Source organism: Ipomoea nil, unplaced genomic scaffold (assembly GCF_001879475.1).
Source record: "Ipomoea nil cultivar Tokyo-kokei standard unplaced genomic scaffold, Asagao_1.1 scaffold1407, whole genome shotgun sequence".
NCBI classification, from domain to species: domain Eukaryota; kingdom Viridiplantae; phylum Streptophyta; class Magnoliopsida; order Solanales; family Convolvulaceae; genus Ipomoea; species Ipomoea nil.
Genome location: NW_017617835.1, coordinates 4,557,543 through 4,835,205, shown reverse-complemented (window position 1 = coordinate 4,835,205; position 277,663 = coordinate 4,557,543). Strand labels below are relative to the sequence as shown.

The following is a 277,663-nucleotide window of genomic DNA, read 5'->3' as shown; positions in this document are numbered from 1 at the left end:
TGAGAGCCGCCCTTCTTGGTCTTAGCCTTGTAGACGTAGGCCATGCGCTTTCCCAGGTACCATGCCACTTCCTCCTGGGTGTTCACTCCTTCGATCTGAATCAGTGAGGTGTTCGGATACTGATTCGACTTCGACCTATTCCCCAATTCACACACATTCGTTCATAAATCAATCAAAAAGGGAAATAAAAAGATGGTAAACACGGGGTTTTTCAGTTTCATATTCATATATTCTCACCTCTTGTAACCGAGAACCGTTCCTCTAACATACAGTCTGCGATCAGAACAGAAACAAATCCACTAATCAGTATTTGAAAGTGGAGGAAAAGACAGAGAAAGCAAAGGGAGAGGAGAAGATGGGTGACCTGACACGCTCGCCTTGACGTCCTTTCACCATTTTCACCGTTGGAAGGCGGAGCAGCTGCGGAGAGTGATTCAGAGACCTAAGCTAAACCCTAATTTGGTGGTTCAGTGGAAGATAGGTTTTATATGGCGGGAGTGGGTTCATTCGGGCCATTGGGCCGGTGAAAACAATGGGCCTATCCAATTCGGCCTGTGAACGTAATGGGCCGTTCCAATTCAATGAACCAATTAAAAATTAAAATTAAAATTAAAAAAATAATATTTTTTTGATCTTTCAGTTATACACTTATACCTGTTGTATAATTTGTCTCGAGTTATATGTGTAATTATTTTTAATTTTTAAGTTATGAAAAGCTACAATTATACTCAAGTAGTCCAATTTTATCTCTCTAATATTAAGCTCACATTACCTCATTTTTATAGCCAATGTAAAAATAAATCTCGAGTTGCGTAATAATTTTATCGATCAAATTCACATCAAGTCAAATGATTAATCATTACGCTAAGGTATTAAGGACAAATCAACCACCTTATTAAATTATATAATGGTAGCAAAAATAATTTTTAATAGATTAAAAAATCACTACTTCACTCATTACGGAGTAATTTAAACATGCCCGCATAGGTTTAGTTCAATGATTCATTAGAAATATTTGAGAGAAGAGACGAATATTTGAACCTCGGCAGCGACTATGCTTAAAGTGGACAAATCTTTAATCACAATGATATTGAAGTCACGTCTATTGAGTCATTGAGTTACCCAATTTACATTTTTCCAATTGCTAGCCTTTGGAGTTAGGAATTCAACTTTTTAAGAGAATGAGTAATTTAAAGATTAAAATTAATTAAAGATAGTTATACATATAAGTCAATGATTAAATTTATATCGGGTATAAAATGAAGTACAAAAGTTGCAATTTTCCAAATTAAAAATAGCTTCATCGGCGATCGCTCTTCTTCTCGGGTCGCCTGAGCAAAACTCTCAAACTAAGCAATAACAGAGAAAGGGGTTTTGGTTATCAACTCGTAGTGATTCGATTGGGCCCGTGCGAACTCGACTGCGTCGATTCATCGCTCTTAGATCAGTGGCTCCACCCAATTTTACTTGGTACGCCTGTAGATCAGATTCAATCCTTCAATTTCTCGATTTTTATTCATTTTCACCGCTTCTTCGTGCCTTTTTGTTACTGATTTTGCTCATAGTTCTGTTTTGAACCTATTCAGCTCCGTTTCTGATCCTCTTTTAGCATTTTAGGATCTTTGTTTTTCTCGGCGCGCTGCTTCGCTTCGTTCTATGTGAAGAAAAAACTTGAATCATTAGGTCCTATGTAATGAAAAACAATTGAATCTGTAGATCCTCCTCCCTTTGTTTTGATTTTAATAAATCTTTGTGTAATGGCTATAACGGGTTACCGATAGACATTGAAAATTAGGGTTCTTTATGGAACTTTTTAGAGACTGAATGTATCTACTTAGATGCTACCTGTTAATAGTAGGCTAGTTTGGTAAAGCTTTTGATTATGGAATGTGAGTAATGCATGAGTTCTTCTGACTTGGTTATGGAGACTTAGCTTAAATAAGCTAAATGGTAGTGCAATTCATAAATCATAATGTTTGCTGAACAGTTCCCATAACTGCTTTGCCAAATTTCTGTTTTAGAAAATCATTTTCTTGATCAAACCTGCTGGGATAACAAAAATTGAAGTGAATCTCCTAAAATATGAGTTATTATTAGGATTTGATATATGGAGTAATGGAGCCTTATGATCACTTATGGTTGTAACCTGTATAAAATTTCTAAACTAGGTATCTTGACATTCTTGAAAATATAGAAGTGTGGTGATCTTTTTTTTTTTTTTTGGGTGCGCATAGAAGTGTGGTGATGTTCTTCTTCTTTATTTTGTGAAATTCCCAAATCCCAAGAAGCTATTAGGAATTTTAACAATATGTGCAAACATGTTTTGATAATGAATTGCCAAATGAAGCAGGAAATGGGTTTATGGACACTGCTGGAGGGATGTCTGCTTCTTGCCAATGCATTGGCAATACTAAATGAAGACCGTTTTCTTGCTCCTAGAGGCTGGAGCTTCCAGGAATATTCGGGCATTAAGAGAAATTCTTTCAAGGGGCAGATTCTCGGTCTTATTTATGCAACCCAGTACTTGAGAGTTCCTCTCTTGCTTCTCAACATTCTTTGCATTGTTGTAAAGCTTGTATCTGGATAACCAACCTTTAGGTCAGTTGATATCAAGGTACATGTTTTATTGGATAACGCTTGTATCTGTATAATCATCTTCAATCTTGTATCGGGTGTTTTTTTTTTTTTTTGTCTCGCCCGGGGAATTATTGACTATTCCAATCTTCCTGATTATTGAATAATGTGTCCTTTGTTGCCATATGACAGCAGACATTCAAGTTTATCGATGGAACAGAATCCTTCCAACTCCAGGAAAAGCAGAAATAGAAGAACGTGTTTTGTCCATGATAACAACGATCCTGTTAGAGTTTCTTTCTCTCTTCTTGATGTATTACTTCTAGATTTGTAAGTTGTGCCAGGATGAAACAATTTTCTGAGGTTGCTGTATTATACATTGTTAAGACATCAATTAGTTTCCAATTGTTTGAATACTTCTGCTCTTTTCATATTCAGAGTTCATCTTTCTTGGAACTAAGCTTGTAGTTTATGCTGGGATGATTCTTCTTCCTGTCCAATAGCCCAATTTGTTAACTTCCTGTGCCATTTTATGAGTCATGAAAATACACTAGAGCATCCAGGGGTGTTTGGTTTGCGGAACATGAAATTCTTGTAACGTGATAGTTTATTATTATATTCTAGGTGTTTAGTTCGAGTTACGTTGTGCTCGGTAGGAATGTCGTATTACTATTACATTCCAGGAGTTTAGTTTGGGTTATGATATACTCTGTATGACTGTCATATTACCGCTCTAAGGTAATCTGACATTCTGTGAACCGAAATTCCAAAGGCTTCAAAAAAGCAAAATTGTATTGCAATGAATGTGTTAGAGGACAGTTACAGTTTACAAGAAGTGTTGAATTACATAATGTGATTGGAGATCTGATGCCAAACATCATTAATCAAAACCTTAAAATGGAAACTAAAGGCATCAGTCTCCACTCAAGAACAATCATAAATCAGCAAATACACTGTAAGTTTTAGAGTCTAATGCAATAAGATGTATGGCTGCAACAAACATGACAACACAGAAGCAACCAAACAACCCAACATTTAACCAGTGCCACCTCTTCTGTAAAGAAGACAGCTTGCCTTCTTCGGCCACAAGGTACATGTGGTTCGAGAGTATAAACGTGAGTGGGAGGACGCTTAAAGCGCTCGTAAGGCTCATGAAATCTCCGAGGAAAGGAAGCAGAGCAGACACGAAGGCGGTTAGAGCTATATACCCACCTCTAAGCGATGTCCTGAACGCCAGGTTACGAGGAACCAGAACGCTTCCTTTAATTTCAAACTTAGAATCAAAAAACTCGTACGTTGGAGATGCAAATATCTGCACGGGGAGTATAATAGTATATGCCAGAGTGAGTACCGATAGGATCATAGGAAGATAGTTGAATGAACAGATAGAGGCGATAATTACATGCATAGATATGATTGCTTGTAAGAACGCAAAAACATTAGAGACGGCCTTTATCCAAGTCGGACCATGAACATTGCTGAGCAAATAGGACGACGAGCTAGACCCATACGCCCAATACCCCACGAAAGTAACAGCAAACATGGGCAGACCGCCTAAAGTAAACTGAAAGTAGAGAGCCTTCATCATGTTCTTTACAGCAGGCGGTCTCACTGTAGCCTATCACAACGAGAATTTATGTAATCGTGAGCGCTAAGTGCAAGTAAAGACGAGTGATTAACCACATAGAACGAGAGCTTACCTGAATCTCTGGAATCATTCCCGTATTAAAAACCAAAAGAACATTTCCAACTCCACAAATAGTAGTAAAAGCCTTGCTTGCTGTTGTTCCAGGAATAGCGTAGTCCCTAGGAGGAGAGTTGATACCTGTAAGATAAAAGACGAGGTAAAAGATACGGTCCCGGTTCCTCCGACCAACAACTAAAGGTAAAACGAGAATAAGCAAATTCGCAAGCACATTGATGATTAGCTGTACAACACGTTTTCCTCAAAGATTAGAAGAACAGATAGCGAGCCTCAGTTGAGGCGTTGTTGACTCTTTGTGCTTTATTAGGTTGAGAAAGTACGTTTGAACAGATACTATAATGTAATAGAGTCAGTAGCAATAAAAGTAAAAAAGAAGAACAGATCAAAGCCGTTAAGGAAAATAGACATATACCATCTTTAAGTGACAAAATAAACGTTGCACACATATAGACCACGCTAAGGAGCATTGAAACCCATAGCCATGCCCTCATCGCTGACAAATTAGGTATTCCAATGGAAAAAAGGGCGCATCCCACTCCAGCTATTGCAATGAAGTGTGGAAGCTTCATTTGATGGTCATCACTAAATAGAACATAAAAGGCCTGGAAGATGAGCAAACGAGAGAATGTCATCAGAACATACATTTAGGCAAGGCAACCTACAAATTCACGGGCTCCTAGGAGTCATAAGAATCGATTTCCATGTTTCAAAAAGCTTACGAATAGTAAATAAATACATGAAAAGCGCCTTTCTAATTCTCGTTTTACTTATCGATATATTGTTACCTTTAAAGCATGGCCACCCAAAATGAGATATCCAACATTTACCAAGAACAGATTTGTATATTGCAATCCCCAAATAACTGAATAAGCAGTCTTACCTGCAACACCAAAGGCCAAATTCAACTCAATTAAGTTCATCTAAATAACTTGAACTAAACCAAGCAATGAATTAAACGAGATTGACAAGCAATGAAGGGGGCACGAACATTTATCCATTACGATTTTTTTTTTTTGGTTTCATACCATAAATAAATCCTGCAAGGTCTCTATATCTGATATGCCTCTTTCCCCCAAATTCATGAAGCTTAGCTAATAGACAACTTGCATATAACGAGATAGCATTTGCTAGGACAAAACCTACCACGCCACCAATCCAACCGAGAGGAACCATGACTGTGCCAGCAAATCCTAGAGCATAAGCACTGTTGAGACCAGTGGTGAGAACAACTCCAGCTTGAAGCCATGAATCTGCATTTTTTTTTTGCAAGACACTAAAACAGGTGAAATAACCATAGGGAACAAGAACTCATTGCCATTTAGGCCAATAATACTCTTACAATAATGACACATGTGACCTTTTTACTACCCAAAAGGCAAAATTCCCTCTCCCTGACTCCCCTAGAGCCCCCACACCCTGGTTCGATAGTGAAGGGGTAAATCATGATAACTCAACGGTCCATTAGGTGGCAGAACCAATGTATGGTGCCCACAAAGAACCCATCATATTGCTTGTAACTCTCACATTTCGACTGTTAGGACTTGATCATATATACTTGCCTACAGGGCTCAGATGAGATGATAACAAAATTTTGGGGAAAATCACACCTAAAAGACTAAAACAGGTGCTCATAGTAATTATTATCCACATGGAACAAGAACCAGCTGAACTATCCACTAATAAATTGTTCTAGCACTGTATATTATGCCATAAAAATTGAATCTTTACATCCAAAGTGATTCAAAACAATAAACAACATATTTTCCCAGAAGAATATAATGAAGAAGAAAACAAGAAGAGAAAGAAAGAGGACCGTGGCCATCCTGGTGAGAACTGTCGGATTTTTCAACATCCATCTGGTCAACATTAAAGCTATGGATATTCCCAGAAGGAGTCTCCCCAACGCCGCCGCCATGGTAGACCAGCATTCCGTCGCTCTCCAAGAGCAACATGCTCTCTTCCTCCCCCTCCTCCGCCTCCTCCTCCGCCGCCACCGCCGCCGCCGCCTCTATCTTGGTCAAATCCATCTCAACCATAGCCTCCCTCGGAATCAAGATCCAATCTCCGAGCTTACAAAGAAAGTCAGATGAGCATTGTCTGAAGCGCGTGGATCCACCAAACGCCCAACTTTCTTGGGTCGCTTCCTTTGCTGCTTATATTGCTTCCCATTTCATCAACCGTAGCCTAACGCCATTTCCATTTACAGTGCATCTTTTTTTTTTTTTTCTTCTTAAAGTTTAACTCTTTTCACCATTTCCAGTTACCTTGTCTGCTTAAAAACGACACCCAGAAATTAGTAAAATTTTTAGAAAGAAAAGAATGAATAGATGAGTTGCCTTCACGTTTAGACGACTTTATCAAAGCCCAAGAAAAGATTAAATTAAACAATTTTATGGTTTCAGCGTCGCTGTCTCGTACAATCAACCCGGAGATGATTTGCTGCTGCAAAAGTCTTACATTGTACACGTACTGTCTGCCTGGCTTTATTTATTTATTTATTTTTATTATTTTTTATTTTTTAATTTTGACTTCAACCTGGCAAAAATGTAAACTTCAACCTGAATAGTATTGTGATTCTTGAGCTAGATTAGAGCCTCTCTCATTAGTTATTCCCACAGCTTCTGTCACCCTCGGGCTGTAATTTCCTCTCAACTGGATTTGAATATTTTATGCGAAAATGAGAGGGTATTTTCGTAATTTTACTTTTCTTTATAGTGGATTAGAGCCCAAAATGAATGGGTTTTTTCATCAATGGGTAATACCCAATAACAGTTATTGCCTTTCGTAAGCCCATCAATGATAATATAAAAGCCCGCTCACAGTATGATAAATTATGGGCTTCGGATTTGAGCTTTTGTAACAAATCATTTAGGTGTTACTTTTTTTTTTTTGAAAACATTTAGGTGTTACTATATTAGGGCAAATTATACTATGGATCAGGGTCTACCTTGCATTGTAGATCGTGGTCCAAAAATAATCTTCAGATTTTATATTTATAGTTGACGCATTCTGTACCTGCAATTGATAATTTCTGTATCCGTAGCTATCATATTGTGTGTCAATAATTATTAAGTCATTTGTTTACATGTACAGAAATGGTTAACTGTAGGCACAAAATTTTTGTATCAAGGTTCACAATGCAATATGAACCCTGGTCCATGGTATAACAATTGCTATATAAGTCCAACATGATTTCCCCATGAAGTTGCATGGAGCTAAGGGCGAACAATTATTATACTATAGATCAGGATTCATATTGCATTGTGAACTCTAGTCTAAACTTTAGGTGTTTACCGTTAACATATTTTGTACTTGCAGATCAAGGGCGGAAATATTGATTTCTTTTTTCTTTTTTTTTTTTTTTGGGTGGGGGGGGGGGGGGGGGGTTGGGGGTGGGGGTGGGGGTATCACCTAGGTTCTCTCGTAAATTGACTAATAACAACATGACATATTTGATAAAGAATTTGGCAAACCTAATAAATATACAATAAGATGCCTTTGCACTATTAAAGATGGAAATGATTGATAGAGTCATGTGTTAGAGTGTTGAAATTATTTGACATCCCAACCAAATTAACAAAAAGAGATTCTAGACAGTGAACAATGGTGTTGATGAGATCAAAAGTTGAACAAAAAACAGTAAATGAAAGGGACTTGAGATAATTATAGTACTCATCACATGCAATTAACATTAATTATTACTACTATTATTATTTATCTCTCCCTTGATCAGGGAAACATATAGAAGAGGTAGGGTAAGCCTTAGAATCCTACTTTAATCATCTTCAACAGATCCACTATCATCTCAAATTGCTACTTGCACTAGGGCTTCTTGCACCATGATCTCAATTGCATAGCATGCTACCTCAATTAAATTCAGACTTGTGGTCAACCACCTCAACATCACAACATGCTTTCAATGAGATTCACAGGGATTCAGATCTGTGGACGGCCAACCTCAACTTCCCAGTATACTTTCAATGGGATTTAAAATGTGACCTGCTCTGATATAAATTGTCAGATTAAACACTTACTATGATGCCTAGAGCTATATATATAGCTAGTAGCGAAGGTGCACACCTTTAATTTATATCTGATAGAGAATGTCTCCGACCCCAAGGCCGATAGCCGAGAGTAGTCGTACCCGAGCAGGCCCGACCGCCTAACATGTTGACCCGACCTGAGGTTGTTGGTCCAAACATGAGTCCACTCGTTAGCTGGGTTTGTTTCTCTTTGTTACGCCCGAGTTTATCTAGTCGTACCGACCCGACCAGCGATAAAGCCCTAAAACTAGTGCGCCTCCATCCGAATACATTACACTACTGGAAATTCTGAAATTTCCGACCACCTGAAAGTGATCTTAAATCAAGTTGAAAGTCTTGTTCCGACCACTTTTGGTATCCGGAAAAACCTTTGTTGCTATTTCCGACCACTTTTTGAACTTTTTGGTATCAACTTAATTTAAGATCATTTTCAGGTGGTCGGAAATTTCAGAATTTCCAGTAGTGTTAGTAGTAGGACCGGTAAATCCAGGAATCTCCAAGCACGTGGAGAGATCAACCAGGCCTTTGACTCACCGTTGTGCATACGCTCCACGTGTCACGCATGCCGAGGGACTGGCATGTGTCGTCTTATAAATACAACATTAAATGCGGTAGGGGGAGGGGGGGGGGGGGGGGGGGGGGGGCTTTGGCCATTTCTAGACCTTTACCTTTAGCCCGAGAACCTCGGACTTCCTGTCACGTAACCCGAACTTAAAGACTTAAACCAACAAGCAACTGAGAGTTGTCAACGCTACACTTTGAAGACAAGATGTTAGACTCTGCTCTTTGAGCCACTGCCCAACAATCCAATATAAACCTCACAACTTTTTGAATTGCATACAATACTAAAAATATTGATATATTCATTGATACTATAGCCTTTTTCATTTATATGTGTAGGGTTTGGAGGTACATGGAGAGTGGGGTTCAAAGAGTTTGAAAAGAAAAAAAAAGGAAGAAAAAATTGGGGCAGGTGAAGGATGTTTATGGGATCCATGCATAGGGCCACAAGTGCCTTCTGGAGTTGAAAAATGATAATTACTAGGGTTTTTCTTGGCAGTTTTATGTGTCCTTGATTCCTCTGTGTAGTCCAAGAGGGAGACACTTGGCCTACATTTTTCCCATTTCAAGACAATTTATACAATTCAATGTCCGATCCAAAATTCTTGCTCCTGACACTACATACCTCTATCCACTTCAATTCTGTTCTCCCACTTAGATTTTTATTAACAATGTTTTACCTACCTCTAAAATAACCCACAATTTTCCAATAAAAAAAAAAAAGAAGTTGATGAGCCATGTGATGAGAAAGGTAGGTTAAATGCTAAATGTTTAAGAAAATATGTATAGGTGATTGAATGGGTTGATGAGCCATGTGATGAGATTGTCCATATTTGGGGTGGTGAGGTTGTTGAAATTTGGAGTCATGTGTTAAAAGGCCATAAAAGAGATTGGTGTACTCAAGTTTCGATTAATCCCTTCGCTGAATTATAAAAATCTCTATTGGGCGGGACAGTTGATTGAAAGTAAACATTAATTCTATATATCTTACATGATACTTGATTGAAACACATACATAACCTTTTTTTTTTTTTTTGTTGCATAAATATAAGTATTCTATATATATATTATTAGACAAACAATAAGAGTTGTACTAGATATATATGGTCTTTCTTGAATCCTCACTTCATTGGATTCCAAAACAAGTCATTACTAGCTGCATGTGAGTTTGCACTAGGAGTACTACTCTTAATGCAGGTAGATTGGCTTTTACACATAATTGACCAAAGAGAGAGAAAGAGAACTAGCAGTCTCTCCAAATTTCTTGAATTGTGTAAACCAATTCAACCTCCAAGCTTTCAATATTGATAATAATCATTATCACTTCTGGCTTTTGGGGTTGAAAGAGATGGGAGAAGGAATTCTAGGGATTGCCATGATATCTTTGAAACCCCTTTTTTTCTTCTCACTTTTAAGTTCATCCCACATAATTTTTTAATATGATTTATTTTTCTATCTGATTTACTAAGTGCACATCTTTAAGTAATGGTTACGAATTTTTTCTGTCACCCAGAAGAAAAGGACATTCTAGGTAAAAAGTTACTTGCTTTTATCTAATAAAGGTGATTTTTTTTTTTTTTTTTTTTGAGTTGAGTCACAAATGATCAAAAGTTTCCAGCTTTGGAGTATTGCTTCACCTAACATATGTAGAAGGCAATTTCCTTTGCCCAAAATTAAAGTATCATACACATCATGCAACCATGGCTCCAAAAATTATGTCATTGACCCGTCACATTTTACTAAAGTATTAATTCTCAAAGTTATTGTTATTTTTTTTGAAACAATTGTCAAAGTTGTTAAAAATCATAAGAAATCTCATTCCATTATAGCAAATTAAGTTAGGATGATAATTGACTTAGATGTTGACTGGCCAAGACTTAGCTCTAACCCTAAAAATTTTTTATTCTATCCATTGATCACTCCCTTTTCCCATCAAAACTACTATTCCATTCCTTGTATATAGTCATATATATAGAATTATACATGTGGCTGAATTTTTTTTAGATGACGAGAAAAATCTGTCACCACTATGTAGTCTACTAGGATCGATTGATAAGGCTAGGTATTGACAAGAATCGATCGTGGCTGAATTGTTTAGTAAATAGAACCATAGAACTTTTGCCAAACTGATGAGAGCAAATTCAAACTTAGGGACCACAGTACACTAAAATACATGTGTATTTGTCTGGGTTGACAACTCATAATGTTTTAGCTAGCTATAGCAAACCCAGAAAATCATGCCAAAATTTTTTCAGTTTTTCATTTTCTTTAAAACAAGAAGCATATCTCCAATATTCTTTTTGGTCAGATCATAAGTTTTCTCTCCCGTCTACTAATATCACACATCGAAACTAATCTATTCGTGCCAGATAAGACCCCTCAAAACTGCAGATCAGATCTCCTATATATGACACCCCAGCAAGTATTAAAATGAGTAAATAATCCTTCTTTAGTTTGTCCACTTCTGGAGTAATAATAATATATATAAATGTGAAGTTTGACGACAATCTAATCAAAATACAATTTTTCTACTAACCCAAAGCAAAAAATAAAAAATAAAAAAATCTCATCACAGTAAAAACTATTGGGTGACAGAAGGTCGTCAGACATGAAAGAACTCGTAGGTTGTTTCACTGATTCTACAGATGAAACAACCTCTGAACTCTTTCGGTTTTTAGTACACAAATCCCTAATCCGTTTCACGCACAGTTTTCCATTTGGATCGATAAGACGTCAAAAGTTATAGTTAGTATCAAAGGCACAACTTTATTTCTTTCTATCTACGATGATGATGATGACAGTAAAAACTAGAAACCATAATTCACTTACATGTTGTTCTTGGTAAACATCGGTGGCGTACGATGTTATCAGAATCAGATCTTCGGATACTGGAAGCTAACGAAGGAGATGTCCAGAGGGATAGCATGATCCGCAGTTCTCTCTCTCTGTCTATATATATGTGTGTGTGTGTATATATATGTGTATATATATTGGTGTGAAAGTGAAATGGGATCAATGCGATCCCTTTGGACGTCTCCTTCCATTGCCATGAAAACCGAGCTTTATCTTCTTCTTGTTCTTCCTGAAATCTTCATTTTTGGCTAGCTTGGTGGGGTGGGGGGAGAGACAGAAGAAAGTGGTGAAGGGGTGAGTATAAAAGATGAGAAGAAAAGGTATCAGAGCAATATTAAAAAATAAAAAAACTTGTTGGTATATAATATATGTCCCTGCTGCTTATTTTATAGTCTTTGAGATCAATGACAAATCATTAGGAGGATTTTTTTTTTTTTTTAATTTTGCTTTTTTAAGGTTTTTTTTTTTTTTTTTTTTTTTTTTGGGTACTTGGTATAATTATGTACTTTATTTGAATTTATTAGATATTGTCAACACTTGTTTTTACTGATGGAGAAAGCAACCTCAGCTAAATTGATATGTTGACTTGTTAATCATAAAGCTCGATCTAAGTTTGGCTTTCTTGGGAAGCTGCTTATAAGCAGTCGGTCAACCTAAGTTGGTTAACTTCCTTGTAATATATCCATTGTTGGCTAGGATCACAAGGTGTGTTATCTAGAAGCGCATATTTGAGTAGCGGCTACAATTTTTTTCTGTAAATCAAAGTACTCAGAACAAAGCAACCAACATATATTATGCATGAGGTACTATGCAGTATTAAAAATCAAATTCATCAACAAAAAAAAAAAATTCATAGCTAACCAGTACTATATGGTCTAATGGTACCTGGGTTGGACTTTCATTTGGAATGTTGTGAGTTCGAATTTCAGTGGAGACGTTATTGGTTCTTTGTGTTTCTATAGAACATAGAGTAAATAGTATTTTTTAAAAAATAAATAATTTTTTTCCTCTTGAGATTTTTTTTTTTGGGAGGGGGGGTTAATTGGTAGACCCCATGCCCTAACAGACCAGACACATGGGAGAAGGTTTTACCAGTCATGGGTCAGCCACCCATGGGAAATTCCAAACAAGTTGGATGGTAAGTAAAAATTACTAATTTCTAGTTGAAATATATATATATATTTTTCATTCTAAATTTATCTTGTTTCTATATTCTTGTAACGTGATAATAATTTTTTTTAAATATTTATTAATGTGAACATTAGAAAATAATTTTTTATTTTCTTAATTATGTAAGATTTCCCATCATATTACTTTTTAATTATAAGAAATAACCATAATAAAATCTCAAACAAGCTACAAACAATCAGATTGAAAAATCTCATTAAAAAAGCTTTGAAGGTTGGCTGAGTAGGTGAAGCATATATATATGATTTTTGTACTTAAATGTCACATTTTCGATTCTTGTCAACACTTTCTTAGTTAAATCTGTCGCACAGAATCTTCTTAGTGCGATTTTTTTTAATGTGATTTGTGAACTATTACATAAGAAAAATATTTAGAAGAAATGCAAATCATTTACCACATAAATCTACAAATTTTAGTATCAATCAAATTTTAGAAATATAATGTACGTATTTCTTGTCGTTGAAGGTCCCATCCATTTTCCTCTCCGCTCCGCTCCAAATATTATGCTTATTCCATGATGATTACACAGCCCCCACCCCCTCAGCTCTCTTCCTATTTTAAATGTGTACATATAATTAATCTGGCCAGTTGGCTATAGATTATAATTAAATATTCTATATTTTTGGTTGGTCAAAGATACATTTACATATTTTATAGTCTTCCAGATCAATGGAAACATTGTTTATTTAATTAATAAATTCAAATCTAAAAACAATACTCCTAGCTAATTGTGGTAATGACTAATGAGAGAAGAAAACAAATTTTGTTTTTGTTTAATTGTTTCAAGCTATCCCTTTGTGTAAATCTTTTTCAGTCGGGACAAAACATATCTTTTATATTAAAGTCATATTCAGACGAATTATCATTAGTTTGATCTTATGATAAAAAGAAACTATGTTTTAAGGTAAATTTAAAATTTATGTAAGAGACCATCTTACACATTTCAGTCAATGGGAAGGGAGGGGGTGGGGTGGGGGGGGGGGGGGGGGGCAGATGGTTAAGAGATTGAAAGCTAAAAGAGAAAAATCAAAGTCAAAATCACTCGATTTTCTTTCTTGTAAAATAATGAAATTGGAAGGGAAGGGTGGCCCGACATTCCGTTTGATAAGGGTCAGAGTTAATGAATTTTGAGGGTCATAATGATGGACCTTATGAATAAAGTACGATATTATCAGTCATTATTCATCATTAAGTGTTTTGCCTCGGCATGCACTTCATTTTTCTTTTCTTGGGTAAAATAAAAAAAAAAATCTCTTGTCCCGGAACTCACACTCTAGCGGTCTGGTCTATATAAATTATTGAGAAATTAAATTACGGTGATGCAGTGATCCTCTTAAGGCTAGAATAGTGCCTTTGCTCACTAAGAGCCACACTAACAAGATAGTGAAACTCTCACACTGCGGTGGTTAGGAACTTAGGATTTAATCATACATCCTTAAGTGTAATCTTCCACCTGAAAACCATTTGAGTTACTCATGAGGGTCATTACTTCCCTTTCTTCAATCATACATTCTTGTGTAATAGTTTGGCAAATCACATAGGAGAAATAAATCGCGCTAAGAAAATCTTATGCGATAGGTTTGACTGAGAACGTATTGACAAGAATTAAATTCATAACTTTAGGTATGTACGGGAATCATGCTTCACTCATTCGGTCACAAATTTTGGACCATGGTTGTTGTTTTAATTAGGAAATACACCTTATGGGTTTTTTCAAGGTATTTGTTGATTTAGTAATTTGAAAGTGTTTTATTAGGATTTTTTTGTTGTTGATATACTTAGGATTTAGTAGTTAGAGTTGGCGTTTAATTATATTCTTGACATTTTGTTTAAGTAGGTGGTTAAGTGTCAATTTTATAGGTGGAATAGTAGTGCTTGCATTAATTGCGTTTTGCTCTTTATAAAGTCTAACTTTGTTTTACAGTAAATTCTACGGTTCTTATCTAAAGGTATATACAGAGTAAATTTATTTCACTTTTTGTCTATTGATTATTGTATATGTATTAAATTTGGTCCTTAATTATTATTTTGCAATATTTTCAAATTAGATACATGACTATGTAATTTGTATCACATTTGGTCCTTAATTATTAATATTTTTATTTTTCAAATTAGGTGCAGGACTATATAATTTGTATCACATTTGGTCTTACCATTCAATTTTTTGGCTAACTATTACCAAAATTTCAACGAAAAAAATAATATGGTCTGATTAAAAGAATATTTTTGGCCAACTGTTGCCGAAAAAAAATTATTTTTCTCATTGAAATTTTCGACAATAGTTGATCTGAAAATTGGACGGTAAGACCAAATGTGATGCAATTTACAATAGAATAATAACAATTACTATATTTTAAATTAAAGAATCATGAATATTTCAAAAAAAAAAAATCTAATTATATTATGTTATCGTTAAAAAAAAAAAAAAAAAAAAAAAAAAAAAAAGTCTACCTTCCTAATAAGTTCGTATTAGCTAGTTGTTGGTTATATTTGAAGTTTTTAATTTGAAATTTTTAATTGTATGAAGTAAGTACTTTGATACATTTTTTAAAAAGGTTTATTTTAAAAAGAACTTACAATTTTATTTTTTAAAAATATATTAATTTCTATGAAAATGTTTAGAATGAATAAAGTTAATTTTAATTTTCAATAAATAAACTAAAAAAAAACCACTTCAAATTAAGAATCTACTAAAAAATAGTAAGGTGTACTATAACAAAAAAAAAAAACTATTCTATACTAGCCGTGATGATAGACGACTATCCAGTTCTAAAATGTAATTTTTCTTTGTTTATTTAATTTTTTTTATTATCTAATTAATGAGTAGCACGTAGTAGAGGTATTATTCATCGATAAAGTCGTCGGTCATTTTTAGCATTATAATATTTAGCTCAACTCATAACTCTTGAGTAAATAAGAAGTAATATGCTGAAGGACAAGCTATAGCAAGTTAGGCTAAAATTTTTGACTAAAATTACAATATGTAACAATATGATTATATTGTTTATCCTTTAGGGTTGGGGTTCAGCCTTTTAAAAGAATGATTATATTGTTTATCTAGGAAAGATGGAAAAATTGAGAAGACATATGAGCCATATAATAAGGGAAATGCATCTCACTAAGTTGACTCCTGATGCTGATAACATAAGATGCTAGATTTTGTCTACACTAGTGAAACATGGAAGGGCCACAAAAACAGTGGCAGGCTTTCTATGGTGCTAAGGAGGCCACCACCACACATTTCATTTAATTACCCTTCAAAAAAAAAAAAAAAAAAAAAAAAAAAAAAAACTGAAAGTGCTAGTTGAATTGGTGGAGCAAAAATGATTCACGTATTTAAAGGGTGTGAGTCTAATTCTTATCAACACCCTTTCTGTTGCATAAGATCTTTTTAGCTAGATCAGTTTACATTTTCTATGTGGTTTGCGAGCTATTACATAGGGGTGAGATTGACCCAGTGCACACTCTTGGTTAGTAGCTAGCTACGGGTTCCCAACAAAAATAAGTTGAAAGGGATAGGTGATTGGGGGTGGAATAACATGATTCATATATATGCCTTAAAGTCATAAGTTTGATTCTTACAAACCCCTCCCCATCGCACATGATCTTTTTAATTAGTGCAATTTATTACCTCTCATGTATGGTTTGTGAATTATTACACACGAGTATCCGCAGGAGTGGGGTTCATGCTAGCACATTCTGGATAGTGGCTATGAGTTTCTCTTGTCACCAGAAAAAAAAAAAAAAAAAAAAAAAAAAAAAAAAAAAAAAAAAACTAAACTTTGAAAGGGCTAGTTGAATGGATGGAACATGTGTCTCCCATCTCCAGAAGGTCATGAGTTCGATTATTGCCAACACCCTCCACGTCATACATGATCTTTTTTTAGTGTAGCTTGTGGACTATTACACAAGAATGACAAGATCGAAATTTACTCATTGTACACTCTTAAGTAGTGACTACGGGCGAGTTTCCATGGTCACCCCAAAAAAATCAAAAAAAAGTTTAATTTGAGTGGAGTGAGGTAAATGCATGTGGTATATGGTTGGGCTGTGAGAGTGGAGGATAGTGAAATGTGGGAGGGAAGTAAGAGGGGTTTGGTTTGTTGTGGTGACATTGATGAGAATAAGGTAAGCTAAAGGGTGAGTTGGTGTGGTACATTTGTCTCATCTTTATTGTACATCAATACACTTCCCACCCAGCTCTTGTTACCCATCTCTGGGAGGAGCATCTGCACTTTCATCAAACTTGTCATTTCTTTTGCCTACCCATATTTTATCTCACTTCCATTACCCATATATATATATATATATATATATATATATATATATATATATATATATATATATATATATAGAACTATTTTTTTATAATAATTACTCCGTATAAGATTTATAATTTAATTTTTTTATAACTAAATAGTTCTATAAAAATTTCTTGGTATTAACAATCACCTATAAACGTCATCGAAAAATTTGGATGAATATGTCAATAATCACAACTGAGCACTTGTATACAAGTTCCGAATCTATTAATATGTGGTTGGAATTTTTTAGTTTTTTAAAAGAAAATTAATCATAAAAAAAAAAAAAAAAAAAAGATTAACATCTATAATTGTTAATGCATGTATGTAAAAACTTGACTTTTAGGTACCAAGATTAATGTTTTAAAATTTATTTTCTTATTGTTCATCTTCCTCCTCATCTTCATCTTCTCTTTCATTCTTCTTCTTCTTTTGATTTTTTTAATAATAAAAAAGAGAGTAAAACTACTTTAATTTTTTTTTTTTCAAATTTTGAATTGACTATCAAAATATTTATAACTGCCTAGAAAAATGGACAAAAAAATAATATTCTATTGTGATAAATAATTTTTTTTTTTACCAATCGTTAAAGGTAGTTAAAATTTCTAACCACTTTTTTTTTTTTTTTTTTTTTTTTTTGGGTCAGTGACGAAAATTAAAATTTTGAGCCACTTTTTTAGTCGATGATAATGTTGTTAAAAAATCAATAACTTTTCATCAATGACATTAAATATGTTCTTCTAAATTAGTGTTTTATATTTTCTGTTGGAGGAGGGTGGGGGCGGGGGCCGGGTAAAAATTAAAAAAAGGAGACAATTATATATAAAATTGATAGGTCGGCTTATTAATTAGTTGTCACAATATTACTTGCTATTACTAGCCATACACTCAAATTTAGCATTATTCTCCAAGTTTCTAGTTAAACCTTGAAGTTAGGGTGTCCCTTCTAGCCCTGCTATAATTAAGCATATCTAACCATAGAAATATTTTGTCTTGCTATATAATTAACACTAACTTTTTAAATATCAATATAATATTATCGATCATAATACATTTGAATAATCGATAAAGTAATACCTATATAAAATAAGAACGATGTTGGAGTGAAATGTATTTATTCACGTAGAGCCATCACAAATCTGAGTTGATGGATCAACCATATAGGTCAAGCTAGTTCAAATTAGGTGTTTGATCGAGATCATTGAATTAGCTGAAAACGCATATACAAAAAGAATTCAGTACAAATTGCAGGACACATCGACAGAAAAGAAAATTGCACGTACGTGTCAATTTGTCAAATGGATCAAAAAAGGGAGGATTCACCGACAAATTATTTGAACTAAAATTGATTATTGTTCTTGTCCCGTTGATATTAGGCATAAGAGTTTGGATATTTCTCGACGAGACATAATAAACTCGTATTACTTATTTTTCCCATTCGATACTAGCAATTGAACAAAAGCACAGAACCTTGGTTGAAATTATTCAAACATTGAATGAAACTTTTGTAGCAAAAGGACATATTCGTTGTGCACAAGAAGCCTTTAGTATGTGAATTCATCACAATTCCACAAACGAAATTCAGTAGTGAGTCGTCAGTGACAAGTAGCAATTTCACTTCATCACTATAGCCTCTCTATTCCTTGTTGTTCTCATTCCTCGTATATGCACGCTTGAAAGGACAACTAGGAATGGTCTCTTCCATATCTACACATGTACTACTAATTAATGGCTAAACAGTGAAATCTTTCTCATCCACTCCATTATCATCTTTCTCCAAGTACAATAATGAGCTATACATGCCCACATGGGCAGCTCAGTTGGTCACAGGGGTGAAGTCTGGGAACAATGACTCGAAATCGAGTCTCATTAGCGGTAATGTGGTACCAACCTCCCAGAAGGACTTCTTGTGCGCAGTAAACAAAGATTTAGCATCTGTGTTCAGCTGAGTTACCATGATTTACATATGATCTTCTCATATGCTCTGTCGAGCCGGGGCATAGTTAAGCCCTATTAGGAAGATGATCTTTGCACTCTATGGATCCAATGCAATAACTCAAATAAGACGACTCATCCAGCTGAATATCAGTTAAGTCCTATTTGGGACAGTTAATCTTTGCATTCTACTGATCTTATGAAACAAAACTCAATCAATCGAATATACTCATCTAGCTAGTCGAATATCGATCAAGCCCCGTTAGGGGACAAATTCCAAGAGTGTAACTTAAATAAATGAATTTTGCTCTCACATCCAACAGTGTGGAGAATTACTAGTCCTTACCTAACAAATATAAATACACGAAACGTACTGAACTGTCGATAAATAGTCCGTTCTTGAATTATTGGCGACAATAAATAAAAATGTAGATCATGTAACCTTCTTAAATTGGTGACACATTGGAGTTGGATTAATTACGAGGAACATGCAATTGACAACATTATTATTATTATTATCACCCTCGCACAAGTTGAGCTAACATATATACCAAACATTCTGAATTAATAGAGAATTGAAGCACCACTCCATATGAGAGGTTTTAATTTCTTTCCAACAACTACTGAATTTTCATATGGAATTATTGGTGTTTGGTGGACCAACATTGTTGCTGTCCACTGTTGGTGAACTGGAAGTTATAAGGGATTGGACCACAAATTTTTCTCACCCCTCTATACTCTCATCTCACTCACCAAGTGCCTGCAACATTGTGTAGGTGAAAATAATCATTGCCCTTGTCCCTTCATTTATATATGCATGTATTAGCTATCCCCTCTCCTAACACACAAAAGGAAGTCATCCCAAATCCAAATCCCTAATGTTCACAATCAAGATCGAACATCTACCTTACTGCTAGAAACAAATTTTAACTGATACTTTTCATTCAATAACCAATGTCCTAGGGGCCCCTTTGCTTAAATTTGCCCTTAGCTTGCAATTGTTTACTCTTCTTATTGAAAATCCTTGTTAAAGACTTACTAATTCTCCCTCTCGTACTTAAACAACTCAAGTCCCTTTCACTTAGGGCTAGCTACAAGCAAGGCGGGCTCAACAGTTGCCCATAGACCAATGGCGGAAGGATCCACTACCCATGGTCCAATGCTTGAAGGGGCCACCGGTCCCAAGTTAGCATGAGAGTTTTATTTATTTTTTAATAAAATTTTGAGAGAACTTTTTTTAAAAATATATATATATATACAGATAAATGTTTAAACTCGAGAATTCAAAATTATTATCTATTTTTTTAAAAAAAATTAATCACCACACTCTTCCGATGCCCTAGACCAATAAAACGATAGGACCAACTCTACTTTCACACAAACCAAGACATTTTAGAGAATTTTTATTTTTATTTTTATTTTTGGTTTGAAATACTCATAATTCTTTACAATGTAATATTTGTTCTACACTTTCTTAAAATAGTCCAAAAAAACTAAACCCACACTATCAAGATTCAAACCTGTGACCATCCATTTAGTGTAGTAACTAGAATAGAATCACACTACATGGTAGTTGATATTTTAGTGGATTGTTTTACAGCACGTTTAGTTCATGCAATGGAATGAATTTTGAGGTAATAGGAATGCTATTCCATAAGGAATGAAATAGGCAAGGAATAGAATAGGAATTGTATTCTATTGTTTGGTTCGCGAAAGGAATAGACTTTAGGAATTATATTACAGTGTTTGGTTGATTTAAGGAATAGAAATAAAATATGTTTTAAAAGACATAAATACCCTTATAAAAATATGTGATGGTGGCGATGGTGGCGGCAGTGGTGGTGGTAGTGGTAGTGGTGGCGGTGGCGGTGGTAGCGGTGGTGGTGGTGGCGGTGGTGGTAGTGGCTACGGTGGTAGTGGTGAAATTTAATTTGGGGGTAAAATAGGAAATAGAAACTTTAGACTATTCCTGAGAACTCAGGAATAGCCTAATACCGGGGGGCCAGGAATCTCTATTCCCCTTGCAAGGGGAATAGGTCATTTTCGCGAACAATATTCCTGGGAATACAAGTGGTTACCAAAAAGAGGAATATGCCTATTACCGGGAATACTATGTCAATATGTCATTCCAAGCCTATTCCGTGAATCAAACAGCCCATTAATCTAAACTAAAATTTGAACTTCCAAACTCATATTCAAAGGATTCAAATCCCTTCCGTTCAAACCAACGGCTTAGGGTGAGTTGTTGTTTTCTTTAATTAATTGAAACCGTGAGGCAATCGAACTCCTCTACTCCTGGCACGCTCATACCATCAATACAATATTTAATTTATATCAGTATATGAACAGTGTATATGAACAGCTAGCACCTTCAAGAACAAGAATATATTTAGATTAATTCACTGTAGCCAGTCATGAAATAACTGTTGCACATTAGAGAACATACTAAACTATACGGAGCACCTGTTTGGGATAAGGACTAAATAATCCATCCAATTACACGCAAAATTATAATTGGACCACCAACTTAATTTTTTTTTTTAAAGAAAAAAAAAAAACTCCCTATTCGTCTCCAGCCAAATATGAAGACTAGTACTTCATCTCTAGGCGGAAGAAGAAGAACTGGATTTTTTAAAAATAAAATAAAATTATTAAATTAATTTTATAAAAAGTTACTGTCATTCCCACCAACAACCAATACAACAAGTCACTCTCGATTTAATTGTACGATTTTAAATTGTTCCGGGATTGAATTGGATGATCAATTACAATTTTGTGTGTAATTTGATAATTTACCTAGCCTCCTTTCAAATAATAAATTTAAATTTGAATCTCGCGACACACAATAAAGAAAAAAAGAAAAATGAAAATTGAATTAATGGAGTGAGTGAAATGCAGTAGCTTTCTGAGTAGCCATAGCAATGAAGTGGAGTTTCAATGTCACATGGACACAATAAGGAAGGTTTCCACAAAGGACAATGCAATTAGTGGGAGAGGACAACAACTTAGTCCCACAAGGCCACCCCTTTTTTTTCTTCTTTTTTTTTTTTTTTAAATTTTTTTTATTTTTATTTTTATGGTGTTGTCAATCCTTTTTTTTTTTTTTTTTTTTTTTTTTTTTTTTTTTTTTTTGCATAAAAGTCCATAGCTTTCAGTCAGAGATGAATGTTTGGGCCATGGATTGTCTGACCAAGATTAAGTAGCTGGCTGGCTAACACTTCTTCCACACCTATTTATAACCCTTCAATGTCATGCTTAATGCAATAATGCCTACAACTTTACCTACCTTACCTCTCTCATCAATTAAAGCTACCTAGCTTTGCTAAATGCTAATTTCCCACTCCAATTTGAAAATCATATACTAAGGTAGGATGGTCTCTAATAAGTAATAACTTATGGATGCTACGTTGCATACAAAAATTTTCAAAGATAAGAACTAATGGAATTGATGAGTGATGTGTAACTAACACGAGTGGCCATTAGTTGTCATGTTCAAAAATTAAATTTCGTTGATTTGGAAAATTGGCACTAATCATGTATCAATCGTTAGGTTGTCGCGGTATAAAACCAACATGACAGTATCGACGTAAGATAATGCTACTATGCTGCTAGTTTTATTGTAGTGCGAGAACATAGGTAAATAGCAGAGATTTGGCATAAATCTAAGAAAAAAATGACATTTTTTGTCACTAAATTATAAGAAAGTAGCATTATTCGTCAATTAATTATATACATGTTATTGTCTTTCATCGCTCAATTATGCGAGAAGCGATTTTTTTTTTCTTAAGTTCTATTAAGATTAGATTTTAAAAAAATAAAATCACTTGATATATACACTTGAGAAACCAAAGAAGTTACTTTGCAACCAATTGGGGGATGCAAATTAAAGTTGCGACAATACATTAATTGAAGGATAAAAAGTGCATGTCATTCTTTTATAAATCTTATAAGTTGCTCCAGAACCTCTCACGAACCTGAATACAACTCATCATTATGACCTCAAGATATGAACGGTCAGTAAAAGGAAGATCTCTCTAAACGACAAATCTAATTAGAAGATGACTAACATGACCCAATGAATAGTACAAGCAGTGGCGTATTGACCTCTGAATTTAAAAAAAAAAAATCACTATTTATGAATCTTTAATTTGGGTGGTTGGTTCAGCAAAGCACTAATTGCAACCTTTGAACATCCAACTCATCACTACATATATGTTAATGGTGGTACCATAGATGTTTCCCAAATTTACATAAGCAAAAGAGTGTACCCCATGATGGCATTGTCTTGAGATTTAGGGGCGAATCGTCTGGCTTGGAGATCATCTTTCTCTTTTGTTTAGAACCAGATATATATATGTTGGGGAATGAACTTTTTCTTGAAAAATGATAACATGCTGTATGTATTGTATGTATATATTGATGTGCAGTGGCAGCCAACCAATTTGATGGCCAAAAAGATATGCCATGTGACACACCTATGCTACCAATATGCTCATCAAAATGCACTTTTACAAGATATGAAGAAGATTGATCGAATTCAATTCAACCTACCCCCCACCCAAAGTCAAACAACTTCAACTTCTAGCTAGCTAGCTAGGCAAAATTCTTGGCTAATAACAACTCACAATATGCCAAAGTACATATATACTTTAATCAATTCATGTAATTGAATCATCAATTAGAGGTGCATGTTATCATTTAATTTTAAATTAAGACCTAACAAATCGACGTTCTATTTCAATCACCTAAGCTAGCTTAGTGTGTCTTAAAACAAATACTCATTATAGAGGTTTGAATAGACCAAACTTTGCATCTTATCCTGAGAGACGGGGAGGAACCGAGGAAGGGGGGGGGGGGGGGGGGGAGGGGGGGAGGCGGGGGGTTGCGTGAGAACATAGCTTCTCCAGAGAAGTGGACAAATGCTAACCATCCATTTAGTAGATCTAATAGTTAGAAAATAAAGAAAAAAGAGGATGTCAAACTTTGTAATATTTATGACATTGACCAACCATTTTTTTTTTCTTATGTTCTACGCATTGATCATCATAGATATATGAATCATATTAGTACACACTTTTCACGAGAAGCCTAGTTCTTATTTGATCCCGATTATATATCAGAGGAGCTGTATAAGGCATATGTATGTTTGTATCTTTGCTATTAGTTACACCTTTTTGAAGAGTGATAAACGCTTGATAGATCTTGGTATTATGTTAGACTTAAATGTTAGTAATATAAATAGAACATCCTATTATTAAGTATTTTACATTTTAATATTTATTACATTTTAAATAATATATAAATATCATCACTAGAAAACAAATTAAATTTACTTACTAAAAAAATCTGTAAGTATTTAATTTAGTAGCGAATAAAATCGGTAGATTCAAGGGTGGGTGGAGGTGAGAACCATTGCTCATGTGGCGGACTCTTCACGGTCCCCCCGGATAAAAATGCAGAGATCTGTACCTGAGGGGATCTGTCTAACGCATGAGTGTGGTGGGGTTCTGGAGGCTGGTTTCATTGCTTCTGTAGATGGTCACATAGGTCCCCTTGGATAAAAATGCAGAGCTCTGTACCGTGAGGGATCGACCTGACGCTTGAGGGTGAAACTAGTCCTTTTTTGGCTTTGGAGCACCGTTCCCACCCTTTGTGTATGGCATGACGCCCAGGAATTGTCCAGCTTTGTATGTGGTACAGGTGGTTTGTAGTACGAATGTTGGGTCCACTTAGTGGTTTAGAGTTTATCTCATTTACTAGTTAGCCTTAGGCCTCTTTGCTTTATTCGTTTATCTCTTTGTAGCCTTGGTCACTTTTGGGCCTTGACAAGACGTTGTTTTGTTTTTTAATAAGAGTTCCTCTTTTTTAGGAAAAAAAATCGTAGATAAATTCATTGATATTTCACTGTTTTCTTGTAGTGGCATGTCTATACATGCATGATTGAATATTTATTATATAATTGAACTACATGCATGTTTATTGATTAGTTGAGACTCATACTACACCAATGAATCTATATCCAACAAAATAATAAATAAATAAATAAATAAATAAATAAATAAATAAATAAGCCCTTTAATTTATTTAATTAGCTACTATACATACCAGCCTGTAAAATTAATATCCCTAGCAATTCAAGATTGACGATTTGGAAAGTATGTGTTCGTTCAAAACTAGCTAGGGAAGTGTTCAAACTTTGTGTTGCACTATCCACTTTGATTTTGTGGTCCTTTGTGATCATGTTGGTCTTTTATGCACGAAAAACATTGCTTTGCCCATGCACTTTGGTCGGTTGGCAAAGTGATGAGCATATACTAGGCTACCAATGCAAGCAACCTCAATTTTTTCAATGTTTACCTCGAAAAGGTTAAGTCACTTGCACACAGTTCCCTACATTTTGACCTGACAGAATTATGGTCGGACAGATAAATTACAATGACTCAACGACCTCTTAAGTAAGATGCAATGATCAGTATCTAGTGTTCACAAAAAACCCATCATATTAAGAAAAATTTCTACATTGCGACGGCCTAAATTCAATTCTGAATACTCACCCTCAATTCTTTCATGTTGTCATCCTTCATCTATGATCTATCATATCCTTTAATTCGCATAAATTAATTCAATATATTATATTGTTGCTTCTCATCTCCATCATATCACTTGTGAGTCCAACCTTAAAAGCAAACCCACCTTTTACTTTCTCAAATTCAATGTTTCTCAAACTTTTTCACAACTTAACGTAAGCCACAAATTTCTAGCTTCTATTGTATTGCTATACAATGCTTACATTGTGGCTTCAGATTTGCTGTCCATTTGGTTAAAGGGGAAAGAAACATTAAAAACGAGAAACAACGTTAAAAAGATAGTGGTTTTGCTTCATACTTTGGGAATTCGACAAAACTATGGGCGAAGACGATGAAACCTTCCGTTTTATTCGAGTATAGTAATGCTTCCTTAAGTTGACTAGAGACTTTGGTTAGATCAGACTAAATAACTAGAAGTTGTTAGTCTTTAATTTGTGCTTAATATAAATCTGGATTGATAGGGATATATGATATTCATTATACAACACATTCAGTTACAATATTTATACTGCTCAGTAGACACCGATACACAATTTGTGCTTCTGAGTCAAGTATGAGACAATAATGGCTAACAGTCTACCGTTCAAAATACAACACAAGAAGGCATCAATTGGAGATCAACATTGCTTCCGCTGCTACGAGGTCACACCTCTAAAAATGAGTTAATTACCGAAATGGTCTCTTGACTATAGCGAAATTATCAATTTGGTCCTTGACTATTTTTTAACCAATTAAGTCCCTCAACTTTAAAAATCTTAGCTAATTTGGTCCTCTGTTTGTTTGACCGTTAGTCAACCGTTAACTTGGGACCAAATTAGTAATTTCGCTATAGTCAATAGACCATTTTGGTAATTAACTTTTGAGGTGGGTAATTCGGTTTAGTTTTCTCGAACTGAATCGTACCAAACAGAACCGAAATAATTTGGTTCGGTAATATACCGAGCAACCGAACGGTTCGATAAAAAAACGATCCGAATTGTTCGGTAAAAAATTGAACTGAACCGAATACCGTTTGATTTTTTAAAAAAATATATAATAAAAATAAAAAATAATAATAATAATAATAAATAAATAAATAAATAAATAAATAAAAAGTAAATCCAAGTCCCTTACTGCTTGCTCTGCCGTTCAGCTCATATTCTCACGGGTATCTCTCGTATATGTTTTATTTGATTTCTTTATGGTTTGTTATCAAAAGTTCTATATTATGTGCTATGGTGTTTACATAGTCCATATCCAAAGTCTAATATATAACAAAACAGCAATCCAAAGTTCAAACGGTATTCAGTTCGGTTCGGTTCAGTTTTTACCAAACAAATTCAGTTCGACTCGAGTTTTTACCGAACCGTTCGGTATACAAGAATCTATTACCGTTCGATTGTTCGGTATATTATCGAATCTAACTAGTTTGGTACGTTTCGGTTCGAGAAAACTGAACCGAATTGCCCACCCTTAAAATTAATTATCAAAATGGTTCCTTGACTATAGCAAATTACCAATTTGGTCCCAAGTTAACGATTGACTAACGGTCCAACAAACGGAAGACCAAATTGGTTAAGATTTTTAAAGTTGAGGGACTTAATTGGTAAAAAAACAGTCAAAGATCAAATTGATAATTTCACTATAGTCAAAGGTAGGGGTGTTCATTCGGTTAACCGTTCGGTTAACCGAACCAAATTAACCGAATTTTTTTTTTGCTTTAACCATTAACCGAACCGAAATTTACTCTACCGAATTGACCGAACCGAACTTTTTTCGGTTAATCGGTCGGTTAACCGATTAACCGAAATTTTTAACCCTAAAATTTAAAATCCATAAAATAATTCCTAAAATAATAATTCCAATTAAAATAAAATACATATCATAATAAATTCATATTATTATTTATTCTATTTGACATTTTGACTATTTATGATTTTAGTAATTATATATTTAATATTTAATATAACATTATATATATATATATATATATATATATATATATATATTCCAAAATTCGGTTAACCGACAATTTCGAACCGAATTAACCGTTAACCGAATTTTAGAAAAACCTTTAACCATTAACCGAACCGAAATATTTCGGTTCGAAAACGGTTAACCGAATTTCGTCGGTTCGGTCGGTTAACCGAAATTTCTCCGAAATTTGCACACCCCTAGTCAAAGGACTATTTCGGCAATTAACTCTCTAAAAATTTTCTTTCAAATGTTTCAAGGCTATTTGATTATATACTTTAGTACTTCATTAAAAGTTAGTGAGGTGAGCCAATTTTTTCTTACAAATCATTAGTTATGTGTTTAATTCAAATTTAATTTCATGGAAATAAATTTTATAAATCGACAAAATATCTTTATAAATAAATTGTAGGTTATGCATTAGTATACTAAATATACATCAAGATAATCCAATGTTGGTGCAGGAGTTATATGAGAAGGCCCAATCTTGCCGGAATAATCATAGACATGGACTTAATTATTAGGGACAAGTGACATAGAGATTGAATGATATGGTTAGTGAAAGATCAATTGATTAACTTCATGAGGATTAACCAAGTAAATGTTTTTAAGGAAGCAATTGCCAACCATGACCTTGTGGTCAAGTGTCATGAAGTGACTCTTTCAAATGGGTTCGAATTTCAGTTCTTTATTTCTTTATTTCTTTATACTTGTATTGCAATTATCGTACGTTTTGATGGCAGAATAGTCAGCATTTTCACCATCTGTAATTGTAAGTTTTTTTTTTTTTTTTTTTGGTAATTAATATTAAGAAGGATGGGAATAGAGAGTGGTGGGAGGTGAGGAATTGAATAGGGGGTTTGGGAATGAAGTCGCTGTCTAATTGTCTCACTTTGTGGTGGTGGCATGAGAGAGAGCAAACTCCCATGTCTGCTGGGCTTCTAAGCTTTCATTTTCATATTGAAAACCTAATGCAACCACCACTATATTACTCTGATCTTGGTGTAATTTATGCCACTTTCTCCTATTCATTTTCTCCTTTTTTAAAGCTTCAATTCCCCCATCACACTTGCATGTGATGGGACTCCTCTCCTACATTCCCTTGCTATTCACTACTCTTTCTAATCTTTCTTTATTTGGCATTTTCTTTTCATTTTTTTTTCCATTTTCAATTTACTCCATTATTATTTTTCTTTGAAATCATCAGTCAAAATACCCATAATGGACAAAGGCGGTGCATGAAGCCACTTACCACAACCTGACTCAAAAACGACCCCCTAACAATAGTATACGCAACACGATTCGCAGATCGTTTGACAAACTGGAAAAAGATATCACTAGAATCACTAGTCGTTTCCTTGACATCATCAATAAGCAAACCTAAAGATGAATGTCTAGTTGTATCAGATAGTATAATATCTCACAAGTCACAATACCAAGTGCAACTTAAAAATTTAGCATGGTACCAATCACCACCTTATAATTTATTTGGTAATATCACTATATGGTTGTAAGAGAAAAACTAAAAATTACGAGTGATTTTTAACAAAATAAACAAAACCAAATGCCTTCTATAGGAATTGAAAATGAAGAATCGGTCATGTTTGCTTGTTTACAATAATCGTTATACCGCGAAATGCGAACTAGGGTTTACATTACAAGATGAATCACTGACATACATGTTTATTTTTGCTGTACTACAGATTCATTTTTAGTAGGTTCATTATATTTTAATACAAGTTCATTTTTAGTAGGTTCATTATATTTTAATACAAGTTCATTTTTAATATACCATCTAAAAATGAACTTATAGTACAGTATACTAAAAATAAACATATATCAGTGGTACACTGTGAACCATAGTTCACGGTATACTTTTTTTGTTTTTGTTTTTGTTTTTGTTTTTTGTTTTGTTTTGTTTTGTTTTTTTTTTTTTTTTTTTTTTTTTTTTTTTTTTGCAACATCATGGCGGCAAATTATACCATGGACCAGTGTCCATCTTTTATTGTAGACCCTGGTACAAAAATAACCTTCAGATTCTGTATCTATAGTTTACACATTCTGTACCTGTAGTTGATAGTTTCTGTACATGTAGCTATCATATTATGTGTCAACAATTATCAAGTCAGATTAGTATCTATATTTGACACATTCTGTACCTTAAGTTAATAGTTTCTATGCCTGTAGTTATCATATTATGTGTCATCAATTATCAAGTTATTTTTTACATGTACAGAAACTGTTAATTGTAGATATAGAATGTATTAACTAAAAGTTCAGAATTGGGTTTATAATGCAATATGAACCATGGTCCATAGTTATAACAATGCATCATGGCCTAACAATTAACAGCCCAAGAGGCTCTTAAATTGGGCCACAGAGGTCTCTACATTCTGGGCTTCTTAAATGGTCTTTTGCTACAAACCTTCTTGGATCGGTCCAATACTTAAGTATTGGGCCACAGAGGTCTCTACATTACTGGGCTTCTTAAATGGTCTTTTGCTATAAACCTTCTTGGATCGGTGCAATACTTAAGTTTTGGCCTAGGTAAAAATAGGCTTACAATTTGTCCGTTCCTTGTTGGGCCAATATGTATAGATAATTATGTGCATAATTTCAACCACTGGTATTGCTGAGCTGTATGTCTGATATCCAAAACTAATACAAACAAAATCCATAACTCCAACATCCATCATGGGCCATATGCAAACCAACATACCTCACAATCTCACATCCATTATTTGATTTATCATCCTTTCTAATGTGCTCTCTGGATGATGTTCATCTTATAATTTAACTGGCAAAGGATCACAATAATAAAAACCAGCCTAGATCCAATAGACAACTCTCATAAGGAGTCAAACTTAAAAAATTCTGGTTATCAAGCCAACCGTCCCATTAACTTACTGGAGTTGTCAGTCTTTACTTAACCACCCATGAGAAAGTGTTCTGCCACAATTTGAGATCATGCTTAACGTACTCAAATAGCCACTTTATGACAATCGGTAAATGAACTGTTAATGTAACTGTATCCTAAGATTATGTTAAAATGTTGTGACCCCACTCAACTAATATAACATAGATCCTATCTGGTTTATTCTAACCTAATCTCAACCTAATTTTCTCCACCAAAATTTATCGAGATTCGCCTCAATTTAGATCAACAAAGTACAGTATAACTTGACAACGGAATTAGCACTCACTTACCAATTGTCTCAAACAAAAATATCTTTTTAGTAATATCATTTTTAAAGTGTGAGGTGATGTTATACAACACGATGAAAGTCCTGTGTTAAATATCTGAAAAAATTGAAGAAAACCAGCAGAAGAGGCAAGTCTGGAATTGACTTTTGGTAGGGACTCACGCAGGTGGCGCTTTAGCATGCCCAAACACAACATGGCAAATAGTGTCAGACTCCGTGACGTAACTAAAAATGTTCTTAATTAACAGCGCCATTGATACGCTCAATTGGAGCAGAAAAGGTGGACAAAAACATAAGGAAAAAGCCAGGTTTGGTAACCATCACATACATAATCTTGTTTTGTAACAACGAAAAGTTACACTCTCTCTACCCAATTAATTAAAGGGGGTGAAGTCTAAGATTCGAGACTGTAGATTTCTTTCCATTTTCCTGAGAAAATGAGCAGTAACAGCCTCTCATTTTACAGACACTTCATGTAGAGAACAGAGAGCATTGGGCTTGGGGGGTTTTGTTCTTTCTGCCCAAGCAAGAATCTGCATTTTTCATGCGGATTCATCATCTGGGTCGCCATAAAAATGCAATCTTTAGAGAAGGGCAATGCTGATTTGGAAACGGGTGGCAATGGCGGCGGGGGTGTCAGTGTCAGCTCATGTTCCTCCATCTCCGGCGGGGTGGAGCTCTGTAACAGCGAGATTACCGGCGTCCCGGAGAAGAAGAGGAGATCTTCGGCGGTGGAGGTGGATCTGGAAGCTGGTGGGGAGCAAGAAAACGAGGTACATTCGGAGAAACCTGAGAGGGATTGTCGGATATGTCATCTGAGCTTAGATGCGGAGAATCCAGAATCTGGGTTGCCCATGGAACTAGGTTGTTCTTGTAAGGATGATTTGGCGGCTGCTCACAAGCATTGTGCTGAGGCTTGGTTCAAGATAAGGGGAAACAAGTAAGATTGTTAGTTTATGAATTCTTGAAATTTCCTTTGATTCCATTCTTGGTGATATATAATTGAAGAATTTGCAGCAGAGTTTTTAGGTTTTTCACTTTTGGCTTCTGTCATAGAGTGACTGGTAAGTGGTAATCATTGAGTTAACTCAGCAAAAACTGCAAAAACAAAATAGAAAGTGGAAAATCTTTAACTTTGGCTTTAATGGGAATATTAAAAAAGAATGTATGATGTGGATGTGGGAGTGGAAGACATAAATAAAGTTGGAAGAGCATATTTTATTTATGGCAAGAATCAGGGAGCCATAGAAAAGTGGAAGCATTTTCTCTGGTCAGCTATGAATATGATTCATTGTGTTGAAACTGGTTATACATCTCTATAATCTTGGGGTTGACTTTGCAAAGGTCTCGAGTCGTCGAGAGTCACAAGTAATGTTTATGGCTTCTAGCAGTAGGTAGTGACTGATTTATACGAGTTCCTGAAATCAAAATCTTTTCTTGTAAAGCCATTTGGAGAGAATTTTCGTCTGCTCGACTGTTGTTTTGTTCTTCCAAATCTGGGCAGGTGTTCTTGGTTAGTCAGTCATAGGATTGCTGTAAAACTCAGCAAAATGGTCACATATTTTGGCTGCAAGATTCCTAGTTTATGCAAATATTCAGTTATGAGGTTTCTTTCTGCAGTCCTTTTATGCATTCCTAGTTTCGATCTAGTTATCGAGTATCAGATATGGAAACTGAACTATGAACTATCCATTCATAACTAACTATCGCGATTGTTTTCTTCTCATATGCAATTTTCCCTTTTTCTGTAATGGTACTTATGAGATAATGATATCTGAGGTTATTGTAGTCTGTCTGATCAAACTGAGATTGGGAGTCTATGTTGTATGTTATCTTCGATGAATAAAAGCCTAATCTGATAGTTGGATTGCACATTAATGGTTATATGCTCAACATGCAGGACCTGCGAGATCTGTGGATCAGTTGCACACAATGTGGTCGGGATAAGTGAGGCCGAGGCGGCAGAGCAGTGGATCGAAGGAAGCACTGCCGCGGTGACAACAGAAACAGCAGCAACGCCGCCAGCAGAGGCTCGCAACTTCTGGCAAGGTCACCGGTTTCTCAACTTCTTGCTAGCCTGCATGGTTTTCGCCTTCGTCATTTCGTGGCTCTTCCACTTCAATGTGCCCTCATGAGAATATCATGGAAATTAAGAGGAAAACATTATGGATTGTGCAGAAACAAAACATTCTTGCCATTGTCAAACCACCAAGCTGCTGTTTAATTAAGGCTTCTGCTGTTCCTAAAGGTTGTAATATGGTAACATCATTGAGGTTGTTTTCTTAAATTAAATAGAAAAATTGTAGTTTGTTGTGATTCTATAAATCCCCAATGTGGTTCATGTTTAACAACTGTTTCATGATCTGTGTTCTGCCATTACAAATGTAATTCAATTAGGGTTCCTTGTTTTATATGCAATATGCAAGGATTTGCTAAGCCATATAGCATTTCATATTATTATTATAAAATCTAGGGTGCTTATGGTCACCGATATCTCTTGCATTAGGTATAACCTCTGTGCGTGTGCGCGCGTGTGTGTGTTTGTGTGTGTGTTACGGAGGTAAATGTACATATAGCACTCAATATAAGGCAAAGGCTTTTTGGACTGTACCAAGTATTGATTAGCACCTTATTACAGATTTACAGTCAAGATCAAGCACTTGTTATTGCATAAAAAATTGTAGCTAGTAGTAGCGAAGAAGTAACTTTATTTCCTTATACTTGCAAAGTAGTTAGCGCCATGTTTCGCTGGCAGGATGTTGGACTCGAATTGTCTAAGATCAAATGTCTATCACTACGTAAAAAATTCTTGTATAGTGCCACATTCTGATGACCGGATGTCAGACTTGTCTCTTCAAGCCTTCGCTCCACATTTATTATTATTATTGTTGAAATTTCTATGGTGCTAATAGGCACCGGTAGCAATAATATATGATAAAATTATATATATCATATTTAATTGCACCTGGTATTGTTAACGTCTATACTAATAGTACGCAACACAATAAAAGATATGGAGTATCATATTTGATTATACCAAATTCGAGCTATTTGTTTGCACTATAAAAAATCTAATAGTACGCAACACAATAAAAAATACGGAGTATCATATTTGATTGTACTAAATTCGAGTTATTTGCACTATGAAAAGTCTTATTATGGGAAATGTTATACTGCCGATTAGTATCGGTTTCTTTTCACTTAGTAATTTAGTATAATCGTATATACATATATGATTGTAAATTTGTAATGAATACAAATGAAAATCATTAGTAATACGTACCAACACAATCATGTATGTATATATACAGTATAATGGAAGTATTTGGTAAATAGTTGTTAGCTGATTGGGTTAGTGAGTTTGACTAATTGATAACATTAACTTATTGTAGAAAGATGTTTGATAAATTAGTTGTTAGCTGATAGCTGATTGCATGTAAAATGACTTTCTCAGAAAGCTGATCGAAAAAGTTGTTTTGAGTAGTTTTTTGAATGTTAACGTTTTGGAGCAATAAATTATTACAAAAATCTAATTAATCAAACACTCATATTGACTGTTTAACAAAGTCAAACATCTAATAATGGTTAAACAAGCCAAAATTGATTAATAAGCTAACTATATTACCAAACAGGACTAATAACTGGTGCAGAAAGTACTACTACTTATCAACGCATTAAAAATGATTTTTATCATTATATGTGAAATAAAAGTACATTTTTTTTCTTTTCTCTATAATTATTATTATTTGACCATCGGATTGGGGGCTTGGGGCCATAATGTTTACTTGTCCGAAACAAATCACGATCCTTTAATTCTTCAAATGTAAAGTCAGTTGGCTAACACTGCCGTAGGGGAGATTTTTGTATACCTTACCACACTATTGTCACATAATATCACACTTTTCAAGAAAAAGAAATCTTCATAAAAATATAATATATATACTTTTTTTGAATGACAAAAAAAAAAAATGTAAATCTATAAATACTTTTATACTATAAAGTCATTAGTCAAGAAGACGAGAACCCACCATCAAGTTAGATTAAGGGCCTCGATGGAACAAGAATTCTCCGTCAAATATTCAGTCTATTACGTGGATGATGTTGACCCTTTGACCTTGTGGGTACCTTATGGCCCAAAAAGGATGCCTGTCTTGGAGAGTTTGTAAAGTCTTTCAAGTGTTCCACTCCTTAATTTTTTTAAAAAAATAAAATTTCTGATTGAGCCCATTAGTAGAATCCTTCTAATGTGGTTTATCTTTTTTTTTTTTTAACGTAATTTGCATATTATTACACTATTATAGGGTTTATATAGTACATACCCTAAGGTAGTATTGTGGATTTTCTTCGTCACAAAAAAAAAAAAAAAAAAAAAAAAAAGCATTATGTTGTAAGGTGCACTATGAAAGCTTTTATTATTGTATTTGTATATATGTACAACTTTTTCTATTTCATTAGACTAAATTATATGCTAATTTGATGTTGGTTTAACCGTTTAATAAAAAAAAAAAATGCTAATTTGATGAATAACAACACATGTGACATATGTACGTTAAGCTTACGACTTTTGAGTCATTGAACTTTGGTTAGAGAAACATAAAATATTATGGTGGGGTGTTTGTTAGATAAATAATATCCACGCCAACGCCGCGCCACTGCAATTATGCAATATAATCACAAGATTGATTATTGAAGCGTGGTGTTCTTTCTTTTCATTTTTAATTATGAAATCCAATATCTAAAAGTTATATTTAACGTATCATTAGTCATTTTATTAAGAATTATTACATTTCTTTCTTCTCTTTCTTATTAAAATATTATTAATAAATAATTGAAAATTAAATTCGACCTTGTAACATAATTGAAAAAAAAAAAAATATATATATATATATATATATATATATATATATATATATATATATATATATATATATATATATATATATATATCGACAGGTTCCTGTGAGGTCAGGTCTTCCCGTGCGGTCAGTGCGGCATACACCATTAGGTATGCATAAATACACCACACAGTGTTCGTAAATACACTATATGTGGTGTATTTTTTTTTTTTTTTGTGTGGTGTATTTTTTGACATTTCATTCTGGTGTATTTTCAAACACTGTATGGTGCATTTATGCATACCTAATGGTGTATGCCGCACTGACCGCACGGGAAGACCTGACCTCACAGGAACCAATATATATATATATATATATATATATATATATATATATATATATATATAATGATGTGCTATTATATGTGGGGTGTTCATTCAGTTAATAATTGAATCGAAGTTATTATTTCTAAATTAATTGAGTCATTATTTTTCGATTAATTGATTAATCAAAATAGCTAGTTTAGTAAATTTTAAAAATTCTTTAATTTTATAAATAAAAATTTGCAATTTATAGTTTCACAGCACAAAATATTATTTACATAATAGTTTGGTTTATTAATTATAAAATTTTCTCAATTCGTTTTGTTTTTATTCTTCTCCTAAAAGATTGAATCTCCAACCCCTAAGGCGCTCCATACTTCGGCCCGACAGAGTATTTAGGAGGATGTAAATCACAGTTACTCAATGACTCGGTAGATAGGGTCAAACGCCGATGCGATAAGACATCTGCTCACTTTAGACATAATTTCTACATTCACATTGTCATCGTTGAAGTTCGAATATTTATCTCTTTTTCTAAATATTATCTATCGAACCATTGAGCTAAGCATGTGCCCGAACATCTTTGATAGGCGTATATATGGAAGTGTGCACTGATGGTGAAACATGAGGGTCATTAAGCAATGATGTTGTTGGTGCAGGCTATTTTGGGGTGTCGGCTGCACGCCACATCGCATCGCCCGACAAACTCTGCTAATAAAATAAAAAACATTGTAACGTCAGTTTGCTTCTCAATCCTACGTTACAGACATCGTATATTCCCGGCCTTCTATCTAAGGAATCTATTGAAAGAATATAATTACACCCCCACTACCACGTTAGTTGTATTTGTGCATGCATGATGCATGTATATATATGTAACAAAATTCTTTGTATCTTCTATTCAATGTCGCTAATTACTAAGTTACTAGAGTAGATGTATTTTGATTTTATTGAGTGTAATAAACATATATGATAGCTAGATTGATCTATAATTAGAATAATGAATTCAAACATTAACTTTTTAAATGACAAATTTGATGAGTTGGAGTGGTTGAAAAAATGCTTATCAATTCTATTATATATGTAAGTAGTCAATTGGTCAAAGTAGCCCGATAAGCCTATAATATGGGCTACAACACTAAGAACAACTTCGTTAGTGTGGTTTGAGCAAATCGCTGCTCCAAACCGCTGAAGAACCAAACAATTTTTTGGACGTTTTGACTGCGGTTCCACCATTTACCAAACAAGCCCTTTAGTATAAAATGCTCTCTTTCACTCATTTCATACACCAAACACATGAAATATTACTTACAGGAAAGCTGACAACTGTTATATAATATGGTGGTGAAGCCCTTAGGGTAATCTTAGTCGGCAAAGGATTTTGTAAATCAGCCTATTACACATAAAGTTAATAAACAGCTTCTATAAAGAATTAAATCTAAAACCTTATAAATAATTATTCGATCAATTTGACTGGGTTGTCTCTTGTGGTTGCTGTGTGAACGTTGACAAATGCGTTAGAAAAACGAATACTTATTTTCCCAAAAAAGTAAATGGGTGTATATTTATAGCTCCATTTTCTAGAAGAAGGGAATCCCAACTTCTTCGAAACTTGTTCTATATATGCAAAACATTCCTGCAGAGAAGGCAAAACAAATATCACGGGGATTATATTATCCGATCAACACTCTTATCTGCTCACAAGTCTCCGAGCAACCACCGGCCAGCGCAAAGGTTGTACCAACCGGAATTTTTCTATTTCAGAACGGAAATTAAGAAATTAAACTGAGCATTATATTGCGTGCGATCACGACACAGACAAAGAATACCACGTTGGGTTAGTTGGTGTTTTGTCGGTTGGTCTTTCCATATCCTAAATTCTTCAACAAAAATCTCTTCTTCTTCTTCTTCTTCTTCCTCTACTCCAGTTTCTGTCTTCATTCTTCTTAGATTCTCCGTTAGTTGTGATGAGGACTTTGTGCCCCAACTTGGACAGAATGGATGGGCTAGAAACGGTTCTTGAAGTTCCGATACCGGATGAAGTATACTCCTCTCCCAAGGACGTGAAAGCCTGGGTGAAATCCCACCGGGAATCCTCCATTTCCGGCGGCCGGAACGGCGAAATTCAGCTCTTGCTTGGCGTCATCGGAGCTCCTCTTATCCCTCACCCGGTCCGTCCCCACCATTTCCCTAACAACAAAATCAACGATCACCCCATTGTAAGTATATATATTATATATGCTGAAATCAACAGTATACATACGTTAACTTGATCGGAAAGTGAGAGTTGTTGGTTACTACTGTATAGGAGACGGCGATGGCGAAGTATATAGTGTTGCAGTACATAGCGGCGGCGGGAGGAGAGAGTGCGATGGGTTGCATTGAGAATATGTATGCGATGGGTAAGGTGAAGGTGGCGTCAGCGTTTGTGTGCGAAGATAATGCAGGGTCTGGTTTGAACGGCGGCGAGAAGAAGGTGATGAAGATGATGAAGAGGAAGAGCAATAATGGAGCACAGGGTGAAATGGGTGGTTTTGTTGTGTGGCAGAAGAGGCCGGATCTTTGGAGCTTGGAGCTGCTGGTTTCCGGCTGTAAAATCAGCGCTGGCAGCGACGGCAAGGTGGCTTGGCGACAAACCCCCTGGCATAATTCTCATGCTGCCCGTGGTCCACCTAGACCCCTTCGTCGCACCTTACAGGTACCCTTTAGCTAACTTTTTTACTTTTTAGTGTTAATTGGTTCCAAAGAGACATAAAATAATCAAATAACTCGTTGCACTTTTTTTAACTTAATAACACAAGATTCTAAATTTAGCTCTTAGTCGTGGGTCACTTACTCGATTATGAATGAATTAGGCTAGTTTATATATATATATATATATATATATATATATATATATATATATATATATATATATATATATGTATGTATTTTGGTTCCTGTGAGAACAGGTCTTTCTATGTGCGTCAGTGCCGCATACACCATTAGATATGCATAAATGCATCATACAGTGTTCGAAAATATGCTAAAAGGAAATGTCAAAAAATGCACCACAAAAAAAAAAAAATACACCACACATAATGGTTTATTTTTGAAACATTGTGTGGTGCACTTATGCATACTTAATGGTGTATGTCACACTGGCCGCAATGGAAGACCTGAAGACCTGTTCTCACAGGAACTTGATATATATATATATATATATATATATATATATATAAGAAGCATAAATCGAGCCTTAACAGCGTGAGAATTACACTCAAATATCTAATGTGATGGACTCCTTGTGTGCATGGCAGGGTCTGGATCCAATGTCAACAGCAAATCTATTCTCCAACTCAATATGCAGCGGCGAGAGAACGGTGAACGGAGAGGAGTGTTTTGTCCTGAAGCTGGAAGCGGAACCCACAGCTCTGAAAGCAAGGAGCAGCAGCAACGTGGAGATAGTGAGGCACACAGTGTGGGGCTATTTCAGTCAAAGAACCGGCCTCCTAATCCAGCTACAAGACTCCCACCTTCTCAGAATCAAGTCGCCGGGAAACCATGACGTCCTCTGGGAGACCACCATGACGTCGCTCATCCAAGACTACCGCACCCTCAAAGGAGTCAACATAGCTCACGCCGGCAGAACGTCGGTTTCGTTGTCGCGATTGGACGAAAACTCCGAACCTCACACCATAACGAGGATGGAAGAGGTTTGGAGCATTGAGGAAGTGGACTTTAACGTTAAGGGCCTGTCTGCTGATTCTTTCTTGCCTCCCAGTGACTTGTTCAACAAGCCCAAGGGAGCTGATAAACTATCTGCACTCTTATCCTCCAGAAAAAAAACATGATTAGTTACCACATTAACTCTGCAATCTAATAATAATAAGGTAAAACAATGAAGAAGAAAATGATATTATTGTAAATTTAGAGAAGTTTTATAGTATTGTATCTACTTTTTATTCAATGTAATTGTATTTTATTTTACAAAAAATGATAACACCAATGCGGTAAGAAAAACAAAAACAGCGGGTCTGCTGAGCTCGCTTGAATGATCTAAATGCAAATTCTTCAGTGTTATTGTTTGTACCGAAACTACCCGAAATTTCGCCATATTGTTGCAACACCACCTTTGGATTGCGTTAGGGCCTTGACCCTTGGGAAAACAAACCCCGTCTTTGGAGGGCGGCCATTAACCAGAGAATTTTCATAAATTTCTTTGCATTCTTGAACCACCTGTTTGATAAAAGAGACTCAAGCTTATGTAAAATGGGCAAAGTGCTTTACATAAATAATATTTCTACTTGTATTTTGATTTAGGAGAAAACCCACAAGAAGATAGGTAAATCAATCTAAGTTATCAATAGCTAACCAGTTCAAATCAAACCAATAGGCAATTCCAACACTATGAGTCCAACTTGGAATCTTATATTAACAAAGTCCACAGTACGTCGTTATTGTAATGTGCGCTCTGGATGAAGTCACATAGGTTTTCACTTTGGGTGAAGCCACCTAGGTTGCCTCATAGCTAACCGACTCAATGCAATAAAATAATAGACAACTCTTATGAAGAGTTGAACTTGAAACATTGTCATTACCAAGTTAACTGTCCGACTAACTTAGCTAGAGTTTGCTTTCATTTTACTTATATTTATTGAATTAGAATTTTGATGTGCGAGGAAAAAAAAAAACTTTTTATACATACTAACCTCTTTTGCATCTTTTTTCGGTATTCCTTCTCGCAACCCCACAAGCTTTTCAACAACATCTGGCTGCAATCCAAGAATTGCATATCTTAACAACACAAACTTGAAAAGAGAGACCACAACTAAAAACAAGAATATAAACCCATATGTATCTGGTAAGCATGATAGTTTCTTTCAAGACTTACAGGACAATCCGGTTGATGCTCTAGAATATTTGTATACACAAGCGTGAAATACTCGGGGCTCTCTGCAGAAGCAAGTTCTCTCATGTCACCAAGTATCCTTAGTTTTGTCTCTACTTTCTGCAACCGTAAAAATTTCAAGATTTTATGAGTGGAAAACAACTTGATATGTAGAAGCACAGAAGCAGGGTTAAATATGTGAGAAAATTCCAAAAAAAAAAAGAAGAGAAAATTCAATGTTTAGCCTTGTCCAAAGTTCAGTTAGCAAGTGACGGGGCTTACAGAAGCGCTAATATACTCGCGAAAGAAATCCGTGAGAACCTCTTCATCTAGCTTCATCCTTTCTATTGTTTCTTCCTTGATATGATTTTTCTACAAGTATCAGATATTCACAAATCGATTAGCTGACAAAAAGAAAGCAAAGCTATAAACACGAGAATTGATTTGTGATATGCTACCTGTGTAAGCAGATGGTCCACATAAACAATCGCAGTCTCTTCCAGGCAAGCCTCAACAAAACGCCTAAACGATCTTTCCTCAATGTACCTTGGTACGTTATAAAACATAAATGCCGAAATGAGCAGTTTTAATGCAGTGTTCTGGAATTGCCTCAGACATCAGTTAGAGCTACCGTTATTTAGAGATGCTTACATCTTCACATCTGTGAAGTAATCCCCAAACGTTGCCCCCAGATACTCTGTAACCTGTCCTTCCAACCACTCTGAAATTACAAGACAAGGAATACTTCCAACATGAATACTCTCCCATAAACCTAGCCAATATGCAAAAGAAAAAATGAGTCACCTTTTTTATACAGCTTGACGAGTAATTCCAGCACTCCAGGATCATCAAAAATGACATTGACCGTTTGCTTAACAGCTTCCTGGAATCAGCCAGAACAATCTAGTTATCATTCAACATTCTTAAATGTTTCATTATTGGATTCAATTCAACCCCGGATGCAAAAATGTTGTTTCCACTCAACAATACAAAATATACTACAATCTAGTGAATACTGAAGAGTTAAGGATATTGATAAAGAAGCAATCAAGGAATACAAGAAAACTTAGTTTTATTAAATGTCTCTGATGAACTTTGTATACCTTCGCAACCTCCAGAAAGCCTTTGCATGTATCCTCAAAACTAACCTGCAAAAACAAAGATGGTAAAGACAAAGGAAAATATGTGTATACTACTCTTGCTAGTACCACAAGAGCTCACCTCCAGGATACAAAAATACTTTTTTATGTAAAGGCAGAACGCGAGAGGCAATAAAAACTAAAAAGCAAATATATATCGCAATCATGCAAGAGGAGAAAACTCTTGATGCTGCTGCACTTTCTACAAAGAAATCCAGCTCAACTTCCTACATGTAAATGAAAGAGAGCGAGAGAACTTTAATCACCTGTTCAGCATAATTCTCTGGAAGAGCTTCAATGGTGCTAGAACTCAGCTCCATGGCAAGATCATAACAGCGAAGATTATTGTTTATCTGTTACAATACTGTATTAGCAAAATCTGTATTGGATCATGTAATGGTTTTGGAAGATATTTAGATATCCACTACACTGTGACTATACACCCATGCATATATATTACAAACCATTGCACATAAAGGTTCCAGACCAATTTCAGCGGCTGGTTCTTCTAATCTCTTTCTTTCAGCTCCTTGAAAATCACTCATCACCTGAAAAATAGGGCAGTAGTATATGCTGAAAAAAAGTTCATTCATAAAACTGATTGAGAAAATACAAAGATATACATGTTGAAGCTAGAATCATATAAACATGAAATCCACAATTCATTAAAGTTGAAGTTTAACGTATCAACAAGGAAATTGACATCAGCAAACTATTCGACGGAAAGTTGAATTAATTGCTCACATCTTTTATAGGGACAGAATGTAATGCCATCTAGATTATTCTCTTTTCAAAATGAATATATATATATATATATATATATATTAAAAAGTAATATTAAGTCATCTAAAATATCCAATTGTTCAATCAAAAGACAAGAAGAAAGAAGGAATTTCAGTGAATGGTAAATGGTGGATGTAGACATTGGATCACCCCAAGATGAGGTGGACTGAAAATGGCAAGGTATTCACAGAAAGCACATATTCCATAAGAAAATCACCTCGAAAAACTGAGTTTCATGAGGCAAATAGTATTGAGATTTTATGCCCTTGGAAGAGCTCCTGTGACTGAAGCAGACAATCACCATCATCATTTATTCAAAAGCTTATTACTATCACACTATCATATTCAATTGTGCAGTTAGTGACAACAGAAAATGAATTTGAGTCCTCAATTAAATTCCTTCTGTCCCTGAAATTCAACTCCAAGCCTTTCTCACTACTACTGCAAGAACATGGACTATATATATGAGCAAAAGAAGGGACAACTACTATGGAAATGATACTTACTGCCAACCTGCCATAATGTCTGGAGTAATTTCAGAGCACAAAATCCTTAGCACATGTAAAATGGCATATGTACTCAACACAAAGAGCACAGGATCCTTAGCACATGTAAAATGGCATATGCACAGTGCACTTTCCCTCTTCTTTGTTGACTTGAGTATTAATAGTGTTGAGACTCATTATTATGCTTTTATTATTTCCTATGACTGTTCAGTTTCTATGTCTGTTAGTATCCCTAGGGCTATGTCTGTTAGTGTCCCTAGGGCTCTATTAGTATTCCATATTCTACCTATATATATGGTACTGTGTATTTGCTTGTAGACAGAGTGTAAATAACAAGACAATACTTTATTCTCCAAACTCCTTCAACATGGTATCAGAGCCACCATTGGCCTGAATCCCTTTTTATTTCCGAGCATGAACAGTATTTTCGAGGATGAACAGTAGCAGTGCAGGGTCTGTCTACGCTTCCTCTTCGAAAACTCCTCATCGCAAGTTTTCATAAAGTTCCGAAGAACCACCGCCGGTCTGGAAGTGCAGGCGACCCCGGCCGTCGAAGTCCCGTCGCAAACCGCCGCCGCACGCGCCCTCACGCGCCACCTTACGCGCTGCCTCCCACCGTCACGCGCCTCCACGCGCCGGCGCGTGAGACCTCCTCCGGCAATTTTTTCATGCGAAATTTTCCAGTTCCATTTTCGACCCTCTGGCTTTCCTGGTAATATTCTTCCTTTTTATCAACCATGTCTTCAACTGGAACCGAGGAAACTTCTACCAATGTTGAAAATGCTATTTCTCGCTCAGTGTTTGTGCCTAATTTATCTGGAAATCCAGTTATTACCTCTGAAAAATTATGTGGGTCACAAAACTACCATTCTTGGTCGGATGCCGTTGAAATGTGGTTTATGGGCCAGGGTGTTATTGACCACTTGGAACATGGGGTAGAAACTGAGGTACCAGAAAATGAGAAGGCAATTTGGAAAAGGGTGGATGCACAACTTTGTAGTCTTCTATGGCAATCCCTTTCACCTGAGTTAATTCAACTATTTAGAGTTTTTAAAACATGTGTTGAGGTATGGAATCAAGCCAAATCCTTGTACACTAATGATATTTCACAATGTTACACAGTTGTTGATAATTTGGTTAATTTAAAGAAGGATGGTATGAGTATGGAAGCCTCTCTTGGGAAAACTCAAAGTTTATTAACTGAGTTTAATAAGCTTTTACCCGTTGGAGGGACACCTGATGAACAGATTGCCCAACGTGAAAAGTTTTTTGTTGTTCTGGTTTTGACTAAATTAGGCCCCGAGTTTGAGAATACTCGAAACCAGATTCTTGGGGATAAAGGTGTGCCAGGGGTCCAAGAGTTGTTCAAACGCCTTCTTCAAGTGGCCTCTTTTCCTGGTGAAACTTCTGCATCCACTACAGAACAATCTGCTCTTGTGATCCAAGGAAGTCGTGGTAATAATCTGGGCAACCGGAATAAAGACCGTAGTGGGCAGAAAAATGCTAGATACTGTGATTACTGCAATAGATCTGGACACACACGGGACCGATGTTGGAAACTGCACGGGAAACCGTTGCCTGCTCCTACAAATGTGGCTCAACTCAAACAAGAAGAATCAGGTTCTAAAAATGTCTCTCTTGCAGAATATGAAGAGTTTGCACGGTTTAAGGCTAATGCCCAAGCTACTGTTTTCAGTCCTTTGGCTCATACGGGAGAGACTCATGCTGCCCTTGTTTCTCAATCTGGACCTCTCGGACCATGGGTCCTTGATTCAGGTGCCTCCGAACATATATGTGGTAATTCTTCCTTATTGACCCATCTCACAAACTCTAAGTCTCTTCCGTCCATTGTGTTTGGTAATGGATCCATATGTTCTGCTAAAGGAGTTGGTAAAGCAAGACCTCTTCCTGATTTACCCTTGTCATCAGTCTTGCATATACCTACTTGTCCTTTTAATTTGATTTCCATTCGTCAACTTACTCATTCTCTTGATTGTCTTGTCACCTTTTCTCCTGATTCGGTTATTATACAGGACCGTCGTTCGGGGAAGACGATTGGCTCGGGGTATGAATCAAAAGGGTTATACCGTCTATCCACTCCTGCTTCCGCTGTCTGTAGTGCTACTATTTCTCCTTCCCTAACTCATTGTCGTCTAGGTCATCCAAGTTTGAAGAAACTACAACAACTTGAACCGAGTCTCTCAAAGCTGTCTTCACTAGAGTGTGAATCTTGTCAATTTGGGAAACATTCAAGAACCTCCTTTCCTGAACGGGTTAATAAAGTGTCCTCATCCCCTTTTTCCTTAGTTCACAGTGATATTTGGGGTCCTTGTCGTGTCACTTCTGTGTTAGGTTTTAAATATTTTGTTACTTTTATTGATGACTTTTCACGTTGTACTTGGGTTTTCCTAATGCAACGACGTTCTGATCTATTCAACATCTTTCAGAAATTTCATAATGAAATCAAGAATCAATTTGGAGTCTCTATTAAAATTCTTCGAAGTGATAATGCCAGGGAATATTTCAATACTCCTTTGTCTACCCTTCTTGACTCTGAAGGTATTCTCCATGAGTCTTCTTGTCCAGATACTCCACAACAGAATGGTGTGTCTGAACGAAAGAATAGGCATCTAGTGGAAACTGCTCGGACTATGCTCCTTCACTATAAGGTTCCCTCTTATTTCTGGGGAGATGCTATCCTCCATTCATGTTACCTTATTAACCGTATGCCATCGTCTGTTCTACATGGCAAAATACCTTATAACATATTGTTTCCTCAAGAGCCATTACACAAGCTTCCGCTGAGGGTTTTTGGTTGCACTTGCTTTGTTCGGGATATTACTCCTGGTCGTGATAAACTGTCACCCAAGTCCTTGAAATGTATTTTTGTGGGGTACTCTAGGGTTCAAAAAGGGTTCAGGTGTTATTGTCCTGAGACACAGCGATTCTATGTATCACCAAATGTTACCTTCTTTGAGTACACTCCGTTCTTTTCATCTGACTCTATAAGGGTGGCGGATCCTTTTCCTGATGTCCTACCAGTTCCCTCATTTGAAGGAGGGACAGAAATACCAATATCTCCTGTTGTCCTACCTCCCAATCCATCACAAACCCACACTGTTTTTCCTTTCCAGTTCACCTATCATCGTCGGTCAAAATTACCACCAACCACTACTGCTGCAGACATTGAACCTGCTGATTCATCTCCTGAGCGGTCTCTTCCCTCGGATTCGGGTCCTGCTCCAATCTCCAGTCCGCCCATTGCTAGTCGGGTAGGTAACCGGTCTACTCGCAATCCCTACCCTATATATAATTTTGTCTCTTATCACCGGTTTTCCCCTGTTTACAATGCTTTCATCTCCAGTTTATCATCTGTTTTTGTTCCTAATTCGGTTAGGGAAGCTCTTTCCCATCCTGGTTGGCAGCAAGCTATGGTAGATGAAATGGTTGCTTTGCAATCCTCGGGAACTTGGGACTTGGTTCCATTACCTCCTGACAAAACAGTTGTTGGTTGTCGTTGGGTTTATAATGTCAAAGTTTGGCCTGATGGACAGATAGATAGACTCACAGCTCGACTTGTAGCCAAGGGGTATACTCAAGTGTTTGGCGTTGATTACACTGATACGTTCTCACCCGTAGCCAAGATCTCTTCTATCAGAATCTTTCTGTCTATTGCTGCCATCCATCATTGGCCTCTATACCAGCTAGGCATCAAGAATGCCTTTTTACATGGGGATCTAAAAGAAGAGGTGTATATGGAGCAACCTCCGGGTTTTGTTGCTCAAGGGGGGGAGACTGATTTGGTTTGCAAATTAAAACGTTCTCTTTATGGATTGAAACAGTCTCCACGTGCCTGGTTCGGACGTTTTAGTACAGTTCTGCAAGAGTTTGGGTTAGTCCAAAGCAAAGTGGATCATTATGTATTCTACCGGCATCGACATGGTAAGAGCGTTTATCTTGTTGTTTATGTCGATGATATTGTTATCACAGGAGATGATGCAGAAGGAATACTCCAGCTAAAGCAACATCTTTTCCAACATTTTGAGACAAAAAGACCTTGGAAAATTAAAATACTTCTTAGGGATAGAAGTTGCCCAGTCAAAGCAAGGGATTTGTATATCTCAACGAAAATATGCTTTAGACATATTAGAGGAAACAGGTATGAGTGATTGCAGACCTATTGATACTCCCATGGATCCTAACATTAAGCTTGTACCGGAACAAGGGAAGCCCTTTTCAAATCCAGGAAGATATCGAAGATTGGTTGGAAAATTGTTGTACTTAACCGTCACTCGCCCTGACATCTCTTTTGCAGTTAGCGTTGTGAGTCAATTCTTGGCTTCTCCGTGTGATAGCCATTGGGAAGCTGTCATTAGGATCCTACGATACATCAAGAAGTCTCCCGGGAACGGTGTTTTATACAAGGATCGTGGAAATACAGAGATTGTTGGTTATACTGATGCAGATTGGGCTGGGTGCTCTTGGGATAGAAAGTCAACATCAGGATACTGTGTTTTTCTTGGTGGCAATCTAGTATCTTGGAAAAGTAAGAAGCAAAATGTGGTGGCTCGATCAAGTGCAGAGGCAGAATATCGGTCAATAGCCTTGGGAACATGTGAACTAATCTGGTTAAAGCATCTCTTGACTGAATTAAATCTTTGCATGAAAGGGCCTATTAAACTGATGTGCGACAATCAAGCAGCCTTGCATATTGCATCCAATCCTGTCTTTCATGAGAGAACAAAACACATCGAAGTCGATTGTCATTTTATTCGCGAAAAGATTACATCCGGGGAAATCGTTACCTCATTCGTGGGTACAAATGATCAGTTGGCTGATATCTTCACCAAAGCTTTAAGAGGTCCCAGAGTTGAATATTTGTGTACCAAGCTTGGAGCTTTTGATATTCATGCTCCAGCTTGAGGGGGATGTTGAGACTCATTATTATGCTTTTATTATTTCCTATGACTGTTCAGTTTCTATGTCTGTTAGTATCCCTAGGGCTATGTCGGTTAGTGTCCCTAGGGCTCTATTAGTATTCCATCTTCTACCTATATATATGGTACTGTGTATTTGCTTGTAGACAGAGTGTAAATAACAAGACAATACTTTATTCTCCAAACTCCTTCAACAAATAGCAAGTGGAACTCACTGAAATTAGATTTTTTGCGAGTTGGACTTGCCTGAATTAGTGCCAAAGCAACTCTGTATAGCATGACATCAGTGCTATTGTCTCGCACTATTTGCACTTGCTCTCCAAGGATCCTAAACAGGTCAACAGCAGCAGGTGTATATAGTTTTCCATCATCGGTGCTTTTTGGTGGTTGTACTTTATCTGCCTCTAGAATGTTCGTATACCATTTCTATGTAAAAACAATGTGATTGATAAGCAATGAAACCAAAGGATACAGGCATATAATATGTTAAACACTAAAGGCAGGACCTGCCAAACTACATAAACCAAAAACGTTTATTACCCTAGATGTTGCTTGCATTCTCTCAACATATGCAGTCATGAGGGGATCCATTGAACCACTTTCAGAAACAACTTGAGCCAAAGCCTCATCAACTCCAAGTGCAATTAAACTCTCCTGGTACTCAACCACCCAACCAGTTACCTAATTTAATGAATCAAGAAATACATAAACCACATTATGTAATCAAAATCTCTATATTTTTCATATTATTTGGAATCAAATCCTTGTATTTCATACCTTTAAAATCTCTATATTTGTCATATTATTTGCTTGGTCACTAAGTTTTCTCAGCCACTGAATAAACCTCTCAGTATAAAGGTTAACCATGAGCTGAAAAATTTCATATCTGAAACATGATAAGTAAATAAATAAATAAATAAAACCATTCATATATTGAACGTTTCTTCCCATTCATTGTATGGGAGGTCAACAGATGAGAAGTGACACTGATGGCAAATTAAGATCATGAAAAAATCTAATCATTTTAGATAGATAGAATTGAGAGGAAAAAACAAAAAGAAAAGAAAAATGATTGGCTAGCATATCAGGTTTGCTTGGAATTTTAATATATTGCATGATCTCTAATAAATTACAAGAGAGCAGAACAGTAGCATAGATGACAAACCTTGGAGGAAAGCAAGGAGCCACATAATCATATATACCTCCAAGCTCTTCCCCCATCTGGAATTTACAAAAGCCTAACCTTACTATGTGTACTCAAAAGTTTATTAAAACTAAGGCAAACAAGGCATTCAAAAGTTAAAATTTATGTTGTACCGATTTTGCTTCATCTATAGCTGTTTTAAGTTCTTCCTCATTGAGCAGCTGGTCAAAACGCTCTTCAACAGACATTCTTATACTATCATAACATTTATCTCTGTAGCCTTTTCCTTGAACCTTCACCTTTTGCTGCATAAGATTCCTAGAAGAAGCTGGTGCCTTATTAAATTTTCTGCAGGCCAAAGATAAACTTAGAATTCAGACTCGTTCGTGCATGAAATAAACTTCATAAGCATCAAATACAAACGAAATTAAGGTAAGTAAAGTAAGTAATTGATGCAAGAAATGAAGCAAATCTACAATTAGCAAGTTAAAGCACCAAGACCTGGGGTAACAGCTGTGTTGTGATAAGATATCAAGAAATGGATAACATTAAATCAATCAGCATACTGCACATACTTGGAATTTTTTCGAGGATTTGTTATTGCTGCCATTGCCTCATCTCCCTCAGCCTCAGCTGCTTCTTCAGCAACTTGCAAGTCTAGGATTTCTTGCATCTCAACAACCCTGGAAAAGAAAGTGGAGTTAAGTACAAGCAGAATAAAGCCTAAATTGTTAACAGTACAAACCAGATTGCAAGTATACATGAACGCCAAATGGTATTCATATTATTAAAGTGTTCATGAATGTGAAGATTGTGAGTTGCATTGAATATAGCATACAGCTGCCATCCCAATCATGTTAAATACTACCATCTATTTTGTTTTAGTACCTGAATCTTTGAAATACAACTATCTTGTCTAAATGATAAAAAGGTTTGATAGATTAGCTGTTAACACGTTGTACTGAAGACAACCATACCTTATAGCTCGAACAAGTGTTTGTGGGCTGCAACAGAACAAATGTCAAAAACTTCTCAATGGATGTCAATCAGAATAGAAGAGGAACTTACTGCACTATAGGCAATCACATTAACAGTGGAAAACAATTACTTGTGTGCTTGAAAATTAAAAATTATGGAAGATAACTTCATTCTTCTGTACAACATTAAGAAACCAAATGACCTCTTACTGCTTGTTAGTAGCCTATTTGTTCAAAAGATTCCGATGCTTTAATTGCAAATAAAGATGATAAAATATACCTCTCTTTAGCAAGTTTCAAGAAGTTGGCAATATGAGCCCATAATATTTTCTCAAATGTTTCCCATGTGCGATCTACATCTTCAAAATATTCCCTGACAATGTTACGCATTCAGGTTTAGAAACTAGAAAGTACAAGTTCTGCAAACAATCATGAGGAAATCTAAATCTGGACTAATGAATGTGTTTATAATCTAAGATTAGGCTAAGGTCACTCAATTGGGCTATAATTAACATGGACCAAACCACACTAAAAAAGAATCCAATCAATTAGCTAGTCTAACCCATGGCCTTATAAACCCATATATTCTCTTTTATATTTTCAATGTGGGACTCTTAACAGAATGAAAGATAACACAGATTCAAGATTAATTTTTCTGAAGAATGCAAGCATATCTAATGAATGAAAGAAATCAAAAAGGAAACAAGAAGACAGCTAACAGAAGGTTATATCATATGAAGACAATAAAACATACCGGTTTTTATTTTCAGTACTCATTTTAATTGTTAACAGAGTACACAAATTTAACAATTTAATTAGCATGCATATAAAGATAAAATCACTACAGAAGATCCACAAAAGACCAAAATACCAAATGGTCTCACTTTGCAATTCATGATCATCTTAATAAACTAAAACCATCATTTTTTAGTCTTTGGAAAGGTGAACCAAAATCCCTTATGATCACTCAGAACAAAGACTATAATTCCATACTGTCTTTCATCTGGTTAGTGACCGTTGGCTTGTGTTTTGAACTAACCCATTCTGGATTTGGTTTATAGATAGAAGTAAGATTTGAAAGATCTTACTCACTCCTTGTTTACTCAAAATAGAAATGATGTATATTATGATGCAAAACATAACAAGGCTGGTCCACTTTCAGCTAAAAGTTAAGCAGGGAAAGCCATATTAGGCTAATTCCCCATCATGCATATCACTCTTGAATTGCTCAAAACAGGTTCCACTTTTGGTCAAAACTTAACCCGATAGAAAAAGAAAATCCTACTTACCACACTAGAGTGTTAACAAGGGAGGAAATTCTACTCAATATCACAAGATTGCCAAACTCCGAAGGAAAGAAACTGACCTTAGTCTGCCAACCTCTTCCTTATGAGAAGCAGCAGCAGCTAATGCAAACCTACGCTTTCCATCAAGAGCTGTTAACCTCTATTAAATTCAAGTCATTGCAGAAAGAAAGAATTAGTATCAAACTTTGGGAGAAGTGATACCAACAGTGACAAGAAGCATAATTTATATGGAATGATTACCTCATAGGTGTGGATGAGTTCTTTATCATTACTTAGGGAATCCCGCGCTGCAGCAGCCTCAACAGAAATTGACATCATTCCCTCAATATCCTACAACAGATAAATACCAAACCCCATAAATTACACAGATCACTTGTCAGCCCCAACCAAATATCAGTAGAAAATAATCACTAGTCACAGCCACTCACTTGAAATTTAAAGTATGCCAAACATACAAACAAAAAATTGCAGACTAAATGTACTAAATTCATAATTAATGATAGCTGGGATAAACCAATGAGTCTGCTTGCCCCGCACCATAATTTAGTGCCATGATGAACTTCTGGTAAACATCCCTTATTTTTATTCAAATTAACTGCCTACACCAGCTTTCTACATTAACACTCCTTAACTTATTGAACAGCTCATGAGCAATAAAAAAGAGAAGCATCCACCTTCAAAGTAGTGTTCAGGTTATTCCTTGCATTACTAAGAACCTTTATCTGATCATGATTTTCAATTAACGTTTGGCATTCTGTGCATAGCCTGAAAAATGGGGGAAAACCATGAAATTGAAATGTTCAGATAACAATGACGCTTCAAAGACAAACAGGAACTCTCCTACATGCATATGGATTTTAAAAGCATAGAGAATGAATATTAATACTTTTCAATATAAACGAAGTTATCTCGGAGCAGACTTATGGTCTTCTGAGCATAAGCAAGCGATTCCAGACCAGCTTGTGCTTGTTCAACCTGGAAACCAGAATGTTGTGCAGGAAAACTGGAGAAACATTAATCTATGAAAATTAAATTTTCAAATGGAACCGCGCACATACCTGTTCAGCAACCATTGTACTAAGTTGCGCATCATTGGCCTGAGAAAACACACAATCGAAATTTTACACGCTATAAATTTGTTAATCATTTGCAGGCAATAAAATTGCACGAAACGTTTGTTGTTGCGTAACCTGTTGGCGAGCTATGTAGTCGGCTTTGATCGAAGAGATCGACTGCAAAACCTCCTGCACCGGCAGAAGCTTTGCAACCTCCCGCACGGCCGCCTCCTTGGCCTCGATGCCGAGATCTTCGGCCATCATCGTGTATAATCACTGTTATAATTATCAATTCTCTACGTAGAATTCTAGTGAAAAAGGATTATTTTCAGAAACGTTATGGAATTCAATGAACAAGTTCTTGCAGGTTGATGAAAGGAGAGAAAATGTGACAGTTAGACAGTTAGTAGATTTTGGGCGTTTAAATGGGAGTGTTCTTCTAACAAACCATAAGAATGCTCCTAAAAATATAAGTTGGATCAAAATGTAGACATAAATGTCATTTTGCCTTGTAAGTAAATCAGTGTAGCTTATTCATAGTTGATCGACTCAAATAAAAAAGACCAATAAATCACTTTCACTCAAAATTAAACTTATAATGCTATGACAAGTAAAGAATCCGATCGAAATGTAATTTTTTTAAACAATTCCAAACACATTATACATACAATAATAAGCATCACTGAATAAATACTCAATATGTATTAATATCAATTTTAATTGCCATAAATTATTTATAAATACTTAATAGGTATTAATATTAATTTTAATTGCAATAAATTATTTATAATTAGTGTGGTTATGATCCCCAAATGGCTCAAGATACGGATATACTAGCTTTAAAAAGTAAATTTTTTTGTTAAAAAAATTTCATACATAACTTAATAAAATAGTGAATAGATAAATTATCGTTACTCAATAGTTTTTTAAGTATACAAATTATACTTAAGGTGCATAATTTGTAGGAATATCTTCTGGATTTTGATTCCGGGTTGTTTGGTGTAAACAGAGGATTGGCTCATGGAACAAGAAATTTCTGTCACAGGCAGGAAAGGAAATTCTATTGAAAAGTGTGGCACAATCCATACCTACTTTTTCAATGGGTGTTTTCTTGATCCCATACACAGTGTGTTTATCAATTCAAAGAACAATGAACAAGTATTGGTGGGGTACTGATATGGACAGGGGAATACACTGGAAAGCTTGGATAAACTAAGTATCCCAAAGAAATTTGGGGATGGGATTTAAGGATCTCAGGAGTTTTAATGTGACTATGTTGGGAAAACAAGCATGGCGGCTACTCACAAGTCCCAATTCCGTTGTTGCAAAGGTCTATAAGGCTCGGTACTATCGGAGTACCTCTTTTATTGATGCCAAAGTAGGAGGATGCCCAAGCTACTCATGGAGGAGTATTATGACAGCCCATGGTATGGTGGTGGCACGGGTGCGGAGGAGAATTGGGGATGGTAAAACGACATTAATCTGGGGACATCCATGACTGCCTGATAATCCTAGCCCCTTATACAAACAAACATGCCAGTAGAGCTCTGCTAAGGTAGCATGTTTGATAGATGACCAGACTGTTACCTGGGATCCACATATTTTAACAGACTTATTTAATGAGGAAGATGTGGATAGGATATTGAGGATTCCTGTAAGTACGGGATATGAAGACTCATGGTATTGACCTGATGACCCTAATGGGGTTTATACAGTTAAGAAGGCCTACAGGAACATTATGGGGATTTATAACCACTCACCAGGGGAGTTTGAGAAATGGACTACAATGCGGGGATGAATGTACCTTCAAAATGAAAGATTTTTTTTGTGGAGAGCAATTTGTGATATTCTTCCTACAACTAATAATTTGATTATAAAGAGAGTGGAAGTGGATCACGCATGCCAAATGTGTGGGGTGGCTCATGAAGATGTGATCCATACATTGATTACTTGTGATTATTCTAAATATGTTTGGAATATTTCAGGACTGCCTGTAACAAATATTGTTGTCAACTCTTTCCCTGAGTGGCTAACAGCTGTGCTTATAATGTTAACAGAGGATCAAAGTGAAGCCGTAGTGGCGCTGCTTTATCGTCTTTGGAGATGCAGAAATACGGCCGTGTGGGACGCCGCACTTCCTCACCCTACGGCAGCATGGAGACAAGCCACAGCGGCGCTGCAGTCGTTCCGGCAAATCGCACGCCGCTGCCCAACTGCGTCCTCGGCTGCTACGGTGGAGAGCTGGGAAGACGCCATGCCGCGATTTTTTGTGGACGCTGGCTACCGAGAAGGCACAGTGGAGACTACATACGGCATTGTGTTGTTGTCTCCCGAAAGGGTCCTTTTTGACGGCAAAAAACGAAAGACTCCCGAATTGTTTGTCGCCGTTTATGGCGGAGACTTTGGCATGTAAGGAAGTTCTATCCTGGCTACTGGAGAAAAATACAACAACGGTCACCCTTCTCACAGACTGTATACAACTGAGGAATGCTATACGACAGGAATCAACCAATATAATGTCCTATGTTGGGGTCATGGTAGACCAATGTAGGAGTTTAATTTCTTCGTTTAATTATGTCTCGTTAAATATGTTTCTAGGCAGATTAATTCGCATGCGCATACGCTAGCTTCGTTAGCTTTTGTTCAGGATTAAACTATGTATTGGGATTATATCCCCCGACCGCATTGCAGCTTTGATTCATTATTACAATCATTCTTTGGTTGGTTTTCAACAAAATATACAAATTATTAATGTATTAATATTAATTTTAATTTTAATTGCAATAAATTATTTATAACTATTGTGGTTATGATCCCCAAATGGCTCAAGATACGGATATACTTGCTTTAAAAAGTAATTTTTTTTGTCCTAAAATTTTATATACATGACCTAATAAAATAGTGAATAGACAAATTATGTTACTCAATAGTTTCTTAAGTATAAAAATTAATATTTATACTTACTCACTATATTAAATATAACTTCCACATTACTAAGAATCAAATATTTATTGAGCTGCTCATAACGTTGTATAAGATATCCATATACGCTCGGTTCATAGAGAGGCTAAGAACATCCACAATAGTGGATTGAAAGTTTTTGTATGTTTTTAAGCATAATTGATGAGAGAGTGTAAAGAATCGTCCCCCATTTATTAGAATTGTGAGACCCACTAAGAAAAAATGTTTCATTATAATCGTGTGAAGTGCAATCATAGCGTCTAACTGGGTGCTTTAATTTTAATTTTTTTTAAAAATTTGTTTTTTTTTTTTTTTTGGTTTCTTTTTCTCTTCCCATCATTTTCTCTTTTTCTAGACAAAAAACTCTACAAAATCTATAGGATACTCTAATTTAGGAAACAAATTCATATAACTTTTTTTGTGGCTTAAGATTGTTAAGAACGTTCTGGAAAGAGAAATCTCTAGAGTAACCTCGAACTTTATCCGGAACGGCTTTTTAAAGTCGACAATTCTCGCCGGAATAATCCGAAAAACATAAGCTTAATCTCGCAGATTGTTAATTCTACACTTTACTCACTATCCAATCATGTCGATCATTCCAAGTTTCTTCGGCCGCCGATCCAACGTTTTCGACCCGTTTTCCCTCGACGTCTGGGATCCATTCGACGGGTTTCCTATCGGCAACTTCCGGCCACTCTCCGAGCAGTTCCGCTCCAACTTCCCGCCGTCGTCTACCGAGACGTCGTCGTTCGCGCAGGCGAGCATCGACTGGAAGGAGACTCCGAACGCGCACGTGTTCAAGGCGGACGTCCCGGGGCTCCGGAAGGAGGAGGTGAAGGTGGAGATGGAGGACGACCGGATCCTCCAGATCAGCGGCGAGCGGAAGCGGGAGATGGAGGAGAAGGGCGACACTTGGCACCGCGTCGAGCGGAGCTCCGGGAAGTTCGTCAGGAGGTTCCGGCTGCCGGAGAATGCTAAGGTGGATCAAGTGAAGGCTAGCATGGACAACGGCGTTCTGACCGTCACAGTTCCAAAGGAGGAGGAGAAGAAGCATGATGTGAAATCCATCGACATTTCCGGCTAATTTCCGACGTTTGACTGTCTTTGCCCAAATGTTTCAGTGTTAATAAGGTTTTAAAAAAAAAAACGTTGACGGTTTGGTTTTCTGGTTGTGTTGTTTCACTGTACTGGGAAGGCTTTCTTCAATGTTGGTGTTTGAAGTTCAATTCGACTTCTTCTTGTAAATGTTTTGTCTTTAATGTTGGCAATATAATATAATCAGAGTTCTCTATTACTTGTTCAGTTGTTCAATTACGAGATTACGTAGAAATTCCTGACCAGAAAATCTGTTGTTACAACTTCAAATCTGGAAGTTTCTCCTCAGAAAAGCCCCATCCTTCTTATCATCCTTCATGAGTTCAATATGCCACTAAGCCTGTGCGGACTATTTATAATGGTTCTTCTAAAGACTATAACTGCATCCATAAAAAAATCAAACTTTAATAACCACAAAATTTAAAAACTATCTCATTGGTCCTGTTTGTTATAATCTCATTGGTCCTGTTTGTTAAAATGTTAGCATATAGTTAATTTTGACTTATTTAATTACTGTTATCTGTGTAACGTGATTAAATCATTACATCAATTAATATTATCAATTAATCAAAAATTCATTAATTTAATGTCTTAATTAGCCAACTAGTTAAATTGACTAATCTAATATCTTAATCAACTAACTAGTCAAATTGATTAACCTAATCAGCTAATCGTCATTCACCAAACATTCTCAATATTATCATTAATTATAACGATTCTTCTCAAGAAAGATTAACTATAAATAACCTATATTAATTTAGATCCTTATAATTTGTTGCCATTAAAATTGCAAATTACAATTTACTCAATCCATAATCCATACTTTTTAGAGTAACACTAATACCCTAAGAAGGTCCTTTTAAGGATCAAGAAGAAAAATCTCATTGGTAGTAAAAATAGATTGTTTGAATGTGGTACATGCACTTGTCAAAGATAATTAAGCTCATGCTATCATATGTTAAAGATAATTAAGCTTATGCTATCATATGTGAGAGTCTACCCCTCTTAAATGTATTATAATCTTAAATTAATTTTTCTTAGTTTCTATTGGATGTTCTTAAAAACTTGAATTAATAAATTGCCTCTCTTAATAAATAAATAAATAATGAAAAAAAAAAATTGAAATAGGGCATATAGCTTATCAAAAGAAAAAACTCAGGCGTTCCATATTACATTGATAGAAACGTACAAGAAATCACCATAGCTTAAACGCTAGGTGTTGCTGTAAACATCATTTATTCATCATCTGGGGAAGAAGAAAACAGGACAGTAGCAAAACATAGTACGGACATAAACCAGAGGATACGAACATACGATGATTCGTTGAGGTTTAACCAGAGATCTGAATGGCTTTCGTCTCCGGCTTCTTAACTTCCTCTTTGGGGATAGTAACAGTGAGCACACCGTTATCCATGGCCGCCTTAATTTGATCGACCTTAGCATTCTCCGGCAGCCGGAACCGCCGCAGGAACGAGCCGCTGCTCCTCTCCACCCGGTGCCACGTGTCAGTCTTCTCCTCCTGTTCCTTGCTTCGCTGCCCGCTGATCTGCAGCACATTGCCATCTTCAACCTCCACCTTCACCTCCTCCTTCTTCAGCCCCGGCACGTCCGCCTTGAAGATGTGCGCCTCCGGCGTCTCTTTCCAGTCGATCCGGGCGGCGGCGAAGGCGGAGGTCTCGCGCGCCGCGCCGCCGCCGGGGAAGCTGCTGGCCACGGCGTTTGAGAAGCCATGAAACGGATCCCATATGTCCATTGAGAATGGATCGAAGACGTTGCTCCTTCGACCCTCGAAGAAACTTGGAATCAGAGACATTTTTTGTTTTTTCTGGGCGAGAAATCTCTTTACAATGTGCGAAAACAGATGTTTTTCCGATGATTGAAGAATGCGGTGGACGGAGATTTCTATTTATAGAACTCGGAAGAGAAGATAGGTGAAGTCTGGTATGTTCAAGGGAGTTCTAGAGATGTTTATACCATTGACACGTCATCATTAATCGAAGGAATGTTGTAGTGTCTCCTGCCAGGTCATTCTCTTGATTCTCTATTTCTCTTCTACAAAGTTCTAGCTCATCCTAGTCCAATAGTTATGCTGTGCAACCGAATGTACCATGCGCATGGTGCATACGGTTCAAAACGACGTCGTTTTGATTAAAAACGCGCGTCCCACTTTAAAAAAAAAAATCAGGTTCGACTATCAGCAATCGCATTATTGTGGATATATAGTTATGAAATTGTGGATATATAGTTATGAAATTGTGGTTATATAGTTATGAATTTATGGATATTTAGTTCATTCGTTGTGGATATTTAGTTCAATCATATATTGTAGATATTTAGTTCATTCATTGTGGATTTTTACTTCATTCATTCATTCATTGTGGATTTTTACTTCATTCATTCACTGTGGATATATAGTTATGAAATTGTGGATATATAGTTATGAAATTGTGGTTATATAGTTATGAATTTATGGATATTTAGTTCATTCATTGTGGATATTTAGTTCAATCATATATTGTGGATATTTAGTTCATTCATTGTGGATTTTTACTTCATTCATTCATTCATTGTGGATTTTTACTTCATTCATTCACTGTGGATATATAGTTATGAAATTGTGGATATATAGTTATGAAATTGTGGTTATATAGTTATGAATTTCTGGATATATAAAAATGCTATTGCCAGGAATCGAACCTGATTTCTTCTTTAATTGGGACGCGCATTTTTTTAACCAAAACGGCGCCGTTTTGCAACCGTATGCACCTTGCAAGGTGCATTCGGTTGCACAGCATAATTTGCGATCCTAGTCACTGTAATAACTAACAAGTTGACATTGGAAATTGGGCTTTGCACTTTTTCTATTACAAGCCCATATGTGGATGGAAAAGCCCAATCTTGGGCTAGCCATTGCGGTTGGCAAATTATATCCCACTGCAAACTATGCTTCAATACATTGAATTTGATTTCATAATGCACACAATTCATATTTATAATGTATATAATTCATATTCATAATATATATATACGTAAACACGATATAATGAATATGAATTCTATGCTTTATAAATATAAATTTTGTGTATTAGCAAGGAATGCATTATGTATTTACCAGGATCAGGAGGTCCACTTTACAATATGGACTCAGATATAAAATATACAATTTACATACTAAATGCTTATGAAAGTGTGTTGTGAATCTTGAATACAAGATGGTACTAATGGTCTACTTGATTTTATGTTACGTTGTAATCATTTCCATTAATTAAGTCATTTATCAATAATAAATAACAAAAATTAAGTGCAGAAAATAAAACAAGTACACAATAAATTGTTACACAGTTCGGAGCACTTCTCCTACGTCTGCGGGGCAACCCACGTTGTAGGATATATCCCGACCGACATAAGATGAGTTCTTCTTGTAGTTTGTGCGGAATCTTTAAGTCGGGCGTCGTTAAGTCGAGGCGGTCGGACCCGACCGATGGACTTCCCGACCGGTGTTATTTCCCGGTCATCGTGTCTTTACTTTACGAAGAGACGGAGATGTTGGAGAGAGGCACGTGGCAATGTTAGGCGTTGACAGAGAATGTTCGCCGGGTGAAGACGTGTGGACGTTACGTGGGCTACATGCCAGTAGGCCGGAGGTTTGTCTCCGGCTAAAGGCTATAAATATCCACGGCGGCTACAGTGAGGAGACTTTTGGAACGATCAATAGGCTATTTACAGAGCAGCCCGACCGCAGTCAGTCGGCCCTCGGGATAGCCAGTTAGATTGTATCAGGTCACCTTCTGATTAATAAAGTAACCTTTAGTTAGGGATGGCAACGGGGCGGGGCGGGGGCGGGGAATGGGGTCCCCGTCCCCGCTCCCGAAATCTTTCCCCACTCCCCGTCCCCGCCCCGTTTTTATTTATGCCTACTTAAAAAAAAAAAACAATTTTTTATATAAAAAAATAAAGACTAATATTATCAAAAATTTATATAGTTAATCCTTAAACAAAGTCCAAATTCAAAATACAAAGATTAATAAAATTAAAATATTCAAACTCTAAATTCTAAAATTCTTACAAATATCCAAACTTACAATTTTCAAAGTTCCAACTTTCAATTTTCAAACATAAATAATAATCATAAAATGTTTAAACACTTCAAATTGTTTCAAACTCCTCCAAAGTCTAGACATATTACTTATTACATAAGTACATTAGTACATAACAAAACAAAATAAACTTCAAATTACTAAAATAATAATAGTGTCGTAGTGGTCCTCAGTCCTCACTGCTCAACACTTCTTCAATAACCTGAAAAATAATAAGAATTTGAATAATATAATTATAATGATATATATATTTAGTTAAACTTTTAAACAGTATAATTTAATAAATACCTCTAAGCATCTGCTTCTAATTGATGAGGAAGGAGTAAATCTTCATTAATTTCATAATCCTCCACAGTGCTATCACCTACAAATATTATTTTAGTATGGTAAAGACGTAAAGTAATGAATAATCAATTAAAAATAATCTGTTTAAATAAAATTTCTTACTTTCAAGCAACCAACTTTGAGAACACATTAATGCCTCCACAATATTTGGATGGAGTCTACTACGATGAGGTGACACCAATCTACCACTAGTACTGAAAGCAGATTTTGAAGCAACGGTAGAAACTGGAATAACTAATACATCCTTGGCAACCTTACTCAAAGTTGGATATTTCTTCCCTTCAACTTGCCACCATGATAAAACATCCAAATCTTCATCAAATGGTGACCTCTTAGTCTCTAAATACAAATCCAACTACGATGTCTCACTTGCACCCGTGTGAGAAACCTCCATAAAGTTTTTCAACTTATCCCTAACTGGGTCACCTTGAGTCATGGTCTCATTCACTTGGACACGTTTACTTGCAGGTGTTGATGTTGAAGAACACTCATATTCACGGCACAAATCATATAAATATGTCTTAACCCTCTCAATTTCCGATGCAACTTTATCTCCATAAAATGTTTGAAAGAAGAATTGAACAACTCCAAACTTATATCTTGGATCAAGAACATTAGCTACAGCTAGAATTCCATGCTCCTCCTCCCAGTATTTATCAAACTTTGCACTCATTCTCTTAGCCATATTTGTTATCACCAAATCAGTTGACTCAACCCAATTGCTCAAATTAACCTTAATCTCAGACATCAATAGGAAAAAAACATTGAAAGTTGGATATTTTCTACCAGAAAATGCATTTGATGCTTTATAAAACACTTTTAGTTTATCACAAATGTTCTCAGCTAACTCCTAATCTTGTTCCGATGGTGCACAAAGAAATGAAGACTCTTGTTGTCCCAAACGGTAAAAAAATCTTTGTATTGCAATGCAACAGAAAGCATCAAATAAGTAGAATTCCATCGAGTCTTACAATCGCTAACTAACTGTTTTGAGTTTTCTATACCCAAATGTGTTGCACTTTCTTTAAAGAGTTTTTGTCTTTTTGGTGAAGATAACCAAAAAGTAACACTATCTCTAACTCTTTCCAATCCATCCTCCATAACTTTTAACCCATCTTGCACTATCAAATTCAAGATATGAGCACAACAATGCACATGAAAAAATTTCCCACCAAATATAAGATGTTTACGGTTAAGCTTGGACAAAACATGCCTAATTAAAGCATCATTAGTTGAACAATTATCAACGGTTATTGCAGACAACTTTCTCTCAAGATTCCAATCCAAAATACATTTCAACATTTCTTGTGAAAGAGTCAATGATGTATGTGGAGGCTCGACAAAAATAAACCTAACATAAACACACAATAAATCTAACATAAATACACAATAAATAATTTCACAAATTGCACAATAAGTAGTCAACTTGTATACAAAAATTGCAAGATAAATAATTTCATAAAGTGCACATGCCTCAAAACCACATTATGTAGACTCCAATTGTAATCGACAAAATGTGCTGTAATAGCCATATATCCCTTCTTTTGATAATCTGCAGTCCACATATCTGTAGTCAATGCAACCCTACTAGAGCTTCTATTCATAGACTCAATAAGTGTGGTCTTTTGAGCCTCATAAATCTTTATAATATCCGCTCTAATTGTGTTCCGACTAGGCAGCTTCATCAAAGGTTGAGCAAAACCCATGAACTCCCTAAAACCGGAATGCTCAACCATATTAAGTGAATACTCATGCTTAACAATCATACGAGCAAGTGCATGTCTAGTACCTATGGGATCAAATGTGTAACTGTTTACATTCAATTTTCCATCCTTGTCTTTATTTAAGGTCAGTGTTTGTTGCCTAAGGTGTTGGTGAGGCCTCATTCTACAAATCTTGTTATGATCATGCAAATATTTTGTACCATTTTTACTCTCTCCCCCAAGTAGCTTCTTACAATAATTACATTCTGCCTTGAATATGCCATCAACTTTAATCTTTGTAAAATGATCCCAAACAATCGACCATAATCTTTTCTCACCAACTTTAGGCTCACCTTCAACGGTTAAAACAAACAAAATAAATAAATAAATAAATAAATAAATAAGTGCAAAATCAAAATAATAACATAAACAAAAAGTAAATTTAATAACTACAAAAATATACAAGCTCACCTTCAACAGTTTGGGTAGTTGTTCGAGTTTCTTGAATTTCGACTTCTTCATTCCTAGCACTAGGTGAATCCACGGGAGATGAATTAGGGTACTCTACCGGTGAACTCATAGGTGTTGGAGTAAATGAGTCACAGGCGCCTATGTAAGAATCATCACCTTCCATTCTAATAAGTAATAATATATGAACAATAGAAAAAATAAATTAATTAAACTAATGAAAAGATTAAACTAATTAAACTAAAGAATAAACTAATTAAATTAATTAAAAGATTAAATTAATTAAACTACACTAATTAAACTGTTTCTGAAATATGAATAAACATTATCAAACCAATAAAGTTGCTTAAGGAGTATGACTTAAGGTGAGACACCAATCAACCCAAATCAGAACTTTATCACAAATTTATTTCTAATATAGAGAATTTAGTTTAATTCTCGTAATGGGATTAACAAAATATTAAGAAATTCTTAATTACTCTTGACATGAAGTTAAAAATTATTTTCATTACTCTGATATTCACTCTATTTTGATATCCCTAGGTTCCTAACACGATATTCACAATAAAATTCACAATAAAATAAAACAGAAACACAACCACAGGAATATTCAACAAGAATTGGTTCAAAACAATGTTCCATAAATCCAAATAAATCAAACAAAAACTGCCGTGGAACGTGGAAAATTGCGAGACTGCGAGATTCAAATAAAATCAAAATTTACATTCTGCCGGACTGCGGAAGGAGACCGGAGACGAGAGACTACAAAATCGTCCGGCAAGGCGGTGATGGGGCGAGGTGGCGTCGCGAGCGACTGTATATAGGGATGCGAATGGCGATTGCGAATAGCGAATGACGATTGCGAATGGCGATTGCGAACACAGTCTGTATAATGGGATTAATGGCGAATGGCGAGAGGAGTTGTAGTCTTGTAGAACAGTCCGTGGAAGTTGGAACGTGGAAGAGTGGCAGAGGAGTTGTAGAACTGTAGAACTGTAGAAGTTTTAAATTAAAACTACCGCAGACTTTTAATATTTTAGTATTTTTAATATTATAGATTATATTATATATAAATATATAATACTATTTAAGTCTATTTTTAGTCGGGTATTTGGGGACGGGGCGGGGATCGGGGATCGGGGACGGGGCGGGGAATGCCACCCCCGTCCCCGTCCCCGTCCCCGACGGGGATTGGGAAACTTCCCCCATCCCCGCCCCCGATCCCCGAAAAAAATCCCCGAACCCGCCCCCGTCGGGGCGGGGGTCGATTTTTTCCGTCGGGGACGAGTTCAATTGCCATCCCTACCTTTAGTACTACTACTCGTTCTCATTCAGTACTTTTAGACTGCATACACTTGGATATTAGTACTATCATTTTAGCGCCGTCTGTGGGGACCCGGTACGAAAAGTCATTGTAGACGCGTATCCGACCTCGATCGTCATATATCCGTTCATGTATCAAGCACCAGAGGACGAAGAAGCTAGCTCTTTCAACCACAACTACACACAGCACCCGGGTCAGACAATCGACCTAAATCTCAACCTCTCACCTCCCCGATCAATAGCTCCTAACATAGTTAATTACATTCAACCGACGTATCCAACACCCGGTTAGCAATATCCATTTACATCTTCGACCATGGTTATGGAAATAGGTGAGAGTGTATAAAAAAAAAATCTTAAATCAAGTCAGGTAACTAATTTTGTGGATCGATTTTGTCTTTGCTGATCCATCTCTCTTGTCGCATTGTGGTTGGCTTTCGTGCCCTAAATTCAAGCACATGATTGATATTGCCGAGGATTGAATAAGTGCGCACTTGCCGTATGATTCCACGACTTTACCTTAAAATAATACATTAAAATATTTGTATTCTCAAGGTAGTTTCATGTACCGAATATATCCTAAGATCATTTCATTTTCCTTTGACAATAACCAAATCAGAAACCCAGCGAACCTTATCACTTAGACCAAATCGCCTTCCCCGGCCAAACCCCATCGCCGATCACCGGAAAAAATGGAGACTCAACCTCACGTCCTCATTTTTCCGTTGCCACTTCAAGGGCCAGTGAATTGCATGCTAAACCTGGCCGAGATCTTGTGCGTTCACGGCGATATTCACGTCACCTTCCTCAACACCGACCACGTCCACCGCCGCCTGCTAAGCTACACCGACGTCGAGGAGCGCTTCCGCCGGTACCCCAACTTCCGGTTCGAGACGCTGCCGGACGGCATGCCGGAAGACAGCCCGAGAACCGGGGAACAGATAGTGGAGATGATACAGTGTATAGAGAAAGTGACGTGCCCGCTTTTCCGGGAGATGGTCACCGCCGGCGGCTCTGCGTCGGAGAAGCCGGTGAGTTGCCTCATAGTTGACGGGATTTTCCCTTTCGCCGTCGATATTGCTAAAGAGATCGGAGTTCCACTGTTCTATTTTGACACGATCAGTCCTTGTGCCGTTTGGATTTACTTGCGTGTTCCCAAACTCATTGAAGCTGGAGAACTTCCATTTCAAGGTTAGTGCACTGCACCTCATCATCTTCCATTAAAGTTTAATTTCTTCCGTTTTAGTAATATAATCTTTCTGCATCTTTATGTTCAATTTAATTAATCCAAAATTGATTTGATCCACAAGAACTGACAAAACAAGTTTTGCCTAGTTTACTCCTTAAAAAAAAAAAAAACCTAGTTCACCCACCCCTTTTATAAGTTGAAAATGATTTTCAATTTTGGCGGCTTTTTAGTATTCTGTTCATATCTTCCATTAAGACTCAAATTCACAATCTTCGAAATTCAACCCGGATACCATTAGATCATATAGTCTTGGTGTATTCTTTAGTGTTTAGTTTTCACTAAACTTATGTCTTAATTGCATATTGAATGGTGTAACAATGAAATTAAAATATTAGAGTAGTATTTTACAACATTCTTATATGTTAAAAAAATATATATATAATTACAGTGTATACTAAAAAAGAGAAAAAGAAAAAAGGACAAGTTGGCCTGCCCAACTAATGGGACTTGATTACTTGAAGGTACCGGGGCAAGCCAACTTACTATTTAGTGGTCTTATAGGCCGGTCAAGTCGGTTCACATTGATAACTTTGTATAAGATGATATGAATGAGTTAATATTAGTCTCTAGTTTCATCACATAATGTCTCTCTAATATCAATAAATGAACAAATTTACAAATTTTGAATGTCACCTCAGCTCCTACCTATTTGAAATATCAAATATCATTAATCCGTGAATAATAATCAGAATTTGAAAATATGAATACAGCAGTAATAACAATTAGAAGTTCATGCAACTACAAAATCAACCAAAGGGCACATGATATATAATTAATACTTAGAGTTGAATGGAGTTAATAATCCCATCGTTCTAAAAAAATCACTAAAATTAAAAACTAAACATAAGAAAAATCATGATCTGATGCACTAGCATGTGTGTTAATGTTGTTTTTATGTATATAATTGAAGGAGACGATTTGGATGCACCGGTGAGTTGTGTACCAGGTATGGAAAACATTCTAAGACGAAGAGACTTACCAAGCTTTTGTCAGTCCAAACAAATTTTAGAAGACCCCATCATCCAAATCGTGCTCAACGAGGCTCAATATCTACCTAAAGCACACGGGCTTATCTTCAACACATTCTCAGATATCGATGACCCAATACTACAACAATTCCGGTCAATAAGTCCCAACGTGTACGCCGTTGGGCCGCTCCACGCTCATCGGAAAGCCCGAATAGATTCAGAATTGCTCAAAACTTCAAATAGTATATGGAAGGAGGACTGGAGCTGCATGGAATGGCTCAATAAACAACCCCAAAAATCAGTTCTTTACGTTAGCATTGGAAGTTTAGCCGTCATCTCTGAGCATCAGTTCATGGAGTTATGGCATGGGTTGGTGAAGAGTGGGGTTCGGTTTCTGTGGGTTCAGAGACCGGGCTCGATTATCCGGCCATCGGGCTCAGATTCGCCGAATTCTAAAGTTTCCATTGAGTTATCTCGGGGGACTGATGAAAGAGGGTGCATAGTGAGCTGGGCTCCACAAGAGCGGGTCCTGGCTCACCCTTCGGTAGCCGGGTTCTTAACACATAGCGGATGGAATTCGACTTTAGAAAGTATAGTGGAAGGAGTGCCGATGATATGTTGGCCTTATTTCGTCGACCAACAAGTCAATAGTAGGTATGTTGGGGAGGTCTGGAAGATAGGGTTGGACATGAAAGACTTATGTAGTCAAGATGTTGTTGAAAGAATGGTTAGGGAAGTGATGGACGACAGGAAAGATGAGTTCTTAGAGAGGTCGAAAAAAATGGCGAATTTAGCTAAGCAAAGTGTTATGGAAGGTGGTGATTCATACCAAGATATGGAACGTTTAATCAACGACATTAGGCGGATGAGAATTTGAATATCAAAATGTTTAAACTTTATTTTGAATATGAATAGAATTTTCTTTCAAATATAATGAACAATAGTCCGCATTGTATTTAAGCAATATGATTGTTTTTTTTTTCTTTGGTGTTTTCTAGTCTTCTATTACTCTACCATCTTTACCTGTAAAAGATTTGTGTATTTAAACGCGCATCAGTTGGTCATCGTGACAAAATTTGAGAATAATAATTCGAGATAAATCTCACCCGTAACAGTGTGACAGTAACCTCTCTCAAAGTGAGATGACTCAATGTGGCGTACAGTAAGTAAATGTCTAGCCTATTATAAGTTCCATTAGTGTTAACCAACCAAAAAAAAAAAAAAATCAAACTATGAACTATGAAGGAATAAATAATGAATCAGACGTGAAACATAGGTCCAAAAATCCCAGAAAAGAAAAGCAAGATAGCAGCAATGGCGGAAGGAAAACTGCACCCACATGTTCTCATCTTCCCCTTACCCCTCCAAGGTCCAGTAAACGCCACCTTCAAATTAGCAGAGCTTCTCTGCCTCTCCGGCATCAGCGTCACCTTCCTACTCACCGATCACATTCACGGCCGCCTAAACCGTCACACCAATCTCCAATCGCGTCTCCTACAATATCCCGGCTTCCAAATCAAAACCATCTCCGATGGCCTTCCGGCGGATCACCCCCGCGAGGGCAACCGGTACATGGAGTTGTTTGATTCTCTCAAGGCCAAAACTAGGCCTCTGTTCAAAGAAATACTGTCTACTTATGAGGATTCGCCGCCGGGACCTGTAACTTGCATCATATCCGACGGGATTTTGGATTTTACCGGCGATGTCGCCGATGAAGTTGGAGTTCCGATCTTCTTCATACGCACTTACAGTCCTACTTGTCTCTGGATCTTCTTCTGTCTCCCCAAACTCGTTCAATCCGGCGAGCTTCCATTTCATGGTCAGTCTACTGTCAAAGATAACCCATTAAATTCTTGATTTTTTACTTTATAAACACCCTTAAATAGTTATTGCAGATTTTCTTAATCAATTGCATCTTTCAGGAGATGATGATTTGGATAAAGCAATAAAGGGCGTTCCGGGAATGGAAACGTTTCTTCGCCGGAGGGATTTGCCGGCGTTTTGCCGTTCCGGTGACATAACCGATCCAAAGTTCAAGCTTTATACAGAAGAGGGCAAAGGGCTATTGAATTCGCGTTCTCGCGGTCTGATTCTCAACACGTTTGAAGAGCTAGATGGATCCATTCTCGCCGAAATCCGAAACGTCTGCCCGAATCTCTACGCCGTCGGACCGCTCCACGCCCACCTGAGAACTAAACTATTATTATCCTCCGAAACGGCGCCGTTTCCCTCGTCTTCTTCGAACAGTTTATGGCCGGAGGACCGGAGCTGCCTCGCGTGGCTAGACAAACAGCCGCGGAAATCGGTGGTATACGTCAGCTTCGGGAGCATCGCCACGCTGACTAAACACCAGGTCATGGAGTTCTGGCACGGGTTAGTGAACAGTGAACAGAGATTCTTGTGGGTGTTCCGGCGAGAACCCTTCGCCGGAAAAAATTCTCAGAGCGAGATCCCGGCAGACCTGGCTGAGAGCATAAAGGAGAGAGGATTCATCGTGGAATGGGCTCCCCAGGAAGAGGTGCTAGCCCACACGGCAATCGGAGGATTCTTGACTCATTCCGGATGGAATTCGGCCATTGAAAGTGTTTCCGAAGGTGTTCCCATGGTTTCTTGGCCATACTTTCTGGACCAACAAGTGAACAGCAGATTCGTAGAAGCAGTTTACAATGTGGGATTAGACATGAAGGATAGCTGTGATAGAGTTATAATTGAGAAGATGGTTAGAGATTTAATGGTGGAGAAGAAAGATGAGTTGTTGCAGAGAGCTGAGGAAATGGCGGGCATGGCTAGGAGAAGCTTGGTTGAAGGCGGTTCATCTTTCTGTAACTTTCAACGGTTAGTCAACGACATAAAGTCTTCAAATTCTAGGGTTCATTATCCTTAAATATCCAGTTCTTAGATTCAGCATGCTCATTTCAACAACCTCATACAACTCTTGCATCATAATCTGATTTTTTATTTTGAATTTAATCTTATCTTACAGCTATTGATTTGTGGATATTTCAAGTTGTAGTTGACCAACATAAATTAGTAAAAAATTGGTAAGATTTAAATATCAGTTTCACTTTTCGATTAGGGATGTCAATTGTATCAATACTTGATAGTGAATCTGATTTCTAGCCTTATGGGAACGAGAATGGGGACAAAAATAGGAAATCAGGATAGGGATGGAGGCAATTTTGAATTCTCTGTCAAGGACGAAGGCACTCTCCGCCTCGGCCCTAGAGGTGACTACGGTTCGATTCGAATCGAACCGTGCACTATTGAATCGGAACCGAAATCGAACCGTCCATACGGTTTCGGTTAAGGTTAAGGTTCCAGATGATAAGGAATCAGAACTGACTCCAATTAAAAAAAAAATTAAAATTATAGTGTTTTTTAAAAAAAATTTTAAAAATAAATCCAGTTGGAATTGCGGATTCTGAACCGAGATCCAAATCGGAACCTTACTATAAGGTTCCGATTCCAATTTGTCCATTTACGGAACCGAAAACGGCGATTCGGTTTGAAATCGAACCAGAACCGAAACCGATGTCACCCCTATTCGCCTAGTCCCCTATATATATATATATATATATATATATATATATATATATATATATTGAATACTATTTTAAGTTGAAGATAAATATATATGCATTATTTATTTAAATATTTTTTTAATGTTTAATTTTTAATTCTTTTTTATAACTTATAAATTGGTTGGAGATTCTCCGTCCCGGAATAATCATCGATAGAGTATTTTTTTCTAACAGAGATAGGGAATATGGAAGAAAGTTGGGCGGGGATGTGGGGTATGTCCCTCGCTCTCATCCTATCCGGTTGACATCTCTATTCTCAGTCCAATTGAATATGAGAATATGTAAATCATGTTAATTCACCCCACATAGATGCTAATTTTTTTTTGGAATAAGGTTCAAATTGGCCACTGAACGTAACCTGAAAATGCAATTAGGTCATTTAACGAAATAAAAGTGCAGTTAGGTCACTGAAGACTCCACAAAAGTGCAATTTGGCCATTGAATACTCCAAATGTATGCAATTTCACAAAATAGCAGGTTACCATCAATTTTAGCAGGTTACCTACTTACGTGGCATCTAAGTTGGTATTTTTTAAGAATTTTTAAATAAAAGTTAATAATTATTTTTATAAAGAATGGCGAGGTAGCTGACGTTTTTTTTTTAAAAATTTTATTATTAAAAATGTCAACTCAGCTGCCATGTAAGTAGGTAGCTTGCTAAAATTGATAGTAACCTGCTATGGGGTGAAATTGCATACATTTGGAGTATTGAGAGACCTAATTACATTTTTTTCGTTCAGTAATCTAATTGCATTTTCATGTTACGTTCAGTGATCAATTTAAACATTATTCTATTTTTTTATTGCGCATATGATACGCACTAGTGAGATTTGATTTCAAATCATTGTTCTCAGAGTTGTCTTTTTATATGGGGCATGACAATATTTTCATTGTCAGAATTGAAATATAATAACAATGGTGGTTGCAGTGTCCCGTTACGTTTCCTTGTCGTTATAAGATTTCGTTTCTGTGATGAAAATAAAAATATCTCCATCTCCGATCTGAAACATAACGGAATCTATAATGGATACCACCGCCGTCGTTCCACCACCTCACGTACTCGTCTTCCCGCTACCGGCACAGGGCCATGTCAACTCCATGCTCAAGCTTTCAGAGCTTCTATGTCTCTCCGACATCCACGTCACCTTCCTCGTCACCGTCCCCACTCACGGCAGCCTTCTTGCGCACACCGACGTCGGGTCCAGATTCGGCGAGAAATTCCGGCTGGAAACTCTCCCCGACGGGATCCATCAGGATGATCTCCACACTCTTGACGGCTTCATGGAGAATCTCAACACCTTAGAGTCCGTGGGGAGGCCGTTTCTTAAAGAATATCTCGGAGGAGGTCACCGGAGATGCCCGTTCTGGCCGCCGGTGAGTTGCGTGATAACAGATGGAGCATTGGTGAGCTTAGCGGTTGATGTGGCAGAGGAATTCAAGTTGCCCACCATTGTTTTCCAAACAATCAGCGTTGCTGCCTTCTGGTGTTATGTCTGCACCCCAGATCTCATCCAATCCGGCGAGCTTCCCATCAAAGGTAATAAATATGAAGTTTATTATCAATTTTTAGTCAAGATGAAATTCTCTAGTTAATTATCGCATTAATTCTTTTTATAACTTTGAACATAACTCTAAATTTAATACGGAGTAAGAACTAATGATGTTAATTAGTCTTTAATTGAAACTAAAATTGTGCTGGTAGTATAAGTTGTATTAAGTGTTTGCTCATTGTGTTTTTTTTTGTGTTGTTCTTTTTCATAAATAAAAAATTAAGACAATGAGATGTTAATGCAATTGAATCCTAGAGACACTAACCCATTACTCAAATTGTGCATGTATTTTAAAATTCATTGAGAGGGATGAGAAAGTCATAGGGTGCGGATAGAATTGTCAAAGCAAAGACATGAAAACATCTGTTTCTTGATCATCTTGTTTAAGGTTATGATGGAATTATATATACAGGAAACGAAATGGATTTGGCAACGAAGGTAAAGGGCATGGAAAGTTTTCTCAGGCTAGGTGACCTGCCAAGCTTTTGCCAATTGCAGAATTTGGAAACCCCCATTTTCAGAACTTTGGTGAAGGAGAAACTGCAAACAACTCGAGCAAGAGGAGTAATCTTCAACACATTTGAAGAACCCATACTCTCCCAGGTAAGAACAATGTGTCCAAATGCATACGCAATCGGACCGGTTCATGCGCATTTGAAGGCCAGACTGGACGCAAATCCGCCTTCTTCAAACAGTTTACGGGATGAAGATAGAAGCTGCCTGAGCTGGCTGGAAAACCAGCCGGAAAAATCAGTGATTTATGTAAGTTTTGGGAGCTTAGCAGTGGTGACCAGAGAGCAGTTACTGGAGATTTGGCATGGGTTAGTGAACAGCGGGCAGAGGTTCTTGTGGGTTCACCGACAGGACCTCGTGGCCGGAGAAAATGGCGGAGATTGGGTTCCGACAGAGCTTGAGGAGGGTTTGAAAGCAAGAGGGTACATGGTGAGATGGGCGCCGCAAGAGGCGGTGTTGGAGCATCCTTCTGTCGGGGGATTCTTTACTCATTCTGGGTGGAATTCAACTCTGGAAAGTATAGTCGCCGGCGTGCCGATGATATGCCGGCCGTGCTTAGGCGATCAGAACACGAACAGCCGGATGGTGGAGGCGGTGTGGAAGATTGGAATGGACATGAAAGGTAGGTGCGACAGAGTCACGGTGGAGAAGATGGTTAGAGATGTTATGGAGAAGAGAAAAGATGAGTTCTTACAGAGAGCAGAAGAGGTGGCTAAATTGGCCGGAAAAGCTGTCGGTGAAGGTGGATCGTCGTGTTCTAATCTCCGACGTCTAGTTGACGACATCCGGTCAAGGGCGCTTTCTCCAATGAGGACATAATTTTGTAATTTTAACATAATTTGATCATTTGTCTATTTGACCGTTTGTTGACTGCACTTTTTTAGAATATGTATGTAATTTTATGGTCCATCGTTGGTTTTTTAAGATTCCGATTGAATTTTTAGACCGCACTCTTACATTTGAATTCACTGCTGGCGTCGCACCCCATGCTGGAGAGATTATAGCTTTTGATAGATAGATCGCCGAAGTCCCTGGAGTGTCTCTTCGAGAAAGCCGTGACTCCAAGCGATGTAGGCAAGCTGAACCGGCTCGGGATCCCCAAGTAGCAAGCGGAGAAGCACTTCCCCCCTCCGAAACGGCGTTGTCACCTCCAAGAGCGTTCTCTAAGCTGAACCGGCTCGTGATCCCCAAGCAGCAAGCGGAGAAGTACTTCCCCCTCCGAAACGACGATGTCACCTTCAAGAGCGTTCTCTTGAGCTTTGCACGTGAAACTACATATATATCCTCAAAAATCGCGGTCAATAAACGGTCAAATAGATGGAGGACCAAATCGTGTCAAAATTGCAAAGTTAAAGACTTAATTGGTTAAAATTGAAAGTCGATGACCAATTTATGAATTTAGCTATAGTCGATGGACCATTTTGGATATTTACTCTAAATTATTCCTATTATCCAATCTTACAATTCATTGCAAAATGGTGGACTAGGATTTAAATCTAGGTGACCTTATTTGAAAAAGTCTATGAAATATCATTGAACTACAAATATTTTGGCTGGCAAAAAAATTTTTATATATTAAATAATAATTTTTTATCCCCTTGCTAATTCACTGCTTACCAATATTAGTAAAGATCCCAAACTCACCTCTACCACGGCATCTCATGATTTATACATAATACATTTTTTGAACATATTAATAAAATATTAAATATTCTCTATTTCTAAGATAATTATTTTTAAAAAAATGATATAGAAATGGAGAGTGCATTGGGTTTTTTTTTTTACCAACAGTCTACTAGCAACATCACTGGAACACCAAAAAATCACTATAACCAAAAATGTCTCTCACTCCACTTGGGAAATCCACCAAAATTAGGGTTTTATTTTATTTTTGTCCACAAAAACAAACTCTGTCATCATAAGATTTTAAGAGTCTCACAACTCTGCTTGAGTGCTCAACATGACAGGAAAAGAATAAATTATAATAATTCAACGATCAAAAAAATAAGAAAATAAGTGTCTAATGTCCGGAATAAAAGACTAAATTGTGTATACTCTCATAGTGAAATGCCTAAATATTTCATTATGTCTCGTTTTATTGTTTTGATTCAGTTAAAGAAGTTTGTTTAAAGTTAATTTAAGGGAAAATGACACTTTTTCTCCCTGAATTATATACTTATAGTACTTTTTTCCCCTGAGTTATTTATGTAAGCATATTAGCCCCCTCAATTATTCTAAAAGTGGCGATTATTCCACATGATATATTAAATTGACATTCCTACCCTTAAAGTAAGTATTTTATTTATTTTTCTTCTCCAACAAATTATTGTTTATATGTTGGGATGACCACAGTTCGGTTCGAACTGAACCGGACACTATAGCAATCGAATTGAAAATTTTCGATTATGATTCAGATCCAGAACCCAATATTTAGATTTCAGTTTATTAAAATTATGAATCAAAAAAATTGGTTTCTGAACCGTGAACCAGCGGTTCTGGCTCCGAATCGCGATTTTGAATCTTCTTTATTTTAACATTTTATTTTTATTTTTAAAATAGTCCAAATTCAACAATAAATGTATTTTATTTTATTTTTAGTTCGGAACATGAACCGGCCGTTTCGGTTCGCGATTTTAATAAACTCTAAATATCAAGTTTCGATTCTAAATTGTAATTGGAATATTTCAATTTAGTTGTTATAGTGTCTGTTCGGTTTGAACCGAATCGTGGTCATAATTTGTTGGAGAAGAAAAATAAATAAAATATTTATTTTAAGGGTACATATGTCCATTTAACATTTCGGGGGGGGGGGGGGGGGGGGGGGGGAAATAGCCACTTGAATAATTGAAGAAAAAAAATACTATAAGTATATAACACATGGGAAAAAGTGCCATTTTCCCATAATTTAAATACAAAATTAAATGTTTAATTTTAGTAACGACCACATCATATTAAAGAGTTTCAAAATAACATCTCATCTCAATAAGTAACCAACTCTACGAGTATAACTCAGAACATAATTTCATTATAGCATCAACGGAAATTACAATAAACCCCATCCGGCGACGGTGGGAAATGGAGAACCGTTTCGAAATCAGAACCGATTCAAAAAGAAAACCCAACACTGACGTCATCGTGGGAAAAAGTGCCATTTTCCCATAATTTAAATACAAAATTAAATGTTTAATTTTAGTAACGACCACATCATATTAAAGAGTTTCAAAATAACATCTCATCTCAATAAGTAACCAACTCTACGAGTATAACTCAGAACATAATTTCATTATAGCATCAACGGAAATTACAATAAACCCCATCCGGCGACGGTGGGAAATGGAGAACCGTTTCGAAATCAGAACCGATTCAAAAAGAAAACCCAGCACTGACGTCATCGTGGGACCCAATGTCCATTCAATCCCCATCTCCTTCGCCCGGAAGCTACCACCACTACCCTTTATTCCCCTTTACCTCCTTTTCGGATATTTTCTCACTTTTTCCCTTTCTTTTTTTCAAAAAAAAAAAAAAATACAATTTATTTACTAATATATCAACTAACTCACATAAACTCTGCATGTTGTTGGCCCCACCTGTGCAACTTCCCCCCTGTTTTCCTTCCAATTGTTCTGAAAAAATAACTTTAATTACGAAAGAAACAACTCCAATATTCTTTCGAAATTTGTTGGTTTTAGGATTTTTTTATCCATAGAGATGGAATATAATCGTAGTTGGTAGATTCACCTTTCAAATAAACTATGGAACTTGTAAGAAAAATAGGTTTCTGGACAATTCGACTTGACTTCCCTTACATTCTTAAAAGGACCCTTTTATAATGTGTCATCCTTGCTAATTTTAAATGTGTGCATTAAAGTGCCATAATGTTACCTTATTAAACTCAGGGATTGTTGGGTTGTCGTTACCAGGCCTCCCAACAGCCTGTTTGACCGAGCCTTGAAGAGGCTCTTAAATGCCAACGGCTATCTTGCTGACCCGACTCCTTACTTATGTCGACTCCCCATTCACGTCGGCCCCTAGATTCGTTTATAGCTATCTCTGGACTTTCTTTTCTCCTTATTGGAGCCGATCTTTCGTAAGCCCAATCTTCATCCCTTCCTATCTTCTTTCTTCCTCGAGTCCTGGGCCTTTTGAGTCCGTCCCCCGTCACAATTAAAGAATGAATGATTATTTTGGTCACTCAAGTAGTGATAAATTAAATTTTTTATTATCAATTTTGACTAATTAAATTCTTAATTATTAATTTTATAATTGATTTAATCCTCCAATAAACTGATCAAAAAATAATTAGAAAGAACCAAACCCATTAAGAAAATAAAATAATTGAAGACTTATTTCGTCAAAATTGATAATTAATAATTAATTTGATAATTACAGCATAATCGAGAGACAAAAAAATTATTAATTCACAATTAAAAATGTAAAAGAAATATTAAACTACACATTTATTTAAATTTTATATATTATATATTCCGAAACAACAAGAAATTATGCAGAAATCTAAATGCAGACAACTAAACATTGCTAGCTTTTCCTTATTACAATAGTGATAATAGTATGAGTTTTACAATGAGGGGAGGACTGCATAATCTTCTTCTTCTTCTTCTTCTTCAACAGCCTTCTTCTCCAATGCAGTCCCAGCCATGGCAAAAACAACCCCACAAACCCATTTTAAGAACACTTATTTTACAGCAACAAAAACCACCCATTTTTCCAGTTTTCTGCTATCATCATCTTCCTCCTTCAAGACACACATATATGTAATATAATATATATTTATATATACTTGAAACAAAAACCCTGTTGAGAAAATTTTGGTTTATTCATTTTCTCCTGCTGCCTTCCTGCATCAATAATTTCCTAGAAAACTTACTGAAACCAAACACCTGCTACTTCTTATACTTCCTTCTATCATGAACTACTTCTCTACCCCACCATTTCTAACAGCAAAAGCTCCTTCAAGATTGAAGGAGATTTTCAGAGGTTAGTAAGTCCATTCGGGAGGAAGACGAAGCTCGGGGCTGATGGAAACATCGGGGGTCATGTTCCTCATCCGTTGCGCTAGCAATGCACCATTTCTCCTTGCAATCAACAAATCTGCAGCACCCAAACATTCTGAAACCTTAATCCTGTGTCTCAAATGGTGGAACAGAGAGCAGAGATTCCATGGAAGAATAGTAAATAGTAAACTGTTTAAGAGTTATACCAAGAGGATTCATCTGAGGTTGAGCTAAACCATTGAAGCCTTCAAAGGAGTTAAGGCTCCGGTTCACACCACTAACAGCTTTCGTTGAATGCAGAGCAGCAGAACCAGAACGCCCTGTTTTACAATAAACACAAGCGTTAAGGGTATTGATAAATCCAGAAACAGAGCACCAATCATTAATTTCCCAGAAAACAGTGTTTGTTCTTAAGAAATCAGACACAATCATGGGACGGTAACGTGAAAAGGAAGATAAGATATTCCATATTGACATTGATTAAACATCATTCTGCTGTCTAGCCAATTGCAGAAGGGCGGTGGAGATAACCTAATTGAGTTAAAAGAAAGCGTAAAAACAGCAAGAAAAAAAGATGGGCGGAAAATTTCCGCCATTTTTAGCCATAATTCTTCCACTAATTCTTCCGAGATATGGAACAAAAACTCAGTGAGTTAAATGAACTAATACAAGATGAATATGGACAAAATAGAAACAATAAAAACAAATATTAGGTTAAAATGGAGGACAACTTGAACACGATAAACTGAAAAACAGAAAATACCTGTCGTTTTGCGTGAATCGGAGGGAGGTTTTGTAGTATTACCGCCATATCTCCGGGGAATGAACACGCCAGTGCCAGAACACTCGCGTTTCATCCCGCCGCCGCCAGATCCGCCGGGAAACACACCTCTGGTGCCCGGACCACCGTGGCGGTTTTGTTGCAATAACTGCAGAGAATGCAATGCAGCTGACTGAGCCGAACCTCCCAGCACTGTTCTCCCACGGCAGCCATTTTCCGCAAACCCCGACCCGACCCGGGTCTGATACAGCTGTCGTGCTCCGAGCCAACCGGGGCTCACTTTCTGGCCCCACATTTCAGAGCTCTGGTGCGGCATCATTTGGCTTCCTCTAGCTTGATGGAACTGAAATGGAAAATTTGGGAGACAATCAGACATAGGAAAAGGACTGGAGGAATATAACAATGGAAGAAATGGCTTACGGGGCTAATGCGAACGCCGGAAACAGTATTGTTAACGAGCTTCGCCGGAGGTAGATCCGGAAGGCAGCGGTTTTTGGCGGTGGATCCATCGCCGGCGGTCATTTTCAGCCTGTTAACGTGACCGACATCTTGGAAGAACAGATCCCATGCGTCGTTTTCAGCTCCCAGAGGGGTAGTAGGGGGAGACGAAACCAGAGAAGGCCCATTCGGGCTACCATTGCTGGACCCGGAGCTCCGACCGGTGCAGCTTCCCACATGCGCCAGCGTGGACTGCGGCGATCGTGACAGCACAAAACCCTTCTGCGTTTCCAACACACAAAAAAAAAAAAAAAAAAATACTCAGAACAAAACAGACACTTCCATTCTCAATAAATTGAAGACAAAAAGCACAAATAAAACCTAAAACAATAAAATAGCAGACAAACCACCTCCAAATGATGGAGACTACGCGCGGACTTGTCAGCTTCCTCGATGAACGTCCGGCAAAATCGACGAGTTAACCCGGTGAGTAAGTCCTCCTCGTCGCTCTCGTTCTCGCCGGAGTCCACCGGGGAGGGGCACAAATCACGGGAGAACTCAGACGGGAACAACAGATTCGAGCGGGACACAGACTTGGCAGCGGAGCTCTCGAAGTAATAAGGATCCATCAGCATATCATCGCCGGTGAGAAACTCCGGCGGCAGCCAAAACTCCGTCTGTTTTCCGGCCATCGCAGATTAAATTTGAAATATAGAAACAGAGGATGTATGTATGTACGTCTGGGGAAGAGGTTGCAGGTTGAAGAAGAAATCAGAAATGTATGCGTTATTAAATAAAGATAAAGAAAATCTACGGAATTTAATTTTAAAAATTTATTTTAAAAACTTTTTGAAGGTGGGCCCCAAAGTGATGAGAGAGAAAATCGGTGTGGCGCCGTGCGGTGGGGATAGGAAGTGGGGAAGTGGGAGGGAAGAATGTTGAGTTGGACAAAGATAGCTTTTAATGACTTTCCTTACACCTTAAATTTCAAATATTATATCATACTCTAATGTCATTTCAAGGGTAATATTGTAACTTTACAACATACTAGAGCTGTAAAAACGGGTTCTATTAATTGTTATCGATGATTAAAAGGGTTCTGAGTTTATGTTAATGTAGAGGGAGATAGAGAATAACACGGGAAAAGTTGCGTGAGTTTTTGTTTGAGTGTAAACGAGATCGGAAGGTTAGATAGTTCTGATCTGTATAATGAGTAAATGATGGGTAATATATGCGCTGTAAGATGCCCAATAATAAATGAATGATCAAGTGTATGTATATTGGACAAAAGTGATACAGGTCAGATGGCGTTTTACATGTGAAATTACGTGTTGCTTTTTGTTGATTGTTGTGGTCGGTGTATTACATGTGCACGGTACGTTGCATTTCAAAGTAACGTGCATCTTTGTCAACTAATGAATGGATGTCTAGCCGGATTAGGTTAATATTGTAAGTTTACAACATACTAAAGCTGTCAAAACGAATCCTATCGGTAATATCTGAGTTGGAGATGCCCAATAATAAATGAATGATCAAGTGTATATATATATATTGGACAAAAGTGATACAGGTCACGATGGCGTTTTACATGTGAAATTACGTGTTGCTTTCTGTTGATTGCCGTGGTCGGTGTATTACATGTGCATGTTACGTTGCATTTCAATGTAACGTGCATCTTTGTCAACCGATGAATGGATGTCTAGCCGGCTTAGGTTAATATTGTAAGTTTACAACATACTAAAGTTGTCAAAACGAGTCATACTTGTTGTTATTAATAGTTAAAATTGATCAGGAGTAGGGTTCAGAGTTTATGTTAATATAGAGGGAGATGAGTATAACTAGGGAGAAATTATGTGAGTTTTTGTTTGAGTGTAAATGAGATCGGAAGGTTGAATACCTCTGATATGTATAATGAGTAAATGATGGATAATAGATGAGTTGTGAGATGTCCAGTAATAAATGGATGTCACGATGACGTTTTACATATGAAATTATATGTTGCTTTTTTGTTGATTGACATGGTCGGTACATTATATGTGCAAATTACGTTGCATTTCAACGTGACGTGCATCTTTGTCAATCAATGACTGGATATCTAGCTTGCTTAGGTTAGCAATTGCCAATCGACCAATTATAAGTCAAGGCCAACAAGATCTTTGTCGACTTCTTTACATTTGTGATTCGAATTGAGTTCTCAATCAACCAATTTTGGGTTTGAAATGTTAAACATATCATTCATGGTATTGAACGTGTTTCTTTACACAATAATATCTCATAAAATGCAATAATTGCTCCATTTTTGTTCTCTGCTAATGTAACGTAATTTAATTAATTTTAAAACATCAATCACATTTTATATTCATGTTCTTTCGTTTTCAATAAAATTCAAATATATATTAAAGCGTGAAATGATAAAACTGGTCATAGTCTATGTGAATCTCATCATGGGTGACAAATATAACAATGAAAAGAGACTCATCTGAACTATGATATGCAATTCAGTTCGATGGAGATATTGTCAATAGATAGAAGAATGGAAATAGATACTCAGGTGATGTGCAAGATTATTAAACCATTGTCCGTCTTGGGTACGTTTAACCAAATCATTAAAGAAGTTTTAAATTCCTTCAAATAATTCAGCTTCAAATTTTTGAAAACAGTCTGCGAATCAAGTTTTCTTTAGCATTGCTACAGAAGTTGTTTTTATGTCTGACTGTAATGAATGTTTAACAATTCCATAGATATTTATCGTAAACGTTTCAGCATATGATTAATGAATTAGCGTCTTTATTTTTTTTAAAAAAAAATTATCTCTAGCAACTATATTTATCATTTCCCGTTTCGATGCAATATGTTATAAATTCAGCCAAATAATCCTTTATATAATAAAGCTATATGGTTTGGGAAATAATTAATGTTACAATTAATGTCACAACATCCTTTATTATAAAAAAAAAACATTTAAAAAATAAAATAGCTATATATTATATAATCATATAAAAAATATACTTTTGAAAAATAAAATAGTTATATATTATATAATCATATAAAAAAATATGTTCAATTAGAGTTTAAATTTACAAATACAAAATTTGAAATTTGCTTTCCAAATGTAATTATCTTAGTTATTATTCGTATTGTGAAAATTATAATATAGATGGAATACAATTAAGAATAAATCAATGTAATTATGTAAATTCTCTCTATAAGTTTATTTGAATATGCACATAATTAGAGACTATATTAACCATACAAAATTATAATTATAATTTTAATTATAATTATAATTATAATTATAATTTTGTATTCTATAAAAATAATAAATACTTGACCAATGAATGGAAGCTCAAAAATATTATTATATTAAATAATTTAAAATATTTTAGTTTTTTTATTTTTTATTTATATTTATAATAGCATAATTTTTTTCCGTGCATTGCGCGGGTGAATTACTAGTATAAATAAAAGTATTATTGTTTTTTGCTATTTTGGTTTATATATATTTGTTCACTATGAAAAACTGATAAACAAAAAACAAAAGCAAATGTTTAAATATAATTATGTGAAAGATTATTATATTTTTTTGAGAATATGTGAAAGATTATTTATAAATCCATAAAGAATTTATGAAGCATCCACTGCAAATACATTGAAAACAATATTAAATGACCATGATATTTTGTCTGCTAAATAATATAATATATTTTTGAATGTAAATAATACTCCGTATTTGATAAGGAAGTAAGGAACCATGTCATGTGAAAATTAAATATTAAATTGACTTTATTTTTGTCTTATTTTCCGTTGTTTTATCTCGAGTTTCAATCGAACTTCTATGTGAAGTTCTGTCAATATTCATTTCATTTACAATGTTAGAAATGATTTTTGTCAACCGTATTCTTATAAGTTATAGGCATGTTTGGTAAAATAGTTACTCCCTCTGTCCCATTTTGCCTGTCCTGTTTACTATTCATTGGTCAATTCAACTCTTTCTTCATTGCTTATTTTTTTTAGTAATTTTTAATTATTTTTAAATTTGATTTTTTATGTTTAATAGTACCTTTAATGTAGTTTCTAAATATATAAATTTTATATACTAAAAATAAATTTAATATTATAAAAAATTGAAGTAAAAATAACTTCAGTCAAGCCTCGTTAACCGAACCAGACAAACAAAATGGGACGGAGGTAGTAGTTTATAAATTAATTTGACTTATTTGATCAGTATTAGTTATTTGTCTTGGTTTAAAAATAATAATAAGTGTTTGGGTAATTGGTTTTTTATACTCTAAAATGTTAAAATTTAAAAAGCTACTCAAAATAACTTTGTCAATTAGCTTTTTGATAAAAGAAATTATACCAAACAACTATGAGCTAACAGTCAATTTACCAAACACCGTTCTACAAGCTAATGTGATCAACTAGTTATACCCCATAATTAACTCAATCAGCTAACAGCTATCAACTATTTACCAAACAGGGTCATAATCAACTAAATACATTGCATAATTATCTCTTTCTCTCCCCCTCTCTGGTTCGCATGAGCTTAGCTTAATGGTTTAGTATACAATATTTAAGAAAAAAAAGCAAAGATTTGAACTTCAATAGTGACAATATGAAGATTATTCTTAAAGTGGACGGATATATTATGCGCATCAACATTTGACCCGTAATTTATATCATTTTAAATATTTTATCCGCAGAGATACATATAGACCTTTGAATTAGGGATTTAACTTTTTAAAAGAAGAAGATATGAAAGGGGAATCCAAGAAGCACAAAACTAACATCTGACACTGTCGATCATGCCCGTACAATTGTCGCACCACTGCAAAACATATTGTTAATGTTTTTAAGATATGGCTTTTTTCTTTTGTGCATAATAACTATAGAGATCCAATTCCATACCATATTATAATAATACCAAATTTTTTAATAGTAAGAGATATGTACATTTAGTCATTTAATAAATTGAATATATTTATTACTATTTTTAGTATTTGACATTATGCTTGCATTATAAAATTTTGCAATAAATGTTATGCAAATTTAAAATTATAATAATGATCTTTTACGAGTCAATAAGTGTTGTTAGATTTTTGAAAAGTTATAATTGTTTCAAAATTTTAACATAATATACTTCAAGAATCTTGAATTTATAATATGAAACATTCAAATAATGGATAATTTTGCCTCCGAGACATAACTCAATTTTTTAACTAATCAAAATAAAAATTCATAAGATTTGAGATGTTAGTCGTCCCTTAGTACATGATTTGGACACGTAAATTAATTAAGACATGTTGTGGATTACCCTCTCCACTGGTCTCTTGGGCAGGAACTGGGAGTTATCAAACTTATAAAAAATGACCAATTTTGTTTCACTTCTTTATAACATTTTTTATAAAGTCACATGTGAAATGGGAATGTGACCAAAATTTGAAGGCAACAGTAACTTTTTTGGAGTGAAATATGTTACTTTCGGAAAATTATTTGTGTCATTTATATATATATATATATGTGTGTGTGGGGGGGGTTTAAGTTCTAGTGCAGGTGAATGCTTCCCGTGCGGTTGATTAATGTGCGTGAGTTTTGTACTTAACGTGCGTGACTCTTGTGCTTAAAGTGTGTGAGTTGTGTGCTTAATGTGCGTGATTGTGTACTTAATGTGAGTTGTCGAAACTTTAAAGTGTATGAGTTTTGTGCTTAATGTGCGTGAATTTTGTGCTTAATGTGCGTGAATTTTGTGCTTAAAGTGCGTGCGTTTTGTACTTAATGTGCGCGAGTGGTACTTAATGTGAGTTGTTGTTAAAACTTAAGGTGCGTGTGTTTCTGTGCTTAAGGTGCGTGAGTTTTGTACTTAACGTAGGTGAGTTTGTCTTCTAAATGTATTTTGTTTGTGTGTTTAATGTGTATCTGTTGTGCACTTAAAGTGCGCCAGTGTAATGCTTAATGTGAGTCCACCGCACAACCGCACGAAAAGCACCACTCACCCCGATCCCTTCCCTATATATATATATATATATATATTATAACTATACCATGCAAAAATCTACGAATATTGTTCTATATTTATTTAAATTGTTCATTGAGATGAAACACATCTTTCAATTTTAAAACTCAAAGCTTCAACGGAGCATACAACACCGATCTCCGATCGCCACGGCCATCCAATACCAGTCATGCTACTCCATCTCAGGCACCGGTCACCGTCGGAAACCTCATCGGAAAGAAAGGTTCTCCGGTCAAAGAAAGGGATCACGGATGGTGTAGTGAACAGCTGGATAGGGTTGCCAGATACGGGTGGGTGGTGGTGATGATTCTCCAGTCCGTGCAGTGCAACAAATGGGAAAGTGGGAACATGGGGCAGAGGCCCAGAACGAATTTGAGAGGACATTTGTCCTTGTTGTGCAATTTTCATCGCCACGTGGCATGTGACCCAGACCAGCTAGCATATACGTGAGTATATGTTTAGTTTTATAGAATTTTATATAGTACTTTATTTAAAAGTGGGAACACACCCAACTGCATGTTTTGTTATCCCTCTTTGGGTTCTTAATTTCAGTTTAAATTCACAGCCACACCTATTGCTATTGGGGTGCAATCACCAAATTCAAGAAATTGGATGGTGCCTAATTTTGCCTTATCATTATTATCTCAAAATGTTGAATTTCAACTCTAAAAATCCACACACCAACCTAACAGAGAATTTGAGGAATATAAATCACGATAAGTCAATAGCTCAACAAATAAGATCAAATGATGAGCGTTCAAGAGATCTTAAGTATGTCTAACGGTAGAAACCCTAAGTACACCCAAAAAAAGCTAGACAAATTAGTTGCGACCGCCATGTCTTTTTACACTAGTTATTATATCACATTATGAAAGAAAACTCACATAATATAACTATAACTTTATTAAAACTTTTACGTAGAGCAATCATACCAATGATTTTTTCTTTATTTTTGTCGGCTTAAAAATTTTGAGATGGTCTTTTACTGATGTGGAAGATGGTTTCTAAGATTGTTTTTCCTCTTGCAAAACAATATTTTTGTCAGCATTTTTTTTTAATGAGTAGGCCCACTTGGCAAGCACTGCCAGGCCCAGCGGGTGTGTGTTTCCCACGCGCCCGCTGGAGCGCTTTAGAGTGGTGAAATGCCTTTTCATTGTTGTTTTTTTTTTAAAAAAAAAATTATCATATTCTTTTTCTTTTGAGTTTTTTTCCTATTTATTTACTTGTTTTCTCTTTTAAGTGACACATAAAAAATAAAAATAAAAAAAATCAAGAGTAGTGTGGATACTCTTAAATCAAGAAAGCTCAAACAATTCCATTAAGCCCATATTATTCATGGATTCAATCCCATCACATGTTATTTTTAAAAGAAATTTATGTCTAAATTTTTATGATTTTGATTTTATGTTTTTAAAATATAATATAAAACAATAATTAATCCCATCCTAAATGCTGTGAGAGACATAAATGCATGGCCGTATGGGAGGTACTTTTATGTTTTAAACGAACGACTTGTTCATTATTATCATATTATGGCAACACTAGACATAAATGTATGGGCTTCACTACCGTACCCTTGTTTAGTCATCGTCGAAAAATGTCTGACAGAAACTATATATGGTGACAAAGTAATAAATAATGCTTTAAAAAAAAAAAGGAGGTTTATAATGAGTGAATATAATAATTTTGTATTAAAAAATTACGAGTTTGACTTTTGTCCATACTCATATCAATTGGACTTGTTAGATCATTCATAAATAATGATTCTCAATTTTTCATCAACGACCAATATTTTAGATAAAGTAATTTATAACTAATCAATTTAAACTATAAATATTAATATACAATTTCTAAAAATAATTAAATTTATGACTTTGTAATTATTAAATTAACTATTTAAATAACTTAACTAGGGTTGCTTATAAAAGTAAAAATTATAATCACTAAAAGGCGTGTTTTAGTAACACAAGGTTACTAAATTGTCATGTTTTCTTACAAATGGCGGTGCAAATATCTGTCATGCAGTACACCCATATATTTGCATCGCTAAATAAGTTATGTTCTTGTCGCTTAAGAAAAGCATTTACCATAAAGTAAATGGTTTTTTTTTTCCTCAAATTTAGGATTCGTGTGAAAATTCTAAAAATAATTTCTGTAAATAATTTTTTGAATTTTTTTGTGTTTGAATATTCATGAAAAATAAAATCAAAGAAAAATATATAATATAGTCAATGGGAAAAAATAGATTCAATTTATCAAAAAATATTTTCCTAATTTTTTGGTTAGAAGACAATTTTCAAGATATTTTACTTTTCTATATTTATATTATATTTTATCACTTTTTAATCTAATTTCTGAATTATTATTACCATCAACACCCCACAACAACCACCACCATACCACCAATTATTATTATTATTTTAACAAATAATATATTCATTTTTAGAAAAATGAACCACGCATAAAAAAAAATACAAATTCTTAACTTTTAGACAAAAAAAAATAATAATAATAAAATCTGACATTCAACCAAACATTAGGAAAACATTTACTTTTCAAAAAATGAATCATCATTTTCAGAAAATAGATTTTACCTTATTTGATTGATAAAATTTTTATCTCTTTTAGTATTATACTTTGTATATCTTTTCAGAGAGAAGTTAAAACATAAATTCATATATTACCCTTACGCCCTTACATATCTCCATTATGCATGCACATTTGAGTCTAAATACCAGTTATTCCTAATAATTGATTTTCGCAAACTAAACAACAAATTAACATTCCAAGTAATATCGTTTTTTGTTTTCACATAATTTAAATTATAATCCATTTTCTTTTCACAAACAATCCTTTTGTGATTAATTGAATAAAATTGACAAATATAAGAAATATACAAAATAACTATTAGAGATTTAGTAAATTTGTCGAAAATTTAACTCGATAGTCGTAATATTGAATTTTAACTCCCTATGGAAGTTACCTATTAATCTTTTTTGTTTAATCCAATTAGCCATAACAACATAGATTAATTTATCTTCTTAAGTTGCGATTCTTTGCGGTTTATAGAATTATAAGACATACACACTTTACATAATATGCATTTTTTAATATCAGTAGTTGTATTCTTTCGTGTAAATTAAACTGATTTTGTAAAGAGTTATACTATATGGACTCTCACATCTTACTTCCTGATGTGGCGGATACTGATAGACTACTATTTTTATGTGAGTCTCAATACAAATATTTTATATTAAAATTTTGTGTGTGTGTAAAAGTTGAGAGTAAAAATGAATTTATATGTAATATTTTCTTTTTGTAAATTGGGGATGGTGGGGATGGGTGATCCCGAGAAGAAAGCAAAAAAAAAAAAAAAAATACTCTCTAATAATAAGGAAAAAACTTGATGTACTCCCATTTTAAACTCTCAACTTGTACTCCCTCTCACATGCTCTTGATGTAGACATTTTTCTGTGGACCCACATGATGAAAATAACCAATCTTGGATTGCCATCTCAGAAAGTATAAATGAAGGAGTAGAATTTTAGGAGTCTATGTAGTAAAATTCTAATAATAATACGGAGTAAAATAAACACAATAATTATGAGGTGTATTATGTGCATCATTGTTGTCATTATTGTCTGCATTTTGTGGACAGGACGCAATCCACCGAGTCAAACACGCTATCCCTAAAAACGGAAAACCTGCTACTCTCTATCGCCAATTGCGTCTGTTTGTTTTGCCAAAACGTGAGAATTTTTTAAGAGGACGTTTGGTTTGAAGAATAAATTTTAAAAAAAATTGTAATTCCATAGTAAAAGCATAATATTTGAATAAAGTAGGAATTTAAATTATATTTTTTAATATAGAGAATAAGAATTACTAAGAAAAAAGAGAATAAGTGGTAAAAATATAAAAATATCTGTGTAATAATAATAAGGGTACAATTGTCATTTTACCTATTTCTTTCTTTCCTACAATCAAAAATTGCAATTCATAGGGAATACCCGTGAATTGCAATTCAGCCAATTAAGGGAAATGCAATTCGGTAACCAAACAACGCAATTAGAGGAAGAAACAAATTGCAATGAAATTACATTCAACAAAACGGGCTGTAAGGGACGGAAGTCGTCGCCTTAGGCCTTGACCCATCTTTTGCAGCTTAATTCGCACCGCACTACACTCTCCTTTTTACCGACCAAATAAACACACACATGTTAATATAAGAGTTCTTTTATATATAATCTAAAATCTTACATTATGATGTGACGAGTATGATAAGTTAATCTTTTTATAGGGATTCCGGTATTAGTACCTAAAAAAAAAAAAGTGTGTCATATTTGTAAAGACTAAAAAGTAGAGTAAAATATGAGTTGACCTACAATATTACTCTTGTTAGAGTGCGGAGAAATTAGGCTGCTTCGTACTTGGTGCAGCTTCTAAATGTGGAGATACGTTTATCAATGATGGTGGGTGAAATTTATCTTTTTTATCTTTGTGTGTCTCCGATTGCGATGGGTGAAGTCAACAATGGTGAATTTAGTGCTATTTTGGTCATTTCTACACGTCCAAAGAAGTAAATGAAGTAAAGAATGGTTAGATTCCATGTGATCAAGTTGTGCATTTTTCTTCAAAAAAAAGTTGTGCATTTGAATTGTATCTATTTTTTTTGGTAAATAAAGGAAATAAATAATCATTATTTTTAAGGTTTGAAATAGCACGGTGTAAAAAGTATTGAGAATCATGTCATGCATAATCATTTTATATGTAAGAATTATACTTCATTTATTCAGTCATCATTATTTTTTTGATTAAAATAGAAAAAAATCCAAGAATTATAAGTTAGTCTCTTCCTCAAACTCTGTGTAGGCTGGATGCGCCATTTTGTAGTTTTTAAGTTATAGGCTTTGTTTGACAAATCTAACTGAAAAGCTATAAGCTAGGAATTGAAAGTTAAAAAGCTATAAGCTCGGAGCTGGAAACTGAAGAACTGTTAAACTAGCTCTTATAATTGAAAGTGTTTGGTAAGCTAATAAATGTAAAAAGACTAAAAAGGTCATCTTCATAAAATTTAAATTAGTTTGTTTACATATTAAAATTTAACATTTTATCTTTTTAAAAAAATTAACATTTTGAACTAAAACTATTAATATAATCATGATTTAGCATCTCATAATGAAGTAACAATATTGTTGCAAATCTAATAATAATAATAATAATAATAATAATAATAATAATAACAATAATAATAATAATATTTGCGATAAAAGTTGTGCATAAAGGAGAAGAGAAAATGATTTTAATTAGGAAGGGTAAATTATGTCATTACTTTAAAATAATAAAGATAAAGATGAAAAAAGAAGTTAAGAAGCTAGGAGCTTATTTTGAAACGCGTTTCAAAATAAGTCCTTATTTTAACCAAGGAGCTTATTTTTAAAACATTACCAAACAGAACTTATAACTTATTAATATCTTAAAATAAGCTATAAGCTCTGCCAAACAGAACCATAGAGTAAGTATATGTTTAACACTAATCAAGATCTGAACTTATTAATACAAAGATCTTTATGCATATATTATGTCCATAAATAAACTCATAAATTCTTCTAATTAGTACAAATGAATTTAAGGATGTAGCTGACACCACATAAGACTCCATTCTCGAGGAGAAATATAAGAGCCAGATATATTTACTCTAGAGTAAATACTTAAAATGGTCCATCGACTATAGTCAAATTCACAAATTTGTCCTTGATTAATGATTTTAACCAATTAAGTCCTTAACTTTTCAATTTTGATCCAATTAAGTCCTCCGTCTATTTGACCGTTTGTTGACCGTTATCTCTGAGGATATTTATGTAATTGCAAAGCTCCATGGTATAGATTACAGAAACACTTATAAACACATGTCCACGTGTAAACATTCGCTTTTTTCCTATGCAGGTAGTGCTCTTCCCCGGCGCAATCCTTCCGCTTCAGATCTTCGAGTTCCGGTACCGAATCATGATGCACACCCTGCTGCAGACCGATCTCTTATTCGGGGTCATTTACTTTGACAGCGCTCCACTGGCGCCACCAAGGTGCGCTGCGTCGGGGAAGTGGTGAAGCATGAGTGCCTCGTAGACGACCGCTTCTTCCTAACCTGTAAAGGCCAGGAGCGGTTCCAGGTCACGAAGCTGGCCGAACCAAGCCGTTCTTGGTGGCGGAGGTCACGTTGCTGGAAGACCGACCACACGACAAGGATGAGGATCTCGAATCGCTCGCCTCCAAAGTCGAAACGTATATGAAAGACGTGATCCGATTATCCAACAGGCTTAACGACAAGCCGGAAAAGGAGGCGCAAGATCTGCGGCGGAACCTTTTCCGACGCCGTTCTCGTTCTTTGTCAGAAGCACGTTCGAAGGTGTTCCCAGAGAACAGCAGGCGTTGCTGGAGCTGGAAGACATGGTCATGCGGTTAAAAAGGGAGAAAGAGCATTGGAATTACATAAATATCATCATAGATAACGGTTAACAAATGGTCAAATAGACGGAAGACTTAATTGGGTCAAAATTGAAAAGTTAAGGACTTAATTGGTTGAAATCAATAGTCGAGGATCAATTTGTGAATTTAGCTATAGTCTATGGACTATTTTGGGTACTTACTCTTTACTCTATAACCGCCATGCCACTTTTCGAGCCCTCTCAATTGCATGCCCTGATGAGCCGATTGAGTAGTTCGACTGCTTTGCCGACTAGGTACAACCAATCGACACCGAGTACTACTGCTCGGGCCTAACGCCCATACCCGATCTTCCAACCCATTACCCGGTTTACCCTTAGTATTTGCGCAAATTATGCCCTGGAAACGTGTTCACCATGAATGGTGAATACGGGTCCAAGCAACACCGTTTTTACGATTTATTTATTTATTTTAGTTAATGTGTTGTTAACGGCGCACGTTTGTTCAGATTATTAATTTTTTGTTATGAGATTATGAATGTAATGTAAATTCATAATCTCATAACAGAAAATTCATAATCGTATAAAAAATAAACATTTATTAAATTATTAATTTTCTATTATGAGATTATGAATTTACAGTTATGTAATTATGAATTTTCTATAAATTCATAATCTCATAACAAAAAATTCATAATTTCATAACAGAAAAATTCATAATCGCATAACAGAAAATTCATAATTTCATAACAGAAAATTCATAATTTTATAGCAGAAAATTCATAGTCTCATAAAAGAAAATTAATAATTTCATAACTGCACATTCATAAATCCATGCCTGCAATGTTGAAGAAACTTGCGCGAATAAAAAGTAAAACCGCGAAATGTGAAAATGAAAAAAAAAAAGTCACGCGATTAATTAAGAAAAAAAAAAAATAACAATGCACTGTAACCATTGAGAATTATGAACACAGTCCCATGACATAACGATTTGTAGTGTTTGTGACAAAAATGAAATTAGATACTACTATTGAAAGCAAATTTTAAATGAAACTTCTTATTCACTATATCATTCCGATCAAGCTTAGTCTAGCTTGTTTGCTTGACACAATAAAAGCAGAGTCATTATCGGTGGTGAAGACACAGACACATCCGGTGGGCCCCCCTTGCTTGTTGCATGCACACAACCTTATGATCTGCTGCTTCAATCTATTGATATATACAGCCATCTTGTCTTCATGATGAAGGATTGAATTGATATGATATGATGAACTCCCTTAGCTTGCCTTTTTCTTCAATTCTTCTCTGAAAACACATCTATGGGCTATGGCATTAGGAGAAAATGAAGAAATCCCTTTTGTTTTTTGTTTCTCCTGCGACCACTTTAGTGGTATTATCGTATCGTCGTCATTTTATAGTATAGGCGTGCAATTGCTTGGGTTTCCCGCATAAAATATTTGGTGTTTCCCGCCGAAAGCAGTCAGCCGTCGTTTTCAACTCCTTCGCTAGCTCCTGTCTTGTCGTGTCGTGTTGTCCACCGTCTATCACTGGCGAGTGACGACGCTGCTACTGCTGCTGCTTTTTCCGTCCTCTTCGTTCGATGTTTTGAATTCAACGGTTGGATTTCGCTGCCGCCATACAGCTGTCACGCGCCCAACAGGGACCGGACATCCGGCCCGTACCCTGGGAGCCAAGTGTCGTACGAGGTTTTTGCCTTTCCCATTACCCAATGCATGTTATATTGTTTATGTATGCTTGCAAGTATACTTTGTAGAACTTGTAATGAAAACATATGGAGAATATGTTCCTGTTTGGTAAAAAATTGGCCTATTGATCAATTTTGGTTTATTTGACCACTATTAATTGTTTGATTTAGTTAAAATATCAATATAAATGTTTGGTTAATTAACTTTTTGCAACTCCAAAAGGCTAAAATTAAAAAAAGCTACTTCTAGCAACTTTTTCAATTAGCTTTTTGAGAAAAGAAATGATACCAAACAGCTATCAGCTAGCAGCTAATTTACCAAACACTTTTCTACAATCAGCTAATGTTATCAACTATTTATACCCTCTAATTAACACAATCAGCTAACAGCAAACAGCTATCACCTAACAGTCATTTTACCAAGCAGGGTCTATATATATTAATTTTCATTCTTGAAAGCTCATATGAAACCTTTAAAATTAATGAAGAGTGGGTCACGCAACTTTGCAACATGACAATGGTCCCAGATACCATGTTCCAAGATTCCAACTACCTAACGACTTTTAAAGTAGTTTCTGTATGTATAGTTGTTGTTCTTGATCAGATTACGTATATATGCTTCTTCATCTCATCGCATATATAAGTTAGCCTCCCTTCCATATCTTCGAACAATAACCAGTAGCCCAGTACCCGGTCCAGTTCTTCATCTCCTCCATATCCATGAAATGAACTTTAAGTAACTGAAGAAATAGGCTGTGAATCACCTTGTTTGATGAAATAGTTAGTCTATAGGCTAATTTTGACTTATTTGACTACTATTAGTTGTTTGATTTGATTTAAAAATCAACATAAGTGTTTGGTTAATTAGTTTTTTGTACTCCAAAATGCTAAAATTAAAAAACTACTCAAAACAACATTTTTAATTAAGTTTTTGAGAAATTTTTTTTATACCAAACAGCTTTCAGCTAACAACTAATTTACCAAACACATTTTCTACAATCAATTAATTTTTCAACTAGTTATACCCTCTAATTAACCCAATCAGCTAACAACCATTTACCAAACAAGGCCAATATCTGATTAAACACAAGAGTCATATCTTATTTTTATGTTATATATAGCCCACAAACTATACGTGAGAAGTAAATCAAAATAGGTAGTGACATTTATGTACTAAAATCATACACCACTTAATTGATTTTCTTCTTTTGAGTAACGTATTGCATTTCTAACAATGTTTTAAAAAATCCAAGTGCACTGGCTTCGCTAGGTTATATCATGGATCACATAACCTATAAGCGTATGAAGAGATAAATTGAGTTAATTTAATTTTGATATTCAATATCAAGCTATACATTATTGAATACAATAAATTACTAAACTCCAATGCTCGTTATAAAAATCAAATTTTACTTTACTATAGATAAGTTTTAAGTAAAATTTTCATCAATCAGATCAATACTTTAGAACAAAAGCACTTGATGAGCCATGACATGACCACTTTACACGTGATTGGCTTCTAGTTCGATCTTACAAATTTTCTTTTTTTTTTTTTTTTTTTTTTTTTTGGAGAACGTTATAGGAAATTTGTTATAATATTATTATTATTATTATTATTATTATTATTAGTAATGGTTAAACCAAGTATTAAATTAGTTTGTTATGAATAATGCATGGATGCAGTAGGTGGGTTATGCATGGTATCACTACATAGATTGTGGCCTTAATTATAGCTTTACATGGAGCATTACTCCTAATCTTTAGCTTTATTAGTGGTTATCTTTTAGTATAAATAGGTTACTATTGTTCATTCATTAATCATCAATCAAGTTATATATTCCTCTCTCTCTCTCTTCTCAATATATAAATATAATATATAGATATTATATTTAATATATATTATAGATATATTATATTATATTTAATATATATATTATATTAAATATATTATATTTAATATATCTAACATTTGGTATCAAAGCCAGTCAACCTTTCAACCCCGAAATATTTTCCGTAGTGAAATATGGCAACAAATTTCAATATTGTATGGTCGGGTCCCAAATTGGACGGGAAACTCGATTACAATTATTGGCAAATTATGATGTCCACACATTTGCAAGCTCAAAATCTTTGGAGCTTTGTTGATCCCGGTCTACCCGAAGGAGCTGAAGCAGCCGCTATACGGCGAGATAAATTGGCCTTGGGTCAGATTCACCAAGGTGTTCATTATTCCATTTTTGGGCAATTAGCTCGTGCTCAAACAGCAAAACAAGCTTGGGACATCTTAAAGGTGTCACACAAAGGAGTCGATCGGGCACAGAAGTCTAAGTTGCAGTCGTTGAGAAGGTTGTACGATAATTGTGAGATGACCTCTACAGAAACAGTAGATGCGTATTTCACTCGTCTTATTGATATGGTGAATAAGATGAGGCTATATGGAGATACGATTGAAGATGGTGCAGTGGTTGAAAAAGTTCTTCGAACTATGCCGATGAAGTATGACCATGTGGTGGCTTCAATAACAGAGTCACACAAAACCGAGCTCTTATCAATTGCAGAGCTGAAAGCTATGGTAGAAAGTCATATTGACAGGATTGCGTCAAAATCGGAACCACTAGCAGAAGAAGCTTTGAAGAGCCAAGTCACCCTTAATGTGACTGGCACTAATCAAAGAGGTGGAGGATCTGGTAGAGGTCGTGGAAGAGGAAGAGGAGGTTCTGGTGGAAGAGGTCGTGGTAACTTCAACCAAGGAGGAGGACGTGGTAACTCCAACCAAGGAAGAGGTGGAGGTAATACCAAACAAGGTAAATTTCCATTTCATTGCTACAATTGTGGCAAGTATGGGCACAAGATTGCAGATTGTTGGTATAATGAGGACAACAATCGTGGAAATCAAGCAAACATTGCTGAAAACACTGCTGAAAAGTCTGGTGAGAGTTCTGAAACTTTACTTTTGGCCAGTGATAGTTTTTCTGCAGATAAAAACATATGGTTCTTGGATACTGGGTGTAGTAACTATATGTGTGGTAAGAAAGAATTGTTTTCTGAACTGGATGAATCAATCCGGTCTGAAGTGACATTTGGCAATAAGTCAAAGGTGTCAATTTTGAGAAAAGGTAAAATCTCTATTCAGCTGAAGGATGGTACTCAAAATTTTATATCCGATGTGTTCTATGTTCCTGAACTAGACCAAAATTTGTTGAGTATGGGTCAGCTGTCAGAAAAAGGATATAAGATACATATTGCTCAGGGGTGTTGTACCATTGAAGATGCTAAAGGAGTTTTGATTGCAAAGGTAAATATGTCCCAAAATCGACTATTTCCTTTGAAAATTAAGCATACTCTCCTTGATTGCTTTAGTTCTGAAGTTTGTGATGATAATTGGTTATGGCATATGCGGTTTGGGCATTTTCATTTCTCTGGATTAAACTATCTTGCGAGAAAGGAACTTGTTTCTGATTTACCTGTTGTGAATGTCCCTGATCGTATCTGTGAGATTTGTGTGATTGGGAAGAAGCGTAGAGATCCCTTTCCCGTGGGCAAGTTAAGGAGAGCTACAAAACAGTTGGAGATTATTCACTCAGACCTATGTTCGTTGGAGGTTCCCTCACATGGAGGTTGTAAGTACTTTATTACTTTCATTGATGATTTCAGTAGAAAAACATGAGTTTACTTTCTGAAGCAAAAGTCTGAAGCATGTGATGTTTTCAAACAATTTAAGGCTTTTGTTGAAAAGCAGAGTGGTTATGAAATTAAAATCTTGAGAACTGATAGAGGTACAGAATATATTGCCTGTGATGATTTTCTGAAGAAGAAGGGTATTCAACATCAGATGGCAGCTAGATACACTCCACAACAAAATGGAGTGGCTGAGAGGAAGAATAGGTCTATCATGGATATGGTAAGGTGCATGTTGAAATCCAAGGATCTGCCTAAACCTTTTTGGGCAGAAGCTGTTGCTTGTGCTGTCTATGTGTTGAATAGGTGTCCAACTAAGAGTGTCCGTGATAAGACGCCCGAAGAAGCTTGGAGTGGGAGAAAACCCTCTATCAAGTATCTCAAGGTTTTTGGATGTTTGGCATATGCCCACGTGCCGGATCCATTGAGAAAGAAGTTGGATGATAAAGGTGAGAAGTGCATATTCATTGGTTATAGTGACGCTTCAAAGGCTTATAAACTATACAATCCTGAAACTAAGAAGGTTGTTATAAGTCGTGATGTCACTTTTGATGAATATGGTGCCTGGGATTGGTTAGCTAAAGATGAAAGTTCAGTTGTTATTCCTGTTGTTGAAAATATTGTTGATGAGCAACCGATTCCAGATAATGTCCAGTCTCCCTCACAGCCAGAATCGTCAGTTCGGCGATCTCAGCGCGAGCGCCACTTACCAGCTCGCTTGCAAGATTATGTTTTGGGTCATGATAATGACCTGTCTGATGAAGAGATTGTTCAATTTGCTCTCTTTGCATATTGTGATCCTTTAACTTTTGAGGAGGCTGCTACAGAAACTCATTGGCTTAAGGCGATGGATGAGGAGGTACGTGCCATTGAGAAGAATGGTACCTGGGAGTTAACAGATTTACCTCCGGGAAAGAAGCCAATTGGAGTCAAGTGGCTTTACAGAACGAAATACAAGTCAGTATATCCAACTTGAAGACGGAGACATTTCTTAAATTGAAGAAGGAGATATTGGGATGACCAATATATCCAACTTGGTTTAAAGGGGACAATGTTATAATAATAATAATAATATTATTATTATTAGTAATGGTTAAACCAAGTATTAAATTAGTTTGTTATGAATAATGCATGGATGCAGTAGGTGGGTTATGCATGGTATCACTACATAGATTGTTGCCTTAATTATAGCTTTACATGGAGCATTACTCCTAATCTTTAGCTTTATTAGTGGTTATCTTTTAGTATAAATAAGTTACTATTGTTCATTCATTAATCATCAATCAAGTTATATATTCCTCTCTCTCTCTCTTCTCAATATATAAATATAATATATAGATATTATATTTAATATATATTATAGATATATTATATTATATTTAATATATATATTATATTAAATATATTATATTTAATATATCTAACAAAATTGTTGGTGCCCAGTTGTTTGAAATTTTGGACATTCAATTTTGGTCCCACTTCTTGTTCACCACAATTTTTTTTTGTCCAAATCTTATGGTCACCACATCAACCTAGTAAGACCCCAGGGTCATGTCGTTGGAAATGAAAGGACGCATATTTGCGTTAGGCATACTAACATCAAGTATTGCATCTCCAGATTTGATTTGTGAGAAAATATTATATTATTTTTATTTTTTAGTTTTATAATAATCGACTTAATATAAACCTATTATTGGTAATTTGGTTTGTTATGGTTTTACGGAAAGTACAAGTATAAGAAATCCAACAATATTTATTTATGTAATAAACTAATCACTCCTAACATTTTATAACAAATCACAAGGACGTGATGGCATTGTATAGCAGTAAAGTATCCAAAATGAGACAGAAGATAATTTAGCAGAATCCTACATTGAATATTGACTAAACATGCAAATCAACTTTGTTCCCTCCTAGTTTTATTTTCCTTATCTTCACAATCAACACGTCGGTCGTCGGTGGACTGCTGCACCTTTAATCCAAAAGAAAAAATGAAAAGTCCCAAAAAAAGGTAACGTTGTGGGGAATATATCATTCTTATATTTAATGGTCACAAATTTAATTTTTGCTAACACATTTTCAGTTTAGCTCATTGTACAGAGTTGTTTTAATACAAATTGACTTTTACTTACTATGTAGTTTACCAGCTATTATAAAAAATGGTTCAACCTAATACATAACCTCGAATAGTGAATGCAGATTTTTCTTTGACATTCTTTCTCACACGAGTTTTGTTCACTGGTTTAGTATGCAGTATTTAGGACGAGACTAAATTCAAAAATCGATAGCGACAGTGTGGGATTATGCCTAAAGTGTACAAATTTCTTTCGCGCACCGACGTTTGACAATCTCTACTGAATTACCATAATTTATATCTCCAAATGCTAGGTCGGCCCAAGGTGTGGGGCTTTTCTGGTTGGAGATTTAACCTTTTGAGGTAAGGTTACTCACTACTAGAAATTATGGAATTTCCGACTACTTGAAAGTGTTCTTAAATCAAGTCGAAAGCCTTGTTCCGACCACTTTTTGGTATCTGGAAAAATCTTTGTTGCTATTTTCGACCACTTTTTGATTTTGACTTGATTTAAAATCACTTTCATGTGGTCGGAAATTCAAAAATTTTCAATAGTGACTTGATTTAAAGCCGTGGATGACCGTCCGATCTGATTGAATCTAAAGCTCTCACGGCGGCCATGAGGCTGAGTAGGATTGAGATGGGAGGCACATGCGTTACGTTACTAATACGTCAATTTCTTGCCAATTCATGTGTGGTATATTAGGTGTAAAAGTGTGTGATGGTGTCATTATACTTAGCTTATTAGGTGACCATGAAACCAATCAAAGAAACAACAAAAGATTCAAGAAACATGAAATTCAAACCATGTGGAATGGATGCAAACTAATGGCTTGTCACATGACAATAACGTACTTAATTCGACTACAAACAAAACCCTTAAGTATGTTCAATGCATTAGTGATTGAAAAGAAAAAATGGTACAAGGTAATTTTCTTCATTAAAAATGAGTAGTAAAGGAAGATACATGATACAAATTATCAAATTTATGAGTGTAGATTTAACTGAAATATAAATATTTTGGTTCAGATTTTATCAATATTTTATGTGGGATGTATCATCATTTCTTCTTCAAAGTATGTAGTGTCAAATAAAGTTTAGCAAAAAGTGATTCATTAGTGATCGTTGATAGCGCTTCGAAAGGAAGAATTGAGAGGAATCTTCTACATCTTAATAGCGTTAGAACATGGTTTGAATTGGTAGGGATGGATTAATATTGGTGTTTTTAATTTTTCCTATATTCATCAAAAGGCAAATTATTATTATTATTATTATTATTATTATTATTATTATTATTATTTGCGAATTAAATTGCAACACCGCATATAACTGAAGCAATTTGATTTGCGAGTTATGAAGGACCAACATTGTATTAAGTCCTTCTAATAATTGTTACTCTATTAGTATGAATATTTTTTTTTGAATGTCTATTAGTATGAATATATTTCTCTTGTTATTTAAAAATAGATACAGTTATCCTGGATTGAAGAATTGAACAAAACAATTTTTTTACTAATAAATGAATAACAATGTCGGATGTTGGATCCAACAATATAATCCTATGAACTTCCCAGGAAATCTGTTTTGTCTGATTTCATTATTTTTTTTAATAAAATAATTAATCTTTTAATTTTCTTAAATACATATTGTCGGACGTTGGCACTCATTCTTCCCCAAGTTTCATCATCAAAATCTCTCTCTCTCTCTCTCTCTCTCTCTCTCTATATATATATATATATATATATATATATATATATATATATATATATATATATATATATATATATATATATATATATATATATATATATATATATATATATATAGGCGAGTCCAGCTGCGGCAGTGTCTTACGGTGCGGCGGTGCGGCAACACCAATAGTTCAACAAATATGCACCATCAACGTTAGGAAAATACACCACAAAAAACAGAGTAAACAGAGCCCCGCATCACCAACACACACCATTAGGTGTGAGTAAAAACACCATACACTGTTCGGAAATACACCATTAGGGTAGTGAGTTATATGGTGTATTTTTTTGAGTCTGTTGTGTATTTTGTGATATTTTATTGCATTTCATTGTGGTGTGTTTCTCTTACACATTTGGTGCATATTGTTAACACTGTTGGTGTATTCTGGAATTCCGCCGCACGGGAAGACCCCGCCACATTTGAACTTTATTATATATATATATATATATATATATATATATATATATATATATATATATATATATATATATATATATATATATATATATATATATATATATATATATATATATATATCATGGTTGTATTAGGCGCTAGTCAGGCGCTTAGGCAGCGCCTAAGCGGAATCTAGGCGGCGTTAGACCGGCGCCAAAAAAATAGTGACAGACTTGCAATTTGACAATTTTAATGAGGCTGTTTTCAACATTCAATCAAATAACACATCCAAATAAATGAAATATTGAAATACTTCAAAACATTAAGTCGTAACATCAAAATAATATTAAAAATTAAAAATACTCAAATACTTCAATCATCCAAAGATTCAAAGTATCAAACTAGTCTACGAGTCTATATATGTCATATTATATATATGTATGTACACACACACACACATATATATATATAAAGAAAAAATATTAGCAAGACCAATTTGATCGGGTTAACTCGACCGAAACAGACGAGTTAACTCGGCTAAGTTAGACGCTAGGAGGCGGCCAAGTTGGCCGAGTTAGGCGTTAGGCGGCCGGTCACCTTGGCGGGCGCCTAGTGGAGAAATCGCCACGATTTAGGTGGCCTAGCGCCTAGGCGGGATCTAGGCGGGCGCTTAGACCGATTTTTGCAAGAGTGATATATATAGAGGAGAAAATGTTAGAGCATTAAGTTTAATTTTTTTTTTTAAATGAGCATTAAGTTTAATTAATATGTCGATAATTTTAATTATACCAAAGCTAACTAAAAAATAAAGACTGGATTCATGAATTATAAACTGGTCAAATATTCATTCATGAACCAATGTAACGACAGTCAAAATATGAAATGGTTCCAGCAATAAAAAAATTAAATGGATTGCATTGCACTATTTTTTTCAAGTTCAAGATTTTATTATTTTTTTTTGAAGGGAGTTCAAGATTTTATTTAAGCCTTCTTTAATTTAAAAACATAATTATATATTTTTGGACAAATTAGAAGAACAATCTTAAGAGCTCATTTTTCCCTTATAAGTTATAAACAGGCCTTTCAGCTCTAGAAACATGGGCTTAGGTCCACGTAACCCAACACCAAATCTCAAATGTATATGATTTGTACATCAGAGAAAATAAAGAATCAAATATATACTTTATCACACACTCATGTCACTAGAATACAAGGCATTTACAGCATACACAAAATCAGTCAACCCAGCACAATATATACAGATAAAAAAGGGGGAAATTATGAAAGAATGCACCAAGAGAAGTTCTATGAAGATAGAGATGACAACGGGCGATTTAGATCGACTCCCTTCTCCAAATGGATCAGAAGAAGATCCTCGTCGGTGCCAAAGGATTTGCGCGCCTCTGCTAGCCGCCTTGAAGTAACCTTTTCATGTTTCCTGAACAACATGCAGAACGTTAACGCAATCCTCGTACAAATGCTATGATGCATGCAGAAGATTGAAGCGTAAAAGGAGCGAAAAAAAAAAAAAAAAACAAAACAAAACCTCGAGCTTGCTGGATCTCGTATCTCGAATTCATCCATGGCTGCATCGTAGCCACAGATGACAACATAGTGACCTGTAGAAAATATTAAACAAACACTTATATCAAGGTGACGACTTCGGTTTGGTCTGAGACAAGTTCGTTTTGTGATATCATGTCATGACTCATGAGCCTCTCAGTATTTTTAAGCAGTGATACGTTCTGTTTCAACTAAAAGTCTAAACTGATAGTCGGACTAGTATTTGGTAAGGAGTGATACGTTCTGTTTCAACTAAAAGCCTAAGTTGATAGTCTGACTAGTATTTGGTAAGCAGTGATACGTTCTGTTTCAACTAAAAGTCTAAGTTAATAGTCAGACTAGTATTTGGTAAGCAGTGATACGTTCTGTTTCAACTAAAAGTCTAAGCTGATAGTAGAACTACTATTTGGTAAGCAGAGATACGTTCTGTTTCAACTAAAAGTCTAAGTTGATAGTCGGACTAGTATTTGGTAAGCAGTGATACGTTATGTTTCAACTAAAAGTCTAAGCTGATAGTTGGACTACACATTTATAGTTTATATATTATATGCTCAATACAGGCGAAGTATAGATGGATAGGGATAGGATTAGTTCTCACCAGTATAACCCGGGCTCTTGGGGTAGAAGTTTTGAATACAACCATCCTCCGACCAATAATGACTGCATAAAACAATGGTATATACGTTGACCATAAGGCATATGTAGTAGCTAGGTCGAAAGAAGGCGAGCCGGGACTTATTGGTGGGAGGATAAGTACGTGTATACGGTGTACCTTAGCTTGTGATGATCAACTAACGCTATTGCAATGCAATTCCCGGACAATATTAACATACACATTTCTTCTCCGCTAATTGACCTGCACTGCGAAAACGAAGATATGTATATATAAACTCAAAATGACAACACAGTTACACAAGTAATGAAGCGTAAAATAGGGCCCGGGGTGGAGATCGAGTATAAAGAAAAAGATTAGATACAGACAGAGAAAACATACCTCAATGTTAATTCCCGCCTCTCGTGCCTTCTGAAATAGCGTATTCACTCGGGCAAGATCACTAGGCAACTGCTCCTGCAAATTGGATGGTTTGGTTACATACAAATAATGCAGAAACTCTTTAGATCTTTAAAGTAATCACCTTGTAAAATGTCTCGACGCAAAAGTTTGGATTGGCTCCTATCGTGATCGTAAAGTAGGAAAAGTTAACTGAAAATTTCCGCAACATGTATGCTAGGTCTACTGTCCAAATGCTGTGACCAATAAAGAAAAATCACTATGGCTCATGCCTGCTTATAAATCTTCGAGGCAAACAGAAATACAAGAGAAATTCTTGGTTATAACAAAACGAATTAAGCAGTCGTATATCAGCTAAAGATCCGATGTCTTATAAGTTATAAATAGTACCTTGTGGTAGAGCAGGACTGTGCCAATTCCTCAATATTACTATTGTAAATCCCGAGAGTTCTCAAAACCATTACAACACAAGCAAGACCACAATCCCATGTATATAGTTGCTTAACATGTGGCACCTATAGTCACGACACAAATATTAACATGAAATCGAGACTGGCTAGAGCTTCTAAACGCTTAAACTAACAAACTAACTCACTTCAACCGAGAATGATTTGGAGGACAGAACGGCTTTGCTTTCCACTCTATCCAGTGACTGTTTAAAGGGGAACGAACCGACCAAAGCAAACTCATTCCCCGCTGGTTGCTGAGCATCTTCGTCGTCTGATCTCATGAACTTGCTTAGGAGAATACAGAAAGGCCACACGTGTGACCAACTGATCTGATGCATTTGTTCTCAAAACCGTATGGCTAATCTCAGCAGTTGAGACGAACGTTCATCATCAGAATTCAGAAAAGTTGCAAAACTGGGACACCTTAAAGATTTGTCTTTTTTAGCCTCTTTATTGAAATCAATGGTGGGAATAATGATTCAATGGTCTGCAAACACAAGTAGGTAATGGAATTAAATGTCTTTGGAGAAATTTCCCTCGTTATACCATTTTAAGATGGCTCACTAGATGAGAACATAATGTTAGCAGGATGTCAACATCCATTGACAGCAAAACATGAACCTAGTAGCTCTCCACGTATTGCATCTAATCAACATCAAAATAATGTAGCCAGTTGAAATTTCAACCAAGATTATCTGATCTCAACCCTTTAAGCACAACAAACCATTGGTGAAAGAATTCCATTCCTTAGCCCCCAAGGGCATCTCGGTTGGTTCTTGGCTTGTAGATTGTGGGCAAGAACAAAATATCAAGTTCTAGCAAACGCAGTGTGGGAGTTACACCTAATGTGGTCGACTCTTGTGGGCACCTGATCCTCCCACGGCTACTGAATCATTGTAATTTATCCCTCCACTATTCTATCGAACCAGGGTGTTGGACGGGGCGAGGGAATTTCACCTTTTTAAGGCAAGAATTCCATTCCCTATTTTATTGCATCCTCAAAAACACAGAACACACAGACAAAATCATTGTCCAAAATCTGCTGTTTTTATGTTTCATTCCCCAATATGATGCGTTTCTATTGCCTTCTTCTTCGTTCTTTTTTTTTTTTTTTTGGTTCACTCAAGACCATAAGAACCCAACCAAGCCGTCGTTCCTTCTAACCAAACACCCAATCACATCTTAACAAACAATTCAATCAAAAAACATCAATTTCATTGAAAAGATTCCACCTTTTTTTCTACCCTTGTTCTGAACCCACCACCAACATTCATCACCCGGCAATTACAGAAACATGAACAGAAAAATCAGAGCAAAAGGAATCAAATTGAAGCTTTCATCATTTGTGTGAAGCAACCCAGAAAATTAAAAACTTATATGTGTATGTACATTAAAAAAAAAAAAAAAAAAAATTGGTTTCCGGAATTCTAATGAAAATGAGTACCTTTGAATGATGCAGAAGAGGGGAAAAGAAAACGCAAAAAGAAGATTGAAAGGACGGGTCTTTGGGTCTCTTGCCGCCTGCTTCTTTCTCTATGTTTCTCGTTTGCCTGGGAAAAAAAGTCTTTGCTTATTCCTGTCGTGGATTCATTGGGTTTGAGACTTTGAGCTGTATCTTCTTTCTGGAAGCCGAGGGGCCCGAGTCATTATCCGTCCATAGCTAGCTGTTCTTGTAATGATAAGGACAATAGAACAAATATATTAAGATATTTTAAGGAAACGTAAATTAAAGAAACAGATATCTTTTCTCTTTGTTTTCGTAAACAAATGGAAAAATGTAACCGAAATGTTTTTTTAATAATATAGTACTCCGTATTTGTTTATTTGGCCAATTGCCACCGTTTGTGCGAATATACACCCTTGATTGGAAGCACAAGAAATCACATCTTTAAAAGTGGGTTTTTACCTATCATCATTTGTCAATTAAGATTATAAAACGATCTAGTGCACATTTTCAAATACTATTTGTAAATTTCTCTGTAATTTCATGTAGCGGTGACGAATTTTTCTTTCTTACCTAATAAAGATGAGTTTTTTTCCTTTTTTTTAATGATTAAAAAACATTGGCTAAGGTGAAATAGACATGAATAATTTAAATATAAATTCGGGGACTTGGTTATTGTATGAAAAGATAAAAATATAATTTTTAGGAAAAAGAGTTAAATAGGGCACTAAACATTACTCAAGAAGTCAATTAGGTCCTTAAACTTTCAAATGTTGCAATCAAGCGCTTAAATATATCATTTTAGAGCATTGAGACCCAAAACTCAGTTGGTGACCTATAATTACAGGTTTCCTTCGCAGGAGAAAGCAACCAAACGATACCGACGACGGTTTCACCGGTGTTATTTGCCGGAATATGGTTGGAAATTCGTCAGAGTTTCGCCGGAACCCTAGTGACCTATAATTATAGGTCACCAACCAGTTTTTGAGTCTCAATGCTCCAAAATGATATATTTAAAGGCTTAATTGCAACATTTGAAAGTTTAAAAGCCTAATTGACTTTTAGAGTAATGGTCAGTGGCCTATTTGATCATTTTGCTTAATTTTTATTAAATATAAACAATCATATGACGTTTACTATCACTAAAACAAAAAATGTACTTAAATGCATAAAACACAAATGTTTTTTTTTTCCATAAAAATGTTCTACATGGTAGATAGAAAAGTTGAACCAATCTTGTCGAAACATCAAACCAACCAAGATTAGTGTCGCAAACTCACATTCAATTTCTACTCTTTTTCCTAGTGGATAGTCTAACAATAACAATGACATTTATACTCTTCTCTTTTATATTTAAAACTCAACATTATAAACTATAATAATTGCCAAGACCTTATGGTCTAATGGCACCCGAGTTACACTCTCATATGAAAAGGAGTGGGTTTAAGTCTCAAAGGCGGCATTGACCCTTTGTGCTTCAGTTGATTGAGAAAGTAGTTTATGAATAGATACTACATTGTAATAGAGTCAGTAACATTAAAAAAAAACTATAATAATTTATGCCCTATATAATAAGTATGAAACTATAGCTAAATCAAAATGATATTTTAATTGTGTTATAATAACACTAAAAGTTGTGTTATAATAACATTACAGTGCACATAAAATGAAATTAAATACACCATAAAAATAATTAGTTGGATAAAACGGTCGAACGAGTGTAATTTCTTTTCATTAAAAAAATAACACCGGTTTAGACTATGGTCACAGTGAAATTTGGTGCAACTAAGTTGATGGGTTTCAGCTGGGCTTTCTCGTGGTTAAATTAAATTTGATTGGGCTTTAGAAGAATCTTTAGAATTCAGTTTAGCGGCCCATATCCCAACTTCAAGCCCAATCACAAAACCATTTGAATAAGAAAACCCGAAATATATCACTCTCTGGCGCTGGAAGAGACGAAGACTGAGAGAAAAAAAGCAGCTGAACTTGCCGTTGATCGGATCTGATTTTCCGACGTCTACTCCGCCGGAGCCTCCGTCGTCGAACCGGCCGCCGCAGCGAGATGTCGGTCTCAGCAGTTCCCAAGCTAGCCACCACCATCCACATAACGGCGCTGGACGGGATAATAAACGTCAACTCTCTGTTCACATTTGCGGTTTTCGTCGGCCTAGCTTGGAACCCCCGAGACCCGAACAACCGCCTCACCGACGACCCGAACTGTCTGGCCGACCCGAAAGTCGCCGAGAATCTCGTGGCGTTCCACGTCTACTCCTTCGCGTTCTTCCTCTTCTCCAGCCTCGTTGCACTGTGCCTCAAGCAAGCAATCCGACTCGCCAAAACCGCCCATTACCCCACCATTTTCACCCTAGACTTAGCTCACGTCAACAAGAGCGCCGTCCGGGTCGGCTACCTGGTTTGCGCTGCCGGCTCGGTCTGTGGCTGCGTCTTCTTGATGCTTGCTTTGATCAATGTGGTTCAGATCAAGCTCGGAACTTTAGGGTGTGGGAGTAGCCATAGCTATGGAGCTGTTATCCCCCTTGTAACCTTTGTGCCCTTAGGGCTCATCATCTATGTTTGCACTATCCTCTATGCTTTCACTCGTTAACATAATCCCAGTCATTAAAAGTTTGATTTGTGTGTATTATTAACAAGCTTTGATTTTGGGACATTGTTGTATAATTGTGTTGTATTGTATGTTGTTCTTTATAGATATCTCAGATCAGTCTCTTGTTTTAAAGGAAAAGGGTATAGAATTTGCCCTCAAATTTCAGTTTTGATGAAGTGTTTGTGTATTATAGTTTTTGTTCTTTCTTTCCAGAATTGCTGGATTGAATATTTGAATGCAGTTTGTGGATTTGGGAAATATTCTCTAGATATGGAAGCCATAAAAGCTTGATGCTTTTCACACAAGAAGGGTGCAAATGCTACTATTTGCAGTATATCCTGCATTGGGGTATAGAAATTAGGATAGAACCCTGAATTGATTCTATGCTGTGATGAGAAGCCAGAGAATATTTCATGAAGAAACATTAATGTTTGTTTTGCTCAACTTATCTTCAAACTTACTATGTAATCTAAAAAGTAAAATTTGGGTTAAGAACTAAAAATATAAATTGTTTTTCATAGTACACATGAAGAAAATCCCGTTTTTTTCAAGAAGCCTTACAACCTTAAGGGCAACCAGTGCAGTATTAACTGATTGTGCACTTAATATTTGCTACTTAAATGCCAAATATCATTCATATATTACGTGTTCAATTCCCTGCCTCGTTTTGCAGCTTATACATTGTCTTGAAGATTGAAGATCGGGACTGCAGACTTGGATTTATGAAGCTCTCTTCCAGTAATATCTCAGTGCTAGAGTTCTACATCTGGTTAGTTACGACGATATCCTGTTGTGTATAAAATTATTGTAATAAATTCTCGATGCTTTCTCATCTTTACATTTGAAGATATTCTTACCCTCTGGTATAGATAACATGCCATGCCTTGCTTTGTACGATTCCATCTGAACTGTCTCTCATTGAATTTAGGTACATTGAACAATTGACACCTTTTAATTCTTTCACGTCTGAAGTTCATATAGAAGTTTCAGTGGGATATATTCTTTTCTTTTAACTTTTAAACCATGGTTAAGTTTAGAGTCACATGGTCGAGAATAATTGTATTAAGGCTAGAATATGAAAATGTTATTCAATTATTGATTTAAAACTAGCTGTTGTATCAGAGAAATAGACTGTGATTTTGAGGAGGACAATTACTAGGAGTACAAGAAAGTTAGATTAGACGAGATAACCAGATGTAGAGTTCTTTCTGATTAAAAGAACTCGTGTTACAAGTAACGAGCTAGTTGACATGAGTATGAAACCATGAAAAAGTAGAGGGAAACAAGGTGTTCTATGAGAGATTATTATGACAACCCTTGCTGTTATGTGATTCCCGTTAAGACCTGCTTGTAAATTCTTGGCTTCAGTAATATAGCGAGCCTGCAAAGGCAAAAACGTTATAGTTAAATATTTTGCCAAAAATAGCACTTTAAGAAGCCTTCCAAACAGTGATACCTTGCCACCAGTTTCCCCTAGAAGCACAGTTCGAATTGTTTCCATTCTGGTCATCTTCTCCCCCGTCTTTCTTGAACTGCTCGAGTGTTAAACAGGCCAAAATGAGAACACAATATGCTGAGGAAAAAAATAGGGGAAGTAGTGTACTTAGAATTTAAGCATGTGCTCCATCTCAACTAAAAGCCTAAGCTGATAGTTGGATTGCACATTAATGGCTATAGGCTCAACACTTAGCACTTACAGTATGCTGAGAGCTAGTGGTCTGAGTGGGTGGTGGATAATTATCTTGGCCACCATAATATATTGATGAGCTGAAATAGCACGGTTCTGATGATTCGGTGTGATAAACCGAATTCTTGTCCTTGCTGTCCCAGCCTCGTTGTTCATGATCTGGAAATTTGGAGCCACCGCTATGGTTAGAATACTTCATGAACATGTAAGTATGCATTAGTAGGATAGAAAAAGTTTTCGCAAACCTGGATTTCCATATCTAGCATTGCTGTATTGACCACCTGAATTCTGGGTTCTTGATGAATCTATTACCCCAGACTGACTGCTCTCCCTTCCCTATCACAGAAGCCGAAAAACAAGAAATCAGAACTCTCTGTAAGAAGCTTGCAAGAGGGTAAGTAAAGAAGAGAATAATACCATAGATGATGGCCCGAATACAGATACAAAGAGCCCTGCAGACGAGGCTGAGGATTTGGAGCGGTCTTTTGGACCAAAGAGGTCTGTGGTAAAGGAAGAAGATGATGAAGTATGAGCTCCAGCTTGCTGCTTATTGTAACTGTGACTGTTTCCCTTCTCCATAATGCTATTACTATAGTCAACCAACAGACTAAACTACCTCTCAGTTATAGTATTCTAGGACGCCTTTTTAACGACCCAAGAAGCCTCACACTTACCCAGAAAGATATTGATAAGATTACTGCTCTGACTTTTACAGAGACAGCAGAAAGAAGGAGAAGAAGAAGAAGAAGAGGAAGGATGGAGGAGCAGTGGTGAAAGAGGAAGAGAGCACGTGAAAGTTCTGAGCTTTGGTGTGAGGGAACAATGAGGCCATAATTGGCTATTTATAGACACCACAAAAGACAGGCATTTACACTCTCTCTCTCTCTCTCTCTCTCTCATGGCTCTGTATCATCCCCATTCCCTGAGCAGTTCCACACTTTCATTCCATTTGGTCAAAGCTTCCCCTCTCCCCTCAATCTCTTCTGCTTTCTGTCTTAACACACACATGGGTCATTTACTTGGGGACAAAGGGCATGTTATCATGTCCACAGTTTACGCCTCCAACCATCCAAAAAATTTGGGTTAACATCTAGAATATAGAATAGGTGCTTCGGGGCAGAACTCTACTGGTGTATCAATTCAAAGAGAGTTAATAGCTTTGTTTCTTTGACAGTTGTAGGTTGGTGTACAAGTACTTTTAGAGAACTGTGGGCACATTCTGCGATTTACTGCAAGAGCAGAACTCAACACGTGGATCATTCTAAAAGAGTTGATTGAACAATATCGTAGGGTATAAGCACCTTTGGGGAACTTGTAGGCCGTGGATGCACACTCTGTAGATTTACTACAGGAGCAATGAGGGAGTTAATAGCTCTTTTTCACTGGTAGTCGCAGAGTAGTGTGCAAGCTACCTTTGCAAGTACCACTGTTGAGATAGATTCCGCAATTTATCTTTTGGTGGGAGTCTTTAGGATTGGTATGCCATCCTTTTAGAATTTAAAATTGATAGATTTTATGCTAAGATACCCTATCCAATAACTTTTTCTTTATTTTTTTTTAAAAAAAATAAAAATTGCGCTTACTTTTCATGAAAAACACAAGTTGCATAAAACTCTTATTTATCAACTGACTTTATAATTCTTTATATTCATCCGTCACTAACAAACCGCGTAAATAATCAAATAAAGTCATGACAATAACTCGAATATTATCATTTTCAACATGGTTGATGACATTCTTGTCTGCTCAAAGATTTCCTAGGTTGTTTGACCAATGTTTGACTTGATCTTGATGTATCATCTTGTGAATGAGAGAATAGTGGGGAAGGAAAGGGGCATGTGAGGGTGGGGAAAGAGTAGACCCACAGACAGATAATTAGATAAATGGATAAGGTCACTCTTTCTCAACTTGGGGTTATTCTCTTATTATTGCACAAATCAACAGTTGACTCTTTGATTGTTCCATTCATACCCTCCAAAAATAAATAAATAAATAAATTAGATTAAAAAATTTATAACCACCGAACATTCCATCAAGAGGAGCAGATATTATCTCTTGTTCTTCCAGTATATATTTCTTCTTCTGAGAATCTTGGACAGAGAATATTTTTATTTTGTTGAAAGAAAAAAAATATCATGTGATGAAGATGCCCAAAAGTCAAAGCTCTCATTCCTTTTTTTTTTTTTAATTATAGATAATTCATGCTTTCGAAACTAAACACGGGACTATACACTTCTGCGTAATGTTTGTGGCAGAGGTCGAACCCCCACCTTATAGTTAAAAACAAATTCTAAGTGAGACTTCTCATTTACTAAATCCAATATCCTGTGAACAAGTTTTCATTTCCTTAGTCATGTATATGTACGAAAATGATATCTTGATTTCTGGAGAGTAAAACTTTTACTATGCATCTCGATTTTTTATTGATAGAATGAAAAGAAAGTAATAAAAATTGTGATCTGTTCTTTTTTGTTGAATGAATTAACATGTCATGTATGTCGCAAATAAAATATAGAGAAAATTGAAAGTATGTGTAATATGTATATTTGTTTTTAGTTGGAGAATCTTTTGTACAAATCCATAGTTGTTGCAGTCAAGCACTCCAGGATATGTCCAGAAGACTCCCCATGTCAAAATTCATATTGTTCATTGAAGTTCAATGAATGGCTCATATGATGACACTATGTATGGTCCAAGTATTTTTATTTGATGAGCTATGATTGAGATTCTTCTAATTATTCTGGTTTCTAATAATTTCTATAGATTTACCGGTTAAGATTATTTATTCTATATGAATGGTTATAAAATTTTTGTCACACATAAAAATTATTGATCATATTTTTTCTGATAATTCTTTATCTCCTTTCGTGTCTATGAAAATTACAATGTAATATGATCGTTTTTATTGAAAATTGATCTAAAAAAGCAATGGGATAGGGAGGGGGTGGAGGGAATCAATGCCAATATAGCAACCAAAAAACACTATATATAGGGAATCAACTAGCATGTTCTGAGATGAAAGTACAGTCATTTGATATCTCCATTATTGTATGATCTAAGATTCACGTACTATGAACAAAGTTGTCCACTATTTTTTTTTTTTGAAAGTACGAGCATTTGATATCTCCACTACTGTATGACTAATTCAGATTCTCTTCTGATTATGCTTGTAAAGCTTGACTCTTATTTGAGAAAAAGTCTAATCCGATCAAAACCTCTTCAACATAGTATAACTTGGTGTATCTTTACTTGCTCGATCATCAGTTCACAAAGTTGTAATTCATGACAATTAAATGATGGTTTTGTAATGAATATATTACTGATCCCTTGACCAATAATATCAAAATTTTCCAGAAACACACAAAGATTGTTGCATTTAACTCAAAACCATTCCTCCTTCTTTAATCAAGGGAGAGGGGAATGCAAAAGCAAGACACGCTAGCTAGCTTCTCGCTTCAAAAATAATATAACGTCTCAAAACACCAGCGTTCTCCTTCGACACACTAGCTTCTCACTCCATATAGTACCCCATAAAAGTTGTTCTCACAAGCCTATCAAAAACTCCATTGGCGTCGAATCATGGCAATTACTAGTTAGATAATTGATGGTATGAGGACTTCCACTTGGCAAAAGCAAGCCATCCTAGAGCAAGCTTAGATAGATAGATACACTTGAGACTTGACCATTACATCTCAATCCACCATAGCCATAATGCATCCATAAAGATGAAGCCTACTACTCAATCCCCTTCCCCTCACCTACCCCACCCACCCCTACCTCAAGAAGAGTAGTGTGGCCATGAGTTATCCATTTCATCAAGGTCCCAATCCATGGATATCTAGAGCTGAATTCCCATTGGATTCTTTTAGTAAGTATTGGTGGAGCCAAGATAAGATACAATAGTGCCTAATCATTTGGCCCTTAGAACATAGCCATCTTTTTCCTAGTAGAGTCCTTTCATATATATATCTTCAGGCTCCAAAGATTGGAATGATTTGTGCTGACAACACTTGTAAAAGGATTTTTCCAGGGTAGGCTTCAGGTTATACTAATAGGAAGACTATGACACATCATTATCATATATAGATGGCATGAAAATGACATCACTTATTTTTTTTCGATCACTATTACAATTTTTTGCCATAAAAATCTCATTTCACAGATCGAGCATAAGATATTGTATCTATTGGAATTATTATCTATAAGCATTTTAAACACCAGCAATGCCAAACAAAAACAAATGTTGAGAACAAGTGAATGAAGTGAAGGAATGGTTTGATAAGCATTGATTAGTATTGATAAGGCTGCTAATTATCATGTCTATCCATCATGGAAGAAGTGCAATTAATTAATCAAAGCTTATCTGAACTTAGGGGCAGCAGCTATTAGCAGCAAAGGCAATAGTAAAAGGAGTACAAAAAACAAGAAGTGGATAATGCTCGAAAGATCCTTAATTATCTTGATCCTATTTGGTCGGATTTGATTTGATTCTGGTACATGTTAAGATATGGGATCACCAAAATTAGCAAAGTTTTTTTACTGTTCGGACAATGGGATTCCCATAGTGGTTGTAAGCTAGAATTGGTAAACGAATCATTAATTAAGATGGACAACAAACAACGTAATTATGTTAGTTTTTTTTTTTTTTAATGACGAGAAAAATTCGTAATTACTAATTTATTATTTAAGATTGTGTATTAGATAAAAGATTTTGTGTGACGGAATTCAATTAAGAAATTGTTAACACAAATCAAATTGATAACTTTTTGACTAAATATTACTTTATTTATTATTTAAAAAAGTTCGAGGTACTGTATCTATTCATCTATACTTTTCTGACTCCACTAAGACTCGATCTTATGTCCTCCTATATGGAAAGTCACTACATGTCATCTGAGCACAAGGTGTTTGACTATTAAAAAATTATTTAAAATAATAATAAAAATAATGCTCATCAAATAAAATACACTAAATTATATCATAATTAATGAATACATATATTAAATCAATTAAAACGGGAGAAAAATCTCACCATTCATAAATAATAAGTTGACTATATCCAACAAATATACATTAAAATTCATAAATTCATAAATGTGTAGTGTTGGAAAGGTTAAGTAGATTCTAGAAGCTAGATAAAAGCTTTCAATTCCTAATAAATAAATATATATTTTTTTGTATTAAAATAGTCCAAACACCAATGCTAAATGAAAATTCTAAAAGATTAGTGTTTTTACGTTTCAAAAATATTTTATCATACAAATTTATGAAAATTTTATAAAATATTTTAAAATCATTTTATAAAATATTTTATGTGTTTCATATATTATGTTCCACGTTTTCTCATTTTTCATTTTCATGCAACCTAGTCCAACACATGTTATTATGTTAATTTCTCCCAATTATATATCCATCAATTATATTAGATTCTAGCTAATTTAAAATTAAATAATTATTTATTTTATTTAGAAGAATTAAGCTCTTTGCCCGTTATCCATTTCACAAGACTTTTGAATCGGGTTGCTGATGAACTTGCGGCTATGGACAGGGAGTGAGACGTTGGGCTACGGTTTTTTAAATCACCTCCGCCTGAGATCATGGATTTAGTGTCTCTTGACAAGATTGGCGCATCTTCTTCCCGTAGAATTCATCGGGCTTCTTGTGCCGAAAGGGTGGTTTGATTTGTTTTTTTAAGGGTATCCCCCTCCGTTTAGATATTAAAAAAAAAAAAAAAAACAACAACAACAAGACTTTTGAATTGGAGGTTTTATTTACTTTTTTTTAAATCAAATGTTCTCAATAGTATATTTTTCTTTTTTAAAAAATATTTAGAATGTAATAAAAGTAGGATTGATGTCTCTTTAAGTAAATAAGTCATAATGCACATGAACCAAATAATAGTAATAGATTCCAATCAATTAACTAGTTAAGTTTTTGTCTCACAAGCCCAATACTTTTTTTTTTGGTGATAAGGAAAACTCACAACGATTACTTAGTGTAAGCGCTAGATAAACTCAACTCCTATGTAATAGTCATCAAACCAGTGAAACTATACCAGAGAGGTAAATCGCATTAAAAAGATCTTGTGTTACAGACTTGACCGAGAAAATAATGTCAATAATCGAACTCATGACTTTCTGTTCTAAGAATCATGCTCTACTCCTTTTGGAGCTACTATTTCTTTTTAATATAACATTCAAACTTTTTTTTTTTTTTGACGGATAGATAATAGTCTATTACAAAATAAATTCGTCATGTTATTTAACATATTTTATTTTGAAAACTAATTACTTATAACTACTCAAACTATAATTAAGCTTTAACTTTCTAGAAAGCCCGACAATCATTACCCAAATGTACACTCAAACTAGAATTTAACTGATATCTCAGGATTAGGATTGCATTCCGTGCGAACCAAACAGAACCTTAGGTAAGTGCGACACCTCTGATTATGCCCATGTTACAGGCCGTTGAAGTTCCTGTTTGTTCGTTATTTCTGTTTCTTGAGGTTGTCACTTTGTAATTTGGGAAAAAAATTTCCGGTCCTCTTTTTCCTAAACTCTCTCTGCGATTCTTCCACCAAAATTAGGCCCATTTCCGTCTGTTAATGGTGAGTATATCAAACAAACTGCCATTCATTTCTTCTTTTTTTTTTTTTTTTTTGTTCATATGATCATAATATGCATATTATGTTTCGCGGTGGTGTTGATCCGTGTTGTTGGTAGGTGAATCTGGTGACAGAAAGGAGGAAGCGATGTCGTATAAGGTGGATCATGAGTACGATTATCTATTCAAGATTGTATTGATTGGAGATTCGGGTGTGGGGAAATCTAATATACTCTCCAGATTTACACGAAATGAGTTCTGTTTGGAGTCTAAATCCACCATCGGCGTCGAATTTGCCACCAGAACCCTCCAGGTTAGCTTGAATTTTTGTGCAGTTGATGGGCTATTTTAGATATTATCTTGAAATTCGTGATGATAGAATATTTTAGATGTTATTTCGAAATTTGTGATACAATTTTTGTTGAGTGATGGAAGATGCCACCACCCCCAACGACCTTGCTTTGTGACTCTTAGGAGGTAAATCACCTGTCCAAACCAAGAAAATTGGAATTGAGCTTGTAACCAAATCAAAAAGATCGCTCCTGGTGGGAGTTAAATTTGTAACATTGTAAATACCGTTGCCTATAGCTGATCGACTCAAACCCAAAAAGTCAATAGATCAAAATTTGGCCAATAAGTTACTACTTCATTGGGAGTTAAAAAGTGTTGCAAAAATTCCGCCTAGGCTCGGCCTAGGCACTAGGCGTCCTTATACCGTGGCGATTTCTCACATAGGCTCCCGCCTAACGCTTAAGTGCCCAACTCAGCCGAGTTAACTCGTTCATTTCTGTCGAGTTAGCCAAGTTAACTCGGCCGACTATATATATATATATATGTGTGTGTATAACATGACATATATGCACTTACACGTGTGCACTGTTTTTCTTTTTTAGCTAGACGCCGTTTAGGCGCTACTCTACCATCTGGCTAGTGCCTAGCGCCTATTGCAACCATGCTTATAACCTTGTAGTTATCATCGTAAATTGGGTTGGGTTAGCCCTAATTGGTGACGGAATTTGATGGTGCAGGTGGAGGGGAAGACGGTGAAAGCACAAATATGGGACACGGCGGGGCAAGAGAGATACAGAGCCATCACGAGCGCATATTACCGAGGAGCCGTGGGGGCGCTGTTGGTATACGACATAACCAAGAAGCAAACCTTCGAGAACGTGAGCCGGTGGCTGCGCGAGCTCCGGGACCACGCCGACAGCAACATCGTCATCATGTTGGCCGGGAACAAGTCGGACCTGAACCACCTGCGGGCGGTGGCGGATCAGGACGCGCGCCAATTGGCCGAGAAAGAAGGCCTGTCGTTCCTGGAAACCTCGGCGTTGGAAGCCTTGAACGTGGAGAAGGCGTTTCAGACAATCTTGTTGGATATTTACCAGATTATTAGCAAGAAAGCCCTGGCGGCGCAAGAGGCGGCGGCGGCGGCTCCCGGCCAAGGCACTGCCATTAACGTTGCAGACAACAATGCTAACGCAAACAAAGGTTGTTGTTCTGGCTAAAAACAGGTTTCCACCATGATTGACAGTAGAATATCTCAGAGCTTTATAATGTTAGATAAACAGACATTCTTGGTTAAATTTTGTAATCTTTTCCACACAAGTTTGAATGTTCGTTGTAATTTTCCTTCGATTTCTACTTTCTTAATCCTAAATCCTAATCTCACTGGCCACAGAATTGATTATTATATCACATAAACCAGAAATTAATATCAATATCTGTCTTTCATTCCCTTTGTGTATTAACAAACATCATCATCTACGTCGAAAAAAAAAAGTTCTTTTTTTTTAAAGGATTCTGCAGTTTCTGCATACTTCTGCATCTGTTTTCTTGAATCCCCAGACAAAAAATAATGAAGGGTATTCCATGATCTCTGACATGCCCAAAGAAGAGCAGATGATGGGGAAAAAGGCAGATTTATATGGGAAAAGTGCCGGTAAGACGAATGTGTTCCAAGGTACTTCTTAATCCATATTTGTTCACGGCTACATGAGCTGCTCTGAAGCCTTCTCCATAGGCGGGGGAAGCGTCGTTTAATATCTGATGCTTGAAAAACTCGCCCAGCTTGTTCTCCGTGCCAGACCTTCCACCTTTCTTGGAAGAAGACGATGAGGATGATGATGAAGCTGTTGATGTCGATGGCATATTTCTGTATCTGGTTGGCATCACCTCCGACTCGAGCCACATGTGGGAAAGCACCTGGCAAATCCCTTCTTCCACTTGAGGGTTGAGATTGCGATATCCTACAAAGAATCAAACTGAACTATCTTAACATTGTGATTTCTAGCGTTTTCAAATCTTACAAGTTTATGTTTACCTTTCAGACGTAACCAGGCATGCATTAATTCGTGTGCAAGAATGGCGCCAGTCAGTAATCTGCATCGCGAAGAACATGAGCAAGAGGGCATAGGACCATTTGGGATTTATAGTATAAAGTTAGGGGGAGTATTATTATTACCTTGGGAGACCGTATAAGACTAAGATCGCTGTAACTTCACATCTTCGAGGTAGTCTCTGAGGCTGTGTACGCATTCCTACAAATCCACGGCCACCCATTCTTGGTCTTCTCTGTATCTGCAGATTGCTCAAAGAAACGATATTAACAACAAAAAATCGCCAAAAAGTTTACTAAGCTAGACCATAGATGGCATACACTGCTAACTGTCTGCTCCTCAGACAGGCATAGGCCTCTGGTTTCAGGCATGTGGTGGAACCCCTATAAAATTTTCAATTCAAGAGTCAGAAAACGTTTTGAGAGTCGAGACACAAAGAGGCAGAAGAGCAAAGAAAGGTAGAGAACGTTCGTTCATACATGTTTCTCCCCTTCGATAGCTTCATTTAGGGCTTGTCTTTCGACGAGGAGCATAGGAACCTGCTGATCTATTCTCATGTTCATGCCCTCGTAAAAGTCTCTGATGGAATGGTAAAGCGGTTGGCAGTCCCCCGTGTCCATGATAGCAGATTCCATGCACTCCAAGCATAAGCTCCGACCATCTCCAAGCGATACGTATCTCGCATCCCATGACTTCAGCATAAACAACAATTACATCACAAAACAATGCATGGTTTCACGGATTTTTGGGCGAGATTTTTTTTTTACCTCCAATCGTTCACAACTGCAGCAGCGTGCAGTGTTATCATGCTCATGTGAAGGACAATATTTCTGAGACCAAAAGGGGTGGCATCTATACTCGATCAAGCCAGATCCATTTGCTGGGATCTGAGAAATATCGATGTGGATAATAAAGACAAGAACGGAAGCATTGTTTCTGGTAAAAAAAGAATAAAATGCAGAAGCTCCATATCCATATTCTTACAAATTGATGGCAGACTTCACATCTAGGATGAGTCAGTTCTTTGAAGCACGACTTATGGTACGACTTATTCCCTGACAGAGAAAACTTGAATCAACAAAGAAAACTAATAAGAAAGGACTCATAAATATCGAGTTCTAATAAAATTTCCAAAAGCAAATCATATTAGCAGCCCGCATACCTCATGTTCGGTGATAGGGTAACCACACGCATGGCAACGAAAGCATTCTGGATGGAAGAAAGTCCCCATGCATCCCAAATAGTTGCCAAAGCCAATTTCCCGGTGGCAACCACCACATACCCTGACATTACAAAAAGAATCACTGCTAAAACGAGAGAAAAAACAGTCTAGATTAAGACGATACATTGCTCGAGTAAAAACTACCTATAGCCTCTTGGAGAATAATCCCTCGGGGCATATGAAGGAGGATACGGGGGAAATGTTGACGAGTTAAGCCCACTGCCACGTGTTGATGAATTAAGCCCATTGCCGCGAAGTGACCTTGTTACATCTTCATCATTGTCTGCCCTCCATCTGTAGCCTAAAAATGGAGAAAAATCAGAGCTCCTCTGTTGAGCATATAACCATTAATGTGCAATCCAACTATCAGCTTTAGGCTTTTAGTTGAGATGGAGCACATGCTTCAATTTCCTCTACACAAAACAAATAGGGCAAAACAATAGACCAAAACCAGCATGCAAACAACCATTGTTACCACTAGGCCTCTTCAAACCTTCAGCCAGAGAAAGCGCAATTGCACGCTCCAATTCCTCCCTTTCCTTGGCTCTAGACCGTTCGTCCTAGAATGTAACATGCAAAACAATAACAAGGTTAACAACATTAAAACTCAGGACTATTGCAAATTCTTGCTTTTACACAGACCCTAGCCCAAAAAGACAAAAGCAAGTCAAGAAAAACAACCAAAAAGGATAAGCTAATGGATTATGGATGTCTATTCACTTATTTATCTCAGCAAAGCATATATGACTTTCCAACACAAGAAAAGTAGCAGTTTCCACTCATGACAGTAACATATGACAGAACTGACATTAACAATTTAACATTGTACAGTGCTTAAATCCCACAGTCAATGAAACACAAGGATAACAACACAGAAATTACCATGGATCTAATTGGAGTACGCCAAACCATGTTTTCTTCTCCTAGAAACTGAGGCTGCTGTCCACTAGCTACACTCTTACTAGAACTGCCTTTGAAAAGCTTACTCAACCATTTCATAAATCTGGATTTCCGTTCTGTGCGGGGAGAAACAGAGTGCCCTGCTTAAACCCCACAATCATATTAGAAACAAAAACCATTCTTTACCAATAAAGCAACATACTCAAAAGGGTGGGTACAAAACTGCATAAAGATGCAAGCTTTGAGTCAAACGTACCATAAATGCAAGGCTGGGAGAGATGGCTGAGACTGGTTGAAGAAGACATGGGGGCAAGGGGGGTGGAGCTCTATGTATAGTGGAAGGTTTTCCAGTTTTACGAGAAGCCGAAAAGGGCAAGTATGGAACGAAAAGGACTCTGGGAGAGGGAATCGGGGGAGTGGGGAGAAAAAGAACGGAAGAAAGGGGAGGAGAGAAGAACAATGGCATCGTTGATAAAGGTAAGTTTTGTGAGAAAGAGAGAATCTGTGAGGGTGGAAGAGATTCTTGGCTTGGCGGAAAGAAGTGCAGAGAAATATAAATGGGGAATCTGCTGAGGCGGATTGGGGATGGAAAAGGGGAAATTTGGGGGAAAAGATGAGACTGCAAATCGAATATTTGGACGGCTGAGAATTGGAGATCGAGATGGGAAATTTGAGTTTGCAGTACTAAAAACATTCAAGAATCGAGAATTTCTTCTTACTGCTTCTTCGTTCTTGAATGTTTTTTGAAGGGAAAGTTGCCGGGTAAAAGTTGGCTGGGTTTTACAACTTGCACTTAATTATTTTGCCTACACCACATCCGGTGAGCGTTTTTTTATATTTCAAAGATAATTGTCCATAAAATAAAGAAAGGTGTTTGAGGCCAGCACCGATGTAACTTACGGAAAAATGACTGAAATGTAAAGAGAGATGCATTCATTTCTCAAAATGTGTCTTCCTTTTTTATGGATAAAAATGACGTTTGAGAGATGCGTTTGTTGTCAGAATTAGTCAAACACAAACACATCTCCCACTTGCGTTTGTGTGTGTGTGTGTTTTTCTTTTTTAATTTAATCGCCGGTGACACCGGTCACCGATTTCTCCAGCGAAGGAGGTGGCCTTCTCCTTTTCTGGAGAAGCTGGCGACACCAGTTTGGTCGTTGGCTTCTCCAACGAAAGAGAAGACCACTGGTTGCAAAGGTTTCACTATTTAAACTCGTCATTCTAACAATTTTCACGTTGATAGGGCACTCTCACAAAACTCGGTCTTCGTCCAGTCAACATGTTGGGCAACCTCGAAAGCCGATCTTGCCCTCCGACACTGCCTCATATCGAGCCCAGGATCGAGAACGTAATCCAACCTCCGTTCATCTCAATATCCTCCTCGCTTGCGCTTTACTCACAGAACTAGGCCCAATATATCCATCAACAAAACTTAAAGAATCTAAGATTAATTATCGAATTGAAATTGATTAATTGTTTATTCCATCGGCTCAAGTGAAACCCACAAAATTTGATGCCTCTACTGATTGTTCGAATGGACAATTTAGCTTATCTATTAAGGTGTTTTCAAAAAGTTTAAAAAACCATGCAATTAAAATTATCATGGTACCCGGGTTGGACTTCCATTTGGAAGGTTGTGAGTTTGAGCCTCAGCAGAGGTGTTATTAGCTCTTTGTGTTTCAGTAGGTTGAGAAAGTATATGAACAGATACTACAATGTAATAGAGCTAGTAGCATTCAAAAAAAAAAAAAAAATTATCATTATTATTATTATAACAATTTTATTTACTTCAATTGAATCATCTTATCGAACAAATAATTAAAAAACAATCGAATCGTTTCAATCAATAATCTAACCCGTTAACCTGATCGCTACCAAATATCACAAGTCCGAATCATATTGTAACAAAGTAATGTGAAATGAAATAACCAAAACCGTTCGCCAGCCAACATTTTATATTCTCAAGCAATTTCATTTGTCCCTTGGCTTGTTCCCATTGATTTGATGATGTGATCCATTACTGACAACCTTTAATTTCATCATATGATACCAAATTAAAGCTCCTCAACAATCCAACAACGTAACCCCTCATTACACCGCAACTATGGAATCTCAATTGCTCCAAACTCATTAACTTGTTGGTGACCTGTACACTACTGAAAATTCTGAAATTTTCGACCACCTGAAAGTTATCTTAAATCAAGTCGAAAGCCTTGTTCCGACCACTTTTAGTATCTGGAAAAACCCTTGTTCTATTTTCGACCACTTTTTTCATTCAACTTGATTTAAGATCACATTCAGATGGTCGGAAATTCAATAATTTCCAGTAGTGGTAATTGCTGATCAATTAGGTTTCCAGCCAACTCCGACAAATATCTGACCAAATTCCGGCAAGCTAGTTTAAATACCAACAATCGGCGACCGACACACGTTCTGACGGAGAAGGTGACCAAATTAGCATAACAAATTAAAAAAAAAAGAAATCAACGTTTCTAATCTCTCGGTCACAAAGCAATAAACTGTCAGAAATATTTTACTTTTTAGTGGGCATTATATTTCCCATAGTTTTGATAACTTAATTAATTGACTTTGCCTCTTAGCTTTACTTGACTTTGCCATGCACCACCTTTACTGAGGTATATTGGGCGACTGTATATGCATGCATGTGTGCTTGCAAAAGTGAAGAAGTTGAGCTATCAGAATCTGTACCCTAGCTAGCTACCTCTCTTTCTTTTCTTTTGTGTTGTCATTTGCTCATTCCTAACCCTAACGAAATACGCGTCAACTATTATATCACACAATCTACCACTCAAATACCTAACTAAAAATCTAAATTAAATATATATTGAGAGACATTTCTTATATACAGTCTTATAATTGATAAAACGTCCTATTCAAATATTCTGTATTCCTAAAAAACACATGTGGCAAAAAATTTATTGGCAAACAAGGAAGGCAGAAAGGGAAAAGGTATGTCGTATGATATAAGCAAAGTTTGAGGAATTGTATTCATATAAATATTGTTTTTTTTTAAAGTTATTATCGGATAAGTCTAATTACAATTTATGATATATAATTGGTAAGCGAACTAGTTACTAATAATTCAAGTGCTGGTGTGAGTTGTGAGCTATAGATTCTCCATATGAATTTAAATTAGTTTTATGGTGGTGAGAATATGAGATATTAGGTGTTTTATGTAAAAGAAAAATGTTATGATAAAAAATAATTAAAGTTTAATTGGGTGGTGGACAGGAAAAAGGTAAAACTTGTTGCAAGTTGGTAGACTTTGGGAAAGTGGATTCGGATATTATAACTTTAAAATTGTTTAACATTTGAAATGTTGGATGAGATCAACCACTAGATCATCATCTGTCAGTCACAAATGCCAATTAAAGTAAAGAAAGTTAAATCTACGTACAAATATGCTTCATTTTGTTTATGTATTTTGTGAATCTTTTATTGCGTCATCTTTATGACATTGTGCCATCATTTGATTCTTGTTTATATAAAGGCAAGCTCTAATGCGAACAAGTGTATAGAAGAAAAATAAGAACACATGACATCGGTTCACGTGTTTAAATTTAACAGATGAATAATACGGAGTATTAATTTTTTAAAAACGTGATAGTATTTTCGTAAATAATTGAACATCAAAGTGCAAGTAAATTGTCTTAAAAGTGCAAGTAACAATTCCATATAGTACACCTAAATGCAAATAAAATGTATTACAAGTACAAGTAAAATGTACAGTTAATATCATTATTAAGTGCACCTGACGTTATCATTAGTTGCACATAATGTTATCATTAAGTGCACCTATGTGGAATACTTTATTATTAGGTGCACGAATGTTAACAAGGTAAATTACTTGCACTTGTAAGTTATTTTACTTGCAAACTTGCACAAAAGTTCGAGTTATTTACAAAAATGTCACTACGTTTTTTTTATTTTTTTAAAATTACATTTGATTCGTTGATATGGGCACGTGGACGGCTGTAAGTAGTTCTTATTTCTCTCAGGCGCGTACCGTTCTCACCTGAACACAAACATGTGTGTGTGTGTGTGTGTGTATATATATATATATATATATATATATATATATATATATATATATATATATGTCCATAATCAGGTGCGAATTGACCTTAATGTGCGAACCTGCGAAGGATCGCACTGCACTTACTATATGATTGCAACGCACGTAAATACAATTGCACTGCAAGGTCATCTATACATGTTTGGGAGTTGTAGCGGTGTACTTATGTAGTAGTGGTGCAATCTTTTAAAAGTTTGTAGGTTCGCAGGTTAAGGTGAGTTATATATGATTATGATTATATATACACACACATAAAATAAGAATTATATATAGAGTATAACTAAGGGTAAAAGACACTCGTGAAATATTTACAAAATAACAATTATATGTTCAACATAGATAATTATTATTTTTGTTTGAAGAAAACATTGATAATATTTTTTTTTAAACATTGATAAATGCAATTTTTACATAAGGTATAACTCAAAGATTAAATATATCAATAATTTTTTGCATGACAAAAATTTATACTAGCTCATAGAAAATCTCTATATACATGTGATGAGAAGATTCGAAATTTCGAATAGAATAAGCCATCACCCAAACATTAGTAACAACAAATATAATAGAGTAAATACCAGCGGAGGTCCTCTAACTTTGGTGGCACTGTCACTTTTAGTCCTTAACTTTTAAATCAATCACTCTTAGTCCTCTTACTTTTTATTTCTAGCCATCTATGGTCCTTCCGTTAAACTTGATCATCTAATGCCGTTTTCTCAAGGATAATTCAGTCCTTTCATAATTAATTTATTAATTATTATGTTTGCCGAGTCATACCGAGATATCCCGACGTCGTTTTGGCACAACCTTCGTACCAGCTTTTGTACGTCATTTTGATTCACGAGCTGGTTTTGTACACGTTCATAGCTGGGGAAACCATTGTTTGACTATTCTGATGAGGAAATTAAGCATAATAATTAATAAATTAATTATTAAAGGACTAAATTATCTTTTAGAAAACGGCATTAGATGGTCAAGTTTAACGAAAGGACCATAGATGGCTAGAAACAAAAAGTAAGATGACTAAAAGTGATTAATATAAAAGTTGAGGATTAAAAGTGACAGTGCCACCAAAATCGGAGGACATCCACCGATATTTACTCAATAGAATACCATGTAGAAAATTCTTTGTCTTCATTCTCCATACACGTACTTGACATGTAGTGATGAGTCACGCACACTTGATTCCTCTAATATTATTTCTTCTTCATGAAAGGGGATAATATAGGGCATTATTAGAACCAGGCATGCATCACATTTAGAGGATATTGATAAAAAGATACTCGGATAGAGTTCAATTAACTAATTAATTAATTTAAACTCAGTTAATAAATTTAGCCTTATTAGCTAGCAGTCACATAATACATGGTTTAAATTTTACTAATGAGAGAATATAAATATATGTGCAACTTTAAAGTTTGTAAAACAATCTCATTATATGGTTTTTCTTTAGTTTTTGTGAGCTTTTGTGTCACATGGAAGAGAGAAAAGGAATGGGTGCCCCGCAAAGACCCAAGATTTTGCAGAGTCGTGGGCCCCACCAAAAAAGAGAGAGGCAGCCACAGCTCGCGTGAGACGCACAAAAGGTGCCTAGTCGGATGCGTCTTTTTTTTGAAATTTTTTTTTTTTTTTTGTTTATTTTAGTCCATACATTTTTTTTTCTCCCACATTTTCCTCTCTCCTATAATCCTATCTCATATTTGGCACCTCAAAAACCGATTTGAAAAATCTCACTATTGAGGATGTCCTAATATTTATAAAATTAGTAATACCTTTTTTTTTTACTTTATTTTTAAGAGTTAAATTTACTGGATAAACAACCCAAATTTATCCATAGTTTACACATGGATAGCAGTAGAATATATATATATATATATATATATATATATATATATATATATATGAGACGTTGATCAAATCTAGATCAACGGCTCAAATTAATTAATTTTTTAAAAGGCGTTGTTTAAGATATGTTACTGCCTACTCATAAGCAATTCTACTTCCTTTGGTCTCTATTCTGATTGCTGAAATATGATTGGAAAAGGATAGTGTTGTGAAAGGTGCGTCCTCAAATAAATAAATAAATTGTAAAAAATGACGCACATTAAGAAGAAAAACAAAGCAGCTTAACGACGAAAACAACGCACCTTAAGAATGAAAAGCACGCACCTAAAGCTTTAGAACAACACACCTTAAGAGGAAAACCGCGCACCTAAAGCTTTAGGCCGACACACATTAAGTTTCAACAACTGACGCACCTTAAGCACACAAATCACGCACTTAAAGCTTTAGACTGACGCACTTAAGTTTTAACAACTGACGCACCTTAATGAGCTGTTTGGTTCACGAAATAGGCCTGGAATGGCATAGCATTCTCAGTAATAGGCATATTCCTCTGTTTGGTAACCACTTGTATTCCCATGAACACTGTTCTCGGGAATGACCTATTCCCCTTGCAAGGGGAATAGAGATTCCTAGCCCCCTAGTATTAGGCTATTCTTAAGTTATCGGGAATAGCCTAAAGTTTCTATTTCCTATTTTACCCCTCAATTAAATTTATTTCTTATTTCACCATCGCCACCGCCGCCGTCGCCGCCACTACCGCTACCACCACCCTAGCGCCGCTACCACCATCACTACCGCCGCCACCACCACCTCCACCGCTACCATCGCCATCGTCGACCACTGCCACAACCGCCGCCGCCACCACCACCCCACCACCACCACCGCCACCGCCACCACTGCCACCACCTAGGGATGTCAATTTAGCCCGAACCCGCTGGACCAATCCGAAAAAAAACCGAAACCGACAGGGCTATGGTCCGAACGGGCTAGCCCGATAAAACACATTAGCCCGACGAGCCCGAAACCGATTAACCCGATACCCGATAGGGCTAGCCCGAAATTAAAAGGGCTAGCCCGACAACCCGAAATATTGAAAATTATTCTTTATTATAGAAGTGATGTAAAACCTAACATATATGGAATAATTATTATACTTTAAAATAAATAAATAAATAAATAAATAAATAAATAAAATATATATATATATATATATATATATATATATATATAAAATTTAAATTAAAACTTAAATTTGTAGTTTTATAAAATTTGAATCAACTTTAATCTAATATTTTGACTAAAAATTGATGAGGACGGAATTTTTCGTCCCCGCTAAATTCTCCGCGGGAACGTAGATAGGGACTATTTTTAATTTTTCGTTGAGGACGGAGATGGGGAGTATACTTCCCGTCCCGCCCCATTCCGTCCCGCCTCATTCCGTCCCGCCCCGCTCTGTTGTCATCCCTACTTTAAATATGGGTACTCACTTTCAGTTTCTAATTTTAGTTCAGATGGTTCAACCCGTCCGATTAGCCCGACAACCCGAAGTTTAGGGTTAGGGCCAAACCGAACCCGAGAATAAAATATTAATAAACCGATTAGCCCGACAACCCGACAGGGCTAGCCCGAAATCGAATGGGCTGGCCCGATTGACATCCCTACCACCACCATCACCACTGCCGCCGCCACCACCATCAGCGCCACTGTTGCCGCCAGCAACGCCATTGCCACCACCATCGCATATTTTTATAAGGGTATTTATGTATTTTAAAACATATTTCATTCCTATTCCTTAAATCAACCAACCACTGTAATGTAATCCTAAAATCTATTCCTTCCGCGAACCAAACAATAGAATACAATTCGTATTATATTCCTTGCCTATTCAATTCCTTATGGAATAACATTCCTATTACCTCAAAATTCATTCCGTGAACCAAACGTGCTGTAAGCACACACCACAAAAATCATGCACCTTAAGCATACAAACCACACACTTTGAGACAAAAAACCACGCATATTAAATTTGATCTACATGTAAAAAGATCAAATTGCCACCACATTTTTAAAAATTGTTGTTAACCCTGAACGTTGATCTTGACAAGAATAATGGCTCTCATTTCACCCAACTTTCGAGCACACTATATGCATTTGAATATATATATATATATATATATATATATATATATATATATATATATATATATATAATGAATTATTGAATGAGGAATGGGAGTGGTGAGCTATTTTGAATTCCCGGTCCCTGTCACTGTCCGGTAGCCGGTAGGGTTTCAAAATCAAACACACCTTATTTCTTCAAAAAATTTGAAAATTGAAAAATAAAAAAGTGAAAACCTACAAAATCAAATGATCAAATCGAGTACATCGCAAAGGCTGCTCTTTTCGCTCCACAGCTCCAAAAATTCCCAGTTTTTTTGTTTTGTTTTTGTTTTTGTTGTTTCTGTTTTCACTTGATTACTTCACTGCAAATTCAAATCCGCCGGAGCTATAATTTCACTCATAATTGTATACGTACACTCTAAACCCGCATCGCAGGGCGGCAGATGAATTCCACGGATTCGATAAAGGCACTATTGGCCGCTGGCGGCGGCGACACCGTGAAGCTCTTCGACCTCTCGTTGGAGCCTCGCGACACCTGCATTCTCACCTACACTCCGTCTCCGGGCTCGCAAGTTAACTCCGTCAAGTGGAGCCACACCAGTCGGTACCTTTACCCATTTGCGATTCGTTTTTCTAGAATTTTGTCTGTTCGTAGTTTTTTATGTGAATTGGGTCTTAATTCGGGTTTCGCGGGTCGTTCTAGATTTGGTGGTGGCTAGTGCCGGAGACGACAAGAAGATTTCCTTGTGGAGAAAGAATGGGCAGACGCTGGGGACTATTCCGGCAGCAGGCAGCGATAGTGGTGATAGTATCGAGGTAATTTTCGTGGGTTTGTTTTTGTTTTTACCTTTCCGTTTTTGGATCATTGGCAACCATGTGAAAATATGCACTGAGAAAATGTGTTTAGCCATCATATGTTTGCTAATTTTGTGTCAATAACTGTAAGAATTCCCCTGTGGCACTGTGATAAGGATGCACTTTTGTGGTCATTTCTCAATATTTAGTGCTATTTGAACAAAATATACTTCTGAAGCAAAAAAATGTGTATTACAATGGCTGAAATATGTTAGAGTATGAACTGTAGGTTTGGTGTACTATGATGAGTTGTATATTAAAGTTTGAGTAGTAATAAGTAGTTTCCATTCAGCATGCTTGGGAATTGCAACTCTGGACGTCTTAGTTGAGTAGCAGGGGATGATAAGTTGATAACCCATTTTGGCAGCTTAGATAGTTCATCATACAAAGCAGCTATTGATGCACAAACTTTTGTGCTGATAAAAATGTTCCTATGTTGCAATCCATTTCGTAGAATTCTGTTGGTAATATGTGCAAGGGCATATTTTATCTAGTTGGTTGGAACATTATATGCATATTGTTGCAGGAATCCATTTCTACCATCAACTTTAACAATAAAGGATCAAGATATCTTTGTTCTGGAGGAAGTGGTCAAGTTGTTAGAATATGGGATTTGCAGCGGAAACGATGCATTAAATGGTTGAAAGGTCATAGTGATACAATAACTGGTGCAATGTACAATTGTAAAGATGAGCACCTAGCTTCTATCAGCCTTAATGGGGATCTTATACTTCACAACCTTGCTTCTGGTGCTAGGGCTGCTGAACTCAAGGATCCTAATGAGCAGGTGCTGAATACCAACTATCAATTTCAGTGCAACCCCACTAATAGCACATAATGCTTTTGGTGATATAATCTCTTTTCTTTTCTGATGTGTTAGATCTTCTTTTGATTATTCCAAGGCCAGGTTCTGAGAGTGCTCGATTATTCTAGGATTAGCAGACACTTGTTGGTTACAGCTGGTGACGATGGATCTATCCACCTTTGGGATACAACCGGTCGAAGCCCAAAGGTTTGTAGTTTTGACATTTTGATGTTTGTCCTTGAAAAACTTTGATTCATCACAGGTTTTAGTTTTTTCCTCAACAAACCCTTAATCAGCCAAATGCTTAATTGCTTATGACTTCAAATTAAGGGGTTTATCATATCTTTTTATAGAAACTCACACAATTTGCAGGGTTGCCAGAAAATTAGAAATTTCAACTTTTAGAATTTTGTATTCTTTTGTTCCATTTTAACAAACTTGTAATAAAGCTTTGAGTGCATTTGTCTTAACCCATGTATTGGTTACGTCCTTCCATATAATGAATTATTTTTTGTGCTTCACAGGTTTCTTGGTTAAAGCAGCATTCTGCCCCAACTACTGGCATTAGTTTTTCACCATCCAATGATAAGGTTTCTTCTCTAATTTCAGTTACACATTTCTCAAAGCTATGTTCTTAAGACATAAAGCAAGAAAATCATTACTGAGCTAACATTGGTATTTATCTTGTTTTAATTCAACACCTTGGCAGATTATTGCTAGCGTTGGTTTGGATAAGAAGCTGTACACTTTTGACTCAGGATCTAGACGACCAGCATTTTGCATTCCTTATGAAGCACCATTTTCTTCACTTGCATTTACAGATGATGGATTAACACTGGCAGCTGGGACGAGTAATGGGCGGGTTGTATTTTATGATATTCGTGGGAAACCACAACCTTTGACTGTTCAACGTGCTTACGGAAATTCTGAGGTGATATTTCTTTGTTCCTTTCATTTGGAGTTGATCTTTTATGTACTAAATTTGATAAATTGATATTTTGTTTCAGTAATCCCCAGACAAAAAGCAGTTTATTTTAGTTTTATACTGCTAAAATTGGAAAAGTTTCCAGATGCTTTAAGTGATAACAGGAAAGCATTCCTGTTTACTGCATGGAATCATCTACTTTTTGTTTAACCTAGTGAAATACTAAAGGCTGACCTTTTTTGGAGCTAAAAACATTCTCACTGCTTTGTATGGAGTAGTACTTTTTTTTTTTTTCTTATGGGAAGTTGCTATTTTTCTCTTAATCAGGCTGTCACTAGTCTATGCTGGCAAAGATCAAAGCCTATCATTGTAAATGAAAACAACTGCACTGCAGAGACAGCTCTTTTGGGCACTGCTGTGGAGGATTCAATTTTAATGCCTGATCCGCTTCCTGCTGTGACATCATCAAGCCTTTCAACGTCCACGATAGTATCAGGTTCACGAAATACTGGTCGTTCAGGTCCTTCTGTGGACTCATTATCTTTTTTATCAGGGGGTAGTGGATCCACATCAGGAACACGATTTACATCAGAGGAAACACCAATTAGAAATGAATTGTGGAAAGGTGGAGCTTTGGGAAGATTAAATGCACCTCGTTATAACTTCAAGGATGATATGGAAGTGTTTTCCCCACTTGTTGATGTTCAACCAATTACACCCTCACTTGATAAGTTGTGGGGTGATCATGACCCTGCAAAGAAGGACCATGAGAAGAAATCATCGTTTTTATTACCTTCTAGAAGGTTCCCTCTTCTAGATGAAGGTGCTAGTGAAAACCTGTCAGTATTTGATTGGAAAACTAGTACAGTATCCAAGCAGGTTTGTGCATTGCCTTCCATGCACTTTCCCATTTATTTTCCTTAGAATGAAATGATTCTTTATGAGAGAATATTCGGAATAGAGTTATAGTTGTGCACAGGTCCCTTTGTGAAGTAAATTTGACTAGTGCCTTTTTCTTTAACTGCAAAAATGTTAACATCTTGAGTTCTTTATGCTTTGTATAGGACCTTGTCTAAAATAGGAACACCCTGGGTATGGAAATGAAATAGTTTTTTAGGTACTGTTGTAGTGTTGTTTCCATACACTTCAGTCAGAATAGGGTTCCAGTTGCAATTTTTCTTTACAACAGCTGCTATGTGTCACAAACTGTTTCATTGAGACAACTGATGGGAATAGATGATGGTGAAGTGGATCTTGATGATGCCTAACCCGATTGCCTTGTCAAGGATTTGCACTTCCACTTAGATGCAAGATGTATCTTTTACTATCCTGGATACCTAGTGCCATGAATAATACTGGCACTTATGTACAGATCATAGGTTCTTCTCAGCTGATATCATAAAATTAGAAATAAAAAAGAGGTCTTTGCTTAACACAAAAGATGAAATTTAGTTTTTTTAAAGCCCCTACAAGTATTCTGAAATGTATGCTATTCTTGCAGGATGACATCTGTTCTTCTCTTTCACAAATGGCTTCTACTCCTAGTGCATCTTCCCGCAGTGATGACTCTTCATCCATAACTCCTCCAGAAGCTTGGGGTGGTGAGAGATTTTCTGATAGGTTAGCTCACCTCCGTCAATCCCGGTTTGCAATGTCTACTTCCAGTAGCCTTGCATCAGGAACAATGTTCTCTGGATTGCAAGATACTTTTCCAGCAAGTCACAGCATGAGCTCTCTAACCAGTTCCAGCCTGAGCTTGGAAAATTTGCGTGTCAGAGAAACTTCAAACGAAGAAACTTCATTGGGATCCTCAGATCATGTTCCCTTAAGTTCCACATCTCTTTCCCTTGGCACAAAAGGCTTAACTGGACAGGGTAATCTGGACTCTCTTGGTACTGCATTGGCCCTCCCTCGAAAATTTTCCAGTTATGCTGAGAGAATAAGCACTACATCATCCTTCAGTGATGGAACTTTGTCAGTTGGTTCACCCAAAACTAAGAAAACTGGGGCTGAAACTAGGGAAGAGCTTTTAAATAGCTTGTTGTCAAGGTCTGATACTGCATCACCCAAAGCAGCTGGTGCTTTTCAGTCAATGAATGTAAGCAACAATCCATAGGCTGTTCTCTTCTATGCTTTTAACTTTACCGGTCTGTTTTTTGTTTGTGATGATTAGTCCTAGAATTATTCACTTTGTTTTCCTAATGAGAGTTTTGGTGGTGGCTGAAGTGGTCAATAGTGTTGTATAATGGTTACAGAAATAGTATGAATTGCTAGAAATCCTTGACTTGATATTTCACTGTACCAATCTGAACTTGATCTGTAATTTTGTGACAGGGAGATGTCAAGCAACCTATGAAAAACAGTTCTCAGCCTGACTCACAGCAGGGAAGTTCCTTTACACTTCAATTGTATCAACGTACCCTTGAAGAAACACTGGCATCATTTCAGAAATCCATTCATGAAGATATGAGGAATCTTCACATTGAAATTTTAAGACAATTTCATATGCAGGAGGTATAATGCTATCTAAATTCATGTATTTATTCTTATTATTTGAAGTGCAGTCCTTGAGATTTTAAAATGTCTGCAGGTGGAAACGTCTAGCGTCATGAAGTCGATCCTGGAAAATCAGGCCGAGCTTATGAGAGAAATTCAATTACTTAGGAAAGAAACACAGCAACTCCGCCAATTATTATGATGAGTAGAAATATTGCTCAAAGATGTATTTTCCTTTAGTATGAGTTAGCCATTTGTGATGGTGTTGTTGTAGGGTGTTTGAATGGATACACAAAATTTTAGCTATTGAAGTCTTATTGTTGTTTGTTTATCCTTTTGGATAAAAGAGAGAAGACAGAGGAAAGGGATTTGATATTTTAACATTGTGATCTCCAGCATGATTGTGTACAGAGTTGTCTTGGTCAAACCTTGTTTGATGGTTATGGACAGGCAATCCACTTCATAGTTTTTGCAATGATTACTGAGCTTTTCTCCATCTACTTGTAGCAGCTTACCAATTTTATTCTTAGATTTTATATTTACTATGCTTTCTGAATACCTGTTTTGGGTTATTACGCATAATTTACATGACCAGGTTAGTGGACGACGCTTGTTTTGCATGAGCAGGTTCAACAAGCACGACCAGGTTAGTGGACGATGCTTGTTTTGGGTTATTATGCATGATTTACAGGTTAGTGAATGACGCTTGTTGAAGGATAAAAGGGACGGTTATAACTCTTTCCAGTTTGATTAATTATCTAGGAAACTAAGCTTCAGTTATTACAGCGTTTTTGACCTAACACAAACACAACTCTCATGCTTCTCAATTTGTCATTTCAGGGTCATGATGATCTCCTTCCTCCACAGCTCCCTGCAGGACATTCTTGTATGTGTATCTCTTTGCCAGAAGCACATATATGCAGAGATCCAGTGCAGCCATGGCTGTGATCAACCAGTAGAAATTGTCTGTGCGGCTGTGGTTCAAATCTACGCCAAACCAGCTACCCCCAGTCTTCGTAGTTATGTGATCAACAATGGTTATTAGGAAGCTACTCAGGAAGCTTCCGACTCCAAGCACACTAAGGTAAAATGCCAATCCTAAACTCCTCATTGAATCAGGAACTTGGTGGTAGAAGAACTCTTGCAGGCCGACGAGGCAGAATCCGTCGCCTACGGCAAGAATCATGTACTGAGGTGTTAGCCAGAAGACACTCATGGAAATAGGTTGATGAAAATTTTCTCTCTCTGCAATACTTAGCCTCTTCCTTTCTACCACTGCTGCAACAGCCATGCCTAGAATGTTGAGAACCAGGCCGATGCCAATCCTCTGGAGAATGGTGATGCCTCTCTCGTTCCCTGTCTGCTTTCTTAGTACAGGTACTAGGATTTTCTCGTATGCAATGACAGATAACAACAGCCCGATGGCTGAGAGTGAGAAAACGCTTGCTGGAGGGATTTCGAAATGGCCGATGCGCCTGTACATTGTACTGCTTTGCTTGACAAAGAAAGTCGAGCCGAAAGACATGCACACTCCCAACATTAAGGAAGCAAGCCAGATAGGAACCATGTTGAGGACAAGTTTGGTTTCCTCCACCTGAGTAACTGTTGCCAGTCTCCATGGACCCTCCGGTTTACCAGCTTGAACATCATGGTCTTCAATGATTGCAGCTTTGTCAAGAAATCTGCACATTACCAGTCATCATCATCAGAAATCAGTCATCACCAAGTTGTTTTAAGGCTGCTGTCAAGAATTTTTGAAGTTTTCTTTTTGGGTGACCAGGGAAACCTGCAAGCCAGTACCCGAGGGTGTGCACTTAGTAAACCCCGCTTTGTGACCCTACTCAACAAAGGACCACAAGGAGGTAAACCAGCTTAGGTTGTCCAGTTGGCCGGCTCAAACTAAGAAGGCCAATAGGCCGCTTCTGCTAGGAATCGAACTTGTAACCTTGTGGTTATTAGGTCAATAACCTAACCAACTTGGCTTAGGTTGCCCCCATTTTTGAAGTTTTCTGTTATTACCTGAGTTTGTTTGTGTGACAAAGCAGCCTGGATTTCGATTTCGGAACTTCATACAACAGCTCGGGTTTTGAAGGATGCTCCAAATTCCTCTTTGCAATGGCTGCAACAATAACCTGAAACAATGGTGTTATGGGACTGCCCACTGAAACTCTGTACCTGAAAAATGGCCTTCCAAAGTACAAAATTAGGGTTGAAACCCCCATAATAGCAGTGAGAATGACAGCAGCAGCTCCCCAGCCAACATAATCTTCTACATAAGCAATCAGAGTGACACCAAACAGCAGCCCACAGCAGAGTGAAACATTCCACCAGTTGAAGAAAGACATCTTCTGCTTCCTCTCCTCCGGGTGATCATCATCAAACTGATCAGCTCCAAAGCTTTCCAGGCATGGCTTGAACCCCCCGGTCGCCAGCGAAATGAGATAAATCGCGAGGTTGAATGTGACCTCATGAACCCTTCTCGGGGCTTGACAGTTTGGCACACCACATGCCTTGAGGCTCGGGATGAACTGAGACATTGTCAGAAGACCCAACCCCTGAACATCCATTAAAAAGGTTAGACTAACAGTGAGACTGCACATATTTTATACATTATATGCCCTACAGGGACAACGCGGGTACCATAAGGTATAGGATGGAAGAAAACATGATCATAAAGAAGCGGCCGGTGTAGGAATCTGCAAGGAATCCTCCCACCATAGGCATAATTGCAGTGACTCCTGACCAGTAATTTGCATTCTTAGCAGCTGTTTTGAGGTTCTGGTGCATAACTTTGGTCAGGTATATGATCAGATTTGTTGCAATCCCAAAGAAGCTAAGTCTTTCAGCAAACTCAATTGCTGAATCCATGCAAAGAACAACAAAGGAAACAAATTCATTACCATTATCCAAGAAAATTAAACAGTCAACCGAGTTTAAGAAAGGAAATCAGCCGCCATTACTCGAGGGTATGTATTGAGTAACTTAGCCTAGCTAGCAAAGGATCACAAAGAGGTAAACCAACCTAGGTTATCAGTAGCTGACTGGTTTAAACCAGGAGGCCAATAAGCTATTCGCAGGAATTTCACTGTGAGTTAAACTTATAACTTTATAATTATCAAGTTAACCTGACTAATTTGGTTAAAGTTGTTCCCAAGCTACATATTTTATTGATTATTGAATTACTTTTGGGTTATAATGTTTGTGTAGGTCTAATGGTTTAGATAAAAATGTTGCAACTCAGTTCCTGTGTAATAGTCTGTAAATCACATAGAAGAGATAAATTAGTCTGTAAATCACATAGAAGAGATAAATCTTATTAATAAGACATCATGTGACGAGTTCAACCAAAAAAAAAGTGTTAGGTAAAATTTAAGTTTGTAATTTCAAGTAAGAGAATAATGTTACATCTACTCCATCATCTATGTTGGGGCGCAAACATAATATAGCTGACATGACCAAAACTTGAATGTTACGAGACTGGGATAGTTGATTGTTTGAATGGTTAATTTTGTGGGAAAATGTGCCACTCATTTTTTATTTTTTATTTTTTGAAAATGTGCCACTCATATAATGCTGGAATAGTGGAAGTGATGAAAGAGCAGAATACAATAAATGTCTGAAGAAACAGATACATCTACCGATAATAAATGACAATACCACCGTAATAAATATTTAAAGTTTTGAATTTTAGTGTAAGCCATATACTTGAAACAAAAAAAAAATTATTGTTGTTGCTGTCTACTAAACCAATGGTCAGTGCCTACTGAATATTAGCGAGTTAAGCTAGTGCCTACCGAAACTGTATACTGTTGTTGCTGTTTCTTTTCTTTTTTAAGACTTTTTTTTTTTTTTTTTTTTTTTTTTGGGTCAAAGATTCTCAATATAGTTTTATTAGGTTCATTTATCCAACATTTATATTCTGGCATTGACCAACATAAGAGAAATTTTTAAATATATATTATTTAAAAAAATAAATTTTAAAATTTTATCTAAGAAAAATTAAAAATTTAAGTCGCACGTACTATGAATCAAGAACAGATAATTTGATTAAAGCATAATAAATTCTAAAAAGTTTAAACCACAATAATTAATAAATGACCAAAAATAACAATTATATATATATATATATATATAGATTTAGGATAGTATATAAATTATGTCACCTAATGCACATTTTAAGAGACTATTTAGTGTTTTCATGTCAATTAAATTTATGAGAAAATAATCCGATCTAGAGAAATAAAAGATATATTTATGGGAAAAAATTTTGCCTGAAAAATTATTGATGGGGGTTAGTCTCTTAACTTTTCAAGAAAATACTTTTGATTTCTGAAATACCCTTATAATATGTAAAGAATAATGGACAATAAAAGACAATAAAAAGTGATAATGACATTGTAGTCAAGTGGCATGAAGTGACTTTCCATATTGGAGGTCACGGGTTATATTTGAACAGATCAGAAAGTATGTAACGGAGAGAATCATACTCCATGCACTCTGCCACTTTCTAGGGGCATGTTTTTATTTTTATTTTTAGTTTAGTTTAGTTTTTTTTTTTTTTTTTTTTTTTTTTTTGCTATTTTTTTGCTATAGGGAGAAGTGCTAAAACGCAGAGGGAATATATGATGGAGTAGTTGGAAGCCAAGAATAATATGAACACAAAAACTCCGACAGCACAGAAAGTCAGAAACATAATCTCCGGCGGCCGGCGGCGGTGAAAATCTTAAAACTTTAAACATGCATGAAATGAAAGGATGAACCCTACTTACTTATGATGAAGAAAGAAGCTTTCCAGACACCAGTGGAAGCCCGGAGAGGGACTCGCCCTCTGTGATCCACCGAAGAATCATGCACCCACTTTTCTCCATCACCATCTCCACCACCACCGCCACCGTCTCTGGTGGCTCCGCCATTGTTTCCGCTCTCCGTTTTCATGGCCGATCTCTACTGATCGAACCAGCTGCGCTGAAGCTATATATCTACACTCTTTACTTTTAAATGGTTGATTAGTAGATAGTGAAAGACAACTCCATCAATACGTATATATATATATATATATATATATATATATTGTGTTTTCAATGAAAGCTTGTGGTGGGTCACGCAAAGATTCTTACCAGCAAGGTTACCCAATTTTAAGTAATTAATTAAATGCATGTATATTTTCCAAAAATAAAAAATAAAAATTAAATGCATGTATGTACATATTTGTAATTTCAGCAAATTAAGCCCATGCTTTATGTGCTTGTACTCTTCTCAATTCCAGGTTTTCGGAATACGCCAAACTATATCCTGAACCCCAGAGTCAATCTAGTTTCAAGATTCAAGGCCAAACAATATTTGTGATAGGAATTGAACCCACATCTTATAACTGATAATAATAAGTCTTAAGTGAGACTTTTCATCCACTAGACTAATGTTTTGAAAGTTACATTTATAATTATACTTCACATGCAATTTTCACAAGTTTTATTTTTTACCAACACTATATATTCAGTTAAACCCATGCAATTTATCTCTTCTGTAAAGTTTTTAGGTTATTACACAAGAGATCTATTTAGCTAGAGTACTCCTTCAAATAATAGAAATAAGAATACTCCACAGTCAAGAATACTACAACAGAGCAATACCTGGCATGCAATAATAAGGTGAATGATACAATATAATGTATGACATAAATGGAGATAAGATTATAATATACATAAATGGAGATAAGATTATAAGAATGCAATGCTTAGATTACACTTATCATTTTTTTCGAAAATGCAGGGAATAAATGAGATGGAGTCAAGGATGAGCAAGATATATATTAATTACCTGCCAACAAAATGAGTAAATACAGCTGGTATAGTAAGTCCCCAATTTTCCACTACGGTGGTCAAAGAGTGGACGCAAATTTAAAAGGTACACACACACACATATATATATATATCTTTACTGAAAATGACCTCCATTTGGAAGAATCACTTTATGCCGCTTGACCATAAAGTCTTTGGCTAACTGCCAACAAAATGAGTACTTACATCTTATAGCTCCCCAGAACAATTTCATATATAGAAGAGGCTAGCTTAGGTCATACTAGATGGTGCCAATGACCTTGTAATCTAGTGGTACGAAGTGACTCTACCAAATGAGAGGTCATGAGATCAATCTTCAGTGGTTAGCAGTACTCCAATTAAAAAATTATTAAATTCAAACGAGATACAATATGTCATTATATTTTTTGGTAAACCATGCTCCTGTATAATAGACTGTAAGCTGAAAAAGGAAAGAAAAATTAATTATACTAAAAAGTAAAAATATAATAACAAAAACTAAGTTGGTGACTTCTGATGTGAAAATCATGCTCCACCCATTCGTTATCCTTGTGGAGAATTGTTGGGTGATTTGTGCATTTCTCAAACAAAGCGGCGCAGCCTAATTCCTACTAAGGCCAGGTCAACGTACTCCAACACACTTCGTGTATGTCAATTACTAGTCCACTAGTTTCTACCTAAATATCTCAATTGGAGGATTAAAACAAATAATGAAATAAGTAAAATGGAATGGGGATAACATAATCTCAATTGGAGGATTAAAACAAACATGTAAAATGGAGTGGGAATAACATAATCCCATTACAACTTTCTTGATAAGGTTTGACTATTCATATTAAAGATTTTGACATCAAGATAATCTATTAGCTAGTCCTGGTAGCCAATTGATTTATAGATCAATTTTTGAATTACATTTTTATTTTAAATCATAGATTTTCTCAATTATAATATACTAGGACCCTACGCGTTAAAACTAATTATCTTCGTGTCCGGATAAAATTTGAAAAATGATAAAATATTCTCTCATAGATTTAAGGTGGTTACAATTTCTATTTTTGGAGTACTATATAATGTAAAATTATAACCTCTTATGGAAATATATCTAACGTGTGAAATTAAAATGTCCAATTTGTGCTTCCTTCTAAATAATCTTTGGGGAAAAAAGTGAAAGATGGATTTGCATTTTTAATTTTAAGAGGAAAAAGTAGTTTTAATTCGATCTTATTTGTGATGAGTTGTTTTTATTGTCATTTACTCTTAATAGTTGTAAAATATACCTTCAATTGTACAAGAGTATGAAGATTTTGTTGCTCTGACGAGTATTAAGGTTATATTTGTACGAAAAGTTAGGTTATATCTTAATCTGCATATACGTACTTTTGCACACAAAGAGCTTATCCCAAACTTAAAATTTCAATATTAATGGAAAGGGTCAGATTCATACCCTATTGCTAAAAACAAATCTTAAATGAACATTTTCAACTATTAAACCAACATCATAAGGATAAAACAATCAAAATTTTCCAATTAAAATGTAATGTAACATTAACCTCTCATGAAAATATCTAACGTGTGGAATTTTTTCTTATGACTAATCTTTGCGGGGAAATAAAAAATTGAAAGATTGATATGGAGCCTTTAGGGGAGTAGATTTGGTCTCTTAATTATTTGTGACAAGTTGTTTTGGATCTTTATTGTGAAAAGTTGTAAAATATACCTTCAATTTTACAAGATTGTGATTTTTTTTTTTTTTTTAATTGTGTTTTGTTTTGTTTTAACGAATGTTGAGGTTATACTTGTATGTGTGCTTTAATATTTTGGGGGTTTGATTTTAGATGAAATGACAAAACCAATCAGATGAAACGTAAGACACCATTAAGGTTCAAACACTTGCATGGACGTTTTAATATTTTGGGTGTTCAATCTTGAATAAAATACAAAACCTTACATTTAGTTCCCTAACAAGGCGTTTTGTTGGAGGGAATTTAAATTTCATTCCCACTTAATTCTCACATAATTTTAAAGGTCATTAAATTCTTTAGTTTGGTTGGAAGGAATTGCAATTCCCTCATTTTCATGGAATTAAAATCCCATGACCCCATTGGGATTTTAATTCCATGAATTTTAGGAAGAAAAAAGATAATGATGAGACAAAATTACCCCTCCCCTTTTTAACTTAAAATTGATGTCTGACAACAACAATTGACATTTTGGATATTATACTACTTATTCCCTTTCAATTCCTATGTATACCAAACATTGGAATTGAAATTCCTAGTAATTTTATTCCTGTAAACCAAACACTGATGGCCTGTTTGGTTGGGCGTAATTTGGCTGTAGTTGAATTGCAATTCAGTAAAAGTCACAATTACGCCGTTCGGTTGGAGGGAATTGCAATTCCACAATTCCCTCCTTTTGCTGAATTGCAATTCATGGGCACCCCCCTATGAATTGCAATTCGGTGGTTGTGAGAAAAGGAAAAAGGAATGAAATGACAAAAGTACCTTTAATTACTACTACTATTATTATTACACAAGGACATTTTAGTCTTTATATCACTTCTTTCATTTCCTACCCAATAATTCTATTCAACCCTACCAAACAATGTAATTTGAATTCATACTTTATTCCCACCTTATTCTTTTCCCACCGAATTGCAATTCCTTTCCACCTTAATTCCTTACTCCCAACCAAACGACCTGTGAAATTTCAATTCCCACTTTATTCTCAGTAATTCATCCCCCATGGAATTGCAATTTCTTTCCCACGTAATTCCTCCTTACAACTAAACGCCCCCCGTAAATGATTAAAACCGTTGTAGGTTTCTCATCTTTGTCAGAATATATCATGGAGTACTCCATGAACTTGTCTCAAGCCCATAAAAAGATTAATCAAGATAACTCAGCAATCAAGCTTCGAGACTCAACACCAAACTATACATTTTTGGGCACAATGAACCCATCCCGAACCTAAATTTTCTCATCTACTATTAGCCAATGAATGCCCTAGAAGCAAAACAACTGTAATTTTGCAAAGTTTATATATTTTAAAACTTTTAACAACAAGAGATCAAAGCAACTATTCACAATTCACAAATAACTAATTAAAAGAGAAAAAATATATAAACTTTGGAGAATGTGATTTGTTCAATGTATGGATGTATGGATTCTTGATTTCTTGTATGTATGTTGGTCATTGGTGGTTGGGAGAAGAAGATAAATCAATCATTTGACAACAGACTCGCCGGCAAAAGGATTGAAAAATCCACATTTTAGATGCCATAATTCTGCAGCTTCTTAGACTTAGGCAAATGGTGAAAGTGAAAGTGAAAGTGAAAGTGTGAAATTATTGTTGCGTTTTTTTCACGTTTAAATAGAGGAGTCAATCTTCGTGATATTGTGATTGATGAGGCATAAACAACACCAAATCGGTTGACAAAATCAATTGTTATTGTCATTTAGGTTAGAAATTTCAACTACAAATGATGTTGAAATTATTCATTATAAATTTATAATTAAGACTACTATATATTCATTTTATTCACATTTATTTTTTTATAAAAAAAATGGAGTATTGTAATATTTTTACTCCATTTTTCTAAGTGGTAAATAATCACTTTGAATAGGTTTTGTGTGAGACTGTTTCATGTGAGACCTGTAATATTTTTTTTTGGGTAAAAATATAATATATTTTTATGAGTGCATAAGAAAATATTACATCTTAATTAAAAAAGTATTACATATCTTTTGTGAGATGATTTCAAAAAATTAAAGATATTTTATCACTTTTGCAGGCGAGAGGGTTAGGGATCCTTGATGATTCTCCTACGTTCATTGTGGGAATCTTGAGACAAAAGGCTGAGAATCGTCATGGGTATGGCTATGTGGATGCTTTAGGAAGCTGACTTGCTAGTTAGCTGGTTGAGTATTCTCCTCTTCTTAATTTCTCATCCATCAGATCTTGCAGATTAATGTTGGACGATCAGAGAATCTTGGCAAATTATTATATTCTTAATTAATTATCTTGTTAAGTAAAAACATGGTCTTAGATTAAGTAAACGCACCTTTTATCTCAAGTCTAAATGTAAAGTAAAGGCATCATTTGAATAGCATAAAGTTTCATAAGGACAAAAAAAAAAATGAAATCTCTTTCCATCAATTAAATAATATAATAATATATTGGCATCTATACATTCTTTAATTGATGCACTTACTGAATTTTTTTTAATCTCTAATCAATGTACTGCTTTTCCATAATATTCTATTACTAAGCTACTAGCTAGTGCTACAGTTTAGCATAATCCCATAAAGCAAGAGTAATTATTCTCAAAGTTAATTTATCATTTCTCGATAGGATTTATTTTTTATATGTACCGACTATTACACAAGTGAAGTTTACTCAATGTATAATCTTGAGTAGAGTGTTTAAATTAAAGGGCTACCCAAGGCTTGAATTGATTTAATGAGAGTTCGAAGTGAAAGCTATCTAAAGTGAAATGGCTTAATCGTCTGGTGTAAATCGAGCCTATTTAGTTTAATTTTGAACCTCTCACGTCAAAATTGTACCCTTTTACGCACAAGAACTTCAACCCAATTTCAGATGAAATTGTTATAGCTTATCTTCAGCATCCTATTGTTATAAGAGGAGAAAATTTTGGTCGGTGTTTATGGCATATTTAGTAATAGTAGTAGATACGTTTATAAATGTAAAACGTATCTTATCATTTGACGGACACATTACACATTGATTCTTCACAGTTCAACAAAGTGGGGAGGATATTTCGGAATATTATGCTGTGAGCACGTACCCACCTTGTAATGTGGGCATGATTCTATATCCATAATTTCTATACTGTAGATTCATAATTTTTATATTGTAGATTCATAAAATTTATACTTTAAATTCATAATTCTAAATCATAAATTCATAAGTTAAATACAGTAAATTCATAATTTAAATACAGTAGATTCATAATTTCTATACAGTAAATTTATAATTTCTATACTGCAGATTCATAATATCTGTACTGTAGATTCATAATTTCTGTACTGTAAATTTATAATTTCTAAACTGTATCGTTATCAAATTATGAACATATAGTTATCTAATTTGTGAAAACAGAGTTCAACAATTAGAATATAAAGTATAAATTTTATGAATCTAAAAATTATAGAAATTATGAATTTACAGTATAGAAATTATGAATCTACAATATAAAAATTATGGACATAGAGCCGTGCCCACATTGTAAGGTGGGCACGTGCTCGCAGCATAATTTGCCGGATGTTTCATGGTAGACCCAAAACTTCAATTTGGTTGGGTCAAAATTAGTTAAACTAACCAAATACTGAGATTTGTTGGCTATCCTGACAAGGCCTGTGCAAGGTGGTTATCCATTACCCAGCCCACTTCAATTTATCTTATGAAAATAAACATTTTTGTTATTATTTAAAAAAGTTTATACATCTCATTATCTCAAACACCATATATAAACTTATAAATACAAAGATCTTATAGTCTACTAGTACCAAGCCACTTCCTTATGTAGGAAGTTGTGGGTTAGAGCCTCGGTGGAGGTGATTATGGTGATATATATTTGATGTAGTAGCTTGTATATGTAGGTATCCTTCTTCCTTTATAATATAATAGACACTATATATAAAATTTTAAAATTAACAAAAATCAATAATGCATAAAAATCACTTTCAAATGTTAGTTTGTTCCATACTCCTAATAGTAAAATTAGAAAAGATGTGTCTTCTTGTTCAAGAAACATACATAATATGCTATTATTGATGTTTGTTGGGCATAAAGTTTACCTTATTTGGTATGTCTTGAATGAGTATACATACATCATTTCCATATGTTATTTTCAACACTAGATGAACATTTTTAAAATCAAAATTAAATATAGATTTATATAGGTGTAAGGTTTTTCCCCAATAGTTATGATGTGCAACTGTGTGCACCATCGGTTGCAAAACGACGTCGTTTTGACAAAAACGCGCGTCCCATATAAAAAAAAAATCAGTTTTGATTCCCCTCAACAACATTATTTTGGATATATAATTATGAATTATTGTGGATATATAGTTATGAATTTGTGGATATTTAGTTCATTCATTGTGGATATTTAATTGGTTCATTCATTGTGGATATTTAGTTCATTCATTCTGAATTTTGTGTTATTCATTCACTGTGGATATATAGTTATGAATTTGTGGATATATAGTTATGAACTTGTGGATATATAGTTATGAATTTGTGGATATATAATTCAAATTATGCATACAATAAATTCTATTGTCGGGAATTGAACCTGAATTTTTTTTTTTTTTAGTGGGATGCGCGTTTTTAGTCAAAATGGCGTCGTTTTTGCAACAGTGTACAACATACATGGTGCACACGGTTGCACAGCATAATTTGTGATTGTGATTTTCCCCATGCGATCAAGTCAATATATATAATGGATTGATAGCATCCTAAAAAATTAATATAATTAATTTAGAAAATTAAAACACTCGACAACCAAGCTTCGTTTACAAGAGCTGACCTAGCTGGTCTACACATGCAAAATTGATGACATATATAGATAGTCATATAGGTGTCTAAGAGTATAATTACACCGCTTATATATCTACCCACGACCATATCCGTCATTCAAGAAACACTATGTTAACTCACCTGCAAGGTGTTATTATAGCACATAAGCACAAGTTGCTTAGGCATGGTATGTATAAATAATGTTTTTCTAACCATGAAAGCATCATTTCTATTTTGCTTTAATTTGCTACTTGTACTAACTTATTACTATATCGACCAAACATGATTGGTCACTTTTGATTGACCCTTTACCTGATCTCTTGTACTCGGTTATAAAGCCTTCTTTGTATTTGACTAGCAATAAATTTAATTGCAACTAATTAGTACGGAGTATTAAATTAAAGTATTCTTAGTATTATTTCTCCTTTCAAAAGATTGATTTTTCAGCCTGACAAAACATTTGAGAGGATATGTAAATTATTAAGGGATCTGTCCATTTAGATCATAATCTTCACTGTTAAAGTTTAAATTTTGATCTCTCTCTTTTTTTTTTTTTAAATACTGTCTATTAAATCATTGAGTTAAACCCTTGCCGACACTATTGTTAGAATTATATTTTCTGTAAAACAAATTTTGAAGACGTAATGAAACCCATGCTTATATATGTATATATATTAGTCCTTATCAGTATTGATGATGTTACAACCACCTCCCATGTTCAGTCACCGTAAAGGCCATTTGAGGTTATAATCACCTCTGCAGTTGCAGAAAAACTGCAAATTAAAGAACAAAAAGGTTCAAACTTTGAGCTTCAATGGCGGCCTCTTCTTTTCTTTTTCTTCTGTTATTTCTCTCTCTCGGCCCTCACCGGGCTCTCTCCGCCGCCTCTCCCTACCTCTATCCAGCCACCTTTTTCAAGAATTACGAACGGATGCTCACAAGTTTTAAGATTTTCATTTACACCCCACAGAACCCAATCGCGTTCACAGCCCCGCCGGCGTCTTTCTTCTACGACTCCCTCCTTCGCAGCCGGTTTGTGACCGCCGACGCCGAAGAAGCTCACCTCTTCTTCGTGCCGTTTTCTCCCGACGCGTCTGCGCGATCTCTGGCTCGTCTGGTTCGTGAGCTCCGGGGGAATTTTCCGTACTGGAATCGGACGCTCGGAGCTGACCATTTCTTCGTCCACCCCACCGGATTTGACTTCACCGCCGACCGGAATGTTCTTGAGCTGAAGAAGAATTCCGTGCAAATATCCATTTTCCCGACGACCTCCGGGTACTTCATCCCCCACAAGGACGTCACGTTGCCGCCTGTCACCCCACGCTCACTCGCCCTCCCCCACGCGCCGCCGGGGGATGAGCCGCCGTCGTTCCTCGGGTATCTGAGGTGGGACGGCGAGACGGAGTCGGTCATGGTCAACGAATTGAAACTGGACGACGAGTTCGCGGTTGAATCTCAGCCGTCGGATCATCTCGGTGGGGTCCAGAGCAGCAAGTTCTGCCTGTTTCTTTACGGCGCTGACGTGGCATGGCTGCCGGCGGCGATGGCTACCGGCTGCGTTCCGGTGATAATCGTGGACCGTCCGATTCAGGACTTGCCCCTGATGGACGTCCTGAGATGGTCCGAGATGGCGATCTTGGTGGGGTCCACGCGTGGGGCCGGCGGACTGAAGGAGTTGTTGCGTGGCGTGAAAGGAGATGATTACGAGAGGATGAGGGGATTGTGTGTGGCGGCGGCCCAGCACTTACTGTGGAACGCGGAAGCTAAACCCTACGATGCTTTTCACATGCTGATTTATCAGCTGTGGCTGCGACGACACACGATCAGATACGCGCGAAGGGAGATGTAGACATTTTGGAATTTTGACTTTGTCTTGGAGAATATTGTTTGATAATTATTTTAAACCGAATAATACTTTGTAACTTTATTAAATTGAATAATAATACAATATAGTTTCTTATAAACGGTTGAATATGATTGATTACGATTTATCAAAGCCTAAAGTTTCTTACTTTCTTCATTCATTATTAATCAAGTGATCATATTTTAGCTGATGGTCAAGTAGAAAATTATACATATGTACATATGATGTTATCACGAGCAATAAATACGCATATAAATCAACTAGGAAATTATACATGTTTATATATAATGTCACCTCGAGTAAAAAATATGCGTGTAGATTATTCAATGTTAATAATTTTCTATAGTCAATGTTAAAAGATAAATATATAATATGAGTTTATTTACTAATTGATGTAAAGGCCCAAAAAAAGTTAGCCCCGATTAGAGTTGCCAGATGACCAAGGTTCGTGGAGGCAAATTATGCTGGGTAACCGTGTGCATCATGCATGTTGCACACGAATTAGATTCATTATACTATAGATTTATAATTATAGAACTCTATATTCACAATTATAAAACTTTATGTTCATAATTTTTAATGGTCATATTTTTAATTATTAAATTCTATATTCACAAATCACTGAACTATATGTTCATAATTTGATAACTATACAGTTTATATATATATATATATATATATAAAAGTCGGTTCTAGTGCGGCCCCTGCTCCTCAGGTGCGGTTAAATCTGAGCCATTATATTGATCTTGCTTAAATCAACGTCCAAGATTACTAAAATTAAAAAAAAAAAAAAAAAAAAAAAAAAACGCGGTGACAATTTGGTAATTTTTGCATCTAGGTAAATTTAAGGTGATGGAGTTTGGGCTTAATGTGCGTGAGTTTTGTGCTTAATGTGCGTGTGGTTTGTGCTTAATGTGCGTGTGGTTTGTGCTTAAGGTGCGTGTGGTTTGTGCTTAAGGTGCGTGGAGTTTGTGCATAAGGTGCGTGAGGTTTGTGCTTAAAGTGCGTGGGTTTGTGCTTAAGGTGCGTGGGGTTAGTGCTTAATGTGAGTAGTTGTTGAAACTTAAGGTGTGTAAGTTTTGTGCTTAATGTGCGTGAGTTGTGTTGTGTGCTTAAGGCGCGTGATTCATATGTTTTAAGTGCATTAGTGTTATAAACTAAGATGCGCGGAGTTAATACTTAATGCGCGCCATTTTAATGCTTAAGTTGCGTCCAACCGCACAGGAAGCCATTCCCTCACCTGAATCGTTCCGTATATATATAAATTTGAAATGTAATATATGTGAAATAATTTCAATATCAAGTATCCGGATCAAACTTATATTACGATGTAACATAACTAAAAATATTCAAACCAATAATCGATAAAAATGTGAATAAGTTTAATTTTGATAATGTGAATAATGTCTAACTTTAAGCGTGAGTAATTAAGTTATGTTTATATAAATAATGCAAGTAAAAAAGATATAAGATGGTGATAAGTAAAAGAAAATGATAATGAATGAATAAATATATAAATAGATAATGGTGATCGAGAATATAATTATAGTGATATATAGCCAAATAGGTCATAGATGATTCTGTTTTCCATTTAGAAAATGGTTTTGAAAGGTTTTTCAATTTTTTAGAAAATTGGAAACAATTTTCGAATTTTCAAAATGGAAAACTGTGCTAGTAAATATGTTTTTCTGTTTTTTATTCTCTAATTCTTTGGTTTTTCAGAAAATTGGAGAAATTCTCCAAGTTAGTAAACGGGCCATGCATGTTTCCATTTTATGTTATGTTTTTCATTTTAAAAAAAGAGTTAACTTCAATCTCGGGTGTTTTCTACTACCCAATACCTATACTAGGACTTTCGTGAGTGGTGTTTAAGTGTTGAACATATAATATTTAAAATATAAATACATAGTCTATCTAATTAATGAATAATGTGTTTCACCTCAATTAAAAATCTAAATTTATTGTTAGACTATACATATTTATGTTTATATATTATGTAAGCAACACATCTATCAGTTTAGATGGAAAACATATATGAGAAATCCGATTGTTTTTCATTTTACTTTGATTGGTTGGTTGGTTTTTACAAAGGTAGACTTCAATTGATTGATATTTCCTAATTGGCAGGGTCCATAGTCCTCCTAGCTATTGGCTGGTTTGTTTGTATGTTTGGGGTTTTTTTTTTTTTTTCCCTTGATGATCTTTGTTCATATTATGTTGCATGTTTATGCATTAACTTCTGCAATTTGCAAATGTAATTGCGTATTGGATTTGATAATCTCTAAATATATTCCAAGATAGTTACACATTGGATTTGGTAATTTCCATACTACTTGCCTTTTCCAGTGCCTAACTAGCTCACCTATTTCTTGAATCAGCAATCCCCTCCGTGTAATTTAAGAAAAAGTAGATTTAATCCCGGAAAAGTAAGTAGTCAAAATGAGTGGAACATGATTCTTGTATTTAGAAAATTTCTTCTATATAGTTGAAAGACTATTACACATGATTGAGGTTTACATAGTATAGATCCTTGAATATTTGCGTAGAGAGGATTTTAACCCATTTGGAAGCTAGATAAATACATGCAAGCAGTGTGGTTTGCAAGCTATTACATAAGAGTGATATTTAATTTACCTTGTGCAAATACTCAGATATTTGCATAGAGAGATTTTTAATCTATTTAGAGACTCGATAAATACATGCAAATTAAACTATGAATCAAGAAAATATGATTGCCAATGACCCAATTCACACATTGATTGGCCGCTTTGTATGTAGATATGACTAGTTTTGTAAGTTCAGTCTATTTTAAGAAATTTTTGAATAGCCCAGCTCAAACTATATTCTTAGTATTATCATGACGTACATATTGATCATAGCTAGTTCTCTAAATAACAACTTTAATTTGGGATTCACTCTACAATATACAAAACCCATAATTTGGCAATATAATGAAGCTACAAGCAATACGTGCTCAATACTACACAAAACCTTCCTGCCATCTTTAACAAGTTTCTCACTATAGCTTCATCCAGCTCTCTAAGTTGCTACCATCAATAATATTAATCTTAACAAAACCTTGAACCAACACTTAACATTAGGTTCCAAAATAAATTGGTAAACACAACGCAGTCTCTTAAATTCATTCCTATATATGCTACTACAAATGCAAATTTGAATTAAAATATAAGATTTGAGTAACTTTTGTAGTGTAGTTATTAGTTAATTAGGGTTTGAATTTGTATAGTAATATTCCATTTTTTTTTTCCAGTAAAATAAATGTACAAGCGTCAAAACGAATATACTATCATGATTTCTTTGAGGAACGATAACAAATTGTCTGGGTGGTGTAGTTGGTTATCACGCTAGTCTCACACACTAGAGGTCCCCGGTTCGAACCCGGGCTCAGACATTATTCTGGAATTTTTTCCCTTTTGTCTTATCTGTAGGACCATAACATGTTAACGGGGATCACATAACAGCAAGGGCTATCTCTCATTCTCTCATAGAACACCTTGTTTCCCTCCCCCAAACTCCTAACAACTAAATAATACCAAGACATTCATCACAACGGATGAGGAACTATAAGCATTAAATATTAGACATCCGACGTTAATATATAACTACTTTTTTTTTTTTTTTTTTTTAATACTATTAACTCGATTACAATGCAGAATCTGTTCATAACTACCCGAAGCACAGAGAGTTAATATATAAGTATCTAAAAGGGGTGTTACCACCACATCTATTACATCCAAATAGATGCACTGCAACTACTGAAAAGAAACCTCTAGTCTCACACACTAGAGGTCCCCGGTTCGAACCCGGGCTCAGACATTATTCTGGAATTTTTTCCCTTTTGTCTTATCTGTAGGACCATAACATGTTAACGGGGATCACATAACAGCAAGGGCTATCTCTCATTCTCTCATAGAACACCTTGTTTCCCTCCCCCAAACTCCTAACAACTAAATAATACCAAGACATTCATCACAACGGATGAGGAACTATAAGCATTAAATATTAGACATCCGACGTTAATATATAACTACTTTTTTTTTTTTTTTTAATACTATTAACTCGATTACAATGCAGAATCTGTTCATAACTACCCGAAGCACAGAGAGTTAATATATAAGTATCTAAAAGGGGTGTTACCACCACATCTATTACATCCAAATAGATGCACTGCAACTACTGAAAAGAAACCACTATAAGTTTGTAGTAACACATATAAGTAAGAAATAAGATTTTACAAGTAGTAAAGCTCAAGTTAAATATATTGCTAAAGTATCACAACATACTAAACCACATTGGATAGACACGCTTTAATATACTCCGTAATATATACATAGAGAAAACGTGACCAACCATCATCATATCTCACACTAGTATAAACACATATACAATGTGAAAGGAACCAAGAATATTAGCTATGTAAGTCCAAGTGAACAGTAATCTACTCCAAATTTGTCCATTTCGTGGAATAAGGACTAAAAGGGATTTTCCCGTCCCAAAGGATAGTTAGTAACTAGCCCAATAGCTTATGATGTTTTCTACCAAGCTACTTCGCCCATATTATTAAATAGAACTAACTTTTTATTTGTTTTGAAAGACCCTCTCCCAACAATTATTGATAAATGTTTTCTCAAAAAAAAAAATAATTAATAAATGTCATTGCATAGCTAAGCATAAATTCGTGGCGGCTGTAGATGATAGGAAATGTTTGTTTATGGAGGCCAGGGGTATTCTGTGCTGTGGAAAGGGTGGCTTTCCATATTTCATGACGCCGGCCTGGTGGTCATCTGATGTGCTTTTATTTTTTAAAAATAAAATTGAAGATTGCGTTGCATGAAAATTATCATTTTGGGCTCAAAGAATTTACTGATTGGACTACATGGTTTTTTGAAAAATTGTGCAACCAAGAATTTGTGAATTCTTTGAGCCCAAAATGATAATTCAACCTAGGCTATTTAATTGAGCTATTAATTTGACACGATCAACTATATATAATCTAGACTAGTTTACATTCTTGTGGCTCATTGTCAATTACGATTACAAGATGAGTTTCATTTATAGCACACATTCAAGTAAAAATTGTGAGATTTCTTGTAAATTTGCTAGGGATTAAGATGGATGTTTTCACTTGCCAAGTAAAACACATTTCGCCCTTGAAGTAATGCTTTATGAAGTACTTATGAAGCCAAGCACCGTGTGCTCAGATGACATTTACGTGGCTCTCATTGAAGGAAGGTCACATGATCGAACTCCGGTGGTGGGGTCTTGACTCTTGAGTTGTAATAAATAAATAAAGTATAGAACAAATACTACTTTGTAATAGAATCAATAGTATAATTTGTACTCTGTGTGTGGTGGTTAGTTAAAGGCCTAGTTTCAATTAGGCTTATGTTAAAAGTAAGGTATGAGCAAGCATAATTGCTTAGAGTAGCAAAGTGGACACAACTTCATTACGTAGTCGACATTTACATGGTCACATTAATGTTTGTATTTATGATTATTAAACATGGTCCAAATAATGCATTTGCCACTACAACTACAACAGGGGTGTACATTCGATTAAAAATTGAAATTTCATTTTGGTAAAACCATTTAACAAATCAAGATATAATTTCTAAATTTTCATTTTTTAGTTGTAATTATTATCTGGTAATTTTAAACTTAATTTTTTTATATTCTTTAATGTCATTAATAATAGTCGAATTTGATCATTTAAATAATAATTTAATTAAAATTTTATCATGCCCAATGTGTGGACCGGTGCAAGAGGATGTTATGTACTCACTAGTCGTGTGTGTTTATTCTCAGCAAATTTTCCATGCTTACCATCTGCCGATTTCACAAGTGTGTGGCGCAGATTTTGGAGAGTGGCTAGAGAATGCATTTGCTGTGTTCAATACCTACAACATTTGGGCAGGCAGCAAGGAATAAGGCATTTTGGGAAGCCACCAAGATGCTATCTGCGTGGCGTGATATCAACTCATGTGATAGACTGCGGCTGTTTTTTTGCCATCATCCGGAGAAACAACGTTTGGTGCTGTTTTGTTTGATTCTGAGGGAGGATTTGTTGCTGTCACAAATGGCCGGTTAACATTGTGTACTACTTCATTGATGGCCGAAACCATGGCATGTAAGGAGGCCCGACCCTTACCTAATTAAAAGGGAGGGGAATTGATTCGGTTTGGATACAGTCTGATTGTATGGATCTTTGTCGCAATTTAGCCACCACTATTGTTGATTTGTACATAGGCATTCTTACTATGGATTGCAGAAATCTAATAGCTTCGTTTCGTTTATGCTTTATTAGTTATATAGCTCGTTCATTTAATAGTTTAGCTTAGTCCTTAGCTGTATTGGGACTCTGTTATTCCTGACTTTGTTTGAATTCTTTTGTAGTAATATATCTACGATTTTATTCATCAAAAAAAACTTTTAAATACTAAAAGTACACCATGCAAAATTACAAAGTATACATTACAAAATGTAAAAGCGTGACCATTTTGAGTGTATTTTTACATATTTAGAGTGCTTTTTTAGACTCACATATCTTAGTTTAGTACATATTCACATATAATTAAGTGCACTTTATAATTTTACGTAACGTTATTTTTATCTGATCTCTTTTTATATAGTTAAAATACTCAATAATAGCTCCATATTCTATTTGTTTTGTTAAAATTATGTGAATTAACAAATGAAAAATGCCATTTTTCCTTGTAATTAATTAAGATGACTACATAATATAACTTACTCCTAACAAATACATTAAATCACACAAATATATTCATATAGGCATATACGGATATACCATACACCTAGAAGGTTAGATTCATGAATATAGCAGGCATATACCATACACCTAGAAGGTTAGAATCATTGAACAAATTTACACGTGAAACAATTTATACCTTAGCTTTCTACCCCACCATTTTATGTCACTTTGTCTATTTTCTCTTGATTGGAATTGACAATTGATATGGATATATGTACGTGTACATTATTTACACCTATTATATTCACTTCTGCGCATGACAATGGACATGTGTGGAGTATATTCAATACTCAAAAAGTTTTTTTTTTTTTTTTTTGTGAACAGGGACGTTGTCACTATTCAAAAGTGTGCATATGATAAATTCTGCTTCTAATAATAAACTGTGAAAGATCATATACGACGAGCTCGGTAGAAAGAATATTAAGAAGAACAGAACTTGTAGTCTTTAAATAAAAATTATGCTTCGTCCACTCACTCAGTCACTCATTTCGTGACCATAGATGTTAAAAATGTGGAGAGTATAGTGCAGTAGGTGAGGGGAAATTTGTTGTCTAATGCATGGTTGGTCTTTCCCTTTATCTAAATCCTAGAAAAATCTATTGTGATGCAGAAACTCTGCGAAGCACAGACCAGAGAACGTGATCAGATTCCATATGGGAAGAAGACAAAGCAGCGCCTCGTCGTGGCTCGACCTGTGACTTGTAGTTCCCTACCGGCAGCACATCACGTTTATATGACCGCAGGGCACTGGGCACCTCGCCAACCTCAAGACGCCACGTTATTACTTCAATAAGTTGTGTCAATTATCACAAATTCTACACTGTCGATAATTACAAAATCAATAACACAGTCATTTGATTAGTTATAATATCTAATTTTAACGTAACACTTATTAACAAAGAAAAGAAATGTTTAATTGTTATAATAGAAAATTTCAATTTTGGTCCACTGATTATTGCATTTGTGTTAATTGCAACACTTGACTTTCAAAAATGTTAATTTAGTACCTTAACTATGCAATTCTTATCAATTTTGGTCACACCAGCCAAATGTGACCGGAATCTTTTAATTCATTTTAATTTTTTTCATTCAAGGGCAAATTAGTCATTTCCTTCTTCTTCCTTCTTCTCCATCCTTCTTCTTGGTTCTTCTCCTGATAAAAATGTCACCGGCCAAACTTTTGGAAGCTTACATGGATTGCCAAAAGGTAGGAGCTCCGCCGGAGGTGGTGGCGCGTCTCTCGACGGTCCGACAAGATCTGGAAGGGAAGCAACGAGCTTCTTTCGGTTTCAGAGATTCCTCCAAGGACCCAGAACTCGATCAATTCATGGTGCGTTAGTTTAACCACAATAATTTTGGAGCAGGGGTGTTCTAGTTTCGATTCTCTAAGAATTCTTCATCCAGAGATTCCTCCAAGGACCCAGAACTCGACCAAAATTACACCCGCCTTTCCTCCTCCGGCGACCTTGAACCTTCATCTTCGGCGAGCTATGAACCAGCACTAGCGATCTCCTCCGGCAAACATAGCATTTTCGGAGAAGCTTGGTAGCCGGCGAGCTTTCTCTCCCCTTCCTCTATTTTTCCGGCGAAGTAGTTCGAGGGGTAGTAACAACGTCCTTCTCCGTACAGCAGCACCACCGTTTTTGTACCAGCGGTGACCGTGAACCTTCTTCTTTGACAAGCTATGAACCAGCGACAACGATCTCCTCCGGCAAACATAGCATTCCCGGCGAAGCTTGGTAGCCGGCGAGCTTTCTCTCCCCTTCCTCTATTTTTCCGGCGAAGTAGTTCGAGGGGTAGTAACAACGTCCTTCTCCGTACAGCAGCACCACCGGTTTTGTACCAGCAGCGACCTTGAACCTTCTTCTTCGGCGAGCTATGAACCAGCGACAGCGATCTCCTTCGGCAAACAGAGCATTCCCGGCGAAGCTTGGTAGCCGGCGAGCTTTCTCTCCCCTTTCCCTATTTTTCCGGCGAAGTAGTTCGAGGGGCAGTAACAACGTCCTTCTCATGTACAGCAGCACCACCGTTTTCTTCTTCTCTCTTCCTCAGCGTAGCAGGTCTGGCGTTATGGATTTGGCGGGTGTAATTTTGGTCAACAGTTCTGCCCCAAATTAGAAGGAATAAAAAAAAGACAATTTTGCCCCTTCAAATTCAGTTTAAATGTTGACTTTCAATTTTCCGGTCACATTTGGCCGGTAATTTGACCGGCATGACCAAAATTGATAAGAATTGCATAGTTAAGGTACTAAATTAACATTTTTGAAAGTCAAGTGTTGCAATTAACACAAGAACAATAATCAGTGGACCAAAATTAAAATTTTCTCTTGTTATAAGGAAACATACAGTATTTGATTTTAACAATAAGTCAATTATAAGCAACATAAACTGATTTACTTTCTATGTTTTTAAAAAATAATTTACTTTCTTGTGGTCTTTTGTTGGTAGGATCACAAAACAGAATTTACTTGCGGCGGCGGCGTCCGTCGTTCCTAGACCTAGCCCAGACACTCACTCTCACTTCCTACGCTCTGATACCATGTTAACGTTGAATCTGTAGAAAACGTGTAAACTGTGTATATATTTCTATGTGTTTGCTGTACAAAGTAGAAGCCTATTTATACATAGGCTGAGAGACTCCCAACCACATAATTCAAAAAAGGAAAGGAAAGACAAAGCAACTTATTCTAACTACCCTTATTCTTCTAACAATTTACATCTTCTAGTGAATGTTGATTTTTCTCATCACTAAAAAAAGTGTAACTAATTATTAATTTTTTACAAAAGAAGGTAAATGTGCATCATATATTTTTATTGTTCAAAGTAATGGTTTATTTTTTTCCCACAAAAAATTGTTAGAAATTTATGCTCCATTTGGAAACTTGAAAAATGTTTTCCGAGTTTTCAGTGTTTGGATGTAATAGAAAAATCAAGTCAACGAAAATATTTTCTGTTGACCAGAGAAAATATAGTCATTTTGGCGAAAAAAGACTTTCGCCAAAATTTGGCGAAAATCATTTTCTGCCAATCATCAATACATGTTTACATGGTTTATGTCTGTTTCCGTTCCGCCGGAAACCACGATTGTTGTTTTTAATTTTTTTTTTGATAAATAATAATATTATTTTTAATATTATTATAAATATTTTATATATTCTAAATAAAATATTTTAAATGTTTAATTATATAATTCTACCCATTTTCAAAAAATGAATCAAAGACACAAGACAAATTTTCAGAATGCAACCAAACACTTGAAAATAAAATATTTTTTGAAAATTGACTTATTTTTCAGAAAAATATTTGCCAGAAGTTATTTTCCTGATTTTCAAACGGACCCTAGGGTGTTTTTGGTTCGCACATGAAAATCGGAATTGAAATGAGAATCAAATACTTAGTAATAGTAATGAGTTTTTGTGAAAGTATTTTACATGTTTGGTAGTAGGGTGTAATTGAAATGATTACCAATATTGATGTTTGGTTGTGTATGACCCTATAATGAGGATCAATGTTTTAAAAATATGAAAATAAAAAATCAAAGCAATTGATCATAATATAATGACATCGAAAACATCAATATGAATTATAAACAAAGAAATCAAAACAAAAATCTAAAAGTACTAATTAAAACTTAAAAGTTATATTACCAAGATTGGATAATATCCTTTTTAATTATGAAATATAATTTATAGGAATAAGGGTCAAATAGGCCATCGAACTGCACAGGATAATGCAATTAGGCCACTGAACCTAAAAAATCAACAATTAGGTCCCTAAACTAATCAATTTCAAACAATTATTCCAATTTCAAGGTTTCCAATAGGTCAACAGGTCATCCTCTCAAATTAATTATTTTTTTAAAAAAATAAATTTAAAAAAATAATTAATTTTAAATTTTGTTTAAAAAAAAAAAACATACTCCGGCCGGAGACAACCGTCTCGTTGTCTCCGGCCAGTCCAGTTTTTTTTTGTTTTTTTAAATATTTTTTTAAATTTAAATAATTAATTTTAAAAATTTATTTTTAAAAAATAATTAATTTAGAAGGATGACCTGTTGACCTGTTGGAAACCTTCAAATTGGAAGAATTGTTTGAAATTGGTTAATTTAGGGACTCAATTGTTAGTTTTTTAGGTTCAGTGACCTAATTGAATTATTGTGTGCAGTTGGATGGCCTATTTGACCCTTATTCCTAATTTTTAATCAAATGGTCAAAATTCATAATTATGTTTTAAAAAGTTGTTAACCAAACACAAACTATGATTTTGATTCCAATTCTTTAGTGTGTAAACTCATCCAAACACACCCTTAGAATATTTAAACTAGTATCATTATGAATTAGAAATATAACTTATTTGGGATGCTTTTTACTTATAGATTCAATCAAAACAATTAAATGTGACAGAAATAATAATAAAAATTGCACCAATCATGATAAAAATGATACGTATTAAATATGAAATTCCCCAAAATTGTGAAAAAATTCTGTTATATTATTTTCGGCGTGTGCTTTACCAGTTACCACTTACCACTCCTAAAACGTAAAAGTGTTGACTAAAGCTTGGCCGCCGCTCCTCCTCGCCTGGCGGTTTCGCGAGAGTGGCGGAGCTCACAGATATAATACCCGTAACTGTATCCCTATCACTTTTCTATCCTTTCCATCATCCTCTCTCTCTCTCTCTCATATCACTCTGCTTCCCAAAACCCTACGCCTTGATATTCGCCGGTCATTTCCGAGTCTCCGCATTTTACAAGCCGTCGCCTCGTCGGCTTTTGCCTCTGCTCTCGCTCTACAATGGATTCCGTCGACTCAACTCGAGCATTCGTCAAGGATGTTAAACGTATCGTCGTCAAGGTAATTGCTCCTTCATTAGTTTGCTCTAGCTGCTTATTAGATGAATCTTAAAGCGCATTATCAATCTTATGCATGCTTTGACTGTTTTATGAAGTTTAGATGATAAATCTATCTCTGTTTTATTTGTTTATTTTGGTAGTTGAATTAGGTTCGATTTGTTAATGTAATTCAACGTAGATTCAGCTGAAAAAAAAATAATAGAATCGAATTTTAGTGTAATACGTTTCTGATAAATGTTCTATGGTTTTGAAAAACAATGATTGGTAATCAGATGCGTATCTTTTCGTCCATATGACACTCCTGCTTGGTGTCTTATTTACTCTTAACGCCGTTAGATATCTTTGGGCCGGTTGTAGCGTTTTCTTGATGTGTTTTTTTTTTTTTTTTTGGATTATTGAAGGTTGGAACGGCAGTTGTCACTAGATCGGATGGGAGACTGGCACTCGGAAGGATGGGAGCACTCTGCGAGCAGGCAATTTCTTTAACTCGATACTCTCGTGCTGTGTTAATAATACTCTGTATTATTGGCATCTTGATGCTAAATTTAGCTTCAAATGAGTGCAGATCCAGGAGCTCAATTCCCAGGGTTATGAGGTTATTTTAGTTACCTCAGGTGCTGTAGGTGCTGGCCGACAAAGGCTTAGATATAGGAGATTGATTCACAGCAGGTTTTGACATTCCCCTTGATCTCTCATGACCTTTCTTGTGACATATTTTCTATGACATTTAACCAGAAGTTAGTTACTTTTACCTGTGACATGAAGAGACTATTTGGATGCAATTATGCTAATATCTCTTAGTCAAGATTATTAAATGCTTAGTGACTGTAGCAAGATGTCAAGAATGTAGCAGGAAAAAGGCCTTTTGTTAAGCATGTCTTACAGCTGAACATTTGGATAAAAATAACTTGTGAAAGTCTCATTAAACACATTGGTGATCACAAAATGCAGTTTTGCGGATCTTCAAAAGCCACAACGTGAGCTTGATGGCAAGGCTTGTGCAGCTGTTGGGCAAAATGGCCTAATGGCTTTGTATGATTCCTTGTTCAGTCAGGTGAGAAATCACTAGTTTTACATATTTGTTTAGCATTACTTTATGTGGCTCACTATATGCTAAAAAAATGATGTTTCTGGCCAATGGGTTATCTGCTTACTTTGTATTATTATTACATGCTTGCAGCTGGATGTTACATCAGCTCAACTTCTTGTGACGGATAATGACTTCAGAGACCCAGACTTTAGGAGTCAGCTTAATGAGGCAGTTAATCAATTGCTGTCTCTGAAAGTTATACCTATATTTAATGAAAATGATGCTATTAGTACACGGAGAGCTCCATATGAGGTATGCATCTGATTTTAATTGTGAAGGTTCCTACATGACTACATCCTCTTTTTGTATAATTGCATTAAGACTTGAAGTGGGCTGATCTAGTTCAGTTGCGAGTGTGCACATGTCCATTAACCCTTCATGCATGAGTTCTACAGTTATTAATCCTACCCACTCTGGCACAATAAGGGAGGCTCAAGAAGCCTTTGGGGATGTGCTTGCGTCTGTTTCAAGTATTCATTCTTCTCAGAACTATGCTTCTTGTTATGTGCTCAAATGTATGGATATGTCCATGTTGTAACTCTTCCTTTTAAAAAAAAAAAAAAAAAATCTTCTGGTTGCTACACTTTTCTCTTTGGTGCATTTTGTGAATTTTTTATTTTTATTTTTGGAATACTTGGGTTTCTTCCTAGACACTGGGGTGTAATCTGGCCTCTAAAATCATCCTAGCACCTTTACATCCTATTTGAGGTTAAAATCCTTTTTTAGCCCTAGGTTCAAAACTTTGTCCTAACCATGGGAATCTTTTGTAGGACTCTTCTGGTATATTTTGGGATAATGACAGTCTAGCAGCTCTACTAGCTTTGGAGCTAAAAGCTGATCTTCTTGTTCTTTTAAGTGATGTAGAGGGTCTCTACAGTGGCCCTCCCAGTGATCCTCACTCAAAGTTAATTCACACATACATCAAGGAGACGCATGAAAGAGAGATTACTTTCGGTGACAAGTCTAGAGTGGGAAGGGGCGGTATGACTGCCAAAGTAAAAGCTGCAGTTTACGCCGCTTATGCCGGAATCCCTGTTGTCATCACAAGGTTTTATTTTTATTTTTATTTTTTATTTCCTGTGAAAAATTTGATCCGTGAAGTATGCATCTCTGCATGCATCATATGTTTGTGTGCATGTGTTGTACATCTGAGCATAAATTTGATTAAATTTCACACCTCTTACATAGATATGAGGGTAGGAATGTTGGATTCTTTAAGGGAGCCAAAATTTAAAATAGGTGTTCAGTTGCAGAATGATTTTTAAACAAACCCACCAATATTGTACTTCTCACTTTGTATTTGATCTTGGCACTATTTGCTCTACTTATATATTATTGTTTGCTGACTCCTGTCTCACCCTTTTTGGATTTAGTGGCTTTGCTGTTGACAATATTATTAAAGTGCTACATGGGAAGCGTATTGGTACTCTCTTTCATAAGGATGCTAACGAATTGGATCCAGCTATAGATGCTAGTGCATGTGAGATGGCAGTTGCAGCAAGGGAATGTTCCAGACGGCTTCAGGTATCTTCTTTATTGGGCATGCTCCTTGAGTAGCTGGAAATGGCTAACTGCTCATTTCTTCTATAGGCTCTTGCTCCACAAGAAAGGAGAAAAATTTTGTTGGATATAGCTGATGCACTGGAAGCAAATGAAGAAATGATACTTACCGAGAATGAAGCTGATGTAGATGCTGCCCAGCAGGCTGGTTATGATCCATCTCTGGTAGCTCGGCTGGCCCTAAAACCAAAAAAAGTATGGCATTTCTTAATTATGCTATATGCTGTTTTGCTTTCCATTGTTTTACAGAAGGGGTAATCCTTGTTCCTTGTGGTTTTCACTCCATGTTTTTATAGATCTCAAGTCTTGCAAAATCAGTTCGTGTGCTTGCAGAGATGGATGAGCCAATTGGTCGTATTTTAAAGAGAATTGAGGCAAGTAAATCAATTACTTTGTACTTGTGTGGTTTGTTTCACAGTTTTGCTTCTTTCAAATAACATTTGAACAATATACAAATTGACCATCTTGATTGTTTTCATTGCTTCCAGATTGCAGATGGCTTCATCTTGGAGAAGACATCATCTCCATTGGGTGTTCTTTTGATTATTTTTGAGTCACGGCCTGATGCACTTGTTCAGGTATATAAAATAGGGAGATTCTTGTGTGCTGCTTCCTCTTTGGCTCTTTTCTTTGCTATTGTTAATTAGTTGTCCTGTTCTTTGCTTCCTTTTAATGAGTCTCCTCTGATGTAATTGTAATGTTATTTTGTGCATGTAAGCATGTGATGTTTTGGGTTTGTGTACATAAATGAGTGTATTTATTAAAAACAAAAGAGTTTATTTATTAAAAAAAGGATTTACATGTACATCTATGGCTGTTATGAACATTGGTTATACAAAGAGATCTACAAGCTTGGAGTAACAAGTTTTTGTATTTTGATTTTTCTATGTAAATAGATTGCTTCACTAGCGATCCGAAGTGGGAATGGACTCTTACTGAAAGGTGGAAAAGAGGCCAAAAGATCAAATGCAATCTTGCACAAGGTTTAGTGAAGATCCTTATTCACTTTAAACTTTTGTTTCTTATTTCTTTTTTTGCGAACCTTACATTAACCAAAATCACACTTCTGCCACATATTCCTGTTTATTGTCAGGTTATTACCTCAGTCATCCCAGAAAATGTTGGTGAACGACTTATTGGACTTGTTACTTCTAGAGAAGAGGTCCCTGAATTGCTCAAGGTGCATTGACCAGAGCAATTGGACTAGAATTTATTGTGTTATTCTTGGTTTACCCCATCTGCTAGCATTTATGACCTGAACGAGGCATAAACTGGCTTTGATTGTTTAATCCCTTTTGCAGCTGGATCATGTAATTGATCTTGTTATCCCAAGAGGCAGCAATAAACTTGTTTCTCAAATCAAGGCTTCAACAAAAATCCCAGTTCTTGGTCATGCTGGTAATTAAACTTCACCCTGGATTAGATTTTATGTTAAGACTGCTGTTAACTGTGCCTCTATTCAGCCTATTCTACATTGGTGAAGCATATCATTTTTCTTGCAGATGGAATTTGCCATGTTTATGTTGATAAGTCTGCTAACTTGGATGTAGCAAAGCACATTGTGTTGGATGCAAAAACAGATTATCCTGCAGCATGTAATGCAATGGTAATTCTTTAGTTTTTTTTTTTTTTTTTTTTTTTTTTTAATTTTCAATGTTCTCAATCATTGCTGATACAGCTGAGTAATCATCTCTTGCTCTGTGGTAATTCTTTTATTTTAAATTTTTATGTGTTGATCATCACTGGAATAGTTGAGTGATCATATCTTGCTTTGTGGTATCCTTACCTTGTAAATGTTTTCCTCTATAGGAAACACTTCTTGTGCACGATGACTTGGTGAAGAAAGGTGGTCTAAATGACCTAATCATGGAACTTCAGATAAAAGGTGCAGCTTCTTTTGCTATGTGCAATGTTCTAAAAACATTAATTTGATCCCTCAAAGTGAATCAAGGGACAAGACTCTGAGGATAGGTTTGATTCTTGAATATGCCCATAGCATAGAACTTGTAATAGTAACGAAATACTTCTGTTTATCACTTAATTGGAGGTATGAAACCTGCACCAATGATACTTCCCTAGAAGTCTAAGGAAGACAGTTCTTTAGTCAATCTTTTTTTAGTGAAGGAGCATTCTACAATATTCATGTTTTCCTGTTTTTGGCATGGGTTATTAAAGTGTTTCTCTGTTTTATCCTTGTTTAACTTAATTTTCAGGAAACAAAGTCATAATAAATTTATCAAATATTTTCTACAGCTGTTTACTGCTTAATTCCTAATTCAACTTAGCTTTTCAACTTGGTCCTGCATGTTCATCAATGTAGATGTAGTTCCATTGTGGTGGTTTTGTAATATTTCAGTACTCATATTAGGATGTTGGCCTTTGTTGACATCTTCTTGTTCATTGTAAAATTCCTTATTATCAGCATAGCAACTGTGTACTTGAACTGGCAATACCCTTTTGTTGTCCCCAATTTGTATTGTCATAGCCTTTGATGTGTAGATGAGCCAAGAACTTATACAATTTACTTGACCTTTAGGTGTTACTATATTTGGAGGACCCAAGGCAAGCTCCCTGCTCAATATTCCAGAAGCTGATTCGTTGCATCATGAATATAGTTCTCTGGCTTGCACTGTGGAAATTGTTGATGATGTATATGCTGCAATTGATCATATACATCAGCATGGAAGGCATGCTCCCTTTCTCTAGATGGTCATTTTTATGTTTGTGCTTTTCTGCATGTTCTTTACTTCAGGCTACTGTATTTACTTGAATGATACATATAATGCTGGGGCTTCACTTTTACTCGCAGTTCTCATACTGACTGCATTATCACTGAAGACAAGGAAGTTGCAGATATATTTTTACGCCAAGTTGACAGGTTTTCTACTTTGCTTGAAATCTGTGTTATTCTATTTTCACAAGACTTTTTTTCCCCCCATCACCAATTCCTTGAAGTTTAGAATATGTACTTATACCATATTTTTGTTTTCCTTGATGATAACCAAACATTCTTCAGTGCTGCCGTATTTCACAATGCTAGCACACGATTTAGTGATGGCTTCCGCTTTGGACTTGGTGCAGAGGTAGATAATTTGTTGTCCATTTAAAATAAATAAATTTGAGCTGTGAGTTAATAGACTGATACTTTGTGCTAAACAGGTGGGGATAAGTACAAGTAGGATTCATGCCCGTGGTCCTGTAGGAGTTGAAGGATTGCTAACAACTCGATGGTATTGTTGATATATAATATTTCTTTTGAATCAAGATTTGATTAACTTTACACAATAACTAGTCTGGTACGGAGTATTATTTTCCAAATTGCATGCATAAAATTTTGAAGCCGAATTTACCCACAGTTGAATAATTTACCAAAATTGGAATTATGATTGTTATTATTATTTATGGCAGGCTTGGAAAGGGAAAAGGGCATGTGGTGAATGGTGATAAAGGAATCGACTACACTCACAAGGAGCTTAGTTAAGTTTGGAGTTTGGAGTTTGGAGGGTGAGAGGTTGTAAAGCAACTATGCATGGATTGGCTTGTCTTCTGGAAATTATTTGCCTGGAAGTCGATAGTGCATATCCATGACAGAAGAAGAGTTGTGAGGAGAAGCCTTGCAGCAGCCAATGGGATGTGTATGTTTATTTAGGGTTTAGGTTACCATGACGATGATAAGCAAAACACTATTGAGTAGGAGTAAGGTTTTACAGTATGTAATGTAGTATGTCAATAAACATTGGCGTTTGTTTTCTTCCTCCCATACAGATATTGCCAGGCAGCCAGGGGTTTTAACTAGTTTTATTAAGGCAATAAATCTTTTGGTTTATTTATGACTTTAAGTTCACTGAAGGAGGCAAATTGTGAATGGGCCTTAACTAGTCTTTAGGCTTCTAAACGCTTAATATGACAATATATTATTATATTATTGGTAGTAGGGTTCATATTTCATTTTCATTTGTTTCTCCCTTTTGTCCAAATCAGTTGCACTTCCATATGGCTGTCAACTATGAGTTCTTTTCCTCAACAGCAGCCATTGACTTAGTTTATACTATTGAGTAATGGTTTTGGGTTTTTTTTTAAGAAAGTAGAAAGTAGAATAAGGAGAAATATATATAACTTAAACAACTCATTAAAATATTTCTAATTACTCATAAAGTTTGATCTTTCCACAGCAACAACAAATGTCCCCAAGGATGCTTCTACGTGTATGGCACTCTAGTCTTAACCCATTGCAAGATTAGCAACGAAATCTTGGAATTTAAGTGTTTCTTGAGATGTCATCAACTTTATTTTTAATTTCTTTTATATTCTTTCATTTATTTATATTTTTAAAAATCTTGAGTTGTCATAGACATGATTAAAAGAAAAAAAAGACAAAAGAAATATATGGCGGCCATTTCTAACCGAAAAGACAAGTAAAACGAAGGTTAAAAGAAAAAAGATGTAATTGTTTTGAATGGTAACCAAATTATCTAAAAAAAAATGATATTTGAAGTGAGAAAATAGAAAAAAATGTAATTGCTTTGAATGGTAACCAAACAACCTAAAAAAAAAAAAATGATATTTGAAGTGAGAAAATAAGATTCTTACACAAGACTTACTCAAAGTGAGAACTAATACATAGTCATTTCTTCCTATTTTCATACATTGATATTTATAAATGATCATGGAGAAATAACTATCACCAGGATATGATATTGGCTATTGTTGTAAGATCAGCGAGTAAATACTTGTCCACAGTATGACTTTCATTGACAAACACTCATCAAAACCTTTATTCATGGTACGAACAAGTAAAAGACTTCCATAGCCGACAATTTGACTCTTCTGGGCTACAATGTTACATAGAATGATAAAATTGTACCAATTTCTACCCAACACAAATAGTTTCCACTAATAGTATCATATCTTCCATTAAAACCAACATTAACAGTGTATTGTCAGGCAAAAAACAACATAGTAAAAGCCCTCACTACACCTTCAGAAGAGGTAAGCAAACATCTAACTATCTATCAATCAAGCCTCAATGAATTTCTTGAGGTTTTTAAGCCACATCAAGTACTCCCTCCCATCCTTGTTTATCATGTACTCATGCAAAAAGTTGGTCGTGCTCGGCTTGATGCCCCTGATCTCGAGATACTTGTGGAAAGCTTTCTGAAGATTCTCATCCAAATCCCTAAAAGCAAAAGAGAGATAGATGGCATTAGTGTGAATGCAAACGAAACGGGGTTAATCACAGCAAAAATAAACAAACTCACGCGAAATCAGGGCCTTCATATGCAATTTGTTCCTCTGCACTATTGGGATCCCTAATTGACAAGCTATCTATGGAAATCTCATCAGGATAAGCAGTGCAGCCAAACTCCAGTGCAGGTCCATTCTTCTTGGAAACTCTTACAACAAGAGGAATTTGGGACTCATTGCCCTGTTCGGTGTCCTCGTCCCCGGATGCTCCTTCCTGATTCTCTTCACCAGTAACAAGGTCAGGCATGTGCACTTCTACACAGATGGTTTCACCTTGATACTCTCTTGTCAGTGTTATGGTCTGATATCCAGGATTATCTTCAATTTTAAATGGAAAACCAGCAGGAACATCCTCAACCTGAATCACAAACAAAGTCATGGAAACTTCATGGATGCTCAATTCACAAGCTAAAAACAACAATGGACCAAAAAAATTCAATCTTTGAACTAGAACAATCCTATTCTTTTTTTAGTAACAAGTGGAACTTTGCAAACTTGCAATTACCAAGTCAACAAAGTGAGCCAAGAACAATCCTATTCTGAAACTAGAACAAATAAATATAAACATATATATGCAAATTGAGCCTCCAGAATAATCAATTCTTGAACTAAGTACCAAAGCTCAAAACTTTCAGAACAACTTCAACATGAACAACCATTAATGAACTAGAAAAAATGAAAAAGAAAGGGAAAAAGTAGAGGGATGTGAAACCTTGTCAATTCCTTCGGTTTCTACGGCGCATCCGATCTCGGACTCGATGACTTTGAGAAGGGCCTCATCAGATTTCGTGGAGAAGTGGTGTAATCCAGAAGGGACTGCGCGCCGGAAAAAGCTTCCAGAAACACCCACGCGATTGGCGGCGGCGGAGGAGAAGAGGGAAGAAGAGCAGTGGTGGTGATACCTCTGAACTCTTCCAATGAATCGAGCGGCGACAGGCGCGATTTGCACAGCCGTTCTTCTGACGATATTGCTGAACGCCATTTTTAGGGTTTTAGAAGAGAGATGAAACGCAGCGAAGAGTATAGTATAACCTTCTTGTAGGGTTTTAGGATTTTATAAGGTGTTTATGATGCTGGGTTTTTGAGATTTTATCAGGTGTCCGCGACTCCATAGACGTCCACTGGTCCCTCAATATTGGGCTTGCCACGGCCCAAACGTGATCCAGATAAGATAATTAGCGACATTTATCTAATCCTAATGTGTAATGTGTAATAATAATAATAAAAAAAAAGAGTTTTCTTTCCATAAATAATCAATCAACAAGCTGAAGTATACTCCTAAAACACCATAAAAGAAGACAACTTTTTCGATTTCTTCCCATTTTACTTTAGGGTTTACTATAATCTACGTCTGTTGTAGAATCCCAATAGCAGCAGCATTGGAAGATCTGAAGAAACATTCTTTGTCATTCTTCCTTGTTCAAAGTACCCTTTGAAGAAAGATTCAATTTTGATACACATATAAGAGAGAGAAGAGATGAAGGTGATGTTTGGAAGGCCAGGAAAGGCAAGTGGACTGGTTCTGAGAATAGGGCAGTGTGGGTTTGCAGCTGCTTCACTTGGAGTTATGGCTTCTGCTTCTGGATTTTCTATTGCCACTGCTTTCTGGTACCTTTCTTTATTATTGTCTTTTTCATTTTACCCAGAATCTTTTTATTTTTATTTTTATATGAATATTCTTTTCACTGCATTTGAATGGAAATTAGCATGGTAATGAATGTGGATGCTTTTCATTCTTTATCCTTTGTTGGAGAAGATTAGTCTCTAAATAGAGTTGAATGGCAGGCTGAGGTTGGAAAGAAAGTTTTACAATGGACATTATATAATATACTCTGTAAGTGGAATAGGTTCTGTAAAGCTATTTGAACTGCAAGAGAGTATTGCTTTGGACCTTTGAGCTTGTTGGATTAGGTGAACTGAACTAGCTCAATTGATCAAACCGGTTGCATATCACGTTTTCAAGAAATGGTCTTAAGGTAGTCGGGTCCTCGCGATTGGTTAGTGCAAAAGAATCAAACTTTTTACTTTCTTGAAATTGTAGCAAAGTTGTTTTGCTTGGGAACTTTTATCGGTTTGTCCTTTTAGTCCTGATGGTAATGTTTAGTGTGGTTTTGAGCTTTCTTTCGGTGTTGGGGTTTTAGTAAAGTTTCAAGCTGCATATATATATATTGATGCTTGTTACTTTTGTAATGCTCGCGATTGTGACTGCACTTGCTATTTGTTTAAGCTCATTAGTGCGTGTCTCCTGGTTCAGCTATTTGATTGCTTCGATGGGGCTTCAAGTTATATGGAGTTTTATACTCGCCTGCAATGATATTCATGCCCTGAGGGTTAAGAGAGATCCGTGTAATCATATCTTCATGAGCCTGTCTGCTGTTGGCGATTGGGTACCTTTCTCTGCTCCTTCACTTTTAATTTACGCGACTTGTGGGTGATAAACGAACGAATGCTGTTTTTCTTACAAAAAGATCAGATCTTGGTTGCGGGATTTCTGATTGTATGTAATGCAGGTGACAGCGATGCTATCCCTTGGCGCTGCGTGCTCATCGGCTGGCGTGATGGTTCTGCTCGCTAGGGACACGACTTTCTGCAGATCCCAGGCCAATATCTCCTGCAACATGTTCCAGATTTCGATTGCATTGGCTTTTGTATCCTGGTTTTTTCTCGCTATCTCTTCTCTTGTCACGTTTTGTCTTGCAGCCTCGAGTTAGATGAGCTGGTTTTAGGCCACTCGGGGCTGCAACCTCGCTGCAGCTTTCTATCTGTGAATATGCTCGATTTTGACAGTATCCGAATAACAAACATTCAACCTTCTAACAACACACGATTCACATCGCTATATCTGATCTGTCTCCAATATGCTGTGTTTGATGTAAATTAGAGATCAAGTAGTGGGTTCGAGCTTCAGTGGAGGCGGTATTGACTCTTTGTGCTTCAGTACTTTGAGAAAGTCGTTATGAACAGATACTGCATTGTAACAGAGTCAGTAGTACTAAAAAAGACAGTAACATCTGATCAACTAGGAAATAGTATGTCGGGTTGGGAAACAAAGCAAAACACACATACAAACACACAATCCTAAATACTTTAATTTCTGCATTGCTGCTTACTTCTCATCCTTTGCCATTGCTATACTAATTATATACTCGATTTCCTCGACCACTTCTTTCATGGAAGGCCTGTTTTGTCGGCGCTCCTCCAAGCACCCGGTTGCCAGGAACCCTAGTGCCTTCATAGTCTCCAGCTCCAAGTTGCTTGCGCCTTCCTTCAACACGGGATCTACAGCGTCCATTATTCTTTCCTCCTCGACCAGCCTTTGCACGTAAACTGCCAAGTTTACGTCGTCTTGGTCTCTGTTAAAGTCTATTGCTTTCTGGGACGTCAGGAGCTCTAGCAGCACGACCCCGAAGCTGTAGACATCACTCTTGTCGGTGAGCTGATAGTTCCTGTAGTACTCGGGATCAAGATACCCTAAGGTGCCCTGGGCGCAAGTCGATATGTGGCTCATGTCCGTGTGAGCGAGACGCGAGAGACCGAAATCCGAGACCTTAGCGTTTAACTTCTCGTCCAACAAAATGTTGCTGGACTTGACATCGCGATGGTAGATTGGAGGAACCGCGGAGAAATGGAGGTAAGCCAGCCCCTCTGCGGTCGCCTGTGCAATGTTGAGCCGGTGGCTCCATGCTAGATGCTTGCGCTTATCATCGCCCTTTAGATGGTCGAGTAGAGTTCCATTCGGGATGTACTCGTACACCATCAATGGCTGCTCGAGCTCGACACAACAGCCGAGAAGGCGCACGAGGCTCTTGTGGTTCACTTGACACAATATTCTCACCTCATTCAAAACTTGGTCAGTGCCCTTAGTGTTGCCCAGTTTGGCACATTTCACAGCAACCACTCTTCCATCATCAAGAACTCCTTTGTACACTTCACCATATCCACCCACACCAAGCAGCCTGTCTCGAGAAAAGTTATTCGTCGCCCTCTTGATCTCCGTCCCGCTAAAAAGCTTTGCAGTCTTGACACCACCCGCATTGAGTATGGCCTCACGCTCGCTAGCTAGCCGCTCTCGCGCCTCCCTGATGCGCTGATATCGCTTGTACACCAAGAATCCTATCACTGCAGCTACCAGTGCCACCCCCAAACCTGATGTTAATCCTGCAAGAATCAAGAATCAAGAATCCCCAATTATGTCAAGACTTCCCGATAGGATAATGAAGAGGTAAATCAGGTGACCAGTATCGGGTGCCCACAAAGAGTTCACTACACATTAGGTGTAATTTTCGAAAGACTCGATCCTATGTTCTTGCCACAATCTACCGCTTATGCTTGTGTGGGCATTGGGCAACTAAAATCTTATACTAATAGTTAGATATGTACCTGCTATAAGGGCAGTTTTATCACTTCCACAACCATCCTGGCATACATCTGAACAAATTTAAGGATTATATCATGTTAGATTAGATAGAAAATTGAAAGGTTTCGGAGATTTTAAGGAACTTTACTATGTTAAAGATTGAATCTTTACTGCGAACACAAGATCCAACAATGGGGTCCCAGTGTAACCCTGAGTTACAGAAACATCTGCTGACGCCGCCACCCGAATTCCCGTCCGTTCCGCAAGTCGAATCGGAATCACAATCAGATTGGGAGCGACACAGAGGCTCCGGCGGCGACACCCACTGCAATTCCATTGCCGGTTGCGGCCACCGGCTCACCGGCAAAGAATCATCCAGGTTTACAAAGCTCCGGTACGCGCTGCAACCCGAACTCCGGACCCGCATCTTGTCCGACGTCGACGACCCGCCGGCTCGGAAAGTGCAGCAAATCGGCGCGTTGGAGCACGCGCCGCCGCCCAGGCTGCTAGTTATATAGGTATGGCAGAGGCTGGAGGCGGTGCAGTTGAGGGGCGAGTTCAGCAGATCTACCGTACAGTTAAGGTACAGAATGGTGTTGCTGCTGGTGATGTTGAACGGCAACGATGAGTTAAGCAGGACGCCGCCGGTGGAGATATCGTCGGTGACGCAGGCGCCGGGAACAAAGGACGACGGCGCGATCGTCAGCCGCTGAGATTCCGGGGTAATGGAGGTTATCGGATACGTATTATTGAGCGTATCAAACACTAGGCCACCATTATTGCATCGAACCTTGTACGAGGGATCGCCGCAGTCGGGGCCGGTGCTGAGTGGGTACGGCACCGGAGAAGAGCCGCAGTCGGCGCACCTCCGAGCAGAGAGTGCGCTCCCCGAGCATGATAGCAGCAGCAACGCAACAAAGAGGTGGCGCCGCCGCAGTAGAGAGGTATAAGCCGCTGTCATTTTGGAGCTAAGGGAACCGGAAAAATACGCCGAGAAGCCACTGATTCTTCTATTTATAGGAATTATAGGTCAAAAGAAGAACAGTTTCTCAGGATGTTTATCTCAAAAGAGAAATGAAAGATTGACTTCTTTTTTTTTTTTTTGGGAAAATGACACTTTTTCCCCTGTGTTATATGTTTATAGCACTTTTTCCTCCTGAGTTATTCATGCATCCACATTTGCCCCCTCAATTATTATAAAAGTGGCGGTTTTTCCCCCTGATAATATTAAATAGACATTTTTACCCTTAAATACATATTTTATTTATTTCTCTTGTTCAACAAATTATTGTTTATACGTAGGGATGGCCACAGTTCGGTTCGAACTGAACCGAACACTATAGCAATCAAATAAAAAAAAATTCGGTTATGATTCATAACATAACCCAATATTTGGGTTTCCGTTTATTAAAATTGTGAAGTGGAAAAAAATAGATTCTGAACCGTGAACCAGAGGTTCAAATCGGAACAACTACTAGCAATAGCTTAAAATTAGAATTATAATATTTGCAAATAGTGTATGTTTTTTTCGCATTTATATTGACTCTCACATATAAGTATATATAATCGCGATTTGGTTTTTATTTTGAATCGTTGTTTCACAATTTCGGATCCAATTTGAACTGTTGGTTCAAACATTATTTTAAAATTTTATTTTTTTATTTTTAAAGTATTCTAAATTCAACAATTAATGTATTTTATTTTTTCAAATTGTGGTTATAATTTGTTGGAGAAGTAAAATAAAGAAAATATTTATTTTAAGGATAAATATGTCCATTTAATATATCAGGGGGGGAAATTGCCACTTAAATAATATAGGAGAAAAAAGTGCTATAAGTATATAACACAGGGGAAAAAAGTGCCATTTTCCCTTTTTTTTAAAGAGGAAAGATTGACTTCTAAAGTGTAGAAACCTTGAGTACAATAAAAAAAAAAAAAATCAATGTGAAGTTTTCTTTAGGCACAAAACATGTGAAGTATTAAATACATTGCATTGAATTTTCTGCACATTGAGATTGGAAAAATAATTCTTTTTTCCCCTTTTTTTAGTCAAAACAAAAATATTATTTTGCTTCATTTAGTAGATAAATACCAAACAAGCGGCGACAACTGGACAATATATATGGAAGGTTCTTTAAGTTATTATCTTTGACTTTTGTGTGCTTCTACCCTACTTACCTTGTAATATATTTTGAGATGTAAGAAATTTTTGTGTATCGTACGATATCGCATGTAAACAATGATCATTTTGGGATGTGTCCTTGATACATTTGACGGTTAAATTTTTTTCACAAAAGTTAAATCTTCAATTTTAAGAATCTTTAACCTTTTGACTTGACAGAGTATAAAGGAAAATGCAAATTACGATAATTCAATGTAGAGTTGTAAAAACAGGCCGGGGTATAGCCGCATAGGTACTTTAAGGATGGTCAACTTTCATCTTTAATGGCGAGGGTTGACAAACACAAATAAAAATCGTAGCAGCCATGTGACTCTCTGTCTCTCTGAACATGCAGTGGTTGGTTGGGTTAGTTGGGACGACAATAGGATAGCAATCATAAACTTAAAAACATTAAATATTTGCTTTGAAAGGATAATACAATAATGTTGCCCCGTGAGTCCCCTTACAATAATTCTACATGTAATATAAAAAAATTCATATTTTCGTCAATATCAGAAGCTTCTGCCTATATCTCACATTATCACCTTTATTCCAATTCTTAATAGTCTATAATTAAATACATGCATCAGTCCATATAGTCAAACTTGGCAGCCAAACATCCACCAATCTAGAAGGCTTGATCTGCCCCTGATTAACTTATATACACGTTTGAACATAAGTATGCAAGTGTATATATATATAATGAGGTTGAAGTTGGCAACACTTTCAAAGTCTTGAGTTCAACCTAAACACTATACCAGATTTGCAGTAACATATTCATACACTAATATAGACACTTAATCCGAGACTTTAACTTTAAGTACCACTTCTCCATTCCTAAAGGAGTCGATGTGAGATTGTACCACACTATAAACCCGAGGCCAATACACGGTAGGCTACAATCATATACCTTCTAATCTTCCACACAACAATAGGAACACATTTCTTGATGGTGTGGTTGGATAGAGTGGCTTACTCATTGGATTTTGACGCTTATATTTTTGCCATAATGTATACAAGCTATTTTATGTACATGAACACACACACATATGTATATATATGACTTAACTGCTAACCTAGCAAAACTGTGCCTGGATCACTCAGGAGATTGAAGGGCATTCATGTGGGTGATTCTGCTAGTAGAAGGGTGTGCCACCATCCACATGACACCTTTTTCGGGACACATCCATCGATTGACATTTGTGTGGGAATGTTGCGATCTATTACATCGCCCAAACCGAGCTGCAAATCGCGTAAATAATCTTTAGTATTCAGGCAAATAACTTGACTGTATGTTGGTTGTGGAAAATGTTTGCAGAGAGTACCTGGCCATACTTGTTCCAGCCCCAGCAGAACACTTTGCTGTCCTCTTCAGAAACGTAAGAAAGGAAAATCAAACGGAAAAAAGTAGTTAGGCGTGCATTAGATAAATGTAGCCAATTATGGCAACTGCATAATCTAAATCAGCATTTGTTAAACATAACCTCCATACCGTGGCATACTACTACAGCAATATTTTCAGTGTGTCCCGGAGAAAATAGTTAACGTACCTGTAACTATAGCGCTGTGGCGTGCTCCACATGATACGACTTTTGCATTCACGTTTTCCAAACTAGGAGCATCAAGAAGCCGGGGAAGAGTCTGCCATGTAAAAAAGGGAAAGAAAAGGTTAGGCGGTCTTCAACCTTAATTACTTGTGCTATGATCCATTTGTCGTTCACATGTTCAACGTTCACAATAAAAGATCTATAGTTGAATGGTTGCAAGAAAGCGCTTCATTACCAAAGGATAAATTGTCTTTTACATTAAACTATGCTAAACAATATCCGAAGGATAGAATTCGGTGTGTATATATACCTCTGCTTGATCCCCTCCCGTTCCTAACTGTCCAAATTGGTTGCCACCAAATGCATATACATCACCGTCAGCAGAAATGCATAGTGTGTGCCATAGTCCAGCCGCAACACTTTTAATCCTGATTCCAAGTAACGAAGATACACACGCAGGACTTAGCTCATCATCAGTACTTCCTTGGCCACACTACAGATATGGCAACACAACTTTATTTAATGTCTTAATAGAGCAGAATCAACAAGTACAAAATACATTGACATCATACTGGATGTGAAAGCACAAATTAGTAATACAATTATATTAACATCTTGATGACATGGGCATAAATGTTTATACTCACTGAAACAATTATTACAAACCACAGATATTTGAAAAATTGTACATACTCTGTTTAATGCAGAAGAATTTAGAGTTGGTTAGTTTTATTAAGCAATTAATTAGTCCGAAGAGATTCACCTGTCCGTAGAGTCCCCAACCAAAAGTAAGTAGTGCTCCAGCATCTGCAAACAAATTGGTAGAAGAAAAGGTTTTGTTGAAATAGCTTTATAGCAATGTAACAGTACCTTATGACAGGGCATTTACACAATGGTATACAGAGTAGACCATTCAAAGAGCGGGGAATGATAAACCAACGAAGAAATTAAAAGGAAATGATACATCCCAATTACTATTAGAAGATACCTGTTACAACGGCACTATGGCGACCGCCACAGGCAATTGCTTTCACATAACTCCCCGGAGCTATATGTCCTTGTCCCTCTGAACCCATGCTTCCATGAGAAACACCCACAACTCTATCCTTTGCCATGGGAGAGGAGCTGATGCAAGGAATGGGGTGTGGAGAAGATACCATGCGAATGCGGGACCCTAAGCCAAGCTGCCCTTCACCTCCATACCCCCAACCCCAGACTTGTCCTATATCTGGAACTTCGCGGAAAAAGATAAATCAAGTTTTTTGCTTTAAATAGCTTGAAATTATTAACATCATTAGAAATCCACAGTGCTTATGATCCATAGATCTAGGCATTATCCACAGTCCAAAATATGAGGAATTCACCTGACAGGGCGAGTGTGTGCCTGCCACCAGCTGCAACACTAACAACTCTTACTCCTGGGTTCAATGTGACCAAACATGGAAGTGCAGAAAGACTTTCATCGTTTGACGAAGAGCTCTCTGCTGCTTGTCTAGATGATGATACGCGTCTTCTTTTTGCACCATCTTCTACACCTCTGCTAACAGACACAGCACCAGCAGCTGATCCTGACCCCTGGAAGCGAGGGCTTACTGTGATAATGTAAACCTTCAGCATGTTACATCGTAAAAAGCAAATGGGAAACTGCATCTTGCTGATTCTAAATACAATGCAAAATTGCAAAGTACCTTGTTCTGTAAAGAGCATAGTCTGTTTTTCAGTTTCACTGTTCTCAATGTTTAATCCCACAGATGGATCCCCAATAACCTTTCCAGAAGGGATGCACTCTTTCCATCCCCACGTGAAAACCTCTCCATTCTCTGCATTTGAGATTGATTCTTTCAGTCTTCTTCAGTGGTATGATTGAATAAAAGGAGGTGATGAGGCTCAATAGCATGAAGAGGACACATTTAACGGCATTAAAACATAAAACTGACTTGACAAACAGAATAGACGTTGTAGTGGAAAGATTTTAGCCATTAAGCAAAACGAACAGTAAAAGGCCATCATTAAACCATCTCTAAAGTACAGAGTATTAAATTTTGAATCATTTTGCCAATCAATTTTCAGTGGTAGGGTCAAAACTGTCCGGAGTACCTGTAACAACAACACAATGAGCCCAACCTGCAGAAGCTTTTGCTATTGAAACTCCATCAGGAAGGGGAAAAGGCTCTGGCGTTTCCTTACAAAAATCAATTCCAACAAAATGCAACTTAGTTTGGCACAGAATTAAAGAATACAATAACACTTTTAATCAAAATACCGCCTTACAGCCCCTTACCCCATGCTTCCCTGACGTTATATAGCTTTGACCCAAATCATCTGCTGAACCCCAGGTAATAAGCTTTCCAGAGTCTAATTAAACCATATATACAAACAGCATAAGTGCATAATACAAAAGCATATATACAAACTGCACAATATGATAAAAATATCATGATTTAGTTTATACAGATTACAGCACTTCATAAACCATAATTCAAACAGTAGAACTCCTGATATTATAGAATAGTTTTTTTTTTTTTTTTTTTTTTTTTTTTCTAAAGGAATAATTTAGGGTTTATATGCTACAAGCCTTTTCCTTCAAATTAAACTATAATTGATTCCAAGCTTTCCTACTGCCACTCGCTCTGAAAATGAAACAGTGAGACTTCAACCAAAGAAGAAGAGAAAGTCCATTCGCAAATGCACAAAAGACTAACGGATTCTGTCTTCATAAAATACAGTCGAAGAACAATTCAGCGAAAATGGCAGAGGAAGCTTTGAGAAAAAAGAATACAGTTACCTGAAATGGCCATGGCAAAGCCACAACCCCCGCCGGAAACGTCCTTCCATGAAGTGCCGGCCCCAACAGACGACGGCGGCAGTTTCACCACCACCGGCGAGAGTAACGGCGACCGTTTCTGTAAAGCCCCCGGCAAATACCCCCACATATACACTACTCTCTCCATCTCCACGCCACTCCCCTCGCCATTCCCATTCATTCCGAGCAAATCTCCTCCCCGAAACACACAGAAGAAAAAAAAATGAGAAAAAATAAAACCAATAAAGTTGTGAGCTTTGAAAAGTTTCCTTGGAGTGTTTGCGTTTGTGGAAGCGAAAGAGAGAGTGCTGTGAGCGTTTTGAGTTTTTTTATTAATTTTTAATTTTTTTTGGTTTTGGCGTTGTGAGAAAATTCGGAAAAGTATCGTAAAGCATTAAAAAAGGGGGGCGTATCATTTTCCTGCCAAAGAGGGGTGCCACGTCGGATGCTCACGTGGTTGGCAGCCGACGTGGTGCGTTTCTAACCATCAGATGATTTGGCGATTTACAGCCAGGTGTTAGGGGGAAGCTTCTGGAAGGTCGTCATGTCTCAAGTCTCGACCATATTATTCTTACTGGTAGCACCAGCCTCCGAAACCTCACGACATGCTTACATATACAATCGAGAAATGGTGACCAGTGCTTTTTGCCTTTTTAACGAATTTTAACTGTTTCCTACCACATTATATATTTTTTTTAAAAAATATATTTTTTAATAAGTCAATAAATAGGCTCAACCACTATTGTCACCCTTGTGCTCGGTTAGCTTCTCAAATGAAAGTATGTATGAATAGATATTACATTGTAATAGAGTCAGTAGTATTAAAATAAAAATAAAAATAAAAATAAAAAACAAAAAAACTCAACCACTATTCACAAGTGCTTAACCCTGTAATAATCTAAAATAAGATTCAATTTGATACACAAGCTTCCTAGAAATCTTGCATTTATCATTTTTTTCAAGTTACATTAGATTGTCAGTTCATATAAAAATGATATGGAAATTTAATTAAATAAAAGGTTGTTAACATAAATTTATTAATACTATAAATTAAAGTCAAGCAAACCCTATCACTATATACTTCATCTTTGACTTCTTTCATTAGCTTCGTCTTCTTAAACATTGCAATACATACACTTTACTCTTCTTTTTTTTTTCTTTTTTTTTTTTTTTTTACAGTAAAAACATTGCATTACAAACATTTGGTATTATCGAATTTGAAACATGTCCATGATCATGGACACCATGTCAAAAACATTTTTTATTTTATTTTGTCAATCACATCAGCTTAATCAAACGTCATGTCATCAAAATCCGATAGAACTTAGAAAAAATAGTAAATACAAGAATTTTAGAAAGTGTGTGTATTAAATTGGATCTTATTTTAGACTACATGATTAATTGAGCTATAATTAAGAATTCTTAAATAATTCGAACTATTCGCTAAAAAAATACAGTAAAAGTTATGAGTGTTTGTGTCCTCAGGTGAAACCTGGCTGCCTAATTATTGCATGTCTCCTCTTTTTTTTTTTTTTTTTTTCCAAGAGTTATGGGGAATTTCGTCATTTATTGTCACATTACATGTGTTTTCTGTTTTCATTGTCATCATCACTCCTGGTCGAATTACAAAGTGTTTATTTACCTTACACTAAAATGCACAATATTTCAAATCTATTAGGCAATTTATCATCTGATTATATTATATATTTTCATAAATATTTTACAATGAATTTAATTTGTTTTCAACATGTAAAATAACATTATTATCAAAACTCGTAAAAGAATAATGAGGTTTGTAATCCTTAGAGCATCCACATTGGTTGGGGAGAATGGGGGAATAATGTAAGAGTGATTAGGAAAGAGAGTGTGGAAGGGGAGAGAAAAAAAAAAACAAAACAAAACAAAAAAAAATTAAAAAAAATAATAATAATAATCAGAGGCTTTTGCCCTCGCGCACAGCCTTCCTTCTTCTTCTTTCTTTCTTTCTTTTTTTTTTTTTTGACAATATCCTCACATTTGCAGGACAATTATTTTTCAATTATCTCCCCTCCACACTAGCTATTATCTCATGTAGGGAAGAATTAATGCTGAAATCTCCCCACAATATGCACAAGTGTGGATGCTCTTATAATCTTTAACAAATATCTAACCTGTCATACTAGGATGTACCTAACTTGTTGTTATAATGTCACGTTTCCAAATAAGGAGTTCGGGTCGCTGGCCCATAACGCGAGACAAACTTCACGGCTCAAACGTTGCCCATTCTTAAAGCCACTTGTTATCAAGTGGTGTTGCGTGTACGGATCCGTGAAGCCACACGTTTCTCAATCATTCGATGGGCTCGGATCTGTGAATCGGATAAGCAATCGGGTGGCTGAGAATGCGAGTCCAATCATTGTGCATTTGTAGCCCAACCATGGCCTTCGGTTTCTGAGGGGCACAATAGTTTAAGGGAATGGAGCTATGTGTACGGAATCATTGGGTGTTGGGTGGTCGTAGTCTCATCTCATGGGCCATTATATTATTGTGTCTCATAATGCAAATCATTTTATGGGCCCAGTAGTTTATAATTTATATGATAAGGTTTGGAACCAGCCCAAAATTATTTGGTCGGAAAATATCCCATTTTTGTTGAGAATTCACCTTAGGTCCCTAATTTATTGTTGGTGCCAATTTGATCCAATCATTATATCGTGCACAAGGACATACAATGCATTGTGCGTCCCACTCTGTTCAAAATGACGTCATTTTATTAAGTTGTGTGAGGGGTTGAAGCAACGGACACCGCTCTGTGTGTATCATGTTAAGAGTTGATGTGTTTATGTGTATTACGTTAAGAGTTTATGTATATTATTTAAGAGTTTATATATATTATGTATTACGTTAGATTATGTGTATTATCCTTTCAAAAAAGGTTATGTGTATTATGTTAGGAGTTTATGTGTATCATATTATACAATTATGTACATTCGAAACATGGGATTTTTTAAGAGTTAAGAGTTTATGTGTATGTTAAGAGTTTATTTGTATGTTAAGAGTTTATTTGTATTATGTGTTATGTTAGATTATGTGTATTATGCTAGTGGTTTATGTGTATCTATTATACAATTATGTACATTCCAAACGGAGTTAACAGCAGAAACGGAAAACGAAATTTCCAAAAAAAAACCAGATACAAAATGATGTCATTTTAGACCAGAGCACACAATATAATTTGCCAAATGGATCTCTACTTTGGTATTACTATCCCGATAAAACTAATTCAGATTCAGTTTGATTCGCGTTTGTAAAATTTGACTCTTACTCATAAGATCTCTAAGTTTTGCACTAGTAAAGTTTAATTCTTACTTAAAGGTAAGACATAACTTAGAAGTTCGACATAACTTAGCAGTAAAACATAACTCAAAAGTTTTTAACATGACAAACATATATAATTGATTCTTAAACTTTATGGTTACATTAATAGCTTACTTATCCATTGACATAATTTATTGGGTTAACATAATTTTATATTAGCACTACAATCCACCCCTTCCCTTTGGCACAATTAAAAGAAGCACAACCTTAGAGCATTAATCTAGTGGATAAGAAGTTTCATTTATACTTTTTAGGTGACAAATTAAAGTGAGAGGTTGATCTATGTTCATAAATAAGTATGGATCGAGATATAGTCCTACAAAATCAGAAACTTGAGTTATAATAAAAGGAAGAAGAAGAAGAAGCACACACATGAACATACACCAAAAACAGCTATGTATGCATGGCATGGGAACCCAAGAAGGTGTAACATTCCATTTTCATGATACTTGTTCACATGCTTATATATATATAGCCGGCCCCACGCTTCAACCAACCAGCTGAAAAAAGAGGAGAGTGATGGAGAAGGAGAAGAAGAGCAACGTGAGCACCACCTACTTTGAGATGCCTCTGCACTACCCAAAATACACCATGGAAGACTACAAAGAAATGCCAGAATGGAAGGTCGATAAGCTTCTAGCTGACTATGGATTGCCCGCCAATGGCGACTTGGACTACAAGAGGGCGTTTGCAATGGGTGCTTTCCTCTGGCCACCCACTTCACAGAATAAGAACAAGACCAAGAACGTCAGCCATTAATGGCAGATTGCAAATAAATCAATCTTTATTACTTTTTAATAATATACATAAACAAAAGACTCCATCTTTTCAATCATAACATACATATATGCATCCAGTTTTTAATTAAAATTAGAGCTTTGGGCAGCACTTCTAAACATTAATTGCAGTAGCAAACCCTAATTTTTAAAGCAAATGGACATTTATATAACCACCGCCATTAATGAAACACTAAAAATGTTAGGGCCGAAGTTAAAAGAGGCGAGTCTAACGTTCTGCTATCAAATTAAAGTGGTTAATGGGAGTGGGGGAAGCAAAGATTTTTTCCGGTTGTTTTCGGAGGGTGTCGGTGGTGGCGCAACCACGTCGCCATCTCAGCAGCCTAAGATACAACTAACACTACAGACAAGCTTTCGTTTTAGAAATCCCCAGAATCAAGAACCAGAACAGACAAAACGACACGGCTCTGTCATCTTCCTCGGCGCTAAACAATCAAGAATTCTCACTTTTACAGAGAGATATATGCGTGTTTTGTGTGTATTTCTGAATTGAATAGCGAGATGAAGGGGGAGATCGCCGGGGACGTTTCGAGATTCTCGACGGCGGCGATCAAGATCGCCGCTTTCCTGTTCGTAGCCATCGTTTCCTTCTACGCCGGAACTCACTGGTCAAATGCCCAGCCACAGGAGCTACTCTTCTTCGGTTCCCGCCAAAACTCTTCTTCTCCCGGCGCCGGCGCCGTCGTCCTCTCCCGTAACCCCATCAATTCATCGTCTGCAACAAAGGACACGGCTGCCGCCGACGACCAGCAGGAAGAAAAAGTTTCGGCTGCAATTCCGCCGGCGACAGTCAATTTGTTGCCTCCACCGCCGCCGCCGCCGCAGGCGGTGCTGATGACCGGGGTGGTGGACGGTGACGGGGTTATGACGGATGACTTTACGGTGGGGAAGATTGAAGCAGACTGGGTGGATAATTGGGAGGAAGAAGATGAAATTGAAGGTGAAAAGCTTGCGGTTAAGAAGTTTGAGCTGTGCCCTGGCAATATGAGTGAATACATACCTTGCTTAGACAACATGGAGGCTGTAAAAACCCTAAAATCCACAGAGAAAGGCGAAGAATTCGAGCGCCATTGCCCAGGCAAGGGCTTGAACTGCTTGGTTCCTGCACCCGAAGGCTACAAACCTCGGATACCATGGCCACAAAGTCGCGATGAGGTACCCTCCATCAGTTACTATCTAAGAGTGTGCACCAGATCAATTCTGCCTTGTGATATGAAAAACGATTCAAACTTCAAACCAAGAAGGCCAGTAGGCTACCTTCTGGTTATAAGTCAGCATCGTGACTAACTTGACTGGGTTGCCCCTATAATTGCTTTATTCTTGAATCTTGAAATATCTATACATGTTGTGCTAAACTGCAGGTTTGGTTCAGCAATGTCCCCCATGAACGCCTTGTTGAGGATAAAGGAGGCCAGAATTGGATAACACGAGACAACGACAAGTTCAGGTTTCCAGGAGGTGGCACACAGTTCATCCGTGGGGCAAATGAGTACTTGGATCAGATTCAAAAGGTGACCAATTCTCTGAACTTAAGTATGAATTGCAGAAATTTTTTGTGTTACATTCTGACATTCAATCTGGTGCATATGTGTTAGATGGTGCCTGAAATTGCATTTGGTAATCGTACCCGAGTTGTGTTGGATGTTGGTTGTGGCGTGGCAAGCTTTGGTGCCTATTTACTGTCACGAAACGTGCTCCCCCTCTCAATTTCCCCAAAGGATCAGCACGAAAACCAGATCCAATTTGCACTCGAACGGGGTGTTCCTGCAATGGTGGCTACTTTTGCAACGAGGCGCTTGTTGTATCCTAGTCAGGCCTTCGACTTAATCCATTGTTCAAGGTGCCAGATAAACTGGACTCGCAATGGTAAACTTCTTAGCTTTTTAAGTTAGCGGCTCTTGCTCGTTTCTTAGTTTATGAGTGTCTCTAATTGCACATCCCTCTGATTCGTTTTAATCAAGATGGAATATTGCTTCTGGAGGCCAACCGGATGCTTCGAGCAGGAGGGTATTTTGTTTGGTCTGCACAGCCTGTTTATAAGCACGAAGCAGCCCTGGGAGTGCAATGGGAAGGTATTTTAGTACTGATTATCATTGCTTCTTTGCTCGAAAAAGAATGAAAAGTTGGTGTGTGAATTGACATTTAATCTCGGTTTTCTTATATCCAGAGATGGTTAATCTCACCACGAGTATTTGCTGGAAACTTGTGAAGAAAGAGGGCACCATCGCAATATGGCAGAAGCCTTTAAACAACAGCTGCTATTTAAGCCGCGAGGAAGGAAGCCAGCCGCCATTGTGTGATCCAAACGACGATCCTGACAACATCTGGTTCTCCTTCTCTGCCAATCTGGTCCATTATATTTCAAGATTTCGATTAATCCATGATAATTTGATGTATATATGTCCTGTTCTGCAACTTGTGCTCGTTCGTTGTCATTCTTAGGTACGTTGATTTGAAGGCTTGTATCACACAGCTGCCCGAGGAAGGGTATGCTGCGAATGTGTCCACGGGGCCAGAACGCCTCCATTATCCTTCACACAGGCTGAAAACCGTACATCTTGATGCTCAGATATCGAGAGTGGAGCTAGTTAGGGCAGAGTCAAGATACTGGAGGGATATAGTCGAGAGCTACATTCGCAGACTGGGTTGGGACAAATTCCAACTTCGAAACGTGATGGACATGAGAGCCGGTTTTGGAGGGTATATTTTCGATTCTCACCATTTCACTGCACTCTACTGTTTAATTAGTTCATAAGACTGGAACATACATGACAGGTTTGCTGAAGCACTGATTAACAATAAGCTGGAGTGTTGGGTCCTGAATGTTGTTCCCGTGAGTGGACCGAACACGTTGCCTGTTATATATGATCGCGGTCTCATTGGAGTTATGCACGACTGGTATGTAAGAACCCCGAGAATGTTGAGCATATAATATATATAAACATAAATCTGCAATCCAACTATCAGCTTAGACTTTTAGTTGAAATGGAGCACATGCTTCAATTTGGTATCAGAGCTATCTGCAGGTTTCGCTATACTAATCATATGTTGTTGATGTGTTTCCTACTACATTGTCTCCTAGGTGTGAACCATTTGACACCTATCCAAGAACATATGACTTGCTGCATGCTAATGGCCTCTTCTCCATTGAAAGGAAAAGGTAATTAAATCTTTTCTTTAGGATATATTTAATCGGAGAATTGATTGATCTGTGTATTGTAAATATATCGAATTAGATGCAATGTATCGAGCATCATGGTTGAAATGGATCGCGTTTTGAGGCCCGGGGGGAAGGTATATGTTCGCGATGTTGTTGGGGTTATGGATGAGCTTGAAGAGGTTGGGAAGGCTGTGGGGTGGGAAGTATCAGTGGAAGAAACCTCTGAAGGTCCTCATGCAAGTTATAGGGTCTTCACAGCTGAGAAGAAACTCAAGTAGTGAACTATGAAACCAAGAGAAATCAAATGAATTTGTGGTTAGTTGGAAGCTAAGCAAACAACTAACTTGTGTGGAAGATTTGTTATGTTATAGTTTTTGCATGCATACATAAATTGCATTATATCATTAATTATGTTGTTGTAAGATGAATGATTGGAACTTGTTGTACTGTGAAAGATTATATTATTTGCATGTTTGGATGCATATATTAATTGTATCACTCGTGTAATATTGTTAGGGTAAATAACTATATATATTGGTATGTGGACATGGTTATCGGTAATGTCACATTTCTCTTAAGCTAGTATGAAACATGGATCGTAGGGTCAAAGTCGGTCCTACAAAGTGATAGGTATAGTTGGAAAATACTTGGTGTACTCTCATTTTAAATTTTTAAATTTGTACTTCTTCTCACATGTTTTTTATGTAGATATTTTTCTGTGGACCCACATGATGAAAATAACCAATCTTAATTTGGCACATTAGGGAGTATAAATGAGAGAATAGAATTTTGGGAGTCTATGTAGTAGAAGTCGGTATAGTTTATTACATTTAATTGAATCAAAAGGAGTTTTCAAAAAAAAAAAAAAAACTAAATCAAAAAGGAAATCATCATGAGTACATGTACTCCTAGACCCGGCAATTATGGACACGACCCGTTAACACGATACGAAACCGGACACGAAAATAACGGGTTAGTGTTTAGCCTTAACATGTCCCGGGTCGTTAAAGGATTGACCCGTTAAGAACCCGTTATGTTTCGTGTCTTAACGGGTCAACCCGTTAAACCTATTAAGAACCCGTTTAACCCGTTAATATTATCGTGTCAACCCGTTTACACAAACTTGTTTATAACCCGCTAAGAACCATTTTCATGAATGAGATTACAAAAGATATCATGAACATGACTAATGATGAATTTACTACATTAGGCCAAAATCATATACCAATTATTGATGTTCAACAATACGAAATTTGAATTTTTATTGTGTTCAATTTTATTCTAAAAACTAGCATGGACTTCTTTAATTATGATTTTTGTATGTTACTCCGTATTTTATCATTTTATGAATGTTATAAATTGAATATTTTGTTTAGTTTGTTTGATGGATTGAATTGTAGGTTTTATTTCTTTTTTATATAACTTAAATTTAAATTTTAGTTTTTTAAAAAATATATTAATAGTTTTAGCGGGTTTAAACGAATTTCGTGTCATATCGTGTCGACACGACCCGAAACCTGTTAACAAAACGTGTCTATCGTGTCAACCCGTTTAACTCGTTGACAAATCGTGTTCGTGTTCGTGTTAAAAATTTGAACCCGTTAACCTTAACGTGTCGTGTCCGTGTTTAGCCTTATCGTGTTCGTGTCGTTATCGTGTCGACCCGTTAACGAACCCGTATACACGAATTGCCAGGTCTATGTACTCCTATTTCATACTCCCATTTTCTACTTTCTATAATTTGACATGCTTTGATTGATCAATTTTATAAGAGGGTCATGATGTTTAGTTATTTCTTTTTTTCTTCCTCCAATCAAATTTGAACACAAGTGGGATTAAAAGTTGAGAGTACATGTAATATTTTTCAATCATCATATTAGCCTATCAATTGTCAATATAGTTCTTAGTTTTCAATTTCAACTAATTTGATCATCGAATTGTTTAAAATTTCGTCAATTAAACCTTGGAGGATCAAATTGAAGAAATTTTAAAAATGAAAAAAATCACCATTTTGGTCCATCAAATTAGTTTTATTGGCTCTGAAAATTATTTTTCAGACTTCCCATGTTTGGCAAAGGAGGAAAAACTAGAGTCAATAGAAAATAAGGATGAGTCAAAGGGAAAATAGCATTATTTTTCCAGAAAACATCTTCCCAATATTTTGGGAAGTCATTTTCCGGAGCCAACCAAGTCTTCATTCTTCTTCTCCCTAACCCTACCAGCCAACCGTCGTTGCACCCCAAACCTGTCCAAGTACGTTATTGCCATCACCACACCCAACACCACCATCGATCGCCACAACGAATTTTGAGAAGTCATTTTCTTGATTTCCAAACACAAACTAAGCTTTAGTGTTAAATATGATCTTTTCTCGAGTTTTGTGAATTAATAAAAAAAGAAGAAGAAGAATAAGAAACACTAATGAGAAAATACACTAACAACCACCCATAAATTTATTTTTTTTAAAAAAAAAAATTATTCTCTCTCCAAGACATAAAAAATCTAAAACTGAGTTCATCCAATATTCTCTTACAGGGCGTTTGGTTGGAGATGGAGAATTACGTGGGAAATGAATTGCAATTTCATGGGAGATGAATTATTGGGAATAAAGTAGGAATTTAAATTCTAGTGTTTGGTTTACAGTAATAGAATTACTGGGAATTTCAATTCCAATGTTTGGTATACATGGGAATTGAAAGGGAATAAGTAGTAGAAAGTAAAAAATGTCCATTGTTCTTGTTAGACATTAATTTTAAGTTAAAAAAGTTAGGGGTAATTTTGACTCATCACTATCTTGTTTTCTTCCTAAAATCTCAGGAATTAAAATACCAAGGGGATATGGGATTTTAATTCCATGAAAATGGAGGAGTTGCAATTCAATAGAATTACAATTCCTTTCAATCAAACAAGGAAATTTTGTGGCCTTTGAAATTAGGTGGGAATTAACTGAGAAGGAAATTTAAATTCCCTTCAACCAAACGCCCTGTTATGGCAGATTCTTTTTGCCATAATTATACATGGAATAAGGTAGGGTGGTATTAAGACTGCTATACCACACTACATATGTTGTAGCCATGTAACATGTCTCGGACTAGATACCTATGCATCATCTGCACTAAATAATATAACTAGGATAATATAATTAGGTTGTCTGTATCAGCTTATAGAAAAAATGTTAATATATAATTAATGGATGGAGCACATAAGATTTGAGGATCTGATGCCATGTTTAGAGTGACTCCAATTATATTATTCTCTTCCGCCTTAGCTTTACATGCATTCATCACCATTATCCAAAAGCCATTTTCAATGAGAATATGGAAGGATAAAGAGTATATATGTATAATTAGAGTTGAATATTTTGACCTGTTTCAGCTTAGACCACTAAAAAAATGTGGCTGGAAACCATCATGTGTTGGATGACTTGTAGTTTTTGTTCTTTAATTTTTTTTCTCTTCTTTTACTTAACATTCATTTTGTTTATGTATCAGATAGAATTTTTCATTCACATCTTGTAAATAAAAATGTATAGTATATGATGAGATTATAGAACAGTTTACCTGGTTTACTAACTCAAACAATAACTGGGTGTTTGGTTGGAAGGAGGGAATTAGGGGGGAAAGAAATTGTAATTCGGTAGAAAAAGAATAAGGTGGGAATAAAGTAGGAATTCAAATTACGTTGTTTGGTATTGAGAAATAGAATTTTGGAGTTGAGAGGGAAAGAAGTGGTATAAAGACTAAAGTACCCTTATGTAATAATAATAGTAATAACAACTAAGGGTAGTAGTGTCATTTCATTTGTTTTTTCTTTCTCAAATTCATTAAATTGCAATTCATGGGGTACCCCATGAATTGCAATTCAACAAAAAGAGAGAATTGTAATTATGTAGAATTGTAATCCCCTCCAACCAAACAAAGTAATTGAGACATCCACTGAAATGCAATTCAACTACAACGAAATTACAGTGAACTAAACGCCCTGTAAGTCTAATGAAATGGGATGAAACCAGGAACATCGAATTATCATTTCATTTGTCGAACAATTAGTTGACTATCTATCTCCATCAATGAAAACGCGCCACATCAAATTAATTTGCTACTATCATTTCATTTGTCAAGCCTCGATATATGATGTTATAATTTTGATGACATGCTCGCATGGGCAGCTCAGTTGGTCACATGGGTAAAATTTGAAAAAAATGATTAGGGATGGAGTCTCACCCGCAACAGTGAGGGAACTCGTAAGCAAAAGGTCTAGCCTCCGTGTTAAAAAACCTCATAAGGGTGATAATAAGTCATCATATCCCCTTGGACCCCTTAAGCCCTAGGTGACACATGTGATATGATGCAATAACTAATATAAATGGTCTTGGCCCTATAAAGATGAGTTAACCCAAAAATGTATCGTCATATTGCAAGGTCATCATGCATTTTATGTCAACGACATATATAATATAGTGATCGAAACAAATGACTATAATTTATCCTTAAATGTTGTAGTTTATTTGCGGGAAGAAATCGAGATAAATAACTCATTTGTATGAAACCGAAATCATTAGTAATTTATTGTTAGCCATATAAGTATTGATTTATTTTTTTAAGCCTTATAATATTGAGTTCAATACTCTATAAAACGTACACTTAATATTCTTAAGAGTAAATTACTAAAATAATCCGTCGACTATAACGAAAGTACTAAATTGATTCTCGATTTTTTTTTTGACCGATTAAGTCATCAAGTATTGAATTTATGTTCGATTTGATCCTCCATCAATTTAAGTGTTAACTAACCGTCTCTTTTGAGGGCAAAATGGTACTTCAGTATTTATTGTATTTCCCGCATTTCGTAATTGTAGGAAGATTAGTCAAAGCTAACAAGAACAAATGAATGAATATGTTTCAAGATTCTCAAGAGCTTTTACTTGAGCCATGTGCAATTCTTGATAATTCGAGTACTGTGAAGTTGATTTGAGTTCATCAAGCCTAGCATTTCTGGGAGTAGGAACGTCGCCGACTGGGCTAGCATTTCTGGGAGGAGCCCATATCCCATTTTGGTTGGGGTAAAGCCTAGCAGCGGCGGCAGGAGCTTATTCCTCCATCATCTTCATTCTTGCAACATCGCTGGCGGCAGCAAAAACCAGATCCCAAGCTCCCCAGTCGGCCTTTTCGTGCAGTTCCGCTAGCGAAGGAGGAGAGGAGGCACCAGAAGAACCGGCACAACGTTGATTGCGGCAAACCAGACTCAACCGACTTAACGCTACGGGTGAATCGACTCAACCGCCACGGAGTGATCCCAAGCTCTCTGTCTCGTTTACCGACTCAACGGGGGATGAGAAATTGTGGTGAAAGGTAAAATCGTAACTCGGAATTCCAGATGCTTTCTTCGTAAGCTCTGGCAGCATCCTCGGAGACGGAGTCGAAGATGTCCAGCTACACCCAGGTTTTCTTCCAAGGGTTTCTGATCTTGGCGGCGAATCTCCCCCACGGACTCTTTCTCACTCCCCCGCCTAATCTCCGGAGATCCTCTAGATTCGTTGGCATTTTCAGGCTACGGACTCCCCACCGCCGCCGCTTGCTTGGCCGTTGCGGCTGCTCTGCCTCTCTGCATCACCACCGACGCCAAGTTAAAAAAAAAAAAGAAAGAGTGAAAGTTCTATTTTGCCCTCAAAAGAGACGGTCAGTTAACACTTAAATTGACGAAGAATCAAATCAGATATAAATTCAATACGTGATGACTTAATCGGTCAAAAAAAAAGTTGATGACTAATTTGATACTTTCGTTATAGTTGAGGGACCATACTTTATTCTTAATTTTGTGAAGGTGACAACCACACGCTACAAAGGAGCGTGAAGGGACAAGTAAGCAACAAATCTCGCATTCCAGATTCCGCCGCGTGGTGAAATCCTGCGATGAAACGCACTTCTATTAATCGCGGCCGAAAAGGAGAATAATCGGCGAGGTCGCCCCCGAGGACCACATGCGTGTCAGAAAAGGAAATTTGGTCACCCCCTGCGTGGTGCACTCCCATTGGTCCACGCTTCTCCCCGCAGTATGCTTTCCACGTGTCCGGACCATTTTCCCACCAAAAAAGATCACGAAAGCGATTTGGACGGCCAAGATCGCCCATCACAAGTCCAACGCCACACCTACTGGCTACTGTACGTCGCCATCTGCCCCGGGGCGGTGACGGGCAGCTGCCCGCCCTGCCCCACCATCCTCAGGTGCAATGCCTTCAATCCTCCATGTATTCAAAAGGCGTCTGTTTTCATGGGACCTCTCCACTCTCTGCTTTTAAGATTTCCTCTTATCTCTTATGCTTTCGTTCTGATTTCGGAATTTCTAACCTTTAGAGGTGAAGAAAGGCTGAGAATTCCTCTGTTTTCTGGTGTTTTTTGTTGGTTGAATGGCTGCGGTGTGCGGTGGCGAAACGGAAGCTACGACTCCGGTTGAGCCGAGCTCCGAGGGTGCCAGGAGACGGCGGATGGAGATTCACCAGTTCCGGTTCGTGGCCGCCGACGTCGCGGTGGCTCCGCCGCTGGACAACGACAGGAAGCGACAGAATAATATTTTCCCTGCTTCTCCGCCGGCGCAGGAGAGCTGCGACGTGAGTGAGAATTGTAAAAAGCGGCGCAAATTGGAGGGAAACGATGTCTGTTATGTTTCTAAGCCGTGCGAGGATGAAGGATTTGTTGAGAAGATTAAAGAGGGTGAAAATAGTAGCGAAGATCCGATTGAGGATCCGGACCGGCCTGAATCTGGTACGTGTTCTGGAACCGAACCGGATTGCCCTAAATTCGGGATGACTTCTGTTTGCGGGAGGAGGAGGGATATGGAAGACGCGGTGGCGATTCATCCTTTTTTCCGGCGTAATACTGAGAATTCCACGAGCTCGCACTTTTTCGGCGTGTACGACGGCCACGGTTGCTCACATGTAAGTTTAACAAGTTTGCACGCGAAGTGTTTGATATTTGGAGTTTTCTCTAATTTCTGTGTGGGGATTTCGTAGGTGGCGATGAAGTGCAGAGATCGAATGCACGAGATCGTCCAGAGCGAGGTCGGCGGGGAGGAGCCGGAATGGAAGGAGGTGATGTCCCGGAGCTTCTGCAAAATGGACCAGGAAATTACCGACTGGTCAAGCGGAGCCAACGCCGCCGCCGCCGCCGCGCGCTCCAGTTGCCGCTGCGAGCTGCAGACTCCGCAATGCGATGCCGTCGGATCCACCGCCGTAGTCGCCGTGGTAACACCGGAAAGTATCGTTGTGTCCAATTGCGGCGATTCTCGCGCCGTTCTTTGCCGGAATGGAGTCGCTATCCCACTCTCCGTCGATCACAAGGTAAATACAAATTCCAACTGTGCTTAATTAATTTCTCATGTCAATCCATTTCTTAAGAGACTGAAATCGTGTTCCGATTTACCTTGTGTAGCCGGATCGACCGGACGAAGTAAATCGGATCGAAGCCGCCGGCGGCCGAGTCATCTACTGGGACGGACCTCGAGTTCTCGGAGTCCTGGCAATGTCTCGAGCTATCGGTATGTTCTATATCCCAAAACCTTTCTAAATTTACATATTTTTACTTTTCCGGCCGATTATGGCTAAAACGTTTCATCTTCTCAGGCGACAATTACCTGAAACCCTACGTGATATCGGAACCGGAGGTAACCGTTACGGAGAGGACGGCGGAGGACGAGTGTTTGATATTAGCAAGCGACGGCCTATGGGACGTCGTATCAAACGAGACAGCCTGCGGCGTCGCCCGCATGTGCTTGCGGCAAGGGAAGCCTCCATCGCCGCCGCGATCGCCGGGACGAGACGACGCAGTCACGGCCGCCGCCGGGGAGAGCTCGGACAAGGCCTGCTCAGATGCGTCAATCCTCTTGACAAAGCTGGCCTTAGCACGCTACAGCAGCGATAACATAAGCGTCGTCGTCGTCGATCTGAGAAGAAATCCATAGCCAAACTAACATTAATCTTCTCTCTCTATATATATACATATACCTTAAAAATTTTCTCATTATACAACATTGTAGTACTCTGAAAGTCCAGTGTATACAAGAATCCATGGCTTCCTTGAAGAAGGTGACCTGGATATAATGAAATCTCAGATTCCGATCTGGTTTGTACACCACCAAAATGTTAGTAGCAACATCTAGAATTGTTCTTATTTGCTAATATTGAAATTTCCATTTTCTATTGTTAAATCCTTAATTATTATTGTTGGTATGAACTAATTCAGTGATATCAACATAAATTGAATAAGTAGAGAATAATAAGAAGCTTTAATGGTGTGATATAATAATAGAATGTTGACCCCATCAGCAATGTATGAAAGTTTTATTTATAAAATTAAAAAAAAAGTAGTGAAAAATATAATTTTTTTGATAAATATTATTATATTTTAATGTAAAATTATTATATTTTTTAAGTAATATTAACAAGTCTTTTAAATTAAAATGTAAAAATATTACGGAGTATATTTTTTCATAATAAATATTTAAAAAAAATTAGTGTAGGCATCAAATTACGTGGAACGTACGAGTCAGAATTTAAGGTAGTGTACTTGTGTTGCGCATTGAAACACTGACACGTTGAAGATAAGAAAAATGAAGAGAGGAGAGGAGAGGATTATAAGGATGATAAATGTCAACTCCGTAAAGGAGAAGTGGGGGAGGGCAGGTCGGGTATTGTTACATATTGCGGGATCCACCACCGATACGAATCCACTTCTGCCATGGGACGTGATGGCATACCAGCACTACCCATTTGGATGCCTCCACGTAGCGTCACTTTTTTTGTGACAATAGAAATGTACATACCATAATTATTATCTAATAGTATTCATTAGATAAATCTTATTATTGAATAATAGTTCACAAATTATATACTGAGGATTAGTTTTGTTGAGATTTTTAGCACAAAATGACATGTATGTGGTTATTTTGTGGTACAAATATATAGAGTCCACTTTTGATTTGGTTCGGGTCAAAATGGATTTACACTTTTCATATTGAGACGAAGAAATTGATATATTGTTCGCTCAAAACGGATAATGTGTGAGCGAGAAATTGCTTCTCAAAATAGATTTATTTGACAAATTTTAAAGTAGACTCAATTGAGTTGGAAATAAAAGGTGAAAGGGCTTTGTAAAAATTAAAGCACTTGTCCTGAATTGGATTGGAAAGTGGGTTTACACTATTATATATACAAGAGCTTTCTAGAAAGAGTTTGAATTGTATAGCATAGAGTTTCTCTCTCGCGCTCCGATGAGTAAACTATGCTTACTAATTTGAACTTATCAAAACTTTGGTTTTCTTTCTCTATTCATCTCTCAATCTTTCCTTACACAAAATTCTGTCAATACTTCTGTTAAAAAAAAAATGAAGTGCTCGCCTATTGTTCTAATTCGTCAGACTTTTTATTTTAGTGTTCAAACTTAAAGTCGTGATCTATTTTATCATGAAAAACTCTTTTCAACATACAAAAAAGAGTTACTGTGTATAAAGTCTTGTTTGATTAGTGTGAGAGTTGTGATTAATGTTTAAATCATCATATTTTACTAGGTAAAAAGGTTAAATATATTTTCAAATAATTTGTTAAATTGTAATTAAACTATTAAATTGCTATTCCAAAAAAAAAAAAAAAAAAACTATTAAATTATTAAAAGCCTTATAATTAAATTTATGAATTTATAGAAATAGTGCAATTGCATTTTTTTAAACATATTATCATAAGGTAATTTTTAAAAATTTACTTATATGTCCTTTTAGGGTTATAGTGGCTTCTTTATTCAAAGCATTAAAAATCCTCAATTAAAAAAAATTATCTACTATAGGTCTATAGCCAACTTCTTTGCAAGCCCTGGCTTCTTCATTATCTAGGCCATGACATCTTTGTCATGGCCTAGTCTCACATCATCACCTCCATCTAGATCTAGAAAAGGCAACGATTGTTGCCTTCTTTTAGAAGAAAAGCCGGCAACCCGCAGTGGTGACGGGTGATTGTGTTATCAAATTCATGATTTTATTTTATTCTATTTTTCAATGAAGAAGAAATAAGATTTTTTTTAAAAAAAAATAATATCAATAATTATAATGTCAAATAAGCAATATCGATATGATCTCACAGAAAAAAAAAAAAAGATTAAAATAAGTTAGTTGTGCGATGTTACGTGAATTCAAGTATATAATTGAATTGATTTTTTAAATTATAATTTGATAGTTTAATTATTATTTTATAAATAGTTGAGAAAAGGGTCAAATAGGCCCATAAACTTTACCTTAAAAGGTCAATTAGGCTCCTAAATATTAAAAAAGGTCAATTAAACACTCAAACATGTTAAATTGGATCAATAAAGCCCAAAAATCGGTAAATAACCTGTTATTACTGGTCATTTTAATTCCGGCGACCGGCGAGATTTTCCGGTCGTCTTCCACTGGAGAGAACTTCTCCCTGGTTTCCCTCGCCGGAAACCAGAGAGAAGTCTGGTTTCTCTCTGGTTTCCCTCACTGGTTTCCCTCTCTGGTTTCTTCCGTATTCTTTTTTTTTTTTTTTTTTTAAGTTTTTAATAATTAATATTATTTGGTTTTTTAAAAAAATAATTATAATTTTTTTATTTTAAACAAAATAATTAATTATAAAATGGTTAATTATACAATTCTATCTCATTTTTCAGAAAATGAACCAAACACACAAAGACTATTTTCTGCTGTGCTGCCAAACACAAGAAAGGAAAATGTTTTCCGAAAAATGACTCATTTTCCAGAAGTCATTTTCCTGCTTTCCAAACGGACCCCTAGTTGAACACTATTGACTCTATTATAACGTAGAATTTATCCATACATATAATACATTTTCTCAACTTATTGAAGCATAATGAGTCAATGTCACTAGTGAGGTTCAAACCTGTGAGGAGTTATTATTATTATTATAAATAAAGTATAATAAGTGTGGTTTGTTTTTTTAATACATTGAACAACATTTGTATATAGACAATAAATCTAGAAAAATACTTTCTTCCCCTCTTAAATTTCACCTCCAATATTTTTTATTGAAATAACATTTATTCATTGAGTGCTATGAATTGGTTAACCCTGTTTAGTTCGACCAATGAAACATAGATAACAATTTTATTGATGAAATCAAATATACATACCAATGGATGGTGGGTTATTGTGACCAAAACCCAAAGGGCCCAACCTGTTGCAATCCCTCTTGACATGAAATCTAGCTGGGGAAAAATGGTCCTTGTTTGGACCACCTAGTTTAAGTATAAAGGATGAAGAGAAACATATATATGAGAAGATAGTATTGTGCATATATATGCATTATTAATACTGTCAACTTGATTCAGCTAGAACTGGTTCACAAAGAAACCACAGAACTGCAAATGGCAGATCAAAGACACTAACTAAACACACATGATGAACATGGAAGGAATTGAAACCAGTTTTTGATTCTCATTCAAACCCATTCACTGTAAAACCACCATCAACAGCTATAATCTGCCCAGTCACATAAGAAGCTGAAGGAAGACACAGGAAAGCAACCACTGATGAAACCTCTTCTGGTTCCCCGATCCGCCTGAAAGGAGTCCTGGATATCACCCTATCCATAAACTCCTCCTTCTCAAGAACCTGCAACAATCAAGTTCCCAGAATCCCACAATTACTTCAACCAACAACCTTAACAGACTAGAATACAAAGGCAACTCAGGTTGTAACATCTGCACAAGGTCCCCAGTGCACACCCTCAGGTAGTGACTGCAAGTTTTCCTCGTCACTCAAAGCATAAGAAGAAAAGGGTACATTACATGTTGCACAAGCGAGGTTCTGATATACCAAGGGGCAACGGAATTGACCCTAATGTTATCTTTTGCCCATTCGCAAGCCAAATTCTTGGTAAGCTGATTCATAGCCCCTGTAAGTAGGCAATAGAAAAGAAAGCAAAGACTCAAAGAGCCATAACTTTAGTCAAGAAAGCTAATTTTCCATTTTCCACGTATATGTAAAGAAACTTTATTGTGATTATAGCCTGCCTTTGGTTGCTCCATAGATTGATCCCGTATATATGTGTACCAAGCCAGCAACAGAGGAGACAAAGACAATGCATCCAGCTCCAGATGCTTTCAAGAGAGGGTACGCAAGCTGAGACAAATGGTAAGAAGACTCTAAGTTGGTAGCCATGATTAAAGAGTATTCTTCCATAGTGTACTCAGCTGTGGACTTCTTGATGTTTGTCCCAACATTGTTGATCTGTGGCCAGAATGATGAACACCAAGTCAAAAGCCCAGGCAGAAATATAACAATGCTTATAAGGTGGACCATGATCCACACACATAGAGTACATTATTTCTATGCATATGTTACATTATTTTTTATGCATATGGTACCTTACTTTTATACGTAATGTTTATGAAGGTTCATTATTTATATGCATAAGGTTCACTGTTTGTGTGCATAGCATTCATTATTTGAGCATATACAAACTAATTGAATGTTGATTATTTAGGCATGTATATTCTAGGTTGATTTCTGTTGTACATAAAAAAATTTTGCCCACAAAAGACGAAATTTTCTAGCCCCCGACCCACTGGATACTGGATAAGTAAATCACAGTAACTCAACAGCCCATTAGGTGAGAGGACTAGTGTCTAATAATCACAAGAAGCTTACCACATTGGGTGTAACAGCCCATTAGGTGAGAGGACTAGTGTCTAATAATCACAAGAAGCTTACCACATTGGGTGTAACTGTAAAGGTTCGACGTCTTTGCCACAATTTACCACAAGGAACCAACTGAGTTGTTCGTGTGGATCAGCCAGAAATCTACTTTGCTAAGATAGATACTGGCGGGACAATCTAGCCAAGTTGATCAGATTGTTCACTCGGTAATCACAAGGTTTCAAGTTCTACTATGTGAGAGCGGCCTATATACCAAGAGTTTGAAGGAATTGAAAGAGATAATGCATCAGATTTAAGGGTGAGTATGAAGATGACCCAAACAAACAATCAAGCCCTTAACAGTACTCACAAGAATGTTGAGCTTGCCATCAAAGGTGGAGGAAACCTTGTGGGAGAGCAGGAGCCGCTGGTCTGCAGAGGATAGATCGCAGACAGAACCGGAGACTTTGAGACCTTTAGAAGCCCATTCTTGCAGGCGCTGGTTCAGCTCTTCTTCCTTTCTTGAACAGGTGTAAACACTGGCGCCTAATCCAGCTAGCTCCTCCACTACTGCACGCCTAAACGCAGAAGAACACGAAAATTTTCAAACCCAGAAATGATTCCTCAATGCGCTTAATAAAAACCAGAACTTGATAGAGAATGGTGAGGGGCAGAATAGATACCCGATTCCACGAGTTCCTCCGGTGACGAGGGCGGTCATCCCAGAAAGAGACCATCTTGAACTACTGCTCTCTCCCACTTTCGCCATTGAATTCATCAACTGTGGCCTGTGGGTGTACTAAAAACCAAGCTGTAAGCTACGTGTGAGTCGTCACTGACAAGACCCCAATTCATCTTCTCATTTCACTATCATAATGACCCACACCCTTGTTTTTTTTTTTTTAGGTGGAGATTCTTTGTACGTATTGACACTTGTCCGTGATTTACATTTTAAAGATTCAATCTTTTGGGAGAAGAGAGATTGAAAAAAGTGAGACTATTACTTACAACTTCAATTTTTAGCGTGAGCAGCTTTGATCTTTATGATTCACTTAAGCTAGTTTACTTCCTTGTAATCATTTGTCAACTAAGATTATAAAGGCATGATTTATTTAATACACATGTTTAATGCTTTGGTAGTGATTATAAATTTTTCTCCTAACTTGAAAAAGACACTTGATAAATTGCTCAAAATTTCAGCAATGATTGAACACATTGTTTATTATACAGTACATAAATTAAACAGAGTATTACAAATGCAAGGAGGGTTAGAGAACCATTCCATATAATCTAACCTAAAAACAAACTCCCGAGCTAACAGATAAGTTATCCGATTCGCAGATCGTTTAACCATGGAACCAGGCAAAACCATGCACTGTAAAGCCTCCATCAACTGCAATAACCTGACCAGTCACATAAGAGGCTGAAGGAAGACAAAGGAAAGCAACCACTGATGAAACTTCTTGCGGTTCCCCTGGACGCATGAGAGGCGTTCTAGATACCACCCTATCGAGAAACTCTTTGTTCCCAAGCAACTGCAAAACGACGTTGCAAGAATGGCACAATTGGTTCAATGAACAATCTTACGATCAATTCTATGGAGAGATATATCACACCTCCATTAGGCTTAGTTAGGCTACTTGCCAGATAATAATTTTGTAGAAATTTCGTCCCAATAGACATAAAATACGGGTAAGGATGTTAGGTTTCCAATCATAGTCCAATAGACTTGCTAAGCCTCTCTGAAATCTCCACGAAACGAGAGAAAACAGAAAGAAGCTAAGAGCAACACCGCTTTAGAAACAGTTATCATATTCTTCTACAAATTTGTCAATCAGGCAAGAGTATGCATGCATATCCCAACAATAAATGGAAGTCACATCGTATAATATTAGGAAAGCGCAAGGAGAAAAGGATATTACATGATCCGTCAGGGAGGTTTTGATATACCAGGGGGCCACACAATTGACCCTAATGTTGTCCTTTGCCCATTCACAAGCCAAATTCTTTGTAAGCTGATTCATAGCTCCTACGAGTAGCGAATAGAAACCAAAGAGCTATAACTTTGATAGAGCTTCTTCCATTGTGTATTTATGTAAAGAAACCGTTACTGTAATGATAGCATACCTTTGGATGCTCCATAAATTGATCCAGAAGAAATGTTTTCCATGCCAGCAACTGAGGAGATAAAGACAATGCATCCAGATCCAGATGCTTTCAAGAGAGGGTAAGAAATTTGAGTTAGATGGTAAGAGGACTCTAAGTTGGTAGCCATGAGATAAGAATATTCTTCAGTAGTATACTCAGTTGTAGGCTTCCTGATGTTTGTCCCAACATTGTTAACCTGCAGATAGAATCACAGAAAGCAAGTCAAAAGCCCAGGCAGAAATATACTTGCCCACAAAAGGCGAAATTCTTCGCCCTAAACCCCACACCCTAGTCCGACAGGATTGTGGAGGAGTAAATCACAGTGACTCAGCCACCTAATAGATGGGATCATGGGAGGACCAGTGTTTAGTGCCCACAAGGGATAACCCCACAAAAAGGTGAAACTCCCACACTGCGACTGTCAGGGCACAATACTTCTCCAAAAAGTTGAATCCCAAACTCTAAGGGCCCCCCACACCCCGACCAGACAGAGCTTTTAGGAAGATGTAAATGATGGTAACTCAATGGCTCAGCAGATAGGGCCACAATATGCCACCTAGACACCAACTAAGCTACCCATACAACTGTACGGGCCAGAATACGGCGTGATCTTAATCTTGTATCTTTGTCCACAATCTACCACGCAGAAACAACTGGGCTAAGTTAGGTAATGGCTCAGTTGCCCATTGGGTGGGAGGACCAATGTCACTCCCACATCCTAAAAGCTAATTTTGTGTCCTTGTCCACAATCTGTCACCCGAAAATTAACCAACCGAGCTATCTATGCGGGCCAAGCAGAAATATACTTGCTAAGATAGGTAATTGCCAGAATTAGCATAGAACATCCCACATTTCTACTAGAATCAAACAACACTAAATTCAGATATCTGGGCATGTGAACATTAAATTCTACTCCGTACCAAAACGACAAAGAAAAACATAAGCGTTGGGTACTCACAAGAATGTTGAGCTTGCCATCAAAGGCGGAGGAAACCTTCTGCGAGAGCAGCACCCGCTGGTCTGCAGACGAAGCATCGCAGACGGAACCGGAGACTTTGAGGCCTTTCGCAGCCCATTCTTGCAAGCGTTGGTTCAGTTCTTCTTCCTTTCTCGAACATGTGTACACACTGGCGCCCAGTTCAGCTAGTTCCTCCACGATCGCACGCCTAAGAGCATCAAAATCAAAGTTAATAAAAATCAGAACTTTATATAAATGCGGAGGAGTGGGGGAGTAGATACCCGATTCCACGAGTTCCTCCGGTGACCAGAGCGGTCATCCCTGTAAGAGACCATCTTGATCTGCTGCCCTCTCCGGTCTTCGCCATTGAAATACTGATTCTCTCGCAGTGAGAGCTGAGAAGTGGATAATTGTTGCCGTTTTGGATTTTCTGATTCATTGGAGCTTTTAGTTTCTTGTCGGGCTTTATGGGCCCACCCTGGAAACAAAAATGCTCTGAAGGCCTGATAATATTCAAGCCCATAAAGAAAATACTCCATTGTTGGCCAAATTACGTTGTGGGCCCAGGTCCAAAATGGCGTCATTTTGCTTTAAAACGACGCGGTCTGAATTAAAAAATAAAATTACTTTCTTTCTTACCGTTTGTTTTCAGAATTCGTTCCTCTATATTCACAATTTTAGAACTGAATATTCACAATTTTATAGATCTTAATATACAAAAGAGTTAATTACCAAAATGGTCCCTTGACTATAGCGAAATTACCGATTTGGTCCTTGACTATTTTTTTTAACCAATTAAGTCCCTCAACTTTAAAAATTTTAACCAATTTGGTCCTCCGTTAGTCAACCGTTAACTTGGGACCAAATTGGTAATTTCGCTATAGTCAAAGGACCATTTTGGTAATTAACTTTAAGGGTGGGCAATTCGGTTTAGTTTTCTCGAATCGAACCGTACCGAACCGAACCAAAGTAATATACCGAACAACCGAACGATATTGGATTCTTGTATATCGAACGGTTCGATAAAAAACCCGATCCGAATTGTTCGGTAAAAAATTGAACTGAATCAAATACCGTTTGATTTTTTTTAAATATAATAATAATAATAATAATAAATAAATAAATAAATAAATAAATCCAAGTCACTTGCTGCTTGCTCTGCCGTTCAGCTCATATTATCACGGGTATCTCTCGTAAATGTTTTATTTGATTTCTTTATGGTTTGTTATCAAAAGTTCTATATTCTGTGTTATGATGTTTACATAGTCCATATCCAAAGTCTAATATATAACAAAATAGCAATCCAAAGTTCAAACGGTATTCGGTTCGGTTCAGTTTTTACCGAACAATTCAGTTCGGTTCAAGTTTTTACCGAACCGTTCGGTATACAAGAATCTATTACCGTTCGGTTGTTCGGTATATTACCGAATCTAACTAGTTTGGTACGGTTCGATTCGAAAAAACTGAACCGAATTGCCGACCCTTAAAGTTAATTACCAAAATGGTCCCTTGACTATATCGAATTACCAATTTGGTCCCAAGTTAACAGTTGACTAACGGTCAAACAAACGGAGGACCAAATTGGTTAAGATTTTTAAAGTTGAGGGACTTAATTGGTCAAAAAAAATAGTCAATGACCAAATTGGTAATTTCGCTATAGTCAAGGACCATTTTGGTAATTAACTCTATACAAAATTACAGAACTCAATATTCACAATTACATAACTCTATATTCAGAATTACAGAACTCTATATTCAATAGTATAACATTATTTTTGAATCTATATTCACAATTTTTGAACTTTATATTCACAAAAAATATCATTATCTGAGAAAACGGTGTCGCTAACGACACTATTATTCCAGACGCGCATTTTGAATCTGAATCCACCTTTTAATGTGGACCCAGGTCTCATCAATTGCTATTGTTCTAACTCATACAGTTAGTATTTTATAATCTTAGACGAGAAAAAATCTTTTTTCTTTTATAAAGAAGAAAAGATCTTTTATTAACTATTATTTTAAACACCTCCACTTATTAAACCTCAGCTAATTCGTCTAACCATAACCGTTAACATCTAATAACACTCATTGATGAAAAACCAAACATATTGAATACTTAAATTCTGCACACAACTTGAAAATGTGCATGCTTAACCACCATATACATACAACCTTAAAATCAACCTTCAAGCATCATCCTTCTGCATCAAATTCAAACAAAATTTTCATTTGTTTTAGAAATCAAAGGAACTTCTAACCATTGCAAATTGACACTCAACCATTTATTCAAATTACAGAGCAGTGAAGTCTTGCATCTAATGTATGTGATAGACAAAGGGAGAATTATTGAAACCACACAAAGAGATTATCTTCACATATACTAAAAGTAGCAATAATTGAAAAATCTAAATTCAATTAATTACTCAATACTCATTCGTCCTTTAATTTCCACAATCACCTCATCAATTTGACCTCCATTATATTTTTCCACTTTATCAAAAGTCAGGGGTGTCCATGCATGCGCATACAGACTCCCACAGAGCAACTTGTGATTTTATGACATCACTTTTATTTTTTCATAATGAATGTCTCAGGTTAAGAAGTATGTATATTGTGGTTCGAGAGGTAGCAATACTTGGGGTACATTTATTAGATTGATCTCATAAGATATGCTTATTTTAACAACTCTACCAATAGTACTCAATATATTCAGTTATACACTTATACCATACGCAAACACCTACACCGATCGAAACTATAAAAAAAAAAAAAATCATTAATTCATAATATCATCTCCTTTTAAAAAATGGGGAGCAACCCAAAAATAGAAAGCTAGAAAGGATCGGAAGTGGTGCCACTACATTCCATTTAGTCATGTCATGCACCCCAGGCCATTAACAATGAACCTCAATCTCTGCCATTTATCACAATTGATCTGTCAATGAAGAATTGAAAAGAGAGTTTGAAGGCTGGCCGGAGTGCCATAAAAGACAGCCAAAAAGGAATCTAAGATATGGCGAGTGACCACCTTATATTGCCATAATTTTTGTTGGGTAAACATCAATTTCCACCATATATAGCTATAGCTTCAATTATATATAAATATTCTCATCATCACTCAAAGTCAAAAGCTATATGTATATATATATATAAAGATATAGTATCAACTGTGTGTATAAACAATAAAGGTAGGAGCTGAGGATGAAGAAAACAACATGCGGGACGTAGGGATAGCCGCCGTGTCTTCCGCTTCATCTCTGCAACAACTAACCTTAGCTTTGCTTCATCATATCAATCAAACCATTATTACACTAGTTAACGTGCTACTTATTAGGTTTTAGGCCAGCCGGGACGTTTTTTTTTTTGTTTAAATATGTTTGATTCTCTCTCGCCAATTGTTCGTTATTGTATTGGATTTTAATTAATTTAGAGTTGAACTGCTATCGAATTTATATGGAACAACTCTTTAATGGTTATTTCTTCATTAACAATAACCTACCTGAATCATTTCTAGTTCTCATCCCCGGTTAAGTCATTTCTTTAGTAGGTACCTAAGTGTTATTTTTGTAGCATTTGGTGCAATTTTTTTTACCACATTTAATGGTTTTGACCAATTTTTTCATAGAAAACTGTTAGAATATGTCATTTGGTTTACAATCATATAAACTTGAAAATATATAGCTTTGAATATGTGTTTTTATTGTTTTCTAATAAAAAAAAATTGTCAAAATGATCACATGTTGCAAAAGAATGAAAGGCTTACACTAAATACGTGATAAAAATAATATTTAAGAACTAAATATATGTGAGAAAGGTCTAATTGTCGTAATAAGACCGAAAATAAACATTTTATTCAAGAAAATCAAACTCTTTTCATTTATCCAGAAGGTTAGTGGTTGGGTTTGGTTTATCATCAAGTTTTAAATTATGTTTTGGAATCTCATGTCTTAGGTGGTACAGAGACAATGGGCACACAAAAGCTACAGCAATTAATGAGGTATACATTTTCATTGTTTTTGCATTGAAAAAAAAAAAAAGAAACAAACAAAACTACCTAGTGAGGTTGATTGATTATTAAGGTTTCATTTTCTAGAGATTTAACATTTAATTGATGGATAATTTTGCTAGTTATCTTAATTTTTTTTTTACATTATAATAAAAAGAATAGTTAATACCATATGGGGTCTTCCGAGTATAGTAATTTTGTCACGTTTAATTTAGTCTTAAACTTTCAAATTGACTATCTGTAGTCATCTGACTTACAAATTATTATCATTCGTGGTTCAAATTAATCACTCATGGTCCTTCGACTGTACTATCAAATTTTAACCACACAGGATCCTTTCAAAAAGACCAGGACTGGTTAAGCCCGTACTATACTTGTACAAATAACCGTTCACACCGGACCGGCCCAATTAAGGAGCAAAATGCTGATCATAATTATTTTTTTGTTTACGAAATGGGATTTTAAACTTCCAACACATATGTTAATGAATGAGAGTGCACAGACATTCACATTAACCAAGTTGGTTACATGAAAATCAGATTAACACTAAATAAAAACAGATATATTAAAATTACAATCCGATATTTAAAAAAAAAAAAGTAAATACTATTACTCGACATGATCTTTAATTTCTCCTACCTAGCTCTCTCTAGCTCTACAGTGATGATGAGAGAGATGTTTTATTTCCCCACCTTTCTTCTACTTCACGCCAACCCTAAGCTCAAGATCTATGTCTTCCATGGACGATGAATTCTTGCTTCTCATTCCTGCAACTACCTGCACCTCCTCACTGTGCACCTGCACGGCCGGCATAAACGACGACACCGTGTTGCCGCAGCCGCCGGCGGCAATCCTTTGCCTCTTACACCCCTTCTGCTGATCGCCGGCGGCGCCGGAATTCCCCTGAAAAAATATGATAGCAGAAGAAATGGGCGGCGAAGCCATGGTGTTATTAGAACTACGCTTGAGCTTGGCTCTATCCCTTCTATGGACATTCATGTGGCCACCCAGTGCCTGTGCTGACCTGAACTCTCTTTTGCAGAAGCTGCAACTGTATGACCTAGGCGGCCATGCCGGCACCTTATCGTCGTCGTCTTCTTCCATTGATGATTGCTTGAGGTTGGGTTTAAGGTGTTTCGTCTTCGTCCACATCAAATATTCTGAGTATTTCTCCATGTGAGATAGATGAGATGAGAAGAGAGGAGAATGCAATGTGTTGATACGTACAGTGGTATTTATAGGGGAAAGAAAGGGACAGGAGAGATCAAATGGATAAATCATAAGTACATAGTGTTAATTAATTATTAAACAAATTTGATTTTTTGACATCAGACAAAGTTATCTTATATTTTCATCTAACGCTTCATAACTACACGATTTCAAGTTCCCCTCTTTGTAAGAGCAAGGCCTATTATTAGCCTCGCCTAGCTCTCGATTTGAGCTCGTTAACTATGACAACTTATGATGGTTTATCTTATTGTGATCTTTTGCCGATTAATGTATGTTACAAGATGGGTTTCACTAGCTTGGTTAGCTAAGGTTTTTGAAAAGTAATAGTACTGTGTTTGGTTTATGGGTTTACCAGTGTTAAAAAAACGCTATGCGCCCCTAGGCGCAGATTAGGCGCACGCTTTTTTATTTTTTATTTAAATTATATATATATATATATATATATATATATATATAAAAATCAGGGTTCGGCCGCCATGGCGGTCTAGGCCTAGGCGCGGAGGAGACCGATTTCGGCGTTCCTAGACGCGGCCAGGCATCGCTTAGGCGCAATTTTTGCAACACTGGGACTTACACACTAGGAATAAGAATCAAAATCATAGTCAGTGTTTGATTGACAACTTTTTAAAACAAAACTATGAGATTTGATTACCTATTAAATTAAAAACTTCATTCCCTAATTAAAAAGGTTGGTCGTTCCATCTTATTTGTAATATGATTTTTAAGTTTGGAATAGTACTTTTAGATTTTTGTTTTGATTTTTTTTTGTCATATTAGTGCTTCAGATGTCATTATATTAAAATCAATTGTTTTGATTTTTTATTTTTGTATTTTTAAAACCTTTATTCCGGCCATACATAACCAAACATCAATATTGATAATCATTTCAATTCTATCATACTACCAAACATGCAAAACACTTTTACCAAGACTCATATCATTACCAAATATTTGATTCTCATTTCTATTCCGATTCTCATGTGTGAACCAAACGGACCATTTTAGGTATTAATGGAACTACCAAAATCCTTAATTCACTAACAATTCAAAATCTGAAAGTGGTAACACTAACAACACAATTATTGAGTCTACCATCACACTATATCGCAATGACAAAGAATTTAATTATTTGAATAATAGAGATAAAGAAAATCTAATAATCTCAATTTTTAATTACTTAAAATTTAATGATGAAGCATCATAGAAAACAACAGTCTTATTTCTTGTACGTGTTTGGGAGGCTGAGTGCAGTCTAATAACACCAATGTTTTGATCGACACTGCATCATTCATATACGTGGCACACTCTATAGACTTGTAGCTTTGTTATTTTTGGCTTATTATGGAACTCCTTCATTGGCCTATGTACAATAACAACAATTGTTATACCATGGACCAATGTTTATACTACATTACATTGTGAACTCTTAACACATTTTGTACTTACAGTTAAGAGTCTATGTACATGTAAACAAATAACTTGATAATTGTTGACACATAATATGATAAATACAGGTATAGAATGTGTCAACTATAAATACAGAATTGAACTTGATAATTACTGACACATAATATGATAGCTACAGGTACAGAAATTATAAATTGCATATACAAAATGTGTCAACTTTAGATACAAATCAAATCTTAAAGTTATTTTTGAATCAGGGTCTACAATGTAAGATGGACCATGGTCCATAGTATAATATGGCCAATAACAATCATTATACGTATTATAAATCAGTACCCACATTGCAAGATGGATCATTGGCATATAAATCATTTTTAGTGAACTATCTAAAAATAAATATTTACAACACTTAAAAAAATGAATGTACAATATACTAAAAATAATTATGTATTAAAGTTCTATCTTGAGATTTTGGTCCATATTACATGGTATAATTTGTTGTACAATAATGGTCAGTTCATCTCACTATTGTACATTTATAGGCTTAGCTTAGGTTACAACAAATGCAAATCCATAAATGTATGCTTATATTCAAATTAGACAAGTTTTGAAATGAGTAATTGAGTGGGTAAAGTATGACTCTTTGATTGAATTTGTGATTAATAACTTGACTGACTGTGTTCCTCCATTCTCTCTATTTATTTTAAAAAATAAAAAACGAATAATAATAATAATAATAACAACACCAACAGATCGAGAAGATGTTTATCTAATTGTGAGATACAAGTTTTGTCTTATATGCAACCATAATAAAATTTGTTATATGTGTGTGTATATTGTTTTTTTCTAATGACTAGCTAGCTAGAGCCACCTAATTAAATTCCAAATTAAATTAAACATTGCTTAAGCAATCTAAGGAAGGGACAAGTAGCTAGCCAGCGTTTTTCAACATGTCTAATACATCCTTGACTATTATGGACTGATCATTATCCTTTAATTATCAAGACAATATAAATATAGGGTTTTTTTTTTTTTTTTTCAACGTCAATCAACACCAATGATGATATTATTGAATACAATTAAGTATAATATACTTGATCATGTTTAGAGATCAATTAATCATGTGACTTATTTGTTAGCTCAGACTATGTGTTTTTAGTCTGGTCAAGAGGTACGAGTTTATTCCTCTCGCCCTTTATTTGTGTTGTTCTCCCCTATGTCTAAAAAAAAAAAAAAAAAAAAAAAAAAACACCCCAAAATATTGGTCTAGTGGATGATAAGTCTCCCACTCTCACTTAAGACTTTGCTTTCAATGGTATAGTGGAAATCCGATGCCTCGCACGAATTGAAAGTTTAAGTTTGAGTTGGACTCTTTATACGCAATAATGTACAATTTGGTGTTAAGCATCAACACTAGATTAGCGCTATTTAGAGAAATCGTTATATCGTGGATCAGGTTCTACAGTGCACTGTGGACCCTAGTCCAATATACAGAATTCATGTTCATAATATACAGATTTCATATCATAATACACATACATATAGGCACGATATAATAAACATGAATTTTGTGCATTAAGAACATGAATTCTGTACTATATAGCTGAGAACACATAAACACTTAACATAATACACATAATTCATGTTTATTATATCGTGTTTATGTGTATGTGTATTATGAACATGAATTTTGTGTATTATAAACATAAATTATATGCATTATGAAGTCAAATTATGTGTATTGGATCAGGATCCGCAGTGCACTGTGGACCCTGGTCCATAATATAATTTTCCCATTTAGAGCAGTCCATTTGAGTTAGCAAACATGGGCCGTATAGAGGACAGTTAGGCCCAATCATGATTTGGGACTCCAAATGAGTAGTTGAGCATTCTTTTTGAAGGCCTAATTACAGAAAATGTTTCCGGCCCGTCCAAAAACTACATATATAAAGAAGTTTAACCAATATACAAGAACAAGATCCTTAAATTTTTATTTTTTTTTTCCAAAAAAAAAAAAAAAGTCCTTAAATTTTGTAAAATAATGTAAATATTGAAATATTGATATCTATAGTATTTGGAAATTCTAATTCAATTTTTTTTTTAAAATAATGATATTAATTTTTAAAAAATAAAAATTGAACAGATGACTATAAGTAATTCATATATACTTATACTAGTCAAGTGGCACCAATTTATGATTTTAAGTTAGAATGTCACAAGTTCGATTCTCAATTTTATATTAAATGTACCAAAAATATATAAATATTGCACATAACATCTATATATATAGAGATAAAATTGTGTGTAACCAACACACGCGTAATAATATAACTTGCACAAAAATTACAACATTTTCAACGTGGTAATTTAGGAATTAGGACTAATTAAGTGATCTTGTAACCTCATTTGTTATGTCAATCTTCCTTGATGTGCGTTCTTGCCCTAAATATACTTTCTTTGGATCGGACCGGCAACTAGTCAATATAATATAATGAGTTAATACCCAAAATGGTCCCTCGACTATGCCATAATTACCAATTTGGTCCTCAACTACCATTCTTACCCAATTAAGTCCTCAACTATGTAACTTTTACTAAATTAAGTCCTCAACTATACAATTCTTACCCAATTTAGTCCTCAACTATACAATTCTTACCCAATTTAGTCCTCTGTATTAATTTGAATGTTTGTTGACTGTCAAAAGTCGGGATAAAATTATAATTTTACAAGATTTCTCCTTCCTCTCCATTTAGCAGCGCCAAACCATGCAGCAATACACTCCGATCAGATTTCCATCGTCAAAAAATCGTTGGAAATCAAATTCATGGGCTAGCCGACGCATAACCACTACTTCGATACTGACAGGTTTAGAACCCAACCGGAGCTTATTGCTACATGGTTTGGCGCTGCTAAATAAGGAGGAAGGAGAAAACTTGTAAAATTACAACTTTATTTCCACTTTTGACAGTCAACAAATAGTCAAATTGACAAAGGACTAAATTGGATAAAAATTGTATAGTTGAGGACTTAATTGGGTAAGAATGATAGTCGAGAACCAAATTGGTAATTACGACATAGTCGATGGACTATTTTGGGTATTAACTCTAATATAATTATATAGGTACGTCCTCTTTTTTTTGAAAATATAGGTACGTCCTCTTAATTACGGACTACATCTCATTATTTGCACGACTACTTTTTTCAACGCCTAATGAATACGTTCCTGAATTTTAAAGAATATTCAAACCAATGAAAATTTAAATTTAAAACTCTTTATATTTTTCATCTCTAAGTTATAAGATAATTGTAAGATGCGTCCATACTTGTTGATTGCGCTCACTTTTTGTTCATAAACTATAACTGGCATTGTAAATTTTGTCAATTTTTTTTCTAACAAAACGTTAAGAATGAAATTTGTAACGTTAATTATAGTTTAGAGACAAGAAGTGAACACATCCGGTTAGAAAAAGAATGAAATTTGAACTTCAATTATAACTTAGGATAAGAAGTGAAATGATCAAGTAGGAACTAATCCTACAATTACCTTATAAGTTGGGAACAAATAGTGTAATTTTTTCAACAGTTACAATTTCATCAAATATTAATGTGATGTGTTGCTATTAGTTTTTTAATAAATAAATAAAGCTATAAATAGTAGTCTTAACAAGGAACAGAGAAATCCTAAGTGGCTATTTATGGTTGGATGTAAATTTTTTTGATGTGTGTCATGAATATTGAGATGTCTCTTACACCTTATACATGGAGCTATAGGCTGGTTGGATGTAATTTGATTATAATTGCATTGCAATTTATTTCCCTCATCAATTACGTTGTTTAGAAGTGTTAATTTTTATTAAATTGGGAAGTTTTGTATAATTCTATCAGATTTTACTAACAAAGAACAGTTCCATGCCAACTCGTATATATCATTATATCATGAGAATATGAGATGATAAATATGTTGTTGATTGATTGACAAGTCCGTTCCGTGGGTAGAGTTTTTCTAAATTAAATAATTGTAAAAGTTCACATAATATAAAAATTTCATCAAACAAACCTTATCACTACAGTGTCAAATACAAATCATGTAAATATACATAGAGTTAATACCCAAAATCGTCCTCGACTATAGTGGTTTTTCTCAATTTCGTCCTAAACGACTTTGGTGACCTAATATCGTCCCAGACTTTTGTGTTTCGCTCAATTTAGTCCTCCATTTGTTATTCCGTCAAATTGGTGTTAAATAAAGGGACAATTCAGTAATGTCAATATTGATCTCTCTTTACTTTCAACTTGTGAAGTGCGAAATTTCTCTTTCTTGTACGAATTACACCCAGAATTACTCCCGGACCTGCAAATCAAATTTTATATTCGCAGTTTTAGGAGTAATTCTGAGAGTAATTCGTAAAAAAAAAAGGATTTCGCAGTTCACATGTCTATGAGTAAAGAGATGCCAATATTAAAATTACTGAATTGTCTATTTATTTAACACCAAATGGACAGAATAACAAACGAGGGACTAAATTGAGCGAAACACAAAAGTCTGGGACTAAATTGAGCGAAACACAAAAGTCTGGGACGATATTAGGTCACTAAAGTCGTTTAGGACGAAATTGAGAAAAACAACTATAGTCGAGGACGATTTTGAGTATTAACTCAATATACATAGTTGTATTGAGTATCGTTCACACTCGTGTTGACATATACTCGTTACTTTTATAGACATCAAAAATACAATTCAACACTAAGAAAATATACTATTATATATTTTCTTAATTTACAAATTGTATCTCTCACACTGATAATTAGGATAATTACATTAAAAATCATGTTCAATATTAAAATTTATTTTAAAATGACTATAAAAATGTTTTTTTATTTGAATAAATAATATACAACACATATAAAATGAGTATTTTTGTCTTGCTTTATTTATTGTATGTATCAATTAATAAGAATTAACCGGTAAATTATTTATAATCTAATTAATGTACTCCGTAATATATTATTACTAAACAAGGCTCGTCGGGACAATTCAAGTTAACATTTAATCTTGCTGAGGTGTATCGGAAATTTGGGATCACTTCGGCACTTGGTTATTAAAAAAAAAAAAATGTGTATTACTAAATAAGGATTAATTTTTAGAAAATGTATTTAAAAATTTAAACTAAGGAAACCGAATAGGTTGTTTAAAAATAGTAAATAAGAAGCGATAAAATGGAGAAAGATATAATTATATATTGGAATCTGCCTTATATATCTATATATATCAGTCATCGTCTTCCTTTGCCTAAAGGCTAAAGTCTCTTCGACTTTCCTGTACTGTTGTGTTTATCCCGCGCGCCCTTCAACCTTAGCCTTTCATCTTCTCCCATTCTTCAAAAGCGTCGCCTAAAACAAAACTTTTTAGCTTTTCGGATTCGAAATTCTCAATCCTGGGTTCGGTGGTTCTTAAGAATGTCTCAGGCCCGGGTGTGTTCGGGTCAGGAAGGCTTAAACCCGTTTAAATCATTTGTATTGGATAACAAGAGTGATCGTCTCCGGTGGCGGCTGAAATTCGGAGTTGTTGTTCTCTTCGCCGTCTCCGCTTTGGTGGTTATTTACTCCGCGTTTACCAGCGAGGCTAGGTGGTTCCGTTGCGCCGAATGCCGCGATTTTCCCGCCGTGAAAATCGCGCCGGCTCCGGGATGCGCGGTCCCCGAACAGAATGATTCCGATGCGGTTACCGACGTTTCTCATATCGTTTTCGGCATCGGCGGCTCGATCAATACGTGGAAGAATCGGAAGCATTACTCGGAGCTCTGGTGGAAGCCGAACATCACGCGAGGGTTTGTCTGGCTGGATGCGGAACCCGACCCGGCGGAGCTCTGGCCGGAAACCTCCCCTCCCTACCGGATTTCCTCGGACTGGAAGAAATTCAAGTTCATCCATTCGCTGTCGGCGGTGCGGCTATCGCGAATCGTGGTCGACTCGTTCCGGGAAGGGCTACCAGACGCGAGGTGGTTCGTGATGGGGGACGACGACACAGTGTTCTTTCCGGAAAACCTAGCGGCGGTGCTGGCGAAGTACGACCACCGCGAGATGTACTACGTCGGCGGGAACTCGGAGAGCGTGGAGCAGGACGCGATGCATGCGTACGACATGGCGTTCGGCGGCGGCGGTTTCGCCATCAGCTATCCATTGGCGGCGGAGCTGGTGAAAATAATGGACGGTTGTCTCAACCGGTATTTCTATTTCTACGGCTCTGATCAGCGCGTGTGGGCCTGCGTCGGCGAACTCGGCGTTTCTCTAACCAGAGAACTCGGATTCCACCAGGTATTTTGTGTCACAAATCTTTTTCTTAAACACAGTTTATAATTCGTATAATTGTAATTAATTACGTGTTATCTTTGGTCTATAACGTCATTAGACAAAATCATTTCCGTCCGTACACGTTTCACGTATTCTTCATACTAATCCTCGACTTTACTTTGTTTAGTTTGGTTTCCTTTACCCCTTCTAATTTGACTCCGTCTTACTTCAATTCTCCAATTACTCTTTTTTCTTTTTTTTTTTTTTTTTTAATTAATAATTTAAATCCAAAACTTATAAGAATTGAAGCACTCGAGCACTTGCTGCTCAAAACGCCCCCTCACGTGTGCGGTGGGTTCCAAGCAACACTCTTCACTCTCCGGTCATCAATAGTTTTTATGAAGGTTTTTGCGTTTAGAGAATGTTGAGTTCCTCCTCTAAGACAAGTTTTGCGTGGGTCCCGCAAGACTTCAAGACTACTACCTTTATGCACACACAACACAACGTTTAGTTGGGCACGTGTAGTGCACGTGCCAATTTGATGAACAGTTTATTGAATCTTGTTTTAAAGTTATGAAAAAGTATTAATTACAATTTTTTGAAAAAGGTTTTTTTTTTAAATAAAAATATAGTAAATATTTAACTTAATTCATGGCATATAATTATAATTTCAATAATGGTAAGTTAAAAGGGGTTGTAAGGACTAAAAGTTTGGTGCGGAATTGATGAAAGTCGTATTGGTTGGAAGCTTGACACCGCCACATGTGTGTCGGTACCTATACGACGCCGTTGGCCGTACTTCACCGCTTCTTTGACACGTCATTGTTGACAACGTTGACCTTTCGTCTTTCTTTCTTTCCTTGCCCTTAAGGATACGTTTGGAAATGCATTTGGATTTTTGGAACACTGTTTAACGTTTCCCTTACTCTTGCATTCCAAGAAGCAACTTTACTTTTGTCTCCCTCATTTATTATTGTGTGTCTTTTGCGTTTAATAGTCCGCAGTCGCCACTCAAAAATACGTTTTATGTAAAGTCTGTGTTATGTGTTTTTTCTTTTAGTAATTTTTTTTTTTTTTGAAAGGTGATATCTAGAAATTATATGTATTTACTTTGTGTGATTGTATACGTAGTGGCCCATATTAGTGTGTTATCGAGACAAGAACATGCAATCATGTTATTGGTGTGGCAACGTACGTCTAGGACATCACCAGCCTATTATGTCGTTATTGCCATAACAAGTACTATACATTCTTATCTAGCACAGCCTGGATTTTCTTCTTGTTTTTACCTCAAGGGGGGTCGGTGTTTACCTTATGTAAAAACTGAGTTTTTTTACTAATCAGTCCGGCTGACTTATATCTTTCGTGTCACATACATAGTTTGGTTAACTTAACTTTTGTAGGATTAGTTGAGCTAAACTTGTGTAAAAAGCCAATCTTTAAGCTTGTGAAGAGATTGAATCTACTATATATTTGATTTATTGAATCATTTTGCGAAAATGAAGTTTGGGTTGGTGAGATGAATGGGGAGGAAAGTAGATTTGGAATCCTAAAATTAAGGTATAATAGTGTGTTGAGGCAGAGTGAAACGGGGTTCCTTTGCACTAAAGCTGACCATAAATTAGGATTGTGAAACATGATTTCTTTTCAACACTTTTTGGTTTGTTCATAGAATCTGATACCTTTGTGCTCTGCCACACATCTTGGCGTGACAGTTAAGATTGACACAGCCTGCCACGTATCCCTCATCTCCCTCGGTTGTTGTATTCAATGCCCATGATGTTTTTGGCCACTTTCACCAGGTGGGAAGACCCTTTCAATATATATATCTTCTTTCTTTCAGCTCTGATAGTGTCCAATCTTTTTGAAAATTCACTGGCGTGGTCTTCACTTTCATCAACACTGTTAACCAAGAAATATATTAAAAGTTAGCCACACAGATTGCAGCACCTCGATAACCCATCATCATCACCTTGTTTTTTTAGTAACATTATTATTTTAGAGGCAAAAATTTATGTGAGTCCGTTTCATAGATCTTTATCCGTGAGACGAGTTGAAAAAAAATGTAATACATTTACATTTTGATTTAAAAGTATTACATTTTTCTTTATAAGTTATAAACACTTGCTAACATTACTTACAGGAAAATATAATACTTTTGATGAAAAATGTAATACTTTTATATCAAAAATGTAAAAGTATTACATTTGTCCTCAACAGTATTACAATTTTCCTTATAAGTAACAGATACTTTATTCTTAATTAGTATTACATTTTTCAGTATAAGTATTACATTTTCATATTGTCCCGACTCGACCCGACCTGTCTCATAAGGATCCGTGAGATGGTTTCATGCAAGTGTGACCTTATTTTAAAACATGTAATTTTGTTTGATAGCAGACCTTAATGTAACTCTAAGGTTAGATGATCAACTCTTGTAACTTGTAAGAGCAAACATATTACTCATTTAAAAAAAAAAAAAATTGTGTTACAGACTACTACAGACTTTTTCTTATGTGGAATACCATGTTGATTGTTTTACTTGATTATACATACTTTTACTGTTTTATGTTTATCCTTAAAACTTTGATAATATTCTGGTAGTAAATTGAAAAATAGGATCTAAAGAATTGTCTGGCAAGATTGCCAGAACATAAAGGTGCAATCTTTTTCCCTTGATTAGATTGGCAGTGCATTATTTTCATTATTGTGACAAGGAATTTGTGTTTACTTTTTTTTCTAATGTGATGTCACAACTTCTCAGATTGACATTAGAGGGGATCCATTTGGTCTACTGGCAGCTCATCCTGTGGCACCTCTTGTATCCCTCCACCACCTTGATGATGTGAACCCATTGTTTCCAAACCAGACACAACTAGATTCCTTAAGAACCATAACTGAAGCATACAAGATGAATCCCGCGAGAATAATGCAGCAAAGTTTCTGTTACTGGAAGCAGAAATGGTCAGTTTCTGTTTCTTGGGGCTATGCTGTGCAGATATACCCTCAGGTTTTGACTCCCAAAGAGCTGGAGATGCCATTGCAGACCTTCCATACATGGAGGAGCTGGAGCAATGGGCCTTTTATATTCAATGTCAGACCTGTGAGCCCTGATCCATGCCAGCAGCCAGTTGTGTTTTACTTGGACTCCGTTGAAGGGGCCAAGAAGGGTGAGATTGTGACTACTTATAAGAAGTTTGTGGGCAAAGTGCAAAAAAAATGTAACACAGGTGCAGTTGGTATAGAGAAAGTTGTAGTCTCTGCAGGGAAAATGGACCACGACGATTGGAAACAGGTCCGTATTTTCCCCTCATGCCTCTCTATCGTACACTTCCCAAAACATGTGGGAGGGGTTTGAGTCGCTTAAGCCTTTTCAGAAGTTCGAACTTATGTGTATGCAGCAACACCCTATTCCCGCGGGATGCAGATAGCCACCCCCCCCTCCCCGCGCTTTGTTTTCATCATTCTTTTATCTTTCAGTGTTTGACTTGTAAATTTCGATGCAGATACCACGAAGACAATGCTGTGAGGTTAGCAAAGGTTTCTGGAGTAGCACAATGAATGTCAAGATTAGAAAATGTAAGCACCAGGAGGCTATAATTCCTGGAGGTTAATACTTAGAACACACTATTCCCAGTTAATGTAAATAAGAATTTGTTTAGAGGGAGATGAATTCTCAAATAAACAGAGAGAAGATTATACTTTTTCCCCCCTCAGGATGCATTATTTATGTATCACATCAAAATAGAGTAAACCACCTGTAATCTTCAATGCTGTTTTTGGCCACAAATGAAAAATGAACCATCTTCCCTCATATTCTCAGCTTCAATTCTCACCCAAGTAAACACGAAATAGAACTTGCAGGTTCACAGAATAAGTCTGAAATGGAATAACATTCTCGAAACGATGAATTGACTTGTTTCGTTGTTAATGACGGTTTTGTTTTGGTGGTCATTGTCTCACTCCCCCCCAAACCCAATATTCTCACCTTTAATTCCCACCCAAATAAACACGAAAGAGAATTTACACGTTCACGAAATAGGTTTGAAATGGAATAACATTCCTGAGAATATACAGATTTCGTTGTTAATGACGGTTTTGTTTTGGTGGTCATTTTCTCACTCCCTTTTAGGTCCCTGTCAAGTGTTCTTTTCTTGGTTTTCTTTTCATGGAAGCTGGATTTTGAAGTGAATAATGCAATACAAAATATCTTTATTAAAAAAAAAGAGGCCATAATGGGAGAAAAAGTAAACAAATAAAGAGTGAAAGCTGCTTCCATAATAGCAATAATTTTAAGGATATAACTAAACTTTTCTGGAAAAATAATGCTCAAGCAAGAAACTTCATATCAAAGGTTTAGCACTATATAGCAGTTGAGTGAATATTCACCACTGTATGATGCCTACAAAAGACAAAACCTTGTGCATTTACAATAATGGACAGAGTCTAATGCTGTGTAGAATTTCTGAACCAGTGGAATCGAGAGGGTAGCACAGGGAAAATCTGATCAAATAAATGGAACCTTGCATGATCTGATGATAACACAACGATTCTAGACAGAAAACTCGTAAAATACAACATACAGAGATGAGTCACAAGATTATATACATACACATTCTTATTCATTTATATTGTAAGTACCCGCAAAAAATTAAGCTCAAATACCTTCATCTGTCGCAGATACAAAATTCTAATTGCAGAGTAATGTATCTCGTGTTGCATTGCCAGTCACGGGATTTACCCTGATCACAAATATTAAACTTTAGATAGATGCAGATAACTGGCAATCATATTATGAAAAAAAGAAAAAAAAAATTACCCATCAGCGATTTTGCAGAGGTATTCCCTTTGATCATCTCTTAGAGGAACATCTGTGAAATCTGAACAAATGCAATATGTGTGTACATTTCGCCTTGGACGAAATATCAAATTTAAGAAAATAATGCTTTACCATTGTTTCTTTCGTACCTGCGCCTGTTATAATTGACCCTTTAAAAGATGTGTTGCCAGTTGCAGTCGCTCCTTCCAAGTTAGCGTTGCTTAAATTTACCTGGGGAAAGAGTAGTCTTCAAAACCAAATTTGTTGTCCAAAGTTTTGGTAATGTTATCTCTTCTAATATAGCCTATGAAAGCTCATATACGTATTCTATGTGCACAATATCAGAGTTTCAAACACAAAATTATCTATACAAAAATCAAAGTTAAACGCCAATGGTTCCATCACCTTTACTACATTTGCTAAGGAGAAGTCAGCGCCTCTAAGATCAGCCTCAGAGAGATCAGCGCCTGCAAAGTAAAAAAAAATCAACCCATGACCTTTGGTCTGGCTCTGATACCAAATTGAAGCATGTGCTCCAGCTCAACTAAAAGTCTAAGCTGATAGTTGGATTGCACATTAATGGTTATATGCTCAACAATTAGTTCTTCCGTTCTTGGGTGGAAATTGAAGTTTCAAGAGAAGAGCGTGAACTTCTGAAGATACAACTTCATCTCCACCAAGATAAACCGAATAAGCACCAATGGAAGGGACAAGCAAACGACAAAAAAGGGTAAGAAATTAACGATTTACCTGTCAAATCAGCATCAAAGAAGCTAGCTCCTATTAACTTTGCACCTTTAAAATTGGCTTGTCTTAATATAGACTGCAAAAAATTCACATTAATAACAGTAAAATACAACAGTCAAGCTGGAAACATGGAGTAATTCATATCATTACCGTCTTGAAATCTTGCTTGATCAAACTTTTTCCACTAAAATCCTTCCCAGTAAGGTCCTGCCCTCTGGTCACCTCAGCACCATATGGACCTCCACCCTTTGTTTATCCACATGTTTCACACAACCTCATTAACATTAACATAGCAATAAAATGCACCAATTTAAGACAGCTGATTTCAAGAGAAAAATAAGCCCAACTTGTATTAAGCAAAAGAAAGTGACTTTGCAACAGTAATGAATTAAAGGTTCAAAAAAATGCAATCTTGAAATGGCTAAATTTAGTAAGAGTTAATTACGGATTTAGTCTTTAACTATCACTCATTACCAATTTTAGTCATGACTTTAAAAATTAGCAAATTTAGTACTTAGTATTGAATCCTTTCCAATTGTAATTCACTATTCTGTGTGTGAACAATTATTCTTCCAGAGGTTGAACCCCAACCCTAGGGCCCCCACATCCCGACCGGACAGAGCATTTGGGAGGATGTAAATCATGGTAAATCAACTGAACATGAACCACAGAGGCTCGACCTTTGCTTACTGCGCACAAGGAGCCCCTCACTTCGAGAGGTAGATCCCACACTACTGCGTGAAACTCGATCCCTGGTCATTCTTCTTTATTTATTAAGGATAAAATTGTAAATCATGACTATTAAAACACTTATTTATTAACTAATAGATCACTCTTTACATCACAACTAATAGACATGAATTTTCAAATACTAACATAAATTACAATTAGAAATGATTCACTATTCATCGAACTAAAGTTGGTAACTTTTAAATTCAATACTATACTAAAATTGATAATGAGTGATAATAGATTACTAAATTTGGAATTAAGTCATTACCTTAAAGGCCAATGCAGGATCAGAGGCAAAGAAGAGTGAAGCGGAGAGGAGAGCGATGAAGCCGGCGGTGGAGAGGGATTCACCCAGAGACAAGAGCGGGTCTTTTCTCGGAGCCTGAGATTGTGGGCTCAAAGTCGCCGGAGACAGAGAATTGGCGGAGATGCGAAAAGGGTAGCGGAGGAGAGACGGCGGGACGGCGGGTTTGGGAGTAGTGGAAGCTGTTTTGTGAAGAGGACTGCCAAGTTTTGCGGAGCACAAGCAGCTCAGAACCGCCATTGCTGAAAGATATGGATAATCCGTACAATCATATTCTATATTATATTTCTATTGGTCTGTTATTACCTTCCTATTTGCAGAAAAGGACTCTTCCAGAAAGTATACCACATTAGCACCCTATATTAACGAAATACTGTGATTTTCCCCCACTAATTATGATTAGATGGTAATTTCACCCGCCTTGCACAAAACAATATATGTTTTTATAAGTCACTTGCTTAAAATTTGGTCAATAGTGGCGGAAAATTAGGTTAAAGGGATACAATGATTTAAGAGTTGTGGGATTAAATGTAAAAAAAAAAAATATATATATATATATAGTCTAAGACTAAATGAGAAAACTATCTAATAGGCGTGGGACAAAAGTGAAAAAACTCTTTATTTTTCATTGTATAGTAGTTCCTTATTATGAAAACTTTCTTTTTATAAGTCAATTTTCTAATTCCGTTGAACTTCTGCGCACCCACAATGACTCCCACTCTATCATTATAAGTAAGTCTTAAGTGAGACTTATTATTTACTGAAACAAATGACTTGAGATTTGTTATGACATAACTTGTTCACTTGTTGAGTTGGATGATATGACTAATGACTTATACTTGAAATACAAATTTTTTTCTAAAATTATAAATCTTATACCAATAGTAAGATCGAAATGTTTAATAAAAAGAGACGTACAACAACCCTTATCATAAAGAATTTTATATAATACACAATTTTAATTAGGAATAATGTCACATAGCAAATAATTCACAAAATATATATGCACATCATATCAGTGGCCTCCTCAATAAATGCTTCTCCATTAATCTTTATTGTATGTTTCAATATAGATCAATATTCAACCATCAAATTCTCAAAGTTTTTCTTGTCAAAAATCATCGTGTATTATCGTAACGATACATGCATAGCATGAGTAATGCATTAGAAAAAAATATTAATTAAAATTACTTTTGAAAGAAACATGTATAACATGAATAGACGAATAATATAATGTGCTTGAAAACATTTAAAAACGGCTCGTAATAAAAATTAATTGATTAATATAGTGTAATTTAGAACTTGTTAAAATCATCGTTGATAACGATAATGACACGTGTATGCCATGAATAGTGGGTTAGAAAACACTAGATCGACTTGTGACAACATTTGTTTGTCTGTATGTACACTTATCAGAGTTTAGGTGTTTGTTGGGTTTAGGTATTCGTTGAATTATATTATATACAAATTATACATTAGGCCAACAACTTGGACTAAGAATATAATGAACCCAAGACATTGGTTAGTTACTCAACGGCAAATTAGTTCTTACCAACCAAACTGTACTTTATTTTGATCAACCAATCATAATAATAAAGTCGATTAATTTATAAATAGTATATGCGTATAAATTTGACCTAAATCTTATTTATTAATTGGTACATTCATCCATAATAATCGATACACATCTGAATGCATATTGTTAAATTGAAGATTCAGCATAATATATGCTCGCGTTGTATTGTATTTCTTGCAATTAAAAACCAATAGATTCACAAGCATGAAGACACAGACACATGGAACAGTGGACGAGGTGGTTGGCCGGCCGGCGCGGCGAAAGATGGGTGTCGGACGTCGTCGAATATTTTCAAAGTTTTGGATAAGGGTGAAGTGATTAGAGTAGGGGGATGGGATTATTACATGGAATTGAAGAAAGTAGAAACGATAAGAATCAAAATGAATAGAAGGTAGCATCTAGCTAGTATAGGTGCTTAGTTACGTTAGTCAAATGATGTGAAAACTTTGCCTCACCAAGTAAAAATGGTTAATCGAGATTTATTGGTTCAGTCAATTAACTAAATTTTCATCAAATTATGCATATCATACCAAGGTGCTCCGAAAAGAGTGAGCAAGTGATGAAATATGATTCTCGTACCACCAGAAAGTCACAAGTGTAATTCTTACTGACAATCTTTCGGTCAAGTCCATCCATTGTTGCAAAATTTGGCCTAGACGCTTGGTGACGCACCTAGGGGCCCAACTCGGTGGAGTCGACCTACTTTACTAATTTTTTTAAATTTTTATATTTTTTATATATAAATATAGTTAGTCACCTAAGCTCTAGGCGTTACTCTATTGTCTGACTAGCACCTAGCGCCTACTGCAACCATGAACCCATCACATAAAATTTTTGTATATAATTTATCACATCTATCTATCTTTGAGTAATAATTGCAAGCTTTATCTTCATCCAAAACAAAAGTCAATAAATCAAGGTCGCATATATACAGCTAAGCTAGCTAGTTAGCTTATATTAGGTAGAATTGAATTGGTGAATTGAATTGGGAGATGTATGATGTATATATGCATGTAACTATACTATGTTTTATACTTGACAATAACCTTAATTAATTAGCTTGTCGCTACTTGCAAACAATAACGTTTTTCTACTACTAAGTTGTCTACATTAACCCACTAACCCACTCCAACTTTTTCTCCTCGATAGGCCAATTGCCATGCATTCCCCATTCTCCCCTTCTCTCTCTTTCACAAAACAAGACATTTTCATTACTATACCACTAACTCGAAGAATTATTATTATTATTATTATTATTATTATTATTTTTAATCTCACCATTATTATCTATCTCCCAATTTAAGTTTGTGATTTTTAATTTTTTTCACATGACTATTAAATTCTTACTATATTTGATCATTTCAATCCATTTTTTAGCCAATCTTAGTTCATGTGAGTTATTTAAAATAATATTTTGACTACTTGAATTTGAGTAATATGTTGACTGTTAGGATTAAGTGCTTACCACTCTGTCAAAAGTTATAACTGTATTATTAGCGAAAACGCAATTTTATTTTCTTATATCACCATCGACCTCCGTCCAACATTGACTATATAGTTTAATATAGTGGTTTGGAGGTTAGTATTGATGAAAATCAAATAGGATTCATAAAAAATTTGATTAGAGTGATCAAATGTGAACAAAAACTGATATTCATGCATGCACTAAATGTTAAATAATTGATTGCTACAAATAAAATGTGAGAGAAATATAATAAGTGTAAGATCAAAAGTAAAATTCTTAATTTAAATTCAGCTCGTGTTACAATCATAAAATTTAATTTCTGCATAGGGAAAATCTAAATCAGGACTCTTAGCTTAGACATACCACATATATACAAGTTAATCATTTAGCTTTGTTATGTTGTTGTACATGTTAAGCATATTATATTAATAATAAATGTATAGTACCATCTAACTATCAATTGAGATTTTTAGTTTAGACATAACATATATTCAATTTGGTATTAGTCACAAACCTATAACATATAATAATGGTGTGGCACGAATACACGAGGAAATTAATTAGGTGCGCATCAAGAACGAAAACTCTTGTCAGGAAGTAAAGCTAATAGCGGTTGGATGTGGCCAAATAGAACTAGTATTCGTACAAATACACCTAATCGTACTAGTATATATTCCTTATCAAAGACGACATTAATAGCTAAAGTAGTCCAACTACACCTACAACGAACTTTTAAGACGTAGGTCACTATAGTTGTTTTAAAACATTTTTGCGTTCCACTAACCAATATAGACTTATGAAAAGGTAGACTTGTAACCATTATTAAAAGTGTACATCTCTTAATAACTCTCATTCTAGAGTCATATTTCAATCGCTTGGCCCTTCCTGGGAATTATTTTCAATTTACCTCCACGAACTTAGTTCAATGGTTCAGTAAGCAGTATTTAAAAAAAAAAATTAATATCCGAATCTCTGCGACAGCAAAAACATTGTATATTAATATTCTTGGAGCCCTTGGAGTTGAGAATTCAATCTTGTTGTTGTGGTAAGAGAATCATTCCCAATTTGATTGACTTATGAATTAATAAATGTTCAGGTGGCACCACGACCAGTTGTCTGGACTTTCAGTGGAAAAGACGCACAAAAACCGAGTGCAGAAGATAAAACCCCAATTAAGGCAGTGGAAATCTAGGTTATCCACCGGCACCGGGAGCCGGTGGCGCACACAACTAAACCCACACTCTCTGCAAAACCGTCCCACGCTAACATTCGCTGTCACCTTTCTACCTAGCTTAGCGTACGCCAGGCTGAATCTCACCGTCATATCGTACTTCAACTTCAGAAACAGAATTCAAGAATCAAGCAATCTTCAAGTACAGTACAATCCTCATTAAACCCTAGCCCGTACCAACCGAATCTGCCAAGGTTCTGAAACTCTCTTCTTCTTCTTCTCTTCCATACATATATTCTTGCTGACTTAATTAGACACTGTCTGCGTGTTTGATCTGTGGTTTTCTTGTGTCTGTGTTTTAGCTAACGAAGAAGATGACTCCATGAAGACGAAGGTGAGCTCTTCTTCTTCTTCTTCTTCTTCTTCAATTTGAGATTTTGCCAGTCTGGGTTTTTGTTTCGTGTCGCTCGAAACAAAGCTGGCGCCTGGTGGCAAATAAAGATAAGATCTTTTCCAAACTCCTGATAAGATCCGGTCAACAGCGGCGGGGATTGAGTGCGAATTGGGGAAGGGTTCCAAGAAAGAGAGATTTTTCTTGTCTACTTGTTGATTTTGGATGTTTCTTGAAATACCAAATTACCAGCTGCGAAGAAAAAAAAAATGAAAGCTTAGGGGTTTGTGTAATGGATGAGACGTGGTTGGTGCGTTCAAGAGACTAATTTGTCTGTTTCTAGATATCTGAGAGCTAATTTATTTGTTTCTTGAATTCGTATTATAGCGGTGATTGAATATATTACTAATTTATTTATGTGTTTCTTCATATTAGAGTGGCTGGCGATTGAATATATTATATTATCTTGGAGAGAGAAGGGTACAGTACAGTAGCGTTATCAGATTCTGAGGTGTAGAGATTAGATTTGTGGTGAAGGCTATGGCGAATAGGTGGTGGACTGGGACTCTAGCTATGAATCAAATGGAGATGAAAAGCCATCTTGGGTTGAGGAGGGAGCCGGAATTTATCGGCGGCGGCGGCGGCGGCGATGGCGGCGCCACCACGACCACGACGAACAGTAGTGGGAGTCAGAGTCAGAACCCTAGTGAGGGTGGGAACCATGGCGGCCAAGAAGAGGAGGTGAATAATAATGAGCAAGAAGGGGAGGAGCAGAACGGAGGTGGGTCGTCCGGTCGGCGGCCGCGGGGGAGGCCGCCGGGGTCGAAGAACAAGCCGAAGCCGCCGATTGTGGTGACGAAGGAGAGCCCCAACGCGCTAAGAAGCCACGTGATGGAGATCAGCAGCGGGAGCGACATCGTGGAGACCATCGCCGCCTTCGCGCAGCAGCGCCACCGCGGCGTCTCCGTCCTCAACGGCAGCGGCATCGTCACCAACGTGAACCTCCGCCAGCCCGCCGTGCCCGGCGGGGTCATTACGCTGGAAGGAAGATTCGAGATACTCTCCTTATCCGGCGCGTTCCTCCCGGCGCCTTCCCCGCCCGGAGCCTCGGGATTAACGGTGTACCTCGCCGGCGGACAGGGCCAAGTCGTGGGCGGGAATGTGGTGGGTTCTCTGGTGGCTTCAGGCCCGGTGATGGTCATCGCCGCCACCTTTACAAACGCAACCTACGAAAGATTGCCACTGCAGGAGGAAGAGCCGCCGCCGCCGCAGGCGGCGGCGGCGAATGAAGCTATGCAACTGCAGCCACCGTCGGAAGTGGAAGCCGCCGCCGCCGCAGATCCACCATCTTCTTCCTCCCTCCCTTTATACAACTTACCTCTCAACTTGTTCTCCAATGGCCATATGCCCCATGAAGCCTTCTGGTCTCCTCCGCCGCGCCCGCCGCCATCAAATTATTGAGCAAGAACGAGAAATAAATCAAAAAAAACCAGAAGGAGATATATAGGAGAAAGATCATATGAAACTTCACAATCTCTCATGATCTGCAACCTTTTCTTATTTGCCTTTTAATCTTTCTTCTTCCTCTATGTAAATCACTCTCTTGTTAGGTTTTCCCTTTCTGGGCTGTAACTTTGAAACTTGAATTAGAGCAATAAATCTCCTTTCCTTCTCCATCTATCTAAGCTACCAATTCATAATGTTCCTCGGTGATATATCAATTGTTGGTAATGATAGATTACATATTGTTGGTAATGATAGATTACATAGTCGAGCCTTGACAGTTTCAGTGTGGGGGTTACATTTAATATAAATCGTTGAGTTACTGTAATTTATCCTTCTTTTATTTTGTTAGGTTGGGGTTTGTGGGCAAGCAATATTGCATCATATTGTTCAAAATGGACAAAAATCTAAGGTTAATTAAAGGTAATGGTGTTTTGATCATTCTTACAATACTAAAAGTATATAGAAATTGACCAGTAGTGATAAAAGGCACAATCAAGAGCTTGATCAATCTACAAGTAAGGTATAGTATGATGCCATTTTTTATTGTATTGCTATTAATATAATGTTACTTCATCCCCTTGTAGGTAGCTAGCTTGCATGTGATTTTCATGGAGATAATATAATGATATAATAAGTTGAAAGGACTTACTGCTAACCATTGTGTGGATGCTTTTATATATATATATATATATATATATATATATATATATATATATATATATATATATATATATATTCATGCCATCTTTCACTATCAAATGTCTTGCTTCGACTAATTGGAATATTTGAATGGCTGAATTTCTATTTCAGCAAGTACAGGTATATTAAATATTGTACTGTTTGTCAAATGGTATGAGATGAAGTGTAGCTTTAGATTCAATCTCTTACAGCAGTATATTCTTTGTTTTTCTACTTTAAGTTGGGCCAAACAAATTTTTTTCGAGCTTAAGTCACTAGTTCAGTAAAAAATATTTGAGAGAAGTTACTAGTTTAGTAGGTAATATCTGAGAGAATAAATATATGATGATATATATAAAGAAAAAACAAGCAATAAATAAATAAATAAATAAATAAATATATATATATATATATATATATATATATTATATATATATATATCATGTGATTATAGGAGTTTAATTTGTGAACCTTGTTACACACAATTCGAGGGTAGGGCTCTCAGAGTTGGATTCCTTGTATAATTTGGTGTTAGATCTTGAAGTTAGACATACATGATTTACATTCTCATAGATCTTGAGGCTATGGGGTCCAGGAATTAATCTAGCCAAGCTGAGATACATAAGTTATCAAAAAAAAAGAAAAAAACAATTGTATTAGATTTGTCCTTTATGATTGGTTTACATTAAATGTATCAAGTGAAATCATTTTAACTTTCACAATTGATCCAAGTTCGTTCTTTTATTTAAGACTAATACACATAACCAATGATCCTTAACCTAGTAAGTTAGGTAGAATTCAATTCTACCGCAATATGTAAGAGTTTGAGTTTCATCGATAGTAATATTTGTATATGAGTTTATTTAGTTTCTCTTTATAAATGAAATATATGTAATTGGTAATAATCATTGTAATAATTGATTATTGTTGATCGTAAATGGTTCACCAACGTGTATGAATTTTTTCATTTTGAGAGTTGGATGTATATATAAAACATGCATATGCTTGAACATGTATGGTGCGGTGTTGAATCGGGTTGCGTCTTCTGTTGGAGTAATTTTACACACCCCTCGTTATATTTACCTTTTGAGACAACGCTATCTTATTGGACTTGTTGTATTTTAATTATTAATCATGAGATCATACATCAATAAAAAATAAAAATAAAAATTATCACATCAAAAATAAGCTTAAAATAATTTTTTTTTAAAAAACATTATTCCTTCTATTATTATTACACTATCCAATTTAGGTGTATTTCATTTGCAGTCTTTTTGGTGAGACAATGGTTATGGCCCCTCTTCATATGTTATTCTTGCACTGATCAAAGAATAGCAATTTTTTTTTTTTTAATGTATCTTTTTTATCTCGGAACCTTAACCTTTTCACTGAAGAGAATAGGATTCAATAGAATAATGAATTTGGTCCCAACCGACTTTTAGAATATATATGTATTTTGATTTCAGGGATCATATATACTCCAGTTTTTCAATAATTTTGTTTTATCTTGAAATTTGGTAGAATAAATTAACCATCTACTACGTACCAGAAAGTCAATAATTCACTTATGATAAGAGTTAAACTTATAATCTAATAGTTACTAAGTTAATAATTTGATCGATTTGACATTGATTGTCCCAATTTATATTTTATTCGATGCAAGGGTATCTTTTTCACGTGTCGTTTTGATTTTTTTTTTTTTTTTGTTAAGTACTACTGACTTTATTACAATGTAGTATCTATTCATATGTATTTTTTTAACCTATTGAAGCACAAAGTTTCCCGTCCTCCCACTGTAGTTCAAATTCTGACCTCCTATTTGAGAAAGTCACAAATATACCGTTTGACCATAATGTCTTTGTGGTTTGGATATTTTAAACTTTTAGCACTGCAATATGAGTAGTTATTCTGTGCATCCGTATGCACCATGCATGGTGCATACGGATCCAAAAACGACGTTGTTTTATTAAAAATGCGTGTTTCTCCTTAAAAAAAAAAATCAGGTTCGATTCCCAGCAACAACATTATGTTGTTCATTCATTTTGGAATTTTAGTTCATAGATTATGGAATTTTAGTTCATTGATTCTGGAATTATAGTTCATCGATTATGAAATTGTAGTTCATCGATTCTGAAATTTTAGTTCATAGATTTTGGAATTTTAGTTCATTCATTCTGAAATTTTTAGTTCATAAATTAGATTTTGGAATTTTAGTTCATAAATTCTGGAATTATAATTCATCGATTCTGGAATTATAGTTCATCGATTCTGGAATTTTAGTTCATATGTTGTTGCTGGGAATCGAACCTAAATTTTTTTATTTTTTTTAAGGGTAGACGCGCGTTTTTTAATAAAACGACGTCATTTTTACATCCGTATGCACCATGCATGGTGCATACGGATGCACATCATAATTTGCCCTGCAATATTGACACTGCCCAGGGCCCACTATTCCTTTTCCGCCTTACCAACTTAGGAGGAAAATTATGCCCCGGACCCAAAACGATGTCGTTTTTCAAAAAAAATGTGTCATTTAGTTAAAAAAAAAAAAACCGCGCGTGTTTTGCCATTAACGACGTTATTTTTTTTTATTTTTTTTTGGATTATGAATGTACAGTTATGCCGTTATGAATGTACAATTATGCAATTATGAAATTATGAACACAGAGCTCTAACATTATAAACTTACAATTATGAACATATAGTGATAAAATTATGACCATGGACCTTTAAAATTGTGAATATAGAGCTTTGAAGATTATGAATGTACAATTATGGAGTTATGAATGTACAGTTATAGAGTTATGAATCTACAGTTATGGAGTTATGAATCTACAGTTATGAGATTATGAATCTACAGTTATTGAATTATGAATGTACAATTATTGATCGAATTATGAACAAAGAGCTCTGACATTATGAACTTACAATTATGAACATATAGTGATAAAATTATGAACACAGAGCTCTAAAATTGTGAACATAGAGCTTCGAAAATTATGTATGTACAATTATAGAGTTATGAATGTACAGTTATAGAGTTATGAACGTACAGTTATGGAGTTATGAATGTACAGTTATTAACATATAGTAATAAAATTATGAACATATATATACTCCTATAACGAAACGGTCTGAAATTAAAAAAAAAAAAAAAAGGAGATAACAGTGCCTAACGGCATTGTTATCTGTGTACAGCATGCTGGACACGGATCCATAGCATAACGATTGAACTTAGGAGATATGGGTGCAACCTATTTAGATGGAATAAACTCTATTTTAATCATGTATAAAATCTTCACAATTTATGAAATATATTAAAAAGTGATTAACCCAATAGTTTAATAATTGGTAAGCAAATTTCTGTGTTAAATTTTATTTTCTCACCTCTTTTAAAGTTAAGTATAAAATCAATGTTTTTTCCCATAATTCGGAAAATAGTTCATTTTGAATAATAAAATCCATATCATATATTTTACAAAATGGGAAAATCTCCAAGATATTCAACAACTCAACACGTTAAGATTTCTTTTAAAAATCTATTAGGCCGGTGGCAGCTGAAATTCTGTTTTTCTTCCTTTTTTAAAAAAAATAATTTTTAAATGGGAAAATGGCATTTTTCCCCCTATGTTATATACTTATAGCACTTTTTTCCCCTCAATTATTTAAGTGGCTTTTTTTTTCCCTGAAATGTTAAATGGACATATTTATCCTTAAAATAAATATTTCATTTATTTTTATTCTCCAATAAATTATTACTATAATTTGGTTCAAACCAGATACTATAGTAACCAAACCAAAATATTTCAATTACAATTTATAATCAAAACGCGATATTTAGAGTTTATTAAAATCGCGAACTGGAATGGCCGGTTCATGTTCCGAACTGAAAAAATAAAATACATTTATTGTTGAATTTAAACTATTTTAAAATAAAAAATAAAATTTTAAAATAAAGACGGTTCAAAATCGCGAACGGGATCCGGAACCACCGCGGGGCAGGGAAGGGATATAACTCAGCGGTAGAGTGTCACCTTGACGTGGTGGAAGTCATCAGTTCGAGCCTGATTATCCCTAAGTCCAATGTGAGTTTTTCTAGTTGGATTTTCCCCCCCGCTGTGATTCAATGAGAATGGATAAGAGGCTCGTGGGATTGACGTGAGGGATCCAGTTCTTTTTTATTCTTAAATTTAATAAATTGAAATCCAAATATTGGGTTCTAGATCTGAATCATAACTGAAAATTTTTAATTCGATTGCTATAGTGTCTGGTTCAGTTCGAACCGAACCGTGGTAATCGCTACATATACGCAATAATTTGTTGGAGAAGTAAAATAAATAAAATGTTTTACTTTAAGGGTAGAAATGTCAATTTAATATATTAGGGGGGAAAACCACCACTTTTAAAATAATTGAAGCCGCTAATGTGCTTACATAAATAATTGAAGGAGAAAAAGTGCTATAAGTATATAACATAGGGGGAAAAAGTGCCATTTTCCCTTTTTAAATTATTTTTTTAATAATTAAATTGGTAACTTGTTAGCGACCTGCAAAAAAAATTAATTGAACAAATTTAGCAAGTAAATATGATTTATTAGACAATAGTAGATGTGTCTATTTGTCACTTTTCTCTAATATAAAAGATACAGTACTTCCAATTTTTGCGGACCATGCATAAAAATACTAGTTATATATATATAGTGTGTGTGGATTTTAAAAAAAAAAAATAAAAATACGGAGTAGAAAAAAAGAAAAACCTGAGTAGGGTTTTTCGTCTGTCATCTTTCTCTTGAACAGTACTGTGATCTTTCATACTTTTCCCGGTTGAAATCTCCTCTTCGGTCGCCCAAAGGTTTCTCCTTCTCTTCCATCACCTCTGCCTCGTACTAAGGTTAGTTCATATATTTGTTCTTTTCTTCTTCTTTTTGTGGTGGTTGAAGAAGCTAGGGAACTGGCATGCTAATCTCACACTAATTTTCCAATTAATTTCTTGATAATTTTTGCTTAATGGATTATATCCGCGGCTTCCTGCTGACCTTTATGTAATAAAGGTTCGAGACTACCTGTGCATTTGGATGATTTGATGGTTATTTATAAATAAGAACTGGGAAATATTGTTCTGTTTGTTTGTTATTTCACTTCCCCAGTTGGGTTCTTTGTTTATCTCGTTGAGTTACTGAATCAGCATATAGAATATAGTGAATATATATGTGGGGATAATCCAAGATCGTTTCTATTTGAAGTTAATGGTCATTTGATTCTTATCTGGAGTGTTTTTTTTTTTCTGGCTCTGTTTGGTCTGTTGAGCTAAAATTTTGCAGTTATTTATTTATTTTTGATATTTTTTTTTCTAGTAGAGGTTATGGCTATGGCTGCTTGGGACATTGCTGCAGCAGAGTTCTTACAGGTACGGTCACTTTAGTTTTCAAATTTGTTTGTTAATCTATTAGGCTTAAGGTGGGGACTTATTGAATTTGGCTTCCATTTATTTAATTGCAGGGTGCAAATAGACAGAAGCTAGCTTTACCCAAACATTCAGTTAGGCAGACTGATCGTTTGCTTTGGGGTGTACTTGCACGAGGAAGTCCCTTCAAGTTTTCTAACAAGAATGTTAGATTACAATCCCGTTTTCCTGAAAGGATCAATGCAGTGGTCTCAGGGAATGTAAGCACCTCTCTGAGTGAGGAGCAAAGCAAGGTTCAACAACCTCCTGGAGAAGTTGTACATCTGTATCGTGTTCCATTGCTTCAAGATAGTGCTACTGCAGAACTTCTCAAGTTGGTTCAAAAGAAAATCTCAAACAAAATAATCGACTTGAAAACGGAGCAGTGTTTCAATATTGGGTTGACCTCAGATCTTTCTAGTGAGAAGCATTCAGTGCTTAAGTGGGTTATAGGAGAGACATATGAGCCTGAGAAGTTGGGAACAGAGAGTTTTCTGGATAGAGATAGGATGCAAAATTCAAATGCAGTGATTGTGGAAGTTGGTCCACGGTTATCTTTCACTACAGCTTGGTCTGCTAATGCAGTTTCAATTTGTAAAGCATGCGGGTTGACAGAGATAAGTAGAATGGAGCGCTCAAGGAGGTATCTATTATATGTTGAGCCCGGAAATGGTCCACTACCTGATAGTCAAATCAATGAGTTTGCTGCAATGGTTCATGATCGGATGACTGAGTGTGTTTACCCTGAGAAGCTTAGTTCTTTTGAGACGAGTGTTGTACCAGAGAAGGTTTGGAGCATACCAGTCCTGGAGAAGGGCCGCAAGGCATTGGAGGAAATAAATGATGAAATGGGATTTGCCTTTGATGAACAAGATTTACAGTATTATACTAAGCTTTTCAGGGATGATATTAAGCGGAACCCTACAAATGTTGAGTTGTTTGACATTGCACAGTCTAATAGTGAACACAGCAGACACTGGTTCTTTACTGGGAAACTTGTAATTGATGGTCAGCCTGTTAGTAAAACTCTCATGCAGATTGTTAAAAGCACTTTGGTGGCAAATCCAAACAATTCTGTCATTGGATTCAAGGACAACTCTAGTGCCATCAAGGGATTTTTGGTGAATCAGTTGCGACCTGTTCAGCCTGGTTCCACGTGCCCCTTGAGCACAAGTTCTCATGATCTTGATATCTTATTTACAGCTGAAACTCACAACTTTCCATGTGCAGTGGCGCCATATCCTGGTGCAGAGACAGGGGCAGGAGGCCGTATCAGGGATACCCATGCTACTGGAAGGGGTTCATTTGTTGTTGCAGCTACAGCTGGCTATTGTGTTGGAAATCTTAATATTGAAGGGTCATATGCTCCGTGGGAAGATCCTTCCTTCCAATACCCTGCAAACTTGGCTTCACCATTGCAAATCTTGATTGATGCCAGCAATGGAGCATCTGATTATGGGAATAAGTTTGGCGAGCCCTTGATTCAGGGTTATACAAGGACTTTTGGGATGAGACTTCCAAGTGGGGAGAGGAGAGAATGGTTGAAGCCTATCATGTTTAGTGCAGGTATTGGGCAAATCGATCACATTCATATCACAAAGGGAGAGCCTGAGATTGGAATGTTGGTTGTTAAAATTGGAGGTCCTGCATATCGCATAGGAATGGGAGGTGGTGCTGCATCCAGCATGGTTAGTGGCCAAAATGATGCTAATCTTGACTTCAATGCAGTACAACGTGGAGATGCAGAGATGGCACAGAAATTGTATCGAGTTGTTCGTGCTTGTGTAGAAATGGGAAAAGATAACCCAATCATCAGCATTCATGATCAGGGTGCCGGTGGAAACTGCAACGTTGTCAAGGAGATTATACATCCACAAGGTGCTAAGATTGATATAAGGGCAGTTGTAGTTGGTGACCACACAATGTCTGTTCTTGAGATATGGGGTGCTGAATATCAAGAGCAAGATGCAATATTAATCAAGCCTGAAAGTGGTAGTCTTTTGCAGGCAATCTGTAAAAGGGAGAGACTCTCCATGGCTGTTATTGGCACAATTAATGGCGAGGGGCGTATTACCTTGGTGGACAGTTTAGCTATTGAACAATGCCGATCAAATGGACTTCCTCCTCCTCCACCGGCAGTCGATCTTGAACTTGAGAAAGTTCTTGGGGATATGCCTCAAAAAACTTTTGAATCTCATCGTGTAAATAATGTGCTAAAGCCACTTGATATTGCTCCTGGGACAACAGTTATGGAGGCTCTGAATAGGGTACTGAGGCTTCCTTCTGTCGCTTCAAAAAGGTTCCTGACTACTAAAGTTGACAGGTGTGTTACAGGTCTTGTGGCACAGCAGCAAACTGTGGGTCCATTGCAAATTACGCTCTCTGATGTTGCTGTTATTGCTCAAACTTACACAGACTTTACTGGTGGTGCTTGCTCAATTGGAGAGCAGCCCATTAAAGGCCTTTTAAATCCGAAAGCAATGGCGCGACTGGCTGTTGGAGAAGCACTCACAAATCTTGTTTGGGCAAAAGTTACCTCTCTTTCTGATGTCAAAGCTAGTGGGAATTGGATGTATGCTGCAAAGCTAGATGGGGAAGGAGCTGCGATGTATGATGCTGCCATTGCTCTTTCAGAATCAATGATTGAACTTGGCATTGCAATTGATGGGGGGAAGGATAGCCTTTCCATGGCGGCCCGCGCTTCAGGGGAGGTCGTCAAGGCTCCTGGGAACTTGGTCATCAGTACATATGTAACTTGTTCCGATATAACAAAAACAGTCACACCAGATTTGAAGCTTGGAGATGATGGTATACTGCTCCACATTGACTTGGCAAAGGGAAAAAGGCGTCTTGGTGGATCTGCTCTTGCCCAGGTTTGTGACCTATGGAATCTAAAAGTGCACTCATTTTCTAATTGATAATTGATTTGAAACATGAAAAATTAAATAATATATCTACTCCATGTATTTGCACTTGTTACATCAAACTCTATTTCTTCGATATTGTAGTGAATATAAATTTTATGAGGGAAAAAAAATCCAATGACCATAATGAAAGAAATCTTGTTTTTGATTAATTTGTTAATTCCACAGTTGGTTTTAATTCAAATTAATGCTGAACTGTTATTGTCCAGGCTTTTTATCAAATTGGCGATGAGTGTCCTGATCTTGAGGACGTTTCTTACCTTAAAACAGTTTTCAATGAGGTTCAGAATCTCCTTTCCGATGATCTTATTTCTGCTGGTCATGATATCAGCGATGGAGGTCTTCTTGTTGGAATTCTTGAAATGGCTTTTGCTGGGAATTGTGGTATTTGCTTGGATTTGACTTCTAAAGAGAGTAGCATATTCCATACACTTTTTGCAGAAGAGCTTGGTGTTATCATTGAGGTTAATAAGAATAACTTGGATGTAGTTATGTCAAAGCTTCAAAGCGGTGGTGTTTCTGCTGAAGTCATTGGAAAGGTAACTGCCTCTCCACAGGTAGAATTGAGGATTGATGGAACTGCTTATTTGAATGAGAAAACTTCTGTGCTTCGTGACATCTGGGAAGAAACCAGCTTTAAACTGGAAAAGTTCCAGAGATTGGCCTCATGTGTGGAGTTAGAAAAACAAGGGTTAAAGAGTCGACATGAGCCTTTATGGAAGTTGTCCTTCACACCGAACTTTACGGATCAGAAATATATGACTGCCACTTCAAAACCAAAGGTTGCTGTGATTCGGGAGGAAGGCAGCAATGGAGACAGAGAAATGTCTGCTGCTTTCTATGCTGCAGGATTTGAACCATGGGATGTTGCAATGTCAGACCTTCTGAATGGAGTCGTCTCTTTGAACGACTTCCGAGGGATTGTGTTTGTTGGTGGGTTTAGCTACGCCGATGTGCTTGATTCTGCAAAGGGTTGGGCAGCTTCCATACGCTTTAACCAGCCTCTATTGAATCAATTTCAGGAATTCTATAACCGTCCCGACACTTTCAGCCTTGGGGTTTGCAATGGTTGCCAACTCATGGCTCTACTGGGTTGGGTACCAGGGCCTCAGATTGGAGGTGTTCTTGGTAAAGGTGGAGACCCATCACAGCCAAGATTTGTACACAACGAGTCTGGACGATTTGAGTGCCGCTTCACAAGTGTGACAATACAAGAATCACCATCAATAATGTTTAAAGGAATGGAGGGTAGTACACTGGGTGTCTGGGCTGCCCATGGTGAGGGAAGAGCTTATTTCCCTGATAATAGTTTCCTGAATGATATTCTTGGTTCAAAATTGGCTCCAGTGAAATACTGTGATGATGATGGTACACCCACAGAAGTTTATCCTTTCAATCTGAATGGCTCTCCCCTTGGCGTGGCAGCAATTTGTTCCCCAGATGGGAGGCACCTTGCTATGATGCCTCACCCAGAGCGTTGCTTCTTGATGTGGCAGTTCCCGTGGTATCCGAAGCATTGGGATGTGGAAAAGAAGGGCCCTAGTCCATGGTTGCGTATGTTCCAAAATGCTCGAGAGTGGTGCTCATGAGGTATCTTTAACTATCATTCAATTACTCAGTTTGCAGCCACTATTATGATTAACTACTAAATATGTGTCTTAATAACTCTGGTTTGCATGTGCAGGTCTTTTGCTGAATGAGAAGCTTAATTTTCTGTTTTGATAAGCAAGTCAAAAAAAAAAATCATGCTGAAAAGCATGCGTCCAAAGATGAGAAAGAGGCAGTATCCCTCAGTTCGCCAAAATAAATCCCTTTTTTTAACAGAAGTTTATAACCCCTTGAATTTAATTTTCAAACCTCACTATGCTATGAAAGCAAGGCTGCAAATTTGGATCTCTGTAATTTATCTGCTGATACCGAACAGGTAGCAGATGGATCTTCCTGTGAAATAAAACTCGAGCTAGCTTAGTTTTGATATTTTGTTCCATTTATGTAATACTATGAATATTCAACATGGATTCTGAAGTTGGCATCTCAGGCTAGTTGGAATTCTTTGGACTTGCAGCTTTTTTCCAGTCCTTAATGTCCTTTGAATTTCAGTACTTGACTATTTTCCCTTGGGGGTGCATAGAACCTTAACCAAATTTGATGAATGGAAACTTTCTTGGGCTTTTTAAGTTTGTGCTTATTATAATTTATTACTCCGTATAAGTTTATGTTTCATACACGCACACACATATATATGGAGAAATTGTATAATGTAGAATAATAAGAATACTGACAGAGAAAAAGGACAGTTACTAATGGATTTCTTAGAGTTTCAGAAAGTCATCAGAGGCTGAAGTCTGTTGTTTTGGTATCGATAAGTTGGCATGGATAGAGTGATTATTCAGAATCTAACCAGGATGCATATTCAATGAAAACATGAGTATTTACATTCTACATGAAACTGCTAAAATGCACTCCATATCAGATGGCTATGGTTCTAGCTTTAACTTTCTTCAGTGATAAATGTTGCCATTGTCCATAAGTTGATACTGCAAATAGATGTTTGGGTCGATTGTTTCATTAAAGATATCTGAGATGTCTGAATCAGAGAAAGGGAAGAAAATCTCGTCCTCCCATCCGTTTATAGGTGGGTTCTGCATATTCATTTGACTGTAAGGGGTTGAATTTGCATATGAATCTTCCAAGAATGGTACTGTCACATTATGATTCATATTTATGCTCATATTGTTATACTCAGAAAAGAACAGTAACTCATCATTCACCATGCATTGTTGTTCAGGTCCTTCACATGCACAGTAAGCCATCTGCTTCTCAATGTTCTCGATCTCCTCCATGAGGCTGGCCACCTGCAAGGTAAGTTTTATGTTACGTTTGATAAGAAGCTGTCAATAGCTTATGAGAGTAATTATGCATGATATGAAACTGAAACCTGTTGCTCGAGTGCAAATATTTGAGCCACGCAGCCATATATGGGATCTTGCATCCGAGCCATGGCTTCATATGATATACTTATGGCTGCTTCACTCCGGCTGTCCACTGGGAGGTGCAGCAACAGTTTTGAGACGTTGCTCGCTCCAAACACCTTGTGGACAGCCGCAAAATGGCTTGCTGCCTGGTCGTAAAAGAAGTAAGGTGCGAAAACACACTCATTAGAGCACCTTCTTCTCAAGAACTTGCATGCTCCACATGATGACCCAAGACCTGTCATTTTTTCAAAAGCCCTTTTAGCTTTAGCTAGTACTGTTAATGTTGGCCTTTCTGGTGTGAGAAAATCCAACTTGAAATCCCTAGCTTTATAGTCACCTCCCCAGAAGAGTCATGTTATTTTAGTCAAGTTGAAGGGCCATTCCTTAACTTTACTTGAAAAGTAAATTCTTTTAGGTCTCCTTTGTGGCCAGCAATTTCATGCACAATTTGAGTAACCTTTCCTTATTTGTTGTTTGCATCTTAAAGAACTTTTCTAGTAACATTACTATTTGATGGTGAACCTAATCATCATCTTCATTGTTGGGCTCAAAACAGTTATGATAAAATTTCCCCATCTTTACTGTATTTTGATGTTATCATCATCATCATCATTTAGTCAAGTTCAATAACTCCCCTCTTTGCCCTTTAATATCTAGCAATTATGAAAGCCTTCATCATTTTGGTCTCAAGAACATAATGATGGAAACAACAAATTGGCTAGAAATCTTTTAGGAACAGAAAAAAGTTTCTGTTCAAATGATCAAAAAAAAATTTGTAAAATAGTGTGGGTATAATAATATGTGCAGTCTGTTACAATTATGCACATGCTCTTTAGGTCAACTTCAAAGTGAGAGCATCATTTGGAACAGTTACTCCTTTTAGGCTATTAGATATAATTAGTTTAATTAGTAGGCTGCATGACTCATTATTATCTCCCCTTTCTCTGCTCTCCACATGCCATTTCTCCATTGTTCCATATTATTAAACCAAAACTTTTCTCAATAATGGGTTGGTGGCTGTTGCCACTCTCTCTCTCATCAAGCTTTTTGTTGGTCTTTGGGATAGGCCAGCCGATTCGCCTACAGGTGTGCACCAATCGTCTTGTCTCTTCTGTTGGTGATGCATTCCTGGCCTTAACCGGTCTGGTCATGTCACCCGTACACCAGTCACCCTAATCTATCTATACAAGGTTCGGTACCCGAACAGTAGTCATGTCTATCTCGAGTTCTCGACCAAAGTAACTATAGAAACAGGTGTCAGTGCATGAACTATGTACTATTCATCATGAAATAATGGCATAATGCTTCCTTCCCTAGTTCCCTGGTAAAAAGATGGGAGACAAAATGCCATTTTCCCCAACTTTCCATGTTGTCAAATGGACAAAAGCCTATTTGTTTTATCCTTGAAATGCATGCATGGAGAGAAGGATGTGACTGTCATGCAAAGTTGGGTTTGCACTTTCGAGTTTAACGATGAAAGTGTCCATCTCCATCATACTCATGCCATGCATTCTTTTTGTTCCATAATAGGCGGCTATGGTAGACTGCCATAGCTTGTATCTATATATAGATTATAGACTATAATGCCTATATGCTCTTCCAGGATATGTATGTGCAGCAATATGAACAGTTGAAACTGCCTTTTTGGTTTTGTTTGTTTGCTGCGTTTTGGTGGGATTGATGAAGAGCAATAATTGTTTAATTGGTATTATTGGTTAATGATAATCAACTTTCCAGCTTGGTTGAAAAGACTCTACATTAGGGATTTACGACGTAATTTGGTGGTAAATTTATCTCTTTTTCAGCTTGTGTTCACATCCATTTCTCCTATGATATGATGCACCAAGAAAAATTTAGTTTTGATGGTTGAATGCATTATACAAATGACATGTTGATAAGGAATATTTTCCGGGTGTACCGTCCCTTTATGTTTCGTGTGTTAGCTCGGTATTTGACCGTTTTATCATGGGGAATAATTTCTGAGCATCGTCGACTTCGATCAGGACATACCGAGCCGACCTAAATAAAACATGCTGAGCAGCGTAGGGTCTGCACTGTACCTATTCACCTTTCAGATTCGCCCTGACCATCTTAGGTTGGGAAGAGTCACCTGACCCTCGATCTCTACTTGAGGCCTTAGCGATGTTCCTCGGCCTGAACCCAATAGCCGCAAGAATGAGGAGGTCAGGAATTTCAGAACACGTGGATGAATCAGTGTAACCTTCGGCTTGCTCGTGTACATGCGCCCCACGTGTCACACATGCCGGGAGGCCAGCATGTGTTCCCTTTCACCCCCTATAAATACAACATTAAATGTTTGTAGCGGAATATTTTAGGCATTTTTCATCTACCACAATACAACTCGGGATTCTCTGACCTTACGTCATCTCCTGGACTCAAGACTTAAACCAACAAGTAGTCTAGAAGAAGACATGTATCCGGTCCGACTCCAATACTTGTATGTATTCGTGGGAACCATCATATTTACCACATCACTTATAGTGCAAATAGAATGAACTTTACTCGTTGTAAGTAAAGTTAAACTGTACTATTCATTCTACTTAGAGAGCTTATTCAATCGTTTTTCTAACTATATATTCAAGTTACAAGTTGAGATGAGTTCAAGTTAATGAAAGTTTGACTCAAATTCAAAGAACAAGAGACTAGTTGAGCTCGAGCTCTGAATTTTCAATGTAATCGAGTTGAGTTTTGAACTTAAATTTACCCAATTGTATATTTTATTGATTTTAATTTTAATTGTAACAATTCTTTTTTAACCTAAATTCCTGCTAAGGATAATGGGCTTAGTTATTCTTTAATGGTCCCTTTTCAGAATGAATTAGCCAAAACCCAACCTCCCAATCCTTCTAAAAAAACCAATGATCTGCTCATGAAAGTATTGGGCCATTTTTCTTGTTTTGCTCATCAAGTTTTAAATTTACATAAAGATTTCAAGAATGTCACTTTGGCAAGTTTTAAGGATCCAATGTTCGGTTCTTTTCTTAATCACAATTAAAAATTATCCTCGATTAATGCTAAAGTTGCTTTGCAAAACGAGAACCCACCACCCACTCTACAAAGTTTGTTCCCATCATTATGCCAGGGTGGTGGACAATGTGGGACTTAATTAAACTGTTTACAACAATTGGTTTCAGATAAAATTTAAACTCTAAATGATTTTTCGTCATGTTGATAAAATTTAGACTCTTTTACGGTAACTTTCTATTTTGTGTATAAAATTTAGCTTGGGAGGAATGTCGAGTTCAAAATTCAGAACTCTTTAATATGATGCACAATGTTTCAAGTTTAAATTTTCATAAAGTTATTTGAACTGGTCAACTAGACTAATTTGATGACCTAAACTGGTTTATCAAATTACATTGTGATCATTCACTGCTAAGGTCACAAGACAGACTTCATTCAGAACGTACATTTGAGTAATGGTTGCGGAGTAGTTAATCAAAAGAGTCAAAAAGTACAAAAAATGAAGAAAAGGAAGAAATTAGTTGGATAGTGGCAACTTTTGAGCCCACGATTATAGGGTAATGTTTACAGTTTAAAAGAAGAATTTCTTTAGAGCTGAAAATGTGGCCTGGAAAAGTGGAAGCACGACGACGAAACTGTTCCCCAAGAACTTAATTACCCTCTTCGATCTCTTTAAAGTTGACGCCATTTTTTTTCCTTCTCTTTCACCTCTGCATTTCCAAGTTTTAAGCCCTCAGAGCTGATCAGCAAAGGAAGAAAACATGCATGCTCCTCCAGTTCCTTCGCTCTTGATCATCCTCATTTTCTTGATTTCTTTCTGCGCCGCCGCAGATGGAACTCAACTCATAGTCGTGAACAATTGCAGAGAAACCATATGGCCCGGAATCCTCGGCAACGCCGGCCACGACACCCCCAGCGACGGCGGCTTCCGCCTCACCTTCGGCCAACAGGTGATCCTTAATCTCCCCGAGAGATGGTCGGGGAGAATCTGGGCGAGACAGGGCTGCTGCTTCGACGGAGACGGCAAAGGGTCGTGCCAGACCGGAGACTGCGCCGGCCAGCTCCACTGTGCCGGCGCCGGCGGAGCTCCCCCGGCGACGCTCGTGGAGATGACTCTAGGAACCTCGACAAACGCTAAGCATTACTACGATGTCAGCTTGGTTGACGGGTTTAACGTCCCGGTGTCCATGATTCCGGTGGGCGTCGGCGTCGGCTGCGGCGTGGCGGCGTGTGAGGAAGATTTGAACGCTTGTTGTCCCAAGAATCTGGCGGTTATTTGTCAGGGAAAGGTGGTGGGCTGCAAAAGTGCGTGTTTAGCCACTAAGGATCCTAAGAATTGCTGCACAGGAGAATTTGCAGAGAGGAAGAGCTGTAAACCTTCCACCATTTCTCATCTGTTTAAGGTCATTTGTCCCAGGGCTTATAGCTATCCTTATGATGAGTCCACCGGACTCAAGAGCTGCCGGGCGCCCCGCTACGTCATCACTTTCTGCCCTCCAAATTGATCGATGTATAGTGGTGGAGATATCGTTGAATGTTGTACAATAAAAAACAAATGATTGATGTGCAGTGGTGGTGGCTTTTTGGGGGTTTTTTGTGTTTTCTTGTTTGAGTATATGATCAATGTAGTTTATGTATCCTGGTGTTGAGCATATAGTTATTAATGTGCAATCCAACTATTAGCTTAAGCTACTACGGTCCACGTGTTGCTTGGAATCCACCGAACTTTTAGTTGAGATGGAGTACATGTTTCAATTCCTGGGACCAATCCTCAAATAATTTTTAACGTTCCAATTCTGGTTATTATGGTGATTATGATGGGGAGAGTGGTGTAAGTGAACAGAGTTTGTGTTGTTTAATAATGTTCACAAAAATCGTCGTTTTGTTGTTACTCTTGGACTTGTATTTGTTTGTTTAGCGCGTTCATGAAAAAAGTTGCTTGGTTGTTCATGAACACAATTAATTGACCAAACAAACGAACATGTTTACAAACATTAACAAACAAATACGAACACGGACATGATTTTCAAAAACCCTAACAAATAAACACTCACACTCTAAAATCTTAACAAAAGAATGAACACAAACAAGCTCTATTCATTCATGTTTGGTTCCCTAGATGGGGATTATGAGTAGAAGATTGAATTCTGGCCGGAAGTTTAGTTTAGTTTAGTTTGATGATTTTAAGGTTAACTAACATGTATAACTAAGATGGATGAGATTATTTACTGGTTCCAAAAAGGTCAAACAAGGAACCGGTTGGCATATATCGCCAGCACATGCTGCTGGGAAGATGAGACATGGGAGCATTAATAATCTAAGATGGAACAAATGGCAAAAGTTTTGTCAAGTTCTGAGGAATCTCTTATCATAGGAAAGGGGAAGATCCATTTCTGGAGGTATAAATATAATGTATATTTGCCTGCAAATGGGGGAAGAATTAGAAGATTGGGTGTTACCTGCAGGCCAGGATGATGGAGGAGGAGAAACCGACAACCGGCTGGGGAAAATCATTGGCTGTACCTAGTGTGCAGGAGATTGTTAGGAATGATGGGAAAGATGTTCCTGAAAGATACATTCAGAATGAAGAGGATAGGCCAAAAGCTTCTGAAATCTCTCTGTTATCATCTCAAATTCCAATCATAAATCTCTCATTGCTTGATAATGGGGATGAAGATGAGCTGAGAAAGCTGGATTTTGCTTCCAAGGAATGGGGTTTCTTTCAGGTATGCTCTCGATCGCCTCCCTTTCTTGTTTCCCGCTACTTACCAACTGTCCCAAACTGCTGGGTTACACTCGTTTTCACGAAAGATGGAACCTTGCAGGTGATAGATCACGGCGTGAGGGACGAAGTGCTGCAAAATATGAAGGCAGGTGTAGCATCATTCTTTGAACTCCCTGTGGAAGATAAAAAGAAGTATGCAATGGCAGAAAATGATTTGCAGGGATATGGACAAGGCTATGTAATGTCTGACCACCAAAAACTTGACTGGAATGACTTGATGTTCTTGGTGACACTGCCACCAAAATACAGGAATATCAAGTACTGGCCATCCACATTAGCAGGCTTCAAGTATGTACTTAAAAATTTCTGCAATATTGATTGATATTCTTTCATGCTTAATCTTCATGATTTGATTCCTTTTATTGGGTGTCGATAGAAACCCGCAACCAGTAAGGGTGTGCACAGGGTAAATCCTGTCTTGTATCCCTACCCAACAGGTAAACCAGCCTAGCTTACCCATAGTTGACTGACTCAAACCAAGAAGGCCAATAAGCCGCCTACAGTCACTAAGGGTAAACTCTGCCTTGTGGCCCTAGCTGGCAAAGGATCACAAGGAGGTAAACCAGTCTAGGTTACCCATAGCTGACTGGCTCAAATCAAGAAGGCCAATAAGCCGCTCCTACTGGGAGTCGAATTGGCTTATTACCAAGTCAACAGTCTGACTAACTGCCTGATTTGATGTATTTGTGCTCAGGGAAGCTGTTGAGCAGTATGCTATAGATATAGAAATGGTGACTACTAAGATCTTAGCCAATTTGTCAGTGTTAATGGGCATGGAAAAGCACAGTCTAAGAGAGATGCATGGGGAGATGAAACAAGGCATTAGAATGAACTACTATCCACCTTGTGCTAAGTCTGATCTGGTTCTTGGAGTCAGTCCTCATTCTGACAGCAGCTCCATTACTCTACTTCTGCAAGAAGACGAGATCGCAGGCCTGCAAATCAGGCACAAACAATCATGGGTTCCCATAAATCCTATCCCAAATGCAATCGTCGTTAACCTAGGCGACGTTATGGAAGTAAGCCTAGCTTCCCACTTATATAAATTTCTTGAATAGTAAGCGGGCTACTAATGCAATTGTAAGCAACTAAACGGTGATATTGGTTTCTCGGTTTTGCAGGCTTGGAGCAATGGGGTATACAAAAGCATTGAACACAGAGCTGTTACAAACCAGAAAAAGGCTAGAATCTCTGTTGCAACATTTGTAATCCCAGAAGACCAGGTGGATATTGAGCCAGTAGAAACAATGGTGGATGATTGCCTTCTTCCAAGAAAGTACAAAAGTGTGAAGTATGTCGATTTTCTTAGGTATTCCCTGGCAAGGAAAATGGATGGAAAATCACACACTGATTATCTGAAACTATAGAGAGCAAGAAGTAGGTTTTGAAGTTGATTTTCTCATCAATATGTTACAATCTTGTCAGAAATCAAACTTCTGATACAATGTTATGCCTGTTGTTGTTAATAAAGTTTCGTTTACGAGTTGGTATATGTAGCAAACAAGAAACTACTGAAACAAAACTCCAAAAATATGATCTTTAAACACTAAGATATCAACTTCTTGTCCTTTGTGCAAATGATATATTCTCAGAATTTGTAAACATGCCAAGACAGAATGTAAAACAAGGAATTGCCCAACATATACAGCCTGCGTACGCTGTTGTCAAGATGAAACATGACATTATTAATTATCTAAGATGAAACAAATAATGAATGTTTTGTCAGCTTCTGAGGCATCTTCTTATTTGAGGAGGGAAGAGGTTCATTTCTTTACATTGGATATACAAATTCTGCATGCAAAGGGGAAGAAGATCGGGCGCTAACTGCAGGATCGATGGAGGGAAAATCATCAACTGGCTGGGGGAAATCATTGGGTGTACCTAGTGTGCAGGAGATTGTTAGAAAGGATGCCAAGGATGTTCCTGAAAGATACATTCAGAATGAAGAGGATAGGCCTCTAGCTTCCAAAATCTCTCAGTTATCATCTGAAATTCCTATCATAAATCTCTCTTTGCTTGATAATGGAGATGAAGATGAACTGAGAAAGTTGGATTTTGCTTCCAAGGAATGGGGTTTCTTTCAGGTATGCTCTCAGCTCCCTTGCTCGTCTTTTTCATTTATCGAAATTGTTAATAAAATAAGAGAGAACATATGGGTTTATAAGGTCATAAGTCAGACTAGCTAAGATGTTAGATTTAATCTGGTTTGGCTCATGTGCATTATAGCCCAATTGAGTGACTCTGGCTCAACCTTAGATTATAACAGAAATTTAGAGATGCAATCTTGCAGGTGATAGATCATGGAGTGACGAACGAAGTGCTGGAAAATATGGAGGCAGCTGTAGCATCATTCTTTGAACTCCCTGTGGAAGAAAAAGAAAAGTATGCAATTGCAGAAAACGATATACAGGGATACGGGCAAACCTATATAGTCTCTGATCAACAAAAACTCGACTGGAATGACTCCATGTTCTTAGTGACACTGCCACCAAAATACCGGGATATGAAGTACTGGCCATCCACATTAGCAGGCTTCAAGTATGTATAGTACTTAAAATTTCTGCAATATTGATTGATATTCTTTCATGATTTGATCTGTTTGTGCTCAGGGAAGCCGTCGAGCAGTATGCTAAAGAAATAGAAATGGTGAGTACTAAGATTTTAGCCAATTTGTCAGTGTTAATGGGCATGGAAAAACACAGTCTAAGAGAGATGCATGGAGAGATGAAACAAGGCATTAGATTGAACTACTACTCGCCTTGTGCTAAACCCGATCTTGTTCTTGGAGTTAGACCTCATTCCGACATTAGCTCCATATCTCTACTTGTGCAAGAAGACGAGATCACGGGCCTCCAAATAAGGCACAAAGAAGCATGGGTTCCTGTAAATCCTATTCCAAACGCAATCGTTGTTAACATAGGTGACGTTATGGAAGTAAGGCTACTCAGATCACCCTATATAAATGTCTTGAACCTTATATGTGTGAGCATATAACCATTAATGTGTAATCCAACTATCAGCTTAGACTTTTAGTTGAGATGGAACACATGCTTCAATTTGGTATTAGACTTTTAGTTGAGATGGAGCACATACTTCAATTATATGCAACTAAACAGTGCTATTGGTTTTTCAGGGTTGGAGTAATGGGGTATACAAAAGCATTGAACACAGAGCTGTTACAAACCAGACAAAGGCTAGAATCTCCATTGCAGCATTTGTAATTCCAGAAGACGAGGTGGATGTTGGGCCCGTTGAAACGATGGTGGATGATCGTCTTCTTTCAAGAAAGTATAAAAGTGTTAAGTATATTGATTTTATTAGGTACAATCTGGCAAGGAAAATGGATGGAAAATCACACACAGACTATCTGAAACTATAAAGCAAGCAAGCAGTAGTTGAAACTCAATATAATTTTCTCAAAAATGTCAAAACCATGCATGTAATACTTCTGTTGAAGTTTTATGTTTTCTTCCTTTGAAAGATGAAGCCACTGTCTGTCTGCCAGCTTCTTGGCTTATGTTGATAGTATCATTGGAGCTACGATAATAATACTTCTGTTGGGTTATATTTTGTATATAATACCTGATCCCCACCACCATAAAACTAATCAGATTTGGTCCGAAGAGTGCCCAAGTCGATCCTCCACCTTATAGTTGCATTAGCAGTTCGTTTACCAACTGTCTCAAACTGTTGGGCTATGTGTATTTGTATACAAGAAAATAAAAATGTTTCAAATTTGCAGATAGTGGACCACAGGATAGCAAAGAAGGTGGTGCATAACATAAAGGCAGGCTCGGTCCTATCATTTTATTGGCCCAGGACAAGTAAAAAAAAAAAAAGGCCCTATCCGAACTTAACATATATTTTAATACCTAAAATTTAAATTATTTAAAAGATAAAAATACTATTGCATGACATCTAACTTTTTTTTTAAATAACCGCCAATTAGAGATAAGCTGAAATCGTGTCAGGTGGGATGTTCTCCCCGTACATAGATGTAGACTGACTAAAAACTGAAGATGCTAATGTATGAGTTAATAAATTATTCGATCTAGGAACAAACTTAACTAAGCAGTAATTGAAATGAGACATAAGAGATCTACAACTATCAATGGCATAGCCAACGTACGAACGAAGAGGGCCCGTAGCAGATGATAAATATTGGTGTAGAGTCTGGCAATCCGTGTGTAACACAAAGGACCGTTCCTCCCGATTCCGCATTCAGGACAAGGCTTCCTCACATGCAAATGCTTCTGCCATTAGTGGGGAAAAGCAGTTTGGGAGGTCGGCATTGAAGGCCGCAAGAAAAGCTCCTGTTTCGTCTAGAAGAACGACACCCACCGAGGGCCTTGTTCATTGTGGGGAGATAGCCGGCATCCACGTAGCATAATCGTGGTGGCACATGAGGGTGCACCGTTTCGGTGATCTGGTGCACGGAGCCGCATCCGGCTCGGCTAGGCTTCGGTTTCGGTTGCCAGCGTGGTGAACCTGCCTCCAGGCCTGTATGGCTGCAGCGGTAGTCGCGACTATTTTCCTCGGTGTTGGTAGGTAGGCCTTCCAGACCGCATCTTTTCTTGCTCTCCATATGTGATATAGAATTGCAGCTGCTGCGAACATGATCATATTAGTGTCCAAAACATTTAATATCCCATCAAACCATGTGTAAAAACTATTTGCCATAATAGTGGGGATTGGTAGACGGGATTCATTCCACGTGGCCTTTGCAAAGTCACAAGATACTAAAGCATGCATAACATCTTCATGCGTGACGCTACACATAGCACATGTAGGCTCAATCTCTACTCTCTTTTTAATCAAATTCTCCGTGCTGGGGAGAATATCATTTAAGGCTCTCCATAAAAAAGTTTTCCACTTGAGGGATTTTAAGCTTCCATAGAGCAGGACATTTTCCAAAGTTAAACAAATAAGATTTACAAGTTTTTAACAATTTTACATACACAATAATAATCATGAAAAACATTATTAATGATTTTCAAAATGTAAAATAATCAATAACGACATCAGCGCCTTCAGAAATAAATAATTATAGTTTATAAAAATAAATAAACAATTTAAAATCAAAAAGCTAAAAAACAATAACATTATTATCATAATAAATAATAAATTAATTATTAATAAAAATTTATAAAACAAACTTACAAACAAGGGACGAAACTAAAAATCATCGTAATTGGGAGTGCGGAATCAAAATACTTCAAAACTTAGTAAAATATTCATAATAAAATATTAAACATGATTAAGTTAATTTGATAAAATAGGGGACGAAACTAAAAATCATCGTAATTGGGAGTGCGGAATCAAAATACTTCAAAACTTAGTAAAATATTCATAATAAAATATTAAACATAATTAAGTTAATTTGATAAAATAGTTTGAATAGAAAATGCATTATAAACCACACATATTATATATTGATATGATATTTATAAATACTATTTTTTTTGCGATTGGCTCTATTACAATGATACTTTCTCAACCTAACAAAGAACCAATAACACCTCCACTGAAGCTCGAACTTACAACCTTCCAAATGGAAGTCCAACCCAGGTACCATTAAACCACATAGTCTTGATTATAAATACTAATTTATTTTAACTAATCATTTTAAAGTTTTTTCTAGAATAATTTGGAATACGATGAAACATAGTAGAAACTTCAGAATGCATTAACTTAATAATTCATAAAAATAAAGCAAACTATCATTTAAATTTTTATTAATATTAATAACTAAATCACAAAATTATTTCATATAAATTAATTAATCAAGTTAAATAAGTTTTACAATGCATAACTCATTATAAAAGTTCACAAAATAGCACTAGTTATAAATACAAGTATTAAATTACACAATTATAAATAAATTTCAAAATTATAAATAAATCTCACAAATCAAATTTAAATTAATTAATCAAGTTAAATAATTTTTACAATTCATAACCCATTATAAAAGTTTACAAAATAACACTAGTTATAAATACAAGTATTAAATTATTCAATTATAAATAGATTTCAATATTATAAATAAATCTCACAAATCAAATATAAATTAATTAATCAAGTTAAATAATTTTAAAAATTCATAATTCATTATAAAAGTTCACAAAACAATGTTAGTTATAAATGCAAGTATTAAATTACTCAATTATAAATAGATTTCAAAATTATAAACAAATCTCATAAATCAAATTTTTATTCAATAGTGTTGGTCAAATTTTTTTAACAAATCTCATAAATCAAAATTTTATTCAAGAGTGTTGGTCAAATTTTTTTAACAAATCTCATAAATCAAAATTTTATTTAATAGTGTTGGTCAAAAATTTCGACCTTGTAACCATTGTTATAAGGAGCATGTATCCTACCAATGATGTGCACCTAATTGTGCACATTTTTAGCATTGATTTAATTATATTTGATAGGCTTAAGTTCATAGTTTTGGTAATTTAATTGCATAATCCCTTATTTTATTATTTATTTATGGTTTACACTTGTTTTGAATGTTTTACGGTGTTTGTTAGTGTTTTTGAATCATTTTAGGTCAAAGATATGAGCAAGGGGAGTTCAAGGATGAGTTTGGAGCTATTTTGGACGAGTTCGGGGCCAGGAGACTCGACGCGGGAATTACATGCATTTTTTATAGTTAGCGGATATGTATATACTATATATATAAAAAAGGATGGGGTGGTGTAGGGTAGGCCCCCTCCAAACATGGGCCCTGGGCAAGGGCCAGCCTGCCATTGCCTAGGGCCAACCCTGCATGAAGGCAGTTGTAGCTGGCTTTTTTGAGCTTCCATGGATGGAAAAGAAAAGAGTATGCAATGGCTGCAAATGACAATATTCAAGGATATGACCAATTTTTTGTGACCTCAGATCTTTCATTGAGGTCTTGTTCTTGAATATAGGAAATAGAATTGATTAGCTTCGGATACAAAGTGGTATCAGAGCTTAGATTATGAGATCTTAGATATATGAAATAGAATTGATTAGGCTCTGATACAGGATGGTATCAGAGCTTAGGTTGTGACATCTTGAATATAGGAAATAGAGTTGATTAGGCTATGTTACAAAGTGGTCTCAGATTGTGAAATCGTAGACAGAAGAAATAAAATTTATTAGGCTCTGATACAAAGTGGTATCAGAACTTAAGTTGTGAAATGGGTAAACCATAGTGACTCAATTGATTAATGTTAATCTTTTTTTGGTAAAGGGACGGGGCTAAAGGCCCCATGGGGATTATTTAACTAATCCTTCGTGTAGCAACTTCGCAAGCGTCACGAACCAGAAGATGAAGGAGCCTTTCCAGCGACAAATCCAGGTTATTGTTGAGAACTTGAACCACCGCGAAGATGAAAGAGCCATTTCGGCGACGAGCGTATCGGCTTCCGACGACGAATCCAAGTTATTGTTGAAACCTTGAACCACCGCGAATATAAAGGAGCCCTTCCGGCAACGAGCTTGTCGGCTTTCGGCGGCGAATCCAGGTTATTTTTGAGAACTTGAAACACCGCAAAGATGAAGGAGCCCTTCCGACGACAAATCTAGGTTATTGTTGAGAACTAGAACCACCGCGAAGATGAAAGAGCCCTTCCGAAGACGAGCGTGTCAGCTTCCGGCGACGAATCTAGGTTATTGTTGAGAACTTGAACCACCGCGAGGGAGTCCACTTCTGCCACCAGTGTTGAAAGCATTTGGTACAACCGTACAAATAAAGAATGATCAAGACCAATGTTATTAACAGGATATTATAGAGTTTTGTAGTTCAAGTTTTGCATTTTTAGGGTGAACTGTATACAATGCAATCAAGCAGTATTGAATATGGAGTTAAAGCTTTGCACTCAGGAAAAAAAAAAAAACAAATGTTACACTTTTTACGCATTGTGCACAAGAAGTCGTCATATTTTGAGAGGTTGATTCCACACTATCGTTGGTGAGACTGAATTTTTAATTGGTCCTCTTGTGATAAATTTCATCTTTGGAAAAAGTGTCAAATTGTCCTCCTAAGTCAAGCAAATAGTGCAATTGAGTCCCCTAAGTAAAAAAAGCTCCATTTACATCCCCTAAACCTGTAAAAAAAGTTCAATTAGGTCCAAAATTACTTATTTGGCAGGTTAGTGCCTTCTAATGCTGACATGTCTCTCTTTTTTTTTTTTTTGTTTATATTTATTATTATTATTATTATTATTATTATTATTATTATTATTATTATTATTAGACGTGCAAGCAACAGAAGATCATCACCGTCATCATGGTTTGAGCGCTATACTATCATAATATGGGCATTGCTCATAATCATCATGCACTTACATTGCTCTTCTTCCTTTGTGTTTTCTTGATCATTTTTGTGCCGCAAATACCGAGATTTCCTTTGAAGGACGAATCGTTGAATCTTGACAGTCTGGCATGGATTTCCCCTTAGAGGTTGTTATTAGCAAGCTTGATTGCAGCCAAGGTTTTTGTTTGAATTCTGGAATTTTGCCAGAAAAACGGTTGTTTTCGAGGTGCAGTTCCATAATGCGAGGTAATCTTGTGAGAGATGAATGGATCTTGCCGGTGAATTTGTTGTCGGAGAACCATACTTTCTTCATGGACCTAATCTTGGCGAAGAAAATTTGGTGGAATCTCGCCAGAGAACTGGTTTTTCGAGATGTAAAGAGCCTTGAGCGAGTTGGTTGAACTCCGGGATGGGTTCGGCGAAGGAATTGTGCATGATAGTCAGAGTTCTGAGGCCGTGCATTTGGGATAAGGCTCCCACGTCTATCTTCCCTGACAAATTCAACCGTCGAGATGAAGGTCGGTAACGATGTCGTTCACGCAAATAACGCTGATCCACATATTCCTCTTGTAGCAGGGATCCGTCGGAGACGTAGCCGGTGGTTCGCACAATGATCAAGAAAACTCATGGGAAGAATAGCAATGTAATTGCATGATGATTATGATAGTATAGCGCTTAGACCATGATGACGACGATTATATTCTTTTGCTTGCGCGTCTAAAAAAATAAAATAAAAATAATAATAATAATAATAATAATAACAACAACAACAATAATAAAATATAATAGATTAGCCCCTGATACATTGTGGTATCAGAGTTTAGGTTGTGACATCTTGAATATAGGAAATATAATTGATTATGCTTTGATACAAAGTAGTTTGAGAGCTTAGATTGGGAAATCTTGGACAGATAAAATAGAATTTATTAGGCTCTGATACAGAGTGGTATCAGAGTTTAAGTTGTGAAATCTTACAAGTATAATACTTATATCTTAATAGAGTTAATGCCAGCCAAGGTCTCTTGACTTTGGTGGTTTTGCCATCTATCGTCCTTAACTTTAATATGTCTCAGCATAGTCATCCGACTTTGTAATTTTGACCTTCAACGGTCCTCCCGTTACTTTCTTCCGTTTGCACCGTGAATTTTAGGGGTAAAATGGTAATTTCTTGTTGTTTATTGATTTTAAAGCTAGAAATACATATTTAGTGTAGTTCTTTGGGCTGCAATAGATTGAGAAAATATAGAACATATATTACCTTGTAATAGGGCAAATTATTGTGTGGACCATAACAAAAAGTATATTTTTAATATACTAAATTTACATTATTTGTGTATTGAATGTACATTATACAATATAATGTACACTTAGTACACAAATAATGCACATCCCCTGAATACAATGTACATTTTTAATATATTAAAAGTACATTATTTTTGTATTGAATGTACATTATTTTACACTATACAAAATATGGTCCACACAATAATGATTGTTGTAATAGAGTCAATAGTATTCAAAAAAAAAAAAAAAAAAAAAAAACTTTCAGGGAGTTCTGAACAAAATAAAAAAAATAAAAAAAAATGCACTGAAAATGACTTGGATCCCTAAACAACACCAAAACATGCACTGAAAGTGACGTCGGTCAAATAGGCCACTGAACTGCACACTAAACTACAATTAGACCATTGAACTAAAACAAATGCAATTGGGTTCCTAAACAACACAAACTCATGAAATGTAAAAATTATTTTTTAAAATAATTTTAAACAAAATAAATATTTAAAATTTAAAAAAAAAATAGAACACCTGCAGTCTTCGTCTCCAGCACGGTCCCTTCGTCTCCTGGCCGGAGACGAAGGTACCTCTTCGTCTTCGGCCATGGAGACCAAGGGACCTTCGTCTCCATGGCCAGAGAGATGAAGAAGGTACCTTCGTCTCTGGATTCCTCTATTATTATTTTAATAATATAATTTTCGAGGCACCTTTACCCGGTTGTTGACACGGAAAGTTTTATCAATTTTTTTCTACAACACCTTCTTCGTAAAGATGTCTCGGAAAGTTGGTATTGTATTCTCAATTTTGTACTAGTGAATTAAATTAATTACATTAGCCAACTACCATGTAGTGTAATGGCATTCCAGTTAACATTTCAAATTGGTGGTCATAAGTTATAATACCTTATAAAGAATCATAAGTATTTCAAAAATAATAATAATAACATTAAATATTATAAAATAAAATTTGGCACGACAATGATGATGTGAATGTCGCGTAATCAAATTAACCGTTAATTTTAACGGTGTTAATAATTATCTTTAATTTTACTATTTTAAAAAGTACAAAGACTAAATTCCACAAAATTATACGAAATTAAAATATAGTACATGGACCTTACATGTGCCTTTACCATAAGTTTTTTGGTTATATTGTTAATTAACACACTAATAATGAAACGAAGTTGACATAAATACCAAAAACAAAAATTGACACGAAAATAAAATATGATAAAATTGACCAAGTGATAACAATAACAAAAGGATCAAGTTGTTATATTTACCAATACGTACAACAAATATATAGGTGAGCAACCAGCGCTATACTAGGTGGTGCCCGTCGCAGAATGGAACAAAGTTTCAAACCTAATTTCATTGTTGTATTGTCTCGCAAGTCTACCTTCAAAATTAGCGTACTATTTAATTTGGATATTATATTATTGCAGTTGACATCCTCAATTTTTCCTACCTACTTACAACCTATGACCAAGTTGTTGGGTTTTTAATTTGCATGCAAATTAGGGTACGTGGGACGATCAACTTGCATATATTATTGATTTAGGTGTTATTGAATTTGCATATAATTATATTTCTATATATCATGAACTTTCATTAATATATATTGGATTGTTCGATATCTATGCATAATTTCCAAGCATGCATGGCTCGTGTAAAATTCATGAGTCAACGAACGGATTGCAAACTATATAATTAATAAATGAACCATTCAATTCAATGTTAGTTACTAATATAGAGACTAAGATTAATAGTTTTATATAGTTTGGGACTTTTGGTTGATTACATTTTTTTAAAAATTTGTTGGCATACAAAGGAAGAAAAATATCAAAGTATCAAATAATTACTTAAACTATCAAGTCAATTTATACTAATTAGTTGTTAAGAATGGACAAATATCATCGTGATATAATAAGTTAATATCCTCTCAAGTTTAACTCGTCCCATATAGTCTTTAATTCATAGTTTCATATACACTTTTAGATAGTGATGATAGTAAGTTTTTTTTTTTTTTTTTAATCACTTGGTTATATTTGATTATTGCGGATCGGAGTAATTAATTATGTTTTCAAAGTTCGATGTTGCTTTGCTAACATTAAAATCTCAAAGGTCATGTTTGGTCACATAGTTAGATTATTAGTCAATTTTGACTTATTTGACTACTATTAGTTGTTTGACTTGGTTAAACAATTAATATGAGTGTTTGATTAATTAGTTTTATGTAACAACTTATTGCTCCAAAATACTAAAATTCAAAAAGTTGCTCAAAGTAATTTTTTCAATCAATTTTTTTAGAAAATCATTTTGCATGTAATCAGCAATTCCGTAACAACTACTATACTAAACACTTATCTATCATCAATTAATGTTACCAACCAATCAAACTCACTAACCTAAGAGTATCCCAATCTGAAGAGCAAGAGAAGTTATTTCACAATTTTCAAGGCATCTCATCCTACATGGAGGTGAGATAAATAAGTGAGAGAAAATGTTGGAAGCCTCTGCATAAACCGGGAGCAAGGAACGAAAGAATGTCAAGAAAGGAGGAACTGCTGTGCGCCTAAAAGTAGTCCACACGGGCGCATCAGGCGCACCTGTCCCTCCTTTAATAAAAAACCAGATTTATTTTTTTATTTTTATTTTATCTCTCCCCTCCTACATTCTTTTTCCTAATCACTCTTACATTCTCTCCCAATTCGCCTCAACGGTTGCGGATGGTCTAATAATCAACTAAGGGGTACTTACTAAATACTCCCAAAGTATCACTTTAAGTAGGATACATGCTATGTGCATCACCTTTTTTTGTTTTCCAAGAAATTTGCAGCATCCAACTTGTCTCACACATTACAAGGAACATTGATATAATAAACAAACATAAAGATTACTCCGTACTTCTACCCATGACCACGATGAACATGGATGCACAAAGACTCGTAATTCATTTACATCATTGCTCAAAATTTCATGAAAAATAACATGTTTAATCCTTTAATATAATTGTACGTGATTATATCGTAATGTAAAATTAATTCTTTTTTAATTACTAAATTTGCAGCGTAAAAGCCCTTAAATTCTGAATAAAGCTAAGTGTCAGATTTTGTTTCTCCAGTTTTAACTAAATGCTAATTTTAACAATGACCAAATCCGTCATTTTATTAAGAATTTATACCAATCGAACTAAATTTATACAATTCATGAGAGTAACATATTAATTTTCTTATAAATCAAAATCTATACAACCTAAGAATTTAGAGTAGTTAGTAAATTGCCGGTAATGCACTATAAGATCGAAGAATCAACAGCATACACGTTAATAGTTAATACACAATTACAACTAATAACTAAAAGTTAAATGTCATTTTCCCAAAATACTATACAATTTATTGTTGGAAATTACGTTAGTAAGTAACCTAAAAGAGAATCATTTTAAAATGGTTTTTAGAACAACGAAAAGGTTGTCATATTTATGTTTTTAGGACAGTTTAAAATTAGTAGTTGGTAGAGTTAAGTCACCGGTAATTGGCTATAACGTGGCGTACATGTCTTGCATTCCCATGCAAACATGTCTCCGCTTTGAATACATATATAGAAGACACCATTTGTCTACAGATAATCTAAACAGCTTCATTCTTCCATTACAACAGATTAGATTCAATTCAATCCTCCTTCATCTAACAACCCTTTGATTATATTCTTAATTATAACGATTAGATCGAAGAAAATAATAAACAAGAAAGAAAGAAAGAGACAATCTTGGCCGCCATTAATGGAGTCTGTGGTTTCTGAGCTAGAAGGGACGCTGTTGAAGGACCCAGACCCGTTCTGCTACTTCATGCTGGTGGCGTTCGAGGCGTCGGGGTTGCTCCGGTTCGCGGCGCTGCTGATGCTATGGCCGGCGATTAGGGCGCTGGAGGTTTTCGGGAAGGGGGAGATGGGGTTGAAGGTGATGATTTTCGTGGCCACCGCCGGGGTGAGGATGTCGGAGATTGAGGCGGTGGCGAGGGCGGTTCTGCCCAAGTTTTACTTGGACGACGTTGAGATGGAGGCTTGGAGGGTTTTCAGCGGCGGCGGCGAGAGACGGCGGGTGGTGGTGACGAGGATGCCGAGGATCATGGTGGAGATGTTCGTGAAGGAGCATTTGAGAGCCGACGAGGTTGTCGGGAGCGAACTCGCCGTGAATCAGTTCGGATTCGCCACTGGATTCATCAAGGAGGATTTTGATTCCATTCATGAACGTGTTGCAACGTTGTTTGAAGGTGATGATCATGGTCTACCTAGCTTAGGCCTTGGACGCTCCAATCCGGCTTCTTCCTACCTTTCCTTGTGCAAGGTAAAATATTAGCTCTCTAAGTAATATTAGACATACTTTTAATTATAATATTACAAGTTTGACAGTTAATCTAATCGCGCTTAAGCACTAGACGCCAACCATCTAGCATATCATCATAACTGATGGTCTAGACAGCTGCGCTGGTCAGTTAAGTGGCCGGCCTCATAAACACCAGCTAGAGGTAGCCTAGATAAAAAAAAATAAAATAGAAAATACAATACCCTTAAAGTATTAATTAATCGCTGCCTAGACGTCCTAAGCTCTAGGCAAGGACTTGAGAAGTGTTTATGGAATAGAAATTTACTTTATGGAACTTTATTAACAATGGGTTTATGATGATGAACAGGAGAAGTTGAGTCCACCATTTATGAGCAGCAAAGGGCAAGACCACCGACATATGATTCAACCGGCGCCGGTGATTTTCCACGACGGCCGCCTTGTGAAGCGTCCGACGCCCTCCACGGCGCTCCTAATCCTCCTATGGATACCGCTAGGGGTCCTACTCGCCGCCATTCGGATTGTAATATATTCATCTTTTCCCATACGCCTCGTCCTCCTCCTAGCTCCCATACTCGGCGGCAATGTCAAAGTCAAAGGCAAGCCCCCGGTGCCGGCGGCCTCCAAATCCGGCGTGCTCTTCGTCTGCACCCACCGAACCCTAATGGACCCCGTCGTCCTCTCCGCCGTCCTCGGCCGCAAAATCCCCGCCGTCACCTACTCTGTCTCCAGATTCTCCGAGCTCCTATCCCCAATCCCCACCATCCGCCTCACAAGAATCCGCGACATAGACGCCCAGAAGATCAAACGCGAGCTCGAAAACGGCGACCTGGCCGTCTGCCCGGAAGGAACAACGTGCCGGGAGCCATTTCTGTTAAGATTCAGCGCGCTTTTCGCGGAGCTAACCGACCGCATCGTACCCGTGGCGATGAACTACAGAGTGGGGTTCTTCCACGCAACCACCGCTCGGGGGTGGAAAGCCATGGACCCGATCTTCTTCTTCATGAACCCTCGACCGGTGTACGAGGTAACATTCTTGAACCAGCTGCCGGTGGAGGCGACATGTTCGGCCGGGAAAAGTCCGTACGACGTTGCGAATTATGTGCAGAAGATCTTGGCGGCGACGTTAGGGTTCGAGTGCACAAACTTTACGAGGAAAGATAAGTACAGAATTCTTGCGGGGAATGATGGAACGGTGGTGTCGAGTTCCAGAGGCGATGGGGTGAAGAAATTACTGGGCACGTTCAAGAAGGTGGTGGGCACTTTTAAGCCATTTATTCACTAGAAAATATAAAATTAAAAAAAAAAACAAGTTTTTTTTTTTTTTTTTTTAATTATGCAGAAAGGCAGGGTTTGTGTTTATATATTCTTTTGATTTTATTTTTATTTTTTAATCATTAAATAATATACTGATGTTATTTCCTGTAATTCAGTGTGTGGGGTTAATTTGAGTGTATAATTTTTATTCAATTTTTGTTGTTTTATTTTTGGAGTTTACTTTTTCAGCCATAAATACTTGAAATGTGAGTTAAATATATTTTATTCAGCAAAATATGAGTACATATAAATTTTCATAGCTAGAAAGCTCGAGGTTTAATTTAAAGTTTATAGTTGACAATGATTTTTTCTTGATCAACTTTACTACTACTTAAAAATTTTAAAAAATCTTTTTTGTTTTGTTTCTGGGGGAGGAACCAATGAATAAAACTCGAGACGTACTATTATTTAAATGTGTACATGAAATAAATCTCACTCATATGTAATAATTGGTAAATTAAAATGAAAAGTAGGCTGCACTAGGAAGACCTTGTGTAACAAATTCGGCAAAAAAAATATTATATAATCTTGCATTGATATACATTAAAATACTTATTTAAATATAAATCATTAGCCTATTTCTGCAATGCGCATCAGCATGTAAAACTGGGTCAATGACTTTAATGTGTAAATGAGAGGAGAGAGACACAATATTATGTAGATTTGAGAAAAAATGTGTAAAGTGAAAAAGTAAGGTTTTAACAAATAAGGTAATTCAGTTACCTTTTTATACAATTTCTATATTTTCATGCAATAATAATAATAATAATAATAATAATAATAATAATAATAATAATAATAATAATAATTATTATTATTATTATTATTATTATTATTATTATTATTATTATTATTACTACGAAATTTTTAGTGGTATTATTATTATTGAATTTTAATGAGAAGTGGGAGTTTCAGTATTCAGTTTTTTTTTTTTTTTTTTTTCCAAATTTTGGTATTGGTATTTCAGTTTTTTAAAAAATAATACTATTCGGTTTAACATAATATTATAGTTTGGTTTGATTTCAGTTCAGTTTGAAAATTTTTAATTTCAATCGAAATTAGTTCAGTTCGGTATTTAAGAACCTCAATTCTTAACCGTTAATAGTATTCTAGCGTAAATAATTTAGTAATTAACTAATTATTTTTATTAATAATTTAGAATTAAAAATTCATTATGTATCGAGTTCAATCTTCATTTGTCCTATTAATACTTTTCACAAAATTATCTAAGATTTTGAATCTACACAATTTTGTCTCAATCCCTATCAAATCTACATATTATTGGCAATGATTCTGTAAAACTAGTATTTTTATAAAGAAAAAATAATACACATAATCCATTTATCATTTTCCTTTAAAAAAAATGATAACTTGTTGAAAAAAAAAAAAAGATCACCACCCAAATTCCCCACTCTTGACTATCCCAATCTCACGCGCCAGTAGAGCTTACGTTCCAGCCAAAGCTACACGTGTCACGTAGTCAAGACGTCTCTGTACACACTATATTCCAAGTCATACACAATATTTTATGTTTCCCAGTTTACCCCTAGACAAAAGTTTATTCACTTTCGACCCATTACCCATATAATTGGTCTCTCACAACTCACACCCTTCCTTCAGCCTCCTCCGTGTGTAACCCGCCGGAATATTCACAAAAAAAGGTTCAAATTTTCACAATCTTTTCATCCAAAGATTTGATTTTTCGTATCCATTTATCGTGAATTTTAGATCCTATATATAGAGATGTCGATGCCTTCAACGTATTGGTGCTACAGATGCAATAGGTTTGTGAGGGTTTGGAGCCAGGGTTCGGTAGCGTGTCCGGATTGCAATAGCGGGTTTGTGGAGGAAATCGACAATTCGAACCGATCCTCCGCCTTGGATTCTCAACGGCGGAGATTCCCGTCGTCGGCGATGTTCATGATGCGGAATTTGGATCGGAGCTCCGGGTCGAGTCCGCGACTCCGGAGGAGCAGAAGGAATGGTTGGGACCGTTCGCCGTTTAATCCCGTCATTGTTCTCCGAGGGCCGTCGGATGGCGGCGGCGAAGGGGGTGGAGGAGGGAGGGGGTTTGAGTTGTACTATGACGACGAGGCGGGGGCGGGATTGAGGCCTTTGCCGGCGAGTATGTCGGAGTTTCTTCTCGGGTCGGGTTTCGACCGCCTGTTGGATCAGTTGACCCAAATTGAAGCGAACGGCATCGGAGGAATCGAGAATCCGCCGGCGTCAAAAGCGGCGATCGAGTCAATGCCGACGATCGAGATCGCGGATTCCCACATATCCACCGAATCTCACTGCGCCGTTTGTACGGAGCCCTTCGAGGTCGGGAACGACGCTCGCGAAATGCCCTGTAAGCATCTATTCCATTCCGATTGCATTCTCCCATGGCTTTCCATGCGTAATTCCTGCCCTGTTTGTAGACACGAATTACCCCCAGACACTAGAAACCCTAGCGACTCCATCAGGGGCTCATCAGATCCCCAAAACATCACACCAAACGATGACGAAGCCGTAGGGTTAACAATATGGAGGCTCCCCGGCGGCGGTTTCGCCGTGGGGCGGTTCACCGGGGGTAGAAGAGGCGGGGAAAGAGAGTTCCCCTTAGTCTACACCGAAATGGACGGTGGGTTCAACAACAATGGAGTTCCCAGGAGAATTCCCTGGGGCTCTAGGGGCAATCAATCACAGCAAAATGGTGGCTTCAGAAGAGCTTTCTTCAACCTCTTTGCCTGTTTCGGTAGAGTTGGTTCATCACATTCCAATTCTAGCTTAGGCTCTAGGATAACTCGCAGGAGTAGTAGTTCACTATCGACCAGAAGACGCAGGGGCTGGAGTTTCGGGGCCAATGATGAACCTCAAAGGTGGTGATCTTCAATCCCCGGGAGAGATTGCTATCACGAGATGTAAATAACTAGATAATGATAATGCAATAGCGAATCTTCTGTGGCACATCCTGCTGTGGATACCGATTAACCACAAACAAAGCATTCGCGGGGACGTTGCAGAAGAGGTTTAGAAGTGATGGTTTAGTACCAGCTGTGGATAACTTTCGTGTGGAAGCTGCTGCAGAAGAGGTTTAGTGCAATAATACCTGCTGGGACTATGAACTTTCGCGTGAGAAGGTTTAGCAGTGAAGGATGACTTCAAGAACGAAAGAATCTAGGGGTTAGTGGAAGAAGAAGGTACACACAGCCTGGACTTTGCAATTAACCTGCATTTCTTTTCTTTAATTTGATGATCCCGCATGATGATGCTAGGCCTTGCCTTTCAGCTTTAAACGTTTTTCTGTGCCGAGTAATTGAATCCTTACGAAGGATCATAAAACTTTATGATTATAGCTTTTTAAATTGTATGATCTTTGGTGGAGCATGACAAGATGACATCTTCATTCATACTTTTTAAATTCTTTTAGTTGCTGGAGAAAGTGTATTCCTTTTCTTGGGTACCTTATCTTTTCATTTTTGGATTAATAATGTAACGAGTTTATTTATCAGTTTGCATGATGGGGTTTCTTTAGAGCTGAAAAAATAGTTTATTTATCAGTTTGCATGATTGAAGTTTTGTTCTTGTTGTAGTTGAAATGTTGGATGAAGGTTCACATTCTTTTTCCCACCCAACAAACCTGCTGTTAATGTTATGGTGGGTGTAGTTAGGTAGCATGATGATGGGATAATGAACCCGAACTAGTCCAAATAAATTAGAGTTAATACCTCCAATGGTCCTCCGAGTATTAGCGATTTACCAGCTGTGGTCATCCGAGTTTTGATTGACCTCCAATGGTCCTCCATGTTTTAAAAAATAACCACTCGTGGTTCTAATTTTTAAAAAAATCTTGAGTTTAAAATGATCACGAGACGTCGTAAAAGGACTATGGGTGGTTATTTTTTAAAACATGGAGGACCATTGGAGGTCATTCACAATTCGGATGACCATAACTGGTAAATCGCTAATACTCGGAGGACCATTGGAGGTATTAACTCAAATAAATTATCATGGTCTAGAACAAACACTCTAGACCGTTTGGTTGGAAGGAAAGAAGTGGTATAAAGACTAAAATATCCTTAGTGTAATAATAATCAAGGGTAATTTTTTCTTTTTTTTTTCTTTTTCCCATTGAATTGCAATTCATATGGGAGAGGGTATGAATTGCAATTCAACAAAATGAGGAAATTGCAATTCGATGAAATTGTACAATTCCCTCCAACTGAACACTGCAATTCGGGTGGTTAAAGAATTGTGCTGTAATTGAATTGCAACTACATCCAACCAGGCATAGGCTCCATTAGAACTAACTCGGGACTCGACAGGTGGTCTCATAGTAATTCACAAGGTTAATACAAGGATTATCCTATCCATGTGATGACAGCAAAACTCTTATTAAGTTGTGGGATTTTGTCTCATAGTAATTCACAATTTGGAGAATCAGTGGTTAATTGCCAGCCTAATGGGATACAGAGTTTGTCAAACCTCACAAACATCATGAATTTTGATGATTTTTGGCCCTCAAATATCATTACAGCTTACTAGCTTAGTAGGTTCGAGGGGACAAATTATCCTAAATTGCTACCTTTAAATACATCTCATTTTACTTCTCCTATTTCTTATTTATTGATTAAATTACCTATTTCTCTTCAATGTAGTTTCTTAATATATAAATTTTATATACTAAATACTGAACTTTGATTTATGAGAAAATTCACAATCGATACTCGAAGGTAAACTCTAGGTGAAACTGTTGACAAATAACCACAAGGATCAAAATTAATTTAGGTTGCACATAGTTGACCGACTTAAATAAAGAAGGTCAAAGACATCTCTCACATAGAGTTAAATCTGAAACATTGTGGTACTAAATACTAAACATAATATTATGAAAAATCAAATTGTAACTAATTTTAAATAAGTTCCATTAATCAAATCATACAAATGAAATGATACAAAAAAGTATATATATGAGACGAGGTCAAACTATTCAGCATACTAGCTAGAAGAAAAGCAAATGCCAAAAAAAAAAAAAAAACAATTTTATTGACATACAATTCTTTTGTATTTGTAAAAATCGCTATCTAAATATGCATTTTAAGTAAAACTTGTCTTGTAATCATAGCTATGAAGCTAAAAAATAAAAATAAAAAATTGATAAGACAAAATGGGAAGGATTTGACCAAATTTTCCCACGACAATTCTATGAGGTCAACTAATAAAAATCAACCCATACTGACGTGGCATGATGGATGATGTAGCAATTTGAATTATTGGAGACCAACCATAGGTAATAATTTTTTGAGGTTCGGTGGAGGAATAATCTTCTTCCAAGCACAATGGAAATGAAACATATTAATTTTTTATTTTTTATTTTAAAAAAATTGGTTCAGATATATTTTTTCCATTTCATATTTGTATGACATATTCTTCATTTTCATTTAAAAAAAAATTATTATAATATTTAAATATATAAATTTCAAGAAAATTTTATGGTGACGATCTACATATGTAGGTGTGGTTAGGGGTGTAATTGAGTCAAGTCAGGTCCAAGTAATCAGATTCGAAGCTTGGTTCAGTTCAAAATTAAAATTAAAAACTCGAGTTCAACTCAAGGTTGGCCAGGTCCTAACTTTTTGAGCTCAAACTCGATTTGGCTCAAGTTCAAGCTATTCGAGCTCAACTCGATTATGCTCAAATTTTCTAATTTTATACAAAAGATTATACTAATACATACTTTAAAAAAAAATATCATACAAAAACTAAACATTATATGTCAATCATTTTAATTATAATAAATATAAAAACTCTATTAGGCTTGTGAGCTACTTGAATCAAGTATTAAGATGTTCAAATTTGTCTCGATTTGTCACTCGAACTATTAGAGTTTAAGCTCGGCTCAACAATAACAAAACTGAATTTAAATATTCATCAAATTCAACTCAAACAGCTTAACTCATTTGCACCCCTAGGTGAGGTGCTATACATGGTACAAACACGCATATGTAGCAACCATTTGGGTGTACAATGTATTGTTAGCGTAGATGCTATTGCCAACAACACTAGATACAACCCATTGCACCTACACAATTGTACTAGGTATGACATCATGACATCAGTGTTGTTCGACATCTTAAAACTTTGAATTTATTTAATTCATTATTAATATTAAATTAATTTATGAAATTAAATTATAAATTGTTTGAATTAAAACCTAATTAATTTAATCAGAGATATAAAATAGGATAGAAGAAAATAAATTAAATCGATATTTTAAAAAAATGTATATGTAATATTTTTGTATGAATGGTTCCTATTGAAGCAAGAGGCTACACGAAATTGGAGAATAAACAAAACCGCGTTTGGATAATTAAGAATCAATGTATCGTCCATCACGCCTTGCATGCACCATTGACAATAACCTATGTGACAGAGATATGGCAACCAATCCACTTGTTCTCTTTTGTTTGACTTACCAAATTCCATTGTCATTATATCATTACAACTATTTTTTTAAAAAAAATCATTTGAAATCGTAAAAAAATTAAAATTAAACTTGTTACTTCTTGCTTAAGTGTGTGAAGCATGATTTTTGTATCTAAAGATCAGGAGTTTGATTTTTGTCAACACCCTCTCGGTCGTTGAATCAATTAGTTACATACTCGCATGAGATTTTTCTAGTGCGGTTTACGTTTTCTGCAATCATTTGCAATATACCCGTCTCATTTAAGTAAGTCAGTCTTATGTACACAAGACTTATTTGTTCTCAATCCCAACTGTTACATGTTTAATTTCCTTGATGTTCACCACGGCGACCAATAACTCCCTATCTCCATCATGCCTATAGGAAACATGGTTGTATCCCAATATCACCAACTCGACCAACACATTATTTGCTTACCATGAAAATTACATCTACACAATCTTGTGGTATCAAATGACAACCTTTTTGCCTTTGAATTCTCCGCAACAAAAATATCTTAATCATAATAACTCACTTGTTTTTTTAAACTTTAGAGTCGAGACCTATAAATTTATATTATAAAAGTATAACCAAATCACAAAAATTAACCTAATACCAACCAATTGGACCAGCACAGCACGCATATCATTTTCTTACCATGAAAATTACATCAACCCAATCTTATGGTAAATAACAAAGTAATATCCCTTTCGGCATTGAATCCTCCATGACAAAAATACACTCAAACACCAATTAAGAAGCCAACTGGAAACCAAAGTTGAACGACATGCACGCAAGCCCTAATTTCTATTTAATTACAAGAAAAGTATGTAAGTAATGATGTATGTATCTAATAATCTAAATTGTAATCAATCTTTATATACGAAGGTAAGCCTTACCAACTATTAGTTACAATCATTATATTTTGAATATGTAGTTAACAATTACTTCAATAATCAATATTATCATACTATAATAATTGTGATTCATTTGCTTTGAAAGAGGTGATTAGTGTGTGGAGTATAATTCTTATATTTAAAAGTAAGGAGTTCGATTTTGTCACTAAAATGTCACTTAATAAAGTGGCTGGTTTGACCCTAAGGGATTAAATATGCCCATTTGATAATAACTAATAAATGATTAAATGTGCCTCACAAATAATTTACACAATAGTCCTAATTGAAAGAATATTATATATTTTCTCTTAAATTGCACTATTAACACTCCATAATCATTATCTATAGAGATATTTTATTTCTCTAATTGATTGAGAGTGTTCAAATTATTAATTATAACTAATTCAAAATCTTTAAATCATTAATTATATTTGACATTTAGTAATAATAAATTAATAATTATAGGCCTGCAATAATCATTTTAATAAAAACAAAATTGAAGGAATCTTGTAACAGGTTTGGAGCAGGACTGAAGAAAGAGATCATATCGACATTTGGGAAAAGGGTAGCTGGAAATATTGACTAAAAAGATGAATTTAGAACTAAAAATTCAATTTTTTTTTTATGACAAAGAAACCGCAACAATTATTTGATTGTATGCATCAGCCATCAGATAAATCTATTCTGGTGTAAATTGTAATAGCTAGTAAATTTGTGAATTATACTATAAAATAATAAATTGCATTAAAAATTTTTTTTAGGACAGACTCAATCAAGAGGGTATTGGCAAAAATCAAACTCGTAACGTGACTTCTAGTATGATAATCATGCTCCACCATTCGACCCTTTTTGAAGCTCCTTTTTAATTTTTTTTTTAGGTGACGAGAGAAACATACTGTCACTACCCAAAAGTAGCTTTGCTCCTATGTATATGTGTAATAGTCAGTAAACCACACTAGAAAGACTTACGCGACTAGCTCAACTGAAAAAGTATTGGCAAGAATTAAATATGTAACCTTCTAGTATGACATGCTTCATCCATTTGATCGTCCTTTCGGGCTAAAAATCTAATTTTGAAACAACAAATCTGGGTACTATTATTAATTATTTTGTCACATAGTACCGTCCAAATAATGCCGAGGTTTTATTACTTAGAAGACTTAATTGCTTGAGTTTAACTAATTATTAGGTGTGAAACAGATGAACCTGTCATCAATTGTCTACCATAGTAATTGGATGTGGAGGACATGGCTGAAAGACTGAAAGTGATGGTAGATATAATGTTAGCATTCGTTTATTTTACTTCAATTTTAAATCATTATGTTGTTATTTTCATAATTAATTATTGATTAATTGGTTGATAATAATGTTGAGGACGATGTATTATCTCGAGCTACATATTATTTTTTTAACGTCCAGTCTTGTAGTTCATTCTTTGATCTCGATAAACACTATTCAAGTTGTTTGACTAAAGTTCATGTTTTTTTTTTTTTTTTTTTTTTAATTTCCTATATACAGCGGAAAATTTTACACAGTTGATTTATATAGTGTCTCTTTATATAGTGTCTCTTGCATGGGGTACAACCTAAAAGGTTTTAATGACCCTGACTCTAGTGCACCAAGTTTAAACTTTTTTTTTTTTTTTTTTTTACATTCACTTTTAGTTGTACTCGGTGCAATTAACATCTTAAAATTTTTATATGTGAATAGATAAATGTATAATTTTACCATTAGATTAAATGTTTGGTTGAAAATTGAAATGCATCACAATTCTTTGATATGAAAAAAAAATTAAAAAAAAAAAGTTAATTGTACTTTTGATCTCTAAATAAGTATGAATGGTCAAATTAGTTTTTTTTTTTTTTTGGTGAAGAAGGAAACCCGCAATCGTACCACTATTCGAGGGTGAGAACTCGCTCATGTGTAATAACTAATAATATGTAAATTATTGGCCGGGCCAAATTAGTCTCTTAATTACATGTGGGCAAATATCCCCAACTCGATAGAGTATGTGGGAGGATGTAAATCACGGTGACTCCATAGACAGGGCCAAATGCCGGTGCGCACAAGGAATCTGTTCATTTTGGACATAATTCCCACACTGACGCCGTCGATGTTCGAACCTTGGTCTCTTCTCTCAAATACTGCCCACTAAATCATTGAGTTAAACTCGTGCGGGTCAAGTGACACATTCTATTACACGGTTACTATACACGCGTGCTTAACATGCTCTATATAGGTTCTTATGTCATTGTTTCATTTTTTTTACATCTATGATAAAAATATGTATAGATTTAAAATGAGGCTAATAACTTATAAAAAGATGGACCAAAATAGTCATTCGATATATAATTACAAGCGCCCAACTCCTAAGGGTCGTTTGGTTCAAGAAATGTTAGATTACTTTAGGGAATATTAGATTGTTGGGAATTTAATTACTGGATGTTAACTGATTCAACATTGCTAGGAATGGTAAAATCAAGAAAGTTTTAGGAGTCACTTTGGATGTTAACTACTGATTCAACATTTATCTTACTAGACTAAACTCTTTTGCGGAGAAATCCTTCCTACATCGATCTCTTAATTTACAAAACCCGAACCCAATACTTAGTTTAAAAAAAAAAATTCACTCAAATTAACAAATCATTAGTGAACTTACCACCGATCCACCATCTCTCTAATATGGTAGTTTAGTAGCAATACAACACAGTTTTTGAAATAAACAATTGTAAAACTTGAAAGCAAAGCATAGCCCCAACAAGTTTTTAAAAACATAACATATAGTGAGTTAATAATTGGTGAAAACTTAAAGTATCATTGTATTGATTATTAGTGGTAATATATATGCCTCAATTTTCAATTTACAATACCTAATTATTTAACCCACTTACAACTTCTTTTTAAAAAAAAAAATCATCGATCAATTAATTAAGATTATACACCGAAAATAATCATGTATGTACCAAATAAAATAAATCTCGTACACAATTTCATAGTTACTACTTTTTTTTTTGAGTGACGAGAGAAACTCACAACGAGATCTCATACACACTTTCATAGTTACTCATACTTTTTTTTTTTGGGTGACATACAATGAAAATCCGCAATCACTATCATTATTATTAGATAAACTCCACTCCTTTGTAATAGCTTAACCCAAAATTACATAGGAAAAGCAAACTACAACCATAATAGAAAGACCTTATACGTATAATTAAAGTCGTAACTTGATCTTCAATTATAAGAATCATATTTCACCGGCCACTTGATCATGCTTTCGAGACTTTTCACTATTTTCTTTGTGTTCCTAAACAAGTGTCTTGTTTCATAGTCAGACATACTTGTGCTTTACAGGCAAATTAAGTAATAAATTTATAAAGGTCAACAGTTCTTTTCAGTTGTTAAGATATATATATATATATATATATATATATATATATATATATATATATATATATATATAGTACAGCTGCATCACCAATTTATTAATATGTAGGCACAAGACACTAAGAAACCACAGCTAGCTCACTTATGTTTCCAATATCAAGCAAATTGATGCTAACATTTATAGTATATTTCAAAAAAGTTTGAATTACATAATCATTGTGTTAAATTTTTTTTTTTAAAAAAAAAATGGTAACTGATACCATGTTGGAACAAACAGTTAGTTATATTTTGTGTTTTAAATTGTGGGTTTTTAAAAAAATATTAAAATACAAGTAAAAAAATAAATGAAAATAATTATTTTGATTTATGAGAAATTAAAGCCTATAACCACTATTTATATGTGAATTCTATGTGAAGCTCGCACTTGAACTTAAAACATTGTAACTGTTAAGCTAATTATCATACCAACTTGACTAGGGTTGTTACCCCATGAAAAATAAGTACTTGAATCTAGGTTAAGTTATACTAGTTGAATATGCTAAACATAGCAAGTGAATCTCATTATGAGAATCCAAGCTAGATTGAATATACTAAAGATGTACATAATTTCGTGTAGTCATGTCTTTTTTTAAAAGAAACCATGTACATTTTATTTTCTTGTTTCAATTATTTTATATGACCAAAATACTATGTCATATGCATTTTTTATAATAGGCACCGAGACAAAGTCACTTAAGTGAGATAAATATATATACAAATAAAATATACACCATAATTGCCCATACTTACTTATTTTAAAATTCAATATCCCATTTCATACTTTATTTAGTGTACACTTTTACATACTACATATTCTTCTCTAACTCAAGACAAAAAATTCATACTTATTTAATAAGAAAACCCCAAAATTCCATTAGCCAATGGTGGGTTTAATTATTATACATTCTATTTTCTTATTTCAAAATCTCCAAATATGATTAACAATGTGGGTTCAAATTTAATTGACCTATTATGAAGAAATTAATAAAATATAAATTAAACTGATCAAATTTGGGGAGAAATTTTGATTCTCAAGAAGACCTATAATCCTATCCTATATCCTATATACTCTAAAAGCCAGTTCAAAAAGGCAATCTTGTTTAGGAAACATAGACCCCCATTCTTCAAACAAAAACACACGAGTGTTCAACTCTTGCCCGACCCTACCTACCTATTTGCCCCCATACCCTACTTACTAGCTTTTTTCGTTTCATCTAGAAACGTGTCTCGTGTTGGAAGGTTAAAGAAAAAATATATATTTATAATCTTGTTATATGTCTGTGCAACCTAACATACTATGCATGATTGTATATGGTATAAAAGATACCAATATTGATCAACCTATATAAAGTTACATAATTTATTAATTCCGTATGCCATAAGCACAAGATTGTTATGTACCCAAAAAAAAAAGCACAAGATTGCATCATTACAAAATAAAGAGTGTGGGTGTGTATATAATTATTTTGGTTGCTAACACCAATAATTAATGATATACATACATATATACAATAAGTACATATTTTACCCACATGGGCAGTTCAACTGGTCATAGAGGTAAAAATTGGAAAGAATAACCAGGGATCAGGTCTCACCAGCGGCAGTGTGGGAGCAACCTTTCATGTTGTTCAATTAAGTTACAGGCAGTGTACCTTTCATGTTGTTCAATTAAGTTACCATGATTTACATCCTCCCAGATGCTATTCAGTTGATAGGCAGTGTGGGAGCAACCTTAGTTACCATGATTTACATTCTCCTAGATGCTCTGTCAGACAGAGGTGTAGGGTTGGGGTTAACCTTTTGAAAAAAATAAGTACTATACATATTTTTGAATTACGAAGAAAATCATAACCACTAAGTTGCTTTATATATATATATATATATATATATATATATATATATATATATTGCCCAAAGTGGTAGACTGGTAGCAAGCTTCAACAGCTGTTTGGTGAACCACAGAAAACTGAATTCTCAGTCACATATATTCAGTACAATACAGCTGCTCTTTCTTCTTCTGGCTATGATAATACACATTATTATATATACACTAGTATATATATAAATTCTACAGACCCTGCAAACCAAAATCCCAGAAAAAGGGAAAAAAAAAAAGAAAAAAAGATTTAAAGCTTTGAAGCTATGCCATGGAGTCTACAAGGCTTCAATTCTTGATGATGCTCTGCACTTTGATGGCGATAAACAACCTCTGTTGTTGTGTTTCTTCAAAGCAGAAGCCTGTAATGTTGCTGAGTCTGGAAGCTAAGGAATTGTCGTCGTCTGTTTCTGCAGCCGCCTTAAAGGCTCCGAACAAGCTGCCGTTTAACCATAATGTTTCTTTGACGGTGAGTTTGGCGGTGGGGTCGCCGCCGCAGGCGGTTACGATGGTTCTTGATACTGGGAGTGAGCTTTCATGGGTTCATTGCAAGAAGACGCCAAACACGCCCTCCGTTTTCTCGCCGGTTCTTTCCAGGACGTATTCTCCGGTGCCCTGTTCTTCGTCGACATGCAGGACCCGGACCCGGGATTTTCCCATACCCGTTTCGTGCGACCCGAAAAGCCTCTGCCACGTCATCCTGTCCTACGCCGATGCGTCGTCGGTGGAAGGAAATCTGGCGGCGGAGACTTTCCGGATTGGGAATTCGGGCCTGCCCGGAGTGGTGTTCGGGTGCATGGATTCCGGGTCGAGCTCGAACCCGGGTGAGGACGCTAAGATGACCGGGTTAATGGGGATGAACCTGGGCGGGTTATCGTTCGTTTCGCAAATGGGCTTTCCGGCGTTTTCGTACTGCATTCCGGGCCGGGACACCGCCGGCGTTTTGCTCTTCGGGGAAGCCAACTTCCCGTGGCTGAAGCCGCTGAGCTACACGCCACTAATCAAGATATCAACGCCGCTGCCGTCGTTCGACAGGGCGGCGTACACCGTCCAGCTGGCCGGCATCAAGGTTTCCGGCACCGTTCTACCCATCCCCAAAACCGTCCTAAACCCGGACCACACCGGCGCGGGCCAAACCATGGTCGACTCGGGCACCCAATTCACCTTCCTTCTCGGCCCGGCCTACACGCCGTTAAAGAACGAGTTCACAAGGCAAACAAGAGGGATTCTAAGACCCTTAAACGAACCGGACTTTGTGTTCCAAGGAGCCATGGATTTGTGCTTTCTTGTTGAGTCAACTCGGGCGAGTCTGCCTGCAACATTGCCAGCTGTGACACTTATGTTTAATGGAGCAGAGATGAGTGTGAGTGGGGAGAAATTGTTGTACAAAGTTCCGGGTCAGACCCGGGGGAAGGACCAAATCTATTGTTTCACATTTGGGAATTCGGATTTGCTAGGGATTGAGGCTTATGTGATTGGACACCATCATCAACAAAATCTATGGATGGAGTTTGATCTTGCCAAGTCAAGAGTGGGGTTAGCTGAGGTTAGGTGTGATTTAGCTAGTCAAAGATTGGGACTTGGCTTATGACTTTTCTTACCCTCTTTTTAATTCTTTCCTTCACAAAATATATCATATTATTAAAGTGAGAGTACATACATTGCCAACAATAATACACCTAAATGTGTATATTACTATTGTTACAAATCTTGATAAGTATTGAGCAGACAATGAGATTTTCAGCTGGTTCATATTTTTTGTGATCAAACGTAATAGAGTAGATGATTCAATTTCAGTTGGTTGCGATCCCTCTCTTGGACCCTTCTCTCTCCCTCCCTATCTCATTTCGTTTTTCCCTTCCATTCCCCCTGCTGGTTAATACAAAATGATATCAAAATAAGTTAAAGTGGCTATTTCTTATACAATCAAGTAGATATTTGTTTGTAAGGACTCTGACTTTTGAGTGATATATGTTTTGTAGGAAAAGAACATGTCTTATTAAAGTGTAGTTACACTTTGATTAGTTGAGTGGGATGAACATTATTTTGTGTATTTGTTTAGAGAAAGATTGAGTGAACTAGTTTACCTACTAGGCTACAAATTAAAGAGGGGGAGTACATGGTGGCGGAAAGAAATAAAGAATGGTTGGCATGATGGAAGAATGAAGAAACGACAAGAAAAAAGTGATAAAATTGGGATGTGTGAAAGATGTTTGGTGTTGTCGTCACCTCTTTTCTCTTCTTTCTGGTCTTCATTTGTGGGCACTACCACTGCTGCTGCCTTTTCCTTGTATCCATGGAGTATTTTTATAGTACAATTGCGACTTGTTCTTACACTGGATATATAATAATATAATGTTAAAAGCACGAAAACAAGTAAGGTATTTGCGCATTTAGTCATTCTCCAACTCAAATATATCGAGAATTATTCAAATTTGATTGAATATTACTTGTGAAGTTTAGTCTAATAAATTAAATATTTTTAAGTCATCCAGCAATAAGCAACTCAAGGTCACAAGATATACTTCACTCATAATGCACATTCAGATAGCGACCGTGAAAGTCTTATACATGTTTAACATTACTTGGAAGTCTTGAAGGATACTTATTAGCTTGAATTTGTCTGAGAAATGCATAGTATATTTCAAACTATAAACAATAGTGTATTAATATAAGCTAAGAGATTTATAAGATGTTGGTTGACCATGGTACCTTTTGAACTATATATTGTTTAGACAATATTAGATATAACCCAAATAACATAATGGTAAAAAGGATGAAGACATGTAGGTAGAGTTTCAGCATGTTTAGTCACTCATGAACTTGAACGAATATTACTCACATTAATTTGTACATGTCCCAAACTCGTTTAACATTACTGGCATGATACCTGAACTCGTCCTGAAACCTGTTTAATATATTCGAACTATAAATAATGTATAAAATATTTAAAAAAAATTTAAAATGTTTATTCACACGGGTGCCGGGCTTTAATACCATGTACTGCGGGAACAAATGCTGATAGTATCTAATATAATTCAAATGACATATATGATTATACACAATACAAAAAGACATTAGTACTAATTAACACTTAATTTTTTCTCTCATACTATATATACACACAACTGGATATTAAATTTTCACTAAACATGTCTTATATTAGGGTTGAAGAGGGTCAGATTCATTTATGGCTTTACTTCTCTTTGGCTTTTCATTATTTTAAAATTTGAGTAGTTACATTAAATGGCAAGACAAATCAACCTTAATTATTTTTTTGTCCGATAATTCTGACACAGTGTAAAAACTTTACTCTGCTAAAACTCCTAAAAGAATATAATGCCTAGTTGCAAACAGGAATTGCATGCGTCTCACGCATGCATTATAAATTGTGGTTAGATATATGGTGCGACAAAGTCTTTTGACAATGAAAAGTCATTTGTGCTGGTTGGCAGCCGCCATGGATGTAATTAATATAATTGTTTAATTTCCAGTTTGCAATCAGTTTAGTAGTCAAATGTCAACAGTCAACTGTGGTTTGTGCAGCTGCAGTCCATATTTGAAAGAGAAAAGATTGTATGTGATGGGTTAAGTTAACTTAATTAGTATATTCAAAGTTAAGAATATATTTTTAGTGTGACAGGGGAGAAGGGCAACAAGGAGGTGATCAGTTGGAGGTGAATTGATGAGTAGTTTGTCTTCTCACTTCACCAACTAAGCATTTACAGTTTGAGTTGTATGCCTGTATATATATATATAGAAAAAAAGCAGTCATCTCTCATTGGTTTTGGAGAGTTAAACCAAGTAGATTCTCATTCCTCATAAATGATAGGTTATCATAGGTATTTATACTATTGGTGGGTTTTCGGGCTAAATAGTCAATGGCTGGCTAGCCAATCTAAAACAAAGTATAAAAGCTTGGGAAAAGGGTCAAATAGATCCTTGAACTTTAATTTAAAAGTTAATTAGATCCCTAAACTTTTTAAAGGTACAATTACATCCATCAACAATTCATTTAAGTGCAATGAAGTCCAAAAACAAGTTAATGACCTGCTATCACAGGTGATTAGGGTTCAGGCCACCTTCCGGCAAAAAAAAAAAAGTAACCGGCGACCGACCGACGAAATTTCCAGCAAAAACAAAGTGACAGGCGACCGACAAACAGTCGCCGCCGGTCACTTTTTTGCTGAAAATTTCGCGGGTCACTTTTTTGTTTTTTTTTTTTTTGCCAAAAATTTCGCCAGAAGGTGACCTGAACCCTAATGACCTGTGATAGCAGGTTATTAACTTGTTTTTGGGCTTCATTGCACCTAAATGAATTGTTGATGGGTGTAATTGCACCTTTAAAAAGTTTAGGGGCTTAATTGACTTTTAAGTTAAAGTTCGAGGGCCTATTTGACCATTTTCCCTAAAAGCTTTGATGTGGTAAATACACTGATGTACACGAATACATATTTGTACTCTAGTGTTTGAGCTCGTATAGCTGTGATATTAGATCAGACGTTTCTGAGCTATTCTCAGTAATTTATTGAGCATTTATTACTTGGTGGAGGGACTTTGGAATTTTTATCTAACTGAGAATACGCTTGGAAATGTCTGACTCACTTTCACAACTAATTAAGCTCGAACACTAGAAGACATACATATTTGTGTACATCAGTGTATTTACCACATCAAGCTTAAAGAAAATTCAAAAAAATAGGACTTGTTATTACTTTTAAGTTAAAGAGATTGTGTAATTCTACCAAGGATATTGTGG

At 36.1% G+C, this 277,663-nt stretch overlaps 40 protein-coding genes, 3 long non-coding RNA genes and 1 other non-coding gene across 63 annotated transcripts in view; 26 read left to right on the top strand and 18 right to left on the bottom strand.

Moving 5' to 3' along the window:
* Nucleotides 1–958, bottom strand: part of LOC109186259 (probable sugar phosphate/phosphate translocator At3g11320) — a 5,900-nt gene extending 4,942 nt beyond the window's left edge. Inside the window, exons 1-4 of the mRNA XM_019336185.1 lie at nt 950–958; nt 365–447; nt 238–273; nt 1–135 (exon numbers count right to left, since the gene is read on the bottom strand). The exon at nt 1–135 is cut by the window's left edge and continues 94 nt beyond it. Of these exons, the coding sequence (XP_019191730.1) occupies nt 1–135; nt 238–273; nt 365–447; nt 950–958 (263 nt within the window). The remainder of the gene's footprint in view (nt 136–237; nt 274–364; nt 448–949) is intronic.
* A 315-nt stretch (nt 959–1,273) lies between these two features.
* Nucleotides 1,274–3,102, top strand: LOC109186377. Of its 3 annotated transcripts, none has more exons than XR_002055132.1 (3): nt 1,274–1,470; nt 2,351–2,598; nt 2,767–3,102. It is a non-coding gene; the product is annotated as an uncharacterized LOC109186377 (long non-coding RNA). The 3 variants fall into 3 exon arrangements; XR_002055131.1 differs by having other exon boundaries at nt 2,351–2,614; nt 2,770–3,102; XR_002055130.1 differs by having other exon boundaries at nt 2,351–2,614.
* A 246-nt stretch (nt 3,103–3,348) lies between these two features.
* LOC109186371 (proline transporter 2) lies at nt 3,349–6,740 on the bottom strand. Its single transcript, XM_019336318.1, has 7 exons — nt 6,093–6,740; nt 5,305–5,529; nt 5,065–5,159; nt 4,692–4,881; nt 4,275–4,399; nt 3,977–4,192; nt 3,349–3,886 (listed from the first exon to the last, which is right to left on the bottom strand). Exons 1-7 carry the CDS (start codon nt 6,313–6,315, stop codon nt 3,509–3,511), a joined length of 1,452 nt encoding a protein of 483 aa, XP_019191863.1. The 5' UTR covers nt 6,316–6,740; the 3' UTR covers nt 3,349–3,508.
* Nucleotides 6,741–7,964: 1,224 nt separating this feature from the next.
* Nucleotides 7,965–8,659, bottom strand: LOC109186349. The gene is made up of 2 exons (XR_002055126.1): nt 8,360–8,659; nt 7,965–8,278 (listed from the first exon to the last, which is right to left on the bottom strand). It is a non-coding gene; the product is annotated as an uncharacterized LOC109186349 (long non-coding RNA).
* A 22,370-nt stretch (nt 8,660–31,029) lies between these two features.
* LOC109186188 lies at nt 31,030–33,339 on the top strand. Of its 2 annotated transcripts, XM_019336116.1 has the most exons (3): nt 31,030–31,211; nt 31,370–31,843; nt 32,804–33,339. In XM_019336116.1, exons 2-3 carry the CDS (start codon nt 31,479–31,481, stop codon nt 33,036–33,038), a joined length of 600 nt encoding a protein of 199 aa, XP_019191661.1. In that variant the 5' UTR covers nt 31,030–31,211; nt 31,370–31,478; the 3' UTR covers nt 33,039–33,339. The 2 variants fall into 2 exon arrangements, with proteins under 2 accessions (XP_019191661.1, XP_019191660.1); XM_019336115.1 differs by having other exon boundaries at nt 31,030–31,843.
* Nucleotides 33,340–37,692: 4,353 nt separating this feature from the next.
* LOC109186697 lies at nt 37,693–40,110 on the top strand. Of its 2 annotated transcripts, XM_019336805.1 has the most exons (4): nt 37,694–37,898; nt 38,058–38,280; nt 38,370–38,759; nt 39,361–40,110. In XM_019336805.1, exons 2-4 carry the CDS (start codon nt 38,059–38,061, stop codon nt 39,892–39,894), a joined length of 1,146 nt encoding a protein of 381 aa, XP_019192350.1. In that variant the 5' UTR covers nt 37,694–37,898; nt 38,058; the 3' UTR covers nt 39,895–40,110. The 2 variants fall into 2 exon arrangements, with proteins under 2 accessions (XP_019192349.1, XP_019192350.1); XM_019336804.1 differs by having other exon boundaries at nt 37,693–38,280.
* LOC109186695 (exocyst complex component SEC6-like) lies at nt 39,960–53,264 on the bottom strand. 3 transcript variants are annotated; one of them, XM_019336801.1, is made up of 24 exons: nt 52,915–53,263; nt 52,783–52,821; nt 52,611–52,699; nt 52,399–52,489; nt 51,965–52,054; nt 51,784–51,863; nt 50,698–50,790; nt 50,418–50,444; nt 50,016–50,123; nt 49,614–49,788; nt 49,462–49,517; nt 49,074–49,182; nt 48,837–48,977; nt 48,543–48,722; nt 42,535–42,618; nt 42,337–42,423; nt 42,035–42,079; nt 41,736–41,814; nt 41,583–41,652; nt 41,390–41,477; nt 41,214–41,303; nt 40,935–41,051; nt 40,753–40,815; nt 39,960–40,279 (listed from the first exon to the last, which is right to left on the bottom strand). In XM_019336801.1, the coding sequence occupies exons 1-24, from the start codon at nt 53,041–53,043 to the stop codon at nt 40,139–40,141; spliced, it is 2,271 nt and encodes a 756-aa protein (XP_019192346.1). In that variant the 5' UTR covers nt 53,044–53,263; the 3' UTR covers nt 39,960–40,138. The 3 variants fall into 3 exon arrangements, with proteins under 3 accessions (XP_019192346.1, XP_019192347.1, XP_019192348.1); XM_019336802.1 differs by lacking the exon at nt 50,418–50,444 and having other exon boundaries at nt 52,915–53,264; XM_019336803.1 differs by lacking the exon at nt 49,462–49,517 and having other exon boundaries at nt 49,074–49,166.
* Nucleotides 53,265–56,178: 2,914 nt separating this feature from the next.
* On the top strand, nt 56,179–57,031 carry LOC109186698 (17.3 kDa class I heat shock protein-like). The gene has a single exon (XM_019336807.1). It carries the CDS (start codon nt 56,327–56,329, stop codon nt 56,822–56,824), a length of 498 nt encoding a protein of 165 aa, XP_019192352.1. The 5' UTR covers nt 56,179–56,326; the 3' UTR covers nt 56,825–57,031.
* Nucleotides 57,032–57,954: 923 nt separating this feature from the next.
* Nucleotides 57,955–58,724, bottom strand: LOC109186699 (17.3 kDa class I heat shock protein-like). The gene has a single exon (XM_019336808.1). It carries the CDS (start codon nt 58,646–58,648, stop codon nt 58,166–58,168), a length of 483 nt encoding a protein of 160 aa, XP_019192353.1. The 5' UTR covers nt 58,649–58,724; the 3' UTR covers nt 57,955–58,165.
* Nucleotides 58,725–65,347: 6,623 nt separating this feature from the next.
* LOC109186608 (7-deoxyloganetic acid glucosyltransferase-like) lies at nt 65,348–67,991 on the top strand. Its single transcript, XM_019336666.1, has 2 exons — nt 65,348–65,962; nt 66,931–67,991. The coding sequence occupies exons 1-2, from the start codon at nt 65,464–65,466 to the stop codon at nt 67,863–67,865; spliced, it is 1,434 nt and encodes a 477-aa protein (XP_019192211.1). The 5' UTR covers nt 65,348–65,463; the 3' UTR covers nt 67,866–67,991.
* Nucleotides 67,992–68,220: 229 nt separating this feature from the next.
* Nucleotides 68,221–69,978, top strand: LOC109186607 (7-deoxyloganetic acid glucosyltransferase-like). Its single transcript, XM_019336665.1, has 2 exons — nt 68,221–68,807; nt 68,911–69,978. The coding sequence occupies exons 1-2, from the start codon at nt 68,303–68,305 to the stop codon at nt 69,870–69,872; spliced, it is 1,467 nt and encodes a 488-aa protein (XP_019192210.1). The 5' UTR covers nt 68,221–68,302; the 3' UTR covers nt 69,873–69,978.
* A 1,495-nt stretch (nt 69,979–71,473) lies between these two features.
* LOC109186609 (7-deoxyloganetic acid glucosyltransferase-like) lies at nt 71,474–73,556 on the top strand. The gene is made up of 2 exons (XM_019336667.1): nt 71,474–72,106; nt 72,532–73,556. Exons 1-2 carry the CDS (start codon nt 71,593–71,595, stop codon nt 73,449–73,451), a joined length of 1,434 nt encoding a protein of 477 aa, XP_019192212.1. The 5' UTR covers nt 71,474–71,592; the 3' UTR covers nt 73,452–73,556.
* Nucleotides 73,557–77,076: 3,520 nt separating this feature from the next.
* On the bottom strand, nt 77,077–79,729 carry LOC109186611. Of its 2 annotated transcripts, none has more exons than XM_019336668.1 (5): nt 79,274–79,729; nt 78,846–79,151; nt 78,408–78,768; nt 77,851–77,964; nt 77,077–77,741 (listed from the first exon to the last, which is right to left on the bottom strand). In XM_019336668.1, the coding sequence occupies exons 1-5, from the start codon at nt 79,553–79,555 to the stop codon at nt 77,629–77,631; spliced, it is 1,176 nt and encodes a 391-aa protein (XP_019192213.1). In that variant the 5' UTR covers nt 79,556–79,729; the 3' UTR covers nt 77,077–77,628. The 2 variants fall into 2 exon arrangements, with proteins under 2 accessions (XP_019192213.1, XP_019192214.1); XM_019336669.1 differs by having other exon boundaries at nt 77,083–77,741; nt 78,846–79,145; nt 79,274–79,714.
* A 22,341-nt stretch (nt 79,730–102,070) lies between these two features.
* LOC109186612 (protein GUCD1-like) lies at nt 102,071–105,623 on the bottom strand. The gene is made up of 9 exons (XM_019336670.1): nt 105,390–105,623; nt 104,092–104,432; nt 103,887–104,011; nt 103,621–103,732; nt 103,479–103,553; nt 103,257–103,345; nt 103,083–103,144; nt 102,468–102,540; nt 102,071–102,359 (listed from the first exon to the last, which is right to left on the bottom strand). Exons 2-9 carry the CDS (start codon nt 104,281–104,283, stop codon nt 102,227–102,229), a joined length of 861 nt encoding a protein of 286 aa, XP_019192215.1. The 5' UTR covers nt 104,284–104,432; nt 105,390–105,623; the 3' UTR covers nt 102,071–102,226.
* Nucleotides 105,624–107,305: 1,682 nt separating this feature from the next.
* On the top strand, nt 107,306–108,117 carry LOC109186086. The gene has a single exon (XM_019335985.1). It carries the CDS (start codon nt 107,452–107,454, stop codon nt 107,992–107,994), a length of 543 nt encoding a protein of 180 aa, XP_019191530.1. The 5' UTR covers nt 107,306–107,451; the 3' UTR covers nt 107,995–108,117.
* A 942-nt stretch (nt 108,118–109,059) lies between these two features.
* Nucleotides 109,060–110,513, bottom strand: LOC109186088. The gene is made up of 5 exons (XM_019335986.1): nt 110,099–110,513; nt 109,927–110,017; nt 109,692–109,840; nt 109,451–109,526; nt 109,060–109,375 (listed from the first exon to the last, which is right to left on the bottom strand). Exons 1-5 carry the CDS (start codon nt 110,258–110,260, stop codon nt 109,359–109,361), a joined length of 495 nt encoding a protein of 164 aa, XP_019191531.1. The 5' UTR covers nt 110,261–110,513; the 3' UTR covers nt 109,060–109,358.
* A 5,594-nt stretch (nt 110,514–116,107) lies between these two features.
* Nucleotides 116,108–117,977, top strand: LOC109186904 (ras-related protein RABA2b-like). Its single transcript, XM_019337092.1, has 3 exons — nt 116,108–116,291; nt 116,407–116,600; nt 117,316–117,977. The coding sequence occupies exons 2-3, from the start codon at nt 116,436–116,438 to the stop codon at nt 117,793–117,795; spliced, it is 645 nt and encodes a 214-aa protein (XP_019192637.1). The 5' UTR covers nt 116,108–116,291; nt 116,407–116,435; the 3' UTR covers nt 117,796–117,977.
* LOC109186903 (protein DA1-related 2-like) lies at nt 117,971–121,510 on the bottom strand. Of its 4 annotated transcripts, none has more exons than XM_019337087.1 (12): nt 121,005–121,510; nt 120,731–120,891; nt 120,315–120,408; nt 119,993–120,149; nt 119,789–119,909; nt 119,611–119,694; nt 119,394–119,513; nt 119,106–119,318; nt 118,947–119,009; nt 118,752–118,867; nt 118,611–118,669; nt 117,971–118,536 (listed from the first exon to the last, which is right to left on the bottom strand). In XM_019337087.1, exons 1-12 carry the CDS (start codon nt 121,051–121,053, stop codon nt 118,211–118,213), a joined length of 1,563 nt encoding a protein of 520 aa, XP_019192632.1. In that variant the 5' UTR covers nt 121,054–121,510; the 3' UTR covers nt 117,971–118,210. The 4 variants fall into 4 exon arrangements, with proteins under 4 accessions (XP_019192632.1, XP_019192635.1, XP_019192634.1 ...); XM_019337090.1 differs by having other exon boundaries at nt 120,324–120,408; XM_019337089.1 differs by having other exon boundaries at nt 120,731–120,888; nt 121,005–121,509.
* A 7,498-nt stretch (nt 121,511–129,008) lies between these two features.
* Nucleotides 129,009–134,387, top strand: LOC109186501 (protein NEDD1). Its single transcript, XM_019336506.1, has 10 exons — nt 129,009–129,410; nt 129,514–129,626; nt 130,192–130,452; nt 130,573–130,677; nt 130,995–131,060; nt 131,180–131,401; nt 131,723–132,274; nt 132,897–133,493; nt 133,730–133,909; nt 133,986–134,387. Exons 1-10 carry the CDS (start codon nt 129,254–129,256, stop codon nt 134,091–134,093), a joined length of 2,361 nt encoding a protein of 786 aa, XP_019192051.1. The 5' UTR covers nt 129,009–129,253; the 3' UTR covers nt 134,094–134,387.
* Nucleotides 134,388–134,600: 213 nt separating this feature from the next.
* LOC109186503 (protein NRT1/ PTR FAMILY 5.6-like) lies at nt 134,601–138,904 on the bottom strand. The gene is made up of 4 exons (XM_019336508.1): nt 138,661–138,904; nt 136,532–136,749; nt 135,911–136,446; nt 134,601–135,573 (listed from the first exon to the last, which is right to left on the bottom strand). Exons 1-4 carry the CDS (start codon nt 138,824–138,826, stop codon nt 134,715–134,717), a joined length of 1,779 nt encoding a protein of 592 aa, XP_019192053.1. The 5' UTR covers nt 138,827–138,904; the 3' UTR covers nt 134,601–134,714.
* Nucleotides 138,905–146,939: 8,035 nt separating this feature from the next.
* Nucleotides 146,940–148,214, top strand: LOC109186505 (probable glycosyltransferase At5g03795). Its single transcript, XM_019336509.1, has one exon. It carries the CDS (start codon nt 147,065–147,067, stop codon nt 148,097–148,099), a length of 1,035 nt encoding a protein of 344 aa, XP_019192054.1. The 5' UTR covers nt 146,940–147,064; the 3' UTR covers nt 148,100–148,214.
* A 3,238-nt stretch (nt 148,215–151,452) lies between these two features.
* TRNAV-CAC lies at nt 151,453–151,526 on the top strand. The gene has a single exon. It is a non-coding gene; the product is annotated as a tRNA-Val (tRNA).
* Nucleotides 151,527–159,406: 7,880 nt separating this feature from the next.
* Nucleotides 159,407–166,236, top strand: LOC109186502 (delta-1-pyrroline-5-carboxylate synthase-like). The gene is made up of 20 exons (XM_019336507.1): nt 159,407–159,757; nt 160,158–160,229; nt 160,322–160,425; nt 160,708–160,810; nt 160,937–161,098; nt 161,617–161,894; nt 162,220–162,370; nt 162,437–162,601; nt 162,703–162,780; nt 162,895–162,984; nt 163,303–163,389; nt 163,500–163,586; nt 163,708–163,804; nt 163,909–164,012; nt 164,216–164,291; nt 164,943–165,093; nt 165,216–165,284; nt 165,423–165,489; nt 165,566–165,636; nt 165,815–166,236. The coding sequence occupies exons 1-20, from the start codon at nt 159,698–159,700 to the stop codon at nt 165,885–165,887; spliced, it is 2,145 nt and encodes a 714-aa protein (XP_019192052.1). The 5' UTR covers nt 159,407–159,697; the 3' UTR covers nt 165,888–166,236.
* Nucleotides 166,237–167,156: 920 nt separating this feature from the next.
* Nucleotides 167,157–168,708, bottom strand: LOC109186396 (uncharacterized protein At2g39795, mitochondrial-like). Its single transcript, XM_019336357.1, has 3 exons — nt 168,363–168,708; nt 167,665–168,008; nt 167,157–167,582 (listed from the first exon to the last, which is right to left on the bottom strand). The coding sequence occupies exons 1-3, from the start codon at nt 168,630–168,632 to the stop codon at nt 167,423–167,425; spliced, it is 774 nt and encodes a 257-aa protein (XP_019191902.1). The 5' UTR covers nt 168,633–168,708; the 3' UTR covers nt 167,157–167,422.
* Nucleotides 168,709–168,911: 203 nt separating this feature from the next.
* LOC109186397 (CASP-like protein 5B2) lies at nt 168,912–170,507 on the top strand. The gene is made up of 3 exons (XM_019336358.1): nt 168,912–169,258; nt 169,905–170,037; nt 170,161–170,507. Exons 1-3 carry the CDS (start codon nt 169,128–169,130, stop codon nt 170,359–170,361), a joined length of 465 nt encoding a protein of 154 aa, XP_019191903.1. The 5' UTR covers nt 168,912–169,127; the 3' UTR covers nt 170,362–170,507.
* Nucleotides 170,508–170,625: 118 nt separating this feature from the next.
* Nucleotides 170,626–173,056, bottom strand: LOC109186390 (wall-associated receptor kinase-like 20). Its single transcript, XM_019336345.1, has 3 exons — nt 172,179–173,056; nt 172,031–172,078; nt 170,626–171,808 (listed from the first exon to the last, which is right to left on the bottom strand). The coding sequence occupies exons 1-3, from the start codon at nt 172,966–172,968 to the stop codon at nt 170,757–170,759; spliced, it is 1,890 nt and encodes a 629-aa protein (XP_019191890.1). The 5' UTR covers nt 172,969–173,056; the 3' UTR covers nt 170,626–170,756.
* Nucleotides 173,057–174,836: 1,780 nt separating this feature from the next.
* On the bottom strand, nt 174,837–178,863 carry LOC109186391 (ultraviolet-B receptor UVR8-like). 3 transcript variants are annotated; one of them, XM_019336346.1, is made up of 11 exons: nt 178,501–178,863; nt 177,997–178,070; nt 177,813–177,897; nt 177,404–177,535; nt 177,080–177,307; nt 176,704–176,949; nt 176,479–176,522; nt 176,026–176,208; nt 175,719–175,809; nt 175,494–175,537; nt 174,837–175,410 (listed from the first exon to the last, which is right to left on the bottom strand). In XM_019336346.1, exons 1-11 carry the CDS (start codon nt 178,697–178,699, stop codon nt 175,288–175,290), a joined length of 1,449 nt encoding a protein of 482 aa, XP_019191891.1. In that variant the 5' UTR covers nt 178,700–178,863; the 3' UTR covers nt 174,837–175,287. The 3 variants fall into 3 exon arrangements, with proteins under 3 accessions (XP_019191891.1, XP_019191892.1, XP_019191893.1); XM_019336347.1 differs by having other exon boundaries at nt 176,704–176,943; XM_019336348.1 differs by lacking the exons at nt 177,813–177,897; nt 177,997–178,070.
* Nucleotides 178,864–182,905: 4,042 nt separating this feature from the next.
* LOC109186389 (probable methyltransferase PMT11) lies at nt 182,906–186,325 on the top strand. The gene is made up of 9 exons (XM_019336344.1): nt 182,906–183,827; nt 184,034–184,183; nt 184,268–184,538; nt 184,634–184,744; nt 184,840–184,999; nt 185,115–185,372; nt 185,448–185,570; nt 185,755–185,832; nt 185,909–186,325. Exons 1-9 carry the CDS (start codon nt 183,174–183,176, stop codon nt 186,108–186,110), a joined length of 2,007 nt encoding a protein of 668 aa, XP_019191889.1. The 5' UTR covers nt 182,906–183,173; the 3' UTR covers nt 186,111–186,325.
* A 2,623-nt stretch (nt 186,326–188,948) lies between these two features.
* On the bottom strand, nt 188,949–199,325 carry LOC109186395 (tropinone reductase homolog At5g06060-like). Of its 5 annotated transcripts, none has more exons than XM_019336353.1 (6): nt 199,176–199,319; nt 198,863–199,070; nt 197,868–198,084; nt 197,643–197,749; nt 197,273–197,466; nt 197,126–197,239 (listed from the first exon to the last, which is right to left on the bottom strand). In XM_019336353.1, exons 1-5 carry the CDS (start codon nt 199,268–199,270, stop codon nt 197,290–197,292), a joined length of 804 nt encoding a protein of 267 aa, XP_019191898.1. In that variant the 5' UTR covers nt 199,271–199,319; the 3' UTR covers nt 197,126–197,239; nt 197,273–197,289. The 5 variants fall into 5 exon arrangements, with proteins under 5 accessions (XP_019191901.1, XP_019191898.1, XP_019191897.1 ...); XM_019336354.1 differs by having other exon boundaries at nt 197,128–197,180; nt 197,247–197,466; XM_019336356.1 differs by lacking the exons at nt 197,126–197,239; nt 197,273–197,466 and adding an exon at nt 188,949–188,960 and having other exon boundaries at nt 197,613–197,749; nt 199,176–199,324.
* Nucleotides 192,087–193,958, top strand: LOC109186393 (protein phosphatase 2C 37-like). The gene is made up of 5 exons (XM_019336349.1): nt 192,087–192,180; nt 192,224–192,766; nt 192,842–193,168; nt 193,260–193,365; nt 193,451–193,958. Exons 2-5 carry the CDS (start codon nt 192,239–192,241, stop codon nt 193,786–193,788), a joined length of 1,299 nt encoding a protein of 432 aa, XP_019191894.1. The 5' UTR covers nt 192,087–192,180; nt 192,224–192,238; the 3' UTR covers nt 193,789–193,958.
* A 407-nt stretch (nt 199,326–199,732) lies between the features above and the next one.
* LOC109186394 (tropinone reductase homolog At5g06060-like) lies at nt 199,733–202,024 on the bottom strand. The gene is made up of 5 exons (XM_019336350.1): nt 201,880–202,024; nt 201,599–201,806; nt 200,620–200,836; nt 200,415–200,521; nt 199,733–200,027 (listed from the first exon to the last, which is right to left on the bottom strand). The coding sequence occupies exons 1-5, from the start codon at nt 201,963–201,965 to the stop codon at nt 199,839–199,841; spliced, it is 807 nt and encodes a 268-aa protein (XP_019191895.1). The 5' UTR covers nt 201,966–202,024; the 3' UTR covers nt 199,733–199,838.
* A 4,282-nt stretch (nt 202,025–206,306) lies between these two features.
* LOC109186258 lies at nt 206,307–206,783 on the bottom strand. Its single transcript, XM_019336184.1, has one exon. The coding sequence runs from the start codon at nt 206,781–206,783 to the stop codon at nt 206,307–206,309; it is 477 nt and encodes a 158-aa protein (XP_019191729.1).
* A 1,268-nt stretch (nt 206,784–208,051) lies between these two features.
* On the top strand, nt 208,052–232,028 carry LOC109186752. Its single transcript, XR_002055171.1, has 3 exons — nt 208,052–208,062; nt 227,596–227,601; nt 231,927–232,028. It is a non-coding gene; the product is annotated as an uncharacterized LOC109186752 (long non-coding RNA).
* On the top strand, nt 213,474–218,349 carry LOC109186749. The gene is made up of 3 exons (XM_019336867.1): nt 213,474–214,559; nt 217,300–217,830; nt 218,042–218,349. The coding sequence occupies exons 1-3, from the start codon at nt 213,702–213,704 to the stop codon at nt 218,147–218,149; spliced, it is 1,497 nt and encodes a 498-aa protein (XP_019192412.1). The 5' UTR covers nt 213,474–213,701; the 3' UTR covers nt 218,150–218,349.
* LOC109186751 (thylakoid lumenal 15 kDa protein 1, chloroplastic) lies at nt 216,278–221,414 on the bottom strand. 3 transcript variants are annotated; one of them, XM_019336872.1, is made up of 8 exons: nt 221,102–221,414; nt 220,252–220,347; nt 220,105–220,177; nt 219,760–219,821; nt 219,504–219,585; nt 219,355–219,415; nt 219,201–219,277; nt 216,278–216,437 (listed from the first exon to the last, which is right to left on the bottom strand). In XM_019336872.1, the coding sequence occupies exons 1-7, from the start codon at nt 221,375–221,377 to the stop codon at nt 219,226–219,228; spliced, it is 702 nt and encodes a 233-aa protein (XP_019192417.1). In that variant the 5' UTR covers nt 221,378–221,414; the 3' UTR covers nt 216,278–216,437; nt 219,201–219,225. The 3 variants fall into 3 exon arrangements, with proteins under 3 accessions (XP_019192417.1, XP_019192416.1, XP_019192414.1); XM_019336871.1 differs by lacking the exon at nt 216,278–216,437 and adding an exon at nt 218,851–219,038; XM_019336869.1 differs by lacking the exon at nt 216,278–216,437 and having other exon boundaries at nt 218,855–219,277.
* On the top strand, nt 225,263–227,418 carry LOC109186750 (AT-hook motif nuclear-localized protein 15-like). The gene is made up of 3 exons (XM_019336868.1): nt 225,263–225,603; nt 225,712–225,743; nt 226,176–227,418. Exon 3 carries the CDS (start codon nt 226,281–226,283, stop codon nt 227,199–227,201), a length of 921 nt encoding a protein of 306 aa, XP_019192413.1. The 5' UTR covers nt 225,263–225,603; nt 225,712–225,743; nt 226,176–226,280; the 3' UTR covers nt 227,202–227,418.
* A 644-nt stretch (nt 232,029–232,672) lies between the features above and the next one.
* On the top strand, nt 232,673–238,467 carry LOC109186661 (probable phosphoribosylformylglycinamidine synthase, chloroplastic/mitochondrial). 2 transcript variants are annotated; one of them, XM_019336746.1, is made up of 5 exons: nt 232,673–232,814; nt 233,278–233,330; nt 233,423–236,239; nt 236,500–237,880; nt 237,975–238,467. In XM_019336746.1, exons 2-4 carry the CDS (start codon nt 233,286–233,288, stop codon nt 237,877–237,879), a joined length of 4,242 nt encoding a protein of 1,413 aa, XP_019192291.1. In that variant the 5' UTR covers nt 232,673–232,814; nt 233,278–233,285; the 3' UTR covers nt 237,880; nt 237,975–238,467. The 2 variants fall into 2 exon arrangements, with proteins under 2 accessions (XP_019192291.1, XP_019192292.1); XM_019336747.1 differs by having other exon boundaries at nt 232,674–232,814; nt 233,281–233,330.
* Nucleotides 238,468–238,648: 181 nt separating this feature from the next.
* Nucleotides 238,649–239,549, bottom strand: LOC109186662 (LOB domain-containing protein 33-like). Its single transcript, XM_019336748.1, has 2 exons — nt 239,229–239,549; nt 238,649–239,145 (listed from the first exon to the last, which is right to left on the bottom strand). The coding sequence occupies exons 1-2, from the start codon at nt 239,505–239,507 to the stop codon at nt 238,792–238,794; spliced, it is 633 nt and encodes a 210-aa protein (XP_019192293.1). The 5' UTR covers nt 239,508–239,549; the 3' UTR covers nt 238,649–238,791.
* Nucleotides 239,550–242,819: 3,270 nt separating this feature from the next.
* Nucleotides 242,820–243,887, top strand: LOC109186190 (thaumatin-like protein). Its single transcript, XM_019336118.1, has one exon. It carries the CDS (start codon nt 243,012–243,014, stop codon nt 243,753–243,755), a length of 744 nt encoding a protein of 247 aa, XP_019191663.1. The 5' UTR covers nt 242,820–243,011; the 3' UTR covers nt 243,756–243,887.
* Nucleotides 243,888–244,705: 818 nt separating this feature from the next.
* On the top strand, nt 244,706–246,512 carry LOC109186189 (protein SRG1-like). The gene is made up of 4 exons (XM_019336117.1): nt 244,706–244,976; nt 245,076–245,323; nt 245,730–246,054; nt 246,157–246,512. Exons 1-4 carry the CDS (start codon nt 244,722–244,724, stop codon nt 246,400–246,402), a joined length of 1,074 nt encoding a protein of 357 aa, XP_019191662.1. The 5' UTR covers nt 244,706–244,721; the 3' UTR covers nt 246,403–246,512.
* A 358-nt stretch (nt 246,513–246,870) lies between these two features.
* Nucleotides 246,871–248,414, top strand: LOC109186257 (protein SRG1-like). The gene is made up of 4 exons (XM_019336183.1): nt 246,871–247,119; nt 247,326–247,573; nt 247,645–247,969; nt 248,169–248,414. The coding sequence occupies exons 1-4, from the start codon at nt 246,871–246,873 to the stop codon at nt 248,412–248,414; spliced, it is 1,068 nt and encodes a 355-aa protein (XP_019191728.1).
* A 9,895-nt stretch (nt 248,415–258,309) lies between these two features.
* Nucleotides 258,310–260,267, top strand: LOC109186185 (glycerol-3-phosphate acyltransferase 5-like). The gene is made up of 2 exons (XM_019336109.1): nt 258,310–258,947; nt 259,294–260,267. The coding sequence occupies exons 1-2, from the start codon at nt 258,384–258,386 to the stop codon at nt 260,227–260,229; spliced, it is 1,500 nt and encodes a 499-aa protein (XP_019191654.1). The 5' UTR covers nt 258,310–258,383; the 3' UTR covers nt 260,230–260,267.
* A 1,579-nt stretch (nt 260,268–261,846) lies between these two features.
* Nucleotides 261,847–263,818, top strand: LOC109186888 (E3 ubiquitin-protein ligase RDUF1-like). The gene has a single exon (XM_019337071.1). The coding sequence runs from the start codon at nt 262,005–262,007 to the stop codon at nt 263,127–263,129; it is 1,125 nt and encodes a 374-aa protein (XP_019192616.1). The 5' UTR covers nt 261,847–262,004; the 3' UTR covers nt 263,130–263,818.
* A 9,104-nt stretch (nt 263,819–272,922) lies between these two features.
* On the top strand, nt 272,923–274,658 carry LOC109186131 (aspartic proteinase PCS1). Its single transcript, XM_019336044.1, has one exon. It carries the CDS (start codon nt 273,176–273,178, stop codon nt 274,493–274,495), a length of 1,320 nt encoding a protein of 439 aa, XP_019191589.1. The 5' UTR covers nt 272,923–273,175; the 3' UTR covers nt 274,496–274,658.
* The last annotated feature ends 3,005 nt before the right edge of the window (nt 274,659–277,663 follow it).

What these genes read in the sequence shown, in the direction of transcription:
- LOC109186371 (XM_019336318.1), bottom strand. Translation starts at nt 6,315, where the DNA reads ATGGTTGAGATGGATTTGACCAAGATAGAGGCGGCGGCGGCGGTGGCG. An exon ending in TATTTTGTCACTTAAAGATG is followed by an intron (nt 4,400 to 4,691) that starts GTATATGTCTAT and finishes TTTATCTTACAG; the next exon opens with GTATCAACTCTCCTCCTAGG. An exon ending in AAGCAATCATATCTATGCAT is followed by an intron (nt 3,887 to 3,976) that starts GTAATTATCGCC and finishes CTCCCCGTGCAG; the next exon opens with ATATTTGCATCTCCAACGTA.
- LOC109186188 (XM_019336116.1), top strand. Translation starts at nt 31,479, where the DNA reads ATGCAATCTTTAGAGAAGGGCAATGCTGATTTGGAAACGGGTGGCAAT. An exon ending in TTCAAGATAAGGGGAAACAA is followed by an intron (nt 31,844 to 32,803) that starts GTAAGATTGTTA and finishes CTCAACATGCAG; the next exon opens with GACCTGCGAGATCTGTGGAT.
- LOC109186697 (XM_019336804.1), top strand. Translation starts at nt 38,029, where the DNA reads ATGAGGACTTTGTGCCCCAACTTGGACAGAATGGATGGGCTAGAAACG. An exon ending in AAATCAACGATCACCCCATT is followed by an intron (nt 38,281 to 38,369) that starts GTAAGTATATAT and finishes ACTACTGTATAG; the next exon opens with GAGACGGCGATGGCGAAGTA. An exon ending in CCCTTCGTCGCACCTTACAG is followed by an intron (nt 38,760 to 39,360) that starts GTACCCTTTAGC and finishes TGTGCATGGCAG; the next exon opens with GGTCTGGATCCAATGTCAAC.
- LOC109186695 (XM_019336801.1), bottom strand. Translation starts at nt 53,043, where the DNA reads ATGATGGCCGAAGATCTCGGCATCGAGGCCAAGGAGGCGGCCGTGCGG. An exon ending in CGTCAAGCTGTATAAAAAAG is followed by an intron (nt 41,653 to 41,735) that starts GTGACTCATTTT and finishes TTGTAATTTCAG; the next exon opens with AGTGGTTGGAAGGACAGGTT. An exon ending in CGAAAAAAGATGCAAAAGAG is followed by an intron (nt 40,280 to 40,752) that starts GTTAGTATGTAT and finishes TTTATCAAACAG; the next exon opens with GTGGTTCAAGAATGCAAAGA.
- LOC109186698 (XM_019336807.1), top strand. Translation starts at nt 56,327, where the DNA reads ATGTCGATCATTCCAAGTTTCTTCGGCCGCCGATCCAACGTTTTCGAC.
- LOC109186699 (XM_019336808.1), bottom strand. Translation starts at nt 58,648, where the DNA reads ATGTCTCTGATTCCAAGTTTCTTCGAGGGTCGAAGGAGCAACGTCTTC.
- LOC109186608 (XM_019336666.1), top strand. Translation starts at nt 65,464, where the DNA reads ATGGAGACTCAACCTCACGTCCTCATTTTTCCGTTGCCACTTCAAGGG. An exon ending in TGGAGAACTTCCATTTCAAG is followed by an intron (nt 65,963 to 66,930) that starts GTTAGTGCACTG and finishes ATATAATTGAAG; the next exon opens with GAGACGATTTGGATGCACCG.
- LOC109186607 (XM_019336665.1), top strand. Translation starts at nt 68,303, where the DNA reads ATGGCGGAAGGAAAACTGCACCCACATGTTCTCATCTTCCCCTTACCC. An exon ending in CGGCGAGCTTCCATTTCATG is followed by an intron (nt 68,808 to 68,910) that starts GTCAGTCTACTG and finishes TGCATCTTTCAG; the next exon opens with GAGATGATGATTTGGATAAA.
- LOC109186609 (XM_019336667.1), top strand. Translation starts at nt 71,593, where the DNA reads ATGGATACCACCGCCGTCGTTCCACCACCTCACGTACTCGTCTTCCCG. An exon ending in CGGCGAGCTTCCCATCAAAG is followed by an intron (nt 72,107 to 72,531) that starts GTAATAAATATG and finishes TTATATATACAG; the next exon opens with GAAACGAAATGGATTTGGCA.
- LOC109186611 (XM_019336668.1), bottom strand. Translation starts at nt 79,555, where the DNA reads ATGGCCGGAAAACAGACGGAGTTTTGGCTGCCGCCGGAGTTTCTCACC. An exon ending in CCGGCGTTCGCATTAGCCCC is followed by an intron (nt 78,769 to 78,845) that starts GTAAGCCATTTC and finishes TTTCCATTTCAG; the next exon opens with TTCCATCAAGCTAGAGGAAG. An exon ending in CGATTCACGCAAAACGACAG is followed by an intron (nt 77,965 to 78,407) that starts GTATTTTCTGTT and finishes ATTGTAAAACAG; the next exon opens with GGCGTTCTGGTTCTGCTGCT.
- LOC109186612 (XM_019336670.1), bottom strand. Translation starts at nt 104,283, where the DNA reads ATGCATCAGATCAGTTGGTCACACGTGTGGCCTTTCTGTATTCTCCTA. An exon ending in CAAGAGCCCGGGTTATACTG is followed by an intron (nt 102,541 to 103,082) that starts GTGAGAACTAAT and finishes TATTTTCTACAG; the next exon opens with GTCACTATGTTGTCATCTGT. An exon ending in CGAGATCCAGCAAGCTCGAG is followed by an intron (nt 102,360 to 102,467) that starts GTTTTGTTTTGT and finishes CATGTTGTTCAG; the next exon opens with GAAACATGAAAAGGTTACTT.
- LOC109186086 (XM_019335985.1), top strand. Translation starts at nt 107,452, where the DNA reads ATGTCGGTCTCAGCAGTTCCCAAGCTAGCCACCACCATCCACATAACG.
- LOC109186088 (XM_019335986.1), bottom strand. Translation starts at nt 110,260, where the DNA reads ATGGAGAAGGGAAACAGTCACAGTTACAATAAGCAGCAAGCTGGAGCT. An exon ending in TGCTAGATATGGAAATCCAG is followed by an intron (nt 109,841 to 109,926) that starts GTTTGCGAAAAC and finishes CCAAATTTCCAG; the next exon opens with ATCATGAACAACGAGGCTGG. An exon ending in CCACTAGCTCTCAGCATACT is followed by an intron (nt 109,527 to 109,691) that starts GTAAGTGCTAAG and finishes ACACTCGAGCAG; the next exon opens with TTCAAGAAAGACGGGGGAGA.
- LOC109186904 (XM_019337092.1), top strand. Translation starts at nt 116,436, where the DNA reads ATGTCGTATAAGGTGGATCATGAGTACGATTATCTATTCAAGATTGTA. An exon ending in TTGCCACCAGAACCCTCCAG is followed by an intron (nt 116,601 to 117,315) that starts GTTAGCTTGAAT and finishes TTGATGGTGCAG; the next exon opens with GTGGAGGGGAAGACGGTGAA.
- LOC109186903 (XM_019337087.1), bottom strand. Translation starts at nt 121,053, where the DNA reads ATGTCTTCTTCAACCAGTCTCAGCCATCTCTCCCAGCCTTGCATTTAT. An exon ending in GCAGTTGTGAACGATTGGAG is followed by an intron (nt 119,319 to 119,393) that starts GTAAAAAAAAAA and finishes TTTATGCTGAAG; the next exon opens with TCATGGGATGCGAGATACGT. An exon ending in AGGAGCAGACAGTTAGCAGT is followed by an intron (nt 118,868 to 118,946) that starts GTATGCCATCTA and finishes AGCAATCTGCAG; the next exon opens with ATACAGAGAAGACCAAGAAT.
- LOC109186501 (XM_019336506.1), top strand. Translation starts at nt 129,254, where the DNA reads ATGAATTCCACGGATTCGATAAAGGCACTATTGGCCGCTGGCGGCGGC. An exon ending in TTTCACCATCCAATGATAAG is followed by an intron (nt 131,061 to 131,179) that starts GTTTCTTCTCTA and finishes ACACCTTGGCAG; the next exon opens with ATTATTGCTAGCGTTGGTTT. An exon ending in CTAGTACAGTATCCAAGCAG is followed by an intron (nt 132,275 to 132,896) that starts GTTTGTGCATTG and finishes CTATTCTTGCAG; the next exon opens with GATGACATCTGTTCTTCTCT.
- LOC109186503 (XM_019336508.1), bottom strand. Translation starts at nt 138,826, where the DNA reads ATGAAAACGGAGAGCGGAAACAATGGCGGAGCCACCAGAGACGGTGGC. An exon ending in AGCTTCTTTCTTCATCATAA is followed by an intron (nt 136,750 to 138,660) that starts GTAAGTAGGGTT and finishes GCATGGATTCAG; the next exon opens with CAATTGAGTTTGCTGAAAGA. An exon ending in TGTCACACAAACAAACTCAG is followed by an intron (nt 135,574 to 135,910) that starts GTAATAACAGAA and finishes GGTAATGTGCAG; the next exon opens with ATTTCTTGACAAAGCTGCAA.
- LOC109186505 (XM_019336509.1), top strand. Translation starts at nt 147,065, where the DNA reads ATGGCGGCCTCTTCTTTTCTTTTTCTTCTGTTATTTCTCTCTCTCGGC.
- LOC109186502 (XM_019336507.1), top strand. Translation starts at nt 159,698, where the DNA reads ATGGATTCCGTCGACTCAACTCGAGCATTCGTCAAGGATGTTAAACGT. An exon ending in TGGGAGCACTCTGCGAGCAG is followed by an intron (nt 160,230 to 160,321) that starts GCAATTTCTTTA and finishes AAATGAGTGCAG; the next exon opens with ATCCAGGAGCTCAATTCCCA. An exon ending in GTATTTTAAAGAGAATTGAG is followed by an intron (nt 162,781 to 162,894) that starts GCAAGTAAATCA and finishes CATTGCTTCCAG; the next exon opens with ATTGCAGATGGCTTCATCTT.
- LOC109186396 (XM_019336357.1), bottom strand. Translation starts at nt 168,632, where the DNA reads ATGGCGTTCAGCAATATCGTCAGAAGAACGGCTGTGCAAATCGCGCCT. An exon ending in AAACCGAAGGAATTGACAAG is followed by an intron (nt 168,009 to 168,362) that starts GTTTCACATCCC and finishes TTTGTGATTCAG; the next exon opens with GTTGAGGATGTTCCTGCTGG. An exon ending in TATGAAGGCCCTGATTTCGC is followed by an intron (nt 167,583 to 167,664) that starts GTGAGTTTGTTT and finishes TTTTGCTTTTAG; the next exon opens with GGATTTGGATGAGAATCTTC.
- LOC109186397 (XM_019336358.1), top strand. Translation starts at nt 169,128, where the DNA reads ATGAAGGTGATGTTTGGAAGGCCAGGAAAGGCAAGTGGACTGGTTCTG. An exon ending in TCTATTGCCACTGCTTTCTG is followed by an intron (nt 169,259 to 169,904) that starts GTACCTTTCTTT and finishes CTCCTGGTTCAG; the next exon opens with CTATTTGATTGCTTCGATGG. An exon ending in TGTCTGCTGTTGGCGATTGG is followed by an intron (nt 170,038 to 170,160) that starts GTACCTTTCTCT and finishes TATGTAATGCAG; the next exon opens with GTGACAGCGATGCTATCCCT.
- LOC109186390 (XM_019336345.1), bottom strand. Translation starts at nt 172,968, where the DNA reads ATGACAGCGGCTTATACCTCTCTACTGCGGCGGCGCCACCTCTTTGTT. An exon ending in TGTTGGATCTTGTGTTCGCA is followed by an intron (nt 172,079 to 172,178) that starts GTAAAGATTCAA and finishes AAATTTGTTCAG; the next exon opens with ATGTATGCCAGGATGGTTGT. An exon ending in TAAAACTGCCCTTATAGCAG is followed by an intron (nt 171,809 to 172,030) that starts GTACATATCTAA and finishes TGATTCTTGCAG; the next exon opens with GATTAACATCAGGTTTGGGG.
- LOC109186391 (XM_019336346.1), bottom strand. Translation starts at nt 178,699, where the DNA reads ATGAATGGGAATGGCGAGGGGAGTGGCGTGGAGATGGAGAGAGTAGTG. An exon ending in GCACACACTCGCCCTGTCAG is followed by an intron (nt 176,950 to 177,079) that starts GTGAATTCCTCA and finishes TTTTCCGCGAAG; the next exon opens with TTCCAGATATAGGACAAGTC. An exon ending in CCATAGTGCCGTTGTAACAG is followed by an intron (nt 176,523 to 176,703) that starts GTATCTTCTAAT and finishes ATTTGTTTGCAG; the next exon opens with ATGCTGGAGCACTACTTACT.
- LOC109186389 (XM_019336344.1), top strand. Translation starts at nt 183,174, where the DNA reads ATGAAGGGGGAGATCGCCGGGGACGTTTCGAGATTCTCGACGGCGGCG. An exon ending in ACTTGGATCAGATTCAAAAG is followed by an intron (nt 184,184 to 184,267) that starts GTGACCAATTCT and finishes CATATGTGTTAG; the next exon opens with ATGGTGCCTGAAATTGCATT. An exon ending in ATTGGAGTTATGCACGACTG is followed by an intron (nt 185,571 to 185,754) that starts GTATGTAAGAAC and finishes ATTGTCTCCTAG; the next exon opens with GTGTGAACCATTTGACACCT.
- LOC109186393 (XM_019336349.1), top strand. Translation starts at nt 192,239, where the DNA reads ATGGCTGCGGTGTGCGGTGGCGAAACGGAAGCTACGACTCCGGTTGAG. An exon ending in ACGGCCACGGTTGCTCACAT is followed by an intron (nt 192,767 to 192,841) that starts GTAAGTTTAACA and finishes GGGATTTCGTAG; the next exon opens with GTGGCGATGAAGTGCAGAGA. An exon ending in CACTCTCCGTCGATCACAAG is followed by an intron (nt 193,169 to 193,259) that starts GTAAATACAAAT and finishes TACCTTGTGTAG; the next exon opens with CCGGATCGACCGGACGAAGT.
- LOC109186395 (XM_019336352.1), bottom strand. Translation starts at nt 199,270, where the DNA reads ATGAATTCAATGGCGAAAGTGGGAGAGAGCAGTAGTTCAAGATGGTCT. An exon ending in ATGGCAAGCTCAACATTCTT is followed by an intron (nt 198,085 to 198,862) that starts GTGAGTACTGTT and finishes TTCTGGCCACAG; the next exon opens with ATCAACAATGTTGGGACAAA. An exon ending in GAACCTCGCTTGTGCAACAT is followed by an intron (nt 197,467 to 197,642) that starts GTAATGTACCCT and finishes TGATTGTTGCAG; the next exon opens with GTTCTTGAGAAGGAGGAGTT.
- LOC109186394 (XM_019336350.1), bottom strand. Translation starts at nt 201,965, where the DNA reads ATGGCGAAGACCGGAGAGGGCAGCAGATCAAGATGGTCTCTTACAGGG. An exon ending in ATGGCAAGCTCAACATTCTT is followed by an intron (nt 200,837 to 201,598) that starts GTGAGTACCCAA and finishes TTCTATCTGCAG; the next exon opens with GTTAACAATGTTGGGACAAA. An exon ending in AATTTATGGAGCATCCAAAG is followed by an intron (nt 200,522 to 200,619) that starts GTATGCTATCAT and finishes CGCTACTCGTAG; the next exon opens with GAGCTATGAATCAGCTTACA.
- LOC109186258 (XM_019336184.1), bottom strand. Translation starts at nt 206,783, where the DNA reads ATGGAGAAATACTCAGAATATTTGATGTGGACGAAGACGAAACACCTT.
- LOC109186749 (XM_019336867.1), top strand. Translation starts at nt 213,702, where the DNA reads ATGTCTCAGGCCCGGGTGTGTTCGGGTCAGGAAGGCTTAAACCCGTTT. An exon ending in GAGAACTCGGATTCCACCAG is followed by an intron (nt 214,560 to 217,299) that starts GTATTTTGTGTC and finishes ACAACTTCTCAG; the next exon opens with ATTGACATTAGAGGGGATCC. An exon ending in ACCACGACGATTGGAAACAG is followed by an intron (nt 217,831 to 218,041) that starts GTCCGTATTTTC and finishes ATTTCGATGCAG; the next exon opens with ATACCACGAAGACAATGCTG.
- LOC109186751 (XM_019336872.1), bottom strand. Translation starts at nt 221,377, where the DNA reads ATGGCGGTTCTGAGCTGCTTGTGCTCCGCAAAACTTGGCAGTCCTCTT. An exon ending in CTTTGATGCTGATTTGACAG is followed by an intron (nt 219,822 to 220,104) that starts GTAAATCGTTAA and finishes TTTACTTTGCAG; the next exon opens with GCGCTGATCTCTCTGAGGCT. An exon ending in GTCAATTATAACAGGCGCAG is followed by an intron (nt 219,416 to 219,503) that starts GTACGAAAGAAA and finishes GCATTTGTTCAG; the next exon opens with ATTTCACAGATGTTCCTCTA.
- LOC109186750 (XM_019336868.1), top strand. Translation starts at nt 226,281, where the DNA reads ATGGCGAATAGGTGGTGGACTGGGACTCTAGCTATGAATCAAATGGAG.
- LOC109186661 (XM_019336746.1), top strand. Translation starts at nt 233,286, where the DNA reads ATGGCTATGGCTGCTTGGGACATTGCTGCAGCAGAGTTCTTACAG. An exon ending in CTGCAGCAGAGTTCTTACAG is followed by an intron (nt 233,331 to 233,422) that starts GTACGGTCACTT and finishes ATTTAATTGCAG; the next exon opens with GGTGCAAATAGACAGAAGCT. An exon ending in GTGGATCTGCTCTTGCCCAG is followed by an intron (nt 236,240 to 236,499) that starts GTTTGTGACCTA and finishes GTTATTGTCCAG; the next exon opens with GCTTTTTATCAAATTGGCGA.
- LOC109186662 (XM_019336748.1), bottom strand. Translation starts at nt 239,507, where the DNA reads ATGACAGGTCTTGGGTCATCATGTGGAGCATGCAAGTTCTTGAGAAGA. An exon ending in TATTTGCACTCGAGCAACAG is followed by an intron (nt 239,146 to 239,228) that starts GTTTCAGTTTCA and finishes CTTACCTTGCAG; the next exon opens with GTGGCCAGCCTCATGGAGGA.
- LOC109186190 (XM_019336118.1), top strand. Translation starts at nt 243,012, where the DNA reads ATGCATGCTCCTCCAGTTCCTTCGCTCTTGATCATCCTCATTTTCTTG.
- LOC109186189 (XM_019336117.1), top strand. Translation starts at nt 244,722, where the DNA reads ATGATGGAGGAGGAGAAACCGACAACCGGCTGGGGAAAATCATTGGCT. An exon ending in AGGAATGGGGTTTCTTTCAG is followed by an intron (nt 244,977 to 245,075) that starts GTATGCTCTCGA and finishes GGAACCTTGCAG; the next exon opens with GTGATAGATCACGGCGTGAG. An exon ending in TCCACATTAGCAGGCTTCAA is followed by an intron (nt 245,324 to 245,729) that starts GTATGTACTTAA and finishes ATTTGTGCTCAG; the next exon opens with GGAAGCTGTTGAGCAGTATG.
- LOC109186257 (XM_019336183.1), top strand. Translation starts at nt 246,871, where the DNA reads ATGGAGGGAAAATCATCAACTGGCTGGGGGAAATCATTGGGTGTACCT. An exon ending in AGGAATGGGGTTTCTTTCAG is followed by an intron (nt 247,120 to 247,325) that starts GTATGCTCTCAG and finishes GCAATCTTGCAG; the next exon opens with GTGATAGATCATGGAGTGAC. An exon ending in TCCACATTAGCAGGCTTCAA is followed by an intron (nt 247,574 to 247,644) that starts GTATGTATAGTA and finishes GTTTGTGCTCAG; the next exon opens with GGAAGCCGTCGAGCAGTATG.
- LOC109186185 (XM_019336109.1), top strand. Translation starts at nt 258,384, where the DNA reads ATGGAGTCTGTGGTTTCTGAGCTAGAAGGGACGCTGTTGAAGGACCCA. An exon ending in CCTACCTTTCCTTGTGCAAG is followed by an intron (nt 258,948 to 259,293) that starts GTAAAATATTAG and finishes GATGATGAACAG; the next exon opens with GAGAAGTTGAGTCCACCATT.
- LOC109186888 (XM_019337071.1), top strand. Translation starts at nt 262,005, where the DNA reads ATGTCGATGCCTTCAACGTATTGGTGCTACAGATGCAATAGGTTTGTG.
- LOC109186131 (XM_019336044.1), top strand. Translation starts at nt 273,176, where the DNA reads ATGGAGTCTACAAGGCTTCAATTCTTGATGATGCTCTGCACTTTGATG.